This window comes from Aquarana catesbeiana, linkage group LG01 (genome assembly GCF_042186555.1).
Source record: "Aquarana catesbeiana isolate 2022-GZ linkage group LG01, ASM4218655v1, whole genome shotgun sequence".
Classification (NCBI taxonomy): Eukaryota; Metazoa; Chordata; class Amphibia; order Anura; family Ranidae; genus Aquarana; species Aquarana catesbeiana.
This window is the reverse complement of record NC_133324.1, coordinates 657,324,409-657,609,638: the sequence shown is the minus strand read 5'-3', so window position 1 is coordinate 657,609,638 and position 285,230 is coordinate 657,324,409. Positions and strand designations below refer to the sequence as shown.

The 285,230-nt window shown below is 44.0% G+C and overlaps 3 protein-coding genes across 8 annotated transcripts in view; 2 read left to right on the top strand and 1 right to left on the bottom strand.

Annotated features, from left to right (window-relative positions):
• Nucleotides 1-17,395, top strand: part of BDH2 (3-hydroxybutyrate dehydrogenase 2) — a 61,670-nt gene extending 44,275 nt beyond the window's left edge. For all 4 annotated transcript variants that reach the window (XM_073601757.1, XM_073601733.1, XM_073601742.1 and 1 more), the window contains 4 exons: nucleotides 4,666-4,779; nucleotides 6,457-6,515; nucleotides 6,606-6,698; nucleotides 17,062-17,395. In XM_073601757.1, the coding sequence (XP_073457858.1) occupies nucleotides 4,666-4,779; nucleotides 6,457-6,515; nucleotides 6,606-6,698; nucleotides 17,062-17,115 (320 nt within the window). In that variant the 3' untranslated portion in view covers nucleotides 17,116-17,395. The remainder of the gene's footprint in view (nucleotides 1-4,665; nucleotides 4,780-6,456; nucleotides 6,516-6,605; nucleotides 6,699-17,061) is intronic.
• A 25,546-nt stretch (nucleotides 17,396-42,941) lies between these two features.
• Nucleotides 42,942-177,081, top strand: LOC141110382 (sodium/hydrogen exchanger 9B2-like). 3 transcript variants are annotated; one of them, XM_073601712.1, is made up of 13 exons: nucleotides 42,942-43,181; nucleotides 47,507-47,607; nucleotides 73,709-73,817; nucleotides 80,920-81,100; nucleotides 81,190-81,360; nucleotides 97,559-97,701; nucleotides 105,425-105,552; nucleotides 112,533-112,708; nucleotides 137,951-138,057; nucleotides 152,296-152,445; nucleotides 153,041-153,149; nucleotides 168,527-168,663; nucleotides 176,702-177,081. In XM_073601712.1, exons 3-13 carry the CDS (start codon nucleotides 73,719-73,721, stop codon nucleotides 176,939-176,941), a joined length of 1,641 nt encoding a protein of 546 aa, XP_073457813.1. In that variant the 5' UTR covers nucleotides 42,942-43,181; nucleotides 47,507-47,607; nucleotides 73,709-73,718; the 3' UTR covers nucleotides 176,942-177,081. The 3 variants fall into 3 exon arrangements, with proteins under 3 accessions (XP_073457813.1, XP_073457822.1, XP_073457805.1); XM_073601704.1 differs by lacking the exon at nucleotides 47,507-47,607 and having other exon boundaries at nucleotides 42,944-43,181; XM_073601721.1 differs by lacking the exons at nucleotides 47,507-47,607; nucleotides 152,296-152,445.
• Nucleotides 177,082-223,360: 46,279 nt separating this feature from the next.
• On the bottom strand, nucleotides 223,361-240,687 carry CISD2 (CDGSH iron sulfur domain 2). The gene is made up of 3 exons (XM_073601690.1): nucleotides 240,451-240,687; nucleotides 232,522-232,736; nucleotides 223,361-223,623 (listed from the first exon to the last, which is right to left on the bottom strand). Exons 1-3 carry the CDS (start codon nucleotides 240,551-240,553, stop codon nucleotides 223,534-223,536), a joined length of 408 nt encoding a protein of 135 aa, XP_073457791.1. The 5' UTR covers nucleotides 240,554-240,687; the 3' UTR covers nucleotides 223,361-223,533.
• Between the last annotated feature and the right edge of the window lie 44,543 nt (nucleotides 240,688-285,230).

Here is a 285,230-nt window from a genome sequence, read left to right as displayed (position 1 = left end):
TTCTTAAGCAATAGGAAAAAATAACATTTTGAGTTATGCTAAACTAGAGCTAGTTTATAATTGAAAGCAGGGTTGCACTAATACCAGTACTGGAGCCAATACTAAGCATTTGCACAAGTACTTACTCGTGCAAATACTCTGATACCTGAAACCGATACCTTTGCGTTGCGATTTAAGCCCATACAAAATGGATGGACTCAAATTGCACTGCAAAGAATCGCATGTGATTTGAACAGGAAGGCAGTCTGATTCCTGTCCAAATCATATGCGGTTTCCTCCACCATTCCTGTGTGAACCCAGGCTTGTCATAGTGACCTCAGTCTGCATTCACACAGGAGCGGTGGTGGAAACCACATGCGATTCGCACAGGAATCTCACCGCATTCCTGTTCAAATAGCATGCAATTCTTTGCAATGCGATTTGAGCCCATACATTTTGTATGGGCTCAAATCACACCACAAAGGTATCAGTACTCGGTATCGGCGAGTACTTGACCGAAAATATCGCTACTCGTACTCGCTAGTAAAAAGAAACGTATTAGTGCAACCCTAATTCAAAGTGGCGGGATCATACTGCAATAAACCTGATGAAATGAAAAGCATCACTAGAGGGGTCACCAGGAGGAGGAGGTCCTGATTCCCCTATATAGATCTTTAGTTAGACCTCATTTGGAATACTGTGTCCAATTCTGGAGACCTTACTTACAAAAAGTGGGAGGAAAGTTTAAAATCTTAAAAGTATAATTTTACTGATGCAGTAGTTGATACTTGGAATCGACTTCCAGCAGAGTTGGTGAGTCAGTCAACAGTAAGGCCCCTTTCACACATGCGGACAGTATGTCCGTATTTCATCCATCCGTTTTCGGATGAAATACGGACATACATGCATCCCTATGGGATAGCGGGTGTCAGCGGATGTACATCCGCAAACACCCGATGTTGTCCGGCTCCGCTCTCGTCCGATTCTGCGGACGGAAGAAAATCCTATTTTTCTATCCGTCTGCAGAGCGGATCGGATGAACACCGACAGACGGTCCGTGTTCCTCCGATCCCCCATAGGGGAGAGCGGAGATCTGACAGGGCGGTCCCTGCACAGTGTGCGGGTCCCGCCCTGTCATCTGCCTGCTCAGCTGGGGAAAGCGGAGCGATCCCCGCTGAGCAGCGGATAAACACGGGGCGGATCAACACGGATCCGTCCCGTGTGAAAGGGGCCTAAGTGAATTAAACCATGCTTGGGACAAACATAGACCAAAAAAGTTCACAAAAAACAACGTATACATATAAAAAAGAATGGAGCAGACTCGATGGACCACATGGTCTTTTTGATGCCATCACTCTTCTAGGTTTCTATTCACTAATCATTCACTTAAATCCCCAGTATTTCACTGAATAGATTAAGCAGAACTACAGACAAGCTTCTAAATATGGGATGCATAGTTTTACATGCTAAAACAGATTTAATTCTGTTGTCATGATTTTGCTCTTCTGCCACACAGCATGGGTGGGACAGTGAAACCACAATTTTAGTACAGCTTTCTGTGACACCTGCCGGCTTATTAGACTAAATATTAGTATTGTCTTACTGCTGAGAGCCTCCCTCCTGGAGTGAACTGCCTAAAAACCTCCCCTTGCAGTTTTCAGTTCCTGAAAGCATGTTAGCTTGACCGCATTGCTGCACTCTATATGATTGCCTCAAAGGTTAGAGCCTCCCACTCTCAGGGCTTATTCACATTTTGTTCTTTTTTATGCAGCAAAACTCCTGCAGGTTCATATCTATGTGCTGCAGTTTATTGGGAAAGGGAAACTCAGCATTGATTCACAACTATGCATGTGCATTACCACTCAATGCTGCATTACATACGGAACAGTGTGAATTCACTTTAGTCTTACATGTAATGCATCCTGCTTTAATATATATATATATATATATATATATATATATATATATATATATATATATATATATATATATATATATATATATATATATATATATATATATATATAACCTAAAAACAAAAATCGAAAATATTGCAAACATACCAGTCCTTAGATTTGACGGCAGTATTGGTTTTCTTTTTTGGCCAAGTACAGAAAAATATCTCTTGATTTTGCCAGAATTCCAGTGTCCTTGTCAACTGAACTGAAATAGCAATATTATCAGCTTTACTCAGTTATCCTACAGAAAACTTCCCCTGTGTTGTGGGCATGAGGAAGACAGAAGATGTTGGTGGTCTAAATCAATGGGATACAGTACAGTGAAGGAGTCTGAAGAAAGAAAACTAAGGCAGTCACTATATCTAAGCACTGGATATCTGCAATACATTAAAATTGCAGTATGTTTTTGGGTTTAGATATGCTTTAACCTCTAGGGGTTGCCTTCACAGGTGTCAATACATGTTCATTGGTTAAGGTTGGGTACAATGTACAGAGTAAATCCAAAGGAGAGATAATCACAATGTCTTGAAGGGGTAGGGACAGATTTTTACATATACAGCATATTTACAGTGCCTTGTGAAAGTATTGCCCCTCTTAATTCCTTTTCCTGTTTTGTTGCATTACAAAATTGAAATTTAAAGGATAAGTTCACCTTTGGAAAAAAAAATTTGTAGGTAAAAAAAATGTGCATTTATTATTGTTTTTACTTGGAGCCTGGAAAGCATTGCACTTGCGATCAGTAGATCACGGGTGCCATGCAGGACTCCTACAGAGTTCTCAACGTATCTGTCTGTTTGTACCTCATACGGGCAGGTAGACATACACTGACAGGAAGAATGAATGAACTACCAGAGCGCTCAACAGCAACATGGTAGTTAATTGAGAACTACAAAGGCAGTCGGGACTTGTAGTTTTTCATTCACAGAGGACTGTGAATGAATGACGTGGCCAGGCAGGCGGAGCCTTGCTGACCACGTTATTTTCAAACATTGACAGCGGGAAAAATGGCTGCAAAGCAACGAAATTTAATTTTAAAGGAGAGGGGGGGTGATTATTTTCTATACCCACTGTTTGCAGTGCTTTACATACTGTATGTAACAATTCATTTTTAAAATGCTGTATATATAGGAAGATTTCTCATAATGACAAACACAGCTAAAAATGTATTGTACAGGGGGGCACCAGGGCACATTACTGGGGGTCAGAAGAGCAAACTACAGGCCTTACTAGACCTTCCAAGTTGTATTTATTTACAGGGAACTGTGAATGAATAATGTGGTGTGTGGGCGGAGTCCCACACCACCGTTCGTTTTTAAAAAAAAAAATTTTAACCACTTAACCTCCAGAAGATTTACCCCCCCCCTTCATGACCAGGCCATTTTTTATGATACGGCATTACATTACTTTAACTGACAATCACACGGTCGTTCGATTCCGTACCCAAATAAAATGTATGTCCTTTTTTTCCCATCAATTTAGGCCAATATGTATTCTGCTACATATTTTTGGTAAAAAAAAAAAAAAAAACAATAAGCGTATATTGATTGGTTTGCACAAAAGTTATAATGTCTACAAATTATAGGATATATTTATGGAATTTTTATTTATTTTAATTTTTTCAACTACTAATGGAGGGGATCAGCAACTTATAGCAGGACTTCGATTTTGTGGCGGACAAATCAGACACTAACTGACACTTTTGACATCTTTTGGGGACCAGTGACACGAATACAGTGATCAGTGCTAAAAAATTATGCACTGTCACTGTACTAATGACATAGACTGGGAAGGGGTTAACCTCAGGGGCGATCAAAGGGTTAACTGTGTGCCTAGCCAGTGCTTGTGTACTGTGTGGGAGGTGCTTTTACTAGGGAAAGGCATTGATCCATGTTCCTTTGCAGGAACACAGGATCAATGCCTTCCTTACTGACAGAATGGCGATCTGCCTTGTTTAAATAGACCGCCATTCTGGCTCTCTGCCTAATGATCGGTGGGTGCCGGCAGACATTGAGTCTGCGGTACCCGCAGATCAGCTCCTGCTGTGTATAACCACAGCAGGAGTGGGTCGACAGTGGCACGCATTCGGAAGTGCAGGATCATGTACCAGGTACGCAATATATTATATGTATATGTAGTGAGTGTACAGCTTGTATAACAGTGTAAATTTGCCTTTCCCTCAAAATAACTAAACACACAGCCATTAATGTCTAAACTGCTGGCAACAAAAGTGAGGTGGGAATCAGAGGGAGATGCTTCAGGAGCTGGATCATGCTATATGTTCCACCCTAAATACAGATGGAGCATGTTCCAAAATGAAAACGTATTCTTTAAAAAAATGGAAGGTGTACAATCACTTTAATAAAAGCTGCAGATTTCAAAAGATTAAACAACCTTTGAAACCACAACGTTTTCAAGCTTTATGAAATTTTAGTAAATCTGCGTAGATCTAATTTAAATCTATTCATGTAATTGTTGTGCTTACCATTGCATTGTAACCTACCGCTGTATTTTGTGTGGAGATCGGACTTATAGATATTTTATTGATCAACAGGTTTACCCATTTGATGCTAAAACCTGAATAATAAACAAGATAAATGTACAACAGATATATTAGAACATAAGAAATTGTGCATAATACACCTATTGCAAACAAGTGTAACTTCTTCAGAACTTTTTTTTCTAGTAAATCAGTATGTTTATATATACTATGTTCTTTTCTCCTTTCTAGGAGTGGTAAATAGATGTGTATATAGCACATCAAAGGCTGCTGTAATTGGTCTAACTAAATCAGTTGCTGCGGATTTCATTGAGCAAGGCATAAGGTGTAACTGTATATGCCCAGGTATGTAATACATTCGTACAATTCTGGAAATAAAGTGGTTGTACAGGTCATTTTTATTCTTAAAATAAAAAACAAAACAAAACGTTATACGTCCCTGCTGTATTGCCTAGAGCAGCCCCGAATATCCTTTAGTGGATGAAAACATAATTTCATTTAAGTAAAGGGATGTATGCACTATTATAGTTTTTTTAGGTGTGAATGGACTATTACTGGGCATCTAACTGGATACTAGACATTAGCTAGCTTAGATGCAGCCTCCAACTCCTTTTTTATTATGACCGCGCAGGTCAGAAACAATGTGAATAGAATATACAATGCTTAGTTATATGCATGGCGATTGTTTTGTTTTAATGCTTTTTAATACATCAGTGTGGAAAGAGCTTGTTCACTGCAGTCAAGGCGGTTGAGCCACGTTTTTTCTGCCCTTTGATCACCCACCTAAACAAAGACATGCAGCTGATCAGGGCTGTACATGTGCCACAGCCGCAATGCTTTGCTTCCCAGCCTTGGCAAAAGTAAAACACCCTGTCACATTCAGTGGACAGTACTGCCACCGAACGCAACTCATTAAAGTTAATGGGGCCATCCCACAACCTCCCTGGAACCGTGTGCGGTTCGACCTTCGGAATTAAAACAGGCAGTGAAGAGGCAACATATTGCCTCCCAGCTGCCTGTCAACCACACTCTGACCTCAGATTGTTTTTCGGAGAGGTGGCAATGGCTACTGCACATAATAAGCCCAGTGGATCAATATTTAAATGTAAAGTTGTATAAGTTGGGGCAATGTCCTTTATATGTTAAGACTCCAATAATTACCCTTCTACTGTAAAATGCCAAATTATATTTCATTTGAACAGCACTTTAATTTCAATTCTTATCTGTAATATTCCTTCATGGCAATGTCCTTGTCTAATTACCAGACTTCATGTACAAGCCTATTGGTTGGTGCCAGTGTGGCTCCTATATTTGTTATAGTTTGTTTTGCACTATTCTAGTTATCTGGTTGGGTGGGCGGGTGTAGTCCTCCTCGACCTCTCTGCCGGGCCTACGATGGTGGCCTGATTCAAGGCCCATCTTAGAACATGGTCAAACATATCCTATTCTAAGGGACTCTTCATAGCTGACCACCTTGGTGTAGTTTCTCATACCTTCTGATGGACTTTGCATGGGACACTGGCTAAACAATCCTTCCATCATTTATTTATACTGATGTTAATCTATGATGACAGTTCCTTTATTGTACTTGATTTCGCTATTCTACAATGTTTTCGTTGTTACTTGATATCTTAATAAAAAGACTGAAACAGAAAATGACCAGACTTCTCTCCAAAAGACTATCCAATTTGTGCTTTTGTGTTCTTGTGTGATAAATCTCCAGAGAGGAGATTTCCACCTCAGTCTAATTCAATGTATAGCACTGACAACTGCAGCAATGTAGCTTGTAAAAGGAGATGTAGAGTTCTATGAGCACCAACACTAGATATCTAATACCAGATTTTCAGTGGGCTACCAAGGTGATTCTGTAGCTACCTCTCATCTTCTGTGTTGGGACTACCAGAAATACCTGCGTCTCATGTATTCTTTCTAGTAAACCCATTGAAAATAACAAGTGCTGAATGTAGGGTAGAAAGAATTATTGTGTCTTGGTCCACCAGTTTATACTATTTATCTGTTTAGGAACCGTGGACACCCCATCTTTAAGAGAACGAATCGAAGCCAGGCCAGACCCTGAACAGGTAAGTAGGCAGCACCATATCCATATAACTGATTTATATATTATAACAAATTGGTGCTTATATGTTGTGTTTTGTCTATGGTTGGAATAGGCTTTGAAGGACTTTCTGGCAAGACAGAAGACTGGCAGAATGTGCACTGCTGAAGAAGTAGCACATCTTTGTGTGTATTTGGCCTCTGATGAAGTAAGTTATGTGTCCACATCTGTTTTAATTTTACACCAGGGGTTCAGGTTGTACCAATGGCTAAATGGGGCAAAAATAATGATTTACATAACTGCCTACTTACCCATAAGCAGAGGCCAACCGCCATGTTTTTGGATTTTGTGCTAGAATTAGGGACATATAAATACCTTTTGTTATAAGAAGTCAGTACTGTATCTCACATTTGGAGGTAGGCTTTTTATCCCCATTTGTACCACCTCACTGTGATACAAATGGTTGGACTTGTTGCCCTGGACTCACAAGCCTTACACCAAAGAGCCAGTAAGGCCATAAGTTGCACTTATGAGGGCAACAAAGCCTGAGACAACTGTATGCTAGTTGGTATTATTGGCTCTTTAAAATTAAAAAAAAAAAAAAGTAGTTCTTGATGCACTGATGATTAAAAGGTGTAAAAAAGGAATTTTTGCATTATTTGCATGACTCCGCTCACTTGCCTATAAGCAGAGACTGAGCACCTTGTTTTAGAATTTTGCGCTAAAAGTAAGGATGGATAAATGCCTTCTGCTATAGGAAGGCAATGCTGTATGCCACATTTTTTAAGATGTTTATTCAAGGCTTTCAAGTAATAAAAGTACAAAACAAGCCATCATGGACATAAAAGGTTTGAAGGCATTAAGAGTTGGCTATGGAGAGCCCAATATAGTAGACAAGTGTCAATAATTTGCATTCTATCGATAAGAAAATATAGAAGTACCAGTAACCATGGGCATTAGCTGCCGTATATCACAATTTTACAAGACAATATGCAAGTTTTAAAATAAATAACTGTCTTGGGTTCACTGACTCCTGTGAGAAAAACCTGCTTCCTTTTAGAAGTCCCAGACAGAGAAGTAAGCAATACTCCTGACCTGTTTATGGAAACAGTGAAGAAATTTGATTCTGTGCATATTTTCCTTTGTGACTGGTTGTTTCTGCTTTTTTTTTTTTTTTTTTTTTTCGTGTGCCTACCCTGTAAATTTTAAAACAACCCAGTAAAAAATAATCTAAATCCGGGGTTGGCAACCCGTCGATTGCGGGCTACCTGTCAACCGCGGGTAGGTAGACCGGGAACGGGCCTGCACTGCCAACCCCGCTAGTGCTAGTGCCGGTACTTCTCTTTCCGCCCTCAGCATTCTCTGCCGCGCCTTCGGTTCTTCTCTCTACCTCCCCTCCAGCCTCCTTCGGTGCTGTGAACAGGTGAGAGCGAGAGAGGAGCTGACCAAGTTAACTTTTCAAGTTAACCCGCAGGTGATTGGTTGCTAGGTCCTAAGCAACTAATCACCAGCATGTTAATATTAAGTGTCACTCTGCCAGCTCCTCCCCCGCCCCCTGTACAGAACTGTGCTGCTTCTCAGTCTCCTGTGTGCTATGGGAGGGAGAGGACACTGTTGTGTGTGTTTGTGTGTGTTGTAGGGGGGAGGGTGATGTGAAGGGGGCAGTGGACACTGCTATGGGCAGGGTCACCCCCATAGCAGTGTCCTCTACCACACTTTACACACCCCCCCCCCCCCAAATCTCTGCACTCTGAGTAGAACGCACTCCTGATCCCTGCACTCCTTTTGTAATACTTTTTTTTTTGTCCACTGCGTTTGGGATCTATTTTGGGGTTAACAATGTATCATCACCCACAGTAGATCACAAAGGCAGTGCGTTTTGAACACAATGCAGGAAACGCACATGGAACATGCCTTTCTGGCATCGCAGTCTGGTGTTAACCGGCCCTAACATCAGGACACTGTGCCTGGTGATCTTTAACTCCACCAATGTTTACGTAGATCTCCATCTCTCTAAGGTTGCCTACCCCTGATCTAAAGGCTCTGTTGTCCAGTAATGACAATTGTCTATTGTCAAATAACATTTCCAAAGATGAACAGGAACCCATTGCAGGAACAAGGGCTGAAACCACTAATCAAGATAATTGATTATAATCAATAATAAAAATAGTTGTCAATTTTCATGATCAATCAGTTGGTCAGCAGATTGGTTTCCTTTCATATAGAATGCATTATTTGTATACATGTCAGTATGAACAGTGTACTGAACTGTTTGTGTGCAGCACTGCTATGTATACTGACATGTATAAATGGTGTACTAAGCTGTATGTGTGATGCACTGTGTATACATGTCAGTATACACAGTGCAGCTGACATACAGCTCAGTACACTTTTCAAACGTCGGTATACACATATGTGTATATACACATTTGATGCAAAGCTGCATCAGATTTTGCACTCTCCAGTTTTAGTAAATCTACCAAGTACCTGTGGGATATCCAGCACAAGCTCTGACACCCTCCATGATGTGGAAGACAGCCGTGGTTAACATGTATCAAAGTGTGATGTGTTCATTTTTCTGGTGAGTGAGAACCCCTAAGGGGAGTGTGACACACGGCTTGCGGATTCTGGTGTGAGGCGCACAACTTTTATACCAAATTAGGACCACCATCTGTGTCTTCCTGGACGTTTATCACCATCTGTCATTCTTCAATTTTCTCATGTGTCATTACCTTATGAAAGCTGGTCATAATAAGCAATGGCAGTAGTGCCGCTTTAGTAATTAGAGGTACCTTTTGGGGTACCTGTGGACATTTTACTATATTGTATGGATTATTTTTAGATCCTGGTCTCAACTGTTCAATCTATTTTTAGATCCTGGTCTCAACTGTTCAATTTATTTTTTGATCCTGGATCTATTTTTAGATCTTGGTCTAAACAGTTCAATCTATTTTTAGATCTTGATCTCAACTGTTCAATCAATTTTTTATCTGATTAACCAAAACAATAATCGGCCAACTAATTGATTATGAAAATAATCGTTAGTTTCAGCCCTAGTCTCAACTGTTCAACCTATTTTAGATCCTGTCCTCAAGAGTTTGATCTATTTTTAGATCCTAGATCTATTTTTAGATCCTATTCTCAACAATTCAATCTATTTTTAGATGCTGGATCTATTTTTAGATCTTGGTCTAAACACTCTGATCTATTTTTAGATCCTGTTCTCCACTGTTTGATCTATTTTTAGATCTTGAGCTCAACTGTTTAATCCATTTTTAGATCCTGGATTTATATTTAGATCCTGGTCTCAGCTGTTTAACCTATTTTTAGATCCTGGATCTGTTTTTAGAACCTGGTCTCAACTATTCTATTTGTTCACAAGTTCTCAGGCACTTACTGACATGTATGAACAGTGTACTGAGCTGTATGTGTACTGCACTGTATTTCCTGATAGGTACGCAAATAATGCATTCTGTATGCAGGCCAACTAATTGGCTGACCAACTAATCGATAAGGAAAATAGTTGATATAATCCATTATTTGGATTAGTTTCAGCCCTACAGTGCAGCTTGCTATGGGGGCACTCTGAAGGCTGGAAAAGAGGAGGATCTGGATCTGGGCTGCTCTGTGCAAAACTATTGCACAGAGCAGATAGGTATAATATGTTGTTTGAAAAAAATATTCAAACATTTACAATCACTTTTAAGGGTTCTGTGTAGCAAAGATCACCATCTGAACCCAGAGAAGCTGAAGGCTTATACATTTACCAGTATAATGCATTATATTTAAAAATGCTACTGCTATAACCCCTTAGCGCCGACCATACGCACATATGCGGCGTAGGCTTTAAGGGGTTATACCGGGATGATGCAGCTGTAGGCATCACCCCGCTACCGTTTTCTAGAGCGGGTGGTCGGCTCTTTAGGGATAACAACCGATGCAGCTAAAAGCCCTGTCCCGTTCCCCCACACCACTCCCTTCCGCCGATCTTACCGGGCCTCTGGTCCCACCGGGAGACCCGATCCATGATCCGCCACTACTGCTGGCTAGAGTGAAACTGGGACAAAGCCGGAAATGGCTTTGTTGCACTCTTCTATGTGAAAATACGGAAGCGACGTCATGGCGTCGCTTCCGGTTTACTCGACTGTCAATGGCGCCGATTTTAAAAAAAAGTCAGAATTGCTGTTTTTGGCGATCTGAATACTTTGAAGTGCAAAGGAGGGATTTGGGCCCGATCCCTCCATAAAGCGTACCTGTGACGACCTATTACTGTCACAAGGGATGTTTACATTCCTAGTGACAGCAATAAAAGTGATCAGAATTTTTTTTTTTTTTTTTTTATAATGTGACAATGTAAAAAAATTTAAATAAAATAAATAAGAAAAAAAAAATTTTTTAAAGCGCCCCCGTCACCACGAGCTCGCGCAGCAAAGAAACCGCATACGTAAGCCATTGCCGTATATGTAAACGCTCAAATCACACAAGTGAGGTATCGCCACGATCGTTGGAGCGAGAGCAATAATTCAAGCACTGGACCTACTCTGTAACTTTAACCTGGTAACCATTATGTTTTTTTAGAACGTCGCCTATGGAGATTTTTAGGTACTGTAGTTTGTCGCCATTCCAAGAATGTGCGCAATTTCAAAGCATGACATGTTGGGTATCTATTTACTCGGCGTAACGACATCATCTTTCACATTATACAAAAAAATTGGGTTAACTTTTACTGTTTAGTTTTTTTTTAATTCATGAAAGTGTCTTTTTACCAAAAAATTGCGTTTGAAAGACCGCTGCGCAAATACCGTGTGACATAAAATATTGCAATGATCACCATTTTATTCTCTAGGGTCTCTGCTAAAAATATATATACAGTCCCTGACAAAAGTCTTGTCGCTTCTCTATTTTGTAGAAACTCCTGCTATTAACCTGACTTTTAATTAATCAATTGGTATTAGAAATAGCTCATATGAAAAGCTAAAGGCCTCCCAAATGATGTTTAATGCACTGAAATAAATTAGTTTCACTGTAAAAAGATTTATCATTTAATCAAGACAGACAGGTGAAATTTTGGCAAGACAAAAGTTTTGGCGCTTATACAGAAATTGAACAACTTTACTGAAAATCCAAAAATATGTCAGCAAATTAAGTAGTGGTGCTGTGAGATCCAAATGTAAATATCTTGTATGACTTCCATGAGCTTGAAGGACAGCATCCATGCGGTTTGGCAAGGATTCATACAATTTATTGATGAAGTCATCAGGAATAGCAAAGAAAACAGTCTTGCATGCCTCCCAGAGTTCATCAATATTCTTTGGTTTTGTCTTCCATGCTTTATCTTTCATCCTACACCACATATGCTCAATGATGTTCATGTCTGGTGACTGGGCTGGTCAATCCTGGAGCATCTTGATCTTCTTTGCCTTAAGGAACTTTGATGTGGAGATGGAAGTATGCGATGGAGCACCATCCTGCTGCAAAATTTGGCCTTTTTTATGGTTGGGAATATAAGAGGTAGTTAAGATTTCTTGGTATTTTAGACTATTGATGTTGCCTTCCACCCTGCAGATCCCTCGCACACCCCCATACTGGATGTAACCCCAGACCATGATTTTGCCTCCACCAAACTTCACTGTTTTCTGGGTAAATCTCGGCTCCATGTGGATTCCAGTAGGTCTCCTGCAATATTTGCCGTGACTGTGGTGTAATTCAACAGAAGATTCATCTGAAAAATCCACCTTCTGCCACTTTTCCAGAGTCCATCCTTTTAGCAGGCTGTGGCCCTTGGAAAATGCCACAAGGTTTTTCAACTGTGTTTTGTTTAGTGCTGGCTTATGGGCACTGATTCGACCATAGAGGCCATTTCGAGACAGAATCCGACAAACTGTTCTGGTTGACACAGGGACTTCAGGTGACCAGGTCTCGTGGAGCTCTGCTGCAGTGGAAAATGGGCTGGCCTTGGATTTTCGAGCCAACAAACGGTCCTCTCGAGCAGTTGTCTTGCGGGGTCGGCCTGACCTGGCCTTGTCCAAAATGTCTCCAGTTTCTTCAAATCTTTTTTTTTATCCTCTGAACTTGACGCTGAGACACATTGAAGGTGTCCGCCACATCAGCAGTGGATCTGGTCTTCAGCCTCTTGATAATCAACACTTTAGTCTCCGGGTGAATCTTAGGCATGTTTGCAGAGGTCTAGTTGCAGTTGAGAAGGTCTAGTGTACTGGTGTTCTTTTTATACACATCTGAGACCTAATTGATCTATTATTAGCCACAGATGAAGCTCATATAACAAGGCAACAACACTTAGACCCCATTCACACAGGGGCAACACGACTTGCCGGTCGCCTCAGCGAGGCGACCTGCAAACGAATGGCCGGGCGACTTGCAAAACGACTTCTGCATAGAAGTCTATGCAAGTCGCCCCAAGTCGCCCCCGAAGTCGTACAGGAACCTTTTTCTAAGTCGGAGCGACTTGCGTCGCTCCCCTTAGAACGGCTCCATAGTACAGAACGGGAGGCGACTTGTCAGGCGACTAGGTCGCCTGACAAGTCGTCCCTGTGTGAATGGGGTCTTATGTCTTAGCAAAAATTGAATCAATGGGCTTTACCAAGCTGTGAATATTAGAATACTTTTTGTCAGATTCATTTTGCACTGAAACATTATTATAAAAGCTGTTGTGATTAAAATGACCCATTTCTTGTAACAAAATCTTGATTAGAAATATATTTTAGCGGCACTTCAGGTCAATTTGTACACAAGCGACAAGACTTTTGTCAGGGACTGTATATATTATACAGTATCTCACAAAAGTGAGTACACCCCTCACATTTTGATAAATTCTTTATTCTATCTTTTCATGTGACAACACTGAAGAAATAACACTTTGCTACAATGTAAAGTAGTGAGTGTACAGCTTGTTCAACAGTGTAAATTTGCTGCCCCCTCAAAATAACTCAACACACAGCCATTAATGTTTAAACCACTGGCAACAAAAGTGAGTACACCCCTAAGTGAAAATGTCCAAATTGGGCCCAAAGTGTCAATATTTTGTGTGGCCACCATTATTTTCCTGCACTGCCTTAACCCTCTTGGGCATGGAGTTCACCAGAGCTTCACAGGTTGCCACTGGAGTCCTCTTCCACTCCTCCATGACGACATCACTGAGCTTGTGGATGTTAGAGACCTTGCGCTCCTCCACCTTCCGTTTGAGGATGCCCCACAGATGCTCAATAGGGTTTAGGTCTGGAGACATGCTTGGCCAGTCCATCACCTTTACCCTCAGCTTCTTTATTAAGGCAGTGGTAATCTTGGAGGTGTGTTTGGGGTCATTATTATGTTGGAATACTGCCCTTCTGCCTAGTCTCCAAAGGGAGGGGACCATGCTCTGCTTCAGTATGTCACAGTACATGTGGGTATTCATGGTTCCCTCAATGAACTGTAGTTTCCCAGTGCCGGCAGCACTCATGCAGCCCGCCCCAGACCATGACACTCCCACCGCCATGCTTGACTGTAGGCAAGACACACTTGTCTTTGTACTCCTCACCTGGTTGCCGCCACACACGCTTGACACCATCTGAACCTAATAAGTTTATCTTGGTCTCAACCTTCAACCTGCAGCAATGCTGGCAGCACTCATACATCTATTTCCCAAAGACAACCTCTGGATATGAGGCTGAACATGTGCACTCAACTTCTTTGGTCGACCATGGCGAGGCCTGTTCTGAGTGGAACCTGTCCTGTTAAACAGCTGTATGGTCTTGGCCACCATGCTGCAGCTCAGTTTCAGGGTCTTGGCAATCTTATGATAGCCTAGGCCATCTTTATGTAGAGCAACAATTCTTTTTTTCAGATCCTCAGAGAGTTCTTTGCCATGAAGTGCCATGTTGAACTTCCAGTGACCAATATGGGAGAGTGAGAGCGATAACACCAAATTTAACACACCTGCTCCCCATTTACACCTGAGACCTTGTAACACTAATGAGTCACAGGTCATTGGGGAGGGAAAATAGCTAATTTGGCCCAATTTGGACATTTTCACTCAGGGGTGTACTCACTTTTGTTGCTAGTGGTTTAAACATTAATGGCTGTGTGTTGAGTTATTTTGAGGGGACAGCAAATTTACACTGTTATACAAGCTGTACACTCACTACTTTACATTGTAGCAATGTGTCATTTCTTCAGTGTTGTCACATGAAAATATAATAAAATATTTCCAAACATGTGAGGGGTGTACTCACTTCTGTGAGATACTGTGTGTGTGTGTGTGTGTGTGTGTGTGTGTGTGTGTGTGTATGTATGTATGTGTGTGTATAATGTTTGGGGGTTCTAAGTAATTTTCTAGCAAAAATACGGATTTTAACTTGTAAGTAACAAATGTCAGAAATAGGCGTAGACATGAAAGGGTTAATATAAAATGATTTATACCTGACTCCCAGTTAAAATACCCACTGTGGTTCTACCTCCCGACCGCTGTGTCTTGTAATGAACGACCACAGTAAGCAGCGGGGGCAAGCTATTTGACATGCCTGGAAGTGTTGGATAGCAGTAGCACCAGATGCTCTGCAAGAGAGTGAAGAATTCATTTTTCTCAACATATTGACAGGGTCGCTTAAATCTCACAAATAAACTCCTGTAGCTATACCCGTCTCTTTCTTTAATAGATTAGATAGCATAATCATCTCCTTCATATGGAAGGGAGCGTTGCCTAGGATAGCGAAAACGACACTGCAACTACTAGTTACACTGGGTGGCCTGGCTCTGCCATGTTTCATAAAATATTACTGGGCGGCGGTTCTGGTTACCGTTAGGTGGTGGCTGGCCGAGACACTGGCCAATCCCGCGTCTACACTAGAGGCAGCGCTGCTGGGTTCCTACACAGAACTGAGAAATCTAATTCACTGAGGCCCTAAATCCAACCCGCAGGTGACTTCACCCATGTGGGCAACACTTAAGGTATGGGACACGGTCAGCTTAAAGATTAGGAAACCAAACACATGGTCCCCTACAACTCCCCGCACCCTATGTCCCGTCCCCCCACCCCGTGTCGTCGCCCCCCCCTGGACTTTAAAGTGGGGTTCCACCCAAAAAACAAAAATACCTGGAAAAAATCTAAAACAAAAAAACATTTGGATATTTTTTTTTTTTCACTTACCTCTAAATGCCTGTTGCTAGGTGGTCCCTCGTAGTCTGCCTGTTCCTTTGCCTGGGCTGGTGACATCACTTCCCCCCAGGCACAGGAAGGGCTCCGCTCTGCTCCCTCCCTCCTGTCAATCATCTGGGACCCATTACAGGTCCCAGGTGATTGAGCGGCCAATCACGGCGCGCGGCGCCGCTCGCGCATGCACAGTGGGTGCCAGGCTGTGAAGCCACAGCCCGGCGCCCACAGTTGAAATGCCGACGAGCGGAGGGGGGGGACGAGCGGGGCCTCGATCCCCCGCATCGCTGGACCCAGGGACAGGTGAGTGTCCAATTAAAAGTCAGCAGCTGCAGTATTTGTAGCTGCTGACTTTTAATTTTTTTTTTTTTTTTGACGGCCCCCTGGGTGGAACTCCTCTTTAACTGCTACTTTTTACTAATCTAGTTATTAACTGCAATCCAACTGACTGTTGCAGGTATTAAGTTAATAGCTTGTATTACTGTTAAGTGATTATGTCTGAATTTACTTATACCGTGATTTATTTTCTGCTGTCTGTTAAAATTAAATAAACTTTATGTTAAAAAAAAATCTCACAAATAAAACATTTCTAACAATTCGTCAAAAAAAATCTCCTGCCATAGGAGAAAATAGCAATTAAATATGTAGGCTATTTTTTCAGTCTTTGAGATTTAAGTAAATGTTCCTGTAGCCCTAGTCTTAGACAAAGACCCCTTAAGAACACATTAACAGATAGATAATAGTAATTCCATGTAGATTGGGTCTTCACCTGTAATAAGCTGCAATTCAACAGCACCACAAAAAACTCACATAAACCAGTAATCTAAAGATCTGCACACACTACTATACCTCCATTCCAGAACTGTAAACTGAAATGGGTTTTCCAGGATAAAGAAAAAAAACATTAGATCTCTGCTTCATGCGGTAAACTGGTCAAAAAGAAATACCGGGTTTACCATTTCTGGCCTTCAAACAGTGTGAGTTGCTTTGCTGTTTTGCCCTCTGGCTTCAGTAGTTTCTGAGTCACAGACCCAAAACAAGAGAGCAGATCAGGAAATCAGAGCCAGAAATCCTCATCTGCCAATTTGTTCCAGGTCCCTGAGTCAAAGCCAACTAGCAATTTCAAAAGGAGAGGTCAGCAATCGCCGCCTTCTTTTTTTCTGTTATGATAGGTTTACTCTAATTTAGGGTGACGTAATGCAGGGAGGGGAGGGGGGCATTTTATTTCTGTACGTTTAGGTTTTATCTACAGTTACTCTTTAGGCAAAATGTATTGTGCCCCTGACCGCTCCACCAGTGACATTATGCAACAAGGACCAAAGGAGTATTTGCCGTGGAAAATCTTTTTGAAAGTCTGTTTACTGCATTATATTGTTTGGTACTGGTTTAAATGTTTTTGTTTATAAGCTTCTTTCTTTTATAGGCTGCCTATGTGACTGGCAATGTACATATTATTGATGGTGGATGGAGTCTCTAAATTTGGATTTCCAATGTCGCAGCCTTACAAACGCACATCAAGCGAAAGAGAAGATGATACAACTTTTATTAAATTTTAACTAAAGTTCTGTAACTTAAATCAAAGCACAATAATTTATTTTCTTATAGATCATTTTCCACGTGTTAAGATGCAGCCATTTAGTAAAGCAAGAAAAGCAGATGTTCAAACGCTTCTCTTTCTTACACACTGCATAACAGCACGCTGTCAATTATTTGGATATAAATTCGTAACATTTGATAAACCTTGTGTTTGTAAAGCCTTTCCTTTGTTTGTTTTTTTTAAATTTACTTTTAGATATCCTTTAACATAAAAAAAAAAAAAAAAACATGTCATACTTACCTCCTCTGTGCAGTGGGTTTTGCACAGAGTGGCCCTGATCCTCCTCTTCTGGGGTCCCTCAACAGTGCTCCTGGCTCCTGCTCTTCTAAAGTGCCCCGTCAGAGAAGCGCTTTCCCACGGGGGGCAACTGTGCGGGTGCTCTCATGTGTCCTGCTGCTGAGTCTATTGACACTGACGGCAGGACTCGGCCCCGCCCCCGGCTCCCACGTGATTGGATTTGATTGACCACAGCGGGAACCAATGGCTGCGCTGCTATCAATTCAGTCAGCACACCTAACACTGGCTGGAGCTGATGTGCTCATTCCCATTGCGGGAAAGGGAGGGTTCAGGTAAGTAAAACGGGGGGGAGGGCTGTTACACTAAAGGAGGTTTTACAACCCCTTTAAGATAAAGAGGTTTAGGCTTCATGCACACTGGACGTTTTTACAGCTGCTGTTTTTGGCTTCAGGTGGTTTTTTTTTTTCTGCAGCCAGTAAATGCCCCAGCATGTTATCCTATGTGTCCATGCACACATAGGCTGTTATCAGCATTTTTGGCAGGGGCATTTTCTGGCTGGAAAAAAACCCAGAACTAGTGGGTTTTAAGGAGTTTTTCAGCTGTAAAAACGCTCTAACTCTGATAAAAGCTTTAAAACGCTAAAAAAACGGCTATTCAGCATTTTTAAACCATAAGCTTTTGTTGGAGTACAGTTTTGCTAAAAAGACGCTACTACAAAAACGTTGCAAAACTCATTCTACAGCTATTGCTACTGGTGTTTTTATAACGTCCAGTGTGTATGAGGCCTTATTGCTCAGACTTGCCCCTTACCTTCTCTTCTGGAAGTCTCCCGCCAGCGCTGTCTGCTCCTCCTCTCTTGTTTGTGCCCCCATAGCAAGCTCTGTGCTATAGGGGCGAATGTGCAGGTGTGCACCTGAGCTGGGCTGTTCGTATCTATAGACACACATAGCACAGCTCATCCACGCCCCCTGCTTCCTCCTCAGAAGATCTGACTGACAGGAGCAGAAGCCAATAGCTTCTGACAATTAGAGAAGGTGACACTATCAAGCAGGGGCCTAGACAAGACCAGATTAAAACCCCTTTTAATAAAAACTTGGTAGGAGTTTTGATTCTTCCCTACTCTAAAACTTAAAAAAAAAGACTTTGGACATTGTTTAGTTATGTTTATTTATTGCATGCATAGAAAAATGAACTGAGTTTTCAACAGACACATTTTAGGATTGTAACTGGAGAATGAGCAAGAAGCAATGTTTGTGCCACATGGACCTATTACATCACCTTCCATGAAAGAAAAACAGGAATGTTTGTGGATATTAACATGCTTGTGGAATTACCTGCTTTATGTAAAAACTCTAAATGATGCCCCTTTACTTGATGATGTATTTGTCTAAATGAAATCATGGACACAAAATGGACAGACTGGGCCACAATCCATAGTATGTCCTGTCACCGTGTCCTTTTCATACACACAAACTAGCTCACAAATTTGAGAGCTCTGCAGCACAAATAATACTTTTGCTTTAAATTCTTCTAAAGTAGCCTTTCTCAACCATTTTCACATGGAGGAACCCTTAAAAAAAAAAAACTTTCAGGTCTTGAGGAGCCCCTGCTAATAATTATTACAGCTACAGCCCACAAAACATTAGTGTGAACAATGAGTTGTGATGTAAGAAAAAAAAAAAGAGCATGTGATGTACTTAAGGGAGCTGTAAAGTCTCATGGTTTTACACCTTAATGCATTCTATGCATTACGGTGAAAAACCTTCTGCTCTGCAGGAGCCCCCCCTTTTCTTACCTGAACCCGATCGTTCCAGCGACAGGAATGAGCACAGCAGCTCCAGCCGCTGTCTTGGGTTCTCATTGGATAGATTGATAGCAGCGGGGGCCATTGGCCAGGGAGCCTAGAGCACTGCCAGCGGACCCCAGAAAAGAAGGATCAGGGGAAGCTTTGTGCAAAAACCTTGCACAGAGCAGGTAAGTATAACATGTTTGTGTTTGTTTTTATTTCTTTAAATAACAAACCTTTACAATCACTTTATTGTTTCTCATATTTACACTTAAATGCAATAAAAAAAAAACAAAACAAAATGGCCCTTTTAAGAGCTATCGGCCAAAGTGACATTATGATGTCGCTACCGCCCTGCATTGTTATGGAGACGGGTGGGGGCCATCTTCCTGTCACTCGTCTCCATGCCCAGCAAGGGTGAAGATCCGATCACATTCGCCGCTGCCGATGGCTCCGGTAAGCGACAGAGGACACTGGAGTGTGGCGGGAGGCCCTCTCCCACCGCCAATAAAAGTGATCTTGCAGTGAATCAGCCACAGAGACCACTATTATCGGAAACTGGACTGCCAGCCGAACAGGAGGATACCAGGGTTATGACCGCTAGCTGCTGCCATAACAACGATATCCCCCTTCAAAGTTAGAACATATATCAGCGTGCGGCGGTCCGGAAGTGGTTAATCTGGCATTTCCACGATTCAGTGCTGAGCCGTTCTTTGCTGACTGCTGTCCGAAAAAAAAAAAAAAAAAGCCAGCCATTCTCTGCTCAGCGCTGAGATAAAAAGAAACATTGTATCATTTGGTACTTTTAGATCAGGGATCTCCAAACTATGGCCCTCCAGCTGTTGCGGAACTACACTTCCCATGAGGCATTGTAAATTGCTGTTAATTGACATTCACAGACATGACTAGGCATGATGGGAATTGTAGTTTCTGAACACCTGGAGGGCCATAGTTTGGAGACCCCTGTTTTAAATCAAAATTAGCAGGTCGGCCTCTAGTGACTCAATTATTACTGGCACAGAGAATACAGGACAGCTGAGGCTGTGCAGAGCAGGGTGAGACTATGCAATACTGGATTTTAATCAGTATAGGCACTTGGTTTTTAATGTTTTACATAGCTATACCTGCAAAGGGGGCCAGCCTGAAGTGATCTATCAGGAATTAAAGAATATGTAAACCCAACATTTCATATTCCTGATATGTGCCTGCTGTACCATGTACTTGTATGAGAAAGTATTCTGTTCTCTTTGTATTGCTTCCTTTGTGTGAAATCCCTGGTGTTCCTGCCAGTCCCTCTGCTTTCCTATTAAGAAAGCACAGTGTGGTCAGTTTTCTAGCTCTGCTGGGAACGCAGCTTGCCCTCCTCCAATGATCAGACTTGTCAGACTTGACCCCCCCCCCCCCCCCCACTGAGCCATTTACTGGGAAGCTCAGTGTGCTGCTGTTTCTCCTCCTCCAGCTCTTATGCAGCTGAGAACAGAGAATGTGATCACTTATAAAAAAGAAAAAAAAGTATTTATTTTAATGTTATTTATATCTATACCCAAATGTTTTGCCTTTCATTTCTATTTTAAACTGAATGGGTTGTTTTACAAGGTGAGAATTTACAATAACTTTAATTGTCTGGCTAAAGCTCCACTTTAAGTGGTATAACTTCTCTAACCTGTGAGTAACCTGGAAACATATTAGAGTAGTCAGTCATAAGACAATATTCTTCCTCATTTTGTGCTGGCTTTTTTTTCCGATTTTTGTTTAAATCAGTTTTTCCTTTTACCTCTAAGAGCCTTCCAGTGTAAAGGAACTTGTAATGTGACTGGAATCTCTAAATCCTTTTTACTGGATAATAAACCGTCCCAAGGAAAAATACAGGAGGCTGTCATTGCTAACCTTCTTGTGATAACGCTAATTGGCTGCTCATTATGCAGACTCACTAATTATAGTTTTTTGAGTAACTGACCAGGAAAAAGATGCACATCAGGGAAGTCAGAGAAAATCAGAACTCCTTATCTTTTGTCAGTAATTCAAACTATTGAAGCAAGGGAGCATCATGACAGGCATGCAATGGACCTTTTCAGAAGAAGAGTTCAGCAATTGCATCTTCTATGTTTCATGATAGGTTTCCTATCATTAGTGTTTGCTTACCAGATCTGGATAGTAGTTCTACAATGATACAAAACTGGATTGAACAATCTAGGCAGATTAGATAAAACTACAGAATTCTTGAATGTTTGAGCTCTCATCAGAATGATTACATTCTTAAACAAGTAGTGTGATTGTATGAACCAGGAGATTTTGGAAAGGGATTAGTTTGAAAGTTTTCATTAACTCTAAACAGACTGCAGAGCTGGCAAGATAAATTCCATCTCTTTTAATATAAATTTTAATACACACAGGCTGAATGTCGGGCGACATCGGCCAGTTCAATAAAAACCGCCCAACATTCGACCCGTGTGTAAGGCACTCAGTCTGACAGAAGCCGGCTTCTGTCAGACGAGCATGCTGGAAAACCAGCAGCCGATCAGCGCTCTCAGGCAATGGCGGACAGCGCAGCTCAGCAGGGGAGATCGCTGTACTAAAGTTGGATCGTTAGTACAGCGGCTCCGACCCAAGCTGTCAGTTGAGTTGAACGAAAAAAAACTAGTAGTGTGTACCAGGCAATAGACAGCGGACACAGGAACAAGTGTCCCTAAGATTTCCCCTTTGTTACTGTTCTGGTGAAAGCTCAAAATTTTGAATTTACCCTCACTTCCATTTCCTCCTGACACTGGTGATTGGGACAATGCGATATAATGAATCAACCTAACAAGGAGGACACAAGTTTCAGGTTTAGTTCTACTTCAACCTCTTCCTGCCTGTGTTATAGCCGAAAGACGGCTACAGCATGGGCCTAAATTAGGCCGCCTGCGTGCCTCCTGCAGGGGCACTCTGTGATCAGCGAGTCAATGAGACTCAGCTGATCACAGATCGGAGTAAGGCCCCTTACCACGTGATCAGCTGTCAGCCAATGACAGCTGATCACTTAATGTAAACAGAAGATCATAATTGGCTTTTTTTCCCTCACGCTTTCAGCGTGAGGATAAAAAAAAAGGCAGATTACCGGCTTCTGTCAGAGGGACATCGGTCCCGCATATGGATGCCTACCAGTGCATATCAGTACTGCCTATCAGTGCCCACCAGTGCCAACTATCAGTGCTGCCCATCAGCGCACATCAATGAAGGAGAAAAATTACCTGTTTGCAAAATTTTATGGCAAACTATGAAAGTTTTTTTTTTTTTTTTATTTTAATTTTTGGTCTTTTTTCATTTTTTTAACAAAAAATAAGTGATTAAATACCAACAAGAGAAAGCTCTACTTGTGTGAAAAAAAATGGTAAAAATGTAATTTGGGTACAGTGTTGCATGACCGCACATTTGTCATTCAAAGAGTCACAGCGCTGAAAATTGGTCTGGGCAGGAAGGGGGTTTAAGTGCTCAGTAAGCAAGTGGTTAATGTAAAGTGATCCATATAGACCAATCACAATTTATTTTGTTAATGACTGACTACACTCATTGTAGTAAACCGTAAACCTACATCTGATTAAAGGTTTAATGAAATTCAGCTATTCAGAAATCAACTTACCGTCCTTTAGCCTGGGTTCACGCTGCCAGGACATGGAATCTGACATCCCTACGTGACTGTGCGGTTTGCAGACGACTTCTTTAACAGAAGTCAATGCAAGTCGTATTGAAGTCACACCAAAAGTAGTGCAGGAACCTTTTTCTAAATTAGAGCGACTTGTTACACTGATTAGAATGGTTCCATTGCCGTTAATGGGGCGCAACTTGTCATGCGACTTTGAACTCTCAAGTCACATGACAAGTTGCAGCAGTGTGAACCGGGGCTTAAGCCCCATACACACTATCAGATTTTCTGCTGATTTTTGTCTTCAAATTTACCAAAACCATGTAGTGCAAGGGCCTGCTTGATTGCATACAAATTGGAAAAAATCAGCAGAAAATCATATAGTGTGTATGGGGCTTTAGTGTGCAAAAACCACGGTTGTTTGTACCTCCAATCTAGCTTCTTCTGCTAGCTCCAAGCATGCTAAAAATCTGATGATAATGTGGCTTTAGCACATCTCCAGTGTTTGGGTTTGGGATTTAGTGTCCAGGGTACAAAACAGAGTTCTTGTCTTCTCCCTAAATGATTTTTTGCACAAAATCTGCTTCTTTCCCCAAGAGCCTAAAGACCTATTCCAGGCCCAGGATATAGTTACATACAGAGGTGAGTTACTTCAGTTATTCACCAGGGGCAGTCCACGGGATCTTACTCCAAACTTCACAGTGCCACAAAGGGCATCATGTGGCTTATCCTGGACCTTAACCACTTCAATACAGGGCACTTATACACCTTCCTGCCCAGACCAATTTTCATGTCAATGACAATTGCGCGGTCATACAACACTGTACCCAAACTAAATTTTTATCATTTTGTTCCCACAAATAGAGCTTTCTTTTGGTATTTGATCACCTCTGCGGTTTTTATTTTTTGATAAACTAATAAAAAAAAAAAAAAACGAAAATTTTGAAAAAATAAAAGATTTGCTTTTGTTTCTGTTAAAAAAATTTTGTAAATAAGTAAGTTTTCTCTTTCACTGATGGGCACTGATAGGGCGGCACGGAAGAGGTGGCACCAATGAGCGAGCACTGATGGGTGGCACTGATATGCAGCACTGATGGGCATTGATAGGCGGCACTGATGGGTACTCATGGGTGGCACTGGTGGGCACTGATAGGCGACACTAATGGGCACTGAAAGGCTGCAAAGATGGGTTCTTATGGGTGGCACTGATAGGCGGCACTGCTGGGCACTGATAGGTGGCACTGATAGGCATCCCTGGTGGCACTGGCAGTGGTAGGCATTGTGAGTGGGCACTGATTGGCAGCTGCCTGGGCATTGATTGGCAGCTGCCTGGGCACAGATTAGTATTTCCCTGGGGGTCTAGGGGGCATACCTGGTAGTCCAGTGTGGATGGCTTCCCTGGTGGTCCTGGGTGGGATCCAAGGGGGGGCTGTGCTGATAAATAATCAGCACAGACCTCCCCCCCCCCCCCCCCGTCAGGAGAGCAGCCGATCGGCTCTCCTCTACTCGCGTCTGTCAGACGCGAGTGAGGAAAAGCCGATCACCGGCTCTTTCTATTTACATCATGATCAGCCGTGATTGGACACGGCTGATCACGTGGTAAAGGGTCTCCGTCAGAGACTCTTTACCTAGATCGGAGTTGCGGTGTGTCAAACTGACACACCGCAAAAACGATCGCCACGATGCGCGCCCCCGGGATTATCTCATAACTATGAAAATAAAGAAAATACATATTAATCACAAGATACAGTAAACAAACATAAATTCTTTATATGTACATATCATAGCATTTTATACTTGACATTCTGGATAGGCTGTTTCTGAGTATGCCAGATTGCAATCTTTTTCTTAAATAGACCACTATCGTTTGTGCCTCTTAACGGCTCCTGTGCCCTCCGGCGTGGGTCATTCTATCCTGGGCCCCTGGCAATCCGACGCTCTTGCCAAGACAATTGATCAATGGGGGGACTCACAGCAGACACTTTACTTACATAAAATGCTAGTATATGTACCCGACGCACATGGCCGATGATCACGTGCACGAGAGCCAGCACGGGGATTTGTGTGTGTAAACACACAAATCTCTGTCCTGTTAGAGGAGAGGAGACATATTGTTTGTTCCTAGTAAGTAGGAACAACGATATGTCTCCTCCCCTAGTCAGTCCTATCCCCATACAGTTAGAACACACAGGGAACACACATTTAACCCCTTGATCACCCCCTAGTGTTTACCCTTTCCCTACAAGTGACATTTGCACAGTAATCAGTGCATATTTATAGCACTGATCGCTATATGGATGTCAATGGGCTCAAAAATGTGTCAAAAGTGTCTGATTTGTCCGTCGCAATACCACTAAAAATCGCAGATCACCACCATTACAAATAAAAAAAAAAATTATAAAAATGCCATAAATCTTTCCCATAGTTTGTAGACGCTATAACTTTTGCGCAAACCATTCAATATACACTTATTGCGATATTTTTTTTTTTTTTTTGACCAAGAATATGTAGAAGAACATATATTGGTCTAAACTGTTGAAGAAATTTGTTTTATAAAAACATTTTTGGGGATATTTATTATAGCAAAAAATAAAAAATATTGTTTTTTTTTTTCCTAAAGTGTCTCTCTTTTTTCATTTATAGCGCAAAAAATAAAAACCACAGAGGTGATCAAATAGCAACAAAAGATTTGTGGGGAAAAAAGGACGCAAATTTTGTTTGGGTACAGCATTGCATGACCGCGCAATTACCAGTTAAAGCAGCGCAGTGCCAAATTGTAAAAAGTGCTCTGGTCAGGAAGGGGGTAAAACCTTCCCGGGGCTGAAGTGGTTAAAGAGGAATAGTTGGGGGGGGGGGTGCTCAACCACATGTTTTTACTGCTCCTCAACCACAAGTATAACCTGCTACAATGTCCTAAAGAGCTGACGTACAGCTACGACGGCTCACCCAGGGGAGCCAACCTGCTCGGGAAGCGGTTAAAGGCGTTTCTGGTCATAGAATACACTTTTATAACATCCGCATTGTAATAACAATACAATACAATTGTTTTTGGACTATCCAATATAAGCTTACTTGCTGCTTGTCTTCCTGAATTCCCAAGATTGTTTTGAAGCTTCTCCTCTGCTGTTTACTTTCCATTTCTAAGGACCACATACCCCATGGTACCTTGCTGCCTGCAAGTGATTCCTGTACTGACTCCTCCTCCTGAAAATCCTCCTCTCAGTACCTCTGTAGTTCAGAAGGCAGGCTCTACTCACAGGGGTGTAACAGAATTCAAGAAAACGTGTGGAGATCTTCACAAGGTTTACAAACCTTGATATTCAGATTATGGCCCCTTTCACCCGGGGAAGATTGTATTCTGATCAGATGGGGAATACAGTATCTCACAAAAGTGAGTACCCTCACATTTTTGTAAATATTTTATTATATCTTTTCATGTGACAACACTGAAGAAATGATACTTTGCTACAATGTAAAGTAGTGAGCGTACAGCTTGTATAACAGTGTAAATTTGCTGTCCCCTCAAAAAAACTCAACACACAGCCATTAATGTCTAAACCGCTGGCAATAGAAGTGAGTACACCCCTAAGTGAAAATGTCCAAATTAGGCCCAAAGTGTCAATATTTTGTGTGGCCACCATCATTTTCCAGCACTGCCTTGGGCATGGAGTTCACCAGAGCTTCACAGGTTGCCATTGGAGTTCTCTTCCCCTCTTCCATGAGGACATCACAAGCTGGTGGATGTTAGAGACCTTGCGCTCCTCCATCTTCCATTTGAAGATGCCCCACAGATGCTTAATAGGGTTTAAGTCTGGAGACATGCTTGGTCAGTCCATCAATTTTACCCTCAGCTTCTTTAGCAAGGCAGTGGTCATCTTGGAGGTGTGTTTGGGGTCGTTATCATGTTGAAATACTGCCCTGCGGCCCAGTCTCCAAAGGGAGGGGATCATGCTCTGCTTCAGTATGTCACAGTACATGTTGGCATTCATGGTTCCCTCAATGAACTGTAGCTCCCCAGTGCTGGCAGCAGTCATGCAGCCCCAGACCATGACACTGTCACCGCCATGCTTGACTGTAGGCAAGACACACTTGTCTTTGTACACCTCACCTGGTTGCCGCCACACACGCTTGACACCATCTGAACCAAATAAGTTTATCTTGGTCTCATCAGACCACAGGACATGGTTCCAGTAATCCATATAATTAGTCTGATTGTCTTCAGCAAACTGCTTGCGGGCTTTCTTGTGCATCATCTTTAGAAGAGGCTTCGTTCTGCGATGACAGCCATGCAGACCAACTTGATGCAGTGTGCGGCGTATGGTCTGAGCACTGACAGGCTAACCCCCAACTCCTTCAACCTCTGCAGAAATTCTGGCAGCATTCATACGTCTATTTTACAAAGACAACCTCTGGATATGATGCTGAGCACGTGCACTCAACTTCTTTGATCGACCATAACGCGGCGTGTTCGGAGTGGAACCTGACCTGTTAAACCGCTGTATGTTCTTGGCCACCATGCTGCAGCTCAGTTTCAGTGTCTTGGCAATCTTCTTATAGCCTAGGCCATCTTTATGTAAAGCAACAATTATTTTTTTCAGATCCTCAGAGAGTTCTTTGCCATGAGGTGCCATGTTGAACTTCCAGTGACCAGTATGAGAGAGTGAGAGCGATAACACCAAATTTAACACACCTGCTCCCCATTCACATCTGAGACCTTGTAACGAGTCACATGACATTAGGGAGGGAAATTGGCTAATTGTGCCCAATTTGGACATTTTCACTTAGGGATGTACTCACTTTTGTTGCCAGTGGTTTAGACATTAATGGCTGTGTGTTGAGTTATTTTGAGGGGACAGCAAATTTACACTGTTATACAAGCTGAACACTCACTACTTTACATTGTGTCATTTCTTCAGTGTTGTCAAATGAAAAGCTATAATAAAATTTTCACGAAACTGTGAGGGGTGTACTCACTTTTGTGAGATACTGTATGTGCGCTAATCCTCTGCTGATTGGAGCAAAGTGAACTGATCTGATCCGTGCCTGCTCCATTTCTGCAGAGCTGACACAGACAGAACCCGCTGTGCTCTATGGGTGGCCAGGAGTAAATGGACTCCACTTGTCTGTTTACACCCGGTTACCTCTGCTCCGCTCTGCCTAAATGGAAGAGGACAATGTCCTTTCCCATTTTTTTTAGCTGACCTAAACGGACCTGGAGGTAGAGTAGTAGGCGGATGTAAATGGACATGGCATTTACATTGGCCTGTCTATAGGGATGAATGAACCTTCCAATGAGGTCTGCCTGAAAACCTGACGGGCAGACCTGATTGGAACACCAGTCTGAATGGAAATAGTTGAAACACAATGTGGAATATGTAATTTTACACTTTGACCATTAATACACTTTCATTTCATAGGTGACGTTATCATTTATTTCACCGTCCTTGCTGACTTCATTTCGCCACAATTTCAACAAAAGTGTAAAGGAAAACGCTGCGTTTTGCTCCCTCCTTGTGGTAACCCTCAGCAAATGGTAGTGCACAATGGTCTGCTGTGGTTTGTAGTCACCATGCTATTAATTCCTAACCCCTTCACGCTGATGTAATGCAAATATGGAGCCTTCAGCATGAAGGGGTTGTACCAGGGTGATGCCTACAGCTTCACTCATCCCCCGGTACCGTTTTTTAGAGCGGACAGTCGGCTTTCTTGTAATGACAACCGATGCAGCTAAACAGCTGTTCGGCTGTTATCCCAAGGAGCGGGAGGGGATGACCTCCCCCTCCCGCTACCTTCCACAGCTTGCCTGGGCTCTCCCGTCCCACCGAGAGGTCCGAGTGACCAGCCAGAGACCCGAACAACGCCAGAGTCGGCTTTGATCAGGTCTCGGATGTAGTAACCCGGAAGCGATGTCATGACATCACTTCTGGTTTATTTAAGACTTAAAAGAGAAGTCCAGCCTAAGCTTTTTTTTTTTTTTTTTTCTTCTGGGTCACAGGAGTGCAATTTGTTTTGCACTCCTGTGACCCATTTTTAGCGGAGAGCAATCTGAAGTCCGCTCTAAGCTGACGTCACTGCTATCAGTCGAAGCAGCGTGTCATCCCAACTTCCCAAAGTCTGGATCCACCGGGTGTCTTGATTGATGGCAGTCTCAGCGTTAGGGTTGCCACCTGTCCGGGATTCACCTGGACAGTTCGGGTTTGGAATCATGCGTCCGGGTTTCAGACTGCCTGCACCCCGGACACATTATTCAGACTGAACTATAGCAGGGTTGCTGGCTGCAGTTGTGTAAGCTGAGAGTGTCTCTTTAACACTGCCCAAAGCCAGCACTAACAATCCCCCCCCTAAACACGACGGGAGAGAAGAGAGGACTTGACCTGCACCTCTTCCCCCCACTCCTACCCCTCTGTGTCTGCCCACACTCCAATCCCCAGCGCTGTGCCTCAGAAAAGGAAAGCGGAGGATGTAAATTTGAAGTCCAGCAGCCTCAGATACATCTGGATAAGAGGTGCTGACTGCCAAAGGGTGAGTGAGCTCACCATCCATCCCTGTCTGTGACTGACTAAGCAAAGCCAGGAGATCTGGGCGCACTGGATGACATCAAAAAGATGCGTCTGGATGTGAGGGGTCAGGAGCCTCGTTTTAGGGTGGTGAACCGCAAGCCTTGGTTGCCGTGACCAACATGTTTCGCGCGAATGCGCTTTGCCAAAGTCACGGGAATAATGGCACCAATAATATTTAAACTCATTGAAGGGGAAGGGGTGGGGGTAGAGATAGCCAGCCTGGAATATACTGTTAACCCCTCTCAACCCTACAATGTAGGGTTCTAAACCTCAGTCGTACTCCTATATTAGATTACATAAATAGAGTTTTAACTGGGGGATGCATGACATTTGTATATACCCTGTACTCACACTTGTATAGGAATGGTTACAAAATTAATAAATTAATTGAGAAATTATAAATATATATTATGAAAAAAAAAAATATATGAAAAAAAAAAAAATATATATAAAAATATAATTGAGATATATATATATATATATATATATATATATATATATATATATATATATATATATATATATATATATATATATATATGTGTGTGTGTGTGTGTGTGTGTGTGTGTGTAACATAAAACAAGATCAGAAATAAAATAAAAACAAAAATAAACCAAAACAAGAAATCTACAAATATGTTGGTAGCAAAGAAAACTAAAGTAATGAATAATATATGCATGAAGAATTAAAGGTATGCCTGTACACACACGTATACATATACACCATAGTTGCCAACATTGTAAAAAAAAAAAATGTATGACACTTTTGTGGCTGTAGGCGGAGCCGCACAATAATTAGGGGGCGGGGCATTCGTTTGTAGGTGTGGCTTAGAAAAATATACAAATGCGGTGCGCCGTGGCGAAAATGGGCATGGTTTACGCGACATAGCGGGTGTGGCTTAAATGGGTGTGGCTCAAGAGGGTGTGGTTAGAGTCTGAGATGAATGAGAGATGGAGAGGGGGAGAGGGATTAGAGGGGGAGAGGGAAATGACAGGACAGCAGCCCCAGATCCTACACAATAAAAATATGTGTATTCTAGAAAATTTAACAATCAGCAGATAAAGATACTCCAAACACCTGGTGTTAGCACTTCAATCTTCCCGGCACCATGGTTGTTATGGTGTCAGGGTGATTGAAGTGCATTATTTCTATTATTACATTGTAATATAAAATGAAATCATTCAACTCACCATAATGCAGAATCAGTGGGATTCCCGAGCGTGTCACTAGCCACGTCGCCTGCCACCAGCCGTCCGTCCTTGCGTCAGATGTCCCAGCAGAGTCCATCCTTGCGTCAGATGTCCCAGCAGAGTCCGTCCTTGCATCAAGTGCCCCCAGCGGAGCCCCCCTTACATCAGATGTCCCCAGCGGAGCCCCCCCTTACATCAGATGTCCCCAGCGGAGCCCCCCTCACACCAGGAGTCCCCGGCGGAGCCCCCCTCACACCAGAACTCTCCGGCGGAGCCCCCCCTCACACCAGGAGTTCCCGGCGGTGCCCCCCCTCACACCAGGAGTCCCCGGCGAAGCCCCCCCTCACACCAGGAGTCCCCGGCAGAGCCCCCCCTCACACCAGTAGTCCCCGGCGGAGCCCCCCCCTCACACTAGGAGTCCCCGGCGGAGCCCCCCCCCCTCACACTAGGAGTCCCCGGCGGAGCCCCCCTCACACCAGGAGTCCCCAGCGGAGCTCCCCCTCACATCAGGTCTCCCCGGCGGAGCCCCCCCTCACATCAGGTGTCCCCGGCGGAGCTCCCCCTCACACCAGGAGCCCCCCTCACACCAGGAGTCCCCGGCGAAGCCCCCCCTTACACCAGGAGTCCCCGGCGGAGCCCCCCTCACACCAGGAGTCCCTGGCTGAGCTCCCCCTCACAGGTGTCCCCGGCGGAGCCCCCCCTCACATCAGGTGTCCCCGGCGGAGCTCCCCCTCACATCAGGAGTCCCCGGCGGAGCTCCTCCTCACATCAGGTGTCCCCGACAGAGCCCCCCCTCACATCAGGTGTCACCAGTGGAGCCCCCCCTAACATCAGGTGTCCCCGGCAGAGCCCCCCCCCCTCACATCAGGAGTGCCCGGCGGAGCTCCCCCTCACATCATGTGTCCCCAGCGGAGCCCCCCTCACATCAGGAGTCCCCAGTGGAGCCCCCCTCACATCAGGAGTCCCCAGCAGAGCCCCCCTCACATCAGGTGTCCCCAGCGGAGCCCCCCCTTACATCAGGAGTCCCCAGCGGAGCCCTCCTTCACATCAGGAGTCCCCAGCGGAGCCCCCCTCACATCAGGTGTCCCCAGCGGAGCCCCCCTCACATCAGGAGTCCCCAGCGGAGCCCCCCTTCACATCAGGAGTCCCCAGCGGAGCCCCCCTCACATCAGGTGTCCCCAGCGGAGCTCCCCCTCACATCAGGTGTCCCCAGTGGAGCCCCCCTCACATTAGGTGTCCCCGGCAGAGCCCCCCTCACATCAGGTGTTCCCGGCAGAGCCCCCCTCACACCAGGAGTCCCCGGCGAAGCCCCCCCTCACACAAGGAGTCCCCGGCGGAGCCCCCCCTCACACCAGGAGTCCCTGGCTGAGCTCCCCCTCACAGGTGTCCCCGGCGGAGCTCCCCCTCACATCAGGTGTCCCCGGCGGAGCTCCCCCTCACATCAGGAGTCCCCGGCGGAGCTCCCCCTCACATCAGGTGTCCCCGACGGAGCCCCCCCTCACATCAGGTGTCCCCGACGGAGCTCCCCCTCACACCAGGAGCCCCCCTCACACCAGGAGTCCCCGGCGAAGCCCCCCCTTACACCAGGAGTCCCCGGCGGAGCCCCCCTCACACCAGGAGTCCCTGGCTGAGCTCCCCCTCACAGGTGTCCCCGGCGGAGCCCCCCCTCACATCAGGTGTCCCCGGCGGAGCTCCCCCTCACATCAGGAGTCCCCGGCGGAGCTCCTCCTCACATCAGGTGTCCCCGACAGAGCCCAACCTCACATCAGGTGTCACCAGTGGAGCCCCCCCTAACATCAGGTGTCCCCGGCAGAGCCCCCCCCTCACATCAGGAGTGCCCGGCGGAGCTCCCCCTCACATCATGTGTCCCCAGCGGAGCCCCCCTCACATCAGGAGTCCCCAGTGGAGCCCCCCTCACATCAGGAGTCCCCAGCAGAGCCCCCCTCACATCAGGTGTCCCCAGCGGAGCCCCCCCTTACATCAGGAGTCCCCAGCGGAGCCCTCCTTCACATCAGGAGTCCCCAGCGGAGCCCCCCTCACATCAGGTGTCCCCAGCGGAGCCCCCCTCACATCAGGAGTCCCCAGCGGAGCCCCCCTTCACATCAGGAGTCCCCAGCGGAGCCCCCCTCACATCAGGTGTCCCCAGCGGAGCTCCCCCTCACATCAGGTGTCCCCAGTGGAGCCCCCCTCACATTAGGTGTCCCCGGCAGAGCCCCCCTCACATCAGGTGTTCCCGGCAGAGCCCCCCTTACACCAGGAGTCCCCGGCGAAGCCCCCCCTCACACAAGGAGTCCCCGGCGGAGCCCCCCCTCACACCAGGAGTCCCTGGCTGAGCTCCCCCTCACAGGTGTCCCCGGCGGAGCTCCCCCTCACATCAGGTGTCCCCGGCGGAGCTCCCCCTCACATCAGGAGTCCCCGACGGAGCTCCCCCTCACATCAGGTGTCCCCGACGGAGCCCCCCCTCACATCAGGTGTCCCCAGTGGAGCCCCCCCTAACATCAGGTATCCCCGGCAGAGCCCCCCCTCACATCAGGAGTCCCCGGCGGAGCTCCCCCTCACATCATGTGTCCCCAGCGGAGCCCCCCCTCACATCAGGAGTCCCCAGCGGAGCCCCCCCTCACATCAGGAGTCCCCAGCGGAGCCCCCCTCACATCAGGTGTCCCCAGCGGAGCTCCCCCTCACATTAGGTGTCCCCGGCAGAGCCCCCCTCACATCAGGTGTCCCCGGCAGAGCCCCCCTCACATCAGGTGTCCCCGGCAGAGCCCCCCCTCACATCAGGGGTCCCCGGCGGAGCCCCCCCTCACATCAGGTGTCCCCGGCGGAGCCCCCCCCTCACATCAGGTGTCCCCGGCGGAGCCCCCCCTCACATCAGGTGTCCCCGGCGGAGCTCCCCCTCACATCAGGTGTCCCCGGCAGAGCCCCCCTCACATCAGGTGTCCCCGGCGGAGCTTCCCCTCACATCAGGTGTCCCCGGGGGAGCCCCCCTCACATCAGGTGTCCCTGGCAGAGCCCCCCTCACATCAGGTGTCCCCGGCGGAGCCCCTCCTCACATCAGGTGTCCCCGACAGAGCCCCCCCTCACATCAGGTGTCACCAGTGGAGCCCCCCCTAACATCAGGTGTTCCCGGCAGAGCCCCCCCTCACATCAGGAGTGCCCGGCGGAGCTCCCCCTCACATCATGTGTCCCCAGCGGAGCCCCCCTCACATCAGGAGTCCCCAGTGGAGCGCCCCCTCACATCAGGAGTCCCCAGCGGAGCTCCCCCTCACATCAGGTGTCCCCAGTGGAGCCCCCCTCACATCAGGTGTCCCCGGCAGAGCCCCCCTCACATCATGTGTCCCCAGCGGAGCCCCCCCTCACATCAGGAGTCCCCAGCGGAGCCCCCCCTCACATCAGGAGTCCCCAGCAGAGCCCCCCTCACATCAGGTGTCCCCAGCGGAGCCCCCCCTTACATCAGGAGTCCCCAGCGGAGCCCTCCTTCACATCAGGAGTCCCCAGCGGAGCCCCCCTCACATCAGGTGTCCCCAGCGGAGCCCCCCTCACATCAGGAGTCCCCAGCGGAGCCCCCCTTCACATCAGGAGTCCCCAGCGGAGCCCCCCTCACATCAGGTGTCCCCAGCGGAGCTCCCCCTCACATCAGGTGTCCCCAGTGGAGCCCCCCTCACATTAGGTGTCCCCGGCAGAGCCCCCCTCACATCAGGTGTTCCCGGCAGAGCCCCCCTCACACCAGGAGTCCCCGGCGAAGCCCCCCCTCACACAAGGAGTCCCCGGCGGAGCCCCCCCTCACACCAGGAGTCCCTGGCTGAGCTCCCCCTCACAGGTGTCCCCGGCGGAGCTCCCCCTCACATCAGGTGTCCCCGGCGGAGCTCCCCCTCACATCAGGAGTCCCCGACGGAGCTCCCCCTCACATCAGGTGTCCCCGACGGAGCCCCCCCTCACATCAGGTGTCCCCAGTGGAGCCCCCCCTAACATCAGGTATCCCCGGCAGAGCCCCCCCTCACATCAGGAGTCCCCGGCGGAGCTCCCCCTCACATCATGTGTCCCCAGCGGAGCCCCCCCTCACATCAGGAGTCCCCAGCGGAGCCCCCCCTCACATCAGGAGTCCCCAGCGGAGCCCCCCTCACATCAGGTGTCCCCAGCGGAGCTCCCCCTCACATTAGGTGTCCCCGGCAGAGCCCCCCTCACATCAGGTGTCCCCGGCAGAGCCCCCCTCACATCAGGTGTCCCCGGCAGAGCCCCCCCTCACATCAGGGGTCCCCGGCGGAGCCCCCCCTCACATCAGGTGTCCCCGGCGGAGCCCCCCCCTCACATCAGGTGTCCCCGGCGGAGCCCCCCCTCACATCAGGTGTCCCCGGCGGAGCTCCCCCTCACATCAGGTGTCCCCGGCAGAGCCCCCCTCACATCAGGTGTCCCCGGCGGAGCTTCCCCTCACATCAGGTGTCCCCGGGGGAGCCCCCCTCACATCAGGTGTCCCTGGCAGAGCCCCCCTCACATCAGGTGTCCCCGGCGGAGCCCCTCCTCACATCAGGTGTCCCCGACAGAGCCCCCCCTCACATCAGGTGTCACCAGTGGAGCCCCCCCTAACATCAGGTGTTCCCGGCAGAGCCCCCCCTCACATCAGGAGTGCCCGGCGGAGCTCCCCCTCACATCATGTGTCCCCAGCGGAGCCCCCCTCACATCAGGAGTCCCCAGTGGAGCGCCCCCTCACATCAGGAGTCCCCAGCGGAGCTCCCCCTCACATCAGGTGTCCCCAGTGGAGCCCCCCTCACATCAGGTGTCCCCGGCAGAGCCCCCCTCACATCATGTGTCCCCAGCGGAGCCCCCCCTCACATCAGGAGTCCCCAGCGGAGCCCCCCCTCACATCAGGAGTCCCCAGCGGAGCCCCCCTCACATCAGGTGTCCCCAGCGGAGCTCCCCCTCACATTAGGTGTCCCCGGCAGAGCCCCCCTCACATCAGGTGTCCCCGGCAGAGCCCCCCTCACATCAGGTGTCCCCGGCAGAGCCCCCCCTCACATCAGGGGTCCCCGGCGGAGCCCCCCCTCACATCAGGTGTCCCCGGCGGAGCCCCCCCCTCACATCAGGTGTCCCCGGCGGAGCCCCCCCTCACATCAGGTGTCCCCGGCGGAGCTCCCCCTCACATCAGGTGTCCCCGGCAGAGCCCCCCTCACATCAGGTGTCCCCGGCGGAGCTTCCCCTCACATCAGGTGTCCCCGGGGGAGCCCCCCTCACATCAGGTGTCCCTGGCAGAGCCCCCCTCACATCAGGTGTCCCCGGCGGAGCCCCTCCTCACATCAGGTGTCCCCGACAGAGCCCCCCCTCACATCAGGTGTCACCAGTGGAGCCCCCCCTAACATCAGGTGTTCCCGGCAGAGCCCCCCCTCACATCAGGAGTGCCCGGCGGAGCTCCCCCTCACATCATGTGTCCCCAGCGGAGCCCCCCTCACATCAGGAGTCCCCAGTGGAGCGCCCCCTCACATCAGGAGTCCCTAGCGGAGCTCCCCCTCACATCAGGTGTCCCCAGTGGAGCCCCCCTCACATCAGGTGTCCCCGGCAGAGCCCCCCTCACATCAGGTGTCCCCGGCAGAGCCCCCCTCACATCAGGTGTCCCCGGCGGAGCCCCCCCTCACATCAGGTGTCCCCGGCGGAGCCCCCCCTCACATCAGGTGTCCCCGGCGGAGCCCCCCCTCACATCAGGTGTCCCCGGCGGAGCTCCCCCTCACATCAGGTGTCCCCGGCAGAGCCCCCCTCACATCAGGTGTCCCCGGCGGAGCTTCCCCTCACATCAGGTGTCCCCGGGGGAGCCCCCCTCACATCAGGTGTCCCTGGCAGAGCCCCCCTCACATCAGGTGTCCCCGGCGGAGCCCCTCCTCACATCAGGTGTCCCCGACAGAGCCCCCCCTCACATCAGGTGTCACCAGTGGAGCCCCCCTAACATCAGGTGTCCCCGGCAGAGCCCCCCCCTCACATCAGGAGTGCCCGGCGGAGCTCCCCCTCATATCATGTGTCCCAGCGGAGCCCCCCTCACATCAGGAGTCCCCAGTGGAGCCCCCCCTCACATCAGGAGTCCCCAGCGGAGCCCCCCTCACATCAGGTGTCCCCAGCGGAGCCCCCCTCACATCAGGTGTCCCCAGCGGAGCTCCCCCTCACATCAGGTGTCCCCAGTGGAGCCCCGCTCACATTAGGTGTCCCCGGCAGAGCCCCCCCTCACATCAGGTGTTCCCGGCAGAGCCCCCCTCACACCAGGAGTCCCCGGCGAAGCCCCCCCTCACACAAATAGTCCCCGGCGGAGCCCCCCCTCACACCAGGAGTCCCTGGCTGAGCTCCCCCTCACAGGTGTCCCCGGCGGAGCTCCCCCTCACATCAGGTGTCCCCGGCGGAGCTCCCCCTCAGATCAGTAGTCCCAGGCGGAGCTCCCCCTCACATCAGGTGTCCCCGACTGAGCCCCCCCTCACATCAGGTGTCCCCAGTGGAGCCCCCCCCTAACATCAGGTATCCCCGGCAGAGCCCCCCCTCACATCAGGAGTCCCCGGCGGAGCTCCCCCTCACATCATGTGTCCCCGGCGGAGCCCCCCCTCACATCAGGAGTCCCCAGCGGAGCCCCCCCTCACATCAGGAGTCCCAAGCGGAGCCCCCCTCACATCAGGTGTCCCCAGCGGAGCTCCCCCTCACATCAGGTGTCCCCAGTGGAGCCCCCCTCACATCAGGTGTCCCCGGCAGAGCCCCCCTCACATCAGGTGTCCCCGGCAGAGCCCCCCTCACATCAGGTGTCCCCGGCAGAGCCCCCCCTCACATCAGGTGTCCCCGGCGGAGCCCCCCCTCACATCAGGTGTCCCCGGCGGAGCCCCCCCTCACATCAGGTGTCCCCGGCGGAGCTCCCCCTCACATCAGGTGTCCCCGGCGGAGCTTCCCCTCACATCAGGTGTCCCCGGGGGAGCCCCCCTCGCATCAGGTGTCCCTGGCAGAGCCCCCCTCACATCAGGTGTCCCCGGCGGAGCCCCTCCTCACATCAGGTGTCCCCGACAGAGCCCCCCCTCACATCAGGTGTCACCAGTGGCACCCCCCTAACATCAGGTGTCCCCGGCAGAGCCCCCCCCTCACATCAGGAGTGCCCGGCGGAGCTCCCTCTCACATCATGTGTCCCCAGCGGAGCCCCCTCACATCAGGAGTCCCCAGTGGAGCCCCCCCTCACATCAGGAGTCCCCAGCGGAGCCCTCCTCACATCAGGTGTCCCCAGCGGAGCCCCCCCTCACATCAGGAGTCCCCAGCGGAGCCCCCCTTCACATCAGGAGTCCCCAGCGGAGCCCCCCTCACATCAGGTGTCCCCAGCGGAGCTCCCCCTCACATCAGGTGTCCCCAGTGGAGCCCCCCTCACATTAGGTGTCCCCGGCAGAGCCCCCCCTCACATCAGGTGTTCCCGGCAGAGCCCCCCTCACACCAGGAGTCCCCGGCGAAGCCCCCCCTCACACAAGGAGTCCCCGGCGGAGCCCCCCCTCACACCAGGAGTCCCTGGCGGAGCTCCCCCTCACATCAGGTGTCCCCGGCGGAGCTCCCCCTCACATCAGGTGTCCCCGGCGGAGCTCCCCCTCACATCAGGAGTCCCCGGCGGAGCTCCCCCTCACATCAGGTGTCCCCGACGGAGCCCCCCCTCACATCAGGTGTCCCCAGTGGAGCCCCCCCCTAACATCAGGTATCCCCGGCAGAGCCCCCCCTCACATCAGGAGTCCCCGGCGGAGCTCCCCCTCACATCATGTGTCCCCAGCGGAGCCCCCCCTCACATCAGGAGTCCCCAGCGGAGCCCCCCCTCACATCAGGAGTCCCCAGCGGAGCCCCCCTCACATCAGGTGTCCCCAGCGGAGCTCCCCCTCACATCAGGTGTCCCCAGTGGAGCCCCCCTCACATCAGGTGTCCCCGGCAGAGCCCCCCTCACATCAGGTGTCCCCGGCAGAGCCCCCCTCACATCAGGTGTCCCCGGCAGAGCCCCCCCTCACATCAGGTGTCCCCGGCGGAGCTCCCCCTCACATCAGGTGTCCCCGGCGGAGCTCCCCCTCACATCAGGTGTCCCCGGCAGAGCCCCCCTCACATCAGGTGTCCCCGGCGGAGCTTCCCCTCACATCAGGTGTCCCCGGGGGAGCCCCCCTCACATCAGGTGTCCCCGGCGGAGCCCCTCCTCACATCAGGTGTCCCCGGCGGAGCCCCCCCTCACATCAGGTGTCCCCGGCGGAGCCCCCCCTCACATCAGGTGTCCCCGGCGGAGCCCCCCCTCACATCAGGTGTCCCCGGCGGAGCTCCCCCTCACATCAGGTGTCCCCGACGGAGCTCCCCCTCACATCAGGTGTCCCCGGCAGAGCCCCCCCTCACATCAGGTGTCCCCAGCGGAGCCCCCCCTCACATTAGGTGTCCCCAGTGGAGCCCCCCTCACATCAGGTGTCCCCAGTGGAGCCCCCCCTCACATCAGGTGTTCCCGGCAGAGCCCCCCCTCACATCAGGAGTGCCCGGCGGAGCTCCCCCTCACATCATGTGTCCCCGGCGGAGCCCCCCTCACATCAGGAGTCCCCAGCGGAGCCCCCCCTCACATCAGGAGTCCCAAGCGGAGCCCCCCTCACATCAGGTGTCCCCAGCGGAGCTCCCCCTCACATCAGGTGTCCCCAGTGGAGCCCCCCTCACATCAGGTGTCCCCGGCAGAGCCCCCCTCACATCAGGTGTCCCCGGCAGAGCCCCCCTCACATCAGGTGTCCCCGGCAGAGCCCCCCCTCACATCAGGTGCCCCCGGCGGAGCCCCCCCTCACATCAGGTGTCCCCGGCGGAGCCCCCCCTCACATCAGGTGTCCCCGGCGGAGCTCCCCCTCACATCAGGTGTCCCCGGCGGAGCTTCCCCTCACATCAGGTGTCCCCGGGGGAGCCCCCCTCGCATCAGGTGTCCCTGGCAGAGCCCCCCTCACATCAGGTGTCCCCGGCGGAGCCCCTCCTCACATCAGGTGTCCCCGACAGAGCCCCCCCTCACATCAGGTGTCACCAGTGGCACCCCCCTAACATCAGGTGTCCCCGGCAGAGCCCCCCCCTCACATCAGGAGTGCCCGGCGGAGCTCCCTCTCACATCATGTGTCCCCAGCGGAGCCCCCTCACATCAGGAGTCCCCAGTGGAGCCCCCCCTCACATCAGGAGTCCCCAGCGGAGCCCTCCTCACATCAGGTGTCCCCAGCGGAGCCCCCCCTCACATCAGGAGTCCCCAGCGGAGCCCCCCTTCACATCAGGAGTCCCCAGCGGAGCCCCCCTCACATCAGGTGTCCCCAGCGGAGCTCCCCCTCACATCAGGTGTCCCCAGTGGAGCCCCCCTCACATTAGGTGTCCCCGGCAGAGCCCCCCCTCACATCAGGTGTTCCCGGCAGAGCCCCCCTCACACCAGGAGTCCCCGGCGAAGCCCCCCCTCACACAAGGAGTCCCCGGCGGAGCCCCCCCTCACACCAGGAGTCCCTGGCGGAGCTCCCCCTCACATCAGGTGTCCCCGGCGGAGCTCCCCCTCACATCAGGTGTCCCCGGCGGAGCTCCCCCTCACATCAGGAGTCCCCGGCGGAGCTCCCCCTCACATCAGGTGTCCCCGACGGAGCCCCCCCTCACATCAGGTGTCCCCAGTGGAGCCCCCCCCTAACATCAGGTATCCCCGGCAGAGCCCCCCCTCACATCAGGAGTCCCCGGCGGAGCTCCCCCTCACATCATGTGTCCCCAGCGGAGCCCCCCCTCACATCAGGAGTCCCCAGCGGAGCCCCCCCTCACATCAGGAGTCCCCAGCGGAGCCCCCCTCACATCAGGTGTCCCCAGCGGAGCTCCCCCTCACATCAGGTGTCCCCAGTGGAGCCCCCCTCACATCAGGTGTCCCCGGCAGAGCCCCCCTCACATCAGGTGTCCCCGGCAGAGCCCCCCTCACATCAGGTGTCCCCGGCAGAGCCCCCCCTCACATCAGGTGTCCCCGGCGGAGCTCCCCCTCACATCAGGTGTCCCCGGCGGAGCTCCCCCTCACATCAGGTGTCCCCGGCAGAGCCCCCCTCACATCAGGTGTCCCCGGCGGAGCTTCCCCTCACATCAGGTGTCCCCGGGGGAGCCCCCCTCACATCAGGTGTCCCCGGCGGAGCCCCTCCTCACATCAGGTGTCCCCGGCGGAGCCCCCCCTCACATCAGGTGTCCCCGGCGGAGCCCCCCCTCACATCAGGTGTCCCCGGCGGAGCCCCCCCTCACATCAGGTGTCCCCGGCGGAGCTCCCCCTCACATCAGGTGTCCCCGACGGAGCTCCCCCTCACATCAGGTGTCCCCGGCAGAGCCCCCCCTCACATCAGGTGTCCCCAGCGGAGCCCCCCCTCACATTAGGTGTCCCCAGTGGAGCCCCCCTCACATCAGGTGTCCCCAGTGGAGCCCCCCCTCACATCAGGTGTCCCCAGTGGAGCCCCCCTCACATCAGGTGTCCCTTTATGTGTACACACATGTAGCATTGGAAATGTGCATGTACACGCATATGTGGATAAGAATCGTAGCTCGTGAAAAAAAAGATGGTACTGAATTAAGAAATACAAAATTTGCTGCATTTGTTTTTATAGCTCACAGTCATATACTAACTAGACTGTGCAGGGACTGTTCATCTTCATAATCCAAAAAAAATTTTACATCCATCTACCAGTTTAGATGTACTTCATACATGGGTCGAATTTTAAAAGAATTTTCTTCCGAAAATCTTAACTAAGAATTTTAGCTCGAATTTCGCACCATTAGTGGGCTGCAGCAACAGCCCATTTTCGTGCAGCCATCGAATTTGAGAAATCAGGAATGTTGGAAATTTTTTGAAAAACCAATAATTTTCTAATCAATGATGGGAGAATCGTGCGAGAAATGTAAACGAAAAAGAAATGCGCATGTGCAAGAAAAGAAAATTCCCGGAAAGAAAAGAAGATTTGCAGCCACGAAAATTCTTTTCTGTAGCAACATGAGGTGAAATTGAAGGCTTGGTTGGTCAAATTTTGAAATCAATGGTGGCACCATCGGATCACAAAACATACGAAATTTCTGATTTTCAAAAGAAAATTATTTTGAAATTCTACCACGTATGGCCATCCTAAGGCTGGGTTCACACTATAAAATGCAGCACCTCACAGCAGGGGTCCGGTGCATCTCCATTCACCGTATTAGGTCCGATTTCAGCCTGAATTTTGGCTGAGTTGAGTTCGGACCTGAAATGGACCAAAAAAACGCACATGGCTTCTATGCAATTCGCACCAGAGCCACTGCGGAGATATGTGAATCGGCTCCATAGAGAGCCAGTCACAATCTCCTGCTATGCGAATTCCGCATCCAATTCTCAATAGTGTAAACCCAGCCTTAAAGGCACCAGATTTTAAAAAATTACAGCATTCAAAACTGCCAAACTTGGTGTTTTGAATGCTTTTAAGTGCAAAGGAAGGATTTGGGGTCTTATAGACCCAGATCCCTCCATAAAGAGTACCTGTCACTGCCTATTGCTATCACAGGGGATATTTACGTTCCTTGTGACAGCAATAAAAGTGTTAAAAAAAATTAAAGGGACAATGTAAATAAATAAATAAATAAAAAAGTAAAGTGCCCCATCCCTTTAGTGCTCATGTGCAGAATTGGACACATACCTAAGTCATAAGCACAAATGTAAACAGTGTACAAACCACACATGTGAGATCACCACGATCCTTAGAGCGAGAGCAATAATTCTAGCACAGGACCTCCTTGGTAACTCTAAACATGTGACCTGTAGACATTTTTAAAACATCATCTATGGAGAATTTTAAGTGCCGTAGTTTGTCGTCACTCCACGAGTGTGCGCAATTTTAAAGCATGACATGTTAAGTATCTATTTATTCGGCGGAACATCATCTTTCACTTTATCCAAAAAAATTGTGCTAACTTTACTATTTATTTATTTTTTATTCATGAAAGTGTATTTCTTCAAAAAAAATTGCGTTTGTAAGACCGCTGCGCAAATACAGTGTGACATAAAGTATTGCGACAATCGCCGTTTGATGTTATTCTCTAGTCTAGGGTCTCTGCTAAAAAATATATATGTATATAATGCTTGGGTGTTCTAAGTAATTTTCTAGCAAAAAAAAATACTGATTTTTAACTTGTAAAGCAACAAGTGGCAGAAAAAGGTTTCGCAATGAAGGAATTAAGCTGCACATTTCAAAGTTCTTGTAGTTTTATGCCTGACAACACTACTTTCCTTCTATGTGTATTCACAGACACTGAGCAGCACTGACCTCCTCCTCCTCCTCCTCCTCCTCCTCCTCCTCACATGACGTCAGGCTCTCCTCCCGCCCATCCAGAGACGGACTATCTGTGTGAGGATGCAGCTGTGCGCTGATAGGTGGAGATAGTGAAGCTCCTCCCTCGCCATCCTCATATGTACATTGTGTCTGAGCCTCAGCGAGCCTGTGTGATTCAATGGATGATGACGAGGCCGGAGCGGGTGTGCGGGGACTGTGACACAGCCGGCGGGATTCCCAGCACTGTGATCCTCTGACAGGAGGAGGTGTGTGTGTGTGGTAAGTGTTCACAGTACTGTGTTCTATGTCTTCTATGGTGTCACCAGGACTATGTTCTGTGTCTTCTATGGTGTCACCAGGACTATGTTCTGTGTCTTCTATGGTGTCACCAGGACTATGTTCTGTGTCTTCTATGGTGTCACCAGGACTATGTTCTGTGTCTTCTATGGTGTCACCAGGACTATGTTCTGTGTCTTCTATGGTGTCACCAGGACTATGTTCTGTGTCTTCTATGGTGTCACCAGGACTGTGTTCTGTGTCTTCTATGGTGTCACCAGTATACCGTGTTCTGTGTCTTCTATGGTGTCACCAGTATACTGTGTTCTGTGTCTTCTATGGTGTCACCAGTATACCGTGTTCTATGTCTTCTATGGTGTCACCAGTATACTGTGTTCTGTGTCTTCTATGGTGTCACCAGTATACCGTGTTCTATGTCTTCTATGGTGTCACCAGTATACTGTGTTCTGTGTCTTCTATGGTGTCACCAGTATACCGTGTTCTATGTCTTCTATGGTGTCACCAGTATACTGTGTTCTGTGTCTTCTATGGTGTCACCAGTATACCGTGTTCTATGTCTTCTATGGTGTCACCAGTATACCGTGTTCTATGTCTTCTATGGTGTCACCAGTATACTGTGTTCTGTGTCTTCTATGGTGTCACCAGTATACCGTGTTCTATGTCTTCTATGGTGTCACCAGGACTGTGTTCTGTGTCTTCTATGGTGTCACCAGTATACCGTGTTCTATGTCTTCTATGGTGTCACCAGTATACTGTGTTCTGTGTCTTCTATGGTGTCACCAGTATACCGTGTTCTATGTCTTCTATGGTGTCACCAGTATACCGTGTTCTATGTCTTCTATGGTGTCACCAGTATACTGTGTTCTGTGTCTTCTATGGTGTCACCAGTATACCGTGTTCTATGTCTTCTATGGTGTCACCAGGACTGTGTTCTGTGTCTTCTATGGTGTCACCAGTATACCGTGTTCTATGTCTTCTATGGTGTCACCAGTATACTGTGTTCTGTGTCTTCTATGGTGTCACCAGTATACCGTGTTCTATGTCTTCTATGGTGTCACCAGGACTGTGTTCTGTGTCTTCCATGGTGTCACCAGTGTACTGTGTTCTATGTCTTCCATGCTCAGTGAGTCCTGTCTGTAGCATGTTATATTGCATACTGTAACTGAGCTATGTGTTCTAATGCTTCATTTGTCACCTCAGTATTTCATGCATTCCACTAGGGCTGAAACAACTAATCGATTATTAAATTAATCGATTACGATTTTCATAATCAATTAATCGGCAAGTAACATAATGGGATTTAAAAAAAGAAAATTAAAATGAGCCCTTTATAGTACAAAGAGCAAATAATCACTACTGTAAATATTACATTCACAGTTCTAAAGTAAAAAAAAAAAAAAAAAAGTGAACCCCTTACAGTAGTGATTATCTGCTTTTTTTTTTTTTTTTTTTTTTTTTGTTTGTACTATAAAAGGGCTAATTTTATATTTTTTTAACCCTATTATGTTACTAAACATCTTAGACCTGGTTCACATCTATGTGTTTTTTGGTGCTTTTTGCAGAAACGCTCTACAGTTCATTTACATGGTTTCTTATGGGACACGTTCACATCTATGCTTTTTTCAGCTGCTACGTATTTGGAAAGGGTCAGGGACTTTTTTTTTTTTTTTTTTTAACGCAAAACGGTGCTTTTTTTGGTTCAATATTCTTCAATGGAGAAGCTGCAGAAAAGCATGTAATGCGTTTTTGCAGCAATTTGTGTTTTTTAATTTGTCCAACAACAAATTGGCCAAAAAAAATAGCAAAATAGCAAATCGCAGCAAAATCAAAACGCACAGCAAAAAGCACTGCAGGAATGGATCAAAAGCAAACTGCATAGGTGTGTACCGAGCCTTATGCTGGTCACACGGATCAATTTTCAGACAAAAAATCTTTGTACATTCGCCGAATGAAAGAATGTTGTTTGAAATTTTCACTTTAACATTCTGTTTTGAAAATGAATGTAATTTCTGAACACAACCACCTACTGTCTAGGGCTGAAACAACTAATCGATTAATCGACAACTAATCGATTATGAAATTAATCGATTACTATTTTCATAATCGATTAATCAGCCAGTAACATAATGGGGTTAAAAAAAACTAAAATGAGCCCTTTATAGTACAAAAAGAGCAAATAATCGTTACTGTAAAATAAATATTACTTTCAGAGTTCTACAGTAAAAAAATGACCATGAAAATGAATGATTATCTAAAGGGCTAATTTTATTTTTTTTAACCCCATTATGTTACTAAACGTCTTAGACCTGGTTCACATCTATGTGATTTTGGTGCTTTTTGCAGAAACGCACTACAGTTCATTTACATGGTTTCCTATGGGACACGTTCACATCTATGCTTTTTTCAGCCACTGCGTATTTGGAAAGGGTCAGGGACTTTTATTTTTTTAATGCAAAACAGTGCTTTTTTGGTTTAATATACTTCAATGGAGAAGCTGCTAAAAAGCATGTAAAGTGTTTTTTGCAGCAATTTGTGTTTTTTAATTTGCCCAACAACAAATTGTCCAAAAAAAATGCAAAAACGCAAATCGCCGCAAAATCACGTGTGCAAAAATCAAAACGCACAGCAAAATGCACTGCAGAAACAGATCAAAAGCAAACTGCATAGGTGTGTACCGAGCCTTATGCTGGCCACAATTTTCAGACGAGAATATTCAGACGAAATCTTTGTACATTCGCTGAATGAAAGAATGTTTGAAATTTTAACTTGTTTTTAACATTCTGTTTTTAAAATGAATGTAATTTCTAAACGAAAACCACATACACTGACTGAAAATTCCTTTCACCAAGAAGTTTTCTATTATTTCTAAATTTTCCCGTCACCATGCTTGAAAATGAACGTCGATTTGACCCCACTAACGACTAGAAAATCGAACGAACGTTCTTAAAATGACATCTTTGGGCCCTATACAAGACCAGCATATGCCATCTCCATGGCACACATATTTCCAGGCAATGCCCACCAAAGAGGACTTTAAACAACTCATAGAGGATGTAAAATCAACCTGTCGCACAGAAATCCAAGTACTCCAAACGGGACTCAAACACCTAGCGGACAGAGTGGAGATGGCAGAAGAAGAGATCCAAGAAACCAAAATAGCAGTCCACAGAACACAGTTACAAGGAGCAGAACATCGCTCTCTCCTCAGAGAAATGCAAAGGCACATAGAGGACTTGGACAATAGGGGGCGCCGCAACAATATTAGAGTGAGAGGGATCCCAGAACCAGAAGGCAACGAAGACTTGCAAACTACCCTGCAATCCATCTTTAACAACTTATTGGGCGAACCCCCTGCGAAACACATAGAAATGGATAGAGCTCACCGGGCCCTGCGACCCAAAGGACCTGCATCGAAACCAAGAGATGTTATATGCAGAATCACCTCCTACCCCCTCAAAGAGTCTATCATGAAACAAGCTCGTATCGCTCATAAAATCGTCTACGAAGGAGCACAAATACAGCTGTACCCTGATCTGTCCTGGATCACACTGCAAAAGCGCAGACTACTGCAACCTCTATTGCAAATACTGCAATCCAAAGCAATTCCTTACAGATGGGGTTTCCCCTTCACTCTCGCTGCAAAACACCAGGGAACTTCTGCCGTGTTGAGATACCCGGAAGACCTCCGAGTCTTCTGCAACACCCTGGAGATTCAACCCCCACAGCTACCAGAATGGGACTTAGTGGCCACCCCCCCGCCACCACCTACAGTTTGGCAGAAAGTGCCTTCTTCTAACCGCCCCCGAAACCCAGAAGCACCCCGCAAGCCTGCCAAACACAGGAACTGATCAATGTCATCATCTTAATATAGTTCACATTCCTTTCCACAGGACATGACTACATCGTCATAATGACTTTCCCTGCTCGGGACGCTAAATTTGGTCAGACGTACTAGTTCAGTACCCCCCAAATTGCCACTAAACCACAGTTTACAATGCTACTAAGGGCTTGCTAAGATCGAGCTCCGAAAGAGTAGACGCTCTACCGTTCACTTTCTACCCCCCCTCCTGATTTTTAGTTCAGGGATTTATATAAGTGTTTTATATTGCCTTATTGGCTGCGGATCCCCGTGTGACCCCTCCCTGCCACCCCAATTGGGCTGGCGACGGGCGGACACTTGGAGCTCCGTGTTACCTAGGCCTGTTGGCCATTTACAGTTTGATAATGTATGCGTTCTGTCTCCACTTGGTTTTACTTACTCTTCTTTTTCTTCCCCAACTCTTTTCCTTCTCTTTCCCTTTTTGTAGGAACCAAGCTCATACAGCGGTGCGGGTGAATGGTCCTGGTCTCCTCCCGGGGGGTGCCGGCTCCGGGTTTCTGACCTCAGACCCTGGTACATTATCACTGGGTAAGCAGACATACACATGTCCACACGTAAACAGATGGCAAAGTTACTATCCTTAAATGTCCATGGCCTGAACTCTAACAGAAAAAGGCATCTGGCACTGCGGGAGTTCAGACAATCGGGAGCTGATATTATACTAGTACAAGAGACACATTTCAATAAAGAGGGCTCGTTCGCATTCGCTTCCAGATATTTTCCCCAGGTGTATCTCTCATCTAGCGCTCAAAAAAAAGCAGGAGTGGCCATACTACTCAAAAAGGGTATCCCCTTCACCTGCGCGGACCATTATTCTGATCCCGGAGGCCACTTTATTATCCTACACGGACACTGGCATACACAACCTATTACGCTGTGTGCTATATACGCAGCTAACACTAAACAATATAATTTTCTCTCTAAAGTATACACACGCATCTTTAAATCAGACCCCGGGGTTTTGGTGGTGGGGGGAGATTTTAATCTCACTCAATCAGCATCTGTCGATCGTCAGGTGGTGGGCCCCCGGGTATCTCCACCAGGTGTCCTCCGAGACTCCAGATTGTTTCGACAAATCTCCAGACGATATGCCTGGAGGGTCCTTCACCCAGGTGATCGGCAGTACACATTTTACTCCGCCCCCCACCGCACACACTCCCGCATAGATTACTTCTTTGTTAACAATCATACACTTAAACTTACACGAACAGCCCAAATACTCCCTATCTCATGGTCAGACCACGCCCCTATTCTACTAGAACTAGAACTAGATAACCCCAACCGTAAATCCTATAACTGGAGGCTCAACACATTTCTTCTTCAGCATCTCCCCTCCCAAGTTGAACTACAAACCACCCTAAAACATTACTTCATAGAAAATACCACCCCGGATATATCGCCAACCACCCTCTGGGAAGCCCATAAGGCGGTCATGCGCGGTAAATGCATAGCCTTATCCTCCGCTATGAAAAAAAACTCCCTAGCTACAAAGACAAAAACTGAACAGGATCTTAGGTTAGCCGAACGTAAACTCCAAATCACCCCCTCCATACCCATCCTCCGGAAGGTTGTTAAACTTCGCTCAATTTTAAAGGAATTCGCCCTAGGCCAGGTAGAAAAAGCACTGACAAGACTGAAGCAAGTATTCTACGACAAGGGAAACAAGGCACACTCCCTATTAGCTAATAAATTACGTGACAAATTTCACATGCAAACGCCACATCAGATCAAAAACACATCGGGGCACATAGTCTCCCATCCTAAAGAGATTGCTAATGTCTTTGCGGACTTTTACAAACATCTATACAACAACCCAGATATACCTAGTAATCCCCCTTCATCAGAATTATCCCATAAAATGCGAGCATACTTGGAACGCAGTGGAATTCCCCACTTAACACCTTCTGACCTGCTGACACTGAACACACAGATTACAGATGAGGAAATAGAAATGACCATTAAGTCCCTTCCATCTCATAAAGCCCCGGGACCAGACGGATTCCCGTACGAATACTACAAGACGTTTCTCCCCATACTGCTCCCACATATGCGCAAGATCTTTCACACCTTCCTTCACGATGCCATCATACCTCCAGACATGCAACGCTCTTTTATAACTTTAATCCCTAAGCCGGACAAAGACCCCTCCCTCTGCGCAAGTTACAGACCCATTGCATTACTGAACTCTGACCTTAAAATTTTCACCAAACTACTTTCCAACCGCCTAAACCAGATTCTCCCCTCCCTGGTCCATAAAGACCAGGTGGGGTTCGTCCCACTGCGACAGGCCGGTGACAACACCAGAAAGGTTATAGATCTAGTGGAGGTGGCGAATAGAGAGCACCAAGCAGCCTTGCTGCTAAGCTTAGACGCAGAAAAAGCGTTTGATCGCCTGGGATGGCCTTTTCTTTTTGCCACCTTTAAAATTCATGGGATTTCAGGGCCCCTTCCTACAAGCCATCAAACATTTATACACCTGCCCGTCATCCCAAGTCAGGACTCCCTTTGCGCTATCCCTGGTATTTTCAGTAGCAAATGGGACCAGGCAGGGGTGCCCACTTTCGCCCCTGCTATTCGCACTATGCGTTGAACCCCTTGCGGCATCCATTAGGAGTAATCCGGATATACGGGGAATATCGGTGAGAGGAAGGGAGTTTAAAATCTCCCTCTTCGCGGACGATATCATACTCACATTAACTCAATCTCACATTACTCTCCCGATTTTGCAAACAGAACTAGATCGATTTCGTGCTCTCTCAGGGTATAAGATAAACGCATCAAAATCAGAGGCCCTTCCCATCAATATCCCCCCCACGGAGGTCTCACTCTTAAAATCCAATTTTCCATTTACATGGAAGACGAAATCCTTGAAGTATCTGGGTACGTGTATCACACCTAAATTTATTACGCTCTATCAAGAAAACTTTCCATCACTGTTCCGATCCATAAGATCCTCACTGACTCAATGGAAAAAACACCACATCTCACTACTAGGCCGAATAGCTTCAATAAAAATGAATATCCTCCCGAGGCTACTATACCTCTTCCAAACACTACCCATCCCAATTCCGATCTCCCAACTGAAAAAACTCCAATCTGACTTACTGCATTATACATGGAATTACAAAAGACACAGGGTTCCGAGATCGGTGCTGATGGCGTCGCGTAATGAGGGAGGACTAGCATTCCCTAATATTATTAAATATTATTATGCAGCACAATTACGAGCAATAGCTTCATGGTACACCCACAAATCTTACAACAAATGGACAGAAATTGAAAAATTATGGCTTGCTCCCATACATCCAAATAGTCTGCTGTGGAGTGCGAATGCGGACGTAGCCCCTGAACGTATGCTGGGTCCCATGTCCCATTTGAGACGGACGTGGCGCACACTGGCCCCCAAACACGATCTTTCATCAGATAAATCGCTTCTGACCTCTTTCATCTATAACCCCAAAGTGCCAGATAGTCTAACTCACCAAATGTCACATCCATGGGCGTCCCGGAATTTATTCCACTTTGGGAACCTGGTGGACCCCAGAACTAGGAAACTACTGCCATTTGCCGAATTACAAAAAAAACATGACCTCCCTAGACAGGCATTTTACGGGTATTTACAAATCCGGCACTACGCACTCACCATAACTTCCACCCTACATTTCTCACCACCATCACCGTTTGAAACCACTATCTTGGCAGGTAATAACCAGAAGGGCCTCATATCAAGTATATACAAGATCCTGAACGTCTTCTCTGAGGATGGCCAGGGTAAACACCGGTATATGATAAAATGGGAGGGGATCCTCGGTGAGGAACTCCCTATTTCACAATGGCAGATCATATGGAATCAAACAGCAAAGAGTTCACTGTGTTCTCTATACAAAGAAAACTCCTATAAAATCCTCCTGCTGTGGTACATGACCCCAGAGGTTCTCCACACCATCTTCCCCAATAGTTCCGATAGATGTTGGAGATGTCGGGGAGCAAGGGGCACCTTCATACATATATACTGGAGCTGCCCACTGTTAACTCCCTACTGGTCCACAGTCGAACAATTACTAGCACGACTCTTGGACACACAAGTCCAGGCATCCCCAAAATTCTTCCTATTAGGTCTATCGCCACTTAAACTCCCCACTCCATATAAAAAATTGGTTCGCCACATACTAACGGCGGCAAGATGCCTTATAGCACTACATTGGAAACGTTCCTCCCCCCCCTCTGCTGAGGATCTATATGCTAGAATAAAGGATATAGAGGTGATGGAGAAGATGACAGCCAGGATACAAGATGGACTGGAAGCACATAACAGGGTCTGGGAGCTATGGCACCTCCGGGAGGACCCACCATGACCAGGTAACACCACCGTTGATATACCTACTATACCCCCCCTTCTACTTTCCTCTTTTCCTACTATCCCCTTCTACTCTTCTATACTATGTATACAAGTGACTTTTATAAGTTACAGAGAACTAGTCTATGATTCTGCAACCACGTTAAAGTTATAAACTTGCCAATAGACATATTGAATGACAGAAGATGACGCTCAGTTGGCACTTTGCAAAGTTTAATTACTGGAACATAGCAATTGAATACTAGCACTTTATACAGAAAATCTGCACTTTTGTAATACTGTGACATTCACCACCTGTCAATGCATAATGTACTGCAAAAACGAAATAATAATAAAAACGTTATTTGAAAAAAAAAAAAAAATGACATCTTTTTTTGACGGAAGACATTGTTTGTTTTTTAAATAAAAAAATTGATCTCCGAGTCTGATGATATTTACCAGATTCACCCTTTAATAGTATATATCCTCTAATAGTATATACAGTATATCTCCTCTAATAGTATATACAGTATATCTCCTCTAATAGCAGGGCTTTTTTTCTCAAATAGGTGCAAGAACTCCCTCCTTCCGAGTCACCTCTTGTGTCCACCTCCGAGCGTCATTCCTTGGTTCCACCACCTACCACCATTCCTTGGTTCCACTCCCTACCCACCTCCAAGCACCATTCCTTGGTTCCACTCCCTACCCACCTCCGAGCACTATTCCTTGGTTCCACCCCCTACCCACCTCCGAGCACCATTCCTCGGTTCCATTTCCTACCCACCTCCGAGCACCATTCCTCGGTTCCATTTCCTACCCACCTCCGAGCACCATTCCTTGGTTCCATTTCCTACCCACCTCCGAGCACCATTCCTTGGTTCCATTTCCTACCCACCTCCGAGCACCATTCTTTGGTTCCATTTCCTACCCACCTCCGAGCACCATTCCTTGGTTCCATTTCCTACCCACCTCCGAGCACCATTCCTTGGTTCCACCCCCTACCCACCTCCGAGCACCATTCCTTGGTTCCACCCCCTACCCACCTCCGAGCACCATTCCTTGGTTCCACTCCCTACCCACCTCCGGGCACCATTCTTTGGTTCCACTCTCTACCCACCTCTGAGAACCATTCCTTGGTTCCACTCTCTACCCAACTCTGAATGGTTCCACTCTCTACCCACCTCTGAACACCGTTCTTTGGTTCCACCCCCCCTACCCACCTCTCAGTAATGGATACAGAACCAAGTATCAATTTGTGGTGCTAAGTAATTTGTATGTGATTTGTTAATGATAGGACATAAAATAGATCCCCTGTAGCCAGCAACAATGGAGCACCCCCATTTACAATAGACTGTGAACAGCTAGCAACAATAGACCTCTCCCTCAACAGTAGATGTCTTCCAGAAGTAGTTACATAGTAGGTGAGGTTGAAAAAAAGACACAAGTCCATCAAGTCCAACCTATGTGTGTGATTATGTGTCAGTATTACATTACATATCCCTGTATATTGCGGTCATTCAGGTGATTATCTAATAGTTTCTTGAAGCTATCAATGCTCCCCGCTGAGACTACCGCCTGTGGAAGGGAATTCCACATCCTTGCCGCTCTTACAGTAAAGAACCTTCTACGTAGTTTAAGGTTAAACCTCTTTTCTTCTAATTGTAATGAGTGGCCATGAGTCTTATTAAACTCTCTTCTGCGAAAAAGTTTTATCCCTATTGTGGGGTCACCAGTACAGTATTTGTAAATTGAAATCATATCCCCTCTCAAGCGTCTCTTCTCCAGAGAGAATAAGTTCAGTGCTCGCAACCTTTCCTCATAACTAGGATCCTCCAGACCCTTTATTAGCTTTGTTGCCCTTCTTTGCACTCGCTCCATTTCCAGTACGTCCCTCCTAAGGACTGGTGCCCAGAACTGGACAGCATACTCCAGGTGCGGCCGGATCAGAGTCTTGTAGAGCGGGAGAATTATCGTTTTATCTCTGCAGTTGATCCCCCTTTTAATGCATGCCAATATTCTGTTTGCTTTATTAGCAGCAGCTTGGCATTGCATGCCATTGCTGAGCTTATCATATACTAGGACCCCCAGGTCCTTTTCCATCCTAGATTCCCCCAGAGGTTCTCCCCCCAGTGTATAGATTGCATTCATATTTTTGCCACCCAAATGCATTATTTTACATTTTTCTACATTGAACCTCATTTGCCATGTAGTCGCCCACCCCATTAATTTGTTCAGGTCTTTTTGCAAGATTTCCACATCCTGCGGAGAAGTTATTGCCCTGCTTAGCTTAGTATCGTCTGCAAATACAGAGATTGAACTGTTTATCCCATTCTCCAGGTCGTTTATGAATAAATTAAATAGGATTGGTCCCAGCACAGAACCCTGGGGAACCCCACTACCCACCCCTGACCATTCTGAGTACTCCCCATTTATCACCACCCTCTGAACACGCCCTTGTAGCCAGTTTTCAATCCATGTACTCACCCTATGGTCCATGCCAACGCACCTTATTTTGTACAGTAAACGTTTATGGGGAACTGTGTCAAATGCTTTTGCAAAATCCAGATACACCACGTCTACGGGCCTTCCTTTATCTAGGTGGCAACTCACCTCCTCATAGAAGGTTAATAGATTGGTTTGGCAAGAACGATTCTTCATGAATCCATGCTGATTACTGCTAATGATATCATTCTTATTACTAAAATCTTGTATATAGTCCCTTATCATCCCCTCCAAGAGTTTACATACTATTGATGTTAGGCTAACTGGTCTGTAATTCCCAGGGATGTTTTTTGGGCCCTTTTTAAATATTGGTGCTACATTGGCTTTTCTCCAATCAGTTGGTACCATTCCAGTCAATAGACTGTCTGTAAAAATTAGGAACAACGGTTTGGCAATCACCTGACTGAGTTCCCTAAGTACCCTCGGATGCAAGCCATCTGGTCCCGGTGATTTATTAATGTTAAGTTTCTCAAGTCTAATTTTAATTCCGTCCTCTGTTAACCATGTAGGTGCTTCCTGTGTTGTGTCATGAGGATAAACACTGCAGTTTTGGTTACTGAAGCCCCCCAATTCACTCGTGAAGACTGAGAAGAAGAATAAATTCAATACCTTTGCCATCTCCCCATCCTTTGTAACCAGATGTCCTTCCTCATTCTTTATGGGGCCAATATGGTCTGTCCTCCCTTTTTTACTGTTTACATACTTAAAGAATTTCTTGGGATTTTTTTTGCTCTCCTCCGCTATGTGTCTTTCATGTTCTATCTTAGCCATCCTAATTGCACCCTTACATTTCTTATTGCATTCTTTATAAATTCTGAATGCTGAGGATGATCCCTCAACCTTGTATTTTTTGAAGGCCTTCTCCTTTGCTTTTATATGCATTTTTACATTGGAGTTAAGCCATCCAGGATGTTTGTTCGCTCTTTTAAATTTATTACCCAATGGGATACATTGGCTAATGCCCTGATTTAATATGCTCTTAAAGCAAACCCATCTCTCCTCCGTATTCTTTGTTCCTAATATTTTATCCCAATTTATGCCTTTTAGCAAGGTTTGTAGTTTAGGGAAGTTGGCTCTTTTGAAATTCAGTGTCTTTGTGTTCCCTTCATGTTTCCTATTTGTGTGATTTATACTGAAACTAATTGACCTGTGATCGCTGTTACCTAAATTGCCCCGTATTTCCACATCTGTTATCAGGTCTGTATTGTTGGTAATCAGTAGATCTAGTAATGTTTTATTTCTAGTTGGTGCGTCTACCATCTGACCCATAAAATTGTCCTGCAAGACACTAAGGAACTGGCGAGCCTTAAATGAATGCGCGGTTCCCTCCGCCCAGTCTATGTCTGGATAATTAAAATCCCCCATTATGATAACACTTCCCATCCTTGCTGCTAATCCAATTTGTGATAGGAGATCCGTCTCCACTTCCTCCCTCAGGTTAGGGGGCCTATAGCATACTCCCAGTATTATTTTCCCCTTAGCTTCATCCCTTTGGAGCTCTACCCATAAAGATTCCACCTCCTCCCTAGCCCCCTCAGTGATGTCATCTTTCACATTCACTTGTACATTATTCTTGATATATAGGCATACCCCTCCCCCTTTTTTACCCTCTCTATCCTTGCGGTATAGGGTATACCCTTGAATGTTTGCCAGCCAATCATGAGAGTTGTTGAACCAGGTCTCTGAAATTCCCACAAAATCCAAATCCTCCTTGTACAACAGTATCTCTAGTTCACCCATCTTGTCCGCCATGCTCCTGGCATTAGTGAACATGCCACATAGTTTAGACCGGTCGCATATTGTCCTCGTATTGGGTGTTTCAAGATTGCAACTAGGACTTGCTACTATACTCACCTTGTGTTTTTGTGCTTTGGTTAACCTACCACTAATGCCCCCAATACTACCCTCTGGAATATCTTCCGCGCTGGCTATCACTGTCTCTGGACCCTCCCCCCATCGCCTAGTTTAAAAACCCCTCTAACTTTTTGGCCATCTTCATTCCCAGCAGATCTGCACCCTCCTCATTTAGGTGCAGTCCGTCCCTTCTATAGTACCGGTTACCGACTGAGAAGTCGGCCCAGAAACGATTGTCTCCCAGTAGCATAAGAGCCCCCCAGCAATAATAGATCCCCCACCAGTGACAATTGACCTCCCCAGCAATAATAGACTCTCCCCTGTACAAATAGATCCCCTCCAGCAACAATAGATCCCCCAGCAGCCAGCATCAATAGACCTTCCAGTAAACCCCAGCACCCCTTGCCATTACATACATTCAGAGCTAGAGGTGCCGGAACTGCGTTCCCCCGCGTTCCTGCTGAAAAAAAGCCCTGTCTAATAGTATATACAGTATATCTCCTCTAATAGTACATACAGTATATCTTCTCTGTCTTATTCTCAGAGTGGATTAGAGATTTTGCTCCCTAACCATAAAGTTGGCAATTTATATTTAACACTGCATTGAGATATTTAGCAATAAATTTCCTTTTTTTTTTAAACTTTACATATTAAACTAAATTATACACCATGCTTTTTTCAAGGTTATTAACCGAATAATCGATTAATCGAAACCATAATCGGCCAACTAATCGATTATGAACATAATCGTTAGTTGCAGCCCTACTACTGTCTGAAAATTCCTTTGACCAAGAAGTTTTCTATTAATTCCAAACTTTCCCGTCACGGTGGTTCAAAATGAACGTTGATTTGACCTCACTAACGATTAGAAAATCGAATGATCGTTTTTAAAATGACTTTTTTTTTTTTTTTTGAAGGGAGACATTGTTTTTTAAATAAAAAAAAAAAAATTGATCTCTGAGTCTGATATTTACCAGATTCACCCTTTAATAGTATATACAGTATATCTCTCCTCTAATAGTATATACAGTATATCTCTCCTCTAATAGTATATACAGTATATCTCGCCTCTAATAGTTTATACAGTATATCTCTCCTCTAATAGTATATACGGTATATCTCGTCTCTAATAGTATATACGGTATATATCTCCTCAAATGGTATATACAGTATATCTCTCCTCTAATAGTATATACAGTATATCTCTCCTCTAATAGTATATACAGTATATCTCGCCTCTAATAGTATATACGGTATATCTCGTCTCTAATAGTATATACGGTATATATTTCCTCAAATGGTATATACATTATATCTCTCCTCTAATAGTATATACAGTATATCTCTCCTCTAATAGTATATACGGTATATCTCATCTCTAATAGTGTATATACGGTATATCTCTCCTCAAATGGTATATACAGTATATCTCTCCTCTAATAGTATATACAGTATATCTTGCCTCTTATGGTATATACAGTATATCTCTCCTCTAATAGTATATACCAGTGATGGTGAACCTTGGCACCCCAGATGTTTTGGAACTACATTTCCCATGATGCTCAACTACACTGCAGAGTAAATGAGTATCATGGGAAATGTAGTTCCAAATCATCTGGGGTGCCAAGGTTCACCATCACTGGTATATACAGTATATCTCTTCTAATAGTATATACAGTATATCTCTCCTATAATAGTATATACAGTATATCTCCTCTGTTATTCTCAGAGTGGATTAGAGATTTTGCTCTCTAACCATATAGTTGGTTATTGATATTTACCACTCCATAGAGATATTTAAGAATAAATTGCCTTTTTTTTAAACTTTACATATTAACTAAATTATACACCATTTTATTTTTTTTTTTTAGGTTATTAACCGATTAATCAAAAACCATAATCGATTATGAAAATAATCGTTAGTTGCAGCCCTACATTCCACCTCTGAGATCTTCTACACCTTGTACAGCTAGACACTGACCATAGTCTGTACTTTATTATTATTATTATTATTATTATTCAGGATTTATATAGCGCCGACAGTTTACGCAGCGCTTTACAACATTAGTACATTTATAGCCCTTTTGCTGCCAGACCTTTTTTTTTTTTTATCTTGTATTTATTTTTTTAATATTTTTGCACACGTTTAGAAAAATTAATTTTAGGCCTGAAAATTACTTAACCCCCCCCCCCCCCTCCCCCAAACTGTATTTATGTTCTGAAACAGACACCCTGGAGAATTAAATTGCAGTAGTTCCAATTCCAAGATACTAGTGTAAGTGTGCAAAATGTCATTAAAACATACAATAATGTTAGATTTAATGTAGAAGAATACAAAATATTACCCAAATATAAAAGATGAGGTTGTGCTGAGTAAAATAGACACCCAACATATCAAGCCTTAACCCCTTCCTGCCGCCGCCTCCCAGGCTTTTAAGAACTTTCAGATGCCGGAAGGCATTCAGGTCATGTGACCGCTGTGATTGAGAGCAAGTTTGCATCAGGAGCTCGCGCTGTAAGCAAAGTTTTGTGTTTGCATAGGGCCACATATATATATATATATATATATATATATATATATATCTCTCCTCTTGGCGTTAAAGCCCACCCGCCAAGAGGCTGGTGGGAAGAGGTTACATTGCCTGTGAAATAACGGCAAACTTCTGTACCCTAAATTTTCCATAGGGGATACTTTAAAGTGTACGTTCACCTTTACAGAAAAATCTGTAAGGTGTACTTACACAGGACCCCCTCCTCACCAGCCACCCCAGTCCTGCTGACCTGCAGCCCAGCGAGCTCCCCTTCTGAGCCCTGCTATCGCCGCCTCACCGGTCCGGGGCTTAGAAATCCCCTCGGCATTCTCTCTACTAATTCAAGGGTCTCAAACTGGCGGCCCTCCAGCTGTTGCGAAACTACAAGTCCCATGAGCCATTGCAAGGCTGACAGTTACAAGCGTTACTCCCACAGGCAGAGGCATGATGGGATTTGTACTTTTGCAACAGCTGAAAGGCCGCCAGTTTGAGACCCTTGCAACTTCTTCCCCGCTGACAGGACAGGCTATGTGGGATCTGATTGGTTGGCGCCGCCCATGTGACAGTGCCAACCAATAAGAATGCTCCGAAACATTCCTCATGACAGATTGACAGATTTCTAAGCCCGGTCCAGTGAGGCGGCGATAGCAGGACTCAGAACGGGAGATCGCAATGCTGCAGGTGAGGAGGGGGTCCTGTGTAAGTTCACTTTTTTTTCTGTAAAGGTGAACTTGCCCTTTAAGGTCCCATGCACGCTGGGCTTCTGAATGCCTTTTCTCCTGACAGGAGCAAAGTAGCTTAAAAAAAACACGCCTAAAGCCATGTTTTTCAAATGCGTTTAGGCACATCAAGCATTTGGGTGTTCATCCATTCCGTTGGTCAGAATACGGATTTTATTCTGGCCATTGGAATGAATACTCAAGTGCTAAACACACCTAGCGTTTAGACGCGTTTTACTTATATTTATGTACATTCACGGCCAGTTCACACTGCATGCAGTCCAGTGCATTTTTTTTCTACATCAAAACGCATAGAAAGTAGGTTGTTTTTTCAATGGCATAGTTCACACCAGTGCTTGAAGTTCCAGTGCGTTCCTGTTCCAGAAAAAAAAGTAGAACATGCTGCATTTCTTCCTGCATTGTACTGGAACGCTGTAAAATGCATCAAGACACACTGGAACGCACCTAAACACACCAAAAATGCACTGGAACACACATGTTCTTATTTAGGGTCAAGAAAAAAAAGGGAAAGTGCACAGGACTGCATCAAAAAAGGGGCAAAAACATGCATGCAGAAAAACACCTGGAACTGCGTTTCTATGGTGTGAACTGGCCCTCAGGGTTTTTTCTGCCCAAACGTTCATCTCCTGAACGCACTGGTGATTTTTTTTTTTTTTTGGGGGGGGGGGGGGGTTTATTCTGCCTCAACTTGAAAAACCTAAAATTGCCTGAAAAACATACTGTACTACTCTGGGGAGGTGATTTGGATTTATTATTATTTAATTATGATTACTTTTTCAGTCGCGCTTTCAGTGGTATATAAAGGCCTTCATCTATAGCAAGGGCATTATCCAACTTTAGTCAAAACTGCTGTTTGTTTTTATCTACAGGCCCCCTAACCTGCATAGGTAGTTTTTTGGTAAAGATGAATTATCCTTCTAGAGTTACCCATGAAAAATGGGCTATAATGCTTGCTTTTACTCTAGAGTGTGTGTGGCGGTATGTAACGTGTATCGCAATTGGAATTTACAGAAGCACCATACATGTGTTTGAGTTCAGATGTGGGGGCGAGCGCTCAATATTTTTCTTTGGTGGGGAGGGAGGGGGCTTTTAAGTGCTTGGGTGTCTCCCTTCCCTCCACCCAGAGACACCTGCCTTACCAGTCCCATGTATACACATGGGAGTGTGGAGGGAACAATGGCAGTGCCTGACCGCTTTCATCTGACAGTTGGATTTATACTAGGGATCGACCGATTATCGGTGGCCGATATTTACTTTTTTTGAAGTATCGGTATTGGGCACAAACATACCCGATATTACCGATATTGCTTCAAGGGGTTTTACCGGTGTAATGCATGCAGCTGCAGGCATCACCTCGGTACTGTTATTTAGAGCAGGATGGTCGGCTTTATTGTAATAACAAGCAGCGGGAGGGGACATCTCTCTCTCCACCGCTCACCCGGGCTCTCCCATCCCACCGGGAGGCCTGAGCAACCAGTCAGCACATGCGCCGGCCGGGTCTTGGATCTAGTAGTCTGGAAGCAATGTCATGACATCACTTTCACCAGATTACTGGCATCTTAAAGGCGCCAGTTTTAAAAAATATAAAGTATTCAAATACGCAGATCTTGATGTTTTGAATACTTTCAAGTGCAGTGGAGCAGTTTGGGGTCTTATATTACTGACACAAGGGATGTTTACATTCCTTATGACCGCAATAACAGTAAGTGCCGGTTCACACTACCGCGACTTGGGATCCGACTTGTCAGACCTCAAGTCGCCCCAAGTCGCTTGACATCTGAAAGTCCATGTAAGTGAATGAGAGCCGTCTATATGTACGCTACTGAAGTCGCTCCGACTTCAGAAAAGGTCCCTGTACTACTTCAAGGCGACTTGTAGGCGACTTGTACCCATTGATTTCAATGGAAGTCGCCTACAAGTCGGATCGTGGTCTATAGTGAAGCGACTTCACAGGAAGAGAAGATGTTTTTTTCAAGCAAACCCCTCCCTCCCCCAGAGCGGATTGTAGTTTGATTGGCCACTGGAAAGTCGCCTGTCTTGGAGGCGACTTGAAGTCGCCTTGTAAGTCGCCCTGTAAGTCGCCCCAAGTCACGCTGAAGTCGCGCTGAAGTCGCGCTGAAGTCGCCTTGCTAAGTCGCGCTGTAAGTCGTGTTGCCCCTGTGTGAACCAGCGCTAATAAAAAAAAGTGTAAAAAATGTATTTATTTATTTTTTTTTAAATGTGCAGACAATATCGACTATCGGCCTGAGAAGTGGCCGAAATATCGGTATCGTATCGGCACCGAAAAAACGATGTTGGTCGGTCCCTAATTTATACACACTTCTACAGCAGCTGGGAGTGTATGTACAACCCCTGCTGCTGTGAACATATGGCATACTTCAGCAGCAAAAATGGGGTAAACCCCCAGCAGAAAATATCCTTGCTATGGGGGCTCAAACTGTGACCTGCCCCCTCTTCCCTTCACCACTCCAGTTAATGGACACACTCTGACATCATCATATATATTGCAGGATTAGTAGTGCTACATGTGATGTCAGCTAGGGCGCACACAACCAGGAGCGTTTGAAGAGGTGAAGCCTGTTGAAGAAAGGAATAGGGTAAGTATTACACTTTACTCTTGTATCCCCTGGACTTAAATTAGAACTAAACTCCAAAATAATTAACTGCAATGTCCTTGAGGTCCCTCGCTGGCACTGACATCTTTCCAGCATCTTCTAGGTGCCGAGTCTTCGGCCATCTTGATTGGCCAGTGTAGGATGATGTAACTCCTGGGCATGCGCATGAGAGGCCATACATCCTGGCACAAAGGCACTGTGCTGAGAATGTACCAGCTCAATATACAGTCTAAAGCTCACCACACACGTTACAGTTTGATTGTACAATCTCCTTTAGGGTCACTATACACTTTCAAACCGGACTACAATATTTGCACAAACAACCACAGATTTAATAAAACTATGTCATATGTACGTATGTAATCAATCTGTATCCAGTCAGGCATATCTTTGCACTACATAGATGGTAGATCTAAAGCCTGGCACACATTATTCGTTTTTTTCCGTTCAACTCAAAAAACTTGGCTCCGGTCGAAGCCGCTGTACTAACTATGCAAAGTTAGTATAGCGATCTCCCCCGCTGAGCTATTGTGTTCTGACATTTATTTTTTAACCGCCCGATTGTTTCCTGACATTCAGCCCGTGTAAACCCGGCTTAATGTAAATTTTACAATCAGATTGTATAATGTGTGGTCAGCCTAATGGTGGCCACACACGCTTTAATTTTATTATTCACTTGGTTCGATCAAACCTATCGAATCCATAACTTCCCTTCCAACCAATTTATATCAGCTTTGATCAAACAGTCAATTGGCCAGGGTGGAAAAAAGTTATCGAGGAGGAGTAGACAGTGCTGGCGAGGGACCCGAGAAGAGGAAGTTCACGGTCGCCCTGTGCAATGGCATTGTACAGAGCAAGTAAGACATTATTTGTTATTTTAATTTTTAAAAAATTACCTTTTTAGTAATGCTTTAAATGTGTAGTTATTAAAAGAACACCTGGTGATCCTGCCATTAAGGTCTTTGTTAAGGCCCATCCTGTTATGGGGTGACGATGCTCAGTGGGTGACTCTCCATTGTGTTCTAGCATTGTCACCCTGTCACATGGGATTTTGATGGAGACTAAAAGTGATCACTTCAACACATTACACAGACACTATCCACCATTTGAAAACCAGCCCAGAGAAATGCCATGCAGTCTTTGCATGTACACAGTAAAAGGGCTACAGGAGTTTAAATTTAACCACTTCAGCCCTGGTAGGATTTGCCCCCTTAATGACCAGGCTCTTTTTTACGATACGTCACTGCGTCGTTTTAACTGACAATTGCGTGGTTGTGCGATGTTGTACCCAAACAAAATTTATGTCCTTTTTTTCCCCACAAATAGAGCTTTCTTTTGGTGGTATTTGATCACCTCTGAGGTTTTTATTTTTTTGCGCTATAAACAAGAAAAAAACAACAATTTTGAAAAAAAAAAAAAAAAAACCCCAGTATTTTACTTTTTGCTATTATAAATATCCCCAAATTAAAAAAAAAAAATCATTTTAGGCCATTATGTATTCTTTTACATATTTTTGGTAAAAGAAATCGCAGTAAGCATATATTGATTGGTTTGCACAAAAGCTATAGCGTCTACAAAATAGGGAATAGATTTATGGCATTTTTATGATTCCTTTTTTTTTTTTTCTACTAGTAATGGCGGCGATCTGCGATTTGGCATGAGATTTGACATGTCAAATCGCACCGATATGAATGGGGGCTTAGTTGGGCTTTATATCTACTTTACATTGAAGCTCAGGCTGGCCATAGAAGGTTTGAATTTTGGCCGCTTCCTGCTGAATCGGTTAAAATTTGAGCCCTGGGTTGCACTGCAGGATCAATCTGGCTCGACTGAAAATTGGCTGAGCCAGATGGAAAATTATCTGAACAGTGACTGCATTCTGTCTGCTACAGTCACTTTTTGGCAGCGTTACTGTATTAAGACGAACTACAGGTACTGCAGCTGCTACATAAATTGCCAGCAGGAGAGATTCCTCCATCCATGCTATATAATGTGGATGGGGGAGACTGACTGGTTTTATCTCATTCAGGTTTACACTAGTTTAGTCCTCGCCCAGCAGCAAATCCTTGCATTGCTTTTGCTCCGTTCAGCTGTGAATAGCCAAGGGCCGTCCCGACAGCTGTCCATACACGATGTAAATCTTGGTCAGTTTGTTGTGAGCCAGGCACATTGATTGAGCCATAAAGACATTTTTTTAATTGCACCTGCATAAAATCAGATGCAGTGACTGTTTAGGTATCCTCACAGCTGCTGGTGTCGGCTGTTGAAAAAAATATATATGCTGAAAAGGGACACATCCATCTGCACCATACTGGAAAATCTTACAGGCCGAATGAAAAGGGTATATTCTGTATGGACAAAGCGCAGGATGCACAGAATATAATAAATAGGTTTATTTTATGTTTTAGATGTAAGGTATTTGCCTTGTGATACAGGCTAGTAAATGTTTGGGCTTCCTTAGAAACAAAAGTGAGAAGATGTCCTATTCAACTTGGTGTATGCAGGTTTCTGTGTCTTTGCTGTAACTGCTTGCTGTTTACTCTGCCACATCCAGGTAAATGGTGGTCTATTAGTCTATGAGGCCATGGGAAGCCTGCCCCAAAATGAAGAGGTCATCTCTGCGCTTGCTACATGTGCATGAGTAGCCTTTTACCTCCTAGTTCCAGTTCAAGTGCAAGGATTGGGACTGTGGTGTTTTTTTTTTTTTTTTTTTTTTTTTTTTATGCCAATGATTATCAACCACTCTCAATATTGCCAGCTGTATCCAAAGCAAAGCAGGCCAAAGTGCAGTTTTGCTCAGGATAACTGAGAAGGGGGGAGGTTAGTTAAGCATTAGTTTAGATCTCTCTTGAACTTTTTATCAAGGCGTAAGTTGTAGATATAATGACAAATAAAAGAATAAAGAATGCGGCATACGTCGAAAAATACACTTAGAAAAACAGCGCCTGACACATATAGTATCTCATTTTGTAAATATTTTATTATATCTTTTCATGTGACAACACTGAAGAAATGACACTTTACTACAATGTAAAGTAGTGAGTGTACAGCTTGTATAACAGTGTAAATTTGCTGTCCACTCAAAATAACTCAACACACAGCCATTAATGTCTAAATTGCTGGCAACAAACGTGAGTACACCCCTAAGTGAAAATGTCCAATTTGGGCCCAATTAGCCATTTTTCCTCCCCGGTGTCATGTGACTTGTTAGTGTTACAAGGTCTCAGGTGTGTTAAATTTGGTGTTCTCACTCTCTCATACTGGTCACTGGAAGTTCAACATGGCACAGCACTCTCTGAGGATCTGAAAAAAAACAAATTTTACACTGTTATACAAGCTGTACTCTCACTACTTTAGATTGTAGCAAAGTGTCATTTCTTCACTGTTGTCACATGAAAAGATATAATAAAATATTTACAAAAATGTGAGGGGTGTACTCACTTTTGTGAGATACTGTATATATTGTAGATTCACATCAGTCCCTGCCCTCAAGGAGCTTGTAATCTAAAGTTAAAAAATAGTTTTTGCCTGGAGTGGATCTTTAATTTTGGTAAAGACCATGAAATTAAACTAATAACAAAAGACTGAAATGTCGGAAGAATGCTCCTTTCTAGACATCTAAAAAGGTTATTGGTGTCGGTAACTGAGTTGAAATCGGAGGCTCTAATATTCCCACACAGCTTGTTCTGCCAAGTGACATTGGTGCCAAAACTATACAGGCACCTTCATATGGGGGAATCAGTCTCCAGCCAGGCCATACCCCCAACATGTTTCACTCCACCCACAGAGCTTAGTTATGGGGAGCCTGGGCTGAGGCTGTCATACACCTTCTTACTGGGTTTTTCAGAGATGTACGACTTCCAGGTCTTCTTTTTTTCATTAACTGTCTAGAACTGGAACAAGCTCTGTCCCTTTCTGCACTCCAAGCGGTTGCTATATACGAGGACCTGGTGAAGCCTTGAGCGGCACCTGTCAGTTTAGTTTGGGTCACTGGGGGATCAGTCTGCCACACCTCAATTAACCCTAAGCAACCTTTTGAAGGAACTGTGGGGTTCTATTGAACCCTGATTGAGAAACCTTTCCTTTTTTAAATCGTGTTTTAGACAAGGCAGTTGTGAGCCCAAAGGTGCCTGATTGTACCTTTTGTTGTAACCAAGTGCCTTTAATGAAGTGTTCCAGCCTGGGGAAAAAAAAAAATCTTTGCATCGGCTGTCCATCTCCACTAAGGCTACTTTCAGACTGGGGCGGGCCTTCGGCAGTAAAGCGGTGCTATTTTTAATGCTGCTTTACCGTCGTTTTAGCGGTGCTATTTGGCCGCTAGCGGGGAAATTTTTATCCCCCGCTAGCGGCTGTAAAAGGGTTAAAACCGCCCGCGAAGCGGCGCTATGCCAGCGGTTTGGTGGCGCTGCCACATTGTTTTCAACAATGTGGCGCTTTTTTTTTTTTTTTACCGTCCTGCAAGTGCACCGCTCCAGTGTGAAAGCCCTCGGGCTTTCACACTGGAGAGACAAGAGAGGCGCTTTACAGGTGCTATTTTTAGCTCTGTAGTGCCTGTAAAGGGCCTCAGTGTGAAAGTAGCCTAAGGGAAACCGGCAGTGAGGCCTTTCAGCTTCACAGACGGCTCCCTACTGTGCGCCGTCTGCGGAAGTGGGGAAGGGGGACCTGTTAAAAACAGGTCCCCCTTCCCACGCTCCCCCCTGAAAGGTGCCAAATGTGGGGAGGAAGCAAATAAGCGGAATTTCCACTTTTGGGTGGTACTCCGCTTTAAGCTGGGTAACACGCGTGGTGAAAACAGGAACCGACAAACTTTCGGCCCATGTATACAGCCATCGGTTCCATAGAAGCCGGTTTTACGACTGGCTTCTGTCGAAACAGAAATGCTGGAAAACCAACATCCGGCTGACATCTGATTAGGGGTTGCAGCCAATGGTTGCCAGCGCTGATCAGCGTGTTCTCGCATTCCCTCTGTCAGAATACAATAGCACAGCAGGGGAGATTGCCGCTCTAACTTTGTTAGTACGGCGATCTCAGTTTTTTGTTTTTTTTTCATTCAGCCTACTGGGTTGAAAGAAGAAAAACTTAGTGTGTACCAGGCTTTAGAGCAGTAGCTTTGCTGATTTTATCAATGCAAGTACCTTTTCAGTAGCTACACCTATTTGTTTTGTAACTTGCTATCATTAACAAAACACAAATGTTATGAGGAGGATTGAGAAATCTTGCAATGGGAAACTGTAAAGTACATTGCTGTAGCTGTTAAACAAGATTAACTGAAAAGCCTTGCATTGTGGTCCTTTTGCATGCCTATGCTCAGTTGACTCTGGAGATCCACAGTCTGCTTTTCTGACAAAGATTTCTCCTTTTGTTTCCATGTGCCTGATGCTCTGTTAGCATTGCCCAGCCAATGTGTTTTTTTTTTTTACCTCCATGTAGTACTTGTGGAATCTGAAGACCTGTTGCAATAAACCAGTTTCTCATTGGCAGTTCAGAACACCTTTTCAAGTTTTTAGGTGTCTTCAAAAAGTGTTTGTTACATTAAACATAACAGAATTAGTGGAACTGTGTGAAGGCAAGCCTATTAAGTCACATGGAAGATTTTACATTTTACATGATATTTAGCTACTAGTGGTCATGTTCAGCAGGAAGATTTTTGTAGATCATGTGCAGTAAATCAGCAGCTGACATCTAAATTTATGCAGTACCATCCAAGAATCATAAGAAACAATGGTTCCGCGCTTAGGAAAAAACGGAACTGCAGCCCCCCGAAACAGAATATCACCTAGGTGAAATTCAAAACAACAGAATTCTATAATGAGGGAATTGCTGGGGACTTTATCGTAATGGTTTAGATTGTCTTTAAAGAATTTTTTACTACCTGTTTTTTAATTACAGTTTGGAATGTTTGGAGATTTTTTATTTATTTTTATGGTTAGATTAGATTTATATTTGTCATAGCACGTTGCACTTTAATGTATAGTATATGGTCGTAGTAGCATTTCACTTATATTTAGCTCCTGCTTTTTCTACAACTTCCTACACATATATATTTTTACACTTACTAATATTTTTTTACACTTATTTATTCACGATCAATATCCAGTGCACATATAGTTGAACAGCGCCAAATCCCTCATTATAGAATTCCATCCAAGAATCATGTAAATAGAGAAACAAAATTCTATTATGTCTACTGTATGAGGAATTGAGGGAGGGGTAGGAAGGAGACAGGCAAGTTCACATAGCTGTACATTTGGTAGGAAGCTTATGGGCCTATTCATACTATGTGCAGTTACCTGCGTTTTTTCCTCTTTTCCTACGCAGGTAACTGCAATGAAGCCGAAAACAATAGTTTTCTGTGTTGTGTACAGACCTATGTTTGCATATTATCGCACCGCTCTGCACAATTCCGCATGTCACTGGACAGCAAGCGCAGTGCACCACACTGCTATGCAGTGACACGAATGAATTGTCACTTTGTAGTTTGTACACTTTCTGACTGCCCCATAGCCGATGTAATGTTACAGGGCGGTCGTTCTGTGCAGAATCGTGTGTGTGTGTATGTGTGTGTGTGTGTGTGTGTGTGTGTGTGTGTGTGTATGTGTATATGTATATGTATATGTATATGTATATGTATATATATATATATATATATATATATATATATATATATATATATATATATATATATATATATATATATATATATATATATATATATATATATATATGTGTGTATGTATGTATGTATGTATGTGTATATATTAATATTATACACGCGCACACAGTGGGGATGGAGAGACTGCAGGCCATTCCTGGTGTACGTTGTCAAATATACTGCCAGGCAGGCAATTCAGTGATCTGCAGTGCATTAAATATATATACAATCTCCTACATACAGTGGGGCAAAAAAGTATTTAGTCAGCCACCAATTGTGCAAGTTCTTCCACTTAAAAAGATGAGAGAGGCCTGTAATTGTCATCCTAGGTATACCTCAACTATGAGAGACAAAATGTGGAAACAAATCCAGACAATCACATTATCTGATTTTTGAAAGAATGTATGTGCATGGTGTAAAATAAGTATTTGGTCACCTACAAACAAGCAAGATTTCTGGCTCTCACAGACCTGTATCTTCTTCTTTAAGAGACTCCTCTGTCCTCCACTCATTACCTGTATTAATGGCACCTGTTTGAACTTGTTATCAGTATAAAAGACATCTGTCCACAACCTCAAACAGTCACACTCCAAACTCCACTATGGTGAAGACCAAAGAGCTGTCGAAGGACACCAGAAACAAAATTGTAGACCTGCACCAGGCTGGGAAGACTGAATCTGCAATAGGCAAGCAGTTTGGTGTGAAGAAATCAACTGTGAGAACAATAATTAGAAAATGGAAGACATACAAGACCACTGATAATCTCCCTCGATCTGGGGCTTCACGCAAGATCTCACCCTGTGGGGTCAAACTGATCACAAGAACAGTGAGCAAAAGAACCACACGGGAGGACCTAGTGAATGACCTGCAGAGAGCTGGGACCAACGTAACAAAGGCTACCATCAGTAACACACTACGCCACAAGGGACTCAGATCCTGCAGTGCCAGACATGTCCCCCTGCTTAAGCCAGTACATGTCCGGGCCTGTCTGAGGTTTGCTAGAGAGCATTTGGATGATCCAGAAGAGGATTGGGAGAATGTCATATGGTCAGATGAAACCAAAGTAGAACTGTTTGGTAGAAACACAACTCGTGTTTGGAGGAGAGAGAATGCTGAGTTGCAACCAAAGAACACCATACCTACTGTGAAGCATGGGGGTGGCAACATCATGCTTTGGGGCTGTTTCTCTGCAAAGGGAACAGGACGACTGATCCGTGTACATGAAAGAATGAATGGGGCCATGTATCGTGAGATTTTGAGTGCAAACCTCCTCCCATCAGTAAGGGCATTGAAGATGAAACGTGGCTGGGTCTTTCAGCATGACAATGATCCCAAACACACTGCCCGGGCAACGAAGGAGTGGCTTTGTAAGAAGCATTTCAAGGTCCTGGAGTGGCCTAGCCAGTCTTCAGATCTCAACACCATAGAAAACCTTTGGAGGGAGTCGAAAGTCCGTGTTGCCCAGCGACAGCCCCAAAACATCACTGCTCTAGAGGAGATCTGCATGGAGGAATGGGCCAACATATCAGAAACAGTGTGTGACAACCTTGTGAAGACTTACAGAAAACGTTTGACCTCTGTCATTGACAACAAAGAATATATAATAAAGTATTGAGATGAACTTTTGATATTGACCAAATAACTATTTTCCATCATAAATTGCAAATAAATTCTTTCAAAAATCAATGTGATTGTCTGGATTTGTTTCTACATTTTGTCTCTCATAGTTGAGGTATACCTATGATGACAATTACAGGCCTCTCTCATCTTTTTAAGTGGGACAACTTGCACAATTGGTGGCTGACTAAATACTTTTTTGCCCCACTGTATATACAGTGGGGACGGAAAGTATTCAGACCCCCTTAAATGTTTCACTCTTTGTTATATTGCAGCCAATTGCTAAAATCATTTAAATTCATTTTTTTCCTCATTAATGTACACACAGCACCCCATATTGACAGAAAAACACAGAATTGTTGACATTTTTGCAGATTTATTAAAAAAGAAAAACTGAAATATCACACGGTCCTAAGTATTTAGACCCTTTGCTCAGTATTTAGCAGAAGCACCCTTTTGATCTAATACAGCCATGAGTCTTTTTGGGAAAGATGCAACAAGTTTCTCACACCTGGATCTGGGGATCCTCTGCCATTCCTCCTTGCAGATCCTCTCCAGTTCTGTCAGATTGGATGGTAAACGTTGGTGGACAGACATTTTTAGGTCTCTCCAGAGATGCTCAATTGGGTTTAAGTCAGGGCTCTGGCTGGGCCATTCAAGAACAGTCACGGAGTTGTTGTGAAGCCACTCCTTCGTTATTTTAGCTGTGTGCTTAGGGTCATTGTCTTGTTGGAAGGTAAACCTGCAGCCCAGTCTGAGGCTCTGAGCACTCTGGAGAAGGTTTTCGTCCAGAATATTCCTGTACTTGGCTGCATTCATCTTTCCCTTGATTGCAACCAGTCGTTCTGTCCCTGCAGCTGAAAAACACCCTCACAGCATGATGCTGCCACCACCATGCTTCACCATTGGGACTGTATTGGACAGGTGATGAGCAGTGCCTGGTTTTCTCTACACATACCTCTTAGAATTAAGGCCAAAAAGTTCTATCTTGGTCTCATCAGACCAGAGACTCTTATTTCTCACCATCTTGGAGTCGTTCAGGTGTTTTTTAGCAAACTCTTTTGCTTTCATGTGTCTTGCACTGAGGAGAGGCTTCCGTCGGGCCACTCTGCCATAAAGCCCCAACTGCTGGAGGGCTGCAGTGATGGTTGACTTTCTACAACTTTCTCCCATCTCCCGACTGTATCTCTGGAGCTCAGCCACAGTGATCTTTGGGTTCTTCTTTACTTCTCTCACCAAGGCTCTTCTCCCCCGATAGCTCAGTTTGGCCGGACGGCCAGCTCTAGGAAGGGTTCTGGTCATCCCAAACGTCTTCCATTTAAGGATTATGGAGGCCACTGTGCTCTTAGGAACCTTAAGTGCAGCAGAAATTTTTTGGAACCCTGGCCAGATCGGTGTCTTGCCACAATTCTGTCTCTGAGCTCTTCAGGCAGTTCCTTTTGACCTCATGATTCTCATTTGCTCTGACATGCACTGTGAGCTGTAAGGTCTTATATAGACAGGTGTGTGGCTTTCCTAATCAAGTCCAATCAGTATAATCAAACACAGCTGGACTCAAAAGAAGGTGTAGAACCATCTCAAGGATGATCAGAAGAAATGGACAGCACCTGAGTTAAATATGTGTGTCATAGCAAAGGGTCTGAATACTTAGGACCATGTGATATTTCAGTTTCTCTTTTTTAATAAATCTGCAAAAATGTCAACAATTCTGTGTTTTTCTGTCAATATGGGGTGCTGTGTGTACATTAATAAGGAAAAAAATGAACTTAAAGTGGGATTCCGGCCTTACAAAAAAAAAAAAATTAAGTCAGCAGCTACAAACACTGTAGCTGCTGACTTTAAATAAGTACTTACCTGTCCTGGGTGCCCGCGATATCGGCCGCCCGAGGCCTACCCGTCCCTCGGCTCTTGGGTCCTGGCACAGCCATCCTAGGTAAGGGTAACAGGCAGTGGAGCCTTGCGGCTTCACTGCAAGTGTCCTACTGCACACGCGCGAGTAGCGCGGCGCTCTGTGAATGGCCCTGTGGTGTTCTGGGAACACACACAGTTCCCAGAAGACAACGGGGCCGCTCACCGAGGAGCAGAACACGCCGCGGAAAAGGAAGAGGGAGATTAGGAAGACTGCCTAGCAACAAGGTTTTAGGTAAGTTTAACTTTTTTTTTTTTTTTTTAGTTTTTTTTTTGGTGATTTTTTTTCTTTTTTCAGGGTGGCCCTCCACTTTTTAAATGATTTTAGCAAATGGCTGCAATATAACAAAGAGTGAACAATTTTAAGGGGGTCTGAATACTTTCCGTCCCCACTGTGATATATATTATATTATATTAAAATTCTGCACTTCTGCCTAGGGGGCACACGCTGCTGATGAACCACTTCTGCAGAGATTACTCACAGCGGAAGCCGATCTGCGGGTGATGGATGTCCGCCGATCGTCGGGCATAGAACAGGGCTCTGCCTATGTATACAAGGCAGGGCTCTGTTCTGACAGAAAGCGGGGGATTTTGTGTCCCTCACTTCCCTTAGTAAAAGAAGTTTACACAAAAACATTGGTTAGGCACACAGTTAACCCTTTGATCGCCCTAGATATTTAACCCCTTTCCCAGCCAGTGTCATTAGTACAGTGACAGTGCATATTTTTAGTACTAATCACTGTATTAGTGTCAGTCTGTGTCCGATTGTCCACCACAATATTGCAGTCCCGCTATAAGTCCCTGATCGCCGCTATTACTAGTATAAAAGTTAAACATTTCAGTATATATCCCATTGTTTGTAGATGCTATAACTTTTGCGTGAACCAATATACGCTTATTGGGATTTTTTTTTACCATAAATTTGTAGCAAGATACATATTGACCTAAATTTATGAAGAAATTTGATTTTTTTTTTTTTTTTTTTATATTGGATATGTTATAGCAGAAAGTAAAAAATATTACCGTATTTATTTATTTTTTCAAAATTGTCAGACTTTTTTATGCTAAAAAAACCCAAAAAAACGCAGTGGTAATCGAATACTACCAAAAGAAACCTCTATTTGTGGGGGAAAAAAATGACATAAATTTTATTTGGGTACTGTGTTAAATAGTTAAAGTAACGCAGCGTTGTATCGCAAAAAAATGGCCCAGTCATGAAGGGATGTAAATCTTTCGGAAGTCAAGTGGTTAAATAAGATTCAGTCAAAAAAAATGGAGAGCTGTGTGATGAGATATAACACACATCACGCTGCCCCCTCTGGCACCGCTCTGCAGCCCAAGATGCTGTATGTTTTGTGCTGCAGAGTAGTTTAAAGCCTCATACACACGATCAGACTTTGTACAAACTTTCCCGTGGATTTTTGTACAAAGGACGTTGGCCTAAAACTAATTAAGCATACACACGGCAGGACTTTTTCAGCCAACTTTCACCAAACCACACGGTTTTTCATCTCTTTACCGCCACCCTTTGGTCAACTTCTGTATCGTTGTCTGATCTTTTGCATTGGTTCTTTAGCATGCATGTTTGTATTTTGGACTAAAGTTGGACTTGTGTACACCTGATAGGATTTTGCACCATAGGACTTTTGTTGATGGAAAGTTTGTCTGTTTGCACAGCCAACATTTGTCCGATGAAAACCGAAAAAGTTTGTCCGATGGAGCGTACACACGGTCGGATGTTGCCTTTAAAACAGCTAATTTGCATGTTTGTTGTCAAAAAGTCCTATCGTGTGTATGGGCCTTTAGTGGGCTCAAAAAAAAAAAAGACTTTTAAATAGAACACTTACCACTCCCCTTTGCTTGCTTTCCTTTAGGTTTTCCAGAATGGAGGGGAGAGAATTCTGCAATGAGAGCGGCTGTGCGGGGCAAGGTGACACATTTGAGAGTGCTATGGAATCCAGTGTCACAAACCACATAGCCAAGGTAAGTCTGGAAATAATAAGGATTGTTTTTTATAGAACGGTAAACGCTGATAAATCCATTCTTTTCTCTGTTTATTGCTGTGATACCCATTAAAATAGAACAATTACAGACCATCACATTGATTTGTAATTTTCAGTTGTAATTTTAAAGTAAGGTTTGGGTGTAGGAATTGCTTGAAGTTCCGGGTTACACTTGAGGGTTAGGTTGAGGTTAACATACACCTGTTGACTGTGAAAACCTGAACGGACTTCAGCACCCTGCCTACATCCCACACCCCCTTTCTATACAAATTGCAACAATGGAGCTATTGGCACAAGCATGTCAACATATAAACAGGCACCTCCTACGTACAAGCTTCGTACTGCCATTGCCAATGTAATATGTTTTAATAGGTGTAATGATAATGAAAAAATGCTGACCCCCTTCTGAATTGGCCTGGCCTATACTTTTTTGTTCCTGGTCTAACTTGGGCAATTAAAGTTACTAGGTTTGTACGACCACCCAGCATTTTAAAAGGAGAGGTGAGAAGTGCAGGCTTCCTTTTATGGGTAGGTAACTTGGTATAACCAAAAGCTATATATGCTCCAGTGCTGTATACAGTGCCTTGAAAAAGTACTCATACCTTTGAAATTTTCCACATTTTGTCATGTTGCAACCAAAATTGTAAATGTATTTTATGTGATAGATCAACACAAAGTGACACATAATTGTGAAGTGAAAGGAAAATGATGAAACATTCTTTACAAATAAATATGTGAAAAGTGTGGCGTGCATTTGTATTCAGCCCCCCTTAAGTCAATAGTTTGTAGAACCACCTTTTGCTGCAATTACAGCTGCAAATCTTTTTGGGTATATCTCTACCAGTTTTGCAGATCTAGAGTGACATTTTTGCCCATTCTTCTTTGCAACATAGCTCAAGCTCTGTCAGACTGGATGGAGAGTGTATATGAACAGCAATTTTCAAGTCTTGCCACCGATTCTCAATTGGATTTAGGTCTGGACTTTGACTGGGCCATTCTAAAGGCCCGTACACACGATATGACTTTTTGACAACAAACATGCAAATTGGCTGTTTTGGGGCAACATCCGTCCGTGAGTACGCTCCATCGGACAAACTTTTTCGGTTTTCATCGGACTTTTGTTGGCTGTGCGAACGGACAAACTTTACGGCAACAAAAGTCCGATGGAGCAAAGTCCATTCGTGTGTACACAAAGCCATCGAACTTTTGTACAAACTACAGTACCTGCCCGCGAGAATGTTTCCAGCACGATCCCATCGTGCTGGTTCTCGGCGACAGGGTACTGTACATCTCGCGCTGGCTGCAATAAGAAAAACAAATTTTCCTATTGCAGCCAGCGCGAGAGGGAATTCCCCTCTGGGAGCATACCAGGCCCTTAGGTCTGGTATGGATTTTAAGGGGAACCCCCTACACCGAAAAAAGGGTGTGGGGGTCCCCCCCAAAATCCATACCAGACCCTTATCCGAGCACGCAGCCCAGCCAGTCAGGAAAGGGGGTGGGGACAAGCGAGCTCACCCCCCTCCCCCCTCCTGAGCCGTGCCAGGCCTCATGCCCTCAACATGGGGGGGTGGGCGCTTTGGGGCAGGGGGGCGCCCTGCGGCCCTCCACACCCCAAAGCACCTTGTCCCAATGTTGATGAGGACAAGGGCCTCTTCCCGACAACCCTGGCCGTTGGTTTTTAAGGGGGTTCCCCTTAAAATCCATACCAGACCTGAGGGGAACCCATGGCTGTTTTATATTTAAAATTTGGCGTGGAGTTCCCCCTCATGATTTATACCAAACACCTGTCGGCAAACACATTTTTCCTTTCCCGATGAGCGAGCCAGCTCGGCGCTGGCTCCCGCGACGGGGCTCACAGGTGTCAAATCTCGCAGATACAGAAGTTGACCAAAGGGTGGCAGTAAAGAGCTGAAAAACCATGTGATTTGGTGAAAGTTGGATGAAAAAGTCCTGCTGTGCGTATGCTTAATTAGTTTAAGGCCAACGCCCTTTGTACAAAAATCCATGGGAAAGTTTGTACAAAGTCCTATCATGTGTATGAGGCTTAACACTTGAATATGCTTTGATCTAAACCATTCAATTGTATCTCTGGCTGTACGTCTGCTGGATGGTGAACCTTCACTCCAGTCTCAAGTCTTTTGCAGACTCTAACAGGTTTTCTCAAATCGCCTTCCAGGGCAGCATCCAAGAGATGGGCTCCTCCCTGAAACAGGGAACACATTAGTCCACCATTATAAATTTGTTCGTCTTACCTGTGTGACTCAGTTGTTTGTGTTTCCTCCACAGCCACAAGAGCTGCAAAACGTTTGTTATTTTCTCACAGTCTCTGTGATTTCTGCAGGGGACTCCCTGACCAGCATCCCATTCAGCCCAGTGGGCCTTGGGAGAGCAAGCACGCCAGACTAGCAGAGGATCCGCTCATAAAGAGATTCCTTATCTCGTTAAATAGAGCTAGACCTGCAAAAATTGGCAGAACGCCGACATCTCTCTCCCCCGTTTGAGCCTTTGGAAGAAATCTCTGATAAAAACTTTACTCTAAAAAATGCACATTTAATGGCCCTAGTATCAGCCAGAAGAGTGAGTGAAATCCAAGCACTTGGATGGTACCATGCTGCCTGATACAAACGGACAAATTAGTTCTCTCGCCAGACCCAGGTTTTCTACCAAAAGTCTACTTCAACATTCCACAGGACGCAAAATGTGGTTATCCCGTCTCTTCCAAAATCAATAAATAGCAAGAAAAGACACGTATAATAAGCTAGATGTAAGAAATACACTTTCGAGAGAACGAAGAACTACCTCTTTATTTGTCCTCTACGCAGGAGTCAATAAGGGAAAAGGCATTGAAAAACACGATAAGCAGTGGATAAAACCTGACATACAGACAGCCTATGAGACACAAAGCCTTGCCCCTCCAAGCGGGATCAAAGCCCATTCAACCAGAGCCTGGGCAACCTCGGTTGCAGAGCAGGCAGGGGCAACTCCGGAGCAGATCTGCAGGGCAGCGACATTGGTCGAGCTTTAGTACCTTCACAAGGCACTACAGTATAGACCAGCTGTCCAGCCAAGACCAGACATTCGCAAGGTGCTCCAGTCCTTATCCCCACCCTAGTAAGTATTGCTTGATACATCCTCTCGAATGCTACCCTGGATGATGATTTGAGAAATCGGAGTTAGGTACCTGGTAACTCTTTTTCTAGGAAGTCTTCCAGGGCAGCACTAGTTCCCACCCTAAGCAATAGTACCAGGTATTGTGGCGAAGCTTTAATATTAACTGAGGCACATGGGTAAGACTAACAAATTTTATAATGGTGGACTAATGTGTTTCCTGTTTCGGGGAGGAGGAGCCTATTTCTCGGATGCTGCCCTGGAAGACTTCCTAGAAATGTTACCAGGTACATAACTCTGTTTTCTTCTAATGCCCCGTACACACGGTCGGATTTTCCGACGGAAGATGTGTGATAGGACCTTGTTGTCGGAATTTCCGACCGTGTAGGCTCATCACACATTTTCCATCTGATTTTCCGACACACAAAGTTTGAGAGCAGGCTATAAAATTTTCCGACAACAAAATCCATTGTCGGAATTTCCGATCGTGTGTACACAAATCCGACGCACAAAGTGCCACGCATGCTCAGAATAAATAAAGAGATGAAAGCTGTTGGCTACTGCCCCGTTTATAGTCCCGACGTACGTGTTTTACGTCACCGCGTTCAGAATGATCGGATTTTCTGACAACTTTGTGTGACCGTGTGTATGCAAGACAAGTTTGAGCCAACATCCGTCGGAAAAAATCCTAGGATTTTGTTGTCGGAATGTCCGATCAATGTCCAACCGTGTGTACGGGGCATTAGATTGCCTTGTATTGGGCTCCATTCATCTTCCCTGTCCCTGCTGAAGAATAGCATCCCCACAACATGATGCTGCCACCACCATGTTTCAGGGTGATGTGCAGTGTTAGTTTTCTGCCACACATAGCGTTTTGCTTTTAGGCCAAAAAGTTCAAATTTGGTCTCCTCTGACCAGAGCACTTTCTTCCATATGTTTACTGTCCCCCCCACATGGCTTCTCGCAAACGGGACTTATGATTGTCTTTCAACAATGGCTTTCTTCTTACCACTCTTCTATAAAGGCCAGATTTGTAGAGTGCAAGACTAATGCCCCGTACACACGGTCGGATTTTCCGATGGAAAATGTCCGATCGGAGCGTGTTGTCGGAAATTCCGGCCGTGTGTGGGCTCCATCGGACATTTTCCATCGGATTTTCCGACACACAAAGTTGGAGAGCAGGAGATAAAATTTTCCGACAACAAAATCCGTTGTCGGAAATTCCGATCGTGTGTACACAAATCCGACAGACAAAGTGCCACGCATGCTCAGAATAAATAAAGAGATGAAAGCTATTGGCCACTGCCCCGTTTATAGTCCCGACGTACGTGTTTTACGTCACCGCGTTCAGAACGATCGGATTTTCCGACAACTTTGTGTGACCGTGTGTATGCAAGACAAGTTTGAGCCAACATTCCTCAGAAAAAATCCTAGGATTTTGTTGTCGGAATGTCCGAACAAAGTCTGACCGTGTGTACAGGGCATAATAGTTGTTCTGTGGCAAATTCTCCCACCTGAGCTGTGGATCTCTGCAGAGTTACCATGGGCCTCTTGGCTGCTTCTCTGAATAATGCTCCTGTTGCCTGGTCTGTCAGTTTAGGTGGACAGCCATGCCTTGGTAGGTTTGCAGTTGTGCCATACTATTTCCATTTTCGGATGATGGATTGAACAGTGCTCCGTGAGATGGTCAAAGCTTGAGATATTTTTTATAACCTGGCTCTGCTTTAAACTTCTCAACTTTATCCCTGACCTTTCTGTTGTGTTCCTTGGCTTTCACTAAGGTTCTCTAACAAATCTCTGAGGGCTCCACAGAACAGCTGTATTTTTACTGAGATTAAATTGCACACAGGTGAACTCTATTTACTAATTAGGTAACTAATGAAGGCAAGTGGTTCCACTACATTATAGTTAGGGGTATCAGAGTAAAGGGGACTGAAATACATATGCACACTACACTTGTCAGATATTTATTTGTAAATGTTGAAAACCATTTATCATTTTCATTCCACTTCACAATTATGTGCCACTTTGTGTTGGTCTATCACATAAAATACATTTAAATTTTTGGTTGTAATATGACACAATTGTTTTCATTGGCAATCTGTTTCCCAAAGAACTGAGACCATTTTAAGGAATTGAAAACTTTCTAATCATATGCCATCACATTATTTCTGTTGGTGTGGCTGCCACTACTGTTAGTACACTGATGATATTTTATGTGTAGAAACATACCTCAAAATAAACCTGGGGACAGAACTATTGCCACAGAAAGCTGTAAAGCCAGCTATAGATGGTACAATTTTTTTTGCAGGAAAGAAAATCACTTGATTGCAGTCAGTATTGATGGGGGAATCCCCCTCAAACCCCCCCCCCAACCGTGGATCCATTGTGTTCTCCCAGCTGAGGAGCCACACTGGCTAGGAGAACACACAGTGATTATTGCTAGCAACTATAGCTGTTGGCAATAATTGCATGAAAAAAAATGTTGGTTGTACACTTGGATACAATCAGCCTGCCCATACATGTTTAGAATCTTGGCCGGGCCCTGCTGAACCGGCCAAGATTTGAATCGTCTATGGCCAGCTTTAGCAACCAATGGGTCATTTAAATTAAATAATAATGGTATGTAATGGGACAAGGGGTAGGCTTGCTGTTATAATTGCGTGCTGCGCCTGAGAGCCAGTTGAGGTGTGAGTGGAACCTCCATGGTATACAGTGTGTATAAGTAGATTGGCACGTTATCACTGTTTTCCAGTTGTTTGTTTGATTTCCAAACAAAGGAGCGCCCGTTCTTTCATTCAGTTCTTCACTAGTAAGCACGTCTCCCTCAAAGCAAATTAAAACGCTGAATGCAATCTACAATTTGCAGAACCACAACAGTTAGAACATTGTTCTCTTTTGATGCATTTCCAACATTCATGGTGTGTAAACTTTCAAGGAAACCTGTACCTAGTAATACTGACCTCTCTATCTTAAAACAGAAGGTATTCACGTCTTCTTCCATCACATCTCCCATAAATATGATAATAATTCCCTATTTCAGGACAGTGAGCAGAGCTATTCAAACAATGTTAACAATATCTATTGACAGCAATCAGAAATAAAAGATAAAAAACAGTTTGTCAGAATGCTATGCGCAAGTCCTTGATGGTAATACTCCCAACGGGTGTAAAATCGCCCCATCGGATTCTCCATGTGGTAAGAACAGGAAGACATTGAATATATCACCACTAGTGACAACCACAACCACTAGCCTTTAACCTTCGGGTGTTGTTCTACTCAGTAATTTGGTTAAACTGTGTGCTTTTTACCATACAGGGGAGTGTTGGTTTTGCCCTAGTAAACTCAGAATTATCCACTTGATTTTATTCAGTATATCACCAAGTATGCCCAAAATATAACAGGACAAATCATAGTGCTTTCCGTATGAAACAATAGTTTATTATAAAAAAAACACGCCCACTTAAGTACACTATTTTAAGTGGTCTCCTAATGCTGAAAGGGCCATTCAGAACCATTCCTGTACGCCCCCAACAGCCAATTTCACAGCCAGACCAGCTGCTGTATAGTGATAATATATAGCCTAATATTATAGAGCCATTTATTTGAAACTGCATACAGCAGTTTCAGGTTTTTTGGCCATTATCAGTGCAGTTTATTGAAGCCATGGCTTTTATGTAGTAGGACTTGAGACGCAGCAAGACAGGATAACTATGTGACTTTACTACATGCTTCTTGGTTAGTAACTTGGTCAAATGAAACCAGGGACATCCAGGCAAACAGCATATTCAGAAGGAATATCCTTTCATTTCTTGGTCTTCCATTTAATAGGTGTGACAAATCTATAACCCAAAAAGATTCCTGTAGTTAAATTGACTTCCACCCAAAAAATGTATCTAAACTTATTCGTTTATGTAGCGCCAGTACGATATTGGTTAAAAGTTATTTTGTACTTTTGTGTTCTTTTCCCCTAGGAGGGGCCTTTGGATATGCCTATAGCAGTACTTGGAAAGGTCCAGAATGATGAAAATGAGTTGTTAAACAGTGACAGCCATCAACACCTGGAGACTGAAAGCAGACATAATACCTGCATAAAAATAAAGAAGTTTTGCTCTTGTCCTCCCCAAGGATTACTTGCTGTTGGAGTTACAAATGGTACAATAAAAGCTTATATTTCTTATGAGATGACACTTTGAAATTGTTTAGTATTGGTGACCTTGTTTACTTTACTTGTCATTCCACAGTTATCATGGTGGCATTAATTTGGGGAGTGGTCTGGTCTATAACAGGTTCTGAATGCCTGCCTGGAGGAAATCTTTTTGGCATTCTCGCTCTGCTCTTGTGCGCTGTAATCGGTGGCAAACTGGTCGGTCTGATCAGGATATCCAAACTACCGCCGTTACCTCCATTACTTGGTATGTGAAAAATGTCTTAGCCTACCTGAAATGGCTAGAATGCAGTTCTTCTTCTTCTTTTTTTTTTTTAACTGACATTTTTTTATTATTTTTCCAAGAAAATATACAAATCTGCAGCACTGGATACAGAAAATACAATTGGTAATATTACAGGCAAGTCTGGCAGACAATCAGCTGATCTTTGATCAATGGAACAATTCAATGTAAACATATATTGATTGATCAGAAGGAGTTTGCTGGATTATCATACATCTCTGACAATACATCCAATAATACCCTTTGCATAGGTGCATAAACATATACAAAAAAAAGGGGGGGATAGAGTTATAATAGAGAGGTGAAAAAAATAAGAGCAGAGAAGAAGAGAGAGAAAGAGAGGACAACCACCCGCCTCCAGAGCCCAGGACTGCCCGAGAGGGAGCGAGCCAAAAGTCTGCAAAAAGCGCAGAGCATTAAATCGCAGGAGTCTCCAACAGGACCCAAGGTTCCCATATACGGTTATGTTTATCAAGAGTATCATTTAATGAGGCCGTGAGATATTCCATTCTTTTAACATCTCTGATCCTGGAGTGCAGTTCAGACAGTGAAGGGGGTTCCCTCTTCTTCCACTTTAGGGCCACCAGACATCGTGCTGCAGTAAGCACATGGGCTAAGAGTTTTTTTGATGTTTTAGAGAAGGTGGCAGGTGGGAGACCTAAGAGAAAGATCTTCGGATCGAGGAGCACCCCAGTGCCAAAGATGGACTGGAGCAGGGATTGCACCATACACCAGTAGGGGATGATTAGAGGGCAGGTCCAATAGACATGAAATAACGTCCCCCTATCTTTATGACATCGCCAACAGCGGGAATCCGCCGAAGGGTATATGGAGTGGAGCAGGTCAGGGGTCTGGTACCAGTGGAATAGGATCTTATATTGATTCTCTTTATAGAGCGTGCATATGGAGCTCTTAGTAGCCTGTATCCATATGGATTGCCAGGTCTTTAAGGATAGATCTGTGCCCAAGGCCTGCTCCCACTTATCCATATAGATATGCCGCGGTCTAATGAATGAACTGTGATCAGGATCTGGTAGGTGCGGAAGATCATGCCCTTAGGGGACGAACCCTCTAAACATAGCTTTTCGAAGTCAGTTAGGGGGGAGAATCGTAAGTTCGGCACTAGTGATTGTGCGTAGTGGCGTATTTGTAAGTAACTGAAAAAAGCCTGTTTGGGAATGTCGAAGGCGTTTTGCAGTTCTCTGAAGGATCTAAGCAATCTGGTTTTAGGATCAATTAACTGACCATAGCGGAATAAGGTCTTATCCATCCAGAAATGAGACATCTGTGAAGTTAGGCTGTCAGGAATGTTGGGTGTAAATAGGAATGAGGTGACTGGGGAAGAGGTGGTAGAAAGCGGGTATGCCGATTTGGCACGTCGCCATAGTGTGCGCAAGAGGGCCATTGGTCCTAGCAGTTGTACGATGCCAAGTGGTATATCAGAACTCCAAAGCATGGAGTTCGGATGGACGGGGGCTAACCATAACTTCTCAATCTGTGTCCACCGATTATAGGCATGGAGGGTGCACCAAGAGGCTACAGGTCTTAACTGGGCAGCTAGATAATACTTAGCTATGTTGGGAAATGCCAGTCCGCCTTGATTACGAGGGGCTTATAGAACCGATCTAGCAATTCGGTGTCTTTTATAGTTCCAGAAAAAATTTATCAGGTCGCCCTGGAGTCTCTTTAGGTGTGAGGATGGAATGGGGATAGGGAGCGTCTCAAAAAGATATAAAAGTTTAGGTAATATCGTCATCTTTAGGGTTGCAAGTCTGCCAAAAAGGGATAACTTCAAAGATTTCCATTTGGTCAGGTAGGCTCTAATAGAGGTAAACAGTTGGGGGAAGTTGGTTTTATATAGAGTGTCATACGTGGGCGTGATATGTACCCCGAGGTACTGTAAGGAAGAGGACTACCAAGAGTAATTAAATTTTTGCAAAAGTGCTGATAGCGTTTGATGGGATAAATTGAGAGGAAGGACCTCCGTTTTTGAACTATTAATTTTATAACCCGATAGGGTGATATACCGATCCAACTCAGCCTGTAAGTTCGGAAGAGAGATATGGGGTGCGTGAGGGTGAGGAGGACATCATCCGCGAATAAAGAAATCTTAAAATCCCTAGTACGAACTGGAATACCATGTATACTTGGATTGTTTCTAATATGAGCTGCTAAAGGTTCAATGCACAGGGCATATCGAAGAGGGGAAAGTGGGCAGCCTTGGCGAGTTCCGTTAGATATCTGAAAAATAGGGGAGGTGGCGAATTGAGTGCGGACCTGGGCAGTAGGGGCCGAATATAGGTGGGTGATAGCTCGGAGGAATGGGCCCTCGATACCCGCCCGAGTGAGAGTCGCAAACAAGAAAGGTCAGCCCAGCCTATGGAAGGCTTTTTCGGCATCTAGACTGAGCAGTACTGCCTCCAATTTGTTCCTGTTTGCAACCTCAACCGGGTCGATGACCCTCCGGGTGTTATCTCCGGCCTGTCTAAGAGGAATAAATCCTACTTGGTTTCTGTGGACCAGGGACGGCATAAATTTGTCTAATCTATTCGCTAACAATTTCGTAAAAATTTTTAAGTCTGTGTTGAGTGCTATTGGTCTGTAATTGGATGGGAGAGTGTGATCTTTTCCTGGCTTTGGGATTAGTGTCGGGTAGGAATTTTGCATATCTCTAGGGATAGGTGTATCAGAGAGAAATAAATTAAAGAGGTTTGTCATGTGGGGAAGTAGATGTGGTAGGAACGTCTTGTAGTAAAGGTACGGTAGTCCATCAGGTCCAGGGGCCTTGTTATTTGGCAACAGTTTAATAGTTTCTGTCACTTCTTCTTCTGTAATGTAGCCATTAAGAGTCTCCTGGGCAGAAGAGGAGAGCCTAGGTGTATCAGAGTCCGCTTAATAGTTGTAGATGGCCTGGGATATGTCAGGGGAAGATGGGTTGTGCGGGACAGTTGGGTCATTATACAAAGCTGAGTAATAATCATGGAAAAGCTGGGCTATAGAATGCCGTTCTAATGAAGTTACTTTCTTTGTTTAAATAAACACCATTGCTTTATGTTAATTGGAGATTTAGTATTTTGCATCAGCTTTTCAGGTGCTTTACGATTAGAATTGTTTTACCAATATGTTCATGACAGGCTTGTTTTATGTATTCTTAACCCCCTCTTTCTTACTGTTATACTGTTTTCAGACGACAGTTGGCTAAAGTCTACTGTCAGCTGACATGACTCAGCTGAGCAAGGGTCAGGAAAGATCCTGACTTTACAGTCAGGATGCACCTAGATGCCTGGACCGGCAGCTGACTCAGCCTCTTGACGAGCCGCTGCGAGCCTAAACCAGCTGCTTCCGCCCCCTCCATGGACCGGTGCTTCAGTGAGCGCTGGGGGGAGGCAGAGAACCAGTGATTGACAGTCACAGGCTCTCTGCTCACTGAAGGCCGAGAACTGAATGATTAGTGGTCTTTGATCGCTTGGTTCTCAGTCTAAAGGCCCGTACACACGGTTGGTGTTTCCGACGGGAAAAGTTCGATGTCAGGCTGTTGGCGGAAAATCCGACCCTGTGTATGTTTCATCGGACAATTGTTTTCGGACTTTCCGCCAACAAATGTTGGCTAACATGTCTTCAAATTTTCCGCCAACGAATGTTTGTTGTTCGATTTCCCTAGCGTGTGTACACAAGTCTGTCGGAGAAAAGTCCAAAGTACAAACACGCATGCTCGGAAGCAAGGACGAGCCAGAAGAGGTCGGTCTTGTAAACTAGCGTTCATAATGGAGAATTAACATTTGTGACGTGGCAAATTATGAAATCTCAAAATGCAGTGCATATTCTCTTCTTCTTTAACCACTTGCTTACTGGGCACTTAAACCCCCCTCCTATCCAGACCAATTTTCAGCTTTCAGCACTGACGCACTTTGAATGACAATTGCGCGGTCATACAACACTGTACCCAAATGAAATTTTTATAATTTTTTTCCCCACAAATAGAGCTTTCTTTTGGTGGTATTTGATCACCCCTGCGGTTTTTATTTTTTGTTAAAAAAATGTAAAAAGACTGAATAAAAAAAAAAAATTTTTTTTTTCATATTTTGTTATAAAAAAATTAAAACAGGTCATTTTTCTCCTTCATTGATATACGCTGATGAGGCGGCACTGATAGGCGGCAGTGATGGGCACTGATGGGTGGCAATAATGGGCACTGATCTGTTACACTGATAGGCAGCACTGCTAGGTGGCACTGATTGGCACTACTGGTGGGCATTGATAGCTGGCACTTGTGGGCACTGTTCGGTGGCACTTTGGGCACTGTTAGGTGGCACTGTTAACTGGCAAAAGATGAGGCAGATGTGTCTCTTCCACTTCGGGACCTTTGTCCCTCTCATCTGAGCTGGTGATCGACTTTTTTTTTATCAGCGTGAGTAGAAAAAAAATGATTACCAATCTTTTGTTTACATCATGTGATCAGCTGTCATTGGCTGACAGCTGATCACATGGTAAGGGGCCGGGACCGGCCCCTTACTCGGATCGGTGATCAGCCGAGTCTCAGTGACCCGGTGATCACAGCGCGCTCGGCGCACGCCCTGCACGGCGCACGCAGAGCGCATGCACAGGGGAGGCCGTCATATGACGGCCTCCCGGGAATTTAGGTCTGCGCTGTGGCCGTCATTCGGCCATAGCGCGGATGGCAGGTGGTTAATGGAATAGTGAAGCTGCTTTGCTGGTGATACTGATGGAGTTATTGCCAACAAACTTTCAAAGGCTTTTTTTTTTTTTTTTTTCTAGTGATATCAAGAATAATATTATTATGCTTTATGCTTTTTATATATATATATATATTGGGCAAGTTACCACAACACGATTATCACATAGTTTTTAAGATCAAAGATACAACTATGTTGGTGTCCCATGTTAATTTTACATTGTATTTTTTAAAATGTAACTGCCTATTCCCAAACTGTAATTTGAAGTAAAACACATAGCCAAGTATTATTCTACACATTTTTTTTTATTGTGCATTAAAAAAAAGGAAACTAATAAAATTAGACATGCTATCTGCCAATAGAACTTAACCAAAAAGTGCATTCTATGCATCCAAAAATATAGAAAATATACCAAATCAAATCACTATTCAACCAAAAAAATAATGTCAAAGCAATAACTCCAGGGCCAATAATAAATAACACATTATCTCCTCTGATTCCGCAACATGACTGGTTGACGAACGGCCGTTCAGAAACTAAATGAAAAACGCGAAAAGAAAAGCGCGAATCAACACTCACCAAACATCTACTAACAGGAAATTAGCAGGAGGAGCCCAAAGGGTGGCGCTAAAGAGCTGAAAAACCACGTAGTACGTCACTATGTTCGTGATTGTTGGCCAACAATTGTGTGGCCGTGTGTATGCCAGGCAAGTTTGAGACAACGCTCTTCGGACAAAATTCCATGGTTTTGTTGTCGGAAAGTCAGACCGTGTGTAAGAGGCATTAGAGTCGGCGGGGAACAGATGCAGCATCGGATCAATTTGAAGAAATGGCAATTTATACATGACCCCTTTTTTTTCTTTTTTTTTTTTCTCCTTATCTCTCTCTTTCTCTACGGGGCAGTTATCTGCCTATGAGGAACACTCGAGAGCACAAAATAGTCATTATGAAAGAATAGGTAAAAATACCTAATTATATGGTTTTGGTTCTTTAATTAGCCCTTACGAATTGTTATAGAGGAAAATTTGGAGCTATGTACTAACAATTATAATATAATAGGTATATGTGAATACGCCATCTACGTGCTGTGAGTGGAACTTGTGTAAATACAGAATGCTTAATAAAAATGTGATTAATCATAAATAAATAAATAAATAAAATAATTTATACATGACCCTCACTTCATCTACAATCGCCTATCTTCTCCGAGTTCATATTTGCGTCCTCCTCCTCTGTATCCTCTCATAGTGGAACATAATCATTTGTTTCTTCTCTCCTCCTAACTGGTTCTAAAGCTACTGCTTCTCTCCCCTGACCTTGCTGTCATCCCTCCTCCCCAGCCACAAACTGCCTTTTACTTTTGTCCCCCAACCATTCCTAGGGATGCACCGAAATTTCAGCTGCCAAAACATATTGGCCGAAAATAGCCTTTTCGGCAATTTACCGAAAGAGAATTCTTGCCGATAATGGCGCCGAAGAACGCGCAGTAGCGGTGGGAGAACCAGGGGGTGATGTCACTCGTTATGTGGGCAGCGTGCACGTTCCTCGCGGTAAGACTCTGCATTTGTAAGCACATTCCCTGCTGAGACGCTGGCACCTTTCCTTTTATATAATTGAACTGATTAAATATGATTTGGAATGGAATGGATTGCAATTGCATGCTATTTATTTTTTGAGCTATTCTGTAGTATGCTATAAAATTTATACGCTTGTTGTCATTGAATTTGTCACTTTGTCATCGTAGTATAGTTATACTACACTGACATGACAGCAAGCGCATTCATTTTTTAAACATGACAGTATGCAATAAATATAATATATATTTAATAAATATATAATATATTTATTGCGTACTATCATGTTTAAAATATTCATGCGCTTGCTGTCATGTCAGTGTAGTATAACTTATAATACTACGCTAAGTGACAAATTCAATGACAACATGCCAATGGAGTTTATAGTATACTACAGAATAGCTCAAAAAAATAAAATAGCTTGCAATTTGCAAGCAATCTATTCCATTTCAAATCAAATTTAATCAGTTCAATGCCTTCAATTATCTTTTTGGTACAAGTCAGATGTACTGCAGTGCAGACATAACTACCTTGCATGGCAAGAGCTGCATCATTTAAAAAAAAAGATTGGTTAGCTTTTTATTTTTTAAAGCTGCCTCCTGGGGTTTAGCTTTTAAATTGATTCCCCCCCCCCTCAGATTTCACCCCCACTATAAATCATTCTATGTGATTATTCTGCACTACCACCAGCGAAGGTGGATTATGTCTGCAGTGTGGAAATATTTTAAAGTTTCTGATAAAGACCCCAAATTTGCAATCTGTAGTCTTTGCTCAGCAGAAATTTCAAGAGGGGGTACAGTGCCAAAGCATTTTTCAACAACAGGTTTTATGCACCACCTGAAAACACATCATCCAGTTCAGCATTCATATTACAAGAAAACAGTGCCACTTCCAAAAAGTGCCTCAGGCTTAAGACCATCTGTGGCCACAGTCTTTGAAAAGGTTAAAAAAAAAAAAAGCCCGTGTCATTACAGATAAAATTTTGGAATTTATTGCATTAGATGACCAGACGTTCTCTGTTGTGGAGGACGTTGGATTCTGTAGGCTCATGCAACATATTGAGCCGCGTTACTCACTACCAAGCAGACGCCTATCTACCTGAATTGTTTTGCAGTGTTAGAAAACACGTTCATGAGCTCATGACTACCAACATCATAGAAATCAGTTTTACTACCGACATTTGGAGTTCAGACGTCAGTCCAACGAGCATGCTTAGCCTGACAGCGCAGTGGATAGATGACAAATTACGCTTTAAAAACCATACTTGGCACATTGAGAAGTCTAAAGTGCATTTGATTGTCCGAGATAATGCACGGAACATGGCAAAGGCAGTGGAGGACAGTGAACTTAAAAGCATACCATGTATGGCACACACGCTGCAATTGGCTGTGAATGAAGGATTGTTGAGTCAGCGCACCACATCTGATATCTTATCAAAAGGAAGAAAAATTGTGGGTCACTTTAAGCATTCTCCGCTTGCTTATTCCAAATTACAAGCTTTGCAGATGCAGTTTGGAATGGCACTGAAACGACTGCAGCAAGATGTAGCCACTCGTTGGAACAGCACCTACTATATGCTGCAGTGTCTTTTTGAACAAAAGCGTGTTTTAGCTGCATACATTGCAGATTACGAGCTGCCGGCAACACTGAGCACACATCAGTGGATGTTAGGTTGAAAATAGTGTCTCTTCTATCTCCATTTGAACAGTTAACAAAAGAAATAAGCTCAACTAATGCTTCCATTGCTGAAGTTATTCCCTTGATTGCTGCACTGAAGCGTCTGTTAGGAAAAGAGATAGAAACAAACCATGGCGTAAAAACTGCTAAAACCACTCTACTGGAGGCCGTTGCCAACCGGTTTCAAGACACTGAGTCCAACCCTCTGTACTGCATTGCAACAGTTCTAGATCCTCGATTTAAAGAGCATTATTTTAATGTGGAGAAAAAGCAGCGTGCACTGGAAATGATACAAGCACAAATGGAGGTGGTGGAAGCGTCTGGTGAAGGAGTTTTGAGGTGTAGCACAGAGGAAAGTGAGAAGAAACGGTTGCATATAAGTGAAGAGGAATACGCTCCCTCCATATCTGATATGTTTGAAGAAATTTTACATGAATGCACCCTGGTCCATAGCAGTGCCACAACAAGTGCAGCTACCTAACAGCTGGACATTTATTTAGCTGAACAGCCTATCGCCAGAAGAGACAATCCCCTTAAGTACTGGCGCATCAACAAACGTTTTCCTTTGCTTACACAGATTGCACACAGATATTTATCCGCCCCAAGCACCAGTACAGAGAGTGAGAGACTATTCAGCCTAGCATCTCATATTCTTGATGGGAAGAGAAACCGTCTCTCCTGTGAGAAAGCTGAACAACTTTTGTTCTTAAAGCGAAATCTGCCACTTTCACTGAAATAGATTTATAAATCCGTATCCAATTCATTTACCATGTTGAACATTGGACTTGCTATTGGACTGTGCTATTGAACAATTGGAACATACAACATAGTATGACTACAACTGGACTGACTACCTAGTATGTTCCAATTGTCTAGTTGTGCCATTTGTTGGTTGTTCATTGTAGTTCTACAGTTTTTTGCACTTCTTCAATTTAAGAGAGAACTCCAGCTTTTGAACTACTGTACATACATAGTTTGTTGCTGTTGGGCCAAAATGTCTCTCCCTAAGCTGTCAGCCCGCTGCATGTGCAAATGCAAAACTGTATGTTCTGTATCTGTGGCTGTCTTCATACTCCAGTACAATACACTATGCCGCACTGTGTTCCGGGTATGGGCGGAGACTTCCAGAAACACAGACTAGTCTACATTGCTTGCTGTGATTGGCTGAGCACCGCTGCTGTAGACTAGTCTGTGTTCCGGGAAGTCTCTGCTCATACCTGGTAGAAGTGCGCATCTTCACTGGCCTAACTATTCAATTACGATTATCATGTCAACGATTCGATTCCGCGATGCATCAAGATTACTGCAAGCGGTTTTCATTAAGAAAAATTCAAGCACTCTGGAGAATTCCTTTTTTTATCTGTTCTTAACAAAAAAAAAAAAAAAACACAACAGACATGATACAGGAGATGGTCAGAGACTGCAGACCTGATACAGGAGATGGTCAGTGACTGAAGACATGATACAGGAGATGGGGTCAGACTGCAGACATGATGCGCCAAGTAGCCAGCATTTGGTTCTAATGTGCTGCTGCTGCCATGGAGACAGAGACCAGCACTGTCAATAGCAGTGCAAGGTTGTTGGTCCACTGTCAGAGGATTCCCCCATCCACCTGGAATGTGTAGATGGGGGAATTGGATCATATTATTTTTTTTTTCCAGTGTAATGACCAAATGAAAAAATAAAAGCGATCAATATATGGGCTGCATAAGTGGTTTAGTGCTAACTGGATCTTGTAAGAACAGAGCGGGGGAGGGATACAGATAGGGAGAGACAGGGACAGTTCTGTGATCAATGTGTAATGAAAAATGCAGTGCTCACTTATTCAGGGACGAGGCTGGAAATTCGCACAGCTTGGAATGTGTAGCTGCTGACTGTTCTTCATATCTCCCGCGCACACCCCCCTCTCTCTCCTCTCTCTCTCTCCTTCACAGCTGTATAGTGGGATAGAAAAGTGGGCGGGCCGGGCAGACACTGGAGGAGAGGAGGAGGGGCAGCAGCTGTATCTAATGCATCATTCATCTCTCGTCCGTTGCTGGGATGGGAAGTGAACTTCGCTGGGCTGTGTGTGAGACGAGTGTCAGAGACACTTCCCTCAGCTGCAGCCACCGGCCCCTAAATGTACACACTGATTCTCCTGTCCTACAGACGGGAGAAATCAGTCTGTTTTCTCAAACTGTCACAGGGATAATGGGAGGCTAGAAACACTGCATTGCCCCCCCACAGTGCAGGATCTCCAGGGACTTCGGCAACCCTGATTGTTCCGCCACTCCCACGGATGACAGCTCCAGTGATCTGTCTCACAGCTCCGTGGGGCTCTGTGCCCGCACAGAGATGAGATCGGGGAGATGAGAGGGGTCACTGTCCACAAGTACAAATCCTGAGAAGGGGGAGAGCCTGGGTGGGGGCAGCATGCTAAGGCTGCACCACCCATTGAAGGGGGACGGCGCCAGGCTCAGCCAGCCAATTAGTGGCTTGTCATTACCAGCAGACACTGCTGTGCACGGGAGGGGGGGAGAGCCGGAATGACATCATGCATAATCGATTACATCATGCATAATCGATTACGCTGGCTACCGCATTGATGCCGAATCGAGAAGGGCAGAACCGTGATGCATCGATGCGGCAATCGTTTTTAACACCCCTAATACCCGGGGGCCAGAACACCGTGCGATCTACAGTATGACTATGTATGTAACCCACAGCTACATACATACACTTTTTATATCACACATGCAGCCGCTGACACCTTAGGAAGAGAACTTAGGGAAAAAATTACTAGTTCTCATTGAAGTTGAAAATAATAAAATAACATTTGTATTATAGCATACTATGTTATGTTTACAGAAACTGTAACCGAATAACGGCCTTCTGCCATATTTCTGTTATGGTTTGTTGACAGTTGTTCTTTATACATAGTTTGTGTTGTTGTTGGGCCAAACTGTCATTGTCTCTCCCTAAGCTGTCAGCCCGCTGCATGTGCAAGACTGTATGTTCTGTATCTGTGTGGCTGTCTACATACTCCAGTACTATACACTATACCGCACTGTGTTTCGGGTATGGGCGGAGACTTCTAGAAACACAGACTAGTCTACATTGCTTGCTGTGATTGGCTGAGCACCGCTGCTGTAGATTAGTCTGTGTTCTGGGAAGTCTCCGCTCATACCCGGGGGGCCGGAACACCGTTCGGTCTACTGTATGACTATGTATAACTCGCAGCTACATACATTTTTATCCCACATGCAGCTGCTGATACCTTAGGGAGAGAACTGAATTACTAGTTCTGATTTAAGTTGAAAATTAATAAAATAAAGTCTTCTTAGACTTAGTCTTATGCCGCGTACACACGGAATCGGAATTTCGGCCCACAAAAGACCGATGAGAGTTTTTTGTCGGAAAATGTGACCGTGTGTATGCTCCATCAGTCTTTTGCTGGCTAAATTCCAGCCAGCAAAAGATTGAGAGCATGCTCTCAATTTTTCGGTCGGAAAAAGTTCCTATCCGAAAAAGCGATCGTCTGTGGCTATTGCGACGTGCAAAATCCCTACGCATGCTCATAAACAATTCGACGCATGCTCGGAAGCATTGAACTTAATTTTCTCGGCTCGTTGTAGTGTTGTACATCACCGCGTTCTTGACAGTCGTAATTTCAGCGAACTTTTGCGTGACCGTGTGTACGCAAGGCAAACTTGAGCGGAATCCCGCCGGAAAAGCCGTCATATCTTTTTCCGACGAGAAGTCCGATTGTGTGTACGCGGCATTAGTTTTTGGCATTTTTATATCTATTTATTATTTTTTATGCCTGTTGTTTTTTGTTTGTTTTTGTTTTTATTTTGTTATGGTGCAATGTGCACTGACTGCAGTCTGCACTGCAGGATATGCTCTAGTTACACTTACTTTAATTTATTATAATTTTGTGTTTTTTATTTGATTTTATCTTCTCTGTCCGATTTATGTGGGTTGCATTTTATTAAAGTACTTATTTACATTACTGGATTGTACTATTCTTTTATTCATAAAATTAATGATTAAGTTGAATATGAATAATATAACGAATATAACACAATTTTTTTTTTTTTTTCAAATAACATTTTTATTATTATTTCGTTTTTGCAGTACATTATGTAATAACAGTTGGTGATTGTAACAGTAGTATAATAGTGCTGATTTCTTGTATACAGTGTCAATAATCAAATGCCATATTCCAATATTAAAATTTTGCAAAATGCCAGCTAAGTGTCATCGTCTTCCATTTGCTATATTTACTGGCAGGTTTATAATCTTAATGTAATAGCAGAATCACGACTTAGTTATCTATGACTATGAAATCACAGGTGTGTATAACATAAAGAAGAAGAAGTGGGTAGTAGAGAGAGGGAGTTGGGGGGGGGGGGGGTATAGTAGGTATATCAACGGTGGTGTTACCAGGTCATGGTAGGTCCTCCCGGAGGTGCCATAGCTCCCAGACCCTGTTATGTGCTTCCAATGTATCTTGTATTCTGGCTGTCATCTTTTCCATCACTTCTATGTCCTTTATTCTAGTGTACAGGTCCTCAGCAGAGGGGGGTGAAGAACGCTTCCAATGTAGTGCTATAAGGCATCTTGCCGCCGTTAGTATGTGACGTACCAATTTTTTATATGGGGTGGGGAGTTTAGACGGCGGTAGGCCCAGTAGGAAGAATTTTGGGGAAGCCTGGATCTGTATGTCCAGGAGGCGTTCCAGTAGTTGCTGGACTGTGGACCAGTAAGGAGTCAACAATGGGCAGCTCCAGTATATATGTAGGAAGGTGCCCCTTGCTCCCTGGCATCTCCAGCATCTATCGGAACTATTGGGAAAGATGGCATGGAGAACATCTGGGGTCATATACCACAGCAAGAGGATTTTATAGGAGTTTTCTTTGTATAAAGAATGTGCTCTTTGCTGTTTGATTCCAGATTATCTGCCATTGCGCGATAGGGAGTTCCTCCCCAAGGATCCCCTCCCATTTAGTCATATACAAGTGTTTACCCCGGCCGTCCTCAGAGAAGACGTTCAAGAGCTTGTATATGCTCGATATAAGCCCCCTCTGGTTATTGCCCGCCAAGATTGTTGTTTCAAACGCTGATGGTGGTGAGAATTGTAGGGTGGGTGTAATAGTGAGTGCATAGTGCCGAATTTGTAGATACCCGTAGAATGCCTGTCTGGGGAGGTCATGTTTATTTTGTAGTTCGCCGAATGGCAGCAGTTTCCTTGTTCTGGGGTCCACCAGGTTCCCAAAGTGGAACAAGTTCCGGGCTGTCCAATGATGTGACATTTGGTAGGTTAGACTATCCGGCACTTTGGGGTTACAGATAAAAGAGGTCAGGAGCGATCTATCCGATGAGAGACTATGTTTGGGGGCCAGAGTGCGCCACAGCCGCCTCAACTGGGACATGGGGCCCAGCATACGCTCAGGGGCTACGTCCGCATTCGCACTCCACAGCAGGCTATTTGGATGTATGGGAGCAAGCCATAGTTTTTCGATTTCGGTCCATTTGTTGTAAGATTTGTGGGTATACCAGGAGGCTATCGCTCGCAATTGAGCAGCATAGTAATATTTAATAATATTAGGGAATGCCAATCCCCCTTCATTGCGAGATGCCATCAGCACCGACCTTGGGACCCTGTGCCTTTTGTAATTCCATGTGAAATTATAACACAATTTTATATATAAAATAATTTTTTTTGTTTAATATATTAAAAAAAAGCCATTTTTGGTATCAGTCAGTTTCGGTTTTCGGCCTAGTGTGTTTCATTTTTGGTATTGGTTTTGGCACCAAAAAAACCCATTCGGTGCACCCCTACATTCAACCCCCCCCATCTGTCTCCTTTCTCACCAGTAAGCTGTTGCCCCCCTCCCTTCGCCACCTGCAATGATCAGCTTTTGCTCTGTTTCCTTTTATGCCTCCATAGTCAATAACCAGTTGACATTCTGCTTCTTGTCTGACAAAGGACTGGTATGTGCTATGTACCAAAGTCCAGTGGAATAAATGCACGTTTTCAGAAGCGTATGTGGATTTTGTATGTGTAAAACTCCGCAGAAAGATTGGACCCTAGCATACACTAGGTCATGCCCTTTCTATTTTCTACTGCAGTAAGGAGTACTGTCTCTTATGGGCCATGTTTCAAAGGTAGATAGCCCTGGTATCGTCAAGGAAACAAAAAGGTAAATATAGCATTGCAGCTATGACAAACAGCATGCAGAGTAAAGCTGGCCATACACAGCTCCGTTTTTATGTACAGCTAGTGTGCTGAATGAAAAAATTAATTTTTTTTTTTTTTTTTTCCCCCATTCACAAAGTCGAGGTGGATGGGAGAATCCAGCCCATTTGCGCTATTGTGTTCTGACAGTGGGGAGACTAATCTGCTGTCAGAATACACAGAGAACAGTGCTGCAGCCACTGATCGAGCAGCTTTTTTCCAACAGGTTCACTCAACAGAAGTCGATCGATAGATCGACTTCTGTTGAGCAGCAGTGGGCCAACATTGTTCGAAATTTGACTGGTCCCTGCTGAACCAGCCAAATTTCAATCCATCTATGGCCATCTTAAAGTGGTTCTAAAGGCAGAAGTTTTTTTTTACCTTACTGCATTCTATGCATTAATGTACAAAACCTTCTGAGTGCAGCTCCCCCTCGAGCCCCCCTAATACTTGTCTGAGCCCTATCTCGATCCAGCAATGTGCATGAGCTCCTCATTGGCTCACAGAGCAGCGAGAGCCATTAGCTCCTCCTGCTGTCAATCGCAGCCAGTCTGCCAATAAGGAGAGAAGGGCCAGGCCACACTCTGTGTGAGAATGGACAAAATCCATTCACAGGAGAGCGGCTCAATATTGAGCTTACTCAAGTGCCCCCATAGCAAGAGGCTTGCTATTGGGGGCACTCTGCAGAGGGGATAAGCAGACAGCGCCAGCGAACCCAAAGTGAAGAGGATCGGGGCTGCTCTGTGCAAAACCATTGCACAGAGCAGGTACGTATAACATGTTTGTTATTTAAAACAAAAAAAATCTTTTTTTTTTTGCATAACTTTAATACCCTGTACACACGGTCGGACATTGATCGGACATTCCGACAACAAAATCCCATGGATTTTTTCCGACGGATGTTGGCTCAAACTTGTCTTGCATACACACGGTCACACAAAGTTGTCGGAAAATCCGATCGTTCTGAACGTGGTGACGTAAAACGCGTACGTAGCTTTTGTCTCTTAATTTATTCTGAGCATGCATGGCACTTTGTGCGTTGGATTTGTGTCCACACGATCGGAATTTCCGACAACGGATTTTGTTGTCGGAATATTTTATAGCAAGCTCTCAAACTTTGTGTGTCGGAAATTCCGATGGAAAATGTGTGATGGAGCCCACACACGGTCGGAATTTCCGACAACAAGGTCCTATCACACATTTTCTGTTGGAAAATCCGACCGTGTGTACAGGGCATAACACTTGGGGGACATTTTATCAAACACACTAGCAAAACAATTATAGCATGGAAGTGTCGCCAGACACTGTATTCAAGTCCAGTGTAAAGTAAGTAAAAGGCAGGCTTCAGCTCAAATCCCTGCCCATCAGTCACTCCCCTCTGACATGTTTCACCCACATTGGGCTTAAACCTAGACAGCAACACAATTGGACAAAAATCATGCTGCCTCTCAGTTCAGCAGAGTCTTTGCAACAAGTTTCCCAATATATTTGCAAACCCGGTGCCTGTAATTCTGGGTAGCCAGTGACAGTTTGCGAAACGTTTGCTACAGCTTTACTACTGAGCATATGACAGTCTTTCATCCTAAACAGTCGGGGGCAGTATTCATCCTTGCTACACTATACAGGTTTTGTGCTGTATCTTTTCTCTTCCATTTTTTTCATTCTGATGCAGTGCTACTGTAGCACAGCTGCTCAAACTATAACCTTGTAGACAATCTGTCTCACTACTTCTGTTGAGAATTGTGTTGCTGTGCCTCAGAATTGATAAATGTCCCCCAATGTTTTGACCTTTGCTCTATGCATTTCTGTAATGATTTTTATTCATTTCATTTATTGAATTTTTTTCCCCCAGCTTGTTTAAAAATCTGTAAGTAAGCCCAATCCTTGACTTTCTGAACGACAATGAAATATCAAAATACCAAAGTATCGTTTGTTAGGCAGTGCTCTGACAACCTGCTTATGTGGTTTTTGTTTTCTGGTGTATACTTCTTTTACAGGAATGTTACTAGCTGGTTTTCTTATAAGAAATATCCCTGTTGTCACTGATCAAGTCAAGATAAACTTTAAATGGTCTGCAGCTTTGAGGAACATTGCTTTAGCCATCATATTGACTCGCGCTGGACTTGGACTCGATCCAAAGGTAAATTCTTTCTATTTTTCCTAAATACAAATTTGTTTTTTAAAGTAAAGGTTTGGTTATTTTCAATAACTTGATAAAACACCCCCCAAAAAAAAAAAAATCAGCTCAATATCAAGTTAAAGGACACACACACACACACACACACACACACACACACACACACACACACACACACACACACACACACACATTTATATTTATTTATTATTATTATACAGGATTTATATAGCGCCAACAGTTTACGCAGCGCTTTACAACGTTAGGGAGGACAGTACAATACAATTCAATACAGGAGGAATCAGAGGGCCCTGCTCGTTAGAGCTTAAAATCTACAAGATATATATATCTTATTTGTAAAATGATTTCTAAAACCTTTTTAGTTTAGTACCCTTTACCACTTGCTCTCCCTGAGAATGTAGCAGAGAAAAAAATATCTTGTTTGACAGTTGTCAAGTGCCAGCATTGGAAGATTTTACCCTCGCCTCTTAGGGCTCATGCACACAGAACGTTTTTACAGCTGCTGTTAGGGGCGTCTGACTTTTTTTTTTTTTTCTTTTAAACTGCCTCTAACCACCCCTCCATGTTAGCCTATGTGTCCATACACACATGTCAGGAGTTTGGAGGCATAAGCCTTTAGGGACAGTAGAAAAAAAACAGCCTGTGCTTCAAGGAGCAGTAAAAATTAAAAACGCCCATAAAGGCTGTTAAAAACTGTAACAAGCTGTTAGCTGCATTTAGCCACATTTGGCGTTTTTAGGCATTTTTACATTATAGGGGGTGTTTTTTACTGGAAAAAACTAACACCAAAAAAGCCTATAAATGCCCATAAACGTTGTTCAAAAAAAGTGCGCGTTTTTAACGCTGCTTTTTTCTTGGCAGCAGCGCTGGCATTTTTTAAACTTCCTGTGTGCATGAGACCTCATTCTGGTGACAGCTGTACAATTTTGGATTTCGCATTAATTTTCTGTCTGACAACAAGTCTTCTGGGACAAAAAGAGGGGATGAATCTTCCCAAGCAGGGAGACAGATAGCAAAATAAGCATAAGTTCTGACACTTCCACACTCCATCTAAGACTAAAAAAAATATTTTTGACTATGCATTCTTTATAAGTAAAACAGTTGTCGCCTTGCTAACAGCTTGCTGACTGGAGACTAAAGCACAAGGTACACATTGATAATTTAGTGATACTAAACACACTCTGTTTAATTTACATTATCCCTTCTATTTCTGTATATGGATGATGGCACTGTAATTATTTTAATAAATAAAAACATCTTAGAACTTGTTTTTCCTAATCAATATTCAGTTTTCACACGACTGAGATCTTTCCCAGCCTGCGGTCTGCAGGGAAACCTAAGCAGAAGGAGTTTCTAGTTCTCTGCTGCTGGTCACATGTTCAAAATTTTAAAAAAATACAGCCTTTGGAATACAGAGTAAAAATAAATACTATTGATTAAACTGTTTTAAATTGGCATACAAATATATATTTGAAATTAAATCTTTCTTTTGTGGAAATAACATGGTGTGGGCAGATTTCTGCCCTCCAGCCTGTGTCTTAGAATAAGAGGGAAGTGAAGCCTCCATTAGTCTACATGTAATATCCCGCCCCCATTGTGTTTAGCTGATTAGTGGGCATGGAGGAAGAGGCAAGGTGTGGACTGTCAATTACCACCACTGCTGCAAAATCCCTAGCTGAATTGGGGACATGAACAGAAGGGGGAGATAGAGAGCAGCAGGATCAACCAAGTATTATACACCATTTGATAGTTTTTCATGATGTGGGTCTAGTGACACTTGCGGGGTGGGGGGAGAACAGAAAAAACAGGTTGAGCCTTCTTTTTTTTTTTTTTGTTTTATCGTCTTCCCTCGCCCTCCTTTCCCGACTGCCCCTAAAAGCACTCCTGGTGGCCCTTGGATGGGTACGCATTACTGCGGCGTGGCAATTTCAGTATTACATGCTGCGTTTGACGGGCAGAACCACAGGTCAAACTCTGGCATGTGAGTAAATGGAGCATGCCAAATGAATTTCAACACTGCATGCTGAGTTTGACAGGCAAATGCCTGTCTCACAGTTGTGGCGTGTTCCCACATTTCCATTCAGCAATTAAAGAAAAAACAGGCATCAGGAGGCAGCAGCACTGCTCCTAGAAAGCCTGCAAACCTCCTCTTACTGTCCTCTGAAAAGCGATGTGGGGTAAACACTATAAGAAAATCGGGAGAACGATTGTCTCCCCCCCGCCTTTTTTTTTTTTTTTTCTCATTGGAACCAATGAACGAAAATTCTCATGTCTTTCCTGAATTCTCTTGTACAACAATCGTACGAAAACGGTACACATTAAACAAAAATTGTTCATTCTGTTCCCGTACGAGAAATTTTGGAGTTTGTCCCTCTGGGAATTTTCGTACGAAAATTCGGAATCAGCTGTTGAAAGTTGTGTACAATGTATGAAAATTCTTTGGACTACAATGTTTGCTGATTTTATTATAGTGTGTACGAGCCTTTACCCTGCTCTTTAACCAATTGGCGACCGCCTAACGCAGATATACTGCGGCAGAATGGCACGGGCAGGCAAAATCACGTACCTGGTACGTGATCTGTTTCCCGCGGGTGGGGGGCGCATTGCCCGGTGCCCGAGGCGGTCGGCATCATTAGGGGAGCGATCCATGCTGAGGGGGAGACCACTCATTCGTGGCCACCCCCTCGTGATCGCTCCTAACAAATGAAAATCTTCCTCTTCTGCTGTAATGTAAACAGCGGCAGAGGTAGTGATGTCTTCTCTCCTCCGCGCCGGAACGGAAAAGACCAACGCGAGGAGAGGTGAGATCTAAGTAAGTACACCAACACTACACATACAGTAAAACACACTAGGCACACTTTTCACCCCCCTGTACCCCCTGTCACAGTGACACCAATAGCAGTTTTTTTTTCTGATTACTGCATTGGTGTCAGTTTGTGACAGTTATAAGTGGTAGGGCAGTTAGTGTTAGGACCCCTTTAGGTCTAGCATACCCCCCTAACCCCCCCTAATAAAGTTTTAACCCCTTGATCACCCCCCGTCACCAGTGTCACTAAGCGATCGTTTTTCTGATCGCTGTATTAGTGTCACTGGTGACGCTAATTAGGGAGATAAGTATTTAAGTTCGCCGTCAGCATTTTTTAGCATCAGGGACCCCTATATACTACTTAGTAAAGGTTTTAACCCCTTGATTGCCCCCTAGTTAACCCTTTCACCAGTGATCACCGTATAACTGTTACAGGTGATGCTGGTTAATTTTTATTTTTTATAGTGTCAGAGCACCCGCCGTTTATTACCTAAAAAGGTTTAACCCCCTGATCGCCCGGCGGTGATATAAGTTAAGTTTTAGGGTCAGATAGGGTCTGCGTCGCCCCAGGCAGCGTCAGTTTAGTGCCAGTAGCGCTAACACCCACGCACGCACCATACACCTCCCTTAGTGGTATAGTATCTGAACGGATCAATATCTGATCCGATTAGATCTATACTAGCGTCCCCAGCAGTTTAGGGTTCCCAAAGCGGGATTAGCGGGATCAGCCCAGATACCTGCTAGCACCTGCATTTTGGCCCCTCCGCCCGGCCCAGCCCACACAAGTGCAGTATCGATCGATCACTGTCGCTCACAAAACACTAAACACATAACTGCAGCATTCGCAGAGTCAGGCCTGATCCCTGCGATCGCTAACAGTTTTTTTGGTAGCATTTTGATGAACTGGCAAGCACTAGCGGCCTAGTACACCCCGGTCGTAGTCAAACCAGCACTGCAGTAACACTTGGTGATGTGGCAAGTCCCATAAGTACAGTTCAAGCTGATGAGGTGGCAAGCACAAGTAGTGTCCCACTGCCACCAAGAAGAAGACAAACACAGGCCCGTCGTGCTCATAATGCCCTTTCTGCTGCATTCGCCAATCCTAATTGGGAACCCACCACTTCTGCAGCGCCCGTACTTCCCCCATTCACATCCCCAACCAAATGCAGTCGGCTGCATGAGAGGTATTTTTTTTATGTCCTCCCGAGTACCCCTACCCAACGAACCCCCCCAAAAAAGATGTGTCTGCAGCAAGCGCAGATATAGGCGTGACACCTGCTATTATTGTCCCTCCTGTCCCGAAAATCCTGGTCTTTGCATTGATGAATGTTTTGAACGCTACCATACACTAGTTGAGTATTAGCGTAGGGTACAGCATTGCACAGACTAGGCACACTTTCACAGGGTCTCCCAAGATGCCATCGCATTTTGAGAGACCTGAACCTTGAACCGGTTACAGTTATAAAAGTTACAGCTACAAAAAAGTGTTAAAAAAAAACAAAAAAAACAAAAAAATATATATTAAATAAAAAAAAACAAAATAGTTGTTGTTTTATTGTTCTCTCTCTCTCTATTCTCTCTCTATTGTTCTGCACTTTTTTACTGTATTCTATTCTGCAATGTTTTATTGTTATTATGTTTTATCATGTTTGCTTTTCAGGTATGCAGCTTTTTTTACTTTACTGTTTACTGTGTTTTTATTGTTAACCATTTTTTTCTTTTCAGGTACGCCATTCAGCTGCAGTGTGGATTTATTTATCTTGACAGCTACAGCGTTTGCTCCCACGATACATAAAGCCTTGACTCCAGCGCTGTCGGAGGTGATATATGCCGAAGCATGGGGGCAGCAGGGGCGGAGGAGTGATTTGCTCCTAACTTTTGGGGCGGATGCCCCCATGCTTCGGCATATATAAATGGTGCATGTATGCCCATCATTAGAAGTGGGTGGATGAAGGGAGGTATTCTTATAGTGGGCATACCCACCAATCAATCTCTTTTTTTCGTTCAGCCCACAGGCTGCATGAAAAAAGATTACAATATATGCCCAACAAGGACCAGCAACGTACTGGTATGAGTGGTTATACCAGAATGATGCCTGCAGGTTTAGGTATCATCTTGGTATCATTCTTTTCAGCCAGCGGTCGGCCATTTTTTTTTCAAAAAAGAGTACCTGTCACTACCTATTGCTATCATAGGGGATATTTACATTCTCTGACATAACAATAAAAATGATAAAAAAAAAAAAAAATGAAAGGAACAGTTTAAAAATAAGATAAAAAAGCAAAAAAAAATAATAAAGAAAAAAAAAAAAAAAAAAAAAAAAAAAAAAGCACCCCTGTCCCCCCCTGCTCTCATGCAAAGGCGAACGCAAGCGTTGGTCTGGCGTCAAATGTAAACAGCAATTGCACCATGCATGTGAGGTATCACCGCAAAGGTCAGATCGAGGGTAGCAATTTTAGCGTAGGCCTCCTCTGTAAATCTAAAGTGGTAACCTGTAAAGGTTTTTAAAGGCTTTTAAAAATCTATGTAGTTTGTCGCCACTGCACGTTTGTGCGCAATTTTTAAGCATGTCATGTTTGGTATCCATGTACTCGGCCTAAGATCATCTTTTTTATTTCATCAAACATTTGGGCAATATACTGTTGTGTGTTTTAGTGCATTGAAATTAAAAAAAGTGTGTTTTTTTTCCCCAAAAAATGCGTTTGAAAAATCGGTGCGCAAATACTGTGTGAAAAAAAAATTAAACCCCCACCATTTTAATCTGTAGGGCCTTTGCTTTAAAAAAATATATAATGTTTGGGGGTTCAAAGTAATTTTCTTGCAAAAAAAAAAATTTTTTCATGTAAACAAATAGTGTCAGAAAGGGCTTTGTCTTCAAGTGGTTAGAAGAGTGGGTGATGTGTGACATAAGCTTCTAAATGTTGTGCATAAAATGCCAGGACAGTTCAAAACCCCCCAAATGACCCCATTTTGGAAAGTAGACACCCCAAGCTATTTGCTGAGAGGCATGTTGAGTCCATGGAATATTTTATATTGTGACACAAGTTGCAGGAAAAAGACAAAATTATTATTTTTTTTTTTTTTTTGCACAAAGTTGTCACTAAATGATATATTGCTCAAACAGGCCATGGGAATATGTGAAATTACACCCCAAAATACATTCTGTTGTTTCTCCTGAGTAAGGGGATACCACATGTGTGAGACTTTTTGGGAGCCTAGCCACATACGGGACCCCAAAAACCAAGCACCGCCTTCAGGGTTTCTAAGGGTGTAAATTTTTTATTTTACTCCTCACTGCCTATCACAGTTGCGGAGGCCATGGAATGCCCAGATGGCACACACCCCCCCCCCCCCGCCCCAAATGACTTCATTTTGGAAAGTAGACACCCCAAGCTATTTGCTGAGAGGTATGGTGAGTATTTTGCAGACCTCGCTTTTTGTCACAAAGTTTTGAAAATTGAAAAAAGAAAAAAAAAAAACATTTTTCTTCATTTTCAAAAACAAATGAGAGCTGCAAAATACTCACCATGCCTCTCAACAAATAGCTCGGGGTGTCTACTTTCCAAAATGTGAAAATTTGGGGGGGTTTTGTGCCATCTTGGCATTTTATGGCCTTCGAAACTGTGATAGGTAGTGAGGAGTGAAATCAAAAATTTGCTTGGTTTCGGGCCCCCATACGCGGCTAGGCTCCCAAAAAGTCCCACACATGTGGTATTACCATACTCAGGAGAAGCAGTAGAATGTATTTTGGGGTGTAATTCCACATATTCCCATGGCATGTTTGAGCAATATATCATTTAGTGACAACTTTGCGCAAAAAAAAAAAAAAAAGTTTGTCATTTTACCGCAACTTGTGGCAAAATAAAAAATATTCCATGGACTCAACATGCCTCTCAGCAAATAGCTTGGGGTGTCTACTTTCCAAAATGGGGTCATTGGGGGGGGGGGTTTGTGCCATCTGGGCATTTTATGGCCTTCAAAACTGTGATAGGTAGTGAGGAGTGAAATAAAAAATTTACGCCCTTAGAAATCCTGAAGGCGGTGATTGGTTTTCAGGGCCCCGTACGCGGCTAGGCTCCCAAAAAGTCCCACACATGTGGTATCCCCATACTCAGGAGAAGCAGCTAAATGTATTTTGAGGTGCAATTCCACATGCCCATGGCCTGTGTGAGCAATATATCATTTAGTGACAACTTTTTGTAATTTTTTTTTTTTTGTCATTATTCAATCACTTGGGACAAAAAAAATGAATTTTTCAATGGGCTCAACATGCCTCTCAGCAATTTCCTTGGGGTGTCTACTTTCCAAAATGGGGTCATTTGGGGGGGGGGGTTGTACTGCCCTGCCATTTTAGCACCTCAAGAAATGACATAGGCAGTCATAAACTAAAAGCTGTGTAAATTCCAGAAAATGGACCCTAGTTTTTAGACGCTATAACTTTTGCGCAAACCAATAAATATATGCTTATTGACATTTTTTTTACCAAAGACATGTGGCCGAATACATTTTGGACTAAATGTATGACTAAAATTGAGTTTATTGGATTTTTTTATAACAAAAGTAGAAAACAATCGTTTTTTTTTTTAAATTTTCGGTCTTTTTCTGTTTATAGCGCAAAAAATAAAAACCACAGAGGTGATCAAATACCATCAAAAGAAAGCTCTATTTATGGGAAGAAAAGGACGCAAATTTACTTTGGGTACAGCATTGCATGACCGCGCAATTAGCAGTTAAAGCGACACAGTGCCAAATTGTAAAAAGTGCTCTGGTCAGGAAGGGGTAAATCCTTCTGGGGCTGAAGTGGTTAATGTTGTCTGTTTTATAATTGTTTTGACATGTCGCTTGACAAACTGGACTTAGATTGTTTTTAATCTATTTAAAATTATTATTTGTATTCAGGCTCTGAAGAAACTCAAGGCAGTGTGTTTACGGCTTTCTTTTGGTCCCTGTGCGATTGAGACTTGCTGTGCTGCTGTTTTATCTCACTTGCTGATGGGATTGCCTCTAACATGGGGATTTATGCTGGGGTAAACCATTTTTTTTTTTATTATTATAAATTGCATAATGTATTGTTTGGTGATGGTAGAAGGGTACATGACATGCCCTTTTTATTTAAGAGCAATGAGGGTTCTCATACGAAGATCTTCTTGAAGGAAGGCAAGATGAATGTGGAAGCTGCTATTGGTGTCTTCTTTCTGAAAATACTGATTGTCTGGCTGTCTCTAGCTTCAATACCTTTTGAAAGAAGAAACCAGGAACAAGTATAAATATCATAAATGTCTGATGGAAGTCAGAGCTCCTAATCTGCATACTTGTCGCAGGTCAGTTACTTAAAAAGCACATTGGATTAGTATAACCACCAGAAAGCCAGTATTTTCAGGTAAGGAGGTCTGCAGTGGCAGGTTCTGTACTTCCTTAGTACTTTATCACCATTAACATGACAGGCTGCAGATTATTGAACCATTTTGTCAGGCATTGAAAGAACTTTACTTTGTGGAGAAGGAGGTAGGGGACAGGCCCTATTTGGAAGCTTTTTTCACAGCTGCTCAGCCCACAGCTTGGAGCTATTAACCCCTCAGCGCCCCCGCATCACTGGGGACCCTGTGCGCGTGCCCTGTGTCCGCGATGTCCGCCAGGCACCCACGATTGTTCATCACAGAACATGGACGTGGATCTGTGTATGTAAACACACAGATCCACGTCCTGTCAGGGGAGAGGAGAACTGATCGTATGTTCCTTGTATATAGGAACACCGATCGGTCTCCTCCCCTCATCCGTCCCCTCCCCCCACAGTTAGAATCACTCCCCCTAGTGTTAACCCCTTCCCTGCCAGTGACATTTATACAGTAATCAATACATTTTTTTATAGCACTGATCGCTCTATAAATGTCAATGGTCCCAAAATAGTGTCAAAAGTGTCCGAGCTGTCTGTCACAATGTCAGTCACAGTCACGATTAAAAATCGCCGCCAATAGTAGTAAAAAAAAAAAGTTAATAATAAAAATGACATAAATCTATCCCCTATTTTGTAGACGCTATAACTTTTAAGCAAACCAATCAATATACGCTTATTGCGATTTTTTTTTTTTACCAAAAAAATATGTAGAAGAATACATATCGGCCTAAACTGAGAATAAAATTGTTTTTTTTTTCTTTTTTTAAATTGGGATATTTATTTATAGCAAAAAATATTGTGTTTTTTTTCAAAATTGTCGGTCTTTTTTTGTTTATATCGCAAAAAATAAACGCAGAGGTGCTCAAATACCACCAAAAAGCTCTATTTGTGGGGGATAAAAAAATATCAAAATTTAGGTACAATGTCGCATGACCGTGCAATTGCCATTCAAAGTGTGACAGCGCTGAAAGCTGAAAATTGGCCTGGGCAGGAAGGGGGTGAAAATACCCTGTATTAAAGTGGTTAAGGTATATGTAAAGCTAATTACTAAAAGCGTCATATAGCTTTACAATGTTAATCCCTTCGTGCCCACAGTATGCATATATGCGGCTTCACTGGACTGGGCTTTTATCTGTGGGGCCACATATATGTATATCTGTCTTGTTGTTGGAAGGGTGCCGCACAGCGCGCTCCCAGCCCAGAGACTGGGGTCTTACTGTGAGCCCCGGGTCCCATACAAATGATCGGGCCTGGAACTCCTGATTCTGGGTCACCTGATCGCATTGATAACCTCTGATTTGGCTATCACAGTGATCAGTCACTGTGAAGCCCGCCCCTGTGTTTCTCTCTCTGAATGGAAAGGAAAGATACATAGGGGTTGATTTACTAAAGGCAAATAGACTGTGCACTTTGCAAAGTGCAATTGCACTCTGCAAGAGCAGTTGCTCAAGAGCTTGGTAAATGAGGTAAGCGTTCACTGCAAAGAATATCCAATCACGTGCAAGGAAATAAAAAAATAGCATTTTTGCTTGCACATAATTGGATGATGGAAGTCCACAGAGCTTCTGCTCATTTACTAAGCTCTGAAACCACTGCTCTTGCAATGTGCAACTACACTTTGCAAAGTGCACCGTCTATTGGCCTTCAGTAAATGAACCCCATTGTGTCTATCTCTCTCCTTGCAGAGAGAGTTAAATAAACAACTGTGTGCGTGAAAAAGGAAAAAAAGGAAAAATACCTAGATCAAGGTTTGATCTAGGTCAGTGCCAGGGTTAGTATTTGGGTCAAGTAAGGGTCAAAAAAAAGGGAATGCGCACTATTGTATGTACCTGTAGCAGGGCTCAGAAATAACAGCCAACATGCACAAACAGTGAGGGAAAAAAGTATTTGGTCCCCTGCTGATTTTGTACGTTTGCCCACTGACAAATGATCAGTCTATAATTTTAATGGTAGGTTTATTTTAACAGTGAGAGGCAGAAGAACAACAAAAAAATCCAGAAAAACGCATTTCAGAAAAGTTATAAATTCATTTGCATTTTATTGAGTGAAAAAAGTATTTGATCCCTTCGCAAAACATGACTTGGTACTTGTTGGTGGCAATCAGAGGCCAGACGGTTCATGTAGTTGGCCACCAGGTTTGCACACATCTCAGGAGGGATTTTATCCCACTCCTCTTTGCAGATAGTCTCCAAGTCATTAAGGTTTCAAGCTTGTTTGGCTGGTCTTCTCCTATGGGTCATAGGTGTGCAATTAGTTTTGCCGTTTTGTGACCCATTTTCAGCAGAGAGCGGTCTGAAGTCAGCTCTCTGCTGACGTCACTGGAATCAGTCCAGGCACTGCGTCATCACGACAAACTCTGGATCCGCCAGGTGCCGATACTGATACCCATCTCAGCGAGCCGCTGAGAGACTGTGGCGGCCGCTCCCACCCCTCCACAGCTCGCTGCTCCAGTAAGCTCAGGGGGGGCAGAGCAGAGAGCCGCTGACTGACAGTCCGCAGTTCTCTGCTCAGGGAGCTGAGAGAACCGAGCCATCAGCAGTGTTCGATGGCTCTGTTCTCAGTGTAGAGGTGCCGGGGAACAGATGCAGCATCGGACTGATGCTGCATCCACCTAGGTAAGTGTGATTATGGGATAAAAAAAAAAAATTCCTATACTTCTCTTTTTTAATGTGCTTCTTCTTGAGCCACTCCTTTGTTGCCTTGGCCATGTGTTTGGGGCATTGTCATGCTGGAATACCCATCCACGGCCCATTTTCAGTGCCCTGGCTGAGAGAAGGAGGTTCTCACCCAAAATTTTATGGTACGTGGCCCTGTCCATCGTCCCTTTGATGCAGTGAAGTTGTTCTGTCCCCTTAGCAGAAAAAAACACCCCCAAAGCATAATGTTTCCACCTCCACGTTTGACAGTGGGGATGGTGTTATTGGGGTCATAGGCAGCATTCCTCCAAATATGACGAGTTGAGTTGATGCCAAAGAGCTTGATTTTGGTCTCATCTGACCACAACGCTTTCACCCAGTTCTCCTCTTAATCATTAGCAAACTTCAGACAGGCCTGTACATGTGCTTTCTTGAGCAGGGGGACCTTGCAGGCACTGCAGGATTTCAGTCCGTCACATCGTAGTGTGTTACCAATTGTTTTCTTGGCGACTATGGTCCCAGCTGCCCTGAGATCATTGACAAGATTCTCCAGTGTAGTTCTGGGCTGATTCCTCACAGTTCTCATGATCATTGAAACTCCACGAGATGAAATCTTGCATGGAGCCCCAAACCGAGGGAGATTGATAGTTATTTTGTGTTTCTTCCATTTGCGAATAATCACACCAACTCTTGTCACCCTTTCACCAAGCTGCTTGACGATGGTCTTCCAGCCCACTCCAGCCTTGTGTAGGTCTACAATCTTGTCCCTGACATCCTTGGACAGCTCCTTGGTCTTGGCCATGGTGGAAAGATTGGAATCTGATTGATTGCTTCAGTGGACAGGTGTCTTTTATACAGGTGACAAGCTGAACTTAGGAGCACTCCCTTTAACCACTTACCGATCGGCTCCTGTACATACGTCTGCACTTTGAAGATGGATATCTCGGTAACGGCAGCAGCTGCTGCCACAACCGAGGTATCCATCTTTACAGGAGCCGGTTCTGTGTACGATAATGGTGGTCTCTGCGGCGGGTTCACCGCGAGATCACCGTTATCGGCGGCAGGAGAGGTGCCACCCGCCGCTCTCCCGCGCCCTCTGCCGCTTACCGGAGCCGTCGGTAGCGGCGGAGGAGATCGGGACCTGTCACCGCTGAGGTAAGGAGACGAGTGAGGCTAAGATGGCCGCCACCCATCTCCTTACCATAGGAGGGCGGAAGCGACGTTATGACGTCAGCTCCGCCCATATGTCTTAAAGGCATTTTTTTTTTTTGTCATTTTTTCAAACGACTTTATTTTTTTTTTTTTTTGCATTTTAGTCCAAATAGGAGACCTGAGGACTTTTTGACCCCAGATCTCATATTTAAGAGGACCTGTCATGCTTTTATTACAAGGGATGTTTACATTCCTTGTGATAGGAATAAAAGTGATCCAAATTTTTTTTTTTTTTAAAAACAGTGCAAAAATAAATATAATAAAGTAAAATTAATAAGAAAATAAAAACATTTTTTTTTAAAGCACCCTGTCCCGACGAGCTCGCGCGCAGAAGCGAACGCATACATGAGTAGCGCCCGCATATGAAAACGGTGGTCAAACCACACATGTGAGGTATAACCGCGACCGGTAGAGCGAGAGCAATAATTCTAGCCCTAGACCTCCTCTGTAGCGCAAAACATGCAACCTGTAGAATTTTTTAAACGTCGCCTATGGAGATTTTTAAGGGTAAAAGTTTGACGCCATTCCACGAGCGGGCGCAATTTTGAAGCGTGACATGTTGGGTATGAATTTACTTGGCGTAACATTATATTTCACAATATAAAAAAAATTATGGGCTAACTTTACTGTTGTCTTATTTTTTTATTCAAAAAAGTGAATTTTTTACAAAAAAAAGTGCGCTTATAAGACCGCTGCGCAAATACGATGCAAAAAAAAGTATTTCAATGACCACCATTTTATTTTCCAGGGTGTTAGAAAAAAAACAATATATAATGTTTGGGGGTTCTAAGTAATTTTCCAGCAAAAAAAACTGTTTTAAACATGTAAACACCTAAAATCCAAAATGAGGCTAGTCCTTAAGTGGTTAAGAGTGCTCCTAATCTCAGCTAGTTACATGTATAGAAGACACTTTGGAGCCAGAAATCTTGCTGATTTGATAGGGGATCAAATATTTATTTCCCTCATTAAAATGCAAATGAATTTATAACTTTTTTTTTAAAAGCGTTTTTCTGGATATTTTTGTTCTGTCTCTCACTGTTAAAATAAACCTGCCATTAAAATTATAGACTGATCATTTCTTTGTTAGTGGGCAAATGTAAAAAAAATCATCAGGAGATAAAATACTTTTCCCTCACTGTATGTGGTATCACTGCATTTGTCGGAAGTAGGAGAATTAATTTCGGGTTCTTTGGTGTTAGTAACAAGAAATAGGCATGTGCAATTCGTTCCATTCCGAATTCGTTTTTTACCGAATTTCGACAAATTCGTTAATTCGGGAATATCCGAATTAACGAAAACCCGTTTAACAAATTTTTTCCGAATATTCGTAAATTCGATAAAATTGGACATTCGTAAATTCGGGCATTCGTACATTCGCAATTTATGAACGTACATTCGTACATTAGTAAATTAGTGAATTCGTAAATTTGTAAATTCGAAAATTCGGAAATCTGAAATAATAGTTAACTAATAATAACTTAACTATTAGTAATTACTAGTAACTTTTAAATTATAGGTATTGTAATTTCCTTTCAAATTTGGCTGTTAGTGAACGTAACACATACAAATTTATCCGAAGTTATGAATGATCCGAAAAAACGGAATGGAACGTAATGAATTAATAATAATAAATAACAATAATAATAATAACAACGTATTATTATTAATTTGTTCCGTTCCATTTGTTTAGATGCAGCATTCATTTTGGATAATTCATAACTTCGGATAAATTGGTATTTGTTACGTTCACTGACAGTCAAATTTGAAAGGAAATTACAATACCTATAATTTAATAGTTAGTTACTGTTTCAGATTTTTGAATTTTTGGATTTTCAAACTTCGAATTTACAAATTTCCGAATTTTCTAATTTACAAATGTACGATTTTACGAATGTACAAATTTACAAATGTAAAAATGTACAAATGAACGAATGTACAAATTAACGCATTTACAAATGAACAAATTTACGAATCGCGATCATAACGAATGACCCGAAAAACGAAAAAAATAATAAACTAATGAAACGAAAACGAAAATAACACATTTTTTGGCTGTGCACATGTCTAATATATACAGCTAAATTTAAAAAAAAAAAGATTTATTTTACTATTTTGGCCCAGTTTTTCTTTGATAATGAAAAGAAAGATGCAGGTGAAATCCTTACCATTTACCACAAAGTGAAGTCCCAATTTGTCCTGAAAAAAATGTGGTATGATCCACCTGGATGCACAAAGTAGTTATGAGGATATGTACAGTTTTACTAACACATGTCAAAGTTGCAAAATGGTACCTAGGCATTAACATTTGTGTTACCCTTAGGTGTAAAGGGGTTAAAGTAATATACAATATTTTTAAATCTGTGGTTTTCATTGAAAGAACACCTGCTGATCCTGACATGAAGGTTTTTTTTTCCAGCACTTTGTTATGGGGTGGCAAGGCTCTCTCCTTGCCTCCCAGTTACGCTTCTGTGTTCTCACCGTCATGGGCTCTCCTGATGGTGATTGTAAGTGACCATGTTGATGCACATTGCACAGACAAGATCCACTGTTGTCACCATTAGCAAATCCTTCCTGAGGAATGACTAGCAGCAGTTTATGAAGTGCATGCTTATGACACACAATGCTTTAGAAAATGAAATGTCCTTCATTAAGGGTTTACATGCACTTTTCATTTTAACTGTATTTTCCAATATTGTTTAGGACAGTCCAGGAATTCCTGACTAAACATAACTTTTCTGATTTTTTTTTTTTTTTCTCTGACTAGCTTTGTTCTCGGTGCTGTGTCTCCTGCTGTTGTAGTTCCCTCTATGCTGCTTCTTCAAAAAGAAGGCTATGGAGTAGATAAGGGTATTCCAACACTGTTAATGGCTGCTGGAAGCTTTGATGACATTCTGGCTATAACCGGCTTTAATACATGTTTTGGAATGGCATTTTCATCAGGTAATTTTTTTTTTTTGCCTGCCTCTACTGGCACCATAGAATGAAGAATCATAGTGCTTATACAACTTTTCTGCCTCTACTTCATGTACTGCAACATTCATTCTGTGACTTTCAGTTCTGTGCATAGAAATCTACTGCTTTTTGGCAAAAAAAATTGCTGAAAGAATCTTTCACCATGGCTGCCACTTGTCGCAGACAGATTTTCCATCCAACACTGGAGATGGGACATTGCAGAGCTCCTGGAAATAGGAACTAGCATCACTGGGGGGTGGGCAAATAGCAGCTTCCTGCAATGATGGGGCATATTGACGTAGTAGCAGCTTATTTTCTTCTTTCTTCTTTCTTCTTTTTTCATTAACCACATTTTTATTAAGCATTTTGTATTTACACAAGTTTCACGCACAGCACGTAGATAGTGAATTCACATATACCTATTACATTATAATTGTTAGGACAGCTCCAAATTTTACTTTATAACAATTCATAAAGGCTAAGAAAAGAACCAAAACCATATAATTAGGTATTTTTAGCTAGTCTTTCATAATGACTATTTTGTGCTGTCGAGTGTTCCTCGTAGGCAGATATCTGCCCCGTAGAGAGAGAGAAGGAGAGAAAAAAAACACACAATACAAACATGAACAAAACCTACACAAACCTCTGGGAAGCCCCCTTTCGACCATCAACCGCAGCAAAGCATAACAGCGAAGCCACACCAAATCAGAGTCTCACTCATAAACCTTAACTTTTCAAAGATGGGATCTTAGTATATCCGAGCTCAAGAATTCTATCCAAGGTGACCACACTTCCATAAACCTATGATGGTTTCCCTGTATACTACTCTCCGTTATTTCCTCCATTCTCTTTAATTGATTAAGTTCAGCAACCCACTGTGGGAGCAACTCTTGTATTTCAATGTCTGGGTATGATTATTCGTGCGGCGGACATTAGGTAAGGGAGCAGTCCTTTTGTGACCTCTCGCATAGAGCCCGGGTATATGGATAACAGAGCTATTTCTGGAGATTTCTGGTAAGATAAGCCAGTTTACATAAGAGAAAATTTGAAATACAATCTCCCAGAAATCTCTTATCTGGGGGCATGTCCAGTCCACCATATATGAATCATTGTACATACATCTCTTCCGCAACGCCAACACTCCTCAGGATAATTCTGGGAGATTCTATGTAGCCTCACCGGGCATCTGTACTGTCTAGTTAGTATTTTATAGTTCTTTTCTTGTATATAAGACAAGGAACTAGATTTGAAAGTTAACCAAAACCAAAAAGCTTTCTTCCATTCTTCTATGGAAATCGGATGACCCAATTCTCTCTCCCAGTCTCCGATATAGTACGGGCTTGAAGGGAATGCGTGTGATAGAAGTATACCATAAAGCGTTGAAATAGTGAAGAGAACATCCTATAGGCCCACTACAAAGATTCAAATGGCGTTAAATCCCTATGAAGTGAGGTCATTTTAGAAATGGTGAAAAAACTGACCCACATAATTGCATTCAGTAGTCAAAATCGTGTTCAGTGGCTGGAGTCCTTTTGATGACAAAGCTTGTGTAATCGGGGAGGGAGTCAGCAGTGTCCATCTTAAAAACCTATCTGACGACAAGCCAGGTAAAAATTCTGGCTTACCCATTATTGGGTTAATGGACCTTGTACTGAAGAGACACCCCCACCTTCGAACAGTCCGATCCCAGACATAATAGATACTGGGTCAAAGGTGGAAGTGTTTGTCTAGTTGGATGAAATTTAGGTACGATCCACGGAAGAGAGACCAGAGGGAGCTCTATTTGCTGTTCAATGGCTACCCACTGTTTTGTTCTCCCACAGTGGAACCAATCCAGTATTCTAGTCAATACAGAGGCTATATAATAAAGTTCCATCTGTGGTAAACCTGCTCCCCCCTCTGTCTTCCGCTTTACCAGAATATCGTAGCAAAGTCTAGCCGAAGAATTCGGCCAGATATAGCGAAGCAAGCTCGATCTGAGAGACCGAAAGAAAGTCCGTGGAAGAGCTATAGGCAATGTTTGATATAGATATAGGAAACGAGATAAGATATCCATCTTGTATATTGCCATTTTCCCTAAATTCCCTAACCAGGAATATTTCCCTGGCCATATGCTGCAATCTATTAATTGTGGAATTAAGAAAGGGGAGATAATTCCATTCATACTTTTTTTTTTTTTTTCTTCTGAAGGAGCAATATTCACTGCAGGTAGCAGCTCTTTTATCAAGTTCCTTTTTATTTAACCACTTCCCACCCACCCACCGTTATGACGTCCTGGGCTTTGAGCAGGTATATCTGAATGATGCCTGTAGTTAGACATCATTCAGATATTGCCGGTTTCAGCCGGCGAATCTCTACACCATAGGAACGATCATAGCGGCCGTTCCGCCGCTTGATCGTTCTTACAGTAGGTGAGAGGGGACGTCCCCCGCCCTCCGGTGCTTGTTACGATCGGTGAGGTGGAGAGCGGATCCGCCGGCGCCGGATGTAGATCATAGAGATTTCCGGCGGACCAGATGGTCGCCAGAGTCTCTGATCGTCGGAGGCCGGGCGCGATGTTATGACGTCACGCCAGGCCCCTCCATTCAAAAAAACGGCGCCGCTTCAGCTGGGAAGCGGTGATCGTTTTATTTATTTTTTTTAATTTCAGGCTTCCCAGCCTAGTGGTGGGATGTGGGGTCTTATTGACCCCATATCTCACTATTAAGAGGACCTGTCATGTCATATTCATATTACAAGGGATGTTTACATGGCTTTATGCTGATCCAATAGCATTTTTTATTTCAAAAAGTGTCAAAATAAAAAAGAAAATATAATTAACAATAAAAAAAAAAAAATTTTAAAGCACCGCTGTCCCCGTGTGCTTGCACGCAGAAGCGAATGCATACGTAAGTCCCGCCCACATATGAAAACGGTGTTCAAACCATACATGTGAGGTATCGCCGCGAACGTTGGAGCGAGAGCAATCATTTTGTCCCTAGACCTCCTCTGTAACTCAAAACATGTAACCAGTAAAAAAATTTCAAGCGTCGCCTATGGGGATTTTTAAGTACCGAACATTGGAGCCATTCCACGAGCCTGTGCAATTTTGAAGCGTTTTACTCGGCGTAACTTCATCTTTCACAATATGCAAAAACATTGGGCTAACTTTACTGTTTTGTTTTTTTTAAACACAAAACTGTTTTTTTCAAAAAAAAAAACGCGTTCGAAAAATTCCTGCGCAAATACTGTGTGAGAAAAAAAGTTGCAACAACTGCCATTATATTCTCTAGGGTCTTTGCTAAAAAAAAAACATATATAATGTTTGGGGGTTCTATGTAATTTTCTAGCAAAAAAATTATGATTTTTACATGTAGGAGAGAAATGTCAGAATTGGCCTGGCAGGCAAGTGGTTAAACATTCAGTTTAAAATAGCCATGACCACGGTCTACCTGAAATTTTTTTTGTTCACGTGTATCCTATGATTTGCATTGTAGGAATCCCCCACTCAGTAAAAATTTTCTCTTAAGCTTAATCGTTCGAGGCTCTCAATTCTGCCTACTGAAACATGCTGACCTATGGATGAACTTCAAGGCTGCCTATTTACTGTGTCACACACTTCGGGAGTTATACACTTAGCCTGGGTTCACACTGCCAGGACTGATGCAAGGATTTTTGACACCCTAGGCAAAACCTCATTTTGCTGCCCCATTGGCTCCACCCCCTTTAGCCCTGCCCTTCTGACAGAGGGCGCCACTATACAGGAAGCATCGGCTCTGCTTCCTCTAGCGCTGGCTCCAGTGCTGCATCTCTAATTACACTACCGTTCAGACTGAGTTAGTTACATGCTGCAGCCTGCAGATGCGGAGGGAAACCAGTGGCCGGGCGCCCCTAGGCAGCAGTGCACCCTAGGCGGCTGCCTAGATTGCCTACTGGTAGCACCGGCCCTGCACACTGCCATGACTTCTGCGTGACTGTATCCGACATCCCTTCTCGACTTCATCACGGCTTGCATACGACTTCAACAGAAGTCAATGCAAGGCGTATTAAAGTCACACCAAAAGTAGCGCAGGAACCTTTATCTAAGTCGGAGCGACTTGAGTCACTCCCATCAGAGCAGTTCCATTGCAGTTAATGGGGCACGACTTGTCATGTGACTTTGAACTCTCAAGTCGCGGCAGTGTGAACCGAGGCTAAAACTGTTAAAAAATATTACCGGTTGTAATGAGCTGCTGAACATCACTTTTATTCAAACTGAACCAAGTCTGTAATAGAGCAGTTCTAATTTTGCCTTTAGAGTAAATCTGGACAGCCACTGCTGACTTAAAAATTTCAGTTTTCATGTGGCATTGTCAAGTTTCAATAGCTTGTCAGTCACTGTCCCAGTATGAGTATTGCCATTCAGAAGTCAAAAATCCTATCTGCGCTCAAATTACTGAAGCTATTGGATCAGCATAAAGCCAGGTAAATAGTAATTAGGAGAAGCTTCCTTTATATGCTTCTCATAGCTGGGTTTTCCTAAACTGAAACATAAAGGGGGCAGGTTTACTAAAACGTGTGCACACAGGATCTGGTGTAGCTATGCATAGTAACCAATCGGCGTCTAACTTGTTCAATTTAAAGGATAAGTTCACCTTTACAATAATAATAAATGCACATTTTTTTTTGCAGGTAGAAAATATGCATTTATTTATGTTTTTGTTAGGGACCTGTAAAGCATTGCGCCCACCAACAGGCAGTTAAGCCCTGTACGAATGTCAGGAGACAACGGCCGGTTTAAAAAAAAACCAAAACGTCCGTCATTCGGCCCGTGTGTATGTCGGACAGAAGCTGACAGGAAGACTCAATTAACTACCTAGAGCACTCAGCACCCTGGTTGCAAACTACAAGCTGACAGCCACAAAGCCTGTTGGTACTTGCTGTTTTCACATTCACAGAACACTGGGGGATCAAGGGTTGTGGGGGCTGGTGCATCTGTAACATGTTACACCCATATTCAGGATGTAACTTGTAACGTAACATGTTACAGAAAGTGAACTTATCCTTTTAAGCTTTGATAATTAAAACCTGGAAGCTGATTAATTAAATACTGGAAGCTGGTTACTACAGTGCCTTGCAAAAGTATTTTGGCTTTTTACCTGTTTTGTTACATTACAGCCTTTAGTTCAATGTTTTTTTAATCTGAATTATATGTGATGGTTTAGAACACAATAGTCTAAGTTGATGAAGTAAAATTTAGAAAAACACATACATAAAACATTTTTTCTCAGAAATAAAAAAAATGATAATTGGCATGTGCGTATGTATTCACCCCCTTTGTTATGAAGCCCATAAAAAGCTCTTGTGCAACCAATTACCTTCAGAAGTCACATAATTAATCAAATGATGTCCACCTGTGTGCAATCTAAGTGTCACATGATCTGTCATTACATATACACACCTTTTTGAAAGGCCCCAGAGGCTGCAACACCTAAGCAAGAGGCACCACTAACCAAACGCTGCCACGAAGACCAAGGAACTCTCCGAACAAGTAAGGGACAATGTTGTTGAGAAGTACAAGTCAGGGTTAGGTTATAAAAAATATCCAAATCTTTGATCCCTAGGACCACCATCAAATCTATCATAACCAAATGGAAAGAACATGGCACAACAGCAAACCTGCCAAGAGACTGCTGCACACCAAAACTCACGGACTGGGTAAGGAGGGCATTAATTAGAGAGGCAGCACAGAGACCTAAGGTAACCCTGGAGGAGCTGCAGAGTTCCACAGCAGAGACTGGAGTATCTGTACATAGGATGACAATAAGCCGTACGCTCCATAGAGTTGGACTTTATGGCAGAGTGGCCAGAAGAAAGCCATTACTTTCAGCAAAAAACAAAATGGCATGTTTTGAGTTTGCGAAAAGGCATGTGGGAGACTCCCAAAATGTATGGAGGAAGGTGCTGTGGTCTGATGAGACTAAAATTGAACTTTTTGGCCATCAAAGAAAACGCTATGTCTGGCGCAAATCCAACACATCACATCACCCAAAGAACACCATCCCCACAGTGAAACATGGTGGTGGCAGCATCATGCTGTGGGGATGTTTTTCAGCAGTCGGGACTGGGAAACTGGTCAGAGTTGAGAAAAAGATGGATGGTACTAAAATACAGGGATATTCTTGAGCAAAACCTGTACCACTCTGTGTGTGATTTGAATCTAGGATGGAGGTTCACCTTCCAGCAGGACAATGACCCCAAACGCACTGCTAAAGCAACACTTGAGTGGTTTAAGGGGAAACATGTAAATGTGTTGGAATGGCCTAGTCAAAACCCAGACCTCAATCCAATAGAAAATCTGTGGTCAGACTTAAAGATTGCTGTTCAAAAGGGCAAACCATCCAACTTGAAGGAGCTGGAGCAGTGTTGCAAGGAGGAATGGACAAAAATCCCAGTGGTAACATATGGCAAGCTCATAGAGACTTATCCAAAGTGACTTGGAGCTGTGATAGCTGCAAAAGGTGGCTCTACAAAGTATTGACTTTAGGGGGGTGAATAGTTATGTACATTGATTTTGCTGTTATTTGGTCCTATTTGTTTGCTTCACAAAAAAAAAAACACATCTTCAAAGTTGTGGGCATGTTCTGTAAATTTAAACGATGCAAATCCTCAATCTATGTTATTTCCAGGTTGTGAGGCAACAAAACACGAAAAATGGCAAGGGGGGTGAATACTTTTGCAAGGCACTGTATACACAGCTGCACCAGGTTCTGTTCCACCTGTTTTAGTAAATCCCCCCCCAAAGTTTTCTTACATGTTAGCCATAAACGTAACAGATGAGCTTGATTGTAAATAATCTGTATCAATATGTTCTGTAGTTCATAACCTTTTGAAGAGTGTCTGATGTATGCATTTGTGAGCACTAAACAGAGCCCTTTTGTGCAGCAGCTCCTTTTTGCCAGAGGAGCTATTCCTATTTCCCCTATACGCCCTTTCATTATATATATAAAAATGCTATAAATTAGTAGTGCTTTCGAAAATAGTAGTGTTAGTTTATTTTTATCAATTAACAATGGAAAGTACGGTAAAGGAACAGCAGAGAAATTCAAATCAATATTTGGTGTGACCACCTTTTGCCTTCAAAAACCGCATCAATTTGTATATGTACACTTGCACACAGTTTTCGTGCATAGGACATAGAAACAATTTAAAAAGCAGTTTGTTCACAAAGGACTAGAGAGAGAGAGAGAGATACAATAATGAGTGTCTGCAGGCAACAGTGAAGCATGGTGGAGGTTGCTTGCAAGTCTGGGGCTGCATTTCTGCAAATGGAGTCGGCGATTTGGTTAGGATCAATGGTGTCCTCAATGCTGATAAATACAGGCAGATACTTATCTATCATGCCATACCATCAGGGAGGCATGTGATTGGCCCCAAATTTATTCTGCAGCAGGACAACGACCCCAAACATGCAGCCAATGTCATTAACCACATCAGCCCCGGAAGGATTTACCCCCTTCCTGACCAGAGCACTTTTTACAATTCGGCAATGCGTCGCTTTAACTGCTAATTGTGCGGTCATGCAATGCTCTACCCAAACGAAATTTGCGTCCTTTTCTTCCCACAAATAGAGCTTTCTTTTGATGGTATTTGATCACCTCTGCCGTTTTTATTTTTTGCGCTATAAACGGAAAAAGACTGAAAATTTTGAAAAAAAATGATATTTTCTACTTTTTGTTATAAAAAAAATCCAATAAACTAAATTTTAGTCATACATTTAGGCCAAAATGTATTCGGCCACATGTCTTTGGTAAAAAAAATGTCAATAAGCGTATATTTATTGGTTTGCGCAAAAGTTATAGCGTCTACAAACTAGGGTACATTTTCTGGAATTTACACAGCTTTTAGTTTATGACTGCCTATGTCATTTCTTGAGGTGCTAAAATGGCAGGGCAGTACAAACCCCCCCCAAATGACCCCATTTTGGAAAGTAGACACCCCAAGGAAATTGCTGAGAGGCATGTTGAGCCCATTGAATATTTATTTTTTTTGTCCCAAGTGATTGAATAATGACAAAAAAAAAAAAAAAATTTACAAAAAGTTGTCACTAAATGATATATTGCTCACATAGGCCATGGGCATATGTGGAATTGCACCCCAAAATACATTCAGCTGCTTCTCCTGAGTACGGGGATACCACATGTGTGGCACTTTTTGGGAGCCTAGCCGCGTACGGGGCCCCGAAAACCCAGCACCACCTTCAGGATTTCTAAGGGCATACATTTTTGATTTCACTCCTCACTACCTATCACAGTTTTGAAGGCCATAAAATGCCAAGATGGCACAACCCCCCCCCAAATGACCCCATTTTGGAAAGTAGACACCCCAAGCTATTTGCTGAGAGGCATGGTGAGTATTTTGCAGCTCTCATTTGTTTTTGAAAATGAAGAAAGACCAGAAAAAAAAATTTTTTTTTTTCAATTTTCAAAACCTTGTGACAAAAAGTGAGGTCTGCAAAATACTCACTATACCTTTCAGCAAATAGCTTGGGGTGTCTACTTTCCAAAATTGGGTCATTTGGGGGGGTTTTGTGCCACCTGGGCTTTCCATGGCCTCCGAAACTGTGATAGGCAGTGAAGAGTGAAATCAAAAATTTATGGCCTTAGAAAGCCTGAAGGCGGTTCTTGGTTTTCGGGGTCCCGTACGCGGCTAGGCTCCCAAAAAGTCCCACACATGTGGTATCCCCGTACTCAGGAGAAGCAACAGAATTTATTTTGGGGTGTAATTTCACAAATCCCCATGGCATGTTTGAGCAATATAACATTTAGTGACAACTTTGTGCAAAAAAAAAAAAAAAAAAAAAAATGTGTCTCTTTCCCGCAACTTGTGTCACAATATAAAATATTCCATGGACTCGACATGCCTCTCAGCAAATAGCTTGGGGTGTCTACTTTCCAAAATGGGGTCATTTGGGGGGGGTTTGAACTGTCCTGGCATTTTATGCACAACATTTAGAAGCTTATGTCACACATCACCCACTCTTCTAACCACTTGAAGACAAAGCCCTTTCTGACACTTTTTGATTACATGAAAAAATTATTTTTTTTTGCAAGAAAATTACTTTGAACCCCCAAACATTATATATTATTTTAAAGCAAATGCCCTACAGATTAAAATGGTGGGTGTTTCATTTTTTTTTTTCACACAGTAATTGCGCAGCGATTTTTCAAACGCATTTTTTGTGGAAAAAACACACTTTTTTAAATTTTAATGCACTAAAACACACTATATTGCCCAAATGTTTGATGAAATAAAAAAGATGATCTTAGGCCGAGTACATGGATACCAAACATGACATGCTTTACAATTGCGCACAAACGTGCAGTGGCAACAAAATTAATACATTTTTAAAAGCCTTTAAAAGCCTTTACAGGTTACCACTTTAGATTTACAGAGGAGGTCTACTGCTAAAATTACTGCCCTCGATCTGACCTTCGCGGTGATACCTCACATGCATGGTGCAATTGCTGTTTACATTTGACGCCAGACCGACGCTTGCGTTCGCCTTAGCGCGAGAGCAGGGGGGACAGGGGTGCTTTTTTTTTTCTTTTTTTTTTTTTTTTTTCTTTATTATTTTTTTGCTTTTTTATCTTATTTTTAAACTGTTCCTTTCATATTTTTTTTTAAATCATTTTTATTGTTATCTCAGGGAATGTAAATATCCCCTATGATAGCAATAGGTAGTGACAGGTACTCTTTTTTGAAAAAATTGGGGTCTATTAGACCCTAGATTTCTCCTCTGCCCTCAAAGCATCTGACCACACCAAGATCGGCGTGATAAAATGCTTTCCCAATTTCCCAATGGCGCTGTTTACATCCGGCAAAATCTAAGTCCTAAAATGCTCGTAGCTTCCGGTTTCTTAGGCCATAGAGATGTTTGGAGCCACTCTGGTCTCTGATCAGCTCTATGGTCAGCTGGCTGAATCACCGGCTGCATTCTCAGGTTCCCTGTTGAGACAGGAGAGCCAGAGAAAAACACGGAAGACGGTGGGGGGGGGGGGGGCATTCCCTCCCACTGCTTGTAAAAGCAGTCTAGAGGCTAATTAGCCACTAGGATTGCTTTTACATGAAAGCCGACCGCTGGCTGAAAAGAATGATACCAAGATGATACCTAAACCTGCAGGCATCATTCTGGTATAACCACTCAAAGTCGTGAATGGCGTACCTGAAGACAAAAAAATGGTTAACAATAAAGCACAGTAAACGGTAAAGTATAAAAAATTGCATACCTGAAAAGCAAACATGATAAAACATAATAACAATAAAACATTGCAGAATAGAATACAGTAAAAAAGAGCAGAACACCAGAGAGAGAATAGAGAGAGAGAGAACAATAAAACGACAACTATTTTTTTTTATTTTTGTTTGTGTGTTTTTTTTTTTTTACACTTTTTTTTTGTAACTGTAACTTTTATAACTGTAACCGGTTCCAGGTTCGGGTCTCTCAAAATGTGATGGCATCTTGGGAGACCCTGTGAAAGTGTGCCTAGTCTGTGCAATGCTGTACCCTACGCTAATACTCAACTAGTGAATGGTAGCGTTCAAAACATTCACCAATGCAAAGACCAGGATTATCAGGACAGGAGGGACAATAATAACGGGTGTCACGTCTATATACGCGCTTGCTGCAGACATCTTTTTTGGGGGGGTTCGTTGGGTAGGGGTACTCGGGAGGACATATAAATGCCTCTCATGCAGCCGACTGCATTTGGTTGGGGATGTGAATGGGGGAAATACGGGCGCTGCAGAAGTGGTGGGTTCCCAATTAGGATTGGCGAATGCAGCAGGAAGGGCACTATGGGCACGACGGGCCTGTGTTTGTCTTTTTGGTGGCAGCGGGACACTACTTGTGCTTGCCACCTCACCAGCTTGAACTGCACTTATGGGACTCGCCACGTCACCAAGTGTTACTGCAGTGCTGGTATGACTACGACCGGGGTGTACTAGGCCGCTGGCGCTTGCCAGTTCACCAAAACGCTACAAAAAAAAGTGACAGTGATCGATCGATACTGCACTTGGGTGGGCTGGGCCGGGCGGAGGGGGCAAAACGCAGGTGCTGGCAGGTATCTGGGCTTATCCCACTAACACTGCGTTTTTGGGAACCCTAAACTGCTGGGGACGCTAGTATAGATCTGATCGGATCAGATATTGATCCGATCAGATACTATACCACTAAGGGAGGTGTACGGTGCGTGCGTGGGTGTTAGTGGTACTGGCGCTAATCTGACGCTGCTTGGGGCTGGTGCTTGCCAGTTCACCAAAATGCTACCAAAAAAACTGTTAGCGATCGCAGGGATCAGGCCTGACTCTGCGAACGCTGCAGTTATGCGTTTAGTGTTTTGTAAGTGACAGTGATCGATCGATACTGCACTTGGGTGGGCTGGGCGGAGGGGCAAAACGCAGGTGCTAGCAGGTATCTGGGCTGATCCCGCTAACACTGCGTTTTTGGGAACCCTAAACTGCTGGGGACGCTAGTATAGATCTGATCGGATCAGATATTGATGTGTTCAGATACTATACCACTAAGGGAGGTGTACGGTGCGTGTACGGTGCGTGCGTGGGTGTTCGCGGTACTGGCGCTAATCTGACGCTGCCTGGGGCGACGCATATCACCGCCGGGCGATCAGGGGGCTAAACCTTTATTCGGTAATAAACGGCGGGTGCCCTGACACTAAAAAAAATAAACGAACTAACCAGCGTCACCCGTAACAGTTATACGGTGATCAGTGGTGAAAGGGTTAACTAGGGGGCAATCAAGGGGTTAAAACATTTATTAGGTAGTATATGGGGGTCCCTGTCGCTATAAAACGCTGACAGCGAACCTAAATATTTACGTTCCTAACTAGCGTCACCAGCGACACTAATACAGCGATCAGAAAAATGATCGCTTAGCGACACTGGTGACAGGGGGTGATCAAGGGGTTAAAACTTTATTAGGGGGGGTTAGGGGGGTACCCTAGACCTACAGGGGGCTAATACTAACTGTCCTACCACTGCTAACTGTCACAAACTGACACTATGCAGTAATCAGGAAAAAAACAAAACAAAACAAAAAAACCTGCTTGGTGTCAGTTTGTGACAGGGGGGGGGGGTGATTGGGGTGGGATCGGGGGGCGATCGGGGGTGTTTAGTGTGCCTGGCATGTTCTACTGTGTGTGTGTGTGTTGGTGCACTTACATGTCTACTCTCCTCGGTGCTGGAACGGAAACTGGCCAGCCGAGGAGAGATGACATCACATCCTCTGCCTCTGTGTACTATACAGAGGCAGGGGATGTTTCTCATTGGCTGGGAGCGATCGCGAGGGGGGGGCCACGATCGGATGGTCTCCCCCTCGTCTCTCAACTCTCCCAGCCAAACGCCGACCGCCGATGGCACCGGGGGGGGGTCAGATCGGACCCCCCGCCCGCGGGAAGGCAATCACGTACCAGGTACGTGATTTTGCCTGCCCGTGCCGCTCTGCTCACGTATATATGCGTGAGGCGGTCGGCAAGTGGTTAAAAGCAATCTTCGGTGTAAAGAAGAACAAAGAGTCCTGGAAGTGATTGTTTGGCCCCCACAGCGCCCTGATCTCAACATCACCGGGTTTGTCTGGGATTACAGGAAAAGGCAGAAGGATCTGAGGCAGTCTGCATCCACAGAAGATCTGTGGTTAGTTCTCCAGGATGTTTGAAGGAACTCGGCAGGTAGGTTGTTCCAAAGACTGTAAACCAAATATTATTTATTTTGGATTTATCTTCTGTTCGTTTACTTTCCATTTTGTTAATTGATAGAAGTGTTAATTCGTTTTTTGTTTTTTTTTTTATTTCTGAAAGCATTCTAAATTATATATACAGTATCTCACAAAAGTGAGTACACTCGTCACATTTTTGTAAATATTTTATTCTATCTTTTCATGTGACAACACTGAAGAAATGACACTTTGCTACAATGTAAAGTAGTGAGTGTACAGCTTATATAACAGTGTAAAGTTGCTGCTCCTCAAAATAACTCAACACCCAGCCATTAACCACTTGACAACTGGGCACTTAAACCCCCCTCCTGCCCAGACCAATTTTCAGCTTTCAGCACTCTCACACTTTGACAATTACTCAGTCATGTAATACTGTACCCAAATGAATTTTTTGTCCTTTTTTTTCATACAAATAGAGCTTTCTTTTGGTGGTATTTGATCACCTCTGGGTTTTTTACTTTTTGCGCTATAAATGAAAGGCCGAAAATTTTGAAAAAAAAAAACGCATTTTTATTAGTTTCTGTGATAAAATTTTGCAAATTATTAATTTTTCTTCATGAATTTTGGCCACAATTTATACTGCTACATATCTTTGGTAAAAATAACCCAAATTAGTGGATATTATTTGGTCTTTGTGAAAGTTAGAGAGTCTACAAACTATGGTGCAAATCATAAAAAAATGATCACACCTGATGTACTGATGGCCTATCTCATTTCTTGGGACCGTAACAAGCCAGGAAAGTACAAATACCCCCCAAATGACCCCTTTTTTGAAAGTAGACACTCCAAGGTATTTAGTAAGATGCATGGTGAGGTTTTTGATGTCATTTTTTCCCACAATTCTTTGCAAAATGAAGATTTCTCCCCCCCCCCCCCCCCACAAAATTGTCATTTTAATAGGTTATTTCTCTCACATGGCATGTGTATACCACAAATAACACCCCAAAATACATTCTGCTACTCCTCCTGAGTATTACAATACCACATGTGTGGGACTTTTTCACAGCCTGGCCACATAGACAGGCCCAACATGCAGGGAGCACCATCAGGTGTTCTAGGAGCATAAATTACACATCTAACTTGTTGACTAGCTATTACACTTTTGAAGGCCCTTGAGCACCAGGACAATGACATGTGACACTGACGTGGCACTGATGACAGATGGCACTGATACGTGGCACTGATGACAGATGGCACTAATACGTGGCACTGATGACAGATGGCACTAATACGTGGCACTGATGACAGATGGCACTAATATGTGGCACTGATGACAGATGGCACTGATATGTGGCACTGATGACACGTGGCACTGATGACAGATGGCACTAATACATGGCACAGATGACAGATGGCACTGATACGTGGCACTGATGACAGAAGGCACTAATACGTGGCACTGATGCCACATGACACTGATGACAGATGGCACTAATATGTGGCACTGATGACAGATGGCACTAATACATGGCACTAATGACACGTGGCACTGATGACAGATGGCACTAATACGTGGCACTGATGACAAATGACACTGATACGTGGCACTGATGACACGTGACACTGATGGCAGGTGGCACTAATATGTGGCACTGATGACAGATGGCACTGGAGACAGATGGCAGGGACATTTTTTTACACTTACCGCTGCAGCGGTTCGCTCTCCCTCCTCACACGCTGTCTCTGTGTGAGGAGGGAGAGCCGGCGATGAGATGATCTCATATGTTTACATATGAGATCAACTCTCATTGGCACCGCCGATCGCGCTGAAAACGGCCGCTATGATTGGCCGTTTTCAGCGATCTGTGACTGGCTGTGTCCAAGGGACACGGCCAGCTCAGATGTGCGCATTGCGGAAGTAAACAGGAGGACGTTCAGGGATGGCCTCCCGGCAGTTAGCGTCCGCGCTGCAGCCGTCTTTCGGCTATAGCGCGGGTGCGAAGAGGTTAATGTCTAAATCGCTAGCAACAAAAGTGAGTACACCCCTAAGTGAAAATGTCCAAATTGGACCCAATTAGCCATTTTCCCTCCCCGGTTTCATGTGACTTGTTAGTGTTACAAGGTCTCAGGTGTGAATGGGGAGCAGGTGTGTTAAATTTGGTGTTATCGCTCTCACTCAATACTGGTCACTGGAAGTTCAACAATCTGAAAAAAAGAATTGTTGCTCTACAAAAAGATGCCCTAGGCTATAAGAAGATTTCCAAGACCCTGAAACTGAGCTGCAGCATGGTGGCCAAGACCATACAGCGGTTTAACAGGACAGGTTCCACTCAGAATAGGCCTTGCCATGGTTGACTAAAGTTGAGTGCACGTGCTCAGCGTCATATTCAGAGGTTGTCTTCGGGAAATGGATGTATGGGTGCTGCCAGCATTGCTGCAGAGGTTGAAGGGGTGGGGGGGGGGTTAGCCTGTCAGTGCTCAGACCATACGCCACACACTACATCAAATTGGTCTGCATGGTTGTCATCCCAGAAGGAAGCGTCTGATAAAGAAGATGCAGAAAAAAGCCCGCAAACAGTTTGCTGAAGACAAGCAGACTAAGGACATGGATTACTGGAACCATGTCCTGTGGGTGGTCTGGTGAGACTAACATAAACTTATTTGGTTCAGATGGTGTCAAGCGTGTGTGGCAGCAACCAGGTGAGGAATACAAAGACAACTGTGTCTTGCCTACAGTCAAGCATGGTGGTGGGAGTGTCATGGTCTGGGGCTGCATGAGTGCTGCTGGCACTGGGGAGCTACAGTTTATTGAGGGAACCATGAATGCCAACATGTACTGTGACATACTGAAGCAGAGCATGATCCCTTCCCTTCGGAGACTGGGCCGCAGGCAATATTCCAACATAACAACCTGAAACACACCTTCGAGACGACCACTGCCTTGCTAAAGAAGCTGAGGGTAAAGATGATGGACTGGCCAAGCATGTCTCCAGACCTAAACCCTATTGAGCATCTGTGGGGCATAATCAAACGGAAAGTGGAGGAGCACAAGGTCCCTAGCATCCACCATCTCATGTCATCATAGAGGAATGGAAGAGGACGTGTCAACCTGTGAAGCTCTAGTGAACTCCATGTCCAAGAGGATTAAGGCAGTGCTGGAAAATAATGGTGGCCACACAAAATATTGACACTTTGGGCCCAATTTAGACATGTTCACTTAGGGGTGTACTCCCTTTTGTTGCCAGCGGTTTAGACATTAATGGCTGGGTGAGTTATTTTGCAGGGGCAGCAAATTTACACTGTTATACAAGCTGTACACTCACTACTTTACATTGTAGCAAAGTGTCATTTCTTCAGTGTTGTCACATGAAAATAAAGAATATTTTGGGTGTACTGCGTGGTCATGCTACACTGTACCCATAGGAAATTTTTATCATTTTTTTTTTCACACAAAGCTTTCTTTTGGTGGTATTTAATCACAGATGGGTTTTTTTTATTTTTTGCTAAACAAACAAAAAAAAAAAACGTTTTCGTAGTTTTGTGTTTAAATTTTCCAAACAGGTCATCTTTCTCCTTCATTGATGTGCACTGATGGACACTGATGAGGTGGCACTGATGAGGCTGCACTGATAATGGGGCACTGATTGACAGCACTGATGGGCACTAATTAGCAGCACTGGTGGTCACTGTGTGGGACCGATGTCCCTCTAACTGAAGCCAGGTAATCGGCTTTATTCTTTTTTCCTCACGCTGTCAGCATGAGGAAAGAAAAAAGATGACTGGCTTCTGTTTACATCATGTAATCAGTATACTCCGATCTGTGATCAGCTGAGTTCCAAGGACTCTAGGTTGAACTAGATGGACTTGTGTCTTTTTTTTTTTTTTTTCAACCTAACTGTGTAACTATGTAAATTGACAGCATTTTTCTCACCCCTGCCTAAGGCTGGATTCAAACTAGTGCGAATTGGATGCGGATTTCTCTGCATTCAATTCGCATGACAGGAGACTGTGGAGCCGGTTCACACATTTCCGTTGCGGCTGTGGAGCGGATTGCACAGGAGTCCTGTGTGTCTTTGGCTCAGTTTCAGGTCCGAATTCAGGCAAAAATTCGGGCCTGATTCGGAGAACAGGGATGCACCGGACCCGTGCTGTGAGTCGCATCTGTACTGGATGTGAACCCAGCCTGAAACTTTTGTGTGTGTGTGTTACATAGTAGACGAGGTTGAAAAAATTCACAAGTCCAAACTACAGTATGTGTGATTTTTATGTCAGTATTACATTGTATATCCCTGAATGTTGTGGTCATTCAGGTGCTTATCTAATAGTTTTTTTAAATTATCGATGCCCCCCGCTGAAACCACTGCCTATGGAAGGGAATTCCACACCCTTTTCGCTCTTACAGTAAAGAACCCTCTACGCAGAAAACAGAAGTACAAAATAAGTAAACATTTTCGAAGTGGTATTTAGAGCATCACAATCTATAACAAATATAAACTTTCTGTAATGTGGTACTGACATTTTGTCTCCTGAGATGTAATTTATGATATTATTGCTACATTCCTGTTTTTTAAGTGAGGTCTATGCCTAGGCTAAATTGACATTTTTAGCTTTCAACATTAGGACCCTCTTCTTTTTTTTTTTCAGACCAATTAGGGATGGCATGAAGAGGTAATTGTACCTAAAGAGAGATAGATAAAGAAAGGAAGAAGGAAAGGGTTATGCCCTGTACACACGACCGGTTTTCCTGTCGGAATAATCTCTGAAGGTTTTTCCGACGGAATTCTGCTGAAACTGTCTTGCGTACACACGATCACACCAAAGTCCGACCATCAAGAATGCAGTGACATACAACACGTATGACGGGAATACAAAAAGGAAGTTCAATAGCCAGTAGCCTATAGCTTCCCTCTCGTACTTGCTTCAGAGCATGCGTTATTTTTGGTACATTGGATCAGCATACAGACGGGCGGTTTTCCCCATAGGAATTGGTTCCGTCATAAATATTTAGAACATGTTCTCTTTCTAGGTCCGTCAGAATTTTCGATGGAAAAAGTCCGATGAGGCATACACACGAATGGAATATATGATGAAAAGCTCCCGTCAGATTTTTTTCTGTCAGACATTCCGCTCGTGTGTACGCAGCATTAGAGTTTTTTAAAAAGTGACCCCGATCCCCGCCCCCGCCGGCCCCTTTACATCAATATAGTTCTGGGATCTCCTGTTAAGTACCGGGTCCAGGGGCTCCATATTTTTTCGAACTGTTGGATTTTATCATGTAAGATCGCAGTCAGTCGTTCGTTAAGCATGATCCAGGAGAGCTTGTGTTTGAGCTGATCGAATGGCACCACTGCCAATTTCCATGATTTAGCTATTGTAATTTTCGCTGCTGTAAATACAAACGTTATAAGACGCCTTTGAGATTTTTAAGCTGAATCGATCTCGGCACCTAGCAGTGCCTGTCTTGGGGATTTAATTAAGTTTACCTGGGTGAGGGTGTATATGAAATTGTACACCTTGATCCAATAGCGTCTCACCTTGGGGCACTGCCACCATATGTGGTACATTGTCCCCAGTTGTCCACAGCCACTAAAGCATCTAGGGGAAGCCTCGGGTATGAAGGTCGCCAGTCTTGCTGGGACCGTATACCATCTCATTAAAACTTTGAAATTTGCTTCTATTAGTTAAGTATTTATGATGGATTTCGTGGCCCCCTGGGCTATTTTGTGCCACTCGTCCAGCTCAATGCTCTCCTGGATGTCAGCCTCCCATCTCTTCATGTATTCCACTTTTTCAGTACAATTCGTGAGGACTGTGTATAATCCTCTAATGCCCTTCTTGTTAGGATGCCCCTATGATCACAGATATCTGCTATTCTCAGTAGACCCTTGTTCGTCCACCACTCAAACGTTCTGGGAGAGAGGCCCGAGGTGAATCTCACGTTCCCCAATAGTGGAGCTAAAGGAGTATGTAAGGATTGGAAGTTGTGATATTTAAGTAATCTGTCCCAGATGCTCAAGGAGATAGAAAGTGCCGGACATAGAATCGGGGGTCTCTGCTTAGGAGACAACCAAAGAATGGAGGAGATTGGGTGTGTCTTACAGGCTTCAGCTTCTATCTGCATCAAAATTTGATGTGGTCATGAGCTATGGAATCTAGTAATGTGTGCCAACTGTGCAGCATAGTAGTACTTTAACAAATCTGGAAAGCCTAATCCGCCTTTCTGCTTGGGGGCGTGTAACGTGCGTATATTCACCCTAGGCCTCTTGTTCCCTCAGATGAATGACAGGAATTTAGTTTGAAATGATTTCAGATCCAGTTTGGCTAGTGGCACTGGTAGTGTCCTAAAGAGATACAATATTCTCGGTAGCACGTTCATTTTGACCGAGTGTAGTCTGCCAAACCACGACGGCGGGTGGGTCGACCATCTTGTCAGGTCTGCCCCTAGATTTTTAAACAGTGCAGGATAGTTTTGGGAGTACTGTGTGTTCCAAGATGGAATAAGCTTTATTCCCAAATATGGGAGGGTATCGGTTTTCCATATAAATTTGTAAGATTGTTTTAGGGTGGAAATCATGGTGTCATCTAAGGAGATGTTCATGGCCTGTGATTTGTCATGATTGATTTAGAGGCCTGAGATTATGGAGAATGGTTTGAGTATGGCATATAGGTTGGGAAGGGTGGTAATGGGGGATGAGACTGCCATCAGTATATCATCCGCAAAAAGGATGCATTTGTGTCCGGTGCCCCCACATTCTATTCCCCTAACATCTACAGAGGTTTGTATCTGTATCGCGAGTGGTTCTAGTGCCAGCACAAAAAGTAGCGGGGACAATGGACAGCCTTGGCGTGTCCCTCTTTTGGATGTTAATTGGGCCTGAAAAATAGCCTTTTACCATTAGTGCTGCCGTCGGGGAGCTGTAGAGAGTTTTAAGCGTGGATAAGAAGTGAGTTCCGAATCCTAGTCAGGTCAGGACAAAGTGGTAGTCCCAAGACAGGGAATCGAATGCTTTGTGAATATCCAATGATAGCAGCATTCTCTGTCTTGACCCCCTCCCGTCCCAGTCCGAGTGGACTGCGGAAATAATATCTACGACCCTTTTTGTTTGTTCCGCCGTTAGAAGCCCCTGTACGAATCCCGCCTGATCTGGGTGGATGTAATTAGCTAGAAATGACCGCCAGGATCTTTGTCATAATCTTTAAGTCAGTGTTGATCAACGAAATAGGGCGGTAATTTTCCAACATCCGTGATCTTTACCGGGTTTTGGGAGAACATGTATAAATGCTTTATTTTCCTGGGCAGGATGGGCCGTGCCCTGCCTGATTGCATTAAAGAAGGTACAAAGATGTGAGGTCAGAATCTCTTGAAATTTCTTATAGTATAGCCCTGAGAATTCATCTGGGCCTGGGGCTTTGGAGGGATTAAGATTCTTGATTGCCTGTACAATCTCAGTTTCAGTGAACGCTTGGTCCATTAATTCTAAGTGCTCCTTCTGTAATTTTGGAAGAGGGATGTGTCTAAAGAATTCCTCCATTTTATTCGGTTCTACTTTCTCTGAGGTACTATATAATTTGGCATAAAATTTTGTGAATTCAGTGACTATTCTTTCTGAGTTCTGACTTAGCTGCCCGTTATTCAAGTGTAAGTGAACCCCCCTATCGCTTTCAGGCCAAGGAAGCTGCCATCTTGGCCTCTGTTTAATCTACAACTGCCATGATGCTGCACATGTGATCAGTTTAGACACCAGCCATTGGATGGTTTGACAGTTTGGTTGAGAACACAACCAATGGGAGTGTTACATTTTCGGCACGTGCCAGAAATGAAACAATTTTATGGATGGGTTTACTTCCGCTTTCATTCGCAGCTTAGGTAATGCTGATATATAGGGGCGGGGTACTAATTTTCTCGCTAGCAGTGTAGTGTGTTTATCGGCCATCGTGCAGCATTTGTGCCTTGTGGTAAGGCTTAAGTTTAGGGCTAATCGAGCCTCGTTTATTTTGTCTGATGTCCACCTGTGGTGTCGTTTTTTTTTTGCTCCTTGAGGAGGTCCCGTGTCACTGTGGTGTCTCGATCGATTGCATTGTGCCACCAGTTGGAGTACTTTGCCTCTAATAGTGGCCTTATGGGCTGCCCAATTTATTACAGAGGAAGTTGTTGCTGGTAGATTTTCCCTAAAGTATAAGCGTATCTCTTTCTCTATTTCTGCTACCGTTATCGGGTCATTTAACCACTTAAGCCCCGGACCATTTGGCTGGCCAAAGACCAGAGCACTTTTTGCGTTTCGGCACTGCTTTGTTTGAACTGACAATTGCGCGGTCCTCAGTTTAGGCCGATATGTATTCTTCTACATGTTTTTGGTAAAACAATTGCAATAAGCGTTTATTGATTGGTTTGCGCAAAAGTTATAGCGTCTACAAAATAGGGGATAGGTTTATGGCATTTTTATTAATTTTTTTTTTTTTTTTTTACTAGTAATGGCGGCGATCAGCTTTTTTTTTTTTTTTTTTTTATCGTGACTGCGACATTATGGCGGACACATCGGACACTTTTGGCGCTATTTTGGCACCATTCACATTTATACAGCAATCGGTGCGATTAAAAATGCATTGATTAGTGTGTAAATGTTCTGTGAGAGAAACATATGGCTACGCCAAGTTTTGTTTTTTTTTTCCGGGCCTGAAGAGCTATAAAACTGTGGGTATCTTTTGCTGAGGTATCTTGGGGTCAAGGTTTTGGAGAAATGAGTCTCCTGCAACATCAAGATATCTGCTTTTTGTTTGTGGTAGTATGTGAAGGCTTTTGTTTTCTTTACGGGGGAATTGAAGCCCTGTACATTATGTGTGATGATGGTGTATTTAGTTTAGTGGTCAACCGCCATCGCGGTTCTGCAGAATACGTTTACCCAGACCTAGATATGGAGTCATCTGTGTCCTCATTCCAGGGGATATAGAGTTTCCAGTGACCCACAGGGGTATAACCAGATCGGGGGGGTCACCGCCCCATAGATAAAGGAAAGAAGAGAAAAATTTAGAAAGGTTAGTGATTTTTGGAGAAAACTCTGAATTCCCTCTGGAGAGGTAGCCTCCATATATGGGCTCAACTTGTCTTAATCAGACCTGGTACCCTTTGTGGGTCAATGGGGGGAGATACCCCGTAGGTAGATGCAGGACCCCCTGTGGGGGGGCTCAAACTGATCCGCTCAGGTTGGTGACTGGAGTCTTCCGTTGTTTCTGGGCCTTTGTGAGAACGAAATGGGGGACAAAGCCCTGTTCTTTTGGTTGGTGGGCGGTGTAGTCGGGTGGTCCCCAGAGATGATTTCCAATTCCAATAGAAGGTCTTCGTCATCACGGTAGTTAGAGAAGGAGTAATTCTTGCCTTTGTAAGTAAAGGATAATCTGAAGGGGAAAGACCACCTATATTTGATTTGGCAGTTCAGTAGTTGCTGTAGGAGCGGCTTTAGGGTGCTTCGTTTTTGCACCGTAGAGGGGGCAAGGTCCATGAATAATTGGATCGGGGCTCCAAGTAGATTAAGATTTTGTTTGTACCTGGAGGCCGCCATTAGTTTTTTCTTTTATTTCATAATGGTTTCACTATTATGTCTCACGGAAGTCCGTCAGACCTCGGGGCTGTCGAGCCTTTGTGGATTCGGTTGACCTCTAGGTGATGCGGTAGTATGTCAGGTATTAGTTCCTTCATGAGAATGATCATGGCTCCTTCCAGGTCTGTGTGGGTTTCTGGGAGTCCACGTATGCCTATGTTGTAACGACGGGACCTATTCTCTAAATCCTCGATTTTTGCGTAAGCCTCCTCCGGTCGCCCCTGAAGTTCTGTTGTCATCCTGGTATTTTGGTTGATTCTGTGCACTGTTTTATCTACATTCGTTTCAATAGTGTCCAGTCTGAGTCCAAAACTCTGTATATCTTGTTTAATGTCATATTAGTAATGATAAAGCACGCTTTGGATAATTCCTGCTGTAACATAGTTGAGAATCTTGCAAGCAGTACTGCATTCCCTGCATAAGGGGCCTGTGGAAGTGAGGGATCTGCTGGGCTGGATTGGCTAAAGATGGAGCCTGCCAGATCTGCCATGTTCCTATCCATGGAGGAGTCTGGGTGTCCCAGGGATGCTCTGATGGACAGGGAGGGAGATTCCGCTTCCTGTACCTCCTCATCTGGGTCCCCGGAAGATTGGGAGGAGAAGGGGTCTCTTGGTGCTGCTATGGGAGAGGGATTGGAGTGCTGTGGGGAGTCAGGCTGCTCAGGGCCCCGGCCGCCTCGTGTGTCCTGCTTACCCGGCGCCATCTTGTGAGAGGGGGTCTGTGCAGAGGGAGGTTGCCTTGGCTGATTTTTCCTTATAGCCTGTTTGTATTGACGCTTCTGGCGTCTCATCCCCTTCCCCACGGGTTCTGGTTCGGCTGGGGCTCAGTTTGGTGTTTCCTGCGCTGTTTATTGCTGTATTGAAGCCGGTGGAGTGCGAAGCTCGGCTACTGCATTACCATCCCGGCCGCCGAATGCATTCGCACTCGGCTGCATGTTCTAATTAAACGCACTTACGCTTAAAAGTTTTACCCCTATTGTGGGGTCACCAGTACAGTATTTGTACATTGCAATCATATCCCCTCTCAAGCGTCTCTTCTCCAGAGAGAACAAGTTCAGCGCTTGTAACCTTTCTTCATAACTAATGCCCTCTAGACCCTTTATTCGTTTTTTTGCCCTTCTCTGGACTCTCTCTCCATTTCCAGCACATCCTTCCTGAGGACTGGTGCCCAGAACTGGACAGCATACTCTAGGTGCAGCCGGCCCAGAGTCTTGTAGAGTGGGAGAATTATCCTTTTATCTCTGGCGTTAATCCCCTTTTTAATGCATGCCAATATTCTGTTTGCTTTCCTTGCAGCAGCTTGGCATTGCATGCCATTGCTGAGCCTATCTAGTAGGACCCCAAGTTGTTTTCCATCCTAGCTTCCCCCCAGAGGTTTACCCCCTAGTGAGTAGATTGTATTCATATTTTTGCCACCCAAATGCATTATTTTACATTTTTCTACATTAAACCTCATTTGCCATGTAGTTGCCCACCCCATTAATTTGTTCAGATCTTTTTGCAAGGTTTCCACATCCTGCAGAGAAATTATTGCCCTGCTTAGCTTAGTATCATCTGCAAATACAGAGATTGAACTGTTTATCCCATCCTGCAGGTCGTTTATGAATAAATTAAATAGAATTAGTCCCAGCACAGGACCCTGGGGGACCCCACTTACCACCCCCGGACCATTCCGAGTACTGCCCATTTATCACTACCCTCTGAACTCGCCCCTGTAGCCAGTTTTTAATCCATGTACTCACCCTATGGTCCATGCCAACTAACCTTACTTTGTACAGTTGTTAGGGCTGAAACAACTAATCCGCATAATCGATTCTGAAAATAGTTGTCAACTATTTTTGTAATTGATTAGTTGGTCAACAGATTAGTTGGCCTGCATACAGAATGCATTATATGTTTACATATCAGGAAATAGAGTGAAGCACACATACAGCTCAGTACACCGTCCATACATGTCAGTATACCCAATGCAGCACACATACAACTCAGTACATTGTTCATACATGGCAGTAAGTGCCTAAGAACCTATAAATGTGAATGTGTGAGGAGCAATGCCTCATGGGACATATAGTCCTGGGCAGGAGAAAGAAGTGAGTGATTCTAAAGGCAGACATATTTTTTACCTTGCTATAGGGGCTCTCTATACTTTATTTTGCAGCTAGCTATAATGGCACTCTGAAGGCAGGAGGAGCCAGGAGTACCAGCAGGGGACCCAAGAAGGAGAATCACGGATGCTCTGTTCAAAACCATTACACAGAGCAGGTAAGTATGACAAATTTGTTGTTTAAAAGAAAAAAGTCCAACGTTTATGATCACTTTAGGGGCTCTATGCAGAGAAAATCAGAAACTTTTTACTTGCTTTTAACATTTAATTTTAAACCGAATGTAATTTCTGAACAAAAACCACATACACTGTTTGAACAAATTTTCAATCAAGAAAAGTTTTCGATTCTGCTCCTTTAAATTTTCTGGTCACTGTGATCAAAAACGAACATTAATGCGACCTCACTAATGATTAGAAAATCAAACAAATGTTCTTAAATGAGAATTATTGAAGGGAAAAATTTGTTTATGTATGGCTGGCATAAGTGACAGGTGCAGGTTGTATCAAGCTACCTGCCTATGAAAAGGGAGTCTGTCATGCATAAAATTATATTAAAAATCCTGTATGAAGAACTGCTGAAAACAGCAGTGAGCCAGTCACTTAAGCAGGAAATTTCTGGTGAAAGATTTTTTGTACACTAACTGTGCACCAAGCACTAGAAAACCCTAGCTGGCTGAACTGAACGATCTAGTTTACTAACAATAAATTGCAGAAAGCCTTGTGTAACAATTTTATATTTAATATGAATTTTGCCTAAAGAAAAGTGGTTACCTTATTTTAAAGCAGGCTAATGAAAAATAAATGTATTTAAAACTGTTTTTTTTTTTTTTTTTTTTTTTTTAGGCTCTACCCTTAACACCATCATCCGAGGAGTGTTAGAAGTTGTAATTGGAATTGCAGCTGGACTTCTGCTGGGATTTTTTCTTCATTATTTTCCAAGCAAAGACCAGGTAAAAACCTTGTGAAGTATGTGGACACTTTATTAGGTAAATAAAATGGCCATTTTGCATTTCTGGCTCTTCACAGAGCTTATAGTGCAAATTTTGTTGACAAAAAATTTGCTTAAGGAAAACAACATACACTGCAAACATTGTTCCAATCATGCATAAAATAAACAGTGCTGCGCTACTAAAAATACAATGTGCATAAACAATACAAGGAAGACATGAGCTAAATATTCCAGTCCATGAAAAAGGATGAGTAAAACAGGTGTCAGAACACAATCCACCATTCGTGAAAGATGATCCATATATACTGTGCTTGTGCTCTCCACCATCTGTGTATTAGGCTGCTCATCTCACAATTTGACCCCTGTTTCACCAGCGGGTCAAATATAAAGCAGTTCCCCTATGGGGATATCACAAGGGGCTGGCGTAAAGCTGACACCGGAAGTCCTCAATTCCATACATTTCCTCTAAGTGGTTGACAAGCTCTCCAAGTGTGCAACGATCAGCATATGTATAAAAACAGAATGGCGTGATTTAGTGCTCTCTGTTTTTTAAAACCAATTTATTCCTATAAAAGATGAGTCAAACATACTCACAAGTAAGGCACTATAAGCTGTGCTAGCTGTACAGGTATAGATGCAAATCAAATTGCATAGCCTCGGTGTGACGTCAGCACGTGGGCTCCGCCCCGTATAGGGGACGGAGCCCACGTGCTGACATCACACCGTGGCTCTAAATCTCGCCGTTCTGTTTTTATACATATGCTGATCATTGTACACTTGGAGAGCTTGTCAACCACTTGGAGGAAGTGTATGGAATTGAGGGCTTCCAATGTCAGCTTTACACAAGTCCCTTGTGATATCCCCAGAGGGGAACTGCTTTATTTGACCCGCTGGTGAAACGGATCAAATTGTGAAGTGAGCAGCCTAATACACAGGTGGTGAAGAGCACAGTATATATGGATCATCTTTCACGAATGGTGGATTGTGTTCTGTCACCTGTTTTACTCATCCTTTTTCATGGACTGGAATATTTAGTTCATGTCTTCATTGTATTGTTTATGCACATTGTATTTTTAGTAGTGCAGCACTGTTTATTTATGCATAATTTTTTTTTATAGGTGGATGAACTCACTTTTGAGTGATAGCAGCTACTATTTTTTTTATTCACTGTCACATTAATTGTTATTTAGGATTTGATTGCTTTCACAGTGTTATCTTGCCAATCATACCCTTTTTTGTACCCTTTTTTGAGAAAAATATGCTGGGGTCGGCACAGTCGATCATAATCTACCTGTGAATCACGGGCAGGTAATGGGTAGATTGTGTCCTTTACATGCTGACCCTACGTCTGTAGTGCTTCTTCCCCAAATGCAGAGTGGTGCAGGAAGCAACATACGGTAGCTATGTACCCCTGTGCTGATCCCACCGGCCATCCTTTCCCGCGCATTCCAGGTGCTTCTATGTGACATCTCATAGGATGGATGACAAAGAAAGGCTGGCAGGGATCAGCACACCAGAACAGGCAGCAGCGTGTCACCACCACTCTGCATGGAGGGGGGAGAATCTCACGCCTCCCTACAAACTGTTTGCCCCTGTACACTGCTCCCGGAGAACTGCCTACTCCTGTACACTGCTCTACATACTAATACCTGTACTTTGTTCTACATACTACTTAAAGCAGAACTACACAGTATCTGATCACCACAAACCTAAAACCCTGTTTAATTCATTTTTAATATTCAAAGCAAACTCCTTCATTCATCCATCCATGTCTTCATGCTTTATTTTGCTGAGAAGTCACTTTGAAAAACACGCCATGGCATTTCTGGCCGTGGCCATCTTGTGTAAGGGCAGATGATGATGTAGCATTTACACCCTAGGATCCATCTGCCCTTAGCTCAGGCGTGCAGGCAGAAGGGTGTGCTTAGTTGAGAGAACGCCTACTCCCCTACTGAAGCTTCCTAGGATGTATGACATCATTTTCCTAGGCAAGGAAACCACAAAGTAACTGAAGAAATGTAAAAAAAAAAAAAAAAGTTTAAAACAAGTAAATATGATCTACCTTCCTACCTATCTACTAACGCTAGCAGCATAAGGATTAAAAATAGCCAATGTTGATTGGGAGAGTGATGTTCCGCTTTTAACCTGGCAAAAACTCATTACAGCCAATTGGGTCAAAAAGACTATACAAGGCAGACAAGAATTGAGACCAGCCAGACCTAAACTATTCGAACAAGTCAGCCTGCAATACCAGTTCTGACTTCTGCATCAGACTTGGTTAGAGCTGCATGATTCTGGATAAAATGAGAATCGCAATTTTTTTGCTTAGAAAAAAGGTCATGGTTCTGAACTTTTTTATTTTAAAGCTTTTCAACCCCTGAATATTAGGTTATCAAACAAGATGGTGTGATGTAAGCATGAGTCGCTGTAGCATCCAACTGCTGGTCAGTGTGGAGTCTCTGCTTGCAGCAAATAACTCACTTGAAAGTAGCCGCAGAATGCATGCTAACATCGGCATAGGAGGAGGCCAGACAAGACGTGACAACCCAGGGCAGTAAGTACATGAGACCCTATGGTGTATGTTACTGGCTATTTCAGCTGCTCTAGGCTGTAAGGGAAGGATACCCATGTGGTATGGAACCCCCGACCCCCACCTGCCCCAGCAGGCTGGACATGAGCAATCATTTGGGAGTCCTATGAACTGTTACTCACCCTGGTCTTTATGAACAGTGTCAGGAGTTTGTCTTAAGTGCTCCTCTTTTATATCAGGCGGCTGATCAACATTTGCTCGGATGAATCCTCCATCTCCATCTGCACTGATTAATATCATTGACTGATGCATCTGCCTCTAGAACCTGAAACACGGCTCTTTATAGCACCTTCATCTCCAATACTGGTTGTCTAACCAACTCTATGAACCTTTCTAATTTGGACCCTGTATAGGTCACAGTATACAGAGTCATAACTAGATCCTAATGAATTATTCCATTAGGACTATAGTGTTGAGTCCGTTATGGGCTTTCCTGACTAGTGCTCGGTAGGTGTTTTCCACAGAGACCTTGGTTTGTTTAGTGCCCCATTCACCCAATGTGGTTCTAAGGTGGGGTACTGAACTTATCAGGGCCCTGTTAAGGCAGGTTATGGCTGGTCCCTTTCAGGTGGGACACAGGGAAGTTCAGGGGCGGTTGTGACAAGGGGTGGGTGTTATTCCAGCTCCCCTGGGGGACTGCTGTCCCCCTGTTGGTAGTGTCCTGGGATTAGTTTGGGGAGGGATCATTTAGGGGTGGTTTTTAGGTAGGGTGGGTGTGTGGGGGCTTTTTGTGTATGTGATGCTGACTTTTTGTAATACTTTTACGTAATAAACATGTTTTTTAGGAGTTAACGCCCTTGGGTGTGCATGCTCCCTTTTTTGTTTTTGTTTTTTTTTTCATTATAATCATTTTGATCACACCCTGCCTCAACATTAGTAGGCAAGTACCTCTCTATCATTTTATTTGCAGGGTTCCCATGACCATTTTTTTTTGTTGAATTGGCAATAAAATAATACTCTTTATTTCCATCAAATTTAACAAAATGTAATGAAAAATAACAATGTGTAAAGAAATAAAACAAAATACCATTAAGTTAAATTGGGGTACCACAACTTTTTTGTTTACACTTCAGCTGTCGGTTATTTTACAAATGAAATAAATTTTTATTTTTTATTTTGCTCTTTTGGTAATGTGAAACGTGTAAGTATATGTTAAAGGTGTAAAAATATTAATGAACAAAGCAAACAAAAAAAAAAGTTTTAATTATTAATAGTTTATAAAATAGAAGTAAATGAAAAAAAATCAGCAGGAAAATAAATGGAGCAGAATAAGGAATTAACACAAGGCTGATTAGAGTAAATTAAGGGTTAATAAGGGGTTAAACAGAGGAACAATTTCATACTTTTTTTTATTACTTAATTTTTTATACTTGTCAAGATTACTTTAACCCTTTCATGACTAAGCCTATTTTTGAAATTTGGTGTTTACAAGATAAAATCCGTATTTTTTGCTAGAAAATTAATTAGAACCCCCAAACATTATATATATTTTTTTAGCAGAGAATCTAGAGAATAAAATGGAGATTGTTGCAATATTTTATATCACACGGTATTTGTGCAGCGGTGTTTTAAACGCAAATTTTTGGGAAAAGGGACACTTTCATGAATTTTAAAAAATCCAAACAGTAAAGTTACCCCAATTTTTTTGTATAATGTGAAAGATGTTACGCCGAGTAAATAGATACCAAACCATTCGTGGAATGGCGACAAACTACGGTACCTAATAATTTCCATAGGCGACGCTTTAAATTTTTTTTACGGTTACCAGGTTAGAGTTACAGAGGGAGTCTAGTGCTAGAATTATTGCTCACGCTCTGACGATCGCGGTGATACCTCACATATGTGATTTGAACACCGTTTAGATATGCAGGCGCGACTTCCGTATGCGTTTTCTTTGCTGCGTGAGCTCACAGGGGCGCTTTAAAAAAAAAAATTCTTATTTATTTTATTTAGCTATATATTTATAAATTGTGTTTAAAAATAAAAATTTTTTTGTTGACTTTTATTGCTGTCACAAGGAATGTAAACATCCCTTGTGACAGTAATAGGTGGTGACAGGTACTCTTTATGGAGGGATCGGGGGTCTAAAAGACTTCATGTATTCAGATTCCGAAAACGGCGATTCTGAATACTGTATATTTTTTTGAAAACCGGCGCCATTGGCAGCCGAGTAAACGGGAAGTGACGTCATGATGTTGCTTCCGCTTTTACAATTAGAAGGCTGGAACGAAGCTGTGGGTGGCTTCGTTCCAGCCTTCTAATTGTAAATGCGGAAGAGACGTCACCTGGTCTCCTGATCGAACGGGAGGCCCGGTAAGAGCAGCGGGAGGGGGGGTGTCCCCTCCCGCTCCTCCGGTATAACAGCCGAGCGGCTTTTAGCCGTATCGGTTGTTCTACTCGGATAGCCAATCGCCGGCTCTAAACAACGGTACCGGGATGATGCCTGCAGCTGTGGGCATCATCCCGGTATAACCCCGGAAAGCCGAGTACGCACATCTGCGTACGCTCGGCGGGAAGGGGTTAAACTGACTTCATTTGCAGACCAAAGTTCATCCCTTTGATCTGTAAATGAATAAACAGAAAGATAAAATGTTTCTTTTTATCTGTCTTTCAGCTGAGCAATGTTGATAAACATTGGTAGCTGCTTTTTTTTTTTTGTTTTTTTTTCTTTTGTTTTTTCCTTTTTTGACAGCTGTGAGCAGGGGAACTGCTCTGCATTTTTTACATGAATCGTGGAAATGCAGGATTAAGATTGTGTGGGGTTCTCATTGAGATCGCAATCTTTTAACGATTAATCGTGCAGCTCTAGACTTGGTGATCAATCACTCCAGACATTAAAAAAAAAGGGTGAATGACAGTCCTTGCCAAATTTCTGACCTAAAGCTAATTTTTAAGGTACACCAAGTTTATATTTTTTAAGTGACACTTGTCAAATTTTATTCTTGTCATCATTTTTTTTTTTTCCTTGGGCCTTGTTAATTTCTTAGATAAAGAATGCCCCCCACCTCTTTTGATTTTTTTTCCATGTTAATCGAGTAGGTATCCACTTCTCAAAGGTTGCCTACCCCAGGGATATGTTTAAGCTCAAATCCAAATGTAAGAAAATTAAAAATGACCACGCTAAACAAATAAAAAAAAACTTAATAAAAAATCTAGTGAAGCAGCTAACAGCTATCAAAATTGTGAGATATACAGATAACAGGAGTTAGCGCTGTCACATCAAATCCAAGTGTGTGTGTGTGTGTGTGTGTGTTTTGTTTTTGTTTTTTTCAGTTACATTGACAAATGTACCTGCAGAGCTGTAGATAATCATTTTTCTTTTTTTGGGGGGGTTCATGTGCATCCTTAAAATGAATTGGCAATTTATTTTTTTTCTGTTCACTTACCTGATTTATGCCTATATCTAATTTCACCTCCTCCTCTAGGGTGCTGTGCATCATTTCCGGTTTTGCATTGGCTCCTGGGAGATCTTGGTCAGCTTGGCATTTTTGGAAATTCCTGGCAAGCTTGGCATGGCACGGCCCAAGTAACATTTTAACATTGGCGTCTATGGAAAATCTTGGTCAGCCTAGCATGGCTAAGATTTTCCAAAATTGCACCGCACTGCACATGCGTGAAATTGGCAGGTGCATGCTGGGTAGCTGGAATCCGGGAAGGACACTGTGGCTTCAGATGCCCACACTGGAGATGGCCGCCCTGTGCAGAAACTTCTTAAAGTAAGAAAACACTGCTTGCACAGATAGAAAACTAGGCATAGTTTACAGCATACCTTTGTTACTTTGCACGAGGCATGAGTATTCTAGGGGTATATTTCGGCCGGAACTCCGCTCTGCAAACTCAGCAGATGGGAGGCAAAGGTTATACAGGCTGTTACACTTGGCAGGTGGTAGCTCCCGTCAAATGTGACTCATTCACCATGCGGTTGTGGTGCAGGTATTTAGAGGTTAAAACAGGCAGTGAGGAGGGAAGATTTCCCCATCCACAAAAGCGAGGTGAATGTAGAAATGCTCCCTGCTGTTTTATTGTATTCTAAAGCTGGCCATAGATGGATTGAAATTCGTCTGGTTCAGCAGGGACCGGCCAAAATTCTATCCATATATGGCCACTGTGCTTGCACAGAAGGCGATCTGCTGCCCTGTCAGATTTTCCCCACTTGACCAATGCCGGCAGTGCTAATCAGTGTATTCTGATGGTGGGGAAGTCTTTGTGCTGTTAGAATACAGAATATGTGCATGGGGAAATCGAGTCAGATTTTATCATTCAACCCACTGGTTTAATGGAAAAAAAAAAAGACTCATTGATGGCCAGCTTAACAGTCAGATGCCTCTGTTTCTAATTTTTAGAGACTTGTTAATGACTGGAATGGTACCACTGGATTGGCGCAGGGCCAATGTGGTGCCTATATTTAAAAAGGGATCAAAGTCTTTACCAAGTAACTATAGACCTGTTAGTTTAACTTCTATAGTCGGGAAGATACTTGAGAGTTTAATAAAAGACCACATAAGTGAGTTCTTGCAGGAAAAAATAATTTTATGCAATAGACGGCATGCATTCATGAAAGATAGAAGTTGTCAAACAAACCTGATTTCTTTTTATGAGGAGATGAGTAAAACCTTGGACAGAGGGGTGGCTGTGCATGTGGTGTACCTGGATTTTGCAAAAGCGTTTGACACAGTTCCCCACACACGGCTTATGTGCAAGGTAAAGTCTACAGGCTTGGAAAGATACATTTGTAAATGGATAGAAAACTGGCTAAAAGACAGAATTCAAGCAGTAGTGGTTAATGACTCTTATGCCCCGTACACACGGTCGGATTTTCCGACGGAAAATGTGTGATAGGACCTTGTTGTCGAAAATTCCGACCGTGTGTAGGCTCCATCACACATTTTCCATCGGATTTTCCGACACACAAAGTTTGAGAGCAGGATATAAAATTTTCCGACAACAAAATCCGTTATCGGAAATTCCGATCGTGTGTACACAAATCCGACGGACAAAGTGCCACGCATGCTCAGAATAAATAAAGAGATGAAAGCTGTTGGCCACTGCCCCGTTTATCGTCCCAACGTACGTGTTTTACGTCACCGCGTTTAGAACGATCGGATTTTCCGACAACTTTGTGTGACCGTGTGTATGCAAGACAAGTTTGAGCCAACATCCGTCGGAAAAAATCCTAGGATTTTGTTGTCGGAATGTCCGAACAAAGTCCGACCGTGTGTACAGGGCATAACTCTGAATGGTCTAAGGTTATCAGTGGTGTACTCCAAGGTTCAGTGTGTTGGGACCCTTACTTTTTAATATCTTTATAATTGATATAGAGTCTGGGATTAAAAGTAACATTTCTGTTTCAATATTAAGTTTCGAGAGAGTATGACAAGCCATGATTTTCCCACACAGGGGCAATATTGAACAGGCACATACAAAAGAAAAAGCGTATGTACGTAGAATGATTAACATAACTATAAACTGTTGCCAGGACCCAAAAGGGTCAGGGTAGAGGAAAGGCAAATATCCCAAGTTATACTGTATTGTCCCCTAAGGGAAATCAGTCTCCATATAATAGCCGTCATATCAAGAATGAAGAGGAAAAGAAAGACAGAGGAGGAATAAAAAGGGGAAAGAAGAAAAAGAAAGAGAGAGAGGCCCCAGGAGAGGGTGAGCACCACGGACGTGGGACCTGCACAAGTAAAAGTAACATTTCAGTATTTGCAGTTGACACCAAGCTATGCAGTGGAATAACATCCTTAAAGCATGTCTCCAATTAACAAGCCGACCTCAATGCACTGTCTAATTGGGCAACTAAGTGGCAAATGAGGTTTAATGTTGATAAATGTAAGGTTATGTACTTGGGGGCTAAGAATATGCATGCATCATACATACTAGGGGGAGCACAACTGGGGGAACCAGTGGTGGAGAAGGATCTGGGGATTTTAGTAGATCATAAGCTCAATAATAGCATGCAATGCCAAGCTGCGGATTCCAAAGCGAGTAAAGTCCTTTCTTGTATTAAGAGAGGTATGGACTCCAGCGAGAGAAACATCATTTTGCCCCTGTACAAATCATTAGTAAGATCTCATCTGGAATGTGCAGTTCAGTTTTGGGCACCAGTTTCTCAAAAAGGATATTGGGGAACTGGAAAAAGTGCAACCAAACTGATAAGAGGCATGGAGGAGCTCAGCTATGAGGAAAGATTAGAGGAACTGAATCTATTCCCTCTTGAGAAGAGAAGATTTAGGGGGGATATGATCAGCATGTACAAATACATAAGTGGTCCATATAGTGAACTTGGCGTTGAGTTATTCACTTTAAGGTCATCACAGAGGACAAGAGGGAACTCTTTACGTCTAGAGGAAAAAAGATTTTATCTCCAAATACGGAAAGGTTTCTTCACAGTAAGAGCTGTGAAAATGTGGAATAGACTCCCTCTGGAGGAGGTTCTGGCCAGCTCAGCAGGTTGCTTTAAAAAGGCCTGGATTCTTTCTTAAATGTACATAATAGTACTGGGTACTAACATTTATAGGTAAAGTTGATCCAGGGAAAATCCGACTGCCTCTCAGGGAATCAGGAAGGAATTTCTTTCCCCTGCAGTAGCAAATTGGAGCATGCTTTGCTGGGGTTTTTCGCCTTCCTCTGGATCAACTGTGGGTGAAGGATTGTGTATATGTGATTGTTGTGTGGTGTTTTGGTTGAACTAGATGGACTTGTGTCTTTTTTTTTCAACCTAACTATGTAAAAGCTGGTCCCTGTTGAATGGACAAGAAGGAAAACCTACATCCATCATCAGCCACAGCCGCTGATCAGTATATTAGGACATCACAGGGTCTAACTGTCAGAATACAAGCATGGATTCCTCCTCCACCTCATTTGTATGGATGGAGGAATCTCTTCACTTTTTTCAGCACACTGGCAGCCTGTTCAAAATCACTTGCCCTGACATAATGCATATAAATGCAGTGAACAAGTGTGAACCCAGACTTGGTGAGAATGAGGCTACATCAAGGGGCAGTCACCAGCAATGATTGGTAGATTGTTTGCAGCGGTTGCAAAGCTGCCTGCACACACTGTGCGCAGGCTTGCCAACCCCCAAACCACTCAAAACAGAGTGACAAATATGTGAGCATGGCTAGAATTATGAAAGACCTGGGGCACCATAGGATAAAAAAGAAAATAAGTTCTGTGGCGTGCGCAGTACACATGGCCAAATTTTGCTTATCAGTCAGAAGAGCTGAAAGGGGGATCAGAATCTGTACTTAGTCGCTATATATACACTACATACATATTATAGTCCTTCTACCCACAAAATATGCCTAATTACTGTACCACAACTGACAGCCTCACAGACACAAATAAACCTCAGGACAAAGAATCATTGTTTAAAAATTAAATGTTTCCATTACATTACTTTTATGCACACCGAAATGATATTTTTTCTGACTGATCCTACCTGTATAGAGTGCAGGGGTCAGGATAAGTACCATACATAACAACAAGCAGCAGAAAAAGAAAATACGCTTCGCTAAAGTGTAAATAATGTATAAAATATATATTGAATGTATTAAATACTAATCTAAAGAAAAAATGTTTTTAAAATATATATATATATATATATATATATATATATATATATATATATATATATATATATATATATATATATATATATATAAAATAGTGATAATGTACCAGTGCAATATAGAAAATATCTAAATCTATATCATCAAATATAAGTATACATAATAAATATATAATAAAGTGCAATGTGCATATATAACACAGCAACTATATCTTTGGTGTAATATGCAAAAAGTGCCCAGTGCCACACAGTATATGTGATATGCAATCAGAAAACAATATTAAAAGTGATCTGTGAATCCAGTAATAAATCACATAGGTGTATTAAATGTCCATAAATGAAAATCCAGCATGCAGGGGCCAGGACGGAGCATGGAGCGGTCTGTTTGCTGTGATGCGACGCACACTTTACCCTTACTGCCACGAATTGTCTGGAATCTGTTGTTAGATTGGTGTACTTACGCACCCCAAATTTGTGAGTACCCCATTGTGGGGAGTGATTTTATATTAAAAAAAAAACTTTTTAAACGTTATTACACCATCAAGTTTTTTTTCTCTCATATATTTTTGGAGCTGCTATTCATACTGTGCACCTGGATATCATCATTGAGCCGTGGGATGGCTCCAAAGTGTGTTTAGACTTAGTTTCACAGCTGAGTCACACGCTCTGAGGTGAGCGGTATTCCTTGGGGGTCATTGGATGACACTGGAGCATGGTTTTGTAGCACTGAAATCATTTGGAGCATGCTGGATTTTCATTTATGGACATTTATTTAACACACCTATGTGATTTATTACTGGATTCACGGATCACTTTTAATATTGTTTTCTGATTGCATATCACATATACTGTGTGGCACTGGGCACTTTTTGCATATTACACCAAAGATATATTTGCTGTGTTATATATGCACATTACACTTTATTATATATTTATTATGTATACTTATATTTGATGATATAGATTTACATATTTTCTATACATTCAATATATATTTTATACATTATTTACACTTTAGCGCAGCGTATTTTCTTTTTCTACATTGGTGCACGGTATATGAGACGTGTTCTACGCAGGCAGCTAGGTGATTTTACGCTTTAGGCATTAGATCATTGTGGCTCGCAGGGTTTCTCTCTAATTTGGTATAGAGTGCAGCAGTCAGGATGAGCCCTCTGTTTACATCAGAGTCCACCCTTATATCAAAATCCCCCTTGCATCAGGGTTCTCTCCTTACATCAGAGTCCTCAGTTTTCCCCCTTACACCATAGTGCCCCCCTTACATCAAAGTTCTCCCTTAAATCAGACTCTCTCCAGCATTCCCTCCTTACATCAGAGTCTAAACAGCTCCACCTTGGATCAAAGTCCACAGAATTCCCCCTTACGTTAGAGCAGGGCTTGACAAATTTGCTTTGAATCTAGGGGCCAGTTAAAGTTAGGAGCCAGTAAGGCTGGGTTCACACATATGCGAATTGGACGCGGGTTTTCCCCGCATCTGATTTGCATGACAGGCAAGTGTGACCGGCTCTCAATGGAGGTGACCGGCTCTCAATGGAGCCGGTTCACACATACCTGGGGTGGCCACTATCCAGATTGAAAAAAGGGTCCGGTGCATCTTTGGGTCTGGTTCAGGTGCGAATTCAGGCTAAAATTCAGACCTGAATCGCACCTTAACCGGTGTACAGGAACGCACCAGACCCCAGGCATGAACCCGCGGCCGCACATGTGTGAACCCAATCTTTGAAGTGATTGGTTGCTGCCCAGCGTGGGGGTTTTGAATCGGGTCTCCACTGACCAGGTCCAGAGCCCCCATGAAGTTTGTAAAAAAAAAAAAAAAAAAAATACTAAGTACTTGTGTAGGTGTGTGTGTGTGTGTTTGTTTTTATAATCTATCCTACAAATATACCCTCCCAAAATGTATCCCCAGGTCGCAACATTGCAATAAGAAAATTGGGATGACATTTGCGTTTACTGTGAAAGCATCACATGCTCACGTAAGTAAACGCAATTTTTGAATTTTTTTCTTGCAGTCACAAATCTGTGAAAAAGTCACTGTTGTGCTAATTTATGCCCTCGTCAGTCTGACTTTTTCCTGATATAGGTGTTATACTGACAATTTAAGAAAACCCTATCCATCACGATGTAGAGTTGAAAGGGGACTAAAGCTTTACAATTCAGCTACATGACATAAAGGTTGCACTAATGTGTTATTACTTTATTCAGTAGACTTTGTTGATTTTTTTATTCTTTTATTTTTTTCAAATATGGTATATGGTGGTGCACAAATTACGTACATATTGCATTGAGAAAAAGTATACAAAAATGTAAAAAAAAAATTCTTTTTTTTTTTGCAAATAAAAATCTAATGAAAGCCCCATCTGTCCAAAAAACAATGTAGACTACAGCTGCTAAAAAGCATGTGTGGAACCAAGATATCAATTAAACACTCTGGAACTCAAGATTAAGACTCTGTTCCCATCTGCGCATTACATGCTTGTAGCACCATTAATTATTGGCACCCCAACTGCAGCCAGCAAATGCACACCGCAAGAGGGCACATTTGTTGCGTGTAGGGCAGCCCATCCAAATGAACAGGCAGCCCTATGCATGTCTGAAGGTCCTCCTTGGATTTTGGCCTTTGCTGTGCAGCTAGTTTGAAAAGAATGTTTCATGTATGTGGTATCCCCATACTTAAGAGGAATAGCAGAGTGTGTTTTGGGGTGTATTTCTAAGTATGCCCATGCTGTGTGTGAGAAATACCTTATTATTTAATTGACAGCTGTGTGTAAAATAAATAGATTTTCTTTCTTATTTTTCATTTGTGGCAAAAATGTGATCTTCAAAAGACACAGTGTGCCTCTAATTAAATATGTTGGAGGGTCCACTTTGCAAAATTTCATGGCACTTCAGGACCTCAAGAAATGTGATGGGTAGTCAGGAAATCAGATCCAACATTTATGCCCTGTGAAAGCCTGAAGGTGCTCATTGGATTTTGGGCCACTCTCTGCATCTGGGCAGTGAAAAAATATTTACACATGTGGTATCCCTACTTGGGATAAGTAGGAGAATGTGTATTGATGTGTAATTTTAAGTATGCCTATGCCATGTGTGAGAAATAGTTTGTTAAATTGACAACTCTGTGAAATAAAATCAACCATATACTGTATATCAAAAAATAAATATATGTGAAGAAACTGACTTTTGCTGCAGCCAGATATTTCAAATTTTGATTCCTCAGTCCAGAGCACCTGCCGCCATTTTTCTGCACATCAGTTCCTATATTTGCATTTCTGCAAATGGAGTTGGAGATTTTGGTCAGGATCAATGGTGTCCTTAACGCTGTCCTCAATGCTGCAGTGTGTGTGTGTGTGTGTGTGTGTATATGTATGTGTATATATGAATATTATTATTTTATTTTTTTACATATACTATCATTTTTTTTTTCTTTTAATGTTGCAGTATTTTTTTGTCTACCATTGCTCAAACGAATTTTCATTTCAAATTGGCTAAATACATTTCTGGTAAATCAAAGCAGGTGTGCAAAAATTAACAATTAGTTTTCTTTAGAAGGCAGTCACAACCGGAGTAGAAATGCCTGTCCCTTGCTAGTATGTTGCAAAGGACCCCTGCTTTCTGTTTGGAAGCAAGGATCTCTCTGCACAGGTCTGATACAATTCCTGCTATTCAACACCTCCAATATTCAGAAACACAAGGTAAAGATTGAATTGTGAGGTATATTAAGCTCTTACTACTTTATAGCTGCGATTTTTTACTAAATGTTTGGAGCTCAATGGCATAGGGTTAGTCTAGTAAGTGCGAGAGAGGTGAGCCTTAATGTAACCCTTTTCAAAATACCCTGAAACTTTTTATATATTTGATTTTGAAAAAAAATACTTGGCAACAACATGGATAGAGGACAGACAGAATTTTCATGGGGATCCTAGGTGGAGAACAGACAAAATTGGTTATGGGATCCAATTTCCATTACGTAACAACCTGTGGAGTCTACCCAAGACAAATATTCGCAAAAAGCTATACATTTCATTATGTTCAACTGGATGTGTTTTCATTCCCTACAGGAGAATCTGAAATGGAAGAGATCCTACCTCATCCTGGCTCTTTCCATATTTGCAGTGTTCGGAAGCCTGTCCTTTGGTTTTCCTGGGTCAGGAGGACTGTGTACACTAGTGATGGCTTTTCTTGCAGGCATGAGATGGTCTGGAGAAAAGGTATTATTAGAACAGAACATTCTGTCAGATCGCTAGGAAACCTATATGACCCTTTTGGAAAGAACAAGAAGGGGCCATACAAACAATACTTAAATAATTTAGATTTACACATGTATCAATAAGTAGTAGATATAATGTGTTCATGTCAGTATCTTAATTTTCACCAAATGTTTTAGCTCTGTATAAACTTTGACAAGTGCGTGTGCACAAGACTAGTTATGATTTTGCTTAGCTAGGATCGAATTCAACAATTAGAAATTAGTTCATTCCCATTGGAATTGACAACATTTTTCTATCCTTGTCTTATTTATTTTTATTTTTTTGCTTGGTCTGGTTGAAACAAATTATTGAACTGTCCCCTTTAACTCGTAGATAATCAAATATTCTGAATCAACAATTTTTTAACAACATTTTACCAGTGTAAGCTCTGCCTAATTTCTGCTTTCATTGAGGCAGCTAATTTATTTGCCATAACAGTGCAGTTTAATTAATTGTCCTTATGACTGTTTATTGGTATAACGTGTGTGACTTTTTTAAGTGTGATTAAATATTGTGTGGAAAGCATCTAACTTTTCTTTCTTTTATTCATAAATAGACTGTGGTTGAAGATATAGTAGCCGTTGGATGGGATATTTTCCAACCACTGCTGTTTAGCTTGATTGGATCAGAAATACAAATTGCCTCCTTGAGACCTGAGACTGTTGGTAAGTATAGAAAGTCGCAGTATGGAGTTGTGTTCTAAAGCTGTTATGCCGTATATTTCATCTTTAACAAAGGACTTTGTAGAGGGTGGCCTTGGATGGACCTCTCCTCGTTTGGACCTGTTGGGTTACCCTGAGAGGCATGGGACAAGCACATATACAGTGAGGGAAAAAACGTATTAGATCCCATGCTGGTTTTGTACGTTTTCCCACTGACAAAGAAATGATCAGTCTATAATTTTAATGGTAGGTTTATTTTAACAGTGAGAGACAGAATAACAAAAACAAGATCCAGAAAAAACGCATTTCAAAAAGTTATAAATTGATTTGCATTTTAATGCATGAAATAAGTATTTGATCCCCTATCAATTAGCAAGATTTCTGGCTCCCAGGTGTTCTATACAGGTTATGAGCTGAGATTAGGAGCACTCTCTTAAAGGGAGTGCTTCTAATCTCAGCTTGTTACCTGTATAAAAGACACCTGTCCACTGAAGCAATCAATCAATCAGATTCCAATCTTTCCACCATGGCCAAGACCAAAGAGCTGTACAAGGATTTTGGGGACAAGATTGTAGACCCACACAAGGCTGAAATGGGCTACAAGACCATTGCCAGGCAGCTTGGTGAGAGGGTGACAACAGTTGGTGCGAGTATTCGCAAATAGAAGAAACACAAAATAGCTGTCAATCTCCCTCGGTCTAGGGCTCCAAGCAAAATCTCACCTCGTAGTGTCAATGATCATGAGAACAACTATCTCAAGGCAGCTGGGACCATAGTCACCAAGAAAACTATTGGTAACAGACTACGCTGTGAAAGACTGAAATCCTGCAGCTCCTGCAAGGTCCCCCTGCTCAAGAAAGCACATGTACAGGCCCGTCTGAAGTTTGCTAATGAACATCTGAATGATTCAGAGAATAACTGGGTGAAAGTGTTGTGGTCAGATGAGACCAAAATCAAGCTCTTTGGCATCAACTCAGCTCGCCGTGTTTGGAGCAGGAGGAATGCTGCCTATGACCCCAGGAACACCATCCCTACTGTCAAACATAGCGGTAGAAACATTATGCTTTGGAGATGTTTCTTTGTTAAGGGGACAGGACAACTTCACTGCATCAAAGGAACGATGGATGGGGGCCATGTACAGTCAAATCTTGGGTGAGAACCTCCTTCCCTCAGCCAAGGCATTGAAAATGGTCGTGGATGGGTATTCCAGCATGACAGTGACCCAAAACACATGGCCAAGGCAACAAAGGAGTGGCTGAAGAATAAGCACACTAAGGTCCTGGATTGGCCTAGCCAGTCTCCAGACCTTCATCCCATAGAAAATATGTGGAGGGAGCTGAAGGTTTGAGTTACCAAACGTCCGCCTCGAATCCTTAATGACTTGGAGAGGATCTGCAAAAAGGAGTGGGACAAAATCCCTCCTGAGATGTGTGCAAACCTGGTGGCCAACTACAAAAAACACCTGACCTCTGTGATTGCCAATAAGAGTTTTGCCACCAAGTACTAAGTCATGTTTTGCAAAGGGCTCAAATACTTATTTCACTCACTAAAATGCAAATCAATTTATAACTTTTTTGAAATGCGTTTTTTCTTGATTTTTTTTTTCTGTCTCTCACTGTGAAAATAAACCTACCATTAAAAATTCACATTTTTGTAAATATTTTATTATAACTTTTATGTGACAACACTGAAGAAATTACACTTTGCTACAATGTAAAGTAGTTAGTGTACAGCTTGTATAACAGTGTAAATTTGCTATCCCCTCAAAAGAACTCAACACACAGTCATAAATGTCTAAAGCGCTGGTAACAAAAGTAAGTACACCCCAAGTGAAAATGTCCAAATTGGGCCCAATTAGCCATTTTCCCTCCCTGGTGTCATGTGACTCATTAGTGTTACAAGGTCTTAGTTGTGAATGGGGAGCAGGCGTGGTAAATTTCTTATCGCTCTTGCTCTCTCTCATACTGGTCACTGGAAGTTCAACATGTAACCTCATCGCAAAGAACTCTCTGTGGATCTGAAAAAAATAATTGTTGCTTAACAGAAAACTAGCCTATGCTATAAGATTGCCAAGACCCTGAAACTGAGCTGCAGCACGGTGGCCAAGACATACAGTGATTTAACAGGACAGGTTCCACTCAGAACAGGCCTCGCCATGGTCGACCAAAGAAGTTGAGTGCACGTGCTGAGCGTCATATCCAGAGGTTGTCTTTGGGAAATAGACATATGAGTGCTGTCAGCATTGCTGTAGAGGTTGCAGGGGTCGGGGGTCAGTCTGTCAGTGCTCAGACCATACACTGCACACTGCATCAAATTGGTCTGCATGGCTGTCGTCCCAGAAGGAAGCCTCTTCTAAAGATGATGCACAAGAAAGCCCACAAACAGTTTGCTGAAGACAAGCAGACTAAGGACATGGGTTACTGGAACCATGTCCTGTGGTCTGATGAGACCAAGATAAACCTATTTGGTTCAGATGGTGACAAGCGTGTGTGACGCCAACCAGGTGAGGAGTACAAAGACAAGTGTGTCTTGCCTGCAGTCAAGAATGGTGGTGGGAGTGTCATGGTCTGGGGCAGCATGAGTGCTGTCTGCACTGGGAAGCTACATTTCAGTGAGGGAACCATGAATGCCAACATGTACTGTGACATACTGAAGCAGAGTATGATCCCCTCCCTTTGGCAACTGGGCCACGGGGCAGTATTCCAACATGATAAATGACCCCAAACACACCTCCAGGACGACCACTGCCTTGCTAAAGAAGCTGAGGGTAAAGGTGATGGACTGGCCAAGCATGTCTCCAGACCTAAACCCCATTGAGCATCTGTGGGGCATCCTCAAATGGAAGGTGGAGGAGTGCAAAGTCTCTAACATCCACCAGCTCTGTGATGTCATCATGGAGGAGTGGAAGAGGACTCCAGTGGTAACCTGTGAAGCTCTGGTGAACTCCATGCCCAAGAGGGTTAAGGCAGTGCTGGAATATAATGGTGGCCACACAAAATATTGACACTTTGGGCCTAATTTGAACATTTTTCACTTTGGGGTGTACTCGCTTTTGTTGCCAGTGGTTTAGACATTAATGGCTGTGTGTTGAGTTATTTTGAGGGGGCAGCAAACTTACACTGTTGTGAAAAGAGTGTGGGGGGGGGGGGGGGGGTTGCTGCGCTAACCAGGAAAATAGCTATAGATCTCTATGTATGGTCACTTGCTATGTGCTAAAAGCCATATAATATTTAGAATAGCATATGTAAAATCAAATGAAATAAGATAAAATAAAATCGCATGATATAATAAAATCGCATAGGTTAGTGTTGATTACTAAAAACCTGGTGAAATGTGAAAATGTTGTAATAAAGTGATAATCCAAGGGAGTGTTATAGGTTACAATAAAACGTAAATATGTCTACAAACCATCCAATAGATATAAAGCAAATTGATCATGTAATCTATAGTGCAAAACACATGTATTAAAGTGCTAGTGCTCAAGTGACCTGAAAAAAATTATTCAGACAAATATATAACAAAGCATGAAGTGAATGAATAAATAAATAAATCCAGTGAAAAAATGGTATAAAGACCCAATCCTAGTGGTTTAAATAAATGTTGTATATAAAATCTGGTGTGGGTGGTCAGATTGATAATATATTGACCCAATCCAAATGCTAGTATCCAAAGATAATAAATGTCATGCCAATGGATCCAGCGAATACGTGCAAAAAATGTCTTATAAAAGGTCTTATAAGGATCGCTGGATCCATTGGCATGATATTTATTATCTTTGGATACTAGCATTTGGATAGCTTTAATACATGTGTTTTGCACTATAGATTACATGATCAATTTGCTTTATATCTATTGGATGGTTTGTAGACATATTTACGTTTTATTGTAACCTATACCACTCCCTTGGATTATCACTTTATTACAACATTTTCACATTTCACCAGGTTTTTAGTAATCAACACTAACCTATGCGATTTTATTATATCATGCGATTTTATTTTATTTTATTTCATTTGATTTTACATATGCTATTCTAAATATTATATGGCTTTTAGCACATAGCAAGTGACCATACATAGAGATCTATAGCTATTTTCCTGGTTAGCGCAGCACCCCCCCACTCTTTTCATTTCTGCTTATTTTGGGCTCATGTTTGGCCCTTTTTCTGGTGTGTGCAGCTGTCCAGTTGCATTCTCCACAGTTCTCAACCTTTTTTTCTGTCTTCGTTTTTTTCTGTCTTTGTTTCTTTTTTCCAAATTTGGTAGCGCAGGAATAGCTTTCATTTCAAATTTACACTGTTATACAAGCTGTACACTCACTACTTTACATTGTAGCAAAGTGTCATTTCTTCAGTATTGTCACATGAAAAGATATAATAAAATATTTACAAAAATGTGAGGGTGTACAGTATGTAAAAAATAAAGATTTTTCTTTTTTTTTTTATTTTTTTTTATTTCTTCATTTTCCAAATAATTGTTTCGAAAAAATTATAACTTCAAAAATCTATGCCTCTTACTAAATGCCTTGGACTGTCTACTTTTCAAAAAGGGGGTATTTGTACTAGCCTGTTTGGGGACTCTAGAACTTTCCTACAGACTAAATATACACTCATCGGCCACTTTATAAGGTACACCTGTTCAATTGCTTGGTAACACAAATTGCTAATCCGCCAATCACATGGCAGCAACTCGGTGGATTTAGGCATCTAGACGTGGTGAAGACAACTTGCTGAAGTTCAAACTGAGCATTAGAATGGGAAAGAAAGGGTATTTAAGTAACTTTGAACGTGGCATGGTTATTGGTTCCAGATAGGCTGGTATGAGTATTTCAAAAACTGCTGATCTACTGGGATTTTCACGCACAACCATCTCTAGGGTTTTTCAGAAAATAGTCCAAAAAAAGAGAAATGTCCAGTGAGCATCAGTTGTGTGGACGAAAATGCCTTGTTGATGTCAAAGGTCAGAGGAGAATGCGCAGACTGCTTTGAGCTGATAGAAAGGCAACTGTAAACCATTCATTACAACCAAGGCATGCAGAATACCATCTCTGAACACACAACACATCGAACCTTGAAGCAGATGAGCTGCAGCAGCAGAAGACCACACTGGGTGCTACTCCTGTTAGCTAAGAACAGGAAGCTGAGGGTACAATTTGCACAAACTCACCAAAATTAGAAGGCTGGAAAAACTTTACCTGGTCTGAGTCTCGATTTTCAGCTGCAACATCCAAATGGTAGGGTCAGAATTTGGCGTAAACGTGAAAGCATGGATCCCTCCTGCCTTGTATCAACAGGTCAGGCTGGTGGTGTAATGGTGTGGGGAATATTTTCTTGCCATACTGGGCCCCTTAGTACCAATTGAACATTGTTTAAACACCATGGCCTACCTGAGTATTGTTACTGACCATGTCCATCCCTTTATGACTGCAGTGTACCCATCTTCTGATGGCTACTTCCAGCAGGATAATGCACCATGTCACAAAGCTCAAATCATCTCATCACTGGTTTCTTGAATATGAACAATGAGTTCACTGTACTCCAATGGCCTCCACAGTCAACAGATCTCAAACCAATAGAGCACCTTTGGGATGCGGTGGAATGGGAGCTTCGCATTATGCATGTGCAGCCAACAAATCTGTGTAATGCCATTATAAATTTGGGCCAAAATCTCTGAGGAATGTTTCCAACACCTTATTGAACCTATGCCACAAAGAATGAAGGCAGTTCTGAAGACAAAAGGGGTCCAACCCAGTACTAGCAAGGTGTACCTAATAAAGTTGCCACTGAGTGTACACTGATTTGTTTGTTTTTTTTCACCAAAGAAATATAGCAGTATACATTTTGTCCTAAAGCTATGAAGAAATATTTATTTGGAAAATTTAACAGCAGTCACAAAAGGTGTGTTTTTTTTTTTTTTCTTTCAAAATTTCCAAAAAAAATCCAGTGATGATTAGATACCACCAAAAGAAAGCTCTATTTGTATGGAAAAAAAATTGATAAAAATTTCTTATGGGTACAATGCTGCATGATCGTATAATTTTCATTCAAAGTGTGACGGCGCTGAAAGCTGAAAATTGGCATAGGCAGGAAGGGGGTAAAAGTGTCAGGTATTAAAGTTATTAACAACTTCAGCCCGGAAGGATTTACCCACTTCCTGACCAGACCATTTTTTGCGATATGGCACTGCGACAATTTCACGGTCGTGTGACGCTGTACCCAAACAAAATTGATGTCTTTTTTTTTTCCCCACAAATAGAGCTTTCTTTTGGTAGTATTTGATCACCTCCTGCGGTTTTTATTTTTTTCGCTATAAAGCAAAAAAAGAGCGGGAATTTTGAAAAAAACACTATTTTTTACTCTTTGCTATAATAAATATCCAAAAAAACAAAAACAAATTTCTTCATCAGTTTAGGCCACTATGTATTCTAGATATTTTTGGGAAAAAAAGTGTATATTGATTAGTTTGCGCAAAAGTTATACGTCTACAAAAATTCAAGTTAGACTTACCGGTAACTTGTTTTCCAAGAGTCTTTCAGGACAGCACTTGAGAGAGTGGCTCCTCCCCTTGCCAATAGGAAACACCTCTTCCACCAAATTTAAAAGGAGGCTCCTTCCCACACATTGCCAGTAGTAGTAGAGAACCTCTGGCCCCGAGCTGGAACACATAATTAAGATATGGTTAGTTACAGTGTGTGTGTATATATATATATATATATATATATATATATATATATATATATATATATATATATATATATATATATATATATATATACAATAGGGCGGGATGCTGCTGTCCTGAAAGACTCTTGGAAAACAAGTTACCGGTAAGTCTAACTTGGATTTTCCCTTAACGTTTTTCAGGACAGCACTTGAGAGGATAATAGAGACTCACCCTCTAAGGAAGGACCACAGCCTGCAGAACTTTTCTGCCAAAAGCCTGATCCCCTGCTGACAGGAGATCCAATCTGTAATGACGGACAAACGTTAAGTAACTTGACCACATAGCCACCTTACAAATTTGATCTGGGGTGGCACCAGCTCTTTCTGCCCATGTAGTTGCCTGGGCCCTTGTTGAATGAGCCCTAATTCCCAGCGGGGGAGATGGACCCATCTGAGAATAGGCTACAGAAATGGCTGTCTTAAGCTATCTAGCCAATGATTTCTTTGATGCTTGGTGGCCTTTTTCGTTTTCAGAAAAAAGAACGAATAATGAATCTGAGGATCTAAAACCTCCTGTTACTTCCAAGTAATGTAATAGGGTACGCCTCACGTCTAAGTTGTGAAACTGCTCTTCCTTTTTCCCTGAAGGGTTAGAACAAAAGGTTGGAAGGATAATCTCCAGGGACCTGTTATGAAAACTAGCCACTTTTGGCAAAAACCCCGGATCTACTTTAAGTACAATCCTATCTGAAAAAAATTGACAAAAAGGGTTCTTTTACTGATAGGACGTGCAGTTCACTAATCCTTCTTGCCGATGTGATTGCGACAAGAAAAGTAGTTTTCAAAGTTAAATTCTTTAGTGATATGGCCTGTAATGGCTCAAATGGTTCTTTTGCGAGTGCTTGCAGAACCACCGAGAGATCCCAATTTGGAAAATGCTTCATCGGGACTGGTCTGGATCAGAGTTTCTGAAGATAATGCCGCGTACACACGACCGGACTTTACGGCAGACTTTGTCCGGCGGACTTTTCGACGGACTTTACGCGGACTTCCCAAATGAACGGACTTGCCTACACATGATCAACCAAAGTCCGACGGATTCGTACGTGATGACGTATGACCGGACTAAAACAAGGAAGTTCATAGCCAGTAGCCAATAGCTGCCCTAGCGTCGGTTTTTGTCCGTCGGACTAGCATACAGACGAGCGGACTTTTCGACCAGACTCGAGTCCGTCGGACAGATTTGAAACATGTTTCAAATCTAAGTCCGTCAAACTTTTGAGAAAAAAAGTCCGCTGGAGCCCACACAAGATCGAATTGTCCGACGGACTCCGGTACGCTGGACCAAGTATGCCGGAAAGTCCGCTCGTGTGTACGCGGCATAAGGATCTCTCCAGATAAACTCCTAATACGGCCACTTGCACTTTGCTGACTACAAAACCTTTGCCAGCACCTTTTTGCAAAAACTCCAATATTGAGACTGTCTTTTACATCCCTATGTTCTGAATGACAGCAAGAAACATAGACCTTCCATACTTTGGCGTAAATAGCTATAGTTACCTTTTTCCTACTGAAAAGTAATGTGGTTATTAACTGTTCTGAAAAACCTTTGCTTCTTAACAATTGCTTTTCAGATACCAGGCAGTGAGTTTTAACCTGGCTACATTCGGATGATGTACTGGCCCCTGTATCATCAAATCCTGACTGAGCGGAAGTTGCCAACATGGCTTGATTGCCAACTGCAGAACTGTGGAAAACCAAGCTCTCTTTGGCCAAAATGGAGTAATCAAGATTGATACTCTTATTGTATTTTTCTCAACACCAGTGGAATCAACTGGAAAGGGGGAAAAGCATACCCCAGGTGAAAATTCCACGGATGTGTCAGAGCGTCTATCCCCTGAGAGTTGTCGTCTCTCTGAAGGGAAAAAAATTGTGGGAGCTGCGTGTTTTCACTTGAAGCAAACAGGTCTACTTGTGGAAAGCCCCAAGTCCTGGCGATCAATACAAACACTTCTGCATTCAGGCTCCACTCTGGTTCCTGAACTTTCTATCGGCTCAGATAATCCGCTACTTCGTTTAACCTGCCTTTGAGATGGACTGCGGATAAAGATAGTAAGTGGTTTTCTGCCCACTCCAGAATCTCTACTGACAGCAAGTGAAGAGCTTTGCTTCTTGTGCCTCCCTGTTTGTTCGGGTAGGCTACGGTAGTGGCATTGGCTGACAGAATCTGGACTTGGCAACCTAGGAGGCATGGAGAGAAGACAGCCAATGCTAGGGCGATCTCTTTTAGTTCTCTCCAACTCGAGGATTTTTTGGCCTCGGCCTGGGACCATGTTCCCTGTGCCAAATCATGACCCACGGAGAGGCCTGAAATGCAGCCTTGCCCATTGGATGGCTGGCATAGAAGAGGTTAATGTTCCCAAAGCCAACATAATCCTTCAAACTGAAATCTGCTGATTCATTTGAAATGTCCTTACTACCCTCTGGACCTTGATCTTTTTCTCTTCTGGGAGAAAAATCTTTTGTTCTACTGAATTTATCAGGTATCCCAGAAAAAGTACTTGAGCTGAAATGAAATTTGATTTTTGAACATTCACTATCCACCCCAGTGACTCCAAATGACTGCGGGCTCTGTCCAGATCCCCCCGCAACTTCTTCCTGGATGGGGAAAAGAAGAGGTCATCCAGATCTGGGATTACTGCAATCCCCCGGAGTCTAAGAGGGGCGAGGGCTTCCGCCATTATTTTCGTAAACATATGGGGAGCTGACGACAGACCGAAGGGAAGGGCCCTGAACTGAAGATGTATAATCTCCTTGCCCATATTCACTGCAAACCTCAGGAATTTCTGAGACTGAGGCGCTACAGGAATATGAAGATAAGCATCTCTTAGGTCGACTGTTGCCATAAACCATTCTTTGGTCAGCATATTCTTGACCGTGAAGATTGAGTCCATACAAAACTTTTTGTATAGGACTGACTTGTTTAATGGTTTCAGGTTGAGAATTAAATAGAAGTTTCCAGATGGTTTTCTTATCAGAAATATGTGGGAATAGAATCCCTGACCCTGTTCCTCTGGAGATACTGGTATCACAACCCTCTGGTGCCTCAGATCCTTTAAAAGGTTCTTCATAGCCAGGACCTTTGTTAAATCCCTTGGTAGGTTTGTCACAAAGTATCTCTCTGGAGGATGATCCAAAAACTCTATTCTGTAACCTTGGGACAGCATGTCCAAAATATATTGACTTTTTGTCATGCCTGCCCAAAGGGGGAGGAAACTTTGAAGCCTCCCCTCCACTGGTAGGTACAAGTCATTGTGTTTTTGCTGGAGGACGCAGGAGGATGGAAAAGGACATTTCCCTTTCCTTTTGCCTTCTGCGACGACCAATTTTTTTCTTTTCTCCTGGGGTTTTGTACTTTTGCTTTTGAGCCCTTTGGGAACGAAAAAACTGCTTAACTGGCTGTTTTTTCTTTTTGATAGGGAATGACTCCTTTTTATCAGCTGTCCTATCTAGGACTGCATCAAAGTCAGGTCCAAAAAGCAAGTCCCCCAGGAACGGTATCCCACACAGCTTATTTTTGGATGCTGCGTCCCCCGGCCAAGTTTTCAACCACAGAGCCCTTCTGGCTGAGTTAGTTAAGGCTACAGATCTTGCTGTCATTTTGATTGATTCCGCTGAGGCATCAGAAATAAAGGCTACAGTGGCTGACAGGGTCGAGAGAATCCAAAATTTCTTGTTTTGGCGAGTCTGCCAAAATATGAGCGTTAAGTTGACTCAACTAAAATTCCATGTTCCTGGAGACGACAGTAGTCGCCATGGCAGGTTTGAGATTACCCGTGACAGATTGCCAGGCCCTCTTAAGCAGCTGACCCATCCTTTTATCCATGGGATCTCTTAATACCCCCATATCCTCGAATGCCAAATCTGCTGATCTCAAGACTTGGGAGAAAGCGGCATCTAGTTTAGAACTTTTATTCCAAACCGCCCCTGGATCCTCATCAAAAGGAAAACGCCTTTTTAAGGCTTAAGGAAAGAAAGGTTTTCTCTCTGGCTCTGTAGACTTTTTCTTAATAGCCTCAGAAATAACTGAGTGTAGCGGGAAGTTGCAAATTAATTTTTTTTTTTTTTCCGCTGAGCCCTGCATACATTTTGTCATGCAGAGATAACTCCTTTCTTTCCTCTTCCAGACCCAGTGTGGTATAGATTGCTTTTAACAGGCCATCTACCTGTTCTAAAGACAACTTATATTTTGAAGGTAAATTTTTCTCCTTCCTCCTTGTCATCAGATTCTTCTCTAGACTGGGAGGGGGAATGTCCCTCTTGGGTAAGAGATGCCTCAGTCTCCACCATCGGGACTATCAGTGAGCCCTGAGAGGACTGTGAGGTAGTTGGCTGACTCGGGGATGGGTTTGCTAGAGAAGAGTGAAATGATTGAATAGTCGCATCAAGTTCTTTCTTAACAGATGCAATCAAATCGCTGCAAGCGGAAGAAGCTTCTTCTTTAACTAGCGAATCAGTACAGGTTTAACATAAAGTCTTCTTCCATCCTTCGGGTAGTTTTGCCTTACATGAAGGGCATTTCCTTTTTGCCACTGGATCAGAGCTCTTGGCCTGCCATGAGACAAAACAAGGAAAAAAGAAACCATCCCAGTGAGACAACCTGTCCTTTTTACAAGGAGGCTGACCACAGGTGAGGATCAAAGCCTCCTCATGTGCCCAGACAGGCCCCTGCCACCGGAGGGGGGGGGGAGAAAGAGAGACCCCACAGTAAAAAGAGGACAGTATACAACTGCCCCTTACCTGGGCCTTGCTGGTGCCTGTGCCTGTCCCACTCACTGCCACCATAGATTCCATCGAGGAGCGCTGCGTTGCTGTGTGTGGCTGGATGCCGGTTCCAGACTCCAATAGCGCCACTGCACCAGACCGGAACTGGCAAAAAAGCACCAGCCCCGTTCCTCCCTTTTCCCCCTACGATTTCCGGTGGAAATGACGCCGTACGCCTGCTCCATGGGCGCCACCCCCTCCGGATGCCTCACTTCCGGCGGATGGAGCACAGCATGCCATCCCCAAGATGGTGGCGGCGTCACAGGAAACAGGTGGAGGACTGAGAAAAAACGGTGACCGCCTGTGCCTCGCCGCCGCCTGGGAGTGATGCCCACAGCAGCCTTGACTCTCCCTGAACCCAAATGGAGAGGGAGAAGGAGCCCAGCCAGCAGCACCTAACAATAGCTGTGGAATGGGAGGAACAGCTCTCATGAGGTATGAAAAAGAAAAACATTGGAACAGGAAACCTGGGCTTTCAGGACAGCCCCTAAGAGCCCTAACTCCCCACAAAGTGTTCCCTCCGGAGGAAACACAAAAACTGGCAATGTGTGGGAAGGAGCCTCCTTATAAATTTGGTGGAAGAGGTGTTTCCTATTGGCAAGGGTAGGAGTCACTCAAGTGCTGTCCTGAGAGACGTTAAGGGAAATAGGGGATATATTTATAGCATTTTTATTATTCTTTTTTTCTTCTTTTTAGCGGGACTGCGACATTGCGGCAGACAGACACTTTTGACACTTTTTTTGGGACCAGTGACATTTATACAGTGATCAGTGCTAAAAAATAGCCATTGATTACTCTATAAATCTCACTGGCAGGGAAAGGGTTAACACTAGGGTGCAATCAAGGGGTTAAGTGTTCCCTAGGGAGGTGTTTCCAACTGTGGGGGGAGTGGACTGCCTGGGAGTAGAGAGAGATTAATAAAAAAGAAATAACCGCGCTAAATATAAGTGAAACACGGGAAGCAATCTCAAAGACTTCCGTGAGGAAGTACATTTATAAATACAAAAATGTTGAAAAATATTAAAAATTGAATTATGAAAAGTACATGGGTCAACACATGTATGTATGAATCAAACATGAGTGTCCATATGTAATATTTGCGAATAAAAATAAGTGTCCATATATAGTAACAGAAAATAAAAATGTGAAGTAATGATCTGAAATCAGTTCAAGAAAGACCCCTTGGGTGAATCCAACCAGAGTCAATGGTGTAAAAAATATGAGTGACAACCCATACAGTATCCGCAAATACCCAATAATTGCGCTTACCGCAAGGCAAGCGAATACCAGCCTGTATCACGTCTTGGTGTGGAGAATCCAGATGGTGCTCTTAGACTGTATACATCGTAGCTGAAAGGATGTAATAAGGACACCAAACTTCCATCTCATAGACATGTAAATAAAAAGAAACTGGCCATAGTGTAATACTGCCAAACTAATCAAAGTTTAGAACAGGTAGAAAACTTACACTAGTGCATAAAGATACAGCAGGAAAAAAAAAAAAGGGAACTTAGAGTGAACACTAGCAAACTCCGTAGTGAAGATGAGACCCCACACTCTGTGCAAATATTGCGCTTACCACAAGGCAAGCCAACAACAGCTTGTGTTCAGTATCAGTTAACCACACCACACTACGTGATCCACCACCAGGCAAATAATGCGCTTACCGCAAGGCAAGCCAACCACAGCTTATGTTCAATAGCAGTATGAGAGATCCATTGGCGTTCTGGACTGCTTGCGGCAGGAACCGGAGGATACAGCAGAGACTCCAAAATGACATCTCACAAGCATGTAAATAAAAAGGAACTGGCCATAGTGTAATACTGATAAAAACGATTTAATAGATAAAGGTAGAAAACTCACATGAGTATGTAAAAATACAGCAAACAGCCGGCCGGCATAGCGAGCACCCGTCCACACTGAAAATGGCGATGACATCAGAGCGTCAACCTCCCGACGTACGTTTCACCACAAATGGCGTCGTCTGAGAAAAACAAGAGATTGCTGTTCCGGAATACTAGGAACAGCAGATCTCTCTACTACCCTGACAGAACGGGGAACGTACGCCCCCTCCCCCCCCCCCATAGCCCTTAAAGCTGCCGTCGATTCGCGCAGGGGAGCCAACCTACCGCCGTATAACGACGGCTCCTGGTCTTATATGTATATGTATGTATATGTGTGTATATATCTATATATATATAATATAATATTATGTGTATGTGTGTGTATGTATGTATATGTGTGTATGTGTATATATATATATATATATATATATATATATATATATATATATATATATATATATATATATATATATATATATTGTTATTGCACAGTGCCAATGATTAAATTCATTACTTTCCTCAAAATTCTACAAACCATACCCCATAATGACAACATGAAAGAAGTTTGTTTGAAATCTTTGTAAATTTATTTAAAAACAAAAAAAAAACATGTACATAAGTATTCACAGCCTTTGCTCAGTGCTTTGTTAAAGCACCTTTGGCACCAATTACAGCCTCAAGTCTTTTTGAGTATGATGCTACAAGCTTGGCACACCTATTTTTGGGCAGTTTCTCCTATTCTTCTTTGCAGGACCTCTCAAGCTCCATCAGGTTGGATGGGGAGCATCGGTGCACAGCCATTTTCAGATCTCTCCAGAGACGTTCAGTCGGGTTCAAGTCTGGAGCCACTCAAGGACATTCACAGAGTTCTCCCCTGGCCACTTTGTTATCTTCCCTGTGTGCTTAGGGTCGTTGTCCTGTTGGAAGATGAACCTTCGCCCCAGTCTGAGGTCCAGAACGCTCTGGTGCAGGTTTTCATCAAGGATGTCTTTGTACATTGCCGTATTCATCTTTCGGTCAATTCTGACTAGTTCCAGTTCTTTCCACTGAAAAACATCCCCACAGCATGATGCTGCCATGCTTCACTGTAGGGATGGTATTGGCCAGGTGATGAGCGGTGCCTGGTTTTCTCCAGACATGACACTTGCCAGTCTGAGAGTCCTTCAGGTGCCTTTCTGCATACTCCAGGCGGGCTGTCATGTGCCTTTTACCGAGGAGTGGCTTCCATCTGGCCACTCTACCATACAGGCCTGATTGGTGGAGTGTTGCATAGATGGTTGTTCTTCTGGAAGGTTTACCTCTCCACAAAGAAACGTTGGAGCTCCGTCAGAGTGACTATCGGGTTATGGTCACCTCCCTGACTAAAGCCCTTCTCCCCCAATCATTCAGTTTGGCTGGGCATTCCGCTCTAGGAAGAGTCCTGGTGGTTTCAAACTTCCTCCATTTGCACATGATGGAGGCCACTGTGCTCATTGGAGCCTTCAGTGCTGCAGAAATTTTTCTGTACACTTCCACAGATCTGTGCCTTGATAGAATCCTGTCTTGGAGGTCTACAGATAATTCCTTGAACTTCATTGCTTGGTTTGTGCTTTGACATGCACTGTTAACTGTGGGGCCTTGTATAGACAGGTGTGTGCCTTTCCAAATCATGTCCAGTCAACTGAATTTACCACAGGTGGACTCCAATCAAGTTGTAGAAACATCTCATGAATGATCAGTGGAAACAGGATGCACCTGAACTCAATTTTGAGTGTCCTGGCAAAGGCTGTGAATACTTATGTACGTTTTGTTTTTTTTGTTTTGTTTTTTTTAGTAAACTTGCAAATATTTCAAACAGACTCCTTTCACGTTGTCATAATGGGGTATTGTTTGTAGAATTTTGACAAAAATAATTAATTTAATCCATTTTGGAATAAGGCTGCAATGTAATACAAAATGTGGAAAAAGTGAAGCACTGTGAATACTTTTTGGATGCACTGTATATACAGTATAATGCATAAGGTTTCTTTCCCTTGAAAAAAAGCTTAACAGTTTCCCATTCATTCTTTTAGCATTGTGTATTGCCACACTTGGAATTGCATTAATAGTGCGGATATGCTTCACATTCTTGATGGTGTCCTGGGCAGGATTTCAACTGAAGGAGAAAATATTTATTTCTTTAGCATGGATGCCAAAAGCTACTGTTCAGGTATGATCACAAAATAGTCCACAAATTATTTTCTATAGTTACTCTGTAGGGTACAGCTAGCATTGAAGCGAAATCCACAGACACACAAAGTAGTTGTACATTCAATTTCCAACCAAAACTGTCAATCATAGAGAACTGTAACTGGATTGAATGTTTGAGTGGAGGGAAGCTGATGCACAGGTCCAGGGCAGACAGTGCATCTTTAGCTATTTTCCCAGCACTGTTATCTGTTGCTGTTTTGGAATCTACCAGATTTATCCTTTAACTGTGTTATCTCTAGAATATAATGCATTCCAAACGTATGATTGGATATCTTAAGCCACTTTGAAGCAGCTAAGCAAAATATCCCTTCATAACGATACCATTTAGTCTATGAATGATTTTCAAGATTCAGAAGTGAAATCGTTTTTTTTATTTTTTTTAATACATGTACAACAATATACAGTAGTGGTACTTTTGTACAACTGTTATGCAATACTAAACCAATGACATTTCAAATGTTAAAAAAAATCTTGGTCACTTAGTAACTGTAATGGTGTTTTCTCATTCGTTCATTGACAGACACATCGCTCCATTATTCAGATGTATAGGGTTATACCACCCCCTACAGGAGTAGGACACTAGGCAGAAAAAAAGGCTTGGCTACACCTATGGGCAGTCCTAGGTGGTATACACCTCCCTCTCTGATATAGGCCTTCGATTTTTTTTCTGCCTAGTCAGGAGTAAGGACCTAGTTCCCTGCTGGGATCTCTAGTCCTGGGAATGTTTTCGTTTGTTATTTTCTTCTTTCCTGGATTTTTTCCGGTAAAATCTACAATCAACTGCCGGGCTGGGCGACGGACTGGACACTAAGATCTAGTGGTCTTCCCAGTCTGGCCAGCGAGTGCGTGCAGACTGCAGCTACACGTTAGGTCGGCCGCGACATAGCCCCACTGGACGGGGTCTGGCCCTGCGAGTTAAACGTCTCAAAAGGTCGCATACGGCCATGTCTCAGCCTGAGTCGCAGCGTTCTTCATGGCCGACAGCCCCCCCACTTCGGTGGCAAGGGGATCTGTCTGGGAGCATTACCCGCACACTTTGCTGGATTGGTAAGTACGGGGCCTCCTCCTCTCCTTCCCTGGACATGACGTGGGCCACAGGTACTCTCTGGGGTGGTCAGTCCCTCCGGGGGTTCTCCACCCCCCTCCCTTCCTTCCCGGGTGAGGCCCAGGCTTCTGGCCTAGGTGCTTTTTGGACACGCTGTCCCCCCCTTCCACCCTCGGGGTTGCTACTGGGGGGTATCGGGGGTATCCTTTGGGCCCACCTGCTGCAGTGGTTGGGCCTAGGAGGCGGGTGACCAGACGTGACCACCTGCGGCGGCCCTCCTGTAATTTAGGCCGCGGCCTACTGACCGTGTGCTGGGTGGGCGGCACCCCAAGCCCCCTCCCCCCCGTGAGGGGCCTCGGTCGGCGCCCCCCTGTGAAGGGCCCCGGTCTGCGCCCCCCTGTGTGGCCCTCGGGCGGCAGAGGTCTCAGTTGGTGGCCCCCTCCTGAGTTTTTTGTGGTGGCGCTTTGGCATGTAGCCTAATAAATGGCACCCCCCCGCCCTTCCCTACCTCCTTTGTCTCGAACGATCCTATATCTGGCTCTGCCACCACAAACCTACCTAGCCTACCTTGCGGGGTTGGTGGCCACGCTCCCTGTCCTGTCGGGAATGAGGATGATTCATCCACAACTGCAGTGGTGCACTAAAAGGTGCTGGTTGTCGCACTTATTACATCTGTGCGGGAACCTTTCAAGATGGGGGATGCTGCGGCGGAGGCCGGTCCCCCTTTTGGCACCCATAAGATCTGTTTTGCGTCCTGGCTCAACAGAACTCCTACCAGGGTTTCTGGCAAGGTCACGGGATCCTATGGTGGGCACCTCAACCGCTCTGGTGGCCCATGGGGCCGGTAACGTTTGCTCTAGGCCTTTCCTCCTCTCCAGCTTCTGCTGTAGCCTTTGCGCAGGATCACGGCCGTGGGGATTCCGGTCAGTCTATTGGCTCCGGATGGGTCTTGTCGGTCTGGGTACGCCAACCGGATGCGCCTGGTCGCCGACGTTCCTTGGCGACTGCCTCTCAGGGAGGATTTACTGTCCTAAGGGTTGTTCTTCCATCCTGCTTTAGAGTCGCTGGTTTTAATGGACTGGCTGTGATGAGCCAGGTGCTGCAGTTCCGACACTGCTGATGGCTAGGGAGTCTACCTCCGGATGTGGAAAGCGCATGTATCCTGGTGTGAGTCACCGGGCATTCATCTTCGTTTTTTCTCGGTGGCTACGATTACCACCTCCCTTCACGGGGGGGTTGAGCAGGAATGTGCCTCGAGTGCCATCAATGGCCAGGTGTCAGCCTGGGTGGTTGTCTTCAGCGTCCCCTGGTCTCGCACTCCTTGGTGCGTACCCTTCCCCCCCAAGGGGTTCAACGTCCGTTTCCACTGGTGCTGTGTTTTTGGAGGTCAGACTCTGTGTGATCACGGACGGGCCAAGAAAGGGTCTGTCTGCTTCTTCTGCGACTGTTTCTGGATGGATCATAAAGATGATGTCTCTGGCCTATCCTGTCAGGGATCTGGTTCCTCCTTTCCCTGTTCTGGTGCATGCTTTTCGACGATTAGTGCTTCTTTGCCCTTCTGTCATCAGGCGTCCGTTGCGAAATTGTGCAAGGCAGTCACTTGGTCATCGGTGTGCATTTCCACAACGTTCTATGAAGTGGATGTGTTGGCATCTGCAGATGCCTCTTTTGGCTGCAAGGTTTTGCAGGCTGCTGCTTAGAGGGTCTATTCCCTCTTGAAGGGGTGTTGTTCAGGTTGGGCTCCAGCTTGTTCTGTGTTGAGATCCTGTTACCTGGTTGGCTCTTATGTTATGTTATCCTTGATTTTTCGTCATTCCACCCCTCATGTTTGGCACTGCTTTGGGACGTCCCTATGCTTCCGAATAATGGAGCACTGTGTCTGTCAATGAACGAAAGAGAAAATGTGATTTTTGACTTTCCGTAAAATCCATTTCTGAGTTTTAATACTTCTGACACTGCTTGTTACTAAACTGGAGGCCTATAGCAGAGAGGGGGGGGTGTATATCACTTAGGACTGCCCATAGGCATAGGGGATGGTATAACCCTATGGTTCTGAATAATAGAGTGCTGTGTCTGTCAATGAACTCAGAGAAATTAAAAAAGGTAAATTTGTTTTTTTTTACATAGTCTGTCACCTTGCCCCATTCAGGATAAGGTGACAAATTATTTGCACTGGCTAAAAACTCCCTCCCTGCTCACCTTGCTCGACAACACTGAAATCCCTAGTGACGTAACCTGAGCACTGTCAGAGAGGAGGTCACATGTTCCTCTATACTCTAAAGCAGTGGTCTCCAAACTATGGCCCTCCAGTTGTTCAGGAACTACAATTCCCATCATGCCTTGTCATGTCTGTGAATGTCAGAGTTCTACAATGCCTCATGGGTCCTGTAGTTCCACAACAGCACAGTGCTGTAGTGGTTAGCACTTTCACCTAGCAGCAAAAAGGGTCGCTGGTTTGAATCTTGACCACGACACCTTCTGGCTGGAGTTTGCATGTTCTCCCTGTGCCTGTGTAGGTTTCCTCTGGGTAATCCGGTTTCCATCCCACTCTAAAGACATGCTGGTAGGTTAATCAGATCCTGTCTAAAAATTGGCCCTAGTATATGTATGAATGTGTGTTATGGACCTTAGGTTGTAAGCTCCTTGAGGGTAGGGACTGATGCGAATTCACAATGTATATGTAAAGTGCTGCGTAAATTGACGGCGCTATATAAGTAGTATATAAAAAATAAATAAAATAAACAGCTGAAAGGCCCTAGTTTGGAGATCCCTGCTTTAAAGCAAGCATTTACAACTAGGATTGCTCCATAAAGCTGTAGCTGACTGACCACCCATCCAATGGTACCTGTGTAATTCTGGGTCCAATGTCACTTAACACAGTCCACAACGTCATAAAAAAAAAAGAGGGGGGGGGGGATTTGGGACTTTAAATGAAGCCATGATCGGATATGGTCTTGTGCCTCCATCCCTATCATTGTGAAGAAAAAGAGCAAAAATGCAACAGAAAAAGCAGCAAAGATGCAAAAAGAGGGTGGGACTTTATATGAAGCTCATGGTAACAAAATGAATAGAGTGGTGGATAGTAAAATATTAATGCATAGATACATGTTTACATACATTGAATTTCATATACAAAGAAATGCACACTTCCATGGTGCCAATTTCTAAAACGGTAATATCTGGTAGTAACATATTTATAAACCTTAATCACATGATAAGATTAAGTCTACATGACACCAGTGATCTTTATAGCGCTCTGTAAGGGTGGAATTCTTCCCAGTGACCACCGATGTAAGGTGCATTCTTCCCACTGATCCGGATTGAATAAATTTTGCTTGGGTTCCCTGAAACCTGAAAACTTTAAAATATTGGGACTTTTGAATTTAACACACATGGTCATTTATAAAACATGGATGAAGTGAATCTGCCTAATGTTTCTGTACCACTTTATATAGATTAACAGTATATATGGTTTTTAAAGCTGAAGTTTAATGTTCTTAACGTTCCTCCACCCCCTCTTCCCCCTTCCCTTATGAACATGCATTTTTTAAATTGCTACATAAACCTTTCTATTACATACCTTATTTTAGACCCATTAATGTCATGTTTGTCTGTGTTGCATAGACAATGCACAAATGCACAGATTATGGCTGGTGTGAGGGGCCAGCCAGCAGGATGCTGTACATAGCTTCCTGAAAATATCACAACACTCCTTGGCACTAATCTCATGAGCCCTTAGCTTTGATACAAACAGTGGGCTGACTCTTGTGTAATAATAATGAAAATATAAAAATGCGTTAATGGGGCGGATGTCAGTCTGGAGCAGTGGATTTTACTAAGCAGATTGGATTTGCATGCTGACCACTCTAGCTAACGTTTACATTGGATGCTGAGCTTCCACAATTGAAAGAATTGAAATCCAATAAATAAAAAGGGTGGGCCTAGGACAATAAGACTGTGGAGGAAATGAGGCAGGTTATATCTAACTTGCTGCAGTTTCTAATATTAGCACACTGAGAAGTACACAATCTGTGCTGTAAAATCAGAGTAAGGCAATTTCAGTACAGGATACAAGCCTGTACAACTGTGAAAGACTAAAGCTAAAGCAGAACAGGCTGTCAAAATACAATAGCCCCAATGGAAGACTCGTTCATCCCCGCTGTACAGTGTCTATCAGTGTATGGCCAGCTTAACCACTGGACCCCCAAGGCCAATTCTGATATTTCTCACATACACGTAAAAATCAGCACTGTTTTTGCTAGAAAGTTACTTAGAACTCCCAAACATTACATATATTTTTTTAAAGCCCAGGTCCGCCCCCCAAAAAATGAATAAAAGCCAGCAGCTACACATATTGCAGCTGCTGGCTTTTAACAATAGGACAGTTACCTGTCCTGGAGTCCAGCGATGTTGGCACCGCAGCTGATGTTTCCATCAGCTGTCGGGTACTGCCGCCGCCATTACGGGTAAGGGTACCCAGCAATGTAGCCTTACAGCTTCATGCCGGGAAGCCTACTGCGCATGTGCCAGGCCCTGCTCCTCTCTCCTACTGGCTCGGCGACAGGGAGAGGAGGAGGGAGCCCCGCGGTGATGTCACGGGCCGCGGCCCGGACTCCTGGAAGTGGGCACAAGTATCCTGTCTCTCCCCCCCAAAAGGTGCCAATTGTGGCACCGGAGGGGGAGAGGAGACAAATGAGCGGAAGTTCCACTTTTGGGTGGAACTCCATTTTAAAGTAGAGACCCTGAATAATAAAATGCTGGGTTTTGTTTTTTTTTTTTTTGTCATACAATATTTGCACAGCAGCTTTTCAAATGCATTTTTTTTTTTTTGGAAACAATACACGTTAATGAATTTTAGTGAACACAAGTACAATAACCCAATTTTTTGGTAAAATTGATTCCAAACATGCCCCGCTTTTAAAGTTGCTCACACCATGGAATGGCGACAAACTACGGCGACAAACTACGGTACGTTAAATTATCCACAGGTGATGCTTTACAAGCCAATTTACTCATTTCGAATTACACAGGAGGTCTGACCCTAGAATTATTGCTCTCCCTCTGACGTTTGGGGTGATATTGCACATGTGTGGCGCAATCGCCGTTTACATATGCGTACAGGACCTGCAGGGGGGTCAGGGGCAGTTTTAATTTTTTTTTTTTTTATTATTATTATATTTATTTTTAACACTGTCCCTTTATTTTTTTGATAAATTGTATTGCTATCACAAGGGATGAACAACATCCCTTATGATAACATGGTTTTTGACAGACCCCAAATTTCTCCATAAAGATGACCTATGAGACCCCATATCTGTCCTAGCCTGCAAAGCATCCGATCAAACCAAGATCAGTTTGATCGGCTGCTGTGCAAGCTGGTAATGGCTTGTAAATAAACAAACTGAAACCAGAAGTGACAAAATCCTTGATGCTTCCGGTTTCTCACCTAACACAGTGGAAAGAACAATGTAAGTTCATCTCACTGTGTGCAAGGAAACTCTCAGCACACAAACATCGGCCGCCTAACGACGCATGTGTGGCGTGTGGGCATTAAAGCCCATCCTTTTGCCACCACATATATGTGTTGGGCGGTTGTAAAGGGGTTAAAGCATTTTCTGCCTGGAAATCCCTTTAATAATGTGACCATGAAGGAAAGTCGTTTCTACAGCAAGTCGTTTCATACAACACATGAAAAACGCCCGTTGCGCTTGTGGTGCTATTTATTCAATTAATGCTACCCCAGACTTTTCATACGTGAAGCCCAGCACCAAAAGATGTAAATGTGCTACTTTGCCACAGGTAAGGCAGCCCATTCAAATAAATAAGCTGTCCTATGTGTGTAGTATGAAAATGTTTGCATTCACACCTAACTCAGATGTGAATGCAACCTAAAAGTGCAGTGCAGTAATATAGTGATGCAATAGAAATGACTACTTCTTCAAAGTGGGAGTAAACTTCTTTTGTATGATTTCTACCTATAGGTACAGTAAATATCTCCTAAACTTGCACTGTTTAAGTGATATTTACTTTAGATGCAGCCAGTGACGTCACCGGCATACCTGTGCCATTCCTTCAGAGCCATACCATAAACCGTGACTCCCGCACACATGCACCATTCATATCTCCGTAAACCTGGAAGAAAACCCGGGTAAAGATGGAAGCGCCTTGAGTGGTGACAGTGTGCCACTGTAGGGCTTCATTTTCAGGTAAGTCTTTCATAATGTGCTAGTATGTGATGCATACCAGCACATTATGACCTAAACTGCTGATGGGTTTTTTTTTTATGCGGTTTACTACCGCTTTAACTAGAATCCAGTAAGGATTCAAAGACTTCTTTTCCATAATCATACTTGCCTAGGTGGATGCAGCATTGGTCCGAAGCTGCATCTGTCCCCCGCCGTCTCTGCACTGAGAACCGAGCCATCGCACACCATCGATGGCTTGGTTCTCACAGCTCCCCAAGCAGAGAGCTGCTGACTGTCAGTCAGCAGCTCTCCTGTTCTGCTCCTCCACGCTTACTGGAGACTGCCATCAGGCCAAGCACCTGGCGGATCCAGACTTCCAGAATTGGGATGACTCGGTTCCTGGACTGATCTGTATCACATCAGCAGAGAGCTGATATCAGACTGCTCTCTGCTGAAAACGGGTCACAGGAGTGCAAAACGAATTGCACTCCTGTGACCTTTAGGAGAAGCCCAGCCAAACGAGCTCAGGCTTGACTTCTCTTATAATGGCCCATTGCGAACACATATTGCATGAAATTGTGAATGTGCCACATGCAGCATTTCCAGAACTGATTTGCTCCTATATAGCAGGGGGCTAAAACTACTTACCTGCAATTCTCTCATGTTCCTATTAAAATGCTAAATTATGCACGTTTTTGACTCTTTCATAAGAGTTTTTTTAGCCTCTAGTTATTTTCTAAACTGACTTTTTTATGTCTTTTATTCAGGCTGCTATTGGTTCAGTTGCTTTGGATATGGCAAGAAGCATTGGAAACCAAGAATTTGAAGGTTATGGCATGGATGTGCTAACTGTAGCTTTTCTAGCAATTCTAATCACAGCACCCATTGGAGCATTAATTATTGGGCTAACAGGACCCAGAATGTTGCAGAAATTAGAAATCACAAGTACAAACCTAGAAGAAACAACGGAGGCTGAAATTGGGATAGAAATATCTAGCAAACTTTAAAACTGTAATCTGCTCCATGCTAACCCAGGGCATTTTAGAAAATTGGTATTTTTTATGATCTATTCTGCCATTTATCAGACAAGATTTTATTTTGTATGATTGTACAGATTATTTATAAATAATTTACTATTGTAAATAAATACTAGTGCCGTGTAGTTTTTATTGCTGCATTGAGATTTGCTCATATGAAAATTTGCTACCTTACTGAAAGCTGTCAACCCAATACACTGCAGAATTTGTGCAAGATTTCAGTACCATAGTTAAAAAGAAGCATAGAGAATTGGTAGAAAGAAATGTTTAATAAAAGCCTGCTAAAATATGGCCTTTTGTTAAATGAATGTGAAAATCTAAAATAAGGAAAGCACAGTACATAATTATAGTAGTAATTCCTTTTCCAAAATATATCCGGCTTGCACAGGTGGCTGGACCCATTCAACATAAATGCCAGTGTCATTTCCCTGCCAGATTTTTTTTTTTTTTTTTTTGTTTAAGTAGAGGGAAACCCTAGTCCTTCTAGGAAGCAGGAAATAAATTGGCAATTTATATAGTGGCGGATAAGCAGGGCATGGCTGATTTTTGAAACAATGCCTCTGCCCTCTGCCTCACACATCTATCTCTGCCCATTCCCCCATCAACACAGTCAGGGTTGATGGGGGAATGCCTATTGTATTCTGCCAGCAGGGGGCGTGGGGAGCATTCCTGGCTGGCAAGATACAATAGTTACTGCCAGCGGCTGTAGCCGCTGCCAGTAACCATATGTGACCATAGTAACCACATGTACAAAAATCCAACAGGCTGGTTGTACCCAAGTCGATAGATTGATCAACTTGTGTACAATCAGCCTGCCCATACATGGTTCGAATCTTGGCTGGTCCCTGCTGAACCAGCCAAGATTCGAACCGCCTATGGCCAGCTTTAGGATATCTATCAGATTCTACAGGATGAAGGATATGTCCAGTGTGACATGGCACTGTGTATCATTAAGGCGTATGTAAAGATACAAGGTGTTTTAAGTGGTTATAAAACCTTACATACACTCACTGAAGTGACTGGCCTCATATGATACACAGACATGAAATAAATCCTCCTACATATGTTGTACCCGTTTATCTGAAGTCTTCTCTTCTATACAGGTGGTCCCAGGGTTACAAACACAATAGGGACTGTAGGCTTGTTCTTAAGTGGAATTTGTGTGTAAGTTGGAACAGTGCAATTTTAAGTGTAACTTCAGCCTGTGCAGGGATGTGGGATGTTCAGGGCGCTTCTGGGCATGCAGTTATGTTATCTGGGGCTCTTCTGGCCATGCAGTACATGTAGTACTGCAGTGTGGGATGTGTCCGGCGCTGCAAGATAGCTGCTCGAAGGTATCCAGGACCAGCATGGAGCACAAGTGGCCGGCATTGAGGTCCATTTCTAAGTAGGAGTCGTTCGTAACTCGGGTGTTTGTAGCTCCGGGACTGCTTGTACATCTGTTCAAAGTCCATAATTTTTTAAGCTTGTCTGAGCTGTCAGAAAAAAAGTGGCGAAGAGCTGAAATTACACAGTGCAGAGCTCAGTGTAGGGAGCTCTGAGAGCTGATTGGAGGGAAGGGACACACCTTCCTTCACACAGAGAAAAAAGGTGACGGCAGGTATCTCCAGCTGATTGACAGCCTTAGCTCTGTTACTGTGTGCTGTCAGGAAAACTTGTCAGAAGTGATTCATGCTGATAGCAGAGGAACGAAGCAGCAGACAAAAATGACACTTAGTGCTCTGGATTGAGACAAGTACACACTATACAGCGATATGCTATGTTCAGATTTCATGTCTGAGGTTTACAACCACTTTAACCACTTGCCGCCTGCCCACCCTCAAAAGACGGCTGGGCGGTGCAGCTCTCGTTCTGAGTGGACGTCATATTACGGCTTCCCAGAACTGGGGGCGTGCAGAGCGGCGATCGTAGCCGCACCGTGTTGCTAGGACACGGCGCGACCCCAATCTGTGTAAAGAGCCGCAGCTCTTTAACCATGTGATCGGCTGTGTCCAATCACAGCTGGTCACATGTAAACACAGAGATGCCAGTAATCGGCGCTCCTCGCCTCACACTGACAGAGTGTGAGGAGAGGAAAGCCGATCAGCGGCATCTCCTCACGGGACAGCTAGGTATGTAATCGGGGCACTGATCATCAGTGCCCTGATTACAATTAGTTCCCACCAGTGCCAGCAATGATTGCCCACAAGTGCCAGCAATCTGTGGCCATTAGTGATGACAGTCACTGCTGCCCATCAATGCTCATCGCTGCTGCCCATCAGTGCCGCCTATCTGTGCCCACCAGTGCCGCATATCAGTGACCATAAGTACGGCATATTCGTGCCGCCTCAGTGCCCACAAGTGCCACCTCCTCAGTGCCCATCAGTGCAGCCTCATCAGCGCCCATCAGTGAAGGAGAAAAATTACTTATTTACAAAATTTATTGACAGAAACTAAAACTTTTTTTTTTAGGAAAAAATAAAAAACCCAGGATGATTAAATACCACCAAAAGGAAGCTCTATTTGTGTGAAGAAAATGCTAACAATTTCACATGGGTACAGTGTAGCACGACCGCGCAGTTGTCATTCAAAGTGTGACGGCGCTGAAAGCTGAAAAATGGCCTGGGCAGTAAGGGGGGTGTAAGTACCCTGTATTGAGGTGGTTAAGGCTGAGGTGCAGCGCACACACAATTCAAATTACAACTGGATAGGCTGATCGGAAGGATGAGACAGATAAAAGAATAGTGAATGTCGTATGGTATTTTTTGAATAGATTAATATAATACTTTGCCAAATATTTTAAGTGTCTACATAAAACACTCAGAGTACAGTAATATATTTTAACCACTTCAGCCCTGGAAGGATTTACCCCTTCCTGACCAGAGCACTTTTTACAATTTGGCACTGCGTCGCTTTGCGCGGTCATGCAATGCTGTACCCAAACGAAATTTGCGTCCTTTTCTTCCCACAAATAGAGCTTTCTTTTGATGGTATTTGATCACCTCTGCTGTTTTTATTTTTTGTGCTATAAACGGAAAAGGACCGAAAATTTTGAAAAAAAATGATATTTACTACTATGTCATTTCTTGAGGTGCTAAAATGGCAGGACAGTACAACACCCCCATCCCCCAAATGACCCCATTTTGGAAAGTAGACACCCCAAGGAAATTGCTGAGAGGCATGTTGAGCCCATTGAATATTTATTTTTTTTGTCCCAAGTGATTGAATAATGACAAAAAAAAAAAAAAATTTACAAAAAGTTGTCACTAAATGATATTATGCTCACACAGGCCATGGGCATATGTGGAATTGCACCCAAAAATACATTCAGCTGCTTCTCTTGAGTATGGGAATATCACATGTGTGGGACTTTTTGGGAGCCTAGCCGCGTACGGGGCCCCGAAAACCAATCACTGCCTTCAGGATTTCTAAGGGCGTAAATTTTTGATTTCACTCCTAACTACCTATCACAGTTTTGAAGGCCATAAAATGCCCAGATGGCACAAAACCCCCCCAAATGACCCCATTTTGGAAAGTATACACCCCAAGCTATTTGCTGAGAGGCATGTTGAGTCCATGGAATATTTTATATTTTGACACAAGTTGCGGGAAAGTGACAATTTTTTTTTTTTTGCACAAAGTTGTCACTAAATGATATATTGTTCAAACATGCCATGGGCATATGTGGAATTACACCCCAAAATACATTCTGCTGCTTCTCCTGAGTACGGGGATACCACATGTGTGGGACTTTTTGGGAGCCTAGCTTCATACGGGGCCCTGAAATCCAATCACCGCCTTCAGGATTTCTAAGGGCGTAAATTTTTGATTTTACTCCTCACTACCTTTCACAGTTTCGAAGGCCATAAAATGCCAAGATAGCACAAAACCCCCCAAAATGACCCCATTTTGGAAAGTAGACACCCCAAGCTATTTGCTTAGAGGCATGGTGAGTATTTTGCAGGTCTCATTTGTTTTTGAAAATGAAGAAAGACCAGAAAAATTTTTTTTTTTTTTCTTTTTTCAATTTTCAAAAGTTTGTGACAAAAAGTGAGGTCTGCAAAATACTCACTATACCTCTCAGCAAATAGCTTGGGGTGTCTATTTTCCAAAACGGGGTCATTTGGGGGGGGGGGTTTGCCATCTGGGAATTCCATGGTCTCCGAAACTGTGATAGGCAGTGAAGAGTGAAATCAAAAATTTACGCTCTTAGAAAGCCTGAAGGCGGTGCTTGGTTTTCGGGGTCCCGTACGCGGCTAGGCTCCCAAAAAGTCCTAAACATGTGGTATCCCCGTACTCAGGAGAAGCAACAGAATGTATTTTGGGGTGTAATTTCACATATTCCCATGGCATGTTTGAGTAATATATCATTTAGTGACAACTTTGTGCAAAAAAAAAAATTTGTCTTTTTCCCGCAACTTGTGTCACAATATAAAATATTCCATGGACTCGACATGCCTCTCAGCAAATAGCTTGGGGTGTCTACTTTCCAAAATGGGGTCATTTGGGGGGGTTTTGAACTGTCCTGGAATTTTATGCACAACATTTAGAAGCTTATGTCACACATCACCCACTCTTCTAACCACTTGAAGACAAAGCCCTTTCTGACACTTTTTGTTTTTAAATGAAAACATTTTTTTTTGCAAGAAAATTACTTTGAACCCCCAAACATTATATATTTTTTTTAAAGCAAATGCCCTACAGATTAAAATGGAGGGTATTTCATTTTTTTTTTTTCACACAGTATTTGCGCAGCGATTTTTCAAACGCATTTTTTTGGGAAAAACACACTTTTTTAAATTTTAATGCACTAAAAACACACTATATTGCCCACATATTTCATGAAATAAAAAAGATGATCTTAGGCCGAGTACATGGATACCAAACATGACATGCTTTAAAACTGCGCACAAACGTGCAGTGGCGACAAACTAAATACATTTTTAAAAGCCTTTATAGGTTACCACTTTAGATTTACAAAGGAGGTCTACTGCTAAAATTACTGCCCTCGATCTGACCTTCGCGGTGATACCTCACATGCATGGTGCAATTGCTGTTTACGTTTGACGCCAGACCGACGCTTGCGTTCGCCTTTAAGCGAGAGCAGGGGGGACAGGGGTGCTTTTTTTTTTTTTTTTTTTTTTTTTCTTTATTATTTTTTTGCTTTTTTATCTTATTTTTAAACTGTTCCTTTCATTTTTATTTTTTTTACTCATTTTTATTGTTAAATAAATCCGCGCTGCAGCTGAATGGCGTACCTGAAAACAAAAAAATGGTTAAAACACAGTAAACTATAAAAAAAATTACATACCTGAAAAGCAAACATGTTAAAACATAACAATAAAACATTGCAGAATAGAATACAGTAAAAAAGAGCAGAACAATAGAGAGAGAGAACAAGAAAACGACAACTATTTTTGTTTTTTTTATTTTATATTTTTTTTGTTTTTTTTTTTTTTTACATTTTTTTTTATAACTGTAACTTTTAAAACTGTAACGGTTCCAGGTTTGGGTCTCTCAAAATACGATGGCATCTTGGGAGACCCTGTGAAAGTGTCCTAGTCTGTGCAATGCTGTACCCTACGCTAAAACTCAACTAGTGTATGGTAGCGTTCAAAACATTCACCAATGCAAAGACCAGGATTGCCAGGACAGGAGTGACAATAATACCGGGTGTCACGCCTAAATCCGCGCTTTCTGCAGACGCAACATTTTCTTTGAGGGGCTCGTTGGGTAGGGGTACTCTGGAGGACATAAGGAAAATGCCTCTCATGCAGCCGGCTTACTGCATTTGGTTGGGGAAGGTGAGGTGGAGCACCGTCTGGATACAGAAGGGCTCTGACGATCTCTTCCTGGAATTTAAGGAAGGATCCAGTCCGTCCTGAAGCTCTATAGCACATGAGCGTTCAGCAAAGCCAATTTAAATAAGTATACAGACACTTGTTTGTACCAGCGTCTGGCCTTACGGGCAATTAGGTATGGCGCTAACAACTGGTCGTTGAGGTCCACCCCTCCCATATTTTGGTTATATTCGTGGACACAGGGGTTTCTCCACAACACCAGTCGCCGTAGTAATTTGGACTGTCGTGTCTGCATGAAGGGAGGTAAGAACGAAAACATTCTTATTGTCCCTCCACTTCATAGCGAGCAAATTATTACACTGCAAGCAGGCTCTCTCCCCCAGCCTAAGACGGGAATCTACAAGCCGCTGAGGAAAGCCCCGGCGATTAGGTCGCACGGTGCCACATGCTCCAATTTGATGATCAAAAAGGTGACTAAAAAGTGGCACGCTCGTGTAATAATTGTCCACATATAAATGGTACCCCTTTCCGAATAAGGGTGACACCAAGTCCCACACTATCTTGCCAGCGCTTCCTATGTAGTCAGGGCAGTTTGTCGGCTCTACGTGACTATCTTTGCCCTCGTAAACCATAAAACTACATGTATAGCCTGTGGCCCTGTCACAGAGCTTATACATCTTGACCCCGTATCTGGCACGCTTGCTGGGAAGGTACTGTTTGAATGACAAGCGGCCAGAAAATTTAATCAGGGACTCATCAACGCAGACAACTTGATGGGGAGTAAACAAGTCTGCAAAACGTTGGTTGAAGTGGTTTACGAGGGGCCGAATTTTGTAGAGCCGATCGTTTTCAGGATCTCCACGAGGACGACAGAGTTCATTGTCGTTGAAGTGCATGAACCGCAAAATCTGCTCGTATCGTGCCCTGGCCATGGAAGCAGAGAACACGGGCATATAGTAAATTGGGTTAGTGGACCAGTATGACCGCAACTCAGTCTTTTTATTTATGCCCATGTTGAGGGTAAGGCCCAGAAAGAGCTTAAATTCGGAAACCGTAATTGGTTTCCAATCTCTGGCAAGGGAGGACTGGGGATTAGCGGCGATGTGTTGACCAGCGTATAAATTGCTTTGGTCCACAATAGATCTATAGAGATCTTTGGTGAAAAACAGTGAATAAAAATCCAGTGGCGTAAAATCAACTGTTTCCACCTGAATTCCGGGTTGGCCAGTGAATGGGGGCAGTACGGGTGCTGCAGAAGTGGTGGGTACCCAATTCGGATTGGCGAATGCAGCAGGAAGGGCACTATGGGCACGACGGGCCTGTGTTCCTCTTCTTGGTGGCAGCGGGACACTACTAGTGCTTTCCACCTCACCAGCTTGAACTGCACTTATGGGACTCGCCACGTCACCAAGTGTTACTGCAGTGCTGGATGTACGACCAGGGTGTACTAGGCCGCTGGTGCTTGCCAGTTCACCAGAAGGAATAGCGGCGCTAGTACTTCTCTGCTCCATATGAGAGCCCTGCGGTTCTTGCACTTCAAGGACAGAAGAAGAAGATTGGGGTCTGGTACGCCTGACCTTAGCAGGGACCACAACTCCGTCGTCAGAGCTATCTGTCATGGAGCCGCTGTCCTCTACAGGATCGTATTCTGAGCCTGAATCTGACAGATGAGTGACTTCCTCTTCACTATCTGTCATGCTCAGAAACGTGTAGGCCTCTTCACTAGTGTACCTTCGATTTGCCATTTTGGGCTCTAAATTTAGGGGTACACTAGTGAGACTCACAGGCAAAAAAGCTCCTGACTGTCAGCGACTGATTCAAAACGCTACCAAAAAACTGTTAGCGATCGCAGGGATCAGGGCTGACTCTGCGAACGCTGCAGTTATGTGTGCTTAGTGTTTTGTAAGTGACAGTTATCGATCGATACTGCACTTGGTTGGGCTGGGCTGGGCTGGGCCGAGGGGCAAAACGCAGGTGCTAGCAGGTATCTGGGCTGATCCCGCTAACACTGCGTTTTTTTGGGGGACCCTAAACTGCTGGGGAGTATAGATCTGATCGGATCAGATATCGATTCGTTCAGATACTATAGCACTAAGGGAGGTGTATGCTGCGTGCGTGGGTGTTAGTGGTACTGGCACTAACCTGACGCTGCCTGGGGCGACGTAGACCTTATCTGATCCTAAAAACGTAACTTATATCACCGACGGGCAATTAGGGGGTTAAACCTTTATAAGGTAATAAACGGCGGGTGCCCTAAAACTATAATAAACTATAATAAACAATCAACTAACCAGCGTCACCCGTAACAATTATATGGTGATCACTGGTGAAAGGGTTAACTGGGGGGCAATCAAGGGGTTAAAACCTTTCGTAGGTAGTATATGGGGGTCCCTGTCGCTATAAAACACTGACGGCGAACCTATATACTTACCTCCCTAACTAGCGTCACCTGTGTCACTAATACAGCGATCAGAAAAACGATCACTTAGTGACACTGGTGACGGGGGGTGATCACGGGGTTAAAACTTTATTAGGGGGGGTTAGGGGGGTACCCTGGACCTAAATGGGGCTAACCTAACTGCCCTAACACTTATAATTGTCACAAACTGACACCAATGCAATAATCAGAAAAAAAAAAACTGCTTTTGGTGTCAGTGTGACAGGGGGTACAGGGGGGTGACAGGGGGGTGACAAGTGTGCCTGCATGTTCTACTGTTAGTGTAGTGTTGGTGCAAACTTACTTGGATGTCTTCTCTCCTCGGCGCCGGAACGAAAAGACCGGCTCGAGGAGAGTGACATCACTTCCTCCGCTTCTGTTTACATTCACAGAAGCCGAGGAAGCCCGTCATTGGCCAGGAGCGATCGCGAGGGGGGGGCCACAAATGAGTGGCCTCCCCCCTCACCTTTGATCGCCCCTGACCTGAATCCGACTGCCGCAGGCACCGGGGGGGGGGGGGGTGGGTCCGATCGGACCCCCCACCCGCGGGCAGGCAAGGACGTACCTGTAATTCCTTTTGCCTGCCCGTGCCATTCTGCCGACGTACATCGTCGTGCGGCGGTCGGCAACTGGTTAAATGTCAATTTTACCTGAAACATACTTCACTTTTTTTAACTGATATGTTAATTCACATGCTAGCTTCTTAAAAAATGAAAGTACGCTAGTGGGAAGATATCCCAATAAGAACTTCCAGTTTAACAAAGAAATGCAGTAGTTACAAAGCTATATGATGGCTTCATACCGCCTGGGACCTTCATAAATTTACTGTGCCACAGCTATGACATGCTGAGGAGGTGAGGGTGGTCTCTCAACGCTATTGAATTTTTCCACACTGACCTGCCAACAGAAGGGGGCATATTATAAATGCAAACAAATCTGTGTACACTGCACATGGCTGCATGCCTGTAGATTGTTCCTTAGAGCTCATTGACAGCAGGCAATTCTCCTTATCTACTTTTGATTAGGTTTAGCATGTTTTACAATGCATTGCAGTGCGCATGCATAATGCCCACTGGTGTGAATGAGCCCATGGACACAGCTTTAGGGGACAAAAATAAAAATTGATATATAGCGTGTGTGTATATATAATTTTTTTTTTTATACAATACCTTGAAAAAGTATTCGACCCCCTTGAAATTTTCCACATTTTTTTTATGTTGCAACCAAAATGTAATGTATTTTATGGGCTAGACCAACACAAAGTGGCACATAATTGTGAAGTGGAAGGAAAATGATAAATGGTTTTCAATTTCATTTACAAATTTGTGAAAAGTGTTGCATGCATTTGTATTCAGCCCCCCTGAGTTAATACTTTGTAGAACCACCTTTTGCTGCAATTACATCTGCAAGTCTTTTTGGGGATATCTCTACCAGCTTTGCTCAAGCTCTATCAGATTGGATGGAGAGTGTCTGTGAACAGTAATTTTCAAGTCTTGCCACAGATTCTCAATTGGATTTAGGTCTGGACTTTAACTGGGCCACTCTAACACATGAATATGCTTTGATCTAAACCATTCCATTGTAGCTCTGGCTGTATGTTTAGGGTCGTTGTCCTGCTCGAAGGTGAACCTTTGCCCTAGTCTCCAATCTTTTGCAGACTATAACAGGTTTTGTTTTAAGATTGCCCTGTATTTGGCTCCATCCATCTTCTCATCAACTCTGACCAGCTTCCCTGTCCCTGCTGAAGAAAAGCATCCCCACAACATGATGCTGCCACCACCGTGTTTCGCGGTGGGGATGGTGTGTTCAGGGTGCAATTTTAGTTTTCTGCCACACATAGCGTTTTGCTTTTAGGCCAAAAAGTTTCATTTTGGTCTCATCTAACCAGAGCACCTTCTTCCATATGTTTGCTGTGTCCCCCACATGGCTTTTCACAAACTGCAAATGGGACTTCTTATGGCTTTTTCCTTGCCACTCTTCCATAAAGGCCAGATTTGTGGAGTGCATGACTAATAGTTGACCTTTGGACAGATTCTCCCACCTGAGCTGTAGATCTCTGCAGCTCCTCCAGAGTTACCATGGGCCTCTTGGCTGCTTCTCTGATTAATGCTCTCCTTGCCCAGCCTGTCAGTTTAGGTGGACGGCCATGTCTTGGTAGGTTTGCATTTGTGACATACTCTTTCCATTTCCGGATGATGAATTGAACAGTGCTCAGTGAGATCTTCAAAGCTTGGGATATTTTTTTTTTATACCCTAACCCTGCTTTAAACTTCTCTACAACTTTACCTGATCTGTCTGGTGTGTTCCTTGGACTTCATGATGCTGTTTGTTCACTAAGGTTCTCCAACAAACCTCTTAGGGCTTTACAGAACAACTGTATTTATACTGAGATTAAATTACGCACAGGTGGACTCTATTTACTAATTAGGTGACTTCTGAAGGCAATTGGTTCCACTAGATTTTAGTTAGGGGTATCAGAGTAAAGGGGGCTGAATACAAATGCACGCCACACTTTTCAGATATTCATTTGTAAAAACAAAAAAATGAAAACCATTTAACTTTTCTTTCACTTCACAATTATGTGCCACTCTGTGTTGGTCTATCACATAAAATCCCCAAAAAATACATTTTACGTTTTTGGTTGTAACATGACAAAATGTGAAAAAATTAAAAAGGGATATGAATACTTTTTCAAGGCACTGCAAGACTGCTTAATCAAGATTGCATACCAGTTTGCCTGATACATCAAGCAAGTACACCAGATCAAATGGGTGTACTCCATCAATGAAATACATCATTTGACTGGGAGCAACAACTGGATACAGGCACGTGCTGTCTGCTAACAAGTGTGGTATCAATCATAAGGTTTCATGTATGTCTAATCTTAAGCACCTATCACCACAATTCACATTGCATGATTCAGGATCATTGTCAATATTCCAATGTAGGCTGGTGTAGCAAGAAGGAAGCAGAGCAGAGGAAAGGCCAGAGGGTCTGACTAAAACAGCTCTGGATCAGCTAAAGAACTGCCTACTCCTATTTCCTCTTTTTTTTTTTTTTTTTTTTAATTTATTTGATAACAGGAAAAAAGGTCCACAGAGACCGTAACATCAAAACAATGAAACAAGTATGGTTGTTAATTTTTTTTTTTTAAAGTTTAACTATAAAGTTCTAAACATTTGACATATGTCCCATTGTCTAGCAGGTCTACTCATTTTCCTGGCTGTGGGGAGCCAGGTATCTATAACTCTGTGGGCCCATCTCCTTTATCTTTTCTTCTATTATCTTAGAAAAAGAAAGAAGAATACAGATACTGGGGGTGCGGGCAGCGCCCCAGTATATAGAAAAGAGAGAATGTAGGCAATAGAAGAGGGGGGAGGGGGAATGTACAGAGTGGGAAGGGGGGAATGTGGGGAGGGTTTCCACGAAAATGGATCCGAGCATCCGTTCATCGAATGCAACAATTCTAATGTATGTTACGTAATATAAGTTGCCTGAAATTAGGGGGCTATACAGTTGAATTCTGAGATTTTAATTTACTGGGACTCCTCTGAGGGCTTGACCCTCTTCTGAGTATTTGAATATATTCCATAGTTGCCGCGTCCTAGAGTATGCTTCTTGGCTGGAAAGGATGAGGTCTTCCATTTTGTTAATGATGTCCACTTTTTGTAGCCATAAATCAATGGTTGGTGGATGTGATGATTTCCAGCAGAGTGGAATACAGGCTTTGGCGGCATCCAAAAGGTATCTTACCACTGATCTTTTGTAGACGCGTGCGGGGATGTCATTTGCGTGTAGTAAAAAATATGCTGGGTCATCTGGGACTGAACGGTCCTTAAACTTTTGTACTATCCGACGGACCTCTCCTCAAAAACTCTGTAGTCTGGGGCAGGTCCAGAAGATATGTAACAAGGTACCTCTTTCCTGTTGGCAACGCCAACATAAATGTGATGTTGTTGGGAAGAGTTTATGCAGTAGGGCTGGGGTTCTGTACCAACGAGTAAAGATTTTATAGTTGGTCTCCTGAATTTTGGTACATATGGAAGATTTGTGTGTGAATGTGATGATATGCTGTTTTTTTTGGGTAGTAAGGTGACAGTTTAGATCTCGTTCCCATTTGTGGAGGCTTGGAAGTTGATACTCCTCTGATGGTGTGATTAGTAAGTTGTACACAAGGGAAAATGTATGTAAAATTATACCAGTTTCCGTACAGAGCGTTTCTACCGTCGTGAGAGGTTGGGTTGCAGCATCAGGAGGCACTAAGTTGTTGAGGAAATGGCTAAGTTGGAGAGCTCTCAGAAAGTCCAGTTTGTATTGGCCTTCCGGATCCGAGAGCTCTGCAATCGTTTTCCAATGGCCCATGATGCTGTAATGTGAGGCTTGATAAAGACCCGATTCGTCGCTCCGACTTAGATAAAGGCTCCCGTACGACTTTGGGGGCGACCTGCATTGACCTCTATATAGAAGTCGTTTTGCAAGTCGCCGCTCCTGTTGTGTGCAGGTCGCCTGAGGCAGTCGCTCTGCAAGTTGTGCTGCCTCAGTGTGAACCAACACTAAGCATAAAGTAAGGTCTATTTCAAATGAATAACCCCTAATAAGACAGTAAACGGTATAAACATTACAAACAGAGAAAGTAAGAACATTGAAAAAATAAAATGTATAACTGGCATTTTGAGTAGTGTTCATGAACCCGACAAACAAACTGGTTGTTTTAAGACCCCTCCCTTCCCATTTAATGGCCCCCGAAAAATAAAGGTTGAAAACCTTTGTGCCAGTGAACCCACAAGAGTCCCCCTTGTCATGGTAAATCCTGTTAACCGGACAGACCCCCCCCAGGCTTCCGCAGACCTCTGAGTGGTGAATATGGGGGTACTATTCCCCCTCACCTCAAATGGCCAAGTCGTTCAAGACATTCTGGTTAATCAGCTGGAAAAAGGTCCTGTTAGCCACTTTGGGGTGTGCCAGTAAGGGGTTCATGACGATTTCCTTTCTCCGTCTCTGGGGAGGCAGTTTGATTAACGTCATATGCAGTGATCCCATCTCTGCTCGCATTGGGTTCAGCAATGCTGGCAGAGTACCCATATCCCCCCCCCCTCCAAACGCCATATCCCCCCCCCCCCAAGACAGAGCCGACATAGTATGATAGAGGCCACCTCTATCTGGTAAAAGTCCTTTGTCAGGGGGACTAGCCAGTCCGTCTCCCCAAACATTATGCCTCACGTGGCCTCACCTCCTCCCGTAAGATAACGGATTGTGGCTGCGTGTCCTATTGCGGCTCTGGTATCTCCCTCTACCTACTCCTATTTCTATCAACCCTTATAGAGTAAGTAAAAAATCTTCATTTGCAGCCTGCTAAAGGGAGCAGTGCATCAGTTAAATGAGAATCAATGATTTACCCTCTGCAAGCAGCAAAAGGAGAATAAGGCCAGTGTCTGTAAAATTTGTACATTATAACTATGGCTAATGTTATGGGGACTTAGATTTCCATTAAAGTAAATCTATGGGAAAACTTTTTTTATTTTGTGGGAGAGAGAGTTATAACCCCTCAGATTTTTTTTTTTCGCATCTGTGTCCTATTGGGGAGATTTACCTTCACTTCCTGTCCCATAGCCAAAACAGGAAGTGAGAGAACATCCCTGCAAATTAAGGGAATTCCTCGGAGACCACCCAGGTCACCAGAACTAGCTTCCTCATTGGAAAATTTCCCCTTTATTACTTTTCTGGGGGCAACTCAGAATTTGGGGTTTCTTTTACTTTCCATGATAATGGTAAATAGGACAAATCTAGAGGGTGAATAACTGGGACACAGACAGCAATGAAAATCTGACAGGTGTTCTAATTTCTCTCCACTATGTCCAAAACTATAAAAAAAAAAAAAAAAAAAAGAAGAAGTTTTGCCCCTAGTTATACTTTAAGAATTTGACTTGATTAGCCGAATGAGCAAATAGCCATTATGCTTGCTTAGGGAAGCAAACAATATGATTGGTCAAGGAGCTATAAAAGGAGCTATAAAATGATTTATAAATATGCCCACAATCTCATTCATTAAAGGTTTACTAAACCCTTGTGTGTTTTTTTTTTTTTAATAACAATCATGTCATACTTACCTCCACTGTGCAGTTCGATTTGCACAATGGCCCGGATCCTCCTCTTCTGGGGTCCCACGGTGGTGCTAGTAGCTCCTCCCCGCATCGGGAAACCACCTGGGAGAAGCGCAGAAAGCCTGACTTGGTCCCACCCCCGGCGCATGCATCGTTGGATTTGATTGACAGCAGCGGGAGCCAATGGCTGTGCTGCTATCAACCTATCCAATCAAGAGCTGAGACCCCGGCCAGACAGGGTGTGCGCGTCTCCGGTGTGTTAATGAACAGGCTCAGGTGAGTAAATCGGGGGCTGCTCAGTGACAGAAGTTTTTTCACCTTAAAGTGGTTGTAAACCTACGTATTTTTTCACCTATGCATCAAATCCAATGACGCGGGGGGTGGGGCCAAGTCCGGCATTCTGTGTCTATGGACACAAATGCGGGACTCGGGAGCGTGCCCGCAAGGTAACCCCCTGGGAGAGTGCTTCTTCTAGGGGGTTTACCGATGTGAGGAGGAGCCGCCAGGGGACCCCAGAAGAGGATCGGGGCCACACTGTGCAAAACGAACTGCACAGTCGAGGTAAGTATGACATGTTTGTTATTTAAAAAAAAACAAAAAAACAAAAGGTTTACAATCACTTTAATGCATAGGATGCATTAAGGTGAATACACATGAGAGTTTACAACCCCTTTAACCACTTCAGCCCCGGAAGATTTGGCTGCTGAATGACCGAGCCATTTTTTGCGATTCGGCACTGCGTTGCTTTAACTGACAATTGCGTGGTCATGTGATGCTGTACCCAAACAAAATTGACGTCTTTTTTTTCCCACAAATAGAGCTTTCTTTTGGTGGTATTTGATCGCCTCTGCGGTTTTTCTTTTTTGCGCTATTAAAAAAAAAAAATGACAATTTTGAAAAAAAACACAATATTTTGTACTTTTTGCTATAATAAATATCCCCATTTTTTTTTTTAAAAAAGCTAATTTTTTAACAGTTTAGACTGATATGTATTCTTCTACATATTTTTGGTAAAAAAAAAAAAAAAAAAAAAATTGGAATAAGTGTATACTGATGTTTGCGCAAAAGTTATAGCATCTACAAAATAGGGGATAGATTTATAGCATTTTTTTTTTTTTTTTTTTTTACTATTAATGGCGGCGATCTGTGTTTTTTGTCGTGACTGCAACATTATGGCGGACACATCAGACAATTTTGACACATTTTTGGGACCATTGGCATTTACACAGCGATCAGTGCTATAAAAATGAATTGATTACTGTAAAATTGTCACTGACAGTAAAGGGGTTAACACTAGGGGGCGATCAAGGGGTTAACTGTGTTCCCTGGGAGGAGAATCTAACTAAAGGGGGAGGGGACTGACTAGTGGAAGTGACGGATCGTGGTTCCTAGCTAATACGAACACACGATCTGTCATTCCTCTCAGAACAAGGATTTGTGTGTTTACATACACACTTCCGTGTTCTCTCGCTCGTGGCCAGCGGTCATCACGACCGTCAGCCACGAGCATCGGCACCCCCGCTGTTCAGCGGGCACGTGCCTGCTATTCTGATCCCGTGAGCTGACGTATAGCTACGACGGTTTGCGGGATCTTGCCGACCTGCCGCAGTAAAATGACGGCGGCTGGTCGGCAAGCGGTTAAGGGACACAAGATATAGTTAACTATGAGACCAACACTGTACCCTGGCCTAGGCCGACATGGCCTAGGGCAGCACTTTGCAGGGGGGCAGCACAGAAAGAGTCCCCGCCGGCTTGCGCTACACTGTTAGTGTAGCACCAGTCTTATGGGGTGGACTGGGTTGAGAGGCAAATTAGTCTAGCGCCCCCATAAAGAGGCCTCACTGCTTCTGGTACGTGGGTGGCTGGCTTCCCGCACCTTGGTGGGGGGGGGGCGCCACCGCTTCTAATTTTGACTGTCTTCTCATCCTGGATCACAAACCTTCCTCACTGTGCTATATGTTTTCTGCTGCACCATTTGCATGGTTATGTCTTCTTCGTCCTCTCCATAAAATTATCAGAAATTTGTGCTTAAAGTAGAACTATAGGCAACACTTTTTTTCATTTTGGATAGAGTAAAGTGAGGATTATAACCCCTGTCAGTTTATTTTTTACCATCCCTGTCCCATTGCAGAGATTTCCCTTCACTTCCTGCCCCATAGCCAAACAGGAAGTGAGAGAAAATCTATGCAAATTAAGGGAATCCATTGCCCCCCCCCCCAGGCCCCCAGAACTAGTGTCCCCACTCAAAAATTTCAAGGTGAGTCTTAAACAGCAAGGGGTGTGGCCTTGACAGGAAGCGGTGGGTCATATTTAAATTACGGGGTATGCGAGTTTAGTCAGGCCTAGGACAGCACAAAACCTAAATACACTACTGTATGAGGCAACAACTGAGTTTTAGCACCACCTACAGGAGGATTTGGACACTGGCAAAAAAAAACATTCCCTAGCCATAGATAACCTCACCCACTCTTTAGCATGCGTCTATTTTTGCTAGCTTTTTAGATGAGTGGATGTTCCCTCTATTAGGAAAAAGGTTACTCTTTTTTTATTTATTTTTTTAACTAGCCATATTATATTTTTTATCAAGATTTTTTTTTGTCAAGATATCTACATGCTGCTGAGCTGGGCTGTTTAGGCATCTAAATCCTCAGAGATGCCTGTACTAGACCACGATTAGGGGGCCTGCCCAGGATGTGTCCTTCGGGCACTGGGCTTTGCTCGTGGCTCTTTCCAGGCCATTGAGTGCTGTGTTAATATAAGCAGCAAAGTACTTTACACAGCCTCTGGTGTCAGTCTTTGAGAATTTCTTATGACTATGCCATCTGAGCTGAGTAGCAGGAGCTACTGCATTATTGATAAGGTTGAATGCCGCCCTTACTCCCCTATTCCATCCTTTACCACAGAAAGAGTGAACATACAGAGAAATTTCACACTATTAGCTGAGCTTTGCACACCTATGCACTCCCCAATCTGTTTCTATTTTTTCCCTTCCTGCCATTGTGCCTATTCTGCAAAAGCCATGTAGTTCATACCAGTGGCGTTGCTAGCACATCTGGCACCTGGGGCTGGTCATTTTTTTTTTTGCACCCACAAGAAAAATGGTATGTGGCAATATAGAGGCGCTGTGCCAAAACTGTGGGTGTGGTCATATTGCATCAGTGGGAGGGGCTTAAATGGCCATATGCTTTAATAGCTGTGCCACGAGCGAGTATGTAACAGACAGTACAAACCTCAGTCCACTCATTTTAATAAAATAAAGCTGTTCTAGTGCATATCCTTTACTACACACAGCTAACCTTAAAGTGATAATAAAGTCCAGCAAACCAGATGTTTTGAGAGGAAGAGTTGCCCTGTGGTGTGGTGTCCAATACTGCCCTAGACTCCTGACTGCCAGACCAAGACTACATTGCCTTCGCAATATCTTTTAAACGGGAGACAAATGTTGCAAATCAAAACCCCCATAGAAGTTTAAGTGACCCAGAGACCCAGCTCATGCTGGAGAGGAGTGTTAAAGGTACTAGAGAAGAACCAGCCCATGTCAACTTATGAGCTTTGTTTGACCTGTGCGGTCAAATTTCTGAGGTGAGCGGCCATTTCACCTAAAGGTGTGGAGCAGCCCCGCCCCATTCTCTTTTTACAGCTATTAGAACTGTAGAAGAGTTGTTTAACAGCTGTCTTCCAAGCATAGTCATCTTAACAACCCACTTTGGAAGGAATATCCATGTATTTGATTTGCACATTGTTGCACTCTATGTTGATTGGACACTGTTTTTCTTTGTGTTTTTTTTATTTTTCACTTATATTGCACAATTTTATTGTACATCTTTATATATTATTGATTTTTGGTATGATTTGATATTGTAAGGTGATTTGAATAAGCAAACCATTCACGTCCTGTTCACTCTGTATCTTAGTGTTTTGAGTTCACTACAAATGGTTGCAGCTGTCCTTTAATTAATTAATATATTAGTCACTAGCTTTGCACTGTGTAATTCTTACTTTAGAAGCGCATTAAGTATTTTTACATCGATTATGTCCATGCAGCTGCTGCGTCCCAATTGACTTTGACTGAACTGCCTGCAGAGGGATGCACAGAACACCAGGTATCCCCACAAGGTACTCGGCCATCACACTGGGCATGGGTGCATATGTTCCATGCGAATGAGGCCTATTTGTCATGTGGACCAGATAGCAGGAAAGAGGAGATGTCAAGTAATTAAAAGAGAAGTACAGGAATTATTATTTTTTTAATCATACTTACCTAGGTGGATGCTGCATCTGTCTTCGACCGGCTCTAGGGCTGAGAACTGAGTAATCAAACACTGCCGATCACTCAGTTCTCTGTGCTCCCTGAGCAGAGAGCTGGTAACTGCCAGTCTCTGGCTCTTTGCTCTGCCCCCCCCCCGTGCTCACTGAAACACTGGGCTGTGGATGGGGCGAGAGCAGCCGGCTTAGTCTCTCAGCAGCTCGCTGAAAGGCTGAGTTGGGTGCCGGTCCAGGCACGTGGACAGATCCTGACCATATAGTTGCAATCTTTCCCCAGCCTGGACCGGCTGCACTATGACGTCAGCCCGCTCTCTGCTGAAAATGGGTCACAGGAGTGCAAAACAATCTGCACTGCTGTGATCCACAGGAGAAGTACAGCCAAACAAGCAATAAATCTAGGACACGATCTGTCTCTGCTCCTGTTTGGCATTACTTGCCACAATAAATAAATGTCCCCATTTATGTTGTGAACCAAGGGCCCAGGCGGGCTATTACTCAGCCCACTTTAGATCCAGCCTCTTTCTCCCTGAAGCTGGCAGGTACCTTCAGGCACCCTCTTTTCTTAGTCCAGAGGGTCTCCACGAACCCCCTCTCATAGTCCAGGGGCTCCAGACACCTGCTATCATAGTCCAGGGCCTCCAGCCACCCCCTCTCCTAATCAGGGACCTCCAGGCACCCTCTCACCTAGTCCAGTATCTCCCTTGTACCCCCCCCCCACCATCCAGAGGCCTCTGCCATACCAACCACCATTTCCTAGTCAAGTGCCTCTTCTGCACACCCCTGCCCCTTAGTCTAGGGCTTCCTCTGCACTCCCCTCCTAGTCCAAGGCCTCCTCTGCACTGTTCTTCTGCCTTTAGCTGATCTTCACCCTCCCAGTGAACTCTCTTCATCTCCATTCCACCCCCTCCATACTGCCTTTATTGGCTTACTTTTTATTTTTGGCTTAAAAGACTCGGCCCGCCCCCCAACTTCCATAATTCACGTAGGCAAATGACACAATGAGCCCCGTGCATTCTGGGATGCATGATGTGCAGTCCTATTCAATAAGGATTAGGGGGGCAGTGGTGCCTACACCTGGAAGAGCTGACAGCTGTTTCAGGCAACATGGTGGTGTCCGTATTGTGCAGTGGTTGCAAAGAGAAGCATCCCAGCATCTCAAAGCTGGATCCGCTGGCTAGGAGAGTTTTCCTTACTGTACAGAACAACACAGTATCAGGTAAGCAGGGGAAAAACAGGGAGAAGGGAAAGGCTAAAGTCCCTCTTAAAGCTGCTGGTTGTGAGCAAACCATGGTTTTTACCTGGTGTTTCCATTTAGTTATTCCTGTTAACACAGCATAACATGTCAGATCCCAACCACAAGAGGAGCAGTCACACAGTATTGGATATGTTGTCTCCAGTTCACAAGTCACTAACAGTTCCATTGTGGCCTGCAGTGTCCCTACTACAGGACCTGACACCATTAGTCTGGGCTGTTGTCCTCAGCCAGGTGCAGCCCTCATTCGGACTTTAACAAGGACGAGTTCTTTGCATCTATGCTAAATTTTATGGACCAACTTGCAAATATGATTGCCAACTCTAGATGCAGCATCTGTAAGTGTCGTTTTATGCCTTCTTCTAGGGAATCGCTCTCTGATAACAACTGTATTGACCTCTGCGCCTTCTGCTGTGGTTTACCAACGCAGTGTCATAAATCCGTAATGGGTGACTTTGTTCCTGAGGAGCCACAGTCAGCTGAAATAGCTTCCGGGCTAAAGAATACCATATTCACTTTCTAAGGGAGTTTAAGTCACATTGAAAATGGAACAGCCTATAGTGCAGGGATATGCAATTAGCGGACCTCCAGCTGTTGCAAAACTAGTCCCATCATACCTCTGCCTCTCTGTGTCATGCTTGTGGCTGTCAGAGTCTTGCTATGCCTCATGGGACCTGTAGTTCTGTAACAGCTGAAGGTCCGCGAATTGCATATCCCTGCTCTAGCGACTCCTATGCCCCGTACACACGGTCGGACTTTGTTCGGACATTCCGACAACAAAATCCTAGGATTTTTTCCGACGCATGTTGGCTCAAACTTGTCTTGCATACACACGGTCACACAAAGTTGTCGGAAAATCCGATCGTTCTAAACGCGGTGACGTAAAACACGTATGTCGGGACTATAAACGGGGCAGTGGCCAATAGCTTTCATCTCTTTATTTATTCTGAGCATGCGTGGCACTTTGTCCGTCGGATTTGTGTACACACGATCGGAATTTCCGACAACGGATTTTGTTGTCGGAAAATTTTATCTCCTGCTCTCCAACTTTGTGTGTCGGAAAATCCGATGGAAAATGTCCGATGGAGCCCACACACGGTCGGAATTTCCGACAACACGCTCCGATCGGACATTTTTCATCGGAAAAATCCGACCGTGTGTACGGGGCACTAGTGTTGTTACCAGTGGGAATGCCTGAAAGGGCCCAAGACTATCAAAACATTCCAGTACACTTTTTTACTATAATAATTTTTACATAGCAACTGGGACACTCCTGGCAAACTTATTTACTCTGCAGACTAATATCTGCTTAATAAGGGTTTTAAAAAAAAAAGTGAACTGTCCTTACTGTGGATTGAGTGATATCCTGCCTTAACAAAACACTCACTGTAGTGTGACTGCCAGGATCCTGCCAGTAAATAACTAATGCAGCGTACACACGAGCGGAATGTCCGACAGAAAAAGTCTGACGGAAGCTTTTCATCGTATATTCCGATCGTGTGTATGCCTCATCTGACTTTTTTTTCAAAAATTCTGACGGACCTAGAAATAGAACATGTTCTAAATATCTCCGACGGAACCAATTCCTATCGGGAAAACCGCTCGTCTGTATGCTGTTCCAACGCACCAAAAGCGACGCATGCTCTGAAGCAAGTACGAGACGGAAGCTATTGGCTATTGAACTTCCGTTTTCTAGTGCAGTCGTACGTGTTGTACGTCACCGCGTTCTGGATGGTCGGAATTTGGTGTGACCGTGTGTATGCAACACAGCTTGAGCGGAATTCCATCGTAAAAACCTTCAGAGTTTATTCCGACAGCAAAACCGGTCGTGTGTACAGGGCATAAGTCCTTTCCAAATCTTTAAGTTTCACTAGCAGGTCCAGCCATGTAACCTGCTATAAGCATGATGTCGGTCTGTCAGACTTTACGGGCATGTTAAAAGGAACTAGTGATGCCTTTACTGATTCTTTTACAGCTTTTGACTTCAACCCTACAATTTTTTTGTTCATGACATTATCCATCTTATCTCCTGCAAGAGTTACTTGTCGCTCAACATACAGAAATTGCTGTATCTAAATGTTGATCTGCAGCACAGCAATGTAAAACACTTTTTATGCATGCCCTTTACTGAAGAAAAAAGTTTTGCTGCTTCCCTGGATAATTTCATAAAAGGACATTATTGATGGTAATGTGAAGTTCTCATGTACCCCAGCAGAAGCCTAAGCTTTCAACTGGCAAATATTCTACTACTTCCAACACCAAAAATAGTTCCTTTCGTTTCTCAAAAATGTCAAGCCTAAAAATAAGGCCTAATACAACTGCAAACCCTGGTATGCTAAATGCTGCATGCCTTTAACCACTTCAGCCCTGGAAGGATTTACCTCCTTTATGACCAGAGCACTTTTTACATTTGGCACGGCCCTACTTTAACTGGTAATTGCGCGGTCATGCAATGCTGTACCCAAACTAAATTTGCATCCTTTTTTTCCCCACAAATAGAGCTTTCTTTTGATGGTATTTGATCAATTTGATCACCTCTGGGATTTTTATTTTTTGCAATATAAACGAAAAAAAGACCGAAAATTAAAAAAAAAAAAAAAAAAAAATCCAATAAACTCAATTTTAGTCATACATTTAGGCCAAAATGTATCCAGCCACATCTTGGGTAGAACAAAATTCAATAAGCATATATTAATTGGTATGCGCAAAAGTTATAGCATCTATAAACAAAAATGGTAAAATGGTACATTTTCTGGAATTTACGCAGCTTTTAGTTTATGACTGCTTTTAGTTCATTTCTTGAGGTGCTAAAATGGCAGGGCATTACAAAACCCCCCAAATTACCCCTTTTTGGAAAGTAGACACCCCAAGGAATTTGCCGAGAGGCATGTTGAGCCCATTGAATAATTGTATTTTTTGTCACAAGTGATTGAAAAATGACCAAAAAATTTTTTTACACAAAGTTGTCACTGAAATGATATTTCCTGTCGCATCATGGCAGCATACACTTTGGGTTGTGACTCCGCCCCCACAACCTGATAGGACCACATAGCTATATATTGTAGAGAGGGCCCCCGCCCCAGTATTTTCTTGTTTTTCCTCACCTGTCAGGACCGAACGGATTAAGAAGCACCCCCTTACCGCATTCGCCCCAGCCAGGTTCTAGCCTCTCCTGGGTGGAAGTCCTTACCTGTACAGCCTCTAAATGAGCTAGATGGAAGGAACCCCGCTCTGGTGATCTCAGGGGTATGTTGCAGCTCCGGTATAAGCCTTAAATAGGCTTAGTTGTTGTGCAGCGGTCTCCAGAATCTTTTTCATCACTGTTTGTCTTTCTCTGGGCATTGTAGTCCCTCTGTGACCCTCCACAGCACGCTGAGTGTCTCGGCGCTTCCGCGCATGTGCGGTACACATACTTGGGGCGTCCGTTCATTTTTGCCAGTCTCCAAGATGGCGCCGAACGTTTCACGCCGCTACTGCGCATGCGTGAGCGGGACGTGACCTCGGCGGCCATGGCGGCAATTTTAAAAGCTCCTGTGTGTCATTCTGTGCTCCTCTTGTTTGCTGAAGGACTTCTGATTGCCTTTTTCAACTTGTCTGCACTCTTGAGGTACCCCCCCCTGGGTAAGTGTCTGTTTATCTCCATACACTGTTTTTCTGGTCTGCTTGCATGCTCTTACCTTCCTGTATCTCTCTCAGGTGCTCACCTTCTTTTCCCATGGAGGCCGCTGCCCCAGCAGATCACCATCAGCCTAATAGGTAAGGGGGGGATTCCAGTTGGTAAGTAGAGAAGGTTGAAAAAGAGAGCAGGATCGTACTAACGCTGCCTAATTGGTCAGCCCCATCAGGTCCACAAGATCATCCAAGTCAAGGCGAAGAGAGTCTCCGCATGGGAGAAGCTGCTCCGGCCATAGACGCAGCCGCTCACGCGGAAGAAGTCGCTCAGGCCACAGGGGAAGCCGTAGAAGGAGTCGATTCTACTCAAGGCATAGCCGTTCCTACCACAGAAGATCCCCTGCACGTAGACACCAGCCTTCTGTGCACCCTTCCCGCCCGGCCGGGAACGCTTGCTGGGTATGCGGGGCCATAGCCCTCCCAGATAAACTGGCTTGTCGCAGGTGCATGGATGAAGCCACCAGGGAGAAAGAGCTGGAGCCCATAGAACCTACTGGAGTCTCTACTCCCCAAGTCTCAACTCCTGATGTGGAGTTTACAGCCCAGAGCGCCTCACCTACCAATCCCAGTACATCAAGGGATCAAGATTTCCCGTTGGACGATGAAGAGCTGGAAGCATCAGCCAGGTTTGATTTTGCGCTTATAGAACCGTTCGTTAGATCGGTCAAGGAAGCGATAAGCTGGGAGGAGCCTAAGGAGGTACAGCAGAAGCAGAGGAAGTATTTCCCAAACCTCAAGAGAGTTCCGGAAGCTTTCCCGTTCATCGATGAGTTAGATGAGCTGATTAAGGAGGAATGGCAAAATCCGGAAAAGAAGTTTAGTCTATCCAACAGACTTACCAAATTGTACCCGCTCAAGGAACCCAAGGTATCCCCTTTGGTTTCCCCTCCAGTAGTAGACGCATCTTTGATGCGTCTAGCCAGGCACGTGACGCCCCCTATTGAAGACGCAGTGACGTTCAGAGACGTGCTCGACAGGAAGGTTGATACAGACCTTAAGAGGGCTTACTTATTTGCAGGAGGCACCTGCAGACCAGCGGTGGCACTAGCTGCGGTCGGGAAAGCTATTTCCAGCTGGTCTTCTGCTACGGCAAAACTTGTCACTGAGGGCGCAGATCAAGAGCAGATCACTAAGGCCCTACAAGAGCTTAGCCTTGTGGGAGATTTCATGGCGGAAGCCTCTGTGGACACTATCAGATCCACATCAAGGTCCATGTTAGCCGCTGTATAGGCCAGAAGGGCGCTATGGCTTAAACCCTGGTCAGCTGACCCTGCCTCAAAGTCCAATTGGTGCCGAATTCCGTACGATGGGGTAAACCTCTTCGGGCAAAGCTGGATACTGCAATTTCTAAGGTGACAGGCGGAAAGTCAGGTCTCATTTCTTCAGACAGAAGACCGAAACAACAGAGGCCGCCTCCCTTTAAACGTAATCTTCCGGAAAGGTACAGGGATGCAAAATCCTATAGACCCGGGAAAGAATACAGAAGAAGTTGGAAGAACCCCCAGGCGTCCTTCCTCAAATTCCAGAAACCCAAAACCCCTGCCTCCAATGACCAGAAGTCCTTTTGAAGGTACGCCCGCCCAACCAGCGGTAGTGGGTGCCAGACTCACAAAGTTCAAACTGGTTTGGGCGGGAATGATAAAAGACCCATGGACGGTATCCACCATTCATTTCGGGCACAGGTGGGCATTCAGAGGTCGCCCCCCAAGGGATCATTTTTGCTCAGACTGCATCCTTCCCCAGAAAAAAGACTGTCTTTAGTCCAGTATATTCAAGATCTGCTCCAAAAGCAAGCAATAGTGGAGGTTCCGCTATCTCAAAGAGGCAAGGGTTTCTATTCCCCACTTTTCTTAGTGAAAAAAAAGTCAGGGGACTTTCGTCCAGTCTTGGACCTAAAGAACCTCAACCGGTCAATTTGGTTAGAAACGTTCAAGATGGAAAGCCTTCAATCAATCCTACAAGCAATAAACCTGGGAGATTGGATGCTGTCAATCGACCTCCAGGACGCATATCTACATATCCCTATCCATACCGAATTCCAAAAATGTCTCAGTTTTACCCTAAACCATCGGCACTTCCAATTTCGGAGCCTCCCGTTCGGGATCTCTACAGCACCCAGGACATTTACAAAAGTATGTATCCTTAGATGCAGACAAGCAAAGAAAGTATTTCCACCGCTCAGGCTGACACTGACCCAGGTGTAAGTAGAAGTTTCAGAGCAGAAGAGCTCCAGGTGCTGGCTGAATGCTAAGCAAAGCAGTCTTGAATGGAGGGGAAGATTTGGATGCCGCACACCGGATGTAGTCAAAAAACTTCACTTTATTGAAAAAATGGGATCATCAAAATAACAAGACTGTCATGCAGAAAGTACAGATAAGCTGACGCGTTTCGCACTCAGGACTGAGTGCTTACTCACAAATTGCCCAAATGTTTGGTAAAATATAAAAAGATGATTTTATGCCGAGTACAATGATACCAAATACGATATGCTTTAAAATTGCACACGCCCATGCAGCGGTGACAAACTACATACATTTTTAAAAGCCTCTACAGCAGTGGTTCTCAACTCCTGTCCCCAGTACCCACTAACAGGCCAGATTTTAAGTATTACCTTGGGGAGATGCAGACTAGAATATTGCAATCACTGAGCAGCAAATGATATCACCTGTGATATATTTCAGTTATCCTGAAAAACTGGCCTGTTAGTGGGTCCTGAGGACAGGAATTGAGAACCACTGCTCTACAGGTTACCACTTTAGATTTACAAAGGAGGTCTACTGCTAGAATTACTGCCCACGTTCTGACATTTACGGTGATACCTCACATGCATGGTGCAATTGCTGTTTATATATGACACGAGACGGAAGCTTGCGAGCACAGGGGGACAGGGGTACTTTCATTTTTTTTTTATCATTTATTTTGCTTTTTTATTTTATTTTTACACTGGCCCTTTTCATTTTTATTATCACAGGAAATGTAAATATCCCCTATGATAGCAATAGGTAGTAACCGCACCAGGATCGGTGTGATAAGATGCTTTCCCAGTGGCGCTGTTTATATCTGGCAAAACTAAAGTCACAAAATGCTTGTAGCTTCCGGTTTCTTAGGCCATAGAGATGATTGGAGCCATTCTGGTCTCCGATCAGCGCTATTGTCAGCTGGTGGAACCACCGGCTGCATTCTCGGGTCCCCGGTGGCACAGGAGAGCCTGAGAAAATCATAGGGGACAGTGTGGGGGGGATGGGGGACATTTCCTCCCACTGCTTGTAAAAGCAGTCTAGTGGCTAATTAGCCACTAGGATTGCTTTTACATGAAAGCTGGCAGCCAGCTGAAAAGAACGATACCAAGATGATACCTAAACCTGCAGGCATCATTCCGGTATAACCACTCAAAGTCCAGCAACATACCAGTGGTCAATCGGGAGTATGCCCACCATTAGAATACCACCCTGCATCCACCCACTTCTAATGATGGGCATACATGCACCGTTCTTTTTATTCAATTAGCCCATGAAAAAAAAAAAAAAAAAGAACTTAACAGATTCCTCCATTCAAATCAATGTGGATGAAGAAATCTCTTCAAAGACAAGCAAATAAAAATATATGCTGAAGCATAGGGGCAATCCGCCCCTATGTCCACCCCTGTCCCTATGCTTTGGCATATATGCTCTTATTTTTAACTGTGGTGGTGAAATCACCTCCTACAGCGATGGAGTCACGGATTTACGTATCGTGAGAGCAAACCCTGTTGCTGTCTAAATAAATAAATCAGTGCTGCAGCTGAATGGCGCACCTGCAAAGAAAAGTATGGTTAACAAAAAAACACATTAACAGTAAATTATAACAGTAGAATGACATACCTGCAAAAGCAAACACGATAAAACACAGTAACAATAAGACATTACAGTTAGGTATAAAATACTGTAAAAAAGCAGAATAGAGAGAGAAGAACAAAAAAAAACGACAACTATTTTTGGCTTTTTTATTTTATTTTTTATTCTTTACCCTTTTATTTGTAACTGTAAAGGTTCCAGGTTCAGGTCTCTCAAAATGCGATGGCCATCTCATCTTTCGAGACCCTATGTGAATATGTGCCCTAGGACTGTGCCGTGCTATACCCTACTCTAATACTCCACTAGTGTGTGGTAGCGACTAAAACATTCCCTGATGCAGAGACCAGGTTGGTCTCAAACAAAAAAAAAAAAAACAGACAGGACATTTCGGGTGATACCAGGGAAGAGATCCGGAAAATACCTGCGTCTGGCCTTACGGGCAATTAAGTACAGTGCCATCATCTGGTCGTTGAAGTCCACCCCTCCCATTTTAAGGCTGTTGTCACGGTACTACTTACAGTGAGCCCACAGGCGAGCAGATTACACAGGATCCCCCAGGGCGTGGAGTCTAAGGGCCAGCTGGTATTCTGCCAGGGACCCCCTCACCAGGGTTTGGGCTTAGCTGTGTGCTGACCCCAGGTCACGACCCCCGGGTTCACCCTGCTCGCTAGGGAAGTATCAGAAGACACTATCGGACAAGGATGGATGAAGCAAAGGAGAGCCGGATAGCGAGCCAAGGTCAGGGCGGGCTGCAGACAACGTAATCAGAACAAGCCGAGTCGGTACACAAGAGATCAGTTCACGAGAGGGCAGGTTAAGGCAGGTTACACAAAAGGGAGCTCAGAAACAAAATGTTGCTCAGGCAGCCAGAACTGGTCTGAGAGGGATTTAAATAGAGAAGCACATGAGGGGCTGGACAGGAAGTAGCAGGAAGGAATCATATATTAAGCAACAGGTGAAGCCGGCAACACCCATAGCTGCAGAGTGCAGCAGAGCTGAACAGAAGCTAATGGAACAGGTGCCAGCCGGCCTACAGCAGTAAAGGTGAGACACAGATCAGCTCCGCACCTGATCTGTGACAGTACCCCCCCCCCTCTTATGAGGTCCCCCTACACGTATAGGGTCTGGCTTGGAGGGAAATTCCTGATGAAATCTGGTCACCAAACGTGGGGCTGAGACATCGGTGGCAGTAACCCAAGACCTCTCCTCCGGACCATAGCCCTTCCAGTCAGATAGAGTAGCCTCCCTTGGGAGTACGTGGAGTCCAATATTTCTTTAATCTCATACTGATCCGTGGTATCAGCCACAGGAGCAAGGTGAGAAGAAGGGTGAGAGAAGCGATTGAGGCCAGTGGCCTGAGCAGGGAGACATGGAAGGCGTTGGGTATCCTGAGATGAGAGGGCAGACGGAGCTTGAAAGCAACTGGATTGATCTGATGGAGAATAGGAAATGGACCAATGAAGCGAGGGGAAAATTTCATTGAGGGCACCCGGAGTCGGATGTGCTTGGTAGAGAGCCAAACTCTATCGCCAGGCAGGAACTTAGGAGCCGGACAGCGATGACGATCTGCTGCCGTTTTATGCCTGGAAGCAGCTAGATGAAGATTCTCAGAGACTTCTTTCCAGATTAAGTTGAAGGACCTTTGAGTTTCAGCTGCTGGTGGTACAAGTGGAGAAATGGGAACAGGAAAGGGAACAGATGGATGCTGCCTATAAACAGTGAAGAAGGGAGATTTTCCAGAACTGGCATTGTAGTGACGGTTGAAGGCAAACTCTGCCCAGGGCAAAAGGTCCACCCAGTCATCTTGGTGGGCAGAGATGAAGGCACGGAGAAAACGTTCTACATTTTGATTGACACGTTTCGTTTGCCCATTGGACTGGGGATGAAAGGCAGATGAAAAATCCAATTTAATCCCAAAGGAGCTGGCCAAGGTTCTCCAAAACCGAGCAGTAAATTGAACTCCTCTGTCAGATACGATATGTAAAGGCATCCCATGAAGATGAAAGATCTCCCCTAATGAAAGTTGTGGCAAGACTGGGAGCAGAAGGTAGGCCTGGGAGAGTGTGACACATTTTGGAGAACCGATCCACCACTACCCAGATGACTGTAGAACCTGTTGAGGGGGGCAGATCTGAGATAAAATCCATGGAAATACGACGCCAAGGTATATCGGGAACTGGTAAGGGCAAAAGCAACCCAGCAGGGGCGGACATGGAAGATTTGGATAGTACACAAACCGTACAAGCTTGAACATATTCCTTGACATCCTTATGAAGAGAAGGCCACCAGTAATGACGCTGAAGAAGGTCACAAGTATGAGGTATGCCAGGATGTCCAGAGAACTTGGAGTGATGTGCCCAAGCAAGGAGTTTGGGACGAAGTGCGGGAACTACAAAAGTTTTACCTGGAGGAGGCTGCATAGACTGGAGCTAAGTAGTGGCTAGAATACGATGCGGAGGGTTGATGGGACCTGGATCTAGGTGATTCTCAGAATCATTGACATCAAACGACCTGGACAAGGCATCGGCTCGAAGATTTTTGGCACCTGGACGAAAAGTAATGTTAAAGTTGAAGCGGGCGAAAAAGAGGGCCCAGCGAGCTTGACGTGGGTTCAAGCGTTTCACGGATTGTAAATAGTGCAGATTTTTATGATCAGTATAGATGGTAATACAATGGGGAGTCCCCTCTAGAAGATGTTGCCATTCTTGAAGAGCTAGTTTAATAGCGAGTAGCTCACGGTCCCCAATGGTATAGTTCTTCTCCGCATCAGAAAACTTCTTGGAAAAGAATCCGCAAGGCTGAGACTTGCCCTTCTGAGCTTGGAGTAGGTTGGCACCAACCCCTACTGAAGAGGCATCAGCCTCCAAAGAAAAGGGTTTTGTAATGTCCGGATGTAGGAGAATTGGGGCAGAGAGGAAGACTGCCTTGAGTTTGAGGAAAGCATCAATGGCTTCAGGGGACCAGAGCCGGGCATTGACACCCTTACAGGTGAGAGATGTAATAGGGGCCACCAAAGTGGAGTAGTTACGAATGAATTGGCTATAGTAATTGGTAAAACCCAAAAAGCGTTGGGTGGCTTTAAGACCAGAAGGCTGGGGCCACTCAGAGATGGCCCGAAGTTTGGCTGGGTCCATGAGGAGGCCCTGTGATGAGATTATATAGCCCAGAAATGGAACTTGTGTTTGTTCAAATAGACATTTTTCCAATTTTGCATATAGACAATTGTCCCGTAGACGTTGTAGCACAGTTTTCACATAAAGACGATGGGTAAGTAAGTCTGGTGAGAAAATAAGAATATCATCCAGAAATACAATAAAACAGACATACAGAAGGTCGCGGAAGATCTCATTAACCAAATTTTGGAAGAACGCTGGGGCATTGCATAAGCCAAAAGGGCATCACAAGATATTCATAATGTCCATCCCTGGTGTTAAAGGCGGTCATCCATTCGTCTCCTTTCCGGATTCTTATTAAAATGTAGGCCCCTCGAAGATCCAGTTTGGTAAAAACATGAGAACCTCTCAGTCTGTCAAAGAGTTGCGAAATTAAAGGAAGAGAGTATCGGTTCTTCACGGTGATAGCGTTAAGCCCCTGTAGTCAATGCATGGACGGAGTGAACCATCTTTTTTCGCCACAAAGAAGAACCCGGCTCCGGCAGGTGAGTTTGATTTCCTGATGAAACCCTTTTGCAGGTTTTCCCGAATGTATTCAGACACGGCTTGTGTCTCGGGGATAGATAGAGGGTAGACTCTGCCTCGGGGAGGAGAGGTCCCAGGTAACAAATCAATGGAGCAGTCAGTCTCTTTGAGGAGGAAGGCGATCAGTGAACTTTTTGCAGAAAACATCTCGGAAAGACTGATATTGGGAAGGCAACATGGGAGTTGTGGAGGTCTCAGTCAGAGGAATGGAAGGAGGAGGTAGCACCTTGGAAATACATTGTTGCTGACACGGAGGACCCCAAGCCAATACTTGTCCAGAATTCCAGTCAAGATGCGGGGAGTGTTTTTGCAACCATGGAAGGCCCAGGATGATGGGACTGGAGGATTTAGGCAGATTTAGGAAAGAGGATCTCCTCAGCATGCAAACCCCAATGTGTAGGACAATAGGAGGGGTTTTAAAACGGATGGGGCTCATAGGCAAAAAGAAGCCATCTACTGCGGTCATGGAAAGGGGTATAGCCAAGGCAACAAAGGCAATGCCCAACTTGGAAGCTAAATATTGTTCAATGAAATTCCCGGCAGCACCAGAGTCCACGTATGCAGAGAGTTGATAGGCATTTATGAGCCCAGTGGATAGCCACGGGAAGGCTGAAACAAGCGAAGCAGACAAAATTAAAGGATCGGTCTAGATCACCTCCCTCCGAGTGTCCTAGACCCTGGAGTGTCCCGGACGGACTGGACAGGAGTTCAAAAGATGTCTTTTATCGCCACAATAAAAGGTACAAGCCCAATCCCATGCGTCGGGCACGTTCCTCGGGAGTGAGGCGAGTTCGCCCAAGCTGCATAGGTTCTTCCATCGTGTGAGAGGTTGAAGACGGAGAGGGTTCAACCTCTCCGTCTTTGGACTACCTGCGCTGGACTGCCAGCAGGGGGATGACTGGATCTGGATTTCTCCAGGACCCGCTCAGATAGGCTTTGCCAGAAGGTAGCAGTAAGGGCCTCATTTCATTTGAGTTCAGCAGCCAGCGTACAGAATTGAACTGCGTATTGGCTGACTGTCATTCCTTGCTGACGAAGACACTCTGCTGGGCTCATCAAAAGTTTTCTGGAATGCATCCAAAAAGAGCTGGAGGTCGGAGGTGATAGAATCATGTGATTCCCAGAGTGGGGAGGACCAAGCTAGAGCATCACTGAAGTGTAGAGAGATGATATATGCGACTTTGGTGCGATCAGTTGGAAAATGGTGGCTAGAAAGTTCAAAGTGGGTGGAACACCGATTAATGAAGCCCCGACAAGCCTTAGGGTCGCCAGAAAAACGAGGTGGCGGCGGCAGATGCAGGCAGGGATTGCCAGGTGTAGCAGGTAACACGGCAGCAGCTGAAGCAGAAGCAGGAACGGGAGGAGCTGAAGTTGCAGACGATCCAGGCGGGGGGGGGGGGCAAGATCCTGAAGAACCAAAATTATTTGCACTTGATTTGCTTGCTGGGAGTTAAGTCTCTGAACTAGATGTTGCATTTGATCCTCGGTCAGTGGCCGATTCTCAGAGGCGCACATGGCTAGAGCAAACTGTCATGGTACTACTTACAGTGAGCCCACAGGCGCGCAGGTGACATGGGATCCCCCAGGGCGTGAAGTCTAAGGGCCAGCCAGTGTTCTGCCAGGGCCCCCCTCACGATGGTTTGGGCTTAGCTGCGTGCTGACCCCAGGTCACGACCCCCCGGGTTCACCCTGCTCGCTAGGGAAGTACCAGAAGACACTGTCAGACAAGGATGGATGGGTGAAGCAAAGGAGAGCCGGATAGCGAGCCAAGGTCAGGGCGGGCTGCAGACAACGTAATCAGAACAAGCCGAGTCGGTACACAAGAGATCAGTTCACGAGAGGTCAGGTTAAGGCAGGTTACACAAAGGGAGCTCAGAAACAAATGTTGCTCAAGCAACCAGAACTGGTCTGAGAGGGATTTAAAATGAGAAGCACATGAGGGGCTGGACAGGAAGTAGCAGGAAGGAATCATATATTAAGCAACAGGTGAAGCCAGCGACACCCATAGCTGCAGAGTGCAGCAGAGATTAACACAAGCTAGTGGAACAACAGGTGCCAGCGGGCCTACAGCAGTAAAGGTGAGACACAGATCAGCTCTGCAGCTGATCTGTGACAGTTGTATTCATGGACACAAAGGGGCTTCTCAACAACACCAGTTGCCGTAGTCATTTGGACCGTCATGTCTGCATGAATGGAAGACAGAACGGAAACATTCCGGTTGTCCTTTTATCTCATGGCAAGCAATTCGTCTGACCCAAAGCAGGCTCTCTCCCTCCGTCTAAGTCAGGTATCTACAAGCCGTTGGGGGGAAGCCCCAGTGATTAGATCACACAGTGCCACATGCGCCAATTTGTAATTGAAATAGGTGTCTAAAAAGTGGCACGCTTGTATAAAAGTTGTCCATGTATAAATGGTACCCCTTTCTGAATAAGCGTGACACCAAGTCCCAAACAATCTTGCCGCTGCTCCCTATGTAGTCTGGGCAGTTGGGGGGGGGTTCCACGTGACTATCTCTTCCCTTGTAAACCAGGAAACTATATGTATAGCCTGTGGCCATGTCACAGAGCTTATACATCTTGACCCCATATCTGGCACGCTTGCTGGGGAGAAACTAAACACAAGCCGGCCAGAAAATTTAATCAGGGCCTCGTCAATGCAGACATCTTGATCGGGAATAAACAAGGCTGCAAACCGTTGGTTGTAGTGGTTTACGAGGGGACCAATTTTGTGGAGCTGATCATATTCAGGGTCACCCCGAGGACGACAAAGTTCATTGTCGTTGAAGTGCATGAACCACAAGGTTTGTTCGTATCTAGCACTGGCCATGCAAGCACAGAACATGGGCATATGGTCAACTGGGTCGGTGGACCAATATGACCGCAATTCACTTTCTTTTTTGTTATCCCCATGAGGAGGGATAGGCCCAGAAAGCTTTTAAATTTGGGAACCATAAATAGGTTTCCAGGCAAATTCTCTGGCAAGGGTCAAATTTGGGTTTGCGGCAATAAATTGACCAGCATATAAAATTGCTTTGGTCCACAACAGATCAGTACAGATCTTCTATGAAAAACAGCTCATAAAAAATCAAGGGATGTAAAATTTGTTGTTTCTACTTGAATTCTGGGTTGGCCAGTGAACGGGGAAGTACGGGCGCTGCAGAAGAGGTGAGCTGCCAATTAGGATTTGCAAGTGCATCAGGAAGGGCACCATGGGCTCTACAGGCCTGTGCTCAAACTCTTGGTGGCTGTGGGACACTACTTGTGCTAGCCACCACACTAGCTTGAACTGCACTTATGGGACTCACCACATTACCAAGTGATACTGCAGTGCTGGTTTGTCTACGACCAGAATGTACTAGGCCGCTGATGCTTGCCAGTTCACCAGAAGGTTGAGCGGCACTAGTACTGGCTCTGTGCTGCATACGAGAACCCTGCGGTTGTTTCACCTCAACAACAGAAGAACGGGGTTGGTTTAAAAGTGTGCCTGGTGTCAGCGTAGTGTTGGTGTACTCACAGATGTCTTCTCTGCTCGAGCTGGAACCGAAAAGGGCTCCACGAGGGGAGATGACATAATTTCCTCTGCCTGTGTTTACATTACACAGGCAGCGAACAGTCACTCATTTGCCAGAAATCATTGGGCTGGGCCTGTAAACTGGTTGTGTAACGAATCCGATCGCCGGGGGCGCAAGCGCTGTACTGGTACGGCGATTTGCGCAGCCCGGCCATCTTGCCGCAGTTTAACTGCAGCGGGTGGTCAGCAGCTGGTTAAACAAGTCCTCTGTCATGAAGCAGGGATGTTTAATTCCTATCATCCAACGTCCAGGACATGCAGTTCTGGGCACCGGGCAAGAGGTGTTTTTTTTTTTTTTTTTTTTTTTACATTTAGCCCTGCTGCAGGCAAGCAGCAGGGTTTAGAGCGGACGCTTGGCTTTCTTGTAAAAGGGATCCAAGAGGCTAGCCACTGGATCACATTTACAAGCAAGCGCCTTCTGCAGGCTGTCCTGTGCCAACAGATTGACCAGCTGGCGCTTACGCCGGCCTATCACGGAAGCGGAACTGCTCAGTCCGCCTCTAGGATATAGGAAACAGGAAGCGGTGAGCATACATCACTTCTGGTTTGCCTGGCGCCAATTTTTGTGTGATTAAATGCTTTTAAGGGTAGAGGGACCTGGGGTCTTACAGACCCCAGATCTCTCCATAAAGAGTACCTGTCACTGCCTATTGCTGTCACAAGGGGTGTTTACATTCCTTGTGACAGCATTAAAAGTGTAAAAAAAAAAAATTAATAAAAAATAATCATTTTAAAAAGCACCCCCGTTCCCCCTGTGCTCACGCACAATGATGAACGCACAGGTTGGTCAAGCACGCAAACAGCGATCATCCCACACGTGAGGCATCACCGCGAACGTCAGATCATGGGCAGCAATTCTAACACCAGACCTCCCATGTAAATCATAAATGGTGACCTGTAAAAGGCTTTTACAATTTCGGCTATGGATAGTAAAATTATGTTGTTTATTGCTGTTGCACGGGCATGCTCAATTTTAAAACGTGTCATGGTCGGTATCCATTTACCGTATTTTTCGAGCCATAAGACGCACCTAGGTTTTAGAGGAGAAAAACCAGAAAAAAAAAAAATATTCTGAACCAAATGGTGTACTAAAATATTTACCTGTGCCCATGAAATGGAGCCTAATCAATCATTGCCATGAAATGAAGCCTTACCTGTGTCACCTCCACCTCGCACAGACTGACATTCCTTATGGATCTGCCTATCACTCAGAAAACAGAGCAGCCGAGCGTCCGTATTCAGCTGCTCTGTCTTCTGTGAGTGAGCGACAGGCCCAGCTGGAGGGCGCTCATGGGAGACAGTCGCCGGCCCGGTAATAACATGGCGACGGGGGGGCCTGGTTAGTATTCGTTCCATAAGACGCACAGACATTTCCCCCCATTTTTGGGGAGAAAAAAAAAAGTGCGTCTTATGGTACTTGGCGTAATATCATCTTTTATATTTTACCAAATTGCATCAAGATTTGAAAAAAAAAAAAAAAACACTACACATACGTTTGAAAAGTTGCTGCACATATACAGTGTGACATAAAACATTGCAACACTCACCAATTCTCTAGGGTGTCTGCTAAAAAAAAAAAAAAAGTGTATATCAAGAAATTTTCTAGCAAAAAAAATAAAATAAAATTAAGTCGCCATAAAGACTTTTGTTTTTAAAAGCCCCAGACATTCCTAAAAGCACTTCTGTAAAAAAAATCAATCCTTCATATTTTCCATCCTGGGAAAATTTATCAGAACATGTAATTTTTCATGAGGGAGTGGATTTTTTTTTTTTTTTTTTTTTTAAGATGTCCACACCCCTGTGAAGGTATGCCTCCACATTTCACAGTAGGAAGTTGTCTGTTGGCCTTTGTGGACACATGGGGAGGTTTACTAAAACTGGTGCACACAGGATTTGGTGCAGCTGTGCACCATAGCCAAATCAGCTTCTCACTTAAGCTTGTCCAGTTAGGCCTCTTTCACACTGGGGCGGTGGGCGAGTTAAAACCACAGCAAAGCGCTGCTGCAGCAGCGCTATACCGGTGGTATAGCCGCACTGCCCCATTAATTTCAGTGGTTAGGAGCGGTTTAAGAGCTCCTTCACCACTCCAAAGATGCTGCTTGCAGGAGTTTTTAACATCCTGCAAGCGCACCGCTCCAGTGTGAAAGCACTGAGAGCACTCTGGCTTTCACACTGGAGAGACAGGAGCGGCTCTTTACAGGCGCTATTTTTAGCGCTGTAGTGCCTGTAAAGCGCCTCAGTGTGAAAGGGGTCTTAGGCTACTTTCACACTGGGGCAGGCATCGGCAGTAAAGCGCCGCTATTTAGCGGTGCTATTCGGCAGCTATTGGTCAAAAAAGGGTTAAAACCGCCTGTAAAGCACCCCTGCCACATTGATTTCAGTGAGCAGGGACACTTTAGGGCTGCTTGCAGGACTTTTTTTTTATCATCCTGCAAGCGCACTCGGGCTTTCACACTGGAGAGACAGGAGAGGCTCTTTACAGGCGCTATTTTTAGCGCTGTAGCGCCTCAGTGAGAGAGTAGCTTTGAGATTTGACAATACAACCTAGAAGCCGATTGGTTACTATGCACAGCTGCACCAGATTCTGTGCGCACCAGCTTTTTTTTATATCTTCCCTATGGTTAGAAAGCATCTTGGAGGGACTGGGTAAGAGACGTGAGGCTCCAAATTACATTTTCTCTATGCCTCACCGTACTTCATGTGATCCAACCTTCATATCTCTGCAATGGAAAGCAGACCTTGGTTCTGCTCTTGCAGCCCTTTTGAACCAAGGTTTTCCAATAGTACTAAAGCTGGAAAGGTTTGGGTTTGTGCTGTACAAAAAATGTACCTCGCAGCCATTGCTTCCATTAAAAACTGACTGTTTTATTCCTGATGGCCCCATATAAAGAAAACCGCTTCTTGTTTCACCATTTCTTGGTGGTTCAGATAGCTCATTGTCCAAGTTTAGGGTCAAAATTCCACCTTGTCATGTTGCACTCTACTAGATTGGGGTGTACCTCTTGGGCTTTCAGGCATCCCTTTCTAACATTTACAAGGCTGCAACCTGGTCTTTTGTTCATACATTTATTATGTTTTCCAAGATGAATGTTCAGGCCTCTTCTAATGCCATTTTTGAGCGTAGTTCGGACTGCTTTTTGCTGCCCCAAGTTTTATTCTGTTTGTGGGACTGTTGGGGTTTTGTTTGCCATGTTGCCCACCCCTCAGCTGCATTGATATTGGACAGCCCAACTGTATCAAATTAACAAAACCTGTGTCTGTTAAAGGGTTAGTTCACCTTTACCCTTATCTTCACAGGCAGTTTTTTGGTAATCTATAGATAAAAACAAACTGCAACATTGACTAAAGTTGAATAGTGCCCTTGTTATAAGTGTAGACCATTTACGCACCTCATAAAGCCTGACTTGAAAACTCCCAGGCTGCTGCTAAGAGAGGCCCAGCTGTTATTGTTCACCTTCATTACCAATGGAGACAAATTTTAAAATACTGCTTTACAACTAAATTGAAGCATGCTGGCAGTGGCATCAATATAACCCAACTGTCTCAGAATTACCAAACGGTTTCTTAAAGTGGAGGGCAACCCTAAAAAATAGCTTGAAAAATCTTTAATTTTTTTTTTTTTTTAATCTTACCTGAACCCTTGTTGCTAGGCAGTCTTCCTAATCTGCCTCTTCCTATTCCGCAGGGTGTCCTGCTCCTCGATGAGCGGCCCCGTTGCCTTCTGGGAACTGCGCGTGCGGAGTAAGAAACTGGCAGTGAAGCCGCAAGGCTCCACTGCCTGTTTCCCTTAGTTAGGATGGCGGTGCCGGGACACGAGAGCCGAGGGACGGGTCGGCCTCGGGCGGCCGACATCGCGGGCACCCAGGACAGGTAAGTGTACTTATTTAAAGTCAGCAGCTAGTGTTTGTAGCTGCTGACTTAAAAAAAAAAAAAAAAGTTTCCTGGCCGGAATCCCGCTTTAATGACCATTAAAGGAGAAGTTCATCTTTACAAAAAAAAAAAAACTTTTTTTTTCTGTAGTGGCTTCATGAAATATGTTGTTTGCTTAGTTAAGGTGTAAATAATTACATGTATAATCTAAAAGTGAAAGCAAGACAAAAAGGGGGAAAAAAAATTACATTTTTTATTAGAACTACTTATGTACTTAAAATAACAATTAAAATACACATTGTTCTGGAATACAAGTTGTGAATTAAGTAAAAAAACAAACACAAACACACACACATCTCATCCAATTTCCAGCATAAGGCCCAATATCAATAAATATATCTTGAAAAACAGACAAGACAAAAAAAAGACAAAATAAAAACGTGGTAATGAAAAACAAAGAAAATGTTAGAGTGCAAAAAAAAAAAAAAAATCAGATTTGTAAATTGTGTCATTTGGCAGTGTATTCGCTTATCCATTTCACCAAATATTTAGCTTAACAATTAATTAGGAACTGTAAGGCACTCTGCATTCCCTGAACAAAAGGCTCACATCATAGCGTGGCTGCTTCAATTATGGGTCATACAGTTAAACTATAAATATTATGAGAAAGTAAAAGCTACTATCACCATACACCAGCACCCAAGACATGAAACACCATATGCAGCTTGCTGACACTATGGGGTAGAGAATGGCTCAGATATTAAAAAGGAACTGTTAATTGTTTCAGTACCACCCCCCCCCCCACACTTGTTTGTGTGTGCGCGCGTATATTTTACACACACGCACAATTCTGCAGTTATCAAAAAAAAAAAAAAAAAAAAGATACTATCACAAAGACATACAGTTGACAATTTTTGAGCTTCTGTTCAGAGGAAAAATATTCTATTCTCACTTTTCTATGGTCTAGACTTAAAATGCAATGTTTCATGTTCAGTGAATCGTTCGTTTTTTTTAATACTTTGTGTTATTGCAGGTCAAGGGGCCCTTGGCTACTTTTCATATTTTATTCAGTCAAAGAAACTTAGCCTCCAAGCATGCAGCCACTGCTGTGCTGTATCTTTAGTGCAAAGTGCCAGGTATTACATGTTAAATCTTAAAAACAAATATTAGCCCATTTAAAACTACCAAAATAAAAACAAACCCAAAACCATTAGAGCTTCCCTTTCAAACACAGCAATGGCCATCCACTTTTCAATTTGTTTCCCTGTTTGAAGCAACAGCCAAAATTGCAATTGAAATCAAATTAAACTACTGCAGTGCCAGCTGAAAGGCATTATGTATCAATCGCAACACCAATTTTCATTGTTTGGCAACCAATTTGTCCATAAAAGAAATCTGCAGTGTATATAGTATGTTATGTACTATGCTATTAGTATATCCCTTTCCACAATCATAGGTTAAATAAGAAGAGTCCATTCACACTTGTGCGATTTGCCATGCGGCTTTGGACATCAAAGTCGCATGGCAAAACGCACACCATTCTTTTCAATGGTACTTGTTCAAATTACTGCGACCTAAAGCGATTTTGAAAATGTGCCTGCACTACTTTGGATGTGGCTGATCCATAGAACGTAAAAAGTCAAAAAAAAAAAAATCGCACCAAAAGTTGTGCTCCAAAGTCTCACTGGAAACCGTGCGACATTGAAGACGTGCTAATGTGAAAGGAGCCTTAGTGGGATTCTTTCATACTGTGGCCAAATACTTCTGTTGTCCCAACTGGAAGAAATTATCTCTTATTGTTTCATTTATTTTCAATCAAAGAATCTATGCAATGTTCAGTATGAAATTTGTGTGTTTTAGGGCACGCAATCCAGTGCAGTACGTTTTAACAGCCCATTTATTTGCATGGGCTGCAAAAAGCACTAGAATGTGGAAAAAGTAGTGCAAGAACTACTTTTTCAGAACACACTACACCAAACTGCATGGTACTGTGGCACCATGCAACTTGGTGGCTGCAAACGTGTTGCGTTTGTGGTGCAGGGCAGTGAGTTCACCTGCCATGCAGGAAACACGCCTTTCCCACACCATATTTTGGTGTGAACAGGTGCTAAATGGCATTACTACAGCAAATAGTATTACTAATCTTAAAATACATCATGTTCACAAATCTCAGCTAATGCTTTATTTTGCTGCTTTAAAATTATAACTCAGAAAAATGCTAGATACCGTATATGTATTACATCTATGTATGTACATGGTTTAACCTGACAAACTAGTAATTCTACTCAGCCGGTCTTGTAATTCACACATACCTATGCCATATTGCAGAACATAAAGAACATTACTTTAGCATTACAGCTACCTAGGTCACCTGCCTTGTCAGTAGACTGAGGTGATGTTGGTAATTTACTACCCAATGAGTCAGCTGAAGGAGAAGAGGCGACAAAGGAAGCTGCGAAGATGAAAAATATGGGTGTCACCTGTCTGGCAAATCTGTGAGAAACAAAAGTCTGGCTAAACAGAATTCCAAATCCTTTGCCAAAAAAAAAACAAACCCAGAGAATGCATGCATGTCAACTTTGTAAATAATGGTTTGCCTGGAGTCCTGTTTTAATATAAAATTAAGAATCCCATTTAGAAATAAAAAACAAAAACAAAAAAAACAAAAAAACACCCCTGAACAGATTCCCCATCCAGATTTTCAAGGTGGATGGGGGAATCCTCCACGCTGTGTCATTGTATTCTGGCAGTGGGGAATCTCCTCCATTGCCAGAATACACAGATCAGCGCTGCAGCCTATTGCCTGTGGTGCTGAGTGGCTTTTATCCAACAGGGTGGTTGGACATAAGTCAGTTGGTAAATCGTTTTCTATGCAACCCTGCTGGACCAGTCGAATTTCGATCCATGTATGGCCAGTTTAAAAGGAGAAGTTCACCTTTTCAGGAAGAGTTTTACTTTCCGTAATAAATAGAAGCATTTTTCAATGCCATTTCTGGCCCAGCCCTCCCAATGTTCTTTTTCTCTCACTTACCTCATTCACATGATATTTAGAATCTCGTCAGTCTTTTTGTATCTTTGAATGGATTTTCAGATTACATCCCTTCCTGTAGCTTGTATCAGCATTCAGTTCCTGTTAGGTCATCTCCCAGAAGCCTTCACTTCCTTGTTGCATCACGGAAGAGGGTGTGATAGAGTGTGTTCACCACTCTAGACCACACCTCCCTTATTACTATACCACCTTACACCCACTTCCTATACAATCTGATTGTACAATCTCATTTAGATCTCCCATTAGCTATGTAGTACAAGGGCCTGTCTGACTGGATACAAATTGAATGGATCATTCAGGTGTGTCCTCTATTCCATAGTTCTGGTAAATCTAAAAGGAAAATGTACAGAGATCGTACAGTGTATGGCCATCATTACATAAGTACATAGGAGGGAGTGTCAGGCCTCGTTCAAATCTCCACATAGGAAGACTCACATTCCAGCATGTGTTTGTTTTGGGCGTTTTCACTCGTCACGCATAGGGCAGCCCTATGAGCAACAATCGCCCCAGAGAAGCTCCAGAACTTTTTTGTGGAGCATGGTGCATTACCGCAGTTTTTGGTGCGTTTTCCACACTTGGGGAGCCTTTAACATGTAATGACAACAGAAACACTATGCACATTTGCAGCATTTCTGAAACACATTTTCTGTGCAGTTTGCCATGCGTTTGGAAACATACAGATGTGAATGGAGCCTCATTGTTTTTGTATAAACGCACCAATTTCACTTTCAGGCCCCAATCACATCTAGAGTAGTGGGAGCGCATGTTTTTTGGCTCGTTTTTTCAGTGACACACATAGGGCAGCCTGTTGATTTCAATGGGCTGCGCTACACCTGGCAACGTAGCTCATGGGACATTTTTGTAAATGTATTACTGCATTGGTCACCTGTTTTTTCATGTAGCAAAATGTGTGCTTGCTTCTGTTTGGTGTGTCCTTAACAATTAATGACACTGAAAGCGCAACTAGGTCATTTTAGGTGTATAAATGTGGCCACACACTAAACAATCTGATTGTACAATCTCCTTTACATTTACCAAAACTATATAATAGCAGGACACACCATCTATCCAATCACTCTGTATCTAATCAGGCAGGCTCTTGCACTACATCAGGGGTGTCCCATGGGCTGCATGTGGCCCCAGGGCATTTAGTTTGCAGCCTGAGCCCGTCTGAGTGGAGGCTGTGGAAGTCAGGCAAATTCACACATGAAGGCATGCCGAGGGTGCTGTGAAAACTTAATTGATGGGTGAAGGCGTGCTAATGAGGACAGCTGGCAAACTCCTTTCTGGGTCATACTGGCTTGTCTGTCCTGTGTTTATACCAGGAAGTTTCTGAAATGATCTGCAAACTACAGCCATGGAGGTAGGCCTGGTCTTGAAAACTTGTATTTTTGTGCAACAGAGGTACATTACTGGTACACAGGGGAGCTATATTTTAGGAAAAAAGGGTGAACTTAGCCTTTAAGTGTGAAAAGTGTTACAATGGGTATCTTAAGAAAGCTTTTAAACACAAGTATGGTCCACGTCTGTCATTTATGTTAAACTCATAAGACAATGAAAGAAACCCTAAGCTGCTAAAACTAGAAGTCCAGCATAAGAGTTTCAGCAAAATTCTTACGTTGCAAGGATACTGCCATACTGTGGACTTCTTCCAAACTGTATTTACTTTCAATGTGAATGGAACGTCGGTGTTCGGGAGGGGGCGGAGCCGTGGATACTGGAACACCCGCAGCCTTTCTTGTTTTTATCTCCGGAGCCATACAGCCTCAGCCACAGATCCAGATGCTGGTATAGGTTATTGGGAAACCTGTAATCTCCCATATGCTTGGATAGACCTCTGTTGGTCTTTTGAGTCGGTAAGGAGCCTCATATCCACTTGGGTGTATTCACTTTTTGGGAGATTGGATTTTTTTTATCACGGATTTCGGATTTTTTCTTCTTCTTTTTACATTTATGAACTTTATATATGAATGTTTTAATCGCACTCTTTGTGATGGGACTTTTTATGTGCTCTCTTTGATTTATTTGACACTATTAATTTTAATATTTCATTATACACATATCCTACAGTGGTCATGAATTATTATGGTATTCTTTCATGTTATTGATTATGATATTATGGTTTAATAATTTTTAATAATTTTGTTATGTTCATTTATTGGCTGCCCTTAGCGCTGCATAATAATATTACTATTATCTAGAGTATGTATCTGACTTTTTTATGCTGGCTGCTTTGGTAATTTGGGTTAAAACCTTGTTTTTTATTAAATGTGTTTTTAGTTGGTAAAGGTTAATCCCTTACAGTTACCAATCAATTATTGGGCTTCTAGCGCAGCGTTAACCCTTTTTGGGTTTTTTTTACATACTTTCAATGTGAGCCTGATTCACAAAGTTTGAGTCGCGTTACTTTGAATAAAAACAGATTTTGAGCATGTGCCCATTCCAAGGCAAATGCTTCAAGTAAAGGTTTTCTCCTACTTTCGTTACCTTGGAGTGGAAATTTCTGGGAAAGCCACTGACTACATAACTCTTAATTTGCCCCCAGTGGTCCAGGAGGTTAGGCAGAAGCTGAAGGCATGGGAGTCCCTACCCCTATCGCTATTAGGACGAATCAACCTGATTAAAATGAAAGTTCTACCGAAATTTACCTACCTCTTTAGACACTCACCACAATGGATTCCAAAATCTCTTTTCACCCAACTTAACAGAATGTTCTCCTCCTTTATCTGGGGCCCTCAATTCCCAAGGTATAGGTGGACCACTTTGATGCGCCCAACCTCCCAGGGGGGATTGGCGTGCCCGGACCTATACAAGTATTTTTTAGCCACTGATCACGGCGGTGTGGTGGCTGAACCCAGATGCTACCAACTCCGCGGTGCTACAATCTCTGGAGGCCCTAAAATTTTTACTTTTCTGTGGCCCCCATGCTCCCTATAAACTAATCCCATTCATGCTAACTACCTTACGGGCATGGGGAGCTGGGCTAAAACTTGAACATTATCCTAAAGACACACACACACCCCGAATGCCCCGCTGTGGTGCAACTCCAATCTGGCCCAATTCTACACGATTCCAGAGCCTTACGCCTGGACCAAATTCAATGTGAAAACGCCTTCTCAACTGGTTGAAGGCGACTCCTTGTTTTCACTATCTCTCCTTCAATCTAAAGTTTACTATTCCAGGGTCGCACTTCTTTAGATATTTACAACTCTCCCATGCCTTCAGCTGCCAATTTTCCCACTCTAATCCCCAGCTTATACAGCCCTCTCTGGAAGATGTCCTTAGACTTGACTGTATAAAAAAAAAAAATAAAAAAACAACTTCCCAGATATACTCTCATCTCCTTAGAGTTTCCCTACCAGCTATGGAAAAACTCAGGGCCCGTTGGCTCCAAGACGTCCCGGAACTTGATGGTGACAACATCTGAGACTTTCCATTCCAGTCCTTAGTTTCTCTGAGAGACCGTTTAACACAGTTCAAAATAATACACAGGGCCTACTATACCTCGTACAGGCTACACAAAATTAACCCCCGCCTCTCCCTGGAGTGCTGGAGGTGTGGGGGAGCCCCGGGAGACTTTACCCACATCTTCTGGACCTACCCAGCTATAGAGGGGTTTTGGGAGGAAGTGTTATACATTTGGTCATCCTTTTGGTCAGCAACATCCCGCTACAACCTTCCATCTCAGTATACCTGTTGGGACTGGTTGAGCAGTTAATCCCCACAGTAGCGGGATGCACCATGGTGAATTTGCTACTGTTATATGCCAGAAAAGCCATCAAACTTCCCTGGAAGAAACCGACCCCACCCACAGGCATTTTCTGGTTAGTGAATAAGAACCTACCCCTCTATAAAAGACACATCCATCACCAGAGGCGGTCCTAAAAAAATACCAGAAAGTATGGTCTAAATGGTTAGCACAGCCATCCACATCATAATTGAAACCTCTGCGGGTGAATGTGGGGTAGCCCTTCTTCAAATACGCCCCTCATCAGACAAAGTCTCCCTTCAAGATAGAGGTCTGGCAAGACTGATCTTCTCTTTTGTTTATATATATATGATTTTCTTTTTACTTAATTTCTACCAGGTGTTTAGATTCATGTGGGAGCAGAAATAATAATACCTCCGCTAACATTCATGACATTTGACCAAGGGACCCGCACCTTCTCTACTCAAAGGCAACACACACTTTACTAAAGTGGATTTAATTATGACTTAACCATATATGACCTGTGCATGGGCCGCCTTTATGCCGTCTGTCTGTTATTTGTCAATCACATGTATGTGTGTTTAAACACACCAATAAAAAGATTTATAAATACAAAAAAAAAGAAAAAAAAAAAAGTTTTTCTCCTAAAAATATTCTCAAAATGTCAGCATTAATGCAACGCAGGCACCAACAGGTGCCAGTACATTCTGATCAAATACACTCAAGTTCCCTGAAACCTGCAGTGTTTTAACATGCAAATCTCAACTTTGCCAAGTACAGGGCTGTCCCATCCCGCATATCTCTAGGACCGGACATTGAGGCTGTCCACCACTTTGAAGAAATATGGAGCTGCAGGCGCAGAGCCCACCCCTTTCTCGGACATATTTGTAATTACATTACAAGTCCAAAGGTTGGGGATGATAACTATAATTTAAAAAAATAATGTTGAGGCATTTGCATGCATTGTATTTAGACAGCCACTTAACAGATATTTCAGGGAGGAAGGTTACACTGAAGACCCAGATTTGCTACATAGTGTGTGTAAGCTTGTGCATCAAAGTAAAAAACTGCTTTTGTTTCTATTTGTGGTTTACTGGTCTTGAGTTGCTGGTGTGCTTGAAAAATAAGGCAGCTTAAAAAAGAAGAGGGTGATGGGTTTGGGTGCCTTTTTAACCAAGGCATTGCAGTTAATAATTACAAAACTCTTTACTACTGTATTATCGATTATCACAAGTACACTTGTTTAGGGAAAAAAAAAAAAGGGAAGGAACCTATTTCCTTACAGCTCCAGGACAAATCGGACAAGAACATTTCCTAAAATGCTATTAAACTTCTTTCTTTTTCAAGATGAGTGGACCCACATTGTCTCCAGTTAGTTCATTGTGCTTGTTATGGGAGCCATCGCAAACAGGAAACTGAAAAAAAGGGAATAAAGTTCATTAGAAAACACTAAATACACTCAATTTAACAGTAAAGCTGTATTAGCTAGCACTGGTCTCAGTTTCAGAAGCTGCTCACAGTATTGACAGGCTTTCTATAGTTTGGAGCGTTTTGTGTGGTGGTCAATTGTGATGTACTGCTTACCAGGGAAAGGCCTTCTTTGATGAACCAGAGTATTATTTTTATGAAGTGTGCCCAACTGCAAAGACGTAAGCAGCATGTTTCCTCAGCTACGTCCCTGCCACCTCATCCTGCCGATACACCACCTTACTAGTTGGCATCCCAGAATTCCCTAGATCCTTAATCACTGGCCAAGGTAAAAATCAAATGGGTGGCATTTAAGGCTGCAGGGGAGAAGCTTGCATAAAAATATTCAGGAGAAGACCCAAGATGGCACTGTCCCGAGCACCACAAGGCAAGTGAGGAAGCCTGTCTGTACAGACTGTCCCCTCACTGTGTATACTGCTCTCCTGCCTTTCCCCATCACATCTCCCCCCCCCCCCCCCCACGGAAATTTGTTTGCAGCCTGAGCCTGTCTGAGGGTATTTTTTTTTTTTTTTTAGCAGAGACCCTAGAGAATAAAATGGTGGTCGTTGAAATATTTTATGTCACACAGCAGTCTTAACCACTTTCCGCCCGCCAGCCATCAAATGATGCCTGCAACTACAGACATCATTCAGATATTTGCTTTTCAGCCGGCGATTCCCTACACCATAAGATCAATCATAGCTGCTGTCCTGCCGCTTGAGCATTCTTACGGGCGGTGAGAGGGGATGCCCCCCCCCTCCTGCCACCCTCCGGTACTTCTACCGACTCACCGCTTCCACTGAGGAGTTGGAGACAGGATCCGCCGGCCCCAGAGTCTCTATAATCGTTCGGAGGCCAGGCACGATCTTATGACGTCACGCCCAGCCTCTGCATTCAAACAAACGGCGCCGCCTCGGCTGGGAAGCCGGGATTGTTTTTTTTTTTTTTTTTTTATTATTATTATTATTTCAGGATTCCCAGCCTAGGAGGTAAGATGTGGGGTCTTATTGACCCCATATCTCACTGTAAAGAGGACCAATCATGCCATATTCCTATTACAAGGGATGTTTACATTCCTTGTAATAGGAATAAAAAGCGATTTAAAAAAAAAAAAAAAAAAAGAATTTAAAGCGCCTCTGCCCCCCTGTGTTCGCACGCAGAAGCTAACGCATGCCTAAGTCCTGCCCAAATATGAAAACGTTGTTCAAACCACACATGTGAGGTATCGCCGCGAACATTACAGCGAGAGCAATGATTCTAGCCCTAGACCTCCTCTGTAACTCAAAACATGTAACCAGTAAAAAATGTTAAAGTGTCGCCTATGGGGATTTTTAAGTACTGAAGTTTGGCGCCATTCCACGAGTGTGTGCAATTTTGAAGTGTGACATGTTGGGCATCTATTTACTCGGCGTAACTTCATCTTTCACATTATGCAAAACAATTGGGCTAACTTTACTGTTTTGTTTTTTTTTTCTAAAGCACAAAAGTTTTTTTTCCTAAAAAAAAAAAAAAAAAAAAGTTCGAAAAAATTGCTGCGCAAATACCGTGTAAAATAAAAAGTTGCAACGACCGCCATTGTATTCTCTAGGGTCTTTGCTAAAAAAAATATATAACGTTTGGGGGTTCTATGTAATTTTCTAGCAAAAAAATGATTATTTGTACATGCAGAAGAGAAAAGTCAGAATTAGCCTGGATGGCAAATGGTTAAAACGCATTTTCTTGGGAAAAATACACTTCCATGAATTAACCACTTCAGTCCCACAAGGATTTGCCCCCTTCCTGACCAGGAATATCCCAGTTTAAAAAAAAAAAAAAAAAACAAAACAAAACAAAACAAAATGTTCTCCTCAGTTTAGGCCGATATGCATTCTATTTTTTTTTTTTTTAACCAACAATATCGCAATAAGCGTGTATTGATTGGTTTACACAAAAGTTATAGGGGATAGATTTGTTTTTTTTTTTTTTTTTACTAGTAATGGCAGCGATCTGCGATTTTTATCAGGACTGTGACATTGTGGCGGACAGGTCGGACACTTTTGACATGATTTTGGGACCACTGACATTTATACAGTGATCAGAGCTAAAAATAGCCATTGATTACTGTATAAATGTCACTGGCAGGGTAGGGGTTAACGCTTGGGGGCAATCAAGGGGTTAACTGTTCGCCGGGTGTGTTCTAACTGTAGGGGGATGGGATTGGCTAGGGGGGAGAGAGATCGGTGTTGCAATATGGCTACCTGGAGCTTTCTGTGTGTGTGTACTGATCACTCCCCAGAAAAACCATTTCGTGCTTGTGTGATTGGCTCATCAATTTATCCAGAAGTCTACCTAAGATACAGGTCAGATTTCAGGAATCCCTTGCAACAAAAATTAAAATTTTTTTGAGAGATACTTTCCATAGGAACCTTTCTAAAGGGAAGCAGGCTCAGCAGCTCCACATCTGACAATTATGAAACCACTCCCATTAGACCTTCTCAGAACAGAGGCACAGAGAAACACACACACACGGATTTCTTCAGAACAACTTTTGCAATGTACATTGATCACCCAGAGGGAAATGTTTTTTTCCTCAACAAAAGTGGAGATAAGCTTTAAGAATACATACTTGAATGGAATTTTCTTTTTTTTTTTTTTTTTTTTTAAACCACAGTTTAGTGTCATTTTAACTTTAAAACATTTTATGGAAGCAATATGACAGTACCAGACTTCCATGACAGCCCAGGAATCAGAATGGATCCATCTCTCCTTATCATATTCAAAAAGACAAAGAACAGAGGATCAGCGGCATTGAAGACACTGGTAATCCTCTCTTCACCGATTTCTGTGCAGTTCAAAAATCCTTCTGGCCATAAGGCCAAAACTGGGTGATTCGAGGAGAACTTCTGCTTTCTGGAAATCCCAGAGGGTTCAGAGGATCTTGATCCTGAGGGTTTTCTAGCAACATAGCTCAAGGAAGAAATGGGGGATGATGCATTATTCACTTCATTTGCTATAGAGCACACCATGTTCCTCTGTCTCACAAACCTCAGGGCTCATTAACACCACATGCACAGGAAAAACATTTTACAATGCAGGGCACGGTTTACCTTTTTCTTTGTTAACTTTATTAAAAGGTTTGGGATGCAGACCCCGAAAGATCATAAACTCCTTTGCGCAGCTGTATACCTGAAGCTTGGTCATGTGACCTTTTTGGCTGTTATTGTATTAATAGCCATCTTATCCTGCACTGTATTAAGATCTTGAGCTGTACATTTTTTTTTCTACAAATCTCAAATACTTTGTAAATGTAATGTCACAAGTGACATTTCTATGGGCGAGGGGGAAAAGGGGACGTCAGCACAGCTCCACATTGCTCTGTACCCGAGCTCTATTCTAGTGTGAAGAGGGCACATTAAGCCCACACAATATTACAAAAGAGATTGACATGATGCTGAACCTGTGTGCATTTATGCCTCCGAAAATTCAGAGTTCAGGATATCCAAAAGGGTGGCTGCTAAAGGTGTGTAAATGCCACAATCTTGACCACAAGCTACAGGACAAATTTACATATAACGTTTATGACAATGGCAGAAAGGACTGATCAGACAACTAGGCAAACTAATTTTCAAAAAAATCATTAGTGAAGTTATAAGTTAATATTGTTGACCTTCGATAATAGGATTATTGTGAAAAGTGTAGTAACCCCCACAACAAAACTGCCCTTTCATTAAATAGAGCAATTGGAAAAAAAATAAAGTAACTGGGTTAAAATGCATGTTATTCTTTGCTTATACAAGTCTGTAGGTTACCAATTTAATTTGTCAAAGTTAGAGTACTTCTCTCTGCTTCATAAAATTATAAAGAATTACTAAGAAGAATGTTCTATACACCAGTCTATATTAAAACAAATACTGGCTGGTAAAAGAATAATAGCCACAAAAGGCCAGAGGACAAGATAATGTGGTCATGACATTGCAATAATAAATTTGTCATTCAAGGTTCAGCTTCTTGATACAAGACGTCATGGCTTGAAATGAGATATTTCCACATGACAGCAGTGGTTCACTACTGTGGAATACCCAAATTCACTTCGATTATGTGTGGTCAGATTTATCAACTAATCCTATACAAAGTATTCTCAATCTGTATGTTCCATGACACAGTAAGAGTATAGGAACAGACATTGTCCTGCCATCTGTTATCCAAGCCTTTTCTGAATTAAAACCTCATCAGGGCCAAGAGTGGAGGTGCCCATTCAAAGGCTTATAAATCAACAAAGTCCACCAACCTCACTCTCTGAACTACACCAAAATAAGCAACATGTTTGCTTATCCAAGCTCTGTGCTCCACAACCACAAATATCTGCTGTGCCCAACTTTGCTGTATATATGTGTAACACGGAAGCACTTCGAAATATTTCTAGCCCTGCGATTTAATGTGGAGAAGTGGAAACTGTGGAGCCTCTTGAAGTTGATCAAAATGCCATTTTTTCCCCAGCTATTTCCATACTAACCAATGACAATCTTAGAAGCCGTGTTCCCCAAATCATACCTAAATAAATAGCTTTTACTTTTAAATGGCTTCTAGAAATCTAACTCCTAGATAGCCACTATCAGATGCTGACAAGAACATCTGCTGCAATCTGTAACCAATGATCCAAGTATTTAAAATTCAATCACAATGCAATATGTAGGTGTTCAGCATTTCAAGGCCACGCAGGACCTATTTTTCAGACACGACAAATAGGTCTTGCGTGGCCCCAAAAAGTTGCAGCTGCACTTATTGGACTATTGATTAGAAATCTGTGGTGTGCTGGCAACGTATGCTTTTGTCCTTACGGATACCATTCAACCTACTGTAGTTCTAGCAAGTACAAAGTGACAACACTCTCCCTCTCTCAAAATTAAAAAGGGGCAAACAGATCAGAGAGCATTAATCATTTTGTATACTAGGTTTTAAGCTTTGTATGCTGCCCACAGTTCTACTTTAAAGCCTAAAGTTTTTTTTAGCACAGCACAAGGGGTGGTTCTTACATTGAGGCTGGGTTCATGCCTATTGTGAATTGGATGCAGGATTTTCCCTGCATCCAATTCGCAGAGCAGGAGATTGTGACCGGCTCGCTATGAAGCTGGTTCACACATCTCCAGAAAGGCTCCGCTGCGAAATGCAAAGAAGTCTTGTGCTTCGTTTGGTCCGATTCAGGTCTAAATTCAGACCAGAATTTGGGCTGAAATCGGATCTGAACCGGTGAATGGAGACGCACTGGACCCCCTGCTGTGAGCCGCTCCGTGCTCTAGTGTGAACCCAGCCTTAAGAAGTGCCCCTTGTGCTGGCAGCTGTTGCTAATTGAAATCTTCCATTCTTTACCACACACCTCACTTCGCACCGCATGCTCCCCAAATTAGTAATCTCACAGTTCTGAAAGGGTTAATACCTGTACTTTATATCTGTCTGGGGGTCGGGACTGTAGGGCAAGGGTAGGGCTTCATTTTACATGGGCGTAGAACACCGTACAGTGAAAAGTTTTTTTTATCTTTTTAACCGATTCAGCCCCGGAATATTTTACCCCCTTCCCGACCAGAGCACTTTTTGTGATTCGGTACTGCGTCAATTTAACGGACAATTGCGCAGTCATGTGACGTTGCACCCAAACAAAATTGACGTCCTTTTTTTCCCCCTACAAATAGAGCTTAATTTGGGGGCATTTGATCGCCTCTGTGGTTATTTTTTGCGCTATAAACAGCGACAATTTTGAAAAAAAAAAAAAAAAAAAAAAAAAAAAAAGCAATATTTTTTACTTTTTGCTATAATAAATATCCCCCAAAAATATATATAAAACACAATTTTTTTACCCTCAGTTTAGGCCGATATGTATTCTATATATTTTTTGGGAAAATCGCAATAAGCGTATATTGATTGGTTTGCACAAAAGTTATAGGGTCTAAAAAATAGGAGATAGTTTTATGGCTTTTTTATTATTAAATTTTTACTAGTAATGGTGGCGATCTGCGATTTTTAATCGGGACTGCGACATTATGGTGAGCACGTCAGACAATTTTGACACATTTTTGGGACCACTGGCATTTTTACAGCGATCAGTGCTATAAAATTGCATTGATTACTGTAAAAATGTCACTGGCAGTGAAGGGGTTAACCACTAGGGGGCAGTGAAGGGTTTTGGTGTGTCCTTGTGTGTGTTCTAACTGAAGGGGGGATGGGACTGTGCAGGGGAGAGGACAGATCGTTGGGCATACTCTGTATGAACAGACGGTCTGTTCTCCCTTCAGAGAACCGGAAATCGTGTGTTTACACACACAGATCACGGTTCTCTGTGTGCCCCGAGCAATCGCGGGAGCCCGGCAGTGATCGCGACCGCCAGGCACTCGCATCGGCTCCGTGGGCGCGTGCTCCCGTCTATGTTACCGACGTAACATGAAGGCGATTGGCGCAGCCGTGCCATGTTGCCGCAGTACAACTGCGGCGGCTGGTCGTCAAGCGCTTAAAGTAGCATGGAGCTGCATGCATTCAGGACCACACATTTGTCCCTGCACATCTGTCAAACTCAGCTGTGTAGGAGAGTCTGTACTCACTGTATTCAATTACAGTGCCTTGAAAAAGTAGTTACATTTTGTCATGTTACAACCAAAAATGTAAATGTATTTTATTGGGATTTTATGTGATAGACCAACCAAAGTGGCACATTAGACCAGCCAAGCTGCTGCTAACAAAGCAAACAGAATATTGGCATGCATTAAAAGGGGGATCAACTCCAGAGATAAAACGATAATTCTCCCACTCTACAAGGCTCTGGTCTGGCCGCACCTGGAGTATGCTGTCCAGTTCTGGGCACCAGTCCTCAGGAAGGATGTACTGGAAATGGAGCGAGTACAAAGAAGGGCAACAAAGCTAATAAAGGGTCTGGAGGATCTTAGTTATGAGGAAAGGTTGCGAGCACTGAACTTATTCCCTCTGGAGAAGAGACGCTTGAGAGGGGATATGATTTCAATTTACAAATACCATATTGGTGACCCCACAATAGGGATAAAACTTTTTTGCAGAAGAGAGTTTAACAAGACTCGTGGCCACTCATTAAAATTAGAAGAAAAGGGGTTTAACCTTAAACTACGTAGAGGGTTCTTTACTGTAAGAACGGCAAGGATGTGGAATTCCCTTCCACAGGCAGTGGTCTCAGCGGGGAGCATTGATAGCTTCAAGAAACTATTAGATAAGCGCCTGAATGACCGCAACATACAGGGATATACAATGTAATACTGACACATAATCACACACATAGGTTGGACTTGATGGACTTGTGTCTTTTTTCAACCTCACCTACTATGTAACTATGTAATTATTGTGAAGCGGAAGGAAAATGATAAATAGTTATTAAAATATTTTACAAATAAATATGTGAAAAATGTGGTGTGCATTTGTATTCAGCCCCCCTGAGTCAATACTTTGTAGAACCACCTTTCACTGCAATTACAGCTACAAGTCTTGTTGGGTATGTCTTACCAGCTTTGCACATCTAGAGAGTGAATTTTTTGTCCATTCTTCTTTGCCAAAATAGCCCAAGCTCTGTCAGATTGGATGGAGAGCATCTGAACAGCAATTTTCAAGTCTTGCCACAGATTCTCAATTGGATTTAGGTCTGGACTTTGGGCCATTCTAAAACATGACTATGCTTTAACCATTCCACTGTAGCTCTGGCTGTATGTATGTTTAGGGTCATTGAGACTGGGGTGGAGGTTCATATTCCAGCAGGACAAGTCTTTTACAGACTCCAAGGTTTTCTTCTAAGATTGCCCTGTATTTGGCTCCATCCATCACCCCATGAACTCTGACCAGCTTCCCTGTCCCTGAGCTGTGGATCTCTGCAGCTCCTCCAGTTACCATGGGCCTCTTGGCTGCTTCTCTGATTAAGGTTCTCCTTGCCTGGCCTGTCAATTTAGGTGGACGGTCACGTCTTGGTAGGTTTGCAGTTGTGCCATACTCTTTTCCATTTTCGGATGATGGCTTGAACAGTACTCCGTGAGATGTTCAAAGCTTGGGAAAATTTTGTATAACCTAATTTATCCCTGACCTGTCTGATGTGTTCCTTGGCCTTCATGATGCCGTTTGCTCACTAAGGTTCTCTAACAAACCTCTGAGGGCTTCAGAGAACAGCTGTATTTATACGGAGATTAAGTTACACACAGGTGGACTCTATTTACTAATTAGGTGACTTCTGAAGGCAATTGGTTCCACTAGATTTGAGTTAGGGGTATCAGAGTAAAGGGGGGTGAATACAAATGCACACCACATTTTTCAGATATTTGTTAAAAAAAAAAAAAAAAAAAAACTAAAAACTTTTTTTTTTAACAATTTCCTTCCACTTTACAATTTTGTGCCACTATGTGTTGGTCCATCACATAAAATCCCAATAAAATACACGCTGCGCGAGCTCACTGGTCCCTGCTGTCTTCTGGGACCTGTGCATCTCCCAGAAGACAGCGGGGGGGCAGAGAAGGGGCCAGACATGGCGTAGATCTATGCCTGGAAGTGGGAGCAAATACCTGGATTATACAGATATCTGCTCCCCCCTGAAAAGGTGCCAAATGTGTCACCCGGGGGGGGGGGGGGGGGGGGGCTGGCTGGGGATCCGAAAAGCGTTAGTTCCATTTTTGGGTGGAACTCTGCTTTAAACCCATTCCAGTGATTGAGAATTAGTTCTCCTTTTAACTAGGCCTTAAACCACTCATATCTGACAACAATATACCATGTTACTGCCAGCAGGATAAATTACTTTGAAGGACTGATGTTGATCATCTCCGTGTGTGGGATTATGTTGTGCAATGCATTCTCTTCACAGCAAAGATAACACTCACCGTTTTAGAGCGCCAGCATCGGCAGTAGGCAACTTTGGCAATATGCAGGTCCTCTATATCAATTTCATTCACAACTTTTGGGTTCTCCTTTTGGATTTTAAGATTAATCAAACTGTCTTTCTGTTGCTTCTTTTTCGGTAGGAATGGTCGAATTGCAAGGTAGCCCAGTAGGGCAAGGACACCCAGGAAAGGCAGTAGTCGTAGCCATTCTGAAACTGAAAACAAGTTTAGGTTTGATTACAAGTGAAAGATGCTTATCATTTAACAAACACTTTATTCTTTGCAGTTGTTTAGGAAGGCATTACATGGGGGCAGGGCACATTACAATAGCAGTTTCCTTCTCATGCAGAGTGGCACGGGGAAGCGGTAGTCATAATCCTGGTTCCACCTCCCTGTACCCCGCCTCCCTCTTTCCTCTATAGGGGAGAAAGGACCCACAGGAAACAGCAAACACACTTGTTGATTCCCTGAGATGCTCTGCATGCAGGGAAGTGATAGGAGGAAGATTGTTGAAAGTGGGGATGTGATCTACCCGTCAGCTGCCTGCGATTGATGGGTAGATTGCGGCAGAACCCTGGTTGGGAAATCCTGTGTTAGAATAGAAAGTATCTTTCTTTTAGATTTAAAAAAATTTCCTTCTGTTTTTGACAGTTTCCAAACCCTGGCTGTGCCATTCACTTGAGGGCATTTTTCCCCCTACTGTAGCAATTTGGATCATGCTTTGCTGGGTTTTTTTTTTTGCCCTCCTCTGGATCAACCATGGGTATAGGATAGTATATATATTTCCCCTTTCATTGGTTGAACTAGATGGATTTGTGTGTTTTTTTCAACCAGACTAATTATGTAATTCACCAAACATAGCAGCTCTGAAACCCCTTGTAACTGACAGTGTGTGCCCGGAGCCGATGCGAGTGCCCGGCAGGCGTGATGACCACCGGGCACCCGCCATCGCTTGTGAAAAACACACAAATCCTGGTTCTTTCAGGGGAGCAGAGACAGATCGTGTGTTCATACTAAGTATGAACATCCATCTCTCTCTCTCTCTCCATTCCCTAGTGTGTTTGTGTACTATGGGAGGGACTTTTACTAGGGGGAGACATGGATCCTTGTACCTGCTTTGCAGGAACACCGAATCCATGTCTGTCCTACTAACAGAACGGCGATCTTCCTTGTTTACATAGGCAGACCACCTTTCTGCCTCTGTGCCGAATGATTGGCGAGATTAGCTCTTACATGTAGCAGATCGCTGGTGGCGTGCTGCAGACCCAGAAGTGTCAGAACACGTACTAGGTACAAGATCCAGTGCAGCAGTGCCACCCTGCCGCTGTATAAGTTATATGGGCAGCAAGTGGTTAACATAGCATAGTAAAACAATCAATACTGCGTAGCAATGTTCATAAAGATTGTTTTTTATTTTGTTAGCATTCTCCTGGTTCCAGTGCACCTCTTTTCTGAGCTTCCAGTCAGGGAAGGTACAACTCCTCACCTGATCAAATTCTTTGGGACTACATGTAATCACTGCGCAAGCGCGCATGTGGAGCCTGGCATTTCTAAAGTTTGTCAGATGTGAGGACATTGCCTGCGCCAACACACAGGTAGCCTGAGAAGACTCCACAGAAAGGATTCAACTTCACTACTCCTCCTCCTCTAATTGAAGTGACTGAGAGCAAACTTCCCTGTAGGAGGAGCAAAGGCATGTCTTTTGTGTGTCCTCTTGAGCTGCCTGTGCATGTTGGTGCAGGTGTCACTTTACATTTGGCTACCCATCACATTTTGCTACCCACTGGAGTGCGCATGCGCGACACCGCCATATGCATTCCAACACTGTTGTAAGTCCACTTTGTCACAGGGCCGCTCACCACGCTTCAGGCATGGCCTCGCTTCGCTCGGCATAATTATAATCTAACTCTATGTCCACTTGGATGGTGGGGCTTGAACCTGGACCCAGGGGTGTGGCCACAAAATTCTGCGCAAGCGCAAATTGCCACAGTGTTGGAACGCATATGGCGTTGTGGCGCATGCGCAGTCCAGCGGGTAGCCAAATGTGATGGGTCGCCATATGTGACGCTACTCCGGCAATGTCCTCACATCACATGTAGTTCTGTCACTGGTATTGCACATAAAAGGGTGGCTCCATAGGGCCTTGCCAACCATATATTGGAAAGAGGGGCAAGCTGTTAGGGGACAAGGGGGAACTGCAAGAAAGGAAACCTTTTAAACATGCAGGAACAGACTATAATGCATAGCAGCTCTAATAATAATAATAATAATAATTATTAATAAGGTTTTACACTTGTGCATTGTGGTATCACAAGTTTATGATGGCACTTTCAACACATACATCCAGGAGCTGCCTATGCATCTGCACTATACTACATTGCAGCGTACAGCATGTGCATTTTTTCATTTCATGCACCTAATTATTCACACACCCTAATGGGTGCTTTGTGCTTAAAGAGATGAAGTTGTGTGCATTATTGCCAAGTTACTTACTTAAAACGACGTTTTTAGTTTTGGATAGAGCAGGAAAGGTTAGAACCTCCGTCAGGTTTTGACTGCCATGTCCATGTCAGGACAGAAAGTGATAAGAATTTACTCCAACAGGACACAGACAAAAACATTTTTTAGCAGAATGGGAAGGGTTGGTGTCCAAACTATGGCCCTCCAGTTGTTAAGGAACTACAACTCCCATCATGCCTAGTCATGTCTGTGAATGTCAGAGTTTTACAATGCCTCATGGGAAGTGTAGTTCCGCAACAGCTGGAGGGCCGTTGCAGTTCATGCCTTCCTGTAACAATAACCTCAAAATTTCTTGTATGGGTGTCACAGGGACAGTTTACCAAAACTATGCCTTAGGAGGAAACCCCAAAACAACCAGGCCTCTTGCACTATATGGTTTATTAATTTTTGGGTACTTATATAGCGCCATCAATTTATGCAGCGCTTTACATAAACTGCACATTCACATCAGTTCCTGTCCTCAAGGAGCTTACAATCTAAGGTCCCCAACTCACAGTCTTACAGACATACACTAGGGCCAATTTAGACAGGAGCCAGTTAACCTACCAGCATAACTTTGGGGTGTCGGAGGAAACCGGAGTACCCTAAGAAAACCCACGCAGGCACAGGGAGGACATGCAAACTCCATGCAGGTAGTGTTGTGGTTGGGATTGGAACCAACGACCCTAGGCAGAAGTGCTAACCACTGTGCTGCCCAGTTGATGGTAGATTCAAAGAAGATTGTACAATCAGTTTGCATAGTGTGTGTACAGTGTGTTTGCATTATTTCACATTAACTTTAATCCTGCCTGCAGCAATGTTTGGCAGGTGTGACAACTTGTAAAGCTTGCCTTATGCCTCTTTTGAAAGTCAATGAAGTATACAGCAAATGAGTTCTAAACACTCCTAAGGCATCTGGTGTGTGTTTGCAGAGTGCTATGGCAAGGTCCCTTACCTTGTGCTCCAACTTGGCGAACTTAGGTTTTAACACTTAGCTTTAGGGCTTGTTTACACTTGTGTTGCTTTGTAAAGAGTGATCTGAGGTGGATTGCTTTTCATGGCTTTTTGAATGGGAACACCCACCACGTTGCCAGCATTTGGTTTACAGTTGCAGGCTCAGGCCCATTTGTTTAAAATTAGTAGTGCTAAGCATCGCTGGCAAACATGACCAATTCAAGTGAATGGGGTTGGGAATAATTTTGTTACTCGCCAAAAAGCAAAGCATTGCAGCCACAGCATACATACCTATCAGACTGCCCTGGGGGTAGGGGGCAGTTAGAATGTGTCTCAACTACCTAGATTTCCTGCCCCCCCAACCACAAGTGTAAACTACGGCAGGTCTTACATTATGCAATTTTCTTCCTTTCAACCACAGGTGGAAGGACAGAAAAATGCTAGATTCCCCCATCCCCAGTCAGTGTTAATGGGGGAAATCCCTCCCGCAGTGCTATTGTGCTCTGCTGACAGGAATGCTTACATGCTGCGGCCACAATGCTTTGCACCTGCGGCAAAGTTCACCGGATCTGTAGCAATCGCTGGACAAGCCCGCCAAACCATACACATTCAAGTAAATGGGAAAGAGCTGCAAATACCCAGAAACCATGTTGTAATGCACACAGTTGTGGCGTTTGTGTTGGCGAAAATGGAGGTGGAGAGGTGTTGCACCACTTCGTCACCACCTGTCAATAACCTCTGGAGCTCATTCTGCGCGCAGATTGGTCTTCAGAAGCAAGGGAGATTTACACACATGTCTTTAACCACTTCACCCGGGTAGAAGTCATATGATGTAATTTACTTTGAGTGAAGATATCTGGATGATGCCTGCAGCTACATATCTCCGGTGCTTCTCTGGTCTCACCTGTGTGACCGGGGAGCCGGAGAATGAATTTGCCGGCGGCAGTTTACCAGATGGTCCCCGACCAGCTCTATGACCCTCGAAGGCCAAAAGTGAAGACATGTCATCACTTTCGGCTCTGCCAGATGTAAACACTGCCATTTTTTTTTTTTTTTTTTTTTTTTGCTGTAAAGCCCGAGATCGATTTTTTTTTTTTTTTTTTTTTTAATCATCTTAGGCTTTCCAGCATAGAGAACAGATGTAAAGACTCAATCCCCATATCTCTCCATAAAGAGGACCTGTTGTGCCCTATTCCTATTACAATGTTTACTAAAAAAAAAAAAAAAAAATATAATAATATAATATATATATATTTTATTTATTTATTTACCAATTGCTGACCAGTCGCCATCAATATACTGCAGCAAGTCGGCTCTTTCCCAGTGAATCACCATAGCTGTACTTCGACTCCTTTAAGAGCCATAGCAGGCGCACGCCCACTGCGCAGTGGGGGACCCGATGTGCGTGGCTGGCGGCCGCAGTGTCCTCCAGCCATCCGCAATCGCAAGAAAGAGCCAGAACGGGAATCTGTCAATGAAACAGACAGATCCCTATTCTGACGGGAGGAGAGAGGGATCTGCTGTTTCTAGTGATTAGAAACACCTCCCAGGGAACACATTTAACCCCTTGATCGCCCCCTAGTGTTAACCCCTTTCCTACAAGTGTCATTTATACAGTAATCAGAGGCTATTTTTAGCACTGATCACTGTAATAATGTCAATGGTCCCAAAAAAAGTGTCTGATCTGTTCACCTCAATGTCGCAGTCCCGCAAAATATACTGCAGATCGCCGCCATTACCAGTAGAAAAAAATAAAAATACATAAAAATGCCATAAATCTATTCCCTATTATGTAGATGCTATAACTTTTGTGCAAACCAATTAATATACACTTATTGCGATATTTTTTACCAAAAATATGTAGAAGAATACATATTGGCCTAAAACGATGAAGAAATTTTTTTTAAACTCTTTTGGGATATTATAGCAAAAAATAGTTTTTAAAATTGGCGTTTTTTTTGTTTATAGAACAAAAAATAGAAACCACAGTGGTGGATCAAATACCACCAAAAGAAAGCTCTATTTGTGGGGAAAAAAAAAAAAAAAAAGATGGATGTCAATTTTGTTTGGGTAAAGCGTCGCACAATTGTCAGTTAAAGCAACAGAGTGCTGTATCGCAAAAAATGGCCTGGTCATTACAGACCAGAAGATTTTCCCCCTTAAGTGGTTAAAGTGCCCCCATCCCTTCGTGCTTCCAAACAGAAGCAAAACGCATTCATAGGTTGTACCCGAATATATAAATGGCGTTCAAACACCACATGTGGGGTATTTCTGCGATCGTTAGAGCAGGAACAATATTTCTAGCACTAGACCTCCACTGTAACTCTAAGCAGGTAACCTGTAAAACTTTTTAAAGCGTCGCCTATAGAGATTTTTTAAGTACTGTAGTTTGGCGCCATTCCACAAGTGTGTGCAATTTTAAAGCCTGACATGTTTGGTATCTATTTACTCGACGTAACATCATCTTTCTCATTAAACAACAAAACTGGGGTAAAAGGATTTTTTTTTTTTTTTTATTTGTGAAAGTGTTTTATTCCCCTAAATAAATCCTGTTTGAAAAATTGCTATGACACACACACACATACGTATATTTTGGTATTTTGCTGTGTCTTGCAGTGGGACTGTACCACACCTGGCATGAACAAGCCCCAAAAGTCTGCCACTGCCGGTGTTCCAGATTAGCGAACCCATCAGATTAAGTAATGGAAGTGACGTTCCGCCAGCTGCGTCTTGAATTTCAGAGTCATTTTAGTAATAAAATGAGTGTATATAAATAGGAGTATATTGAAATTCTGTGATGCCGTTTGGATGTTTAACCACTTCAATACCGGGCACTTACACACCTTCCTGCCCAGACCAATTTTCAGCTTTCAGCACTGTCGCACTTTGAATGACAATTGCGCAGTCATGCTACACTGTACTCAAACTACATTTTTATCATTTTGTTCCCACAAATAGAGCTTTCTTTTGGTGGTATTTGATCACCTCTGGGATTTTTATTTTCTGCTAAACAAATAAAAAAAAGGGACCGAAAATTTGGGGGAAAAAAAAAAAAAAAAAAAGTTTTTTTTTTGTTTCAGTTACAAAACTTTGAAAATAAGTATGTTTTCTCCTTCACTGATGGGCACTGTAATGTATTGTACTGATGGATGCCAATCAGTGCCAAACAATGCCTGCCAATCAGTGATGCCCATTGTGGGCACTGATTGGCATCCATTGTGGCCACCGATTCATCCCTAGTGGTCTAGGGTGGCATACCTGGTGGTGGGCATCCCTGGTGGTCCAGTGTGGGCATCCTAGAGGGGGCTGCGCTGATAATCGATCAGCACAGACCCCCCCCGTCAGAGGATCAGCCAATCGGCTCTCCTCTACTTGCGTCTGACAGACGCGAGTGAGGAAAAGCCGATCACCGGCTCTGTTTACATCCTGATCAGCCGTGATTGGATGTGGCTGATCATGTGGTAAAGAGTCTCCGTCAGAGACTCTTTAACTAGATCGGAGTTGCGGTGTGTCAGACAGACCCTGGGGGCGCGCAGTAGCTCAATATCCTGAAGACGTCATATGACGTCCGGTCAGGTTATTGAAACCGATTTGCCACCGTCATTTCGTTATATTGCGGGTGGCAAGTGGTTAATTCTAAAAGCATAAAAAGCTTTAGCGCTGAGCAGTGCGGGGTGTACCAACATGGCCTCCGCCACCTTCCTACTGCTGGCGTCCAGCTTCTTTCACAATGTAACATCAAAACAGCATCATGATCACAGATGTCAACCGATTATATTTATTTATATATGCTCACTTTATTGCTAAAAGGGTGTAGTAAGATGTCCGCTCCGCCTTCTTCTGACTGCAGGTGATCTAAGGATGAGCTCGGGCGTGTCTGCACACTCCACGTGCAGAGCCCGCCAGGAAGTCGGCACGGTGCTGCGCTAATCACAGGCAGTGAGACATTGTCCCAATGTGGGGCTGTAGAGATCGGGAAATGTCTCAATGCCTGTGATTAGCGCAGCGCCGACTTCCTGGCGGGCTCTTCACGTGGAGTTTGCAAACATATCCGAGCTCATCCTTAGTTCTGTCAGATTAGCAAATCTGGTAGTGGTGAAACGCATGCGTCAATTCCGTTCCCTAATCTGATAGAACACCTGAGTAAAACAACGCAAGAGTGAGTTCAGCTCCTCTATGCAGCTGGAGGTCAGAGCATACTAGCTCCCATCATAGGCTTCCCAGGCAGGTGATGGAAATGCTGAGAGGACAGGTTCCATTTATACATGTTCTCTCCCCCCACAGACCAGAGGATGAGCCCTAGTTCCTCTTTAAATGTGGCCAGAAAGCACGTATGCTCTGTGTTTCAGTAAAGACCTCCAGTCAGCATAACGTACATTGATATCAGCCTATGACAACACTCATACAAAACTTACTCAGTGTGTGAGAGAAAGAGAGAGTCGGGCCTGACTGGTCACCACAGCCGGCCCCGCTTACCTGTAAGCCTGATAAAGCCGGCGATACTGTCCGGCACCGGCAGTCTCTTCAGATAGGCGGGAAGCTGCACCTTTATGACACGAGCTAAGATCTCCAGAACCATCTTGTTCCCGGGATACAAGAGAGAGCAGCACTTCACAAGCCAGCTGTCCTCCAGGAAGCTGACAGTACTGCTGCTGCTTAATCCTCCGTGTTCCTCCTTCCTCCTTCTCACTCCTCCTCCTCCTCTGTCACCATACTGCACACTTCACTGGAACCCCCTCACGCCTCTTCCCGCCCTTTCCACATATTCCCCCCCCCTCCACATATCCCCCCCCCCCCCCCATGTGTGTGTGAGGGGGGCAACCTTCCACATATAATGCATGGAGTAATTCCAGTAAGAAATACAAACTCAAAATACAAAAACACTACTATGTGACACAAATATAGAAGAAAATCAACATTTTATCTAGAACATAAAATATTCTCTTTTAATTGTCCATAAACAATAAAATTTCCACAAATCAAGTGAAAAGATACATGACTTAAAACAATCCATATATACTGTATATACGCTCACCGGTAAGGATGAGCTCCAGCGTATTCGCATGCTGAATGCGCCGAGCTCACCAGGAAGTCGGCACGGCACAGCGCTAATCACAGGTAGGGAGACATTTCCCAGTCTTTGCAGCCGCACATCGGGAAATGTCTCACTGATTGTGATTAGCGCAGCGCCATGCCGACTTTCTGGCGGGCTCGGCACGTTCAGCATGCGAACACGCCGGAGCTCATCCTTACTCACCGGCCACTTTTTTAGGTACACTTGTTCAATTACTTGGTAACACAAATTGCTAATCAGCCAATCACATGGCAGCAACTCAATGCATTTAAGCCTCTAGATGTGGCAAAGACGACTTGCAGAGGATGTAAGTGATGTAAGAGGCCCGTATTCATACTAGTGCGATGCCTGACATCGCATGTGATTCGCACCACATTGCTGTTCAGATCACATGCGATGTCTGTGTGATGTGATTTCAGCCATACAAACTGCATGGCTGAAATCGCATCACATTTGCACCAAAATGGTGCAGGACCCTTTTTTATTTGGTCCCCACTGGAATCGGATGGCATGGGTGTTCACACTTATGCGATTCGATTCCTGCACCATTTCACAGTTTGCACTGCGATCTGCTGACCAATCTGGGGCTGTTGTTAACTTGACATTGACACCCGCAGCGGTTCGCAGATCTCAGTGTGAACCACTGTGCGATTCAGGTGCGATGCGGGAACCCGCAGTGGATTCACAGCATAGCTCCCAACTGTCCCTGATTTGGAGGGACTGTCCCTGCTTTGGAACAATGTCCCTCTGTCCCTCTTTCCTCCTCATTTTGTCCCTCATTTTGGTCTGATCTATATAGTTGTATATAAAATGCACTTTTTATCTTTCAAAAAGTGTTTCCCTGTGCTAAACTTTTCATCCAATTTCTAAATTTCTGCATTTGTAAATGTTGAAAAGCCAATATAAAGGAATAGTAGTGGTAAAAAAAAACACTTGTGGATTTAATTAACCTTTTTTTGGTTACTTCTACTTTAAGGGGTATAACAGGGGGTGTGTCCTATGCCTACATACATTTACTAGTAAGTGTCCCTCATTCCTATCTCAATATGTTGGGAGGTATGTTCACAGAGTTCTCGCATCGCACTAATGTGAACCGGCACTCAACGTGGAGCCAGACGGGCTGATCTGATGATCAGATGCTGATCATCTGGGATTTTCACGCACAACCATCTCTAGGGTTTACAGAGAAAGGTCCGACAAAGAGAAAATAACCAATAAGCGGCAGTTGTGTGGAGGAAAATGTCTTGTTAAGGTCAGAGGAGAACGGGCAGACTGGTTCGAGATGATAGAAAGGCAACAGTAACTCAAACAACCACTCATTACAGCCAAGGTATGCAGAATACCATCTCTGAACACGCAACACATCGAACCTTGACGCAAATGGGCTACTTCAGGAGAAGACCACACCGAGTGCCACTCCTGTCAGCTAAGAACAGGAAACTGAGGCTACAGTTCGCACAGGCTCATCAAAATTGGACAACAGAAGATTGGAAAAATATTGCCTGGTCTGATAAGTCTCGATTTTAGCTGCGCCTTTCAAATGGTAGGGTCAGAATTTGGCGTAAACAACATAGCATGGATCCATCCTGCCTTGTATCAACGATTCAGGCTGGTGGCGGTGTAAAGGTATGGGGGAATACCTGAGTATTGTTGCTGACCATGTCAATCCCTTTATGACTACAGTGTACCCATCTTCGGATGGCTACTTCCAGCAGGATAATGCACCATGTCACAAAGCTCCAATCATCTCACCTCTGTTTTCTTGAACATGACAATGAGATCACTGTACTCCAATGGCCTCCACAGTCAACAGATCTCAATCCAATTTAGCTTACCAATCCTCCTATCTCCAGTCGATAGGCAACTAAAATATTTTAATATTTGTTCTGCTGTAATTGTATTCCCATGGATTGTATTCCCATCTGGGCCCTTATTTTTTTTCTTTGTGAAGACTGGTTCGAAATAATAGAAAGGTAACAGTAATTCAAATAACCACTTCTTACAACCAAGGTATGCAGAATTCTAGAGTTGCACCTACTTTTTTAAGACTGAGTATAAGTACCAATATTTTTTTTCAAGTATTTGCCGATACCAAATACTTTTTTTAATGTCATGTGACAGTGGCACTAATATGCAGCACTGATGAGGCGGCACTGATGGGGTGGCACTGATGAGGCGGCACTGATGGGGTGGCACCGATGAGGAGGCACTAATATGCAGCACTGATGAGACGGCACTGAAGGGCACTGATGTGGAGGCACTAATGGGCACTGATAGGGGGCACTGATGAGGTGTGGACTGTGTCAGTATTTTTTTGTTGGGGGTGGGGGTGGGGGTGGGGGGTGGATGGTGTCAGCTTTTTTTTTTTTTTTTTTTTTAATTTTAACCTTTAAATATTTTGTTTTTATATCAGCCCTGTTGGGGGGCTTTGGTGAGATATCAGGGGTCTAAACAGACCCCTGACATCTCCCCTTTGAGCCAGAGAAAGGGACTGAGGACACAGATTCCCCAGTCCCTTTCTCTGCAGCCTCAGCTAGACTGAAGAAGAATGAAGAAGAGACAGAGGCTCCTCTCCATTCATAAAGTGAAGCATTGTATGATGCTTCGATGCACAGTTTACGATGCTCAGTTATAAATGCACAGAGTCAGTGACCACTGAATAATAAAAATAAAGAATAATTATTCACCCCACGTCTGATGCAGGAGCCCTTCATGAAAGTAGAACAACTGGTACTGCAGGCTAACTTGCTCGACCAGTTTCAGGCCTTGCTTTCTGACCTGACTAGCTGGGTTGAGTTCTGGCTAATGGAAGTGGTATAGCAGAGTACAGGGGTCATTAGTACGTAGGGCAGTGTACAGGAGTCAGTAGTATGTAGGGCAGTGTTCAGAGGTTAGCAGTTTGTAGAGCAGATTACAAGGGTCAGTATTTGGGAGGTATGGCCATAAAGCCTGTACATATGTATACAATCAGCATATGCTGGTCGCCATCAAAATGTGGACACAGGGTTGGAAGCTTCATCCTACCCAATACTCTACACAGCTTCCAGGCTCCAGAACTCATACCAGGATTTTCCAACCATGACAAAAATGGCAAAACCAGTTTTCTCCACTAAGAATAAACTTCCTGGAACCCCTCAACCTGCATGGATAAGAACCCTGGGTGACAGCAAATCCTTATTACACTATGACATAGGGCAGCCCTGTTACAATAGGGACAAACAAAACACTCTTCCCCAATATTCTGGCTGTAGAATCAAGAAATGTATTTATCATTCTACAATATAAAATCCTAAAATAAAGTTGCATTCCCTGCCAATGTTAAAGCACTCAAAAGTGGAACTTCCGCTTATCTGTCTCCCCTCCAGTGGCACATTTGACACCTTTTAGGGGGGAGGGGGGAACGGGTACCTGTTTTTTGAAAGGTACTGTTCCCCACTTCCAAGAGACAGGGCCGCGGCCCAGTCTCTCGGAAGGTCGGCCCCCTCCTTCTTCCTCTGCCGCCGGACCAATTAGAAAGTGCAGTGAGCTTTGTGCATGAGCAGTAGGGTACCGGGCGTGAAGCCAAAAGGCTTCACTGCCGGGTCCCCTTACCAGGAATGGTGGCGGCTGCTCCCGACAGCCGTTCCTGGACACCGACATTGCGGGATCCCTGGACAGGTAAGTGTCCATATATTAAAAGTCAGCAGCTACTGTATTTGTAGCTGCTGACTTAGAATTTTTCGTGGGGGGGCTGGACCTCCCGTTTAAGCATAAAAACATGCACATATATGACACATATACATAAAAAACAAAAACGCAGCAAAACAACCCATGAAATACATTCCATTCACCACCATCAATCTCCCTAAAGCTGAACTCCAGGAAAACTAAAAACCCTCACTTGTCGTGATGGGAACATGGAAGAGCGGTTTTACTTACATGATCCTCCGATTGCGCAGGCTCCTCCAAGGTACTAGACCGTTCCTGGCAGCCTCTTATCCCCTGCACTCTGCAGGACCTATTTAGAAAACACAGCCAACCTAGGTTCCTTAAAAAAAAAAAAACATACTGTATATAAAAACAGGAACATAGGCATTGCCCCTCTTCTCTGCTGTGCAGATACCCCCCCCACTTAACACTCCATAACCACAGGTACAATCATGATTTCCCTCATTCAACCACACTACGATAGACGAAGTTGCTCAACTTTTTCCTATTGCTCAACCACCTACCCTCTGGATCATGTTCCCTCGCAAATACTACTGTCACCTTCTGGCTCTATCCTTAACTCTCTAACTCCCATCTTTAATCTCTACTTCTCTTGGCATCTTTCCCAACTCTCTAAAACATGCACTAGTCACCCTCACACTTAAAAAGTCCTCATTGGACCCCACCAATCTTAACAACCTATCACCTTGCTCCCCTAAAATGTAATATTAATTATTTTTATCCTACTCATGCTGAGTTCTAAATTATTTTACTTACATCAGCTTACCAATCCTTCTATTTCCAGTCGATAGGCAACCAACATACTTTAATATCTGTTCTGCTGTAATTGTATTCCCATCTGGGCCCTTATTTTTCTTTACAGGCCTATTCACACAAGTCCCCTCTGTTCACTTTGGTGCGATGCCCCCCAATGAATGGTATCCTTTTGCACCTCAGCACACGGCAAGGCACTACCATGGGTTGCGGTGTACTGTGCTGCCAAAACTGCTGCATGAGCCATTCTTGGTTCATTGTTGTGCATCGTGCAGTCCCTTTAATTGAATGTAACACCTTAACACAATGCGCGCTAACGTGAAATACAATCAATTCTGGTGTGAACGGTCCCTTAATATTTCATAATTTGGTTCCTTTATCGCTAATAGCTCTGTTGTATGTACTATTCCCGTTTTTTTTTTTTCATTTGTAACCTCTTTCATCTAACCTAACCCTGACTTATCACAGTTTGCCCCTCTATAACTGACTTCTATTTTTCCATTTCTACAACTATCATCAATATAATCTATTTGGTTTAATAGTCTGTGGAAAACTCTGTACCTTGAATGTGTTCTCTCTTTCAAAAGTGCTATTTCTTCTCTTTCCCATTTTCATGGCAAAATCAATTGCCCTTTGTCCATTATCATTACCTTCAACATGTTAGCTTTGTGTACCTATGTGTGGTCAGTTTATTGCTTCCTGTTCAATGTATTCACATTCAAATTCATAAGTCTCTTCCTTTTTCTCATAACCTCTTCCTTGATGTTGCCTTCAAAATCTTCTGTGGGTGTACACACACTGATAATATTAATGAAATATTTTCTCTCACTTCTTCCACACTTCTTCCACACATGTTTTCCAAAATTGATCATTTATGGTTTAAAGGGAAATTTTGGTTTAAGCATATATTGAGTTATTTACAAACATTCTGTTCATCTTGAAGAAAATAAATGCGTCACCCACAAATTTAAATGCTTTCTCTTTTATACAGTATATTCCATTGCATTGAATTGGTTGTGCCTAACGTGCAACCTGCGAGCCTGCTGGTGCTTAACGTCTGGCCCATTTTTCTCTGGACCTCAATTCATTCCTAGCGGTTCCAGTGGGCTTTAGTTCTGCAACTGTGAATAGGGCTGCCACCTCATCCCTTTAAACCCGAACACATACGAATTACACAGGTTCTGAGGCTAATTTTATTCAGATAAGGCACCAATTGAGTATAATTACCACCTTAATCAGCCACAGATTTATACAAAACAGTAGCGCTTAGCTAACATAACACATATACATAGGCATATTACAATCAATGAGAAATAAAGTCCCCATGAACAGGAAGGTGATTGTTGCACAAAGGAAAGTCCTGCACAATAATCCACATGTTGATCTCACTCCCACTGGCACACAGTCAAGTTGAATCCAATAAGTGACTCGACCTTAGAAGGTCAGTAACGCCTGTGGCTGATTACCCCGCCAGGGCCTTGAGTGATGTTCCAACCTGCAACCGATGGACCTCCGGACGAATCCTCTCTCTGCGGTATCTGGACAATCCCAGTCAGAAATAACAAAAGAGGCTCCACATAGCATAAGATCCAACAGGTTTATTGTATTCTCATATATAAAATTCGCTAAAAAGCCAGCCGGCATACAAACATTGAGCACCCGCGCTTCCGGGACTTGTAAACAGCGATGACTAGTCCCACGTTGTCTACCCTACAAATTTCGTCAGAGACTTGCATTGAATTGGTTGTGCCTAATGTGCAACCTGCGAGTCTGCCGCTGCTTAGCGTGTGGCCCATTTTTCTCTAGACCTCAATTCAGTCTTAGCGGTTCCAGTGGGCTTTAGTTGCAACCGTGAATAGGGTTGCCACCTCATCCCTTTAACTGCTTACAGACCAGAAGATTTGGCTGCTTAATGAAGAGGCCAATTTTTGCGATACAGCAGTGCGTCATTTTAACTGACAATTCTGTGGTCGTGCGACGTTGTACCGAAACAAAATTGACATCCTTTTTTTCTCACAAATAGAACTTTCTTTTGGTGGTATTTGATCACCTCTTCAGTTTTAATTTTTTGCGCTATAAACAAAAAAAGAGCAAGAATTTTGAAAAAAAAAACAATATTTTTTACTTTTTGCTATAATAAATATCACCAAAAATGTTGTTAAACAAATTTCTTCATCAGTTTAGGCCGATATATATTCTTCTACATATTTTTGGTAAAAAAATCGCAATAAGTGTATATTGATTGGTTTGCGCAAAAGTTATAGCGTCTACAAACTATGGGAAAGATTCATGGCATTTTTATGGCATTTTTATCATTATTTTTTTATTTTATTTTACTAGTAATGGCGGTGATCTGCAATTTTTAGCGGTACTGCGACATTGCAGTGGACAGATCAGACACTTTTGACACATTTTTGGGACCATTGATATTTATACAGCAATCAGAGCTATAAAAATGCAGCGATTACTGTGTAAATTTCACTGGCAGGGAAGGGGTTAACATTAGGAGGGCGATGAAGGGGTTAAATACGTTCCCTAGTTAGTATTTCTAACTGTATGGGGATAGGACTGACTGAGGGAGGAGACATATCATTGTTCATACTTACTAGGAACAAACAATATGTCTCCTCTCCCTTGACAGAACAGGGATTTTTGTGCTTACACACACAAATCCCCGTTCTTGCTTTTGTCTCTGCAATTGTGGGTGGCCAGCAGCAATAGCGCCCGCCGGCCAGGTGTATCGGGTGCCTCGCCTTGCTGCGGGCGCGTGCCTCAGACAGCTCTTAAAGGGGAAGATGCACCCATACGGTGATTCGCATGAACGTGCCACTTTGCCGACGTATATCAGCGTGAACCGGTCGGCAAGTGGTTAAACCCAAACACATATGAATTACACAGGTTCTGAGGCTAATTTAATTCAGATAAGGCACCAATTGAGTGTAATTACTAACTTAATCAGCCACAGAACCTGTGTAATTAATATGTGCTTGGTTTTAAAGGGATGAGGTGGCAACCCTAACCATGAACTGTCAGCATCAGCCATGGTCCAGCACTAAGCCAAGGGTTAGCTATCCTGCTTCATACAGTAAGAACACTCTGTAGCAAAACAGTGTAACACGGGAATGCTTCATCATTGTGTTTTATGGGGAAGTGCTGTGATGATGTGACACTTCCTGTCACTAGAGTGTGCATGTTTACCCTGCTTACCCCAGCAAAGACAGAACAGTATAATTGTAATCTATGGCTTGCAGATAACAGAGCTCCCGTTTAAAAAATGTAAATAAAAGTAAAAATGTATTAAATGGTGAATCGTTAAAGCAATGAAAACAAAATGATCAGATCTTATAATTAATCTCCAGGTCCCAAAATTTGTTGGATGCTCTGGATAACATTTGAAATTACTGCATGAGCATCAAACACTCACATTAGCTAAAATAATGTCACGTGCAAATTTAGGCCCCTTTCACACTGGTGGAGTCTGCCAGCGGATCCACCCGCTGAACAGGCGGATGACAGATCCGTGTCCGCTCCACTGATGCAGAGTGGACACTGACAAAGCCCGCTGTTCTCTGTGGGGCTGTCAGATGGAATCGGAGCACCAGTCCGTTTCCATCCAATCTGATCCACTGGACGAATGGGGAACACATCGGGAAAGGATCAGATGTAAAGGATCCTGTTTTTATCAGTAAAGGATCAGATATAGGGAGGGGGGGGGGGTCAGTGGACACATGTCTACTGACATGCACCGCTCAATATAGAGCAATGGATGGTCAGATCAGGTCCTCCTGAAAAACTGACAGGTGGACCCAATCCGTCCGTCAGCCTAGAAGGGGCCTTAATGATCGCACATCTGTGAAAATGTTGCCATTGTGCTAATTTCTGCTTTTTTCATGTGTGCATTGTGTTTTAACATAAAAAAGGGATAACACCAGGAGCGGGCAAAAGTGGCAGCTGCCCTGGACCCTGTCATTGTTGTGGGGCCCAAAGCAGCTACCTGATACTTGGCAACTATCCCAGTTTAAATTCCCTTTTCCCTTGAAGTTTTAGTCCCGTGCTGTGTCCCAAAATCTCAGTGTGAAGTGCTGCTACTAATGCTGGCCAGCTCTGCCTTGTTGTGTACAGATGACTCGCTGCAGACCCTGTGTTTACATGTAAATAACCGGCATTGATATGTAAATAGCGGCGGCGTTCATATGTAAATAGCCGCGGACCGGCGGCATTCATATGTATATCATGCCCCCCTGAGTTCATATCCACCATCACCTATACTGAATGCTACCCACTAGGGAGATAAAGGGGCATGCTTGAAAGGTTTGCCTGCAACTGTGGCCATTCAGCCTAACTTCAGCCTGTTCTGCAAAGGTAAGCAAATTAGTGGGTGGGTGGGAGGTAATGTGGGGTGTGCAGAGATGGGCAGAGAAGTATTTACAGTTTGGGTGCATAGGTGAGCAAGGAGGGGATGTATAGAGGTAAGGAAGGTGGGTGCAAAAGATGAGCAGAGGAGGCAGGTAGAGTTAAAGAGGTGGAGGGTTGGACTGGAGAGGATGGGGGAGGTTTGGGGTGCAGAGGTTAGCAGGGGTTTTAGGTTTTAGGATGCAAAGGTGTACTGACAGGGTGGATAAAGATGTAGGTTGCGTGTAGGGTAGTATAGGGGGCGCTAGATACCGCTTCCCTGAAGACGTTCACTACGAAACGTACGTCGGAGCGGTACGTGGTCACATGTCCTATCACCCAACAACATCCGGATCCTTTGACTGCCCCCCTATGTAAGCTGGAACGCACGCCAGCATGGAGGAGACATGAAAGGCTTTTTCTGACTGCGAAGTCACCCTGACATGCAAGCAGCCCCAGTGCCGGGTAGGCACCCACCAATGTAAGCGGCCATTTGGCTTTTTAATTTGTTTACTTTTTTAATAAATGGTTTTACGCTATGGAGACTGTTTTTGTTTCCTATGTATCCTTATCCTATCTTGAATGAGCTTGACGGGAACGATCCATGCCTATAATACCAACCACAGTCCGGCCATCCATGTGAGCAGGCACAACCCTGCACAAGCGCTAGTGACTCTCTTTTTAACTAAAGGAGTCATTGGTATCTGGTAAGCAGATATCTACTACTTCGAGGTGTTTTCCTTTTCTTATTTTCCTTTGGTGATGGAAAACCTTTTGTTTACAGCAACAAGATTGGGATAATATTGAAAGATATCACTTCAACCACTTCAAATCACTTTTTTATGTGGACAATCAATCACTATATATTTTTTTCACTATTGTGGGCACTTCAATGTGTAATCTAATTATGATTTGTCATTATTATGTTTTTCATTTTTTTGGTAATGCAGGAGATTTATTTATTTAAAGCACTTGATTAGTATGGTATCTAGCGCCCCCTAGCTTTCTTACATTTCCATTTTTTTGGTAATGCAGGAGATTTATTTATTTAGAGCACTTGAATAATATGGTATCTAGCGCCCCCTATCTTCCTTACATTCCTTTTTTTGATTATCTATTTTTTTGATTATTCAAAAATTGGGGAGCAGCTTACACTGATTGTTTATATATTTCCACAAATTTTCTTTATTGTTGGGAATGTTTTCTTACTAGATGTATCACCAGTATATGTAATTCATATATATTATCTGCTATCGACACCACTGGCGCGAAGGTTTTTACTATTTTCTACTGCGTGTAGGGTAGCCCAAGTATTTCAATGGGCTGCTCTGTGCGCTAGTAATGCGGAAGAAGAAATCCCTAACGCTTTTTCAAAATCACACGGTTGTACAGCACATGTCAACAGATGCGTGAGGGTGTCATTACCAATTAATGGCACTGCTGTGTATCTGCTAAAGGGCAGCACGTTTCTGTGGTGTCAGGAAAGCGATTTTGCATGCGTTCCCGACACACACAAATGTGAACGCAGGCTAAATGTCTCAGTTACATTGGTGGTCAGTGTAAATCTTCTCATTACATTGGGGCTTGGTGTAGAATCCCTTCATTCACACTAGTGGTGAGTGTGAAAGTCCCCCTTACATTAGTGGTCAGTGTAAATCCCACCTTACATTGGTGGTTACTGTGAATGCTTCTATTACATTAGTGGTCAGTGTAAACCCCTATTACATTGGTTGCCAGTATCTTTATATTGGTAGTCGGTAAAAAAAATCAGCGAAATTGCATGGGGGGGGGAGAAAACGTTTGCCCAAGGTCCAATCGATATTAAATATTGCACTTTCCAGTTTAAGCCCAAGTTCACATCGGCACGATTTGACAGATCAAATCACATGTCAAATCGGAGCCTATTGCTGGCAGTAGAAGTGTCCCAATCCGTGCGAAGATGACTTTGTGGCGCCTCACTGATTTCCAAAAGTAGTTCCTGCACTACTTTGAGTGACTTTGGGGGCGATTTCAATAGACATCTGTGCCTGAACCCGCACAGATGTCTATCTAGTCGCCCCCCTGTAGTTGGACTGAAATGTAGTTTTGTAATTGCGCAAGTTGAGATAAACTTGCACGATTTCAAAACCAGGTTCAGTGTGAACGAGGGCAATGGCCCCTTTTACACGGGTGCCTCCATGGAATGGATTCCGCTTCCTCAGCAGGGGGGGGTGACAGGACCTGTCTGCTCCACTGTGGAGAGCGGACACGGACACAATCCCGCTCTCCTCTATCAGGAAATCTGATGGAAACGGACCACCTGTTCATTTTCATCCAATCATATCCACCAGACAGATAGAAAATAGGACCACCATCTATCTGGATTTTGCGGGCAGGATCAGATCGGATAGCGGCGCATGACATCCACCACTTCATAGGGGAGACTGGAGGGTCCGATCAGGTCTTCCTGAAAAACTGACAGGCGGCCCGTTTGAATGGGCCCTTAGTAAATAAACCCCTATGTGTGCGGGCAGTGTTTACAACTGCCATCAACAATCCACTGATAAGAAGATGCTTGCTGGCAGCCGCCACTCGCCTCAGGTATTCTTCGGCCATGTGAATGTAGCCTAAGGCAGGCCATACACTGTGCAAATTTCTTTGGCACTATTCCCCCATCAACACAGATGCCCCGTACACACGGTCGGATTTTCAGATGGAAAATGTCCGATCGGAGCGTGTTGTCGGAAATTCCGACCGTGTGTGGGCTCCATCGGACATTTGCCATCGGATTTTCCGACACACAAAGTTGGAGAGCAGGAGATAAAATTTTCCGACAACAAAATCCGTTGTCGGAAATTCCGATCGTGTGTACACAAATCCGACGGACAAAGTGCCACGCATGCTCAGAATAAATAAAGAGATGAAAGCTATTGGCCACTGCCCCGTTTATAGTCCTGACGTACGTGTTTTACGTCACCGAACGATCGGATTTTCCGACAACTTTGTGTGACCGTGTGTATGCAAGACAAGTTTGAGCCAACATCCGTCGGAAAAAATACAAGGATTTTGTTGTCGGAATGTCCGAACAAAGTCCGACCGTGTGTACGCCCTAAGACAGTGCTGACAGGGGTATCCCTTGGGAATCAAATTGGGACGGCTTCCCCTGTCAGCCCCTGCTCCCTGCTGGGAGAAAACAGTGATGATTATCACTAGCAGCTATAGCAGGAAAATCTGGCAGGCTGATTGCACCCAAGTGGATCGATCAACTTGGTACATTCAGCCTGGCCATTAACGGTTCGAATTTTGTCCGGTTGCTGCTGAACCGGCCGAGATTCAAAACGTGTATGGCCGGCCTAAGCCAAAGTGTTTTGGTGGAGGGGAGGGGTAACATTCTCAAATAGCAGCATTTAGTTTAATTCAAGGAAGTACAGACCTACATATTGTGCATAGTCTGCTTCCTTGAAATCTTTTCTCTGAACCGATTCCCCTTCGGTTTGTGGGCTGCTAAGGAGACACCAATGTATGTGCGTTCCCAGCTGGGGCTGTGTGTATCCACTGAAACACACAGCGCCCTGAAAGCCATGCCCCTCCCTCCTCCCAGCTCGTAAAAAACAGTTGCAGGAGCATGTGGATCCCCTTCCCTTATCTCTCTTCTACAAATCGGAAGTTTGGGGATAAAGCAGATCGCCAAGGAACCCAGTGGTGTTGACAAGGACAGCAAGTGTTTAGGAATGGGGGGGGGGGGGTTACTATCATGCTATGAATGCATTAAGGTGGAAAAAATGCTTAGTCTTTAGTAATACTTTCTTGTAGAGATGTGTAGATTAACTACTAGAGGGGACTCTGGATTTGTCTCAGCCTACCTACACTGAGAACATAACAAAAAGTACAAACCTGCAAAAAAAGGTTCATACTCAACTGTACTGCCACCTGTTTCTCTGATCTCCACTGTCTTGCACAACAATGGCCTCTTTATGTCTTACATGCCTCTGGGTATGTTTGATGCCTGGTCCCCTGTTTTGATCTGGGGTATCTCTCCGCATCAGGTGGCAAGGGATGCAGACATTTAACACTCCCAGAATGTCAAATGTAAAGATTCTTTAGGTGGTTGCTTGTCTCGATCAAAGTATCAGAGGATGAGGATCAGCGGATAGGAGACAAGGCAGGTGAATATAAATACTTTTTTTTTGAAGGTCCTGCTTTTCACACTTTTTTAGCTCAATAACACATTCACTTTAAAGCTTAATTTCAGCCTTTTTTTTGTTTTGAATGGAAAGGGGATCAGTTACACATTCTTTCAAGTGTCTGCTCCTGTCTAACCACACCAAGGATATTCTCCCTCTCGTCTTGTCCGTGTGATGCATGTATATAAAATTAGGGATGTGGTTGTTACCATGACAGGAAGCCACAGGGAGCAATAAAAACTTTTCTTCACTCTGTTGGAGAGATCTCTCAATAATTTCTGTCATGACAGGAAGCGAGGGGAAATCTTACCAATCGGGACACAGATGGCTAAAACAAAATCTGACAAAGGCTTTAAGCCTCCCCCCATTCAAAACTGAAACAAACGTTTTGGCTAGAGTTGGATTTTTAATACTATCAATATAAAATATGAGGCACACAGGGAGTATTGGCATCAGCCAACTTATGTCACTGAATTGTGAGGGAAAAATTAGGAATAACCAGGGCTTTTTTTCAGTGGGAAAGCAGGGGAACACAGTTTCTGCACCTCCAGCACTGAATGTATGTAATAGCATGTGCTGGAGGGTCTATTGATGTTGGCTGCTGGGGGGGGTCTATTGTCACTGGTGGGGATCTGATTTTGTGTGAGGGTCTATTGTTGCTGATGGGGAATCTATTGTTGCTGGGGGGGTCTTATGTTGCTGGTAGGGATCTACTGTTGAGGGAGAGGTCTATTTTTACTGGCCGCTGGAGGATCTATTGATGCTGGCTGCTGGGAGATCTGTTGTTGCTTCTGGGGGGTTCTAATGTTGCTTGGGTGGATATTTTGTTACTGGGTGTGATATTTTGTTGTGGGTGGTTCACTGTTGCTGCAGGGAATCTATTGTTGTTAGGGTGGAGTCCATTGTTGCTGGGGGGGGGGTCTATTGCTGGGATTCTATTGTTCCTAGCCACAGGGGATCTATTTTACTGCTTTTCTTTTTATCATTAACATGTTCTATACAAATGATTTAGCACCACAAAACAAAATGATACTTGGTTCTGTATTCTCTAAAATGGGCAGTACTGGTAGGTGGGTAGCGGGTGGAATCAAGGAACGGTGGTCAGAGGTGGGTAATGGCAGAGACAAGGGGTGACTCAGATGGGGGGAGTTCCTGCACCTATTCTCCGAGAAAAAAAGCCCAGGGAATAACCATGGTGTAGCATTGCAAAGCTAATTACAGAGCCTATTCTTGAGACTCTAACATGAGGAAGCAAAGCACTACCTCTACCTAGATGGCCATATCCAGATAGAGAAGCAGTGTCAATCAAGGCATTGTCAGTAATGGGGGAAGATCAGCTGCATGGAGAATACAGGCAATACTGGTAATTAGCCCTTTGCCTTCTGCCTGAATTATGGGCAGATTCAAGATTTCAGTTCCTCTTTAAGAAATACCAGGTGATCCTGCCCTCAAGGTCCTTATTTTGGTGTAGTGGAGACTACAAGAGGTCAGGCATTGCGCAACCATAAGCCAACATTGCTGCTATCAGGAAGTTGGTCCAGAGCAACGATGTGAACCCAACACTGGAGCAAATATACAGTATGTATATGAGTGTATGTAGCTGTGACAGTCTTAACTGGGACAGGGCTTTTGGGGAGGACTGCAGGGTAGCCTCTTGTCTATTGACTATGAGCCCTGGCATTTGAGGGAGCTGCAAGAATTCAGAAAGATGTCCTGCTATATAATGCAAGATGGCATTACCACATTTAACAGTCAAGGAAGCTATGGTGGTCTCTGCCAACTTGAAACTCAGTGAGAAGATGTATGTGAAAAGAAAGCTGGTTAATAAGATTTTGACAGCCCTGGGTCTTCATGGTTACTGGTGTCGAACTGTCTGGGTGGGCACTGACACCTAGGCTTGTCTAGGTGACTAGTTGTTAACTAGCTTACTGCTTAATTAGCTTACTGTTTATGTTCATGTTAGCTGTTCATTAGATGTACTGACAATTACTGTTTATAGTTTGTGTTGTTTAGGATAATGTGATCAAGCTCTTACCTGATCTTGTGTGGTATATATTCTGTGTGAATTTACAATAAAGTCATTTCCAGTATGTGTCTAAGCTAGTGTCATATAGTTCTGGCATGCAATATTCAGCTATAATATCTAGTTCCTGGTTCCAGAGTGGAGGAAGCTGTATCATGGCAGAGGCACCCAGGGTGCCAGGCGGTCCATCACAGTAGCTAAGCCCTGCTCACTGTCCAACAAAAAGGGCAGTGTCTGGGCCCCACGTGGAAAGCAAGTGTCTGGAGGTGCTCGGAGTTTCCTAAGCTCTGGGATCTACAAGGAGAGCTAGGTGTTTGGGGTGAGCTGAGACCCCTAGAATTAAACAAAGTATGAGCTGGGACCTGCAGTGCTAAATAGGGCAAAGAATATGGTTCCCCATCTCAAGGTGTCACCTTGAGCAACCAGAAGCTTGGGGACAAAACTCGACTAGACAGTAGTCTGGGTGGTGTGCTGAGACACAAGTTGGAGCACACTGCTGCCAGTACTACGTGCAATGCTGTGCCTAGGCTGTATACTGAAGGGCCCAGGGCACATGTTGCTGTGGGAGGACCACATGCTAAAGGGTGCTGCTGCCACATGTACAGAATTTTGGCTTCTGTGAGTTCCAGTGTATCCTTCTGTTCTGCTGTCCAGAGTGTTCCAGTTGTCCAGTGCCCTGTTTTTTAAGGAGACTTATCCCTTCAATTGTACCAGAGTGTGACAGCAAGGCTGGGGACAGGGCAGAAAGAGGTGCCTGTGTGCAGAGACAAGATGGTGGTGGAAATTGATGTTTTAATATGATGTATAAAGCACTGATCAATTTTACTTATTAAAGCATTTGTTAACCCCCAAAAAATAAAAAATAGATTCTGCTCCTTTAAAGCATGTTATATGACACGGTGCTTGTCCTGTGTCATTTGGCCCCCTGTAACAGGTAAAAAAAACCTGTCTGATCCTGCCAGTTTCTCCCCATCCCTCTGTAAACTGACCATGGTGTATCATGGCTGCTGAGACCAGACACCGTGGTCAGTTTATGTGCCTTTGTCATCAGCAGCATGCTATCTGCTCTCCTCTTTGCTCCTGTGTCCTCCTCCCCCCTCTCTGTCTGTGTGTGAGCCGCCCCTTCCCCCCTGCTGCTCTCATAACACTAACCTGTATACACCATCAGCACTGCCTCCTATTGCAGTATCCCCCTCTGTGAATGATTAATAAATGTAAATGTTGTAAATACCTAATTTAAGAGCCGAGATTGCGATCATATGACCAGCCAGCTCTCTCCTCCTCCCCTCCTCCCCTCCAGACTGACATCAGGAGGGGAATCTCAGCCCCGCCCACTGCATCTCTCAGAGAAGGAAAGGAGAAAGCTGGCCAGTCATGTGATCGCAATCTCGGCAGTGAAATTAGGTATTTGCACATTTATTTTTATAAATCACACACAGAGGGTGATACTACAATAGGAGGCAGTGCTGATGGTGTATACAGGTTAGAGTAGCTTAACAACCACTTTAATGTTCCAGAATTTATGTATCCTTCCCTCATTTCTATAGGACGGGATGCACATTGTGGGGCTATATGATATGGTCTGATTTCTCTCCAGGGGTTAAAATCAGAGACACATTCTTAGGATCCACACCGGTTTTCTGTGTCTTTATTGTTTTCAAAGTTTACATATGATCAAAGGGTTATTATACCCATCAGACAGGTTAAGTGGAATACTTACTTAAATGTCCATGTGGATGATGATTTACATCTACTTAATAGAATATGGTAAATGTATGGACTGAAGACCAAATTGCGGCCTTGCAGATCTGAGCCATGGAGGCTTGGTGATGCACTGCCTAAGAAGAACTAACAGCACTGGTGGAGTGCGCTTTAATATGAAAAGGAGGAATTTTCCTTTTTAAACCATAAACTTGAACAATCACTTGACAAATCCATTTGGAAATAGTAGATTTTGACGCTGCCTGTCCTCTTTTGGAACCGTCTGGCAACACAAACAAAACATCTGTTTTACAAATCTGAGCAGTCACTTTGAAATAGACCTTGACCGCTCTCACCACATCAAGAGAATGTAGTGACTTTTCTTCCACAGAACGAGGTTCTGGAAAAAATTAAGGCAGAACGATATCCTTATGAATAATCAAATATGGCTCTTTACAAGAAAGAGCAGTCAACTACAAGAAGATATGGCAACCAAGAAAATTATTTTCCTCGTCAAGAGGACCAAGGGAATAACCCAAATTGGCTCAAAGGGCTGTTTTTGTAAAGCCGACAGGATTAAATTTAAGTCCCAAGGGTTCAGGGGTGACTTAACTTGGGGATTAATCTGCGTTACCCCCTGAATAAAGTTACGAACCAGAGAGTGTGAAGCAAGTGGTCGTTGAAAAAATACAGATAAGGCCAACACCTGGCCCTTGATAGTACTCAAGGCCAGCTTCATTTCTAATCCCATCTGTAGGAATTCAAGGATCCTACCTATGACATATTTTCTGGGGTGCCAACCCCTGGACTCACACCAGGAGACATATGCCTCTGGAGGCCGGCTTCCTAGCATTAAAAAAAGCAGAAACTACTGAAGCTGACAACCCACGGTCCTTTAGAATGTGGGTCTCAATAGCCAAACCGGTAAATTTAGCGCTTGTAAGGTAGGATGGAATACCGGACCTTGCGAGAGAAGGTCTGGCCACAGTGGTAGGGTCCAAGGGTCCCCTACCGCCATCTTTATGATCTCGGCAAACCAAGATCTCCTGGGCCACTCTGGGGCCACCAGAATCCCCTCCATCCCTTCTTGCTTGATCCTGCGAAGAAGATCCTGCGGAAGCAGCAGAACAGGAGGGAACACATAGATCAGTGAAAACCGATCCCACGGAAAGACCAAGGCATCTGTTCCGTTTGCCATTGGATCCCTTGTCCTTGACACAAAGTAGTCGATCTTGTTGTTGAACCTGGACGCAAACAGATCCACGTCCGGAACTCCCCATTTTTGACATATTGACAGAAAGATGTCGGGATGAAGGGACCATTCTCCCGGGAACAATTGTTGGTGGTGCAAATAGTCCACCTGCCAATTCTCTATCCCTGGAATGAAAATCGCTGATAGGCAAGGAATGTTGTTTTCTGCCCAAGAAGGAATATGATTCACCTCTTTCTGGGCCGCACGACTTCTCATGCCCCCTTGGTGATTGATATAGGCCACCACTGTGGCATTGTCGGATTGGATTCTGACAGGACAATGCCGTAGTCTGAACGTCCAGGCCTCCAGGTCCAGGTGTACTGCCCGAATCTCTAGAATATTGATGGGCAAGGTCATCTCTGATTTGGACCATTTCCCTTGGACAGATGCTTCTTCCAGGACTGCTGATCAGCCCCAAGTATTGCAATCTCCTTGATGGTTTTAAGGAGGATTTCTCTAGGTTGAGAATCTAACCTAGGTGTTCCAGGTAGCTGACTGCAGTGACAAAAGTTTTGTTTAAGTGGGCTACCGATTAATCCATCAAGAGTAGATCGTCTAAGTAGGCTAGTATTGTTATACCTTGAGCCCTTAGTCTGGCTAAAGGAGGAGCCAGGACCTTTGTAAACACTTTAGATGCAGTAGCTAGACCGAAAGGCAGAGCTACAAGCTGGAAATGAAGATTTTCCACCTCGAAGCGTAGAAATTTCTGGTGAGCGGAGAAAATCGGCACATGGAGATAAGCATCCTTGATGTTGCCCCCCCTTGTAGGATGGAGACTACTGATCGGATTGACTCCATGCGAAAAGAATGGATATTCAAAAACCGGTTTGAGATCTAAAATGGGTCTGACATCCTGGTTTGGTTTTGGAACCGTGAACAGGTTTGAATAAAACCCCAAACCTTGCTCTTCCACCGATATCACTCTTTGAGACAAGAGATGATCCAAAGCTAGAATGAGAGACATATTTTTCACTGGATCTCTGGGAACGTTTGATATGAGAAAATGAGGAGATGGGAACTCTCGGAACTCTAGTTTGTAACCTAGAGAAATTGAGGAAGCCACCCATCTGTCTTGACAATGTTTCTGCCAGACTTTTGAAAACTGTAGAAGCCTTCCCCCCACTCGAGCGAGCGGGGGCGCCCCTTCATAAGGAGGCTTTAGTATTCTGTTTTGTGGGTTTCTTCCCCCAGGTCCTTTTTTGGCCCGGGGACTGACATTGAGGTTTACCTCTTGAACCTGATGGTGGAGGCTGTCGTGACTGCCTGGAGGCTGATGCCCCTGGCACTGGGGAAGAAGCATGTTTAAAAGAAAAATGCTTAAACTTCTTCCTAACCGGTATAAGGTATAATGGAACTTATCCCATTAGAAATTCTTTGGATATACTTATCCAGATCGTCTCCAAACAACCGTTCACCATGAAAAGCTGACCAATTTTTCAACCATAGCATTCTACGCACATGTACCAGCCCTAGCATGAGCCATGAGGCCTGGAGAATAGAATCTTTCATAGCGTCTACTGTAAAACACAACGCTTCTGATATTCCGGCCAAATTCTGGGCCTGCTGATCAGGAATAACTTTGAGTACCTCTATAAACTGGTCCTTTAAGGACTGAGATATTCCGATCGCTGCCAGCGCAGGTTGAACGACTGAACCTGCGAGCGAAATATAGTTTTTTAAAAAGGAACTCCAGCTTCTTATCTGTTGGATCCTTTCGCATATAAGCATTGTCTACTGGACTAGTCAGGTTTTTATCTACAGAGGATATAGCAGCGTCAATTGCTGGAATTTCCCATTTCTTATAAAACTCTTCCTCCATAGGGTAAAGTATTGAAAACTTTTTCAGAGGAAATAACTGTTTATCTGGGTGCTCCCACTCAGACTACATTAGCTACCTTAGCCATGAATGGATAGGAAAAGAATGGACAGATTGGGGAGGCTTTAGTGTACCCAAACCAGAAGTGGGCTCATCGACTGACTGCATTCTTGGCAGTAAAAATGTGGAGCGGACCAATTCAGTGAGAGACTGTACCAACAATCTTTCCTGCGAACCTGACACTTCCGTATCAGGTTCTTTGGAAGAGGAGACTTCAGCCTCTTCCTGGTCCTTTGAAAGAAAGAAGTCATCTCTCGCTTTTTGTTCCTCAGTATGAGGGCCCTGAGCAAAGGACGGGGACCTGCTGCCCTTAGTCCCACTCTGGGATGCAATTAAAGCATCAATTTTTTGCTCCTCGCTTAAAATGGTTGAATTAAAAACCTCCTTAGTAATATACACAGGGGCTGCAGTGTTAGGAGCAGCTGCAACATTTGCCCCTCTTGATGGCTCACTCTGACCAGCCATATTACTCTCAGGGGAGGATGCCATCTTTTTTGAGATGGTTCTAGGCTTCCGTGTGACTGTAGCAGTCCTTCTAGAGCCCTTTTTTGAGGTGTTTTTCACCCCCCTTCCGACCATAGCCCGATCCACAAAGCAGAGATACTACCAGAAGGAATGCATCCACTGCTTGAGCAATAGTCCAGCCCTGTCGCTGCTATTAATGCTCAGCCTGATGCAGTAGTAAATGTGTCAAAAGGAATGCCTGTGTCACCAAACCTCTTATATGCCACCTCTTGTGTCACTCCTGCAGCATGTAACAGCACAAATGGTGCCTTTTAAAACATACCTTCCCACGCTGGACGTTGGAGGATGCCAACGCCGTGCTAAGCCCCGCCCCCTTCCCCTCTTTTTTTTAAAAAAGAGCTCCTATGGGATCCACAGGGAGGAAAGGAGAAATAAATAAAAATGAAAAATGCTGCGCCAACCCAAAAAAAATATAGATAAAATAAAAGGCAGCCAACACAACAATCAGACTAATTGTAAAAATATGTGAAACGGCAACGTGTGGCGCTCATAGGGTGTAAGGGGAACTATACTAGTGATTAAAGAGTCACTGTAGGTGACAATAACATATAGCATAGATCCAAAAAATGAGGGAAAAAGGGTGTGCACCCCAAAAAACTTGATGAAGGGTATTAAAAAACTGTACTGGTAATAATAAAGTCACTATGAGTGGCAATAACACATACATTTAAACCAGAAGGTGGGGGGAAAACAGGTGTAATCCCCGAAGGGGGATTAGTAAATCACAAATAATATAATACTGATGAGAAGGTAATGAAAACTAAGGCTACATGTAACCTCTAATTATAAGTTGCATAAAAGAATCGCAGCAAATAGATCACGAATAGTGATATGCTGGTAAGAGAAAACAATCTTACAAATAGGCTAAATGTAACCTCTAGTGGTGAATTTCACGTGGGTGTGTAAGGCTTTGTGAGTATAGCCTCAAAATTGAAATTGACCAATAGTGAAATGAAGGGCACCAAATTAAGTCAAAGTGAATGACACCATATAAAACAAACTAGTATGGATATAGTTGGGATAAACTCAACTATGATGTGTAACTGTCAAACCCATCTATTAAAATGTGGAATACATAGCATATAAATGTGACATGATAGATATAATGTCCACGTGTAAAGTATAAGCTCATTCAGATGCCACTATAACACTGTGGGTGCTCGAAGTCTTCATAGATATTTATACAGGACTATTGGGAACGTCTCAGCATACAGGGTGATATCTTCTCCAAACATAAACTCAGGCATGTAGAAATATATAATGCCCTTACCAGAAGAGGTGGACTCACAGGCCGTCGGAGGTGAGTCAAAAAGGCTTGTACCGTAAAAACGGTGAGGTAGATCTCGTTCCGGTCACACAGGTATGCTTGGCTTGGAGGGGCGGAAGAACTCAAAGGCTGGTGTATCCCCGAAAGGGCTGAGTTGGATCCAAAACCAGTCCAACAGGCCATTTTTTAAAAAATTTGTGGGAAACCCCTAAATTCCATACCAGGCCCTTCAGGTCTGGTATGGATATTAAGGGGAACCCCGCGCCAAAATTTTTAAAAAAATGGCGTGGGGGTCCCCTTCAAAATCCATACCTCTGGTATGGATTTTAAGGGGAACCCCGTGCCAAAATTTTTTTAAAAAATGGCGTGGGGTCCCCCCATAAAACCATACCAGATCCTTATCCGAGCATGCAACCTGGCAGGCCGCAGGAAAAGAGGGGGGGACGAGAGTGCCCCCTCCTCCTGAACTGTACCAGGCCACATGCCCTCAACATTGGGAGGGTGCTTTGGGGTAGTCTCCCAAAGCACCTTGTCCCCATGTTGATGGGGAGAAGGGCCTCATCCCCACGACCCTTGCCTGGTGGTTGTGGGGGTCTGCGGGCGGGGGGCTTATCAGAATCTGGAAGCCCCCTTTAACAAGGGGACCCCCAGATCCCGCCCCCCCCCCTCGTGTGAATTGGTAATGGGGTAAAAATGTACCTCTACCATTTCACAAAAAAAGTGTCAAAAAGGTTAAAAAACACAAGAGACGGTTTTTGACAAGTCCTTTATTAATTACTTCTTCTTTCTGCTTCTTCTTCCATCCTCTTTCTTCTGGACTTCCTTCGGTGTTATTCTTCTTCCTTCATTTTCTTCTTCTCCATCTTCTTCTTCTCCATCTTCTTCTTCATCTTCTTCTTGCCTTCCAACCCATGGCGGATTTTTGGAGTACAGGAGCTTTATGCTCGGTTGTCCTCCATCTTGCTACTCCAGCAGACATGGGCAGTCCACTGGTGAAGCATTGTGTGTCGGTGGGCTGCGTGAGTAGCTCGCTGTTCCGCCGCGCTGATGTCACGGATGCACGGTCGGGACACGTTGGTGCGCGCGCAGCTCAGGAGGCCAAAGGAAGGCACACGCCCTATACCTGTAGTTTGGCACAGCTGACAGCAGTCAGCTGTGCTAATTACTCAATTACCAACCAGATATAACACTCACGGCTGCACAGTCCTGGCATCCGCTCTATAGTAGCTGGATGTCAAGACGCTGTATGCTCTCGCTATTCAAATCCCTCTCAAGGTAATGATTTACTCTGAACTTTTGAAGCCTGTCTACATACACTGATTATTATAGGAATAAGTAACTCTATACCACAATTGGTTGTCATATGAGTTTAGATAATTATTTAATTTAATTATTGTTTATTACATAGATCCATTGGAAATTTATAAGATCTGTAGGAACACTTCTGACCCTATCCTGGACCAACCTATTATTCAGGTAACAGATTTCTGGTATCACATATATTTTAGTCCCAATCAACAGGGCATACACATTTATTATCATTTTTTATTTTTAGGCTGCCTTTCCAATTTTTGTGGCCTCAGTGCTCTTGCCTGCCCTCTCCTGGAGGCTGGGGGCCGTCATTTCCGGCTTCTTGATCCAGTTATCACCCCAGTGGAGATTAACCTCTGAGGCGTTATTGAGATCTTTCTATGAGACACAGCTCCTCTTCCTTTCTCCTTGCTTTTAAATAGAATAATGGTATGTTTTATCTGTGACATCATCACAGCACATGTAAGTGTATTTAATACAAAAAATGATATCTCTTACAAAAATATATGTACTCTTTGAAATATTGTTTACTGACATTGTATGTTTCCCATAACTTTATAGATGCACATGTGTGTTTCCTAAAGAACACCCCTGAAGAAAGAATTTAATTGAAACTAGTCGGGTGAAGGATCACATTTGAGCGTGTGCTTTAGTCTTGGTGACCCCATATACAGATTTGTACACGTTTCAACAATTTCTTGTCTTAAATCATTATTTTTTTAATCTATTTTGTTCAATAAATATGTTTGTTATACTCCAAACACTCTTGAATACTTTTTGTATAGATACTAATGCCTTTAAAGTCCGCTTAGGGGTACTATTCTTGTTTATAATATTTTTGGATGTGGCATTATATCTATGAGAACACAGTCACCGACCTCCCCCTTTCTTCTAGCAACATAAAATAGGACATCATCAGCATAGGTGGATAGCGTGTGTTCCCCTGTCCCTACACAAAATCCTATAATATCAGGATTTAAGCGTATCTTGTTAAGCAGTGGTTCGAGGGTGAGTGCGAAAATGAGAGGGGACAATGTGCATCCTTGCCGCGTTCCATTACCGATAGGGAACGTATCGGAAAGGACTCCGTTCACTTTAACTCGGGCCACCGGAGAGGCATATAGCGATGCTATCCAGGAGAGCATGTTAGGACCGCTCGTAGGTATACCCAATCCACCTGGTCAAATGCCTTTTTGGCGTGAGTGGAGAGCAGGAGATATGGTGTGTAATTAGACTGTGATTGTACCCAGTGTACTAGCTGAATCACACAGTTTTAATTGTCTCTGGCTTCTCTGTTTAATACTGCTTTAATTAAATTTATTTATGATTATTTTTTTTGGGGGGGGGGGGGTTCTTTGGAATATATAGTATTTAGAAATATTGTGGAAACTACACAAAAAGTGAGAGCTTGTTTTGCTAGACACCAATACTCCTATGGGGATAAGCTTGTGCAATTACCTGTTGCTCAACATTTCTGTGCTTTCAATTTCAAAATTGAAATTCATGGTAATTGACCATGTACCTAAAAACAGGAGCGGGGACAACAGGAAAATGACAAATAAATTAGTTTTTTTAGATTTAGCATTTAAGCATTACAGTCTTGTGGTTTAAATTCTGATTTTGACTTATATTTATTTGTTTGAATAGGATATACAGTATCTCACAAAAGTGAGTACACTCCTCACATTTTTGTAAGGCCCCTTTCACACATGCGGACCGTATGTCCGTATTTCATCCATCCGTTTTCGGATGAAATACGGACATACATGCATCCCTATGGGATAGCGGGTGTCAGCGGATGTACATCCGCTAACACCCGATGTCGTCCGCCTCCGCTCTCGTCCGATTCTGCAGACGGAAGAAAATCCTATTTTTCTATCCGTCTGCAGAGCGGATCGGAGGAACACGGACAGACGGTCCGTGTTCCTCCGATCCCCCATAGGGGAGAGCGGAGATCTGACAGGGCGGTCCCTGCACAGTGTGCGGGTCCCGCCCTGTCATCTGCCTGCTCAGCGGGGAAAGCGGAGCGATCCCCGCTGAGCAGCGGATAAACACGGGGCGGATCAACACGGATCTGTCCCGTGTGAAAGGGGCCTAAATATTTTATTCTATCTTTTCATGTGACAACACTGAAGAAATGACACTTTGCTACAATGTAAAGTAGTGAGTGTACAGCTTGTATAACAGTGTAAATATGCTGTCCCCTCAAAATAACTCAACACGCAGCCATTAATGTCTAAACCGATGGCAACAAAAGTGAGTACACCCCTAAGTGAAAATGTCCAAATTGGGCCCACAGTGTCAATATTTTGTGTGGTCATCATTATTTTCCAGCATTGCCTTAACCCTCTTGGGCATGGAGTTCACCAGAGCTTCACAGGTTGCCACTGGAGTCCTCTGCCACTCCTCCATGATGAAATCACGGAGCTGGTGGATGTTAGCGACCTTGCGCTCCTCCACCTTCCATTTGAGGATGCCCCACAGATGCTCAATAGATTTTAGGTCTGGAGACATGCTTGGCCAGTCCATCACCTTTACCCCCAGCTTCTTTAGCAGTGGTCATCTTGGAGGTGTGTTTGGGGTTGTTATGTTGGAATACTACCCTGCTTCCCAGTCTCCAAAGGGAGCAGATCATGCTCTGCTTCAGTATGTCACAGTACATGTTGGCATTCATGGTTTCCTCAATAAACTGTAGCTTCCCAGTTCCCGCAGCACTCATGCAGCCCCAGACCAAGACACGCCCACCACCATAGACAAGACACACTTGTCTTTGTACTTCTCCTCACCTAGTCACCAAACATGCTTGACACCATCTGAACCAAATAAGTTTATCTTGGTCTCATCAGACCACAGGACATGGTTCCAGTAATCCATGTCCTTAGTCTGCTTGTCTTCAGTAAACCGTTTGTGGGCTTTCTTGTGCATCATCTTTAGAAGAGGCTTCCTTCTGGGACAACAGCCATGCAGACCAATTTGATGCAGTGTGCAGCGTATGGTCTGAGCATCTGAGCACTGACAGGCTGACTCCCCACCCCTTCAACCTCTGCAGCAATGCTGGCAGCACTCATACATCTATTTCCCAAAGACAACCTCTGGATATGACGCTGAGCACGTGTGCTCAACTTCTTTGGTTGACCATGGCGAGGCCTGTTCCGAGTGGAACCTGTACTGTTAAACCTCTGTATGGTCTTGGCCACCGTGCTGCCTAGGTCATTTTTATGTAGAGCAAAAAAAAAAAATTTGTTGAACTTCCAGTGTGAGAGAGTGAGAGTGATAACACCAAATTGAACACATCTGCTCCCCATTCACACCTGAGACCTTGTAACACTAACGAGTCACATGACACCGGGGAGGGAAAATGGTTAATTGGGCCCAATTTGGACATTTTTCACTTAGGGGTGTACTTACTTTTGTTGCCAGCAGTTTAGACATTAAAGGCTGTGTGTTAAGTTATTTTGAGGGGACAGCAAATTTACACTGTTATACACTCACTACTTTACATTGTAGCAAAGTGTTATTTCTTCAGTGTGTGCAGCACAGTGGTGTAGTGGTTAGCACTTTCACCTAGCAATAGGGTCACTGGTTCAAATCCCGACCACAACACCATCTGCCTGGAGTTCGCATGTTCTCCCTGTGCCTGCGTGGGTTTCCTCTGGGCACTCCAGTTTCCTCCCACACTCCAAAGACATGCTGGTAGGTGAATTAGATCCTTTCTAAAAAATTGGCCCTAGTATGTGTTTGTAAGTTCGTCGCGACCCTACGGGGTAAAGGACCATGCTATACCGCAGATGATACCGGCGGCAAAGGCGATTGAGTTTGCATAGGCAGCGCTATACAAGTCACTCATTCATTCATTCAGTGTTGTCACATGAAAAGATAAAATAAAATATTTACAAAAATGTGAGGGGTGTACTCACTTTTGGGAGATACTGTATAAGGGAAGGATTTTCAATGTAATTATACTTGAAATGTATTTATGTTTATTTTGTTTCATTTTTTTTAGGTCTCTTTGGAATATATAGTACAGTGGTACCTTTGATTAGGAGCATAATTCGTTCCAGAAGAATGCTTGTAATTCAAAGCACTTGTATATCAAAGAGAGTTTCCCCAAAGAAGTCAATGGAAACTCAGATAATTTGTTCCACAGTGACTTCTATTGTATGCAGTACCGCATGTGGCCAGAGGTGGGGGGGCGCTGGAGACACTCAGAAACCGCTTGGAGCCGCTCGAATGTGTATCCTAGCGGCTCTGAGTGTCACCGGCGCCCCTGCACCCCTGGCCAAATACGGTACTGCACACCGCAGAGACTTGAATCCTGCTCATTTTGCAAGACAACGCTCGCAAACTGAGTCAGGATTTCAAAAAAATAATAGCTGGTATTGCAAAACGGTCATTAACCGCGTTACTTGCAATCCGAGGTATTACTGTATTTAACTGTGCAGAATGATAGCTTGTGTAGAACAGGCGTCACTAAATGGCGATCTGCAGTTCATGTACAGACCAAGTGACAGTCCCGTCCGAACCGCGGCCGCACCACTTAGTAGCCTGATCTCTTCTCCTGCCGCTGTCGCTGGTAAAACTCAAAGCGGAGGGCGGGAGACAAAGCAGGGTGGATTGTTCTTCTGTATATGTATTTCCCTGCCTGCTGCTGCTGTTAAACTTACAGCAGGGGAGAAGGCGGAAGCAATGGTATTGCACAGATCAGCCTTAACCTTCTGTTCTGGTGTCCTCCTCTTCTCTGTGCACCTCCATAAAAAGCCGCTTCCTATGGTGGCGCACTTGGGGGCTTTCTCCAGAGCTGGGTTGTGTGCACCTATAGACACACACAGCACATCTTCGTCCTAACGCTGCCCCCTACTCACAGTATTTAATTGACAGCAGCAGGAGCCAATGAACTTGCTGCTTTCTCTCAGCCTATGAGAGGGGAGAGAGAACCAGCTCTGCTACAGACAGCCACAGTAGTGGATCAATACAGGACTCAGGAAAGTATTTAGGGAGGGGGGTTGGGGGAACAACTAGTGGAAAGTTTTTTTTAATTAACATTAATGCAGGTAATGAATTAGGATAAAAAAACCTTTTTGCTTTAGAACCACTTTAAATTGGTTATTAACCCACTCATATAAATTAATATAATCCTCTGCATGTCCTAATGACAGGAGCTCCCGTCTCTGTGTTTTATTAAAAAAAAGCCTTCTTTACCGTATTTCAGAGCGGTTCCCCGCGATCACGTGAACGGCCAGCTCTCTCCTCTGGCTGACAGATGTAGTGGGCGGGGCCGAGATTCCCCTGCTGACGTTAGCCGGGACGAAAGGAGGAGAGGAGGAGAGAGCCGGCCGATCATCTGATCGTGGGGAGCCTCTCTGAAATACGGTAAAGGCATTTTTTTTATAAAACACACAGACAGGAGCTCCTGTTATTAAGAAACAAGCAGGATTATATAGGATGTGAACAGTTATTACAGGAGGGCAGGGGGCGGGCACTGTCACAGGAGAAGACAGGCATGGAGGGAGGGGGAAGAGAGGATAGAGGAGAGACCGGATAGCTGCGGCTGACAGAGGCACGTAAACTGACCACTGTGTCAGAGCTCAGCAGCTATGATATACCGTGATCAGTTTACAAAGAGGGAGGCAGAACCAAGCAGGATCAGCCAGGTATTTCAGGTGTTACAGGGGGCCAAATTACACAGCACAAGCACTGTGCTGTTATTCATGCTATAAAGAGACAGGATCCTTTTTTCTTTTTTTTTTTTTAGGATAACAAACGCTTTAAGGAACTCAGCAGGTAGGTCATTCCAAAATATAGGAAAACTAACCACTGTCCTTCTGTGGATTTAGGCTGTCTCAGTTGCTCCCGTCTCTTCCAGTAATCCCAGACAAATGGAACAAAGTTGAGATCAGGGCGCTGTAGGGGTCATACTATCTCTTCCAGGAGTCCTTGTTTTCACAAAAGATAGTTCATGTCCTACTGCAGAATGTATGTAGCACTGCCCCCTAGGGGGTCGCTTGTAGTTGCATGTTCTTCTGTGTAGCCTTGACCCTGACACTCTAGGTTCAGACATATTGTGTATACCTTTAAATAACACACAGACACAATGCAGATAGTTTAAGCTCTCTCAGATTTACTTAAAGGGGTTGTAAACCCTCAAGGTTTTTCACCCTAATGCATTCTATGCATTAAGGTGAAAAACCTTCTTAGTGCAGCACACCCCAGACCCCCCCTTTTACTTACCTGAACCCGATCGTTCCAGCGACAGGCACGAGCACAGCAGCTCCAACCGCTGCCTTGGGTCCTCACTGGATACTGCTGCTGTCAATCAAATCCAGTGACAGGGGAGCCAGAGGGCGGGGCCAAGTCCTGCTGTTTGTGTCAATAGATGTAGCAGCAGGACTCGGTAGCGCACTCGCACGAGTGGCCCCATGCAGCTCTCTGTGGGGGCACTTGAGAAGAGGAGGAGCCATGAGCGTCACCGAGGGACCCCCAAAGAGAAGGATAGGAGCTGCTCTTTGCAAAACCCTTGCACAGAGGAGGTATGATATGTTTGTTATTTAAAACAAAAAAAAACAAACCTTTACAACCCCTTTAATCAAGAGAAGAGACTTAAAAGCAGGATTTGTCAACCAAATCCTGGTTAAACAGCCAGGACTAGGTTAAAATAGTTCTTAAAACAGTCAAATGACAGTCAACAATGACAAGTACAGTTGTGCTCATAAGTTTACATACTCTGGTAGAATTTATGATTTCTTGGCCATTTTTCAGAGAATATAAATGATAACACAAACTTTTCTTTCACTCGGGGTTAGTGTTTGGCTGAAGCCATTTATTATCATTCAACTGTGTTTACTCTTCTTAAATCATAATGGCTACCCAAACTACCCAAATGACCCTGATCAAAAGTTTACATACCCCAGTTCTTAATACCGTGTAATTCCCCCCTTTAACATTAATGACAGCTTGAAGTCTTTTGTGGTATTTGTGGATGAGGCTCTTTATCTTCTCAGATGGTAAAACTGCCCAGTCCTCTTGGCAAAAAGCATCCAGTTCCTATAAATTCTTGGGCTGTCTTGCATGAACTGCACATTTGAGATCTCCCCAGAGTGGCTCAATGATATTGAGGTCAGGAGACTGAGATGGCCACTACAAAGCCTTCACTTTATTCTGCTGTAGCCAGTGACAGGTTGATTTGGCCTTGTGTTTTGGATCATTGACATGTTGGAATGTCCAAGTACGTCCCATGCGCAGCTTCCTGGCTGATGAATGCAAATGTGCCTCCAGTATTTTTTGATAACATTCTGCTTTCATCTTGCCAACAATTTTTACCAATTTTCCTGTGCCTTTGTAGCTCACACATCCCCAAAACATCAGTGATCCACCTCCATACCTTTCAACATAGGCCTTGTTGACTCCTCTCCAAATGTAGTGTTTATGGTTGTGGCCAAAAAGCTCGATTTTGGTCTCATCACTCCAAATGACTTTGTGCTAGAAGGTTTGAGGCTTGTCTCTGTGCTGTGCTGCCCATCTTTCTTCAAGTGCCTCCTTATTGTGCATCTTGAAACAGCCACACCACATATTTTCAGAGGGTCCTGTATTTCAACTGAAATTATTTGTGGGTTTTTCTTTGCATCCCAAACTATTTTCCTGGCAGTTGTGGCTGAAATTTGAGTTCGTCTACCTGACCACGATTTGGTTTCAACAGAACCCCTCATTTTCCACTTCTTGATTAGAGTTTTAACACTGCTGATTGGCATTCTCAATTCCTTCTTCTTATATCCCTTTCCTGTTTTATACAGTTCAACTACCTTTTCCCACCAATCCTTTGACAATTCTTTTGCTTTCCCCATGACTCAGAATCCAGAAACGTCAGTGCAGCACTGCATGAAAGATGCAAGGGCCTGTCAAGAGTCCAGAAACGCATTGACCTTTTATGCACACACACTAATTACAAGCAAACAGATCACAGGTGAGGATGGTTACCTTTAATAGCCATTCAACCCCCTTTGTGTCAACTTGTGTGCATGTTATCAGGCCAAAATCACCAGGGTATGTAAACTTTTGATCAGAGTCATTTTGGTAGTTTCTGTTATCATGAATTAAAAAGAGTAAACACAGTTGATTGAGAATAAATGGCTTCAGCCAAACACTAACCACGAGTGAAAATTTTTTTTGTGTTATCATTCATATTCTCTGAAAAATGGCCAAGAAATCATAACTTCTGCCAGGGTATGTAAACTTATGAGCACTACTGTAAATGATACCAATACACAATACCCAGTACACAATAACAAACAGTAGCAAATTAATTCCTTAAGAAAGCAATTGGTTGCTATAGGGAATACTTCTGCTTAAAGAGAACCAGGGTCGGATCCGGGGGGGGGGGCAATGGGGCAATTGCCCCTTCCGAGAAATTAGTGCAATGAACAGGCCAGTCAGGGCCCAGGGACGAGTGTGCGTGCAGGCTAGTCAGCGGGAGTAGGCAGGTGAGTGAGCTCCTAGCGTGGGGGGTGCTGTGGCCCCGGGCGTGACATTTAGGGGGGCGCCAGTATGTGTCACTGGCTGCCTCCTCCTAATTTTATCTTCCTGTGTCCCTGGGCTCCAGCCGCCATGTTCAGTGTCCGGCGCCCTGTGATTGGGCATAAGGGGGTCACGTGAGGCTAGGGCTGGCCTGTCCGTGATTGCTCCTGAAGTTCCGCCTCCGCACATGACCCCCATACACCCAATCACAGAGCGATGCGCCGGACACTGAACATGGCAGCTACAGCGCGGGGGGAGAGAAACATTGTGAGCCGCCGCTGTCTTCTCCTCCTCCGGACTGATGCAGGCCAGGCAGACACGAAGGTGAGTGAGACTCCCTCGTGACAGTCCTGTTACTGGCCAGGGGGGGGGGGGGAGAGCGAGAGAGAAAGTCAGTTAGTGTAGTATGGGGGTCAGTTAGTGTAGTATGGGGGTCAGTTAGTGTAGTATAGTGGTGGTCAGTTAGTGTAGTATGGGGGTCAGTTAGTGTATTATGGTGGTCAGTTAGTGTAGTATGGCGGGTCAGTTAGTGTAGTATGGGGGTCAGTTAGTGTAGTATAGTGGTCAGTTAGTGTAGTATGGTGATCAGTTAGTGTAGTATAGTGGTCAGTTAGTGTAGTATAGTGGTCAGTTAGTGTAGTATAGTGGTCAGTTAGTGTAGTATGGGGGTCAGTTAGTGTAGTATAGTGGTCAGTTAGTGTAGCATGGGGGTCAGTTAGTGTAGCATGGGGGTCAGTTAGTGTAGTATAGTGGTCAGTTAGTGTAGTATGGTGGTCAGTTAGTGTAGTATGGTGGTCAGTTAGTGTAGTATGGGGGTCAGTTAGTGTAGTATGGTGGTCAGTTAGTGTAGTATAGTGGTCAGTTAGTGTAGTATGGTGGTCAGTTAGTGTAGCATGGAGGTCAGTTAGTGTAGTATGGGGGTCAGTTAGTGTATTTTCTGCCAGTGCCTCTCCCGAGACTAGGCTCTGGATCCGCCCCTGAAGAGAACCCCAGGCCAGCCTATAATCCGAATGAGAGATAAAGTAATATAGATACTAGTAACGTGTCCCCTTTAAGAGCAATAAAATAGCAATGTTCAACATGCAAGACCTTGTGATTATCTTCATCGGCAGTTGGAGCTCATTGTATATTGATGCACTTTTATATAGATTGATGTAAATTACAGGTTGTCACTGCAATTATCGCAGTATCGCAATTATCGCACAGGGTTGCAAATTTCTCTATTGCATATGAATGCTACATGTGTATATAAAGGTGTGTATGCTATACAGGTTGTCATTGGGAGGATCGCATAGGATTGCAATTTTTAATTGTTCATGATTGCATAAAATTGCATTATTATATTCACTAGATTTTTTTTTATATAGGAATAGAATATCTCACCACCACTATTTAACTGCAACCAGTAATATTATGATTTAGTGTGGTTACCGTATGATTATATTTGGATAGCGCAGCATTCTATTGGTATAAAACTTTTTGGCACAAGCATATGGGACGTGATAAATGCTAGAAGCTGTCCTTTAATCATCTCTAATTATCATTTGGATTTTCACATGGCAGCGAGCAAGATTCTGTTTGTTTTTTATGTTGAATTTGTTGTGTGTTTTAGACAATGACAATAAAGTCTTATCATTATTTTTATACTTGTTTTTCATTTGTGCCCTTGCATTGACACACAGGCTTTTGGCATAGACTACAAGTGGCAGTTGCAAAACACAGTATGCAGGCATGATCCATTGTTGTCACCATTAGAACCCCCCCCCCCCCATAAAAATGTAATGCAGTCATGAGTGGACTGTTTGCATGTAGAGAGCAAGTGATGGAAAAGAATTCCCAGTAGATCAACCACACTGATATACAGGTGTAACAAGGATAAAAAATATTTTACATAAAAAACAGTTGTTTCTAATATAGTGTGCTTTAGCAAACTTAGCGACTTCTATTTTAGGTTTACTTCTAGTTTCAAACACATGTACACATGTACACTGTACTAATACTGTCAACTTTATTTGAAGTCCACTTAATTTATGTGACACCTGTGTAGTGACATGAGGTGCCTACCTGTGCATGTTGCAGTGCGAACGGGGCACATAGAAAACAAATGTGCCCTAGCTTTGACTGGCATTCTTCCGCTGCTGAAAAGCCAGTCACCGCATCCTGTGAATGGGCCTTTACGGTAATAGGTAATCAGGTGCATTTGTCATATTGGTACAGTTCTACTTTTGAGCAGCAGAGAACTGCACCAATATAAATTGTAAAAGTATTTAATTCTTTCTCATAATTGGTCCCAGTGCTTACATTTTCATTCACCTGAGTTATTGTTGGGAGTTGATGAGTGGTCATCACCTTAGAGTCACTCTTGAATTTATATGACATTTTTTATCACTGGCATATAAGTGTTTATGCACAGTATATAGTTTGTAGTTTATGTTTATATTTTATGTAGTTCACATTTTTTGTTTAACACAGATATTGGGTTATACAGTGTATAATTAACTGTTATGTGCATGATTTACTGCGTGTGATGCACATTATTGAGATGTAATGTTTTATGTATGTGATTAGCGCTGCACATTGCATACACTTACATTTTCATTGCTGTGCAACAAAACTGATTAAACGTCTGAAGATTTTTAGCAAGGGAAAGAAGCAATTTACATAGATCAAGGTTTCCTTTTGGTGATGTAGAAGTGTAGCTGTAAGCAAAGATCTTGGTATACAATATAAACCTACCTATGTAAGATGGAGGAATGAGATTCAGGCTCACCAATACTATGGATTTGAGGTGAATCCCACAGGTTTGAGATTTCATTAGTTTAACCACAAAATGCACAGCATGACCTTTGAAGTATGGTCAACAGGCTTAGGAAGCCCAATAAGAGCTCTTTTGGCTAAACCGGACCAATCTTAAAGTGGTTGTAAACTCAAAAAAAAAACCCAAACCTGCGAGACAAAGGCATAATGAGCTAGTATGCATCGCATACTAGCTCATTATGAAATACTTACCTTAGATTGTAGCTTTTGCAGCGGTCCCTGCACACCATTGTGACCTGCGACATGTCTCCTGGAGTTATTTCGGGGTTTCCGGGCTCTGGCACTGTGATAGGCCGATGCCGCAATGACGTCACTCCCGCACGCGGGAGCTGGCAGTTACGGCACAGTTACTGAAGAAACGGCACAACATTTACAACCACTTTAAATGGGGAAACACAGTGCAGCCATAGTGTCAGTGAACTGGAAGCTGACGCAGAGAAACCATAGAGAAAGCTGACAAAATCCAGGGTCAGTAAGGAAACTGTACTTAAAAGGATAGTTCACCTTTACAAAAAAAACTGCCTGTGCAGGTAAGGGATATTTGTAAATTAAAACAAACTGTGCAGCTCTGACTAAAGATGAATAATACCCTTGCTATAGGTGTAGGCCATTTACATACTTTATGAAGCCTAAATAGAATACTCCCAGGACATTGCTAAGTGAGGCCTACTTGTTACTGCTCACTTCCACCATCACAGGAGTGAGCTCTTTCTCTGATTCAAACACCCTCACATACTCTTTCTCTCCCCTGATGCAGTAGCTCTGAGCTCAGCATTTGGGAGTTCACTCCTGAGATGGTGGAGGTGAGCAGTAATGACTAGGCCTCACTTAGCAACGTCCTGGGAGTACAGTCAGGTTTCATAAGGTATGCAAATGGCATACACCTATAGAAGGGCTTTATTCAACTTTAGTCAGAGCTGTATAGTTTGTTTTTATCTACAGATGCCCCTTATCTGCTAACTATTATTATTGAAAGTAAAAGAAAATCCCTAATTTTTGGTTGACTCCAAGAAAAGTAATAGAGGGGAAATCTTCCAGTGGGGACACTAGTTCAGGTGACCTGAGGGTCCCCAAGGAATTTGTTTAGTTTTCAGGGATTTCTTCGCACTTCTTGTTTGGCTATGGGACATGACATGAAGGGAATCTTTGCAATGGAACACAGATGGCAAAAAAAACATGGGTTATAACCTACTCTTACTTTAGAAATAAAGCATCCAACAGAGCAGTACAATACAAAACAGTGGTGACTTCTCATAAAAGACAAACCGAGGTAGCATCTCACTTAAATATAATGTACATGTAATACCAGCCAAAAAAAAAAACATGAATGGATCAAGGAGGCAACCATATCAATATGACCATGTTTTTGTGTATTGCTCACGCCTGTTTTGGGAGGTAGGTACTAAATCCTCCAGCGAGATGATGCTCCTGACCTTGTTGAGCCACAACGCAGTGGGAGGAGGATTGGGATCCTTCCAACATAATGTAATACAAGCTTTGGCGGCATTAGGTATGTAATGAAGGACTGATTTCTTATAGGTCTTAGAAGGAATTTGTGAGCAATGGAGCAAGAAGAAGGAAGGATCCTCCAGAATCGGAAAGTTTGTTAATTGTTGAGTGATCCTTCACACCTCTGTCCGGTAATAGTTTAGTTTCGGACAAGACCAAAAAATGTGCAGTAGAGTCCTCTGTTCCTCTTTTTCTAACAAATTGCAAATTTTTAAAATGATTAAATTTGGTCGAAAATTGATCAACCGATCGGAATTCTGTGTGAGGAATAGCTGGTTGTTAGGCAGTGGGCCTGGAAGCCAGGCCGCCGCGCCCTTAACAACTGATGACTCATCATCTGTCAGCCGGTTTCCCATCTGACAGCTGAATGTAAATAAAAGAATGGCAGCAATAAAGAATAAATATAGAAAACAGCTTGGGCCCACCCCCCCATCCATACTAGGCCCTTCGTATCTGGTGTGGATTTTAAGGGGAACATCATGCCAAAAAAAAAAAACCAGCGTGGGGACCCTCCAAAATCCATAATAGACCCCAATCCGAGTTTACAACCCAGCAGGTCAGGAAACCATACCAGACCACATGCTCTAAACATGGTGGGGTGCTTTTGGGCGGGGGGCTCTGCCTTTCCCCCCTCTGCCCCCCAAAGCACCTTGTCCCCATGTTGCTGGGGACAAGGGCCTCTTCCCCACAACCCTGGCCAGTGGTTGTGGGGGTCTGTGGGCAGGGGGCTTATTAGAATCTGGAAGCCCTCTTTAACCGGTTCAATACAGGGCATTTTCACCCCCTTCCTTCCCTGGCCAATTTTTAGTTTTCAGCGCTGTCGCACTTTAAACGACAATTGCGTGGTCGTGCAACGTTGTGCCCAAAAAAAAATTGACGTCCTTTTTTCCCCACAAAAAGAGCTTTCTTTTGGTGGTATTTGATCGCCTCTGCGGTTTTTATTTTTTGCGCTATAAACAAAAGAAGAGCGACAATTTTGAAAAAAACACAATATTTTTTACTTTTTGCTATAATAAATATCCCAATTTTTTTTTTAGAAAACAAATTTTTTCCTCAGTTTCAGCCGATACGTATTCTTCTACATATTTTTGGTAAAAAAAATCGCAATAAGCGTATATTGATTGGTTTGCGCAAAAGTTATAGCGTCTACAAAATACGGGATAGATTTATGGCATTTTTAAAAAAAAAATATTTATTTATTTTTTTAGCGGCGATCGCGATTTTTTTTCGTGACTGCGACATATGGCGGACACATCGGACACTTTTGACACATTTTTGGGACCATTCACATTTATACAGCGATCAATGCTATAAAATTGCATTGATTACTGTGTAAATGTGACAGGCAGTGAAGGGGTTAACCACTAGGGGGCGGGGAGGGGTTAATATGTTTCCTAGGGAATGCTTCTAACTGTAGGGGGAGGGGACGTACAAGGGGAGGAGACCGATCAGTGTTCCTCCGTTCTGGGAACACAGATCGGTCTCCTCTCACCTGACAGGCTGTGGATCTGTGTGTTTACACACACAGATCCACGGTCCGGCCCGGTTAACGGGCTTGCACACTGGAGCGATGCGCTGGCAGGACGGTAAAAAAAGTCCTGCCAGCAGCATCTTCGGAGCGGTGAAGGAGCGGTGTGTATACCGCTCCTTTACCGCTCCTGCCCATTGAAATCAATGGGACGGCGCGGCTATACCGCCGGCAATGCGCCTCTGCAGAGGCGCTTTGGGGTGGTATTTAACCCTTTCTCGGCCGCTAGCGGGGGGTAAAACCGCCCCGCTAGCGGCCGCATACCGACGGTAAAACGCCGCTAATAATAGCGGCGTTTTACCACCGACGCCGCCCCCCGCCCCAGTGTGCAAGGGCTCTACCTTAATTCTTGTAGCCTGTGCTGTGTGTCTTTAGTAACTTTTGGTCTTGCCTTGCCTTTTAAAATTATCCTGCTGCTGGGCAGTTTTACATTACTGTATCATCTGCTGTCTCTTAACTTTCTAGTACTTTTCAACTGATTCTCCCTCAATAAAAATGTCTTGCTGCTGGCTACTTTAACACTGCTGTAAGAGCTTCATTGAAATTGACCAGGGTCAAGACAGCTTTCTACCAGCAAGATACAGTGCCTTGAAAAGGTATTCATACCTCTTGAAATTTTCCACATTTTGTCAGCATTGAGGCTGCGTGACCGCCATCTGTGACGCCACATCCTGTCGGGTTTGGTTAGCAAGTCTATCAGCTGGAATGCACGCCGGGTAGTCCGAGCGGCATGCAGATTATCTTTTAAACCAGGCTGTTTATAGTGGTGATGACCTGAGCACCAATAAATGTAAGTGTACAACTATTTTTATCCATTTCTACTTTTATTAAAACGGAATTACACTATTTTGGAATTCTATTTTTTTCTTGGTCTGGGCTTCAGGTGAGAGAGAGAAGGAGACAAAGATCAGTGGCAGGCTCACTTCTGTATGTGGATTCAATCTATTGCGATTCTAAAACGGGCGATACCCCAAGTTATCAAATTTGTTTATACATTATATTGCTGATAAGAGTTCATCTTGGCACACAGTGGTGGAGCACGAATTGAAACAAGTTTCTGAGCACTTTCCCATTAATAAACACGGTGGTTGGAGTCTTTTAAGGACTGCTTTATATGAATTATTTTCATATTTTTATTTTTATTTAATGATTTTGTATGTGGACTTTGCTCAAATCAATTGAGATGTGTAATTGATGTTTTTTGTTTCGTGAGAGCGTCTTACTTTTTATTACATTTTTTACATACAGCTTGAACACCATGCCTGCTGCACAAACTGAACTGGCATATGTTTTTGTAAAGGCCATAGATGCTGAAAGATGTACAATCCCAAGCTGGATAGGTTTTCATAAGTTGCTTCAAGTAATGGCATTCTGCAAAAGTCAGCGCTGTATTACCTTCCAGTCACTGAGGCTTCACCGACAGAGATGTCAACCGTAAACACAATCTTGAAGCAAAGTGACGAAAGTGCCAGTCAGCTAGAACTGGGCCATATAGTGTTAGTTTTTGACCAAACTATACAGTAGCTCACAAAAGTGAGTACGCCCCTCACATTTTTGTAAATATTTTATTATATCTTTTCATGTGACAACGCTGAAGAAATGACACTTTGCTACTACTAAGTAAAGTACTGAGTGTACAGCTTGTATAACAGTGTGAATTTTCTGTCCCCTCAAAATAACTCCACACACAGCCATTAATGTCTAAACCACTGGCACCAAAAGTGAGTACACCCCTAAGTTAAAATGTCCAAATTGGGCCCAATTAGCAATTTTCCCTCCATGGTGTTATGTGACTTGTTAGTTTTACAAGGTCTCAGGTGTGAATGGGGAGCAGGTGTGTTAAATTTGGTGTTATCACTCTCACTCTCTCATACTGGTCACTGGAAGTTCAACATGGCACCTCATGGCAAAGAACTCTCTGAGGATCTGAACAAAAGAATTGTTGCTCTACATAAAGATGGCCTAGGCTATAAGAAGATTGCCAAGACTCTGAAACTGAGCTGCAGGACGGTGGCAAAGACTATAGTGCAGTTTAACATGACAGGTTCCACTCAGAACAGGCCTCGCCATGGTCGACCAAAGAACTTGGGTGCACTTGCTCAGTGTCATATCCAGAGGTTGTCTTTGGTAAATAGATGTATGAGTGCTGCCCGCATTGCTGCAGAGGTTGAAGGGGTGGGGGATCAGCTTGTCAGTGCTCAGACCATACCCCGTACACTGCATCAAATTGGTCTGCATGGCTGTCCCAGAAGGAAGCTTCTTCTAAAGATGATGCACAAGAAAGCCTGCAATTTGCTGAAGACAAGAAGACTAAGGACATGGATTACTGGAACAATGTACTGTCTTGGTCTAATGAGACCAAGATAACCTTATTTGGTTCAGATGGTGTCAAGCGTATGTGGCGGCAACCAGCTGAGGAGTACAACGACAAGTGTGTTTTGCCTACAGTCAAGCATGGAGGTGGGAGTGTCATGGTCTGGGGCTGCGTTAGTACTGCTGATACTGGGGAGCTACAGTTCAGTGAAGGAACCATGAATGCCAGACCAAGTGGACAGAAGGGAGATGGAGTGGGAATCCTTCTAGCCCCATGCAGCACCTATCAGGTATTTCACCCACCTCCCTCTCTAACACTCTCCTCTTTTGAGACACATTGCATTCGTCTATTTTCGCCTATTTCTCTAAGAATTGCTGTCATCTACCAGCCCCCTGGACCAGTATCAACCTTCCTTGATGACTTCTCTGTCTGGCTACCCTACTTTCTTTCTTCTGAAATCCCCACAATTATTTTCGATGACTTCAACATCCCTGTTAACATTAACACTACTATTACTTCTAAATCTCTCAGTCTAACCTCAACTCTTGACCTGAAGCAATGGAAACAGGCTCCTACTCACTCCAACGGCAACACCCTTGACCTTGTCTTCTCCTATCTGTGCACTCCGTGCAACCTCTCCAACAATCCTCTCCCACTCTCTGATCACCACCTTATTAGTTTTGCTCTCTCCCTGTCTTCCACCTCCTCTCCTTCCAACCGCCTAACAGTTACCCGTAGAAACCTTCCCCACCTTAATCCTTCGCTTCTCTACTCTGCTACTGATCACCTCTATGACAACATCTCACGCCTGTCCTGCCCCAACCCAGCCACTTTTGTCTACAACAGCTCACTGTCTTCCTCCCTAGACAAGCTTTCCACCCTCACTACACGCAGAATCAGGCCCCATCCGCTACAACCCTGGCAAACACCAGAAGCCTCAGAAAACGTAGCCACGCTCTTAAGCATCTGTGGCATAAGACTAAGTTCCAGGAAAACTTTAGACAATATAAATCTGCCATCCTAAAATACTATTCCTGCCTCCACACTGCCAAACATACCTATTTTATCACACTCATTAACACCTTCTCATCCAGTCCATGTCAACTCCTCTCCACTAGGGATGGGCCGAACACCCCCCTGTTCGGTTCGCACCAGAACATGCGAACAGGCAAAAAATTCGTTTAAACACATGAACACCGTTAAAGTCTATGGAACACGAACATGAAAAATCAAAAGTGCTAATTTTAAAGGCTTATATGCATGATATTGTCTTAAAAAGTGTTTGGGGACCTGGGTCCTGCCCCAGGGGACATGTATCAATGCAAAAAAAAAGTTTTAAAAACGTCTGTTTTTTTGGGAGCAGTGATTTTAATAATGCTTAATAATAATGCCATTACATAACCGGGTGACCCCGCCCCCCTCTGACATCACGGGGAAAGCCATAGGGAAGTCCCCGTGCGTCAGAGGGGGGCGGGTCATCGGGTGGCCCCGCACTCAGTTATATAAGAACTGTCAGAAGAACAGAAGCGTCACACTGCGGGAACCTCCCATGGATGCGGATCGTCCGGAGAACGAAGCGGGGAAGAAGAAGCCGGAGGAAGATGCGGACGAGAAGACCGAAGGAAGAAGCAGAGGATCGGAGGAAGAAGAGGAAGAAGCGGTGGAAGAACAAGATGGAGGAAGAAAACCGAATGATGACCAGAAGAAGATGGAAGAAGAAGCGGGGAAAGAAGACATTAATAAAGGAATTGTCAAAAAACGTCTCTTGTCTTTTTTAACATTTTTGACACTTTTTTTGTGAAATGGTGAAATGGTAGGGGTACATTTGTACCCCATTACCATTTCACACAGGGGGGGATGGGATCTGGGGGTCCTCTTGTTAAAGGGGACTTCCAGATTCCGATAAGCCTCCCACCCGCGTACCCCCACAACCACCGGGCAAGGGTTGTGGGGATGAGGCCCTTGTCCCCATCAACATGGGGACATCCTCCCCATGTTGAGGGCATGTGGCCTGGTACGGTTCAGGAGGGGGGGGCGCTCTCTCGTCCCCCGCTCTTTCCCAGGTTGCGTGCTCGGATAAGGGTCTGGTATGGATTTTTAGGGGGACCCCCATGCTATATTTTTTTTTATAATTTTGGCGCGGGGTTCCCCTTAATATCCATACCAGACCTGAAGGGCCTGGTATGGAATTTTGGGGGACCCCCACTCATTTTTTTTTTAAATAAATTTTGGTTTAGGGTTCCCCTTAATATTCATACCAGACCCAAAGGGCCTGGTAATGCACTGTGGGGGAATCCCAGGCCGTTTTTTTCAATTACTTTTATGAGTATTGCAGAGACCCGACAATTCATTATAGCAGCCGGCGCTACCGCTAGTACTTTTAAATGACTTTTTTTTCCTTTAGAAATGCCATTTTGCTCTCGGACTGTTGTAAACACGGGAAACATGCGCCATTTTACAGGCATACTATAGACACCCCCCAGGTATGAAATTTAAAGGAATATTTCACTTTTATTGTTTCACTTTAAGCATTATTAAAATCACCCGAAAAAACGGCCGTTTTTAAAACTTTTTTTTGCATTGATACATGTCCTCTGGGGCAGGACCCAGGTCCCCAAACACTTTTTATGACAATAGCTTGCATATTAACCTTTAAAATTAGCACTTTTGATTTCTCCCATAGACTTTTAAAGGGTGTGCCATGGCTTTCGAATTTGCCGCAAACACCCCAAATTGTTCGCTATTTGGCGAACGGGCGAACAGCCAATGTTCGAGTCGAACTCATGTTCAACCCGAACAGACAGCCCATCCCTATTCTCCACCTTTAACACTCTACTCTGTCCTCCACTGCCTCCACCCTCTAATTCACTCACTGCCCAGGAGATCGCCAATCACTTTAAAAATAAGATTGATTCAATTCATGAGGAGATCTCCAATGCATAGAAACCTCCCCCCACTCATGTCCACAGATACAATCATTACTTCACTCATTCAACCCTGCTACTATTAATGAGGTCGCTAAACTTTTATCTAACACTCATCTAACCACCTGCCCCCTGGATCCTGCTCCCTCGCAAATGCTATGCTCACCCTCCGACTCGATTCTACACTCTCTAACTCACATTTTCAACCTCTCCCTCTCTTATGGCATCTTTCCAAACGCTCTAAAACCTGCACTAGTCACCCCCATACTTAAAAAGCCCTCACTGGACCCCACCAATTTTAACAACCTACGCCCCATCTCCTTCCTCGCCTTCTCCTCCAAACTTCTTGAAAGACTGGTCTACAACCGACTGCACGACCATCTGACCATGAACAAACTTTTTGATCCCCTTCAGTCCAGATTTCGCCCTCAACACTCCACGGAACTGCTCTCCTTAAACTCACAAATGACCTACTAACCACTAAAACCAACGAACACTATTCTGTACTACTTCTCCTGGACCTCTCTGCTGCCTTTGACACAGTGGACCACCCCCCCCCCTTCAAAAAACTCCACTCCTTTGGTCTCAATGACTGTACTCTTCACTGGTTCTCATCCTACCTATCCCACCGCTCCTTCAGTGTCACTTAGAACTCTACTTTCTCCTCTCCTCTTCCTTTCTCCGTTGGGGTCCCCCAAGGTTCTGTTCTTTGACATCTCCTTTTCTCAATCTACACCACCTCCCATGGTCAGTTGATTGCCTCCCATGGCTTTCAATATCATCTCTACACTGATGACACCCAAATCTATCTCTCCACCCCCCAGCTCACTGTATCTGTCTCCTAACGCATCACCAACTTACTGTACTAGCAGACATATCAGCCTGGATGTCACATCACTTCCTCAGACTTAACCTATCCAAAATCGAGCTCATGATATTTCCTCCCCCAGGTGCCAATCTCCCTGATTTCTCTGTCAATATCAACGGCTCAACTATCAACTTGTCCCCCCACACCAAGGTCCTAGGTGTAATCCTGGACTCTGAACTAACCTTTCGGCCCCACATCCTATCTGTCACGGTCTGGAGTCAGGCTCAGAGGCCAGTAGCTATAGCAGCGGAGCAGATATTCACACAAAGCACCCTGGCTGATGACACAGGTTCACCTGAGGTGCGGGGTCTAAGCACTAACCGGTATTCACCAGAGCTCCTGATGATGGAGATGGGCTTTGCTGCAGGTTAGTAAAAGGTCGCGGTCCTCAGGATAGCCCCACCAGGAGGTGAGCAAGCCAGGGTCCAGTAGCAGATATAGCAGGTAAGGATTGAGCAGAAGCATAGTCAAGAAACAAGCCAAAAGTCGGTAACAAATAGTTGCAGGTTGGGATTCAGCAGAAGCATAGTCAAGGAACAAGCCAAATGTCTGTAAAGAATGGTAGCGAAGATACGGTCGGCAGCAGGAGAGACAGGAGCAAGGCTGGTGAAGGCACAATTTTCTGGCGACCATGAAGTGCAGAGACATGGCCTAAATCAGGAAGTTCATGGGAGGAGTAGAGTTGAAGGTTCAAAGCAAGCAAGATTTAAGACAAGATCATTCAAGGAATTGTCTTAGGAACT

Excerpts from the sequence above, each read along its gene's own strand:
- LOC141110382 (XM_073601712.1), top strand. The coding sequence starts at position 73,719 with ATGGAGGGGAGAGAATTCTGCAATGAGAGCGGCTGTGCGGGGCAAGGT. Across the intron at positions 81,361-97,558 it reads GCCGTTACCTCCATTACTTG|GAATGTTACTAGCTGGTTTT; the intron begins GTATGTGAAAAA and ends CTTCTTTTACAG. Across the intron at positions 152,446-153,040 it reads TGAGATGGTCTGGAGAAAAG|ACTGTGGTTGAAGATATAGT; the intron begins GTATTATTAGAA and ends ATTCATAAATAG.
- CISD2 (XM_073601690.1), bottom strand. The coding sequence starts at position 240,553 with ATGGTTCTGGAGATCTTAGCTCGTGTCATAAAGGTGCAGCTTCCCGCC. Across the intron at positions 232,737-240,450 it reads CGGCTTTATCAGGCTTACAG|TTTCAGAATGGCTACGACTA; the intron begins GTAAGCGGGGCC and ends ACTTGTTTTCAG. Across the intron at positions 223,624-232,521 it reads GATGCTGGCGCTCTAAAACG|TTTCCTGTTTGCGATGGCTC; the intron begins GTGAGTGTTATC and ends CCTTTTTTTCAG.